Source organism: Anabrus simplex, chromosome 5 (assembly GCF_040414725.1).
Source record: "Anabrus simplex isolate iqAnaSimp1 chromosome 5, ASM4041472v1, whole genome shotgun sequence".
NCBI lineage: Eukaryota > Metazoa > Arthropoda > Insecta > Orthoptera > Tettigoniidae > Anabrus > Anabrus simplex.
In genome coordinates this window covers 410,634,218-410,922,575 of record NC_090269.1, presented here as the reverse complement: position 1 = coordinate 410,922,575, position 288,358 = coordinate 410,634,218, and the positions used below count along the sequence as shown (strand labels likewise).

General features: G+C 40.0%; 5 protein-coding genes across 5 annotated transcripts in view; all 5 read left to right on the top strand.

Annotated features, from left to right (window-relative positions):
- Positions 1–26,326: 26,326 nt before the first annotated feature.
- Positions 26,327–47,616, top strand: LOC137501063 (hemolymph lipopolysaccharide-binding protein-like). The gene is made up of 4 exons (XM_068227960.1): positions 26,327–26,497; positions 29,656–29,788; positions 39,220–39,498; positions 47,331–47,616. The coding sequence occupies exons 1-4, from the start codon at positions 26,336–26,338 to the stop codon at positions 47,483–47,485; spliced, it is 729 nt and encodes a 242-aa protein (XP_068084061.1). The 5' UTR covers positions 26,327–26,335; the 3' UTR covers positions 47,486–47,616.
- A 12,078-nt stretch (positions 47,617–59,694) lies between these two features.
- LOC136875024 (hemolymph lipopolysaccharide-binding protein) lies at positions 59,695–121,279 on the top strand. The gene is made up of 5 exons (XM_067148743.2): positions 59,695–59,795; positions 66,823–67,011; positions 89,315–89,444; positions 91,759–92,037; positions 120,581–121,279. Exons 2-5 carry the CDS (start codon positions 66,856–66,858, stop codon positions 120,730–120,732), a joined length of 717 nt encoding a protein of 238 aa, XP_067004844.2. The 5' UTR covers positions 59,695–59,795; positions 66,823–66,855; the 3' UTR covers positions 120,733–121,279.
- Positions 121,280–129,687: 8,408 nt separating this feature from the next.
- LOC136875022 (uncharacterized) lies at positions 129,688–174,763 on the top strand. Its single transcript, XM_068227863.1, has 4 exons — positions 129,688–129,762; positions 141,480–141,665; positions 150,474–150,603; positions 174,597–174,763. Exons 1-4 carry the CDS (start codon positions 129,688–129,690, stop codon positions 174,761–174,763), a joined length of 558 nt encoding a protein of 185 aa, XP_068083964.1.
- A 6,150-nt stretch (positions 174,764–180,913) lies between these two features.
- LOC136875020 (hemolymph lipopolysaccharide-binding protein) lies at positions 180,914–218,274 on the top strand. The gene is made up of 5 exons (XM_067148739.2): positions 180,914–180,972; positions 194,223–194,411; positions 198,233–198,362; positions 200,834–201,112; positions 217,898–218,274. The coding sequence occupies exons 2-5, from the start codon at positions 194,247–194,249 to the stop codon at positions 218,044–218,046; spliced, it is 723 nt and encodes a 240-aa protein (XP_067004840.2). The 5' UTR covers positions 180,914–180,972; positions 194,223–194,246; the 3' UTR covers positions 218,047–218,274.
- A 49,702-nt stretch (positions 218,275–267,976) lies between these two features.
- The window catches only part of LOC136875023 (hemolymph lipopolysaccharide-binding protein-like), a 21,795-nt gene continuing 1,413 nt past the window's right edge, over positions 267,977–288,358 (top strand). The window contains exons 1-3 of the mRNA XM_067148742.2: positions 267,977–268,162; positions 269,060–269,189; positions 285,448–285,726. Of these exons, the coding sequence (XP_067004843.2) occupies positions 268,007–268,162; positions 269,060–269,189; positions 285,448–285,726 (565 nt within the window). The 5' untranslated portion in view covers positions 267,977–268,006. The remainder of the gene's footprint in view (positions 268,163–269,059; positions 269,190–285,447; positions 285,727–288,358) is intronic.

Sequence of the window (288,358 nt, the reverse complement as noted above, 5' to 3'; positions counted from 1 at the left end):
ACGTTTTTGTGCTTTTCGATTTTTACATAGACCCTTTTGAGGATGATGGACTTATCTGTTTCTCGACCAGAAAAGATCCAGTGCCGTATTAGTCATGCTAAAACGGTATTTACTTGTTAATGGCTTAAAGAAAACATTAAACCTAATTTCCTCTCGGTTTACTTTCAAATTAAGACAGCTGGTAAATGTGCAAGTCTCACAAATATCTGCATAAGCATATGTGTACACAATTAACTTTTATTTGCATGTTAAAGGTAATACTGACAAAATACTGGTTTAACGACACAAAAATGACAAACAACATGTTTAGGACTCTACATCTTGCAGTTGTCATTAGTCCATTAATTTGAATATTTTTTCTTGCTCTCTAGAGCTGCATGACTTAGAGATAATATTTATATTATACCATATTGGCACATATGGTTCTGAAAGCGTTTTAGCAACTTTAAAGTTAGTTACCTTGATTGGAATTGGACTATGGTAGCAATTCATATGTCAATGCACAACACCTAAGGTACGATTTCACACGTGCAACAGGAAGTTGTATTAGAACTGTCCTTCAACAAATCTGAAACATAAGAAATGTTAATGTTACTGCTACTGCCATCTAGCAAGATGATTTCAGAGCAAGAGATTTGGACGGTTTTTCTATGTAAATTCGATGTATGCAGTCAAGTCGTTCTCCACGGTGGAGACGTTACTATCCGGGAAACTTTTAGTGACACTTCGGCTCTCTAGTGCTGAATCGGTAGACCTTGGTTATGTTCGAGATAGGCCTACGGATTGGCAACCTCTGACACCAAAAGGGAATCGATTATGCATTGTCGTAAGACATCTGGCAGTGTAATCACAAAACTGTGAATATTATTGTTATTTGTACAGCAAAAAGTATAAGTAAAAACTGATATTTGAGGAAAATCCAAGTTCACCTTAGAACTCCTACTTGGAAATGAACATCACGGGAAGTGAGGGCAGAAAAGTAATAGCAGAAGAACCAGTTTGCTATGACATATAAAAAAGGCTTTTGGTCTTCATCTTTCCACGATTAAGAGCATTAAAACGTTTTCTACCTCTCACCCTAGCGAATCTCCTGGCACCCAAGGTTTGGAAAGTTCATGTCGATCATACTATCGATTCACTTCATATTTCAGTTCCGTTCAGTTGACAATACGATCAGCACAGTTGAAGCTCCCGCCTAGCCGCTCAATTGCGTAAAACGAGGTGTCACTAACAGTTCTGCGGACGGTATTTAATGATGAATATGCCTGTTTATTATTTATCAAATGTACGGCATCCTCTTTCCCTAAACAATAGGCTACATATAAAGTATCGTTTATCAAAAAAGTTGGACTTGACATCTTTTAGCACCGAGATATTAAATTCATCACTGTTCATTCGAGGTTACCTAGTATTGTGAACCTTAGGTCCTCGGCAACTTCACTCTTGCGGCACAATTATGCATGAACAGTTGGCAGTCTCACACGGTAGAAGGATTCTTATTTGCCATTTGCAATATGGCTTCCTCTCAAAATATGAAAACTTGTGTGGCGGAGTATCTTGTTTCTCGCACAAGTTTTCTCCCTTTCTTTTGCAGGAAGGTAATAAAAAGAATGGCAGTTAGCTGTGAGGTCTTGACAGAATTTATAATAATGTTAGTGGATGGTTCTGTGTCACCCCGCGTGGAAGTAAAATAAGAGAGAAACTTTCAGTTGCGGAGACTCGACATCCTTAATGCAGTCCGCCCTTTTCCTAACTCTTTCCCGTGCTTTTGAATTATAAGGAAAGTTTTTAGAGAATAGGAACGAGAAATAAATGAAGCTGAGTCTCACATTTTTTTTTGTGTGTGAATAACATGAGTTAGAAAGAGAGGGAGGTATTACACTTAGAAGCGTAGAAGCGTGAGATAGACAAAGACAGAAGGGAAGTTTCCATCCTTTCCCTGGACTACGGTATTTATACAGCATTCAAAACACTTTTTCTTACTTGGGTGGAGGTTTGAGGAATCGTCCTCACGATCATATTCACTAAATAACTGAGTGCTATAATTCACACGTTGAATTTATTTTCTCGCTTTAATATTCTCATTTTGCGAATGGATGGTGAAAGGATTGCGAAACACAGAGTTCCTTCCTTTCGATTGAGGAATGCTCCTTCTCTCATTTTGTAAAGAATAATTAACATTCCCTGTAGAGCCAAAACATAAATATGTTCAGGATGCACATAAGTAACATAAATAGTCTAGTATGTATGCCTGTCTTTGACAGTCAAGAATTGTTCATGAAATGTAATTGGAAAATGAAGTGAACACGAACACATCTTATGAATAAATGAAAATTTTCCATGTTAGATAAATATCTATTTTATTGATTCATAACAGGTTATTATTATTATTATTATTATTATTATTATTATTATTATTATTATTATTATTATTATTATTATTATTATTATTGTTATTATTATTGTTATTATTAACCTGCGCTTTGCTGATGACACCACTCTCCTTTCCAGCAGTGAAGATGAACTTGCAGAATTACTATCAAGTGTAAAATATGCAAGTTTAGAATATGGGCTAGAGATCAACCTGAGCAAGTCAAAATTATGATACTTGACAGTGCGCCACAGATCCAGTTGACAGGTCGATTAAGGGAACTGGAGGTGGTATATGACTTCATTTATCTTGGGTCGACCATGTGCGATACTGGAAGTTCTGATAAAGAGATTAGGAGACGTATCACCTTAGGGCGCGTTGCCATGAGCAAACTCACAAAAATATGGCAGAGCAGAGCAATAACATGCAGTACAAAGATTAGACTAGTTGATTTTCTTGTGTTCTCTGTCTTCCTTTATGATTTTCAGTCTTGAACCTTCAAGGCAAGAGATAAGTACCGTATCGAGGACTTTCAGATGTGGTGTTGGAGAAGGATGCTCCGTGTACCTTGGACGGAAAGAAGAACTACCGGTAATGCATCTATTATTCAAGAACTGAACGTCTCCGAACGTCTCTCCTCTCGCGTCATAAAGAGAATCGTCCAATTCTTCGAGCATATTGTAAGACGGGATAGTGAAAATCTGGAGAAGTGTATCATGGAAGGCAAAGTTATCGGAAGAAGACCACGAGGAAGGACATCGAGCAGGTAGATTGATCAAGTTGTGCGTACCACCGGTCTGACTCTACAGCAGGCTTTAGGAGAAGCTGAACATCGTCAAAGTTGGTGCCACTTAATCAAGAACATTTTGTGAAGTCAAATGGGGTCACGACGCTCAGCAATGAGTTACATGACTCATGATGATGATTATTATTATTATTATTATTATTTATTAGCCTAGGAAGATACCCCATTTCACGTAAAAGTATGTTACGGATGTAGTTTATAATACTACAGTATTTAATGTTATTAATGCATGACCTAGTAGAAAGAACTATGCAAAGAATATTACAATGAGTAAAGAAATATTTTCTCAGAAACAGTTAAAAGCTGAAGTGCAACACCTTTTCAAAAATATATCAGAACTGGTGGGGAAAAGTTTACATTGCAGTAACCAGGTGTCCTAACAAATTGTTACTTTCAATAGCATGTAGTGGACAATATAAAACTAAGTGAGTTACTGTTTGTTCTTATTGGCCCTGACAAAAGTATCCCTCTGGTGATTGTATTTTAAATCGTTGAAAATAACTTCTGTCCCGCCTCTGTGGTGTAGTGGTTTGCGTGATTAGCTGCCACCCCCGGAGGCCTGGTTCGATCCCGGCTCTGCCATGAAATTTGAAAAGTGGTACGAGGGATGGAACTGGGTCCACCCAGCCTCAGGAGGTCAACTAAGTAGAGGTGGGTTCGATTCCCACCTCAGCCATCTTGGAAGTGGTTTTCCGTGGTTTCCCACTTCTCCTCCACACAAATGCTGGGATGGTACCTAACTTAAGGCCACGGCCGCTTCCTGCTCCCTTCCTTGTCTATCCCTTCCAATCTTTGCATTCCCCTGCAAGGCCCGTGTTCAGCATAGCAGGTGAGGCCGCCTGGGCGAGATACTGGTCACATTTCCCAGTTGTATCCACGACCCAGTGTCTGAAGTTCCAGTACACTGCCCTTGAGGGGTTAGAGGTGAGATCCCTCGCTGAGTCCGAGGGAAAAACCGACCCTTAACGGTAAACAGATAAAGAAGAAGAAAATAACTTCTAAAATTACCATATCTAGTAATCATCATCATCATCATCATCTGTTTACCCTCCAGGGTCGGCTTTTCCCTCGGACACAGCGAGGGATCCCACCTCTACCGCCTCAAGGGCAGTGTCCTGGAGCTTCAGACTCTTGGTCGGGGATACAACTGGGGAGAATGACCAGGATCTCGCCCAGGCGGCCTCACCTGCTATGCTGAACAGGGGCCTTATGGAGGGATGGGAAGATTGGAAGGGATAGGCAAGGAAGAGGGAAGGAAGCGGCCGTGGCCTTATGTTAGGTACCATCCCGGCATTCGCCTGGAGGAGAGGTGGGAAACCACGGAAAACCACTTCCAGGATGGCTGAGGTGGGAATCGAACCCACCTCTACTCAGTTGACCTCCCGAGGCTGAGTGGACCCCGTTCCAGCCCTCATACCACTTTTTAAATTTTCGTGGCAGAGCCGGGAATCGAACCCGGTCCTCCGAGGGTGGCAGCTAATCACGCTAACCACCACACCACAGAGGCGGACATGTCTAGTAATAATAAGTATTAAAGTGGGTTCGAAGAATTTTGATGTTAGACATTGATGAATGGTTAGAAAGGAAAACTCCCGCGTGAGGTGCCCCTTCATGTTATTTGTCCATATAGAATTCCAATTCTTCTCCATTTTACTTCTAAATATGTCCTTCATATGATGTATGGGGCACGTGGAGAAGCTGAAATCTGTATCCCATCAAGCTGAGGATCTTGCTAACCGGTCCTCCCTCTCATTTCCAATAGTTCCAGCATGACTTTTTACCCAACCAAAACAGATATGCAGATATGCAAGTTGCTGGGTAATATTGAATTCCTAATGTTTGAGGCCAATGGGTGTAGATTACATTTGTCACTTATGGCAGTGATGGAAGATCGGGTATCACAGGATATTTGAGCACTATAATTATATTGTGAGTAGAACTGTACTTCTTGTTCTAAAGCAAAGAGGTCTTCTTGAAAAATGGTGGTAGAATCTGTTCAACTGTATCTCTTATTCAAACATTCTGAATTATTAATATACACAAGGAACGAGCATCCTACATAGATCGATTTGAGGTTTGAGGCAGTTATCCGAGACCTGTCAGTGTTTATGAAGCAGTGATATATATAGTTGCAAGTGCTCATCGTACACGCCAGGATGGTCTGATACCAAAAGATGTGACTTCTTTTCAACATCATAGTGAGGCGTTTGAAGAGAACCGTTGTAACATCTCTCTGAATAAAACGTATTATAAGTTGTATTTAAGAACCCTACTGAATGCGTTTGTAGATGGGAGTTGCACTTTTACTTCTATGGATTTGTAGATAAAACTACACGTAGTTATCCTTGGGACTTCGAGGAGGAGAGGTTTTCACCAAATCTATGTTCATTTTGTCTCTGAATGTGTTGTTGACAGCGACAAAGATAAATTTAGGAGAAATTAACAACGAATGATATACCAGGTTTCCAGATCTACTTTTGGGGTGAAACACATTCTTTCTAAAGCTGAGCCCATCAAAAATCTAACATGAACAATATTTTTGGCTAGTTTTATCCCAGTCACACTCGTTCTATTGCACAAACTAGCATTAGTATTTAGATTGTGAAGACGAATATTATGACGCATCCAACGTACATGTACGTATTGTGATGTGGCTTGCCTGAAGGATGAAGAGAGCTAATAAATGCAACAGGATAATATTGTTCTTTGAGTCATCAGTCCACAGACTGGTTTGATGCAGCTCTCCATGCTACCCTGTCCTGTGCTAACCTTTTCATTTCTACATAACTGCTGCACTCTGCATCTGCTCTAAACGCTTGTCATATTCATACCTTGGTATACCCGTACCGTTCTTACCCCCCTACACTTCTCTCAAAAACCAACTGCACAATTCCTGGGTGTATTAAGATGTGTGTCCTATCATTCTATCTCTTCTTGTCGACAAATTTAGCCACAACGATCTCCTCTCACCAATCCGATTCAGTATCTCTTCATTCGTGATTCGATCTATCCATCTCGCCTTCAGCATTCTTCTGTAACACTTCATTTAAAAAGCTTCTATTCTCTTTTTTCTGAGCGAGTTATAGTCCATGTTTCACTTCCATGCAATACCACGCTGCGAACGAAAGTCTTTAAACTACTTTTCTAATTCATATGTCAATTTTCGAAGTCAGCAAATTTCTTTTCTTAAGTAAGGCCTTCCTTGCTTGGGCTAGCCTGCATTTAATGTCGTCCTTACTTCTGCCATCGTTAGTTGTTTTTCTACCCAAATAACAATATCAATCCACTTCCTTTAAGACTTAATATCCTAATCTAATTTTTCCTGCACTAACCTGACATCGTAGGACTGCACACCTTTACTTTTCTTTTGGACTTATTTACTTCCATCTTATACTCCTCACCCAAGACTCCGTCCATACCATTCAGCACTTCTCCAGTTCTGCAGTCTCAGATAAAATAACAATATCATCGGCAAATCTCAGGATAATGTACTACTTCATAAACATCATTAAATTGTACGGACTCAGTTCCGATGTATGTTATTTTGTCATCTTTCAGAATGTTCAGAACCGGTTGGCTGATGATAACATGTACCGCTCCTTTCGGGAAAGGAATTAAATTCTCATTTAGCTGCGAAGAAAATACAAATGCTACCTTTAGTTTTCATCGAATTCGTTTTGAGTAGGCTAATTCAGTACTTCTGCAGCTATTCTGACTCTAATTAAAATTTTCCCGTAATGTATATATAGACATGATTTCTTTCTTTCCCAAGTGCATACTTTCCTCTTTGTTGCAAATCCTTTCAGAATATCACTAAACTCAAATCATAATAATGAATTTTTGTATTTCATTTGAATGATGAATCTTATCAAAGACACCAATCGGTCTATGATATTTTGGCCCGAACCATATGGTGTCCATGCCATGGATTTGTTTCAACTCACGCTCGTGAGGATTTCTGCTCGTTGGCTGTTAGTGTGGTGGCGGACATAATCTCGCACTCAGCAAGCGAATGCATTGCATACGTGCCGCCATCACGAGTTATTCTGTGCTCGTTAGCAACCGCCCACAACGAAGCTTCAGACACATGTAATTTTTCCTTACACAGTAACAAAAATCGTGGTCGTGGGAGGTTGATTGTTTCTTGTAAATAATTGATAACATGTGCCAAAGATCTACGTTCGCCTCTGCGGTGTAGTGTTTCGTGTGATTAGTCGCCACCCCGCCCTCCTACGGAGGCCCGGATTCGATTCCGGCCCTACCATGAAATATGATAAGTGGTACGAGGGCTCGAACGGGATCCACTCAGCCTAATGCGGTCAGCTGAGTTGAGGGGAGTTTTAGTCCCTCGTCAGCCATCCTCGAAGTGGTTTTCCCACTTGTTCTTCAGGAAAATGCCGGAATGGTATCTAACTTAAGGCCACGTCCGCTTCCTTCCCTCTTCCTTGAATATGCCTTCCAATCTTCACTCCCTCACAAGGACCCTGTTCAGCTTAGGAGGGGAGGCCTCCCAGACGAGGTACTGGTTGTATCCAACCAACCCAAAAGTCTCACTCTGCAGGATACTGCCCTTCAGGTGGTAGAGGTGGGATCCTCGTTGAGTCCGAGGGGAAAACCAACCCTGGAGGGTAAACGAATGAAGAAAGAAAGAACGAAAGGTTTTTCCATAATTGTGGTAGTTCGCCAAAGTAATTTAACGTTTTTCGTTATAGTTTTCAGTTTGTACCTATTTAACTTATAACTGTCCAGAAACTCTCCAGAAACTAAAGAAACTAACATGTAACAAAAGTTTCTTCTGGGGTCACTGCTGCCATCCAGTCTCATTTTGGATTTGACTGGTGGTTTAAGGGCGGATGCCCGTCCTGACGCCACGAGATTCTTGAGATAAAAATCTGAACTCAGTAATCGATTGTGATTCGAACCCCAGCCTTCTGGGTGGGAAGCCAGCAGCTAAGTGACTGAGCTAATAGCATTATTTTCCAGGTCTATTATAAATGTTTATGAATCTTGAGTTAGTTTGGAAGACCCTGACAGATGTAGGTGATTCAAAGAGACATTGCTGTATAGGAATCCATTAAAGCATTATAGTGATTATCTGCCACCACTGTAGTCCTCGGTTCGATTCCCGGCTCTGCCACAAAATTTGAAAAGTGGTACCAGGCCTGGAACGAGGTCCACTCAGCCTCATTACGTCAGCTGATATGAGGGGAGTTGTATTCCCTCCTCAGCCATCCTCGAAGGGGTTTTCCGTGGTTTCCCACTTTTCTCCAAGGCAAATGCCGTATAGTAACTAACCTAAAGCCGCATTCCCTTCGTTCCTTCTTCTTCGCTTTTCCCTGAATATATTCCCATCCCCATCAAAGCCCCTGTTCAGTATAGTAGGTGAGGCCACCTGGGCGACGTACTGGTCCTCCTTAGCAGTTGTAAGCCTGCCCTTGAGGCAATAGAGGTGGAATCTCTCGCTGAGTCCGGGGAAAAAACTACGCTGGAAGGTTAATGGGTTAAATAAGTAATAACCTAATAGATGGCATTAAATTAAGGCTTCATTCCGGGATCTTAATTATTTATAGATCATTATTTATTTATGTATTTATTTATTTTATTTATTTATGTATTAAACACAATAACAATAATCCTACCAAACACCATGGCGTAACAGCCACGAAGGGCCATGACCTACGAAGCGACCACTGCTCAGCCCGAAGGCCTGCAGATTACGAGGTGTAATGTGGTCAGCACGACGCATCCTCTCAACATTTATCATGGCATTCTAAACCGGGGCCGCTCTTTCACCATCAGGTAACTTCTCAACTGTAATCACGTAGGGTTGGCCGTGCGGTAAGTGTTGCGCAGCAGTGAGGTTGCATTCGGGAGATAATGGATACGACCCCTACTGGCGGCAGCCCTGAAGTTTGTTTTCCGTGGTTTTCCAATTTCACACCAGCAAGTACTGGGGCTGAATCTTAATTAAGATCACAGCCGCTTTCCACCCAGTCCTAGCCCTTTCCAACCCATCGTCGCCATCAGATCGACCTGTGTCAGTAAAATATAAAAGAAAAATCTCGTAGGCTGAGCGGACCTCGAAACCGCGGCCTCCGTGGAAGAGGCAAACACACTATCCCTACACCGCGGGGCTAGCCTCATATTAAAAATAATATTAAAAGATTAGAAAACTAGTCCTCGAAAAAGTTAAAGCAGCGTATTAATTCCTGAAATAACTATCGCAAAATTAATTCAGCCATTGACATTGAAATGGAGAATGGCTTTTAGTGCCGGGAGTGTCCAAGGACAAGTTCGGCTCGCCAGATGCAAGTCGTGATGAGGATGAACATGATGATGAAGACGACACATATACCCAGCCCCCGTGCAGCACAAATTCCCGACCCTGCCGGGAATCGAATCTGGGACCCCTGTGGCCAAAGGCCAGCACTCTAACCATTTAGCCATGGATCCGGACAAATTAAGTCAGGAGCCATATTGGCGATTCAGTTAACCGGAGGAACGTGTGGAGGGCTATGGAAAAGTTCGGAATTCCAGAAATGATAGTCTGACTCACTCAGGCAATGCACGATGGATATACTTGTCTAGTAGTACATAAAGGGAAGCTGTCTCAAATTTTTGCTGTGAAATCAGGAGTAAGACATGCATGTCTTCTGTCCCAATCGTATTTATAATGACACTGAATTGTGTGATGAGATAGGCAACGAATACATAACGGGGAATTCAGTGAGAATTAAATAACCGACTGGAAGAACTGGATTATGTGGATGATCTCTGTGTCTTTCTGGAGAATTGTTTTCAGGACACGGAACTCAAACAGAATGGCTTAATCTTCGAAGCTAGAGGATAAATGACAAAAAAACTAGGGAAGGGTGCTTAATCGTAAAATTTGTATGTTACTCTAGATCGAATCGACATATAAAGGGTAGCAAATTTTGCTACATAGGAAGCACGGTCAGCAAGGATGAAGGTGCTCTTACAGATGTAGGTATGGTAAGGGTTATACTGCTCGAAGGGAGGTCCGAACCACCGCAGAGGTGTTCCTGAGCCGGAGTTTACGTGCGGTAGGGTGGCCAGTTCCTTTCCGCTTCTCCATTCCCTTACCCCCCACCAACAGCGCGTGGCAACCCATCCAACTCCTGATCACTCCCAATGTTGCTTAACTTCGGAGATCTCACGGGATCCGGTGTTTCAATACGGCTACGGCCGTTGGCTTACAGCTGTGGTGAGTCGTATAAATGAAGTCAAGGGAGCTTTTCCTCAGTTACGTCCAATGAGATCCTTCAAGTTCGCATAAAGACAAAACTTGGAATATTCAACTAAAATAGTAAATCTGTTTTACTGTATGGAATTGAGACCTGGAAAGTTACCAAAGATATTAACACAAGGTAACAGACTTTTATAAATCATTGCTTAAGGCGCATTTGCCGGTCTGAGGGGCTCAGATGGGCCTTCTGACCCTAACTTGGCAGGCTCGATCCTGGTTCGGTTCGATGGTATTTGAAGGTGCTCAAAAACGGCAGCCTCGTGTCGGTATATTCACTGGCACGTAAGAGAACTCCTGCGGGATTAAATTCTGGCACCTCTGCGTGTCCGGAAAACCGCGAAAGTAGTTAGTAGGACGTAAAGCCAATAACCCCCACACATTGCACTACAGGCCTGAAGAGCCTTGGCCTACCAAGCGACCGCTGACCATCCCGAAAGCCTCCAGATTATGAGGTGTCGTGTGGTGAGCACGACGAATCCTCTCAGCCGTTATTCTTGGTTTTATAGACCAGGACTGCTATCTCACCGTCAGATAGATCCTCAATTCTAATCACCTAGGCTGATTGGACTCAAACCAGCCCTCAGATCCAGGTAAAAATCCCTGACCTGGTCGGGAATTGAACCTGAGATCTCCAGGTTAGATGTAGGCACGCTACCCCTACACCACGGGGCCGGCACAAAGCCAGCAACATTAGTGCCATAATTTTTTTTTTTGCTAGGGGCTTTACGTCGCTCCGACACAGATAGGTCTTATGGCGACGATGGGACAGGAAAGGGCTAGGCGTGGGAAGGAAGCGGCCGTGGCCTTAATTAAGGTACAGCCCCAGCATTTGCCTGGTGTGAAAATGGGAAACCACGGAAAACCATTTTCAGGGCTGCCGACAGTGGGGTTCGAACCTACTATCTCCCGAATACTGGATACTGGCCGCACTTAAGCGACTGCAGCTATCGAGCTCGGTAGTGCCATAATTAATAAGGTGCATTTTCAGAGTATGGTGTCCAAAGATAATCTCAAGCAAATACCCTTGGGAGGCCACAGGTTAAGCTACAGATAATTAGAAGAAAATTAAGGTGGATCGACGACATCCTGAGAAGACCAAGAGAGAGTGTCACAAGGCCGGCACTGAACTGGAATCCTGAAGGTCGCAGGCAAGGCAGAACGAGGATTTCCTTCAAAAGAACCATAGATAGGGAAATAGCATGTGTCAACAGGACTCTGATAGAGTAGATGGTAGAGAGACCAAGCTCGGTAAATTTCTTCGAGGCCTTATGTTCTAACAGGAATTAAAGGAAGTAAGTAAGTATATATATGTTCAGTCCGTCAGCGATTCCGCTGGTGGGATCCTCAACAGCTCTGCCATCAGCTGTCATAGATGGCCTAGGCATCACTGAAGAGGCGTACTAGAGAAATGAGGAGTGAGGTAGTTCCCCGTTGCTTTCCTCACCGAGCCAGAGTTGCTATTCCATATCAGTCTGTCAAGCCCACTGAAATGCATACACCAACCGACCCTATGAACAACATTTTCACACCATTCATAGCAGGGACTGGCTGCATAAGGATTGGCATTACTAGCATCGCTCATACCTCAGTCACTTCCATATTGTCAAAGCCAAGGATAAGACAGGGACAGATCTATGAAAGTAACAAAATTGCTCTGGCCTATACCAGAAGACATAGTGCACTGTAAACATTAGGTCCTGTCAGCAAAGGCAGCAGGTTCAAATTCACGAGAGGTAACCGTAATTTCTATCAAATAGCCCAATTTCACCTATTAAATTTAAATAAGGAGGCGCAGCCATTTTTGAATAACTAAGAAGAAATCACCAGATAGCCATTGAAGGTATAAAATTCACTAAACCCTAGGTATATGAAGCATGAAAGTTTTTGACACTTTAGGGAGTAGTTTAAGTCTATTAGATGTAATGAAGGTAAATAATTCCATTCGACACTCCATGTTGTACGATACCGGCATGTAAAATATCTCACGTGACTCGCTTATTCATTAACCCGAAAAAATAATTAAAACCTCAGCCATAGATCACCCTATAGAATTTTCTATGAGGTAAAGTAAAAGTGTAACTTCGAAATAGACGCGCAAGCAGCAAAGAAGGCCTCAAAGTTCCATGCCTGCACACGGCAGCTGACACCATTCGATTCCTTTCATTGTTATTTTTTTAATTCGGTCTCGTATTGTAATATTCTTATATTCTCGTCCTTTCTGGCCTCATTATCGTCCATGCTTCACATCCATACAATGCCAAGCTCTACACGAAACTCTTCAAAATCTTCCTTCTATTTCCTATATCAATGTTCGAAGTGAGCAATTTTCTTTTCTCACGAAAGGTCTTCATTCCTAGTGCTAGTCCCCATTTTATGTCCATATTTCTGCCATTAGTTATTCAACTACCCAAGTAACAATATTCATCTACTTAGACTTCATTTCGTAAACTAATATTCCCTGCATCACCAGACTTAATTCGACTGTACTCCAGTACATTTGTTTTGGATTTGTTTATTATCGTCTTGTACTACTTCATGCACTGTGGAAAAGAGAAAAAGAGAAGCCAAGTGAACATAGACGGAGAATGGTTGGAGAATATAGAACAGTTTACATATCTGCGTAGCATTATTAATGGAAGTAATGAAATTAACCCTGGAATTAATAACAGATAAGTAAAGGTACAGTATTCTATCATCAAGTCAGAGAGCTTTTATGGGATGACAAAGTACCCAAAATAATGAAATTAACATTATATAAGTCCGCCTCTGTGGTGTAGTGGTTAGCATGATTAGCTGCCACCCCCGGAGGTCCGGGTTCGATTCCCGGCTCTGCCACGAAATTTGAAAAGTGGTACGAGGGCTGGAACGGGGTCCACTCAGCCTCGGGAGGTCAACTGAGTATAGGTGGGTTCGATTCCCACCTCAGCCATCCTGGAAGTGGTTTTCCGTGGTTTCCCACTTCTCCTCCAGGCAAATGCCGGGATGGTACCTAACTTAAGGCCACGGCCGCTTCCTTCCCTCTTCCTTGTCTATCCCTTCCAATCTTCCCATCCCTCCACAAGGCCCCTGTTCAGCATAGCAGGTGAGGCCGCCTGGGCGAGGTACTGGTCATTCTCCCCAGTTGTATCCCAGACCCAAAGTCTGAAACTCAAGTACACTGCCCTTGAGGCGGTAGAGGTGAGATCCCTCGCCGAGTCCGAGGGAAAAGCCAACCCTGGAGGGTAAACAGATTAAGATAGATAGATAGATAGAACATTATATAAACAGTATTTCACACCAATTGTAACATACGGACTAGAAACGCTGGTAACTAATAAGATCCAAGCAGTAGAAATGAAATGTTTAAGACAAGGAGAGATAGAATTAAATATATTAAAATCAGATAAGAGCTAAATATAGAACCGTTAGTACAGAAGATACAGAAAGCAAGACTGAGATGGTTTGGACATGTAAAAAGAATGGGAAATGAATGGGTAGCAAGAAGGGAATTGGAAAGAGAAGTTAAGGGAAAGAGACCGGTTGGAAGACCGAGAAGAAGGTGGATGGATCAGATTTGGGAGGACATTAGAGAAGCTGGATTGGATGTGGCGGAAGTAATGGAGCAGGAAAAGTGGAAGGACAGAAAGGAGTGGAGGAGGCTTGTTAACCACACTCGGGCGACTGGAGTGGAACATTGCTGATGATGATGATGACACCTTCGCCAAGATCTTCATATCGTTTGCAGACTCGGATAGAATAACGATATCTTCGGCATATGTCAGAGTTTTGATTTCCTCTCCTTGGATTGCAATTCCTATTCTAAATTCCTCTTTGATTTCCTTTATCGCCTGTTCTATGTTAATATTGGAGAGTGGACAAACTGCAGCCTTTCCTCACTCCTGTCTGGATAGCTACTGCTTTTTGATAACCTTCGATTCTTACCGCTGCAGACTAAAGATTAAGCAATAAAATATTAATTGAAGGGATGAAGGGAAAGGAAAGTGCAGCAAAATCTGCGATATCATGGCTTAGCTACTCGCTTCCCATTCGGAAGGCTGAGGTGCCAATTCTGGTAGAAATTTTTCATCTCAAAAATCACGTAGCGTCAGGAAGGGCATCCGGCCTTAAGTTTCCGGCCAAACCAAAAATCGTGTCTGGATCACTTCAGTGACCACATAAATAACTGGGGTAAGCTGAAGGAACCAGTTAAGGACGTATAGTTTTCCGTGTTTGCTGCTGTGAACATGGACGTCTCTGTACTTAAAGAGGGCTATTATTTAATCATAATTCTGAGATATTCACCATTAAATATTTCACAAAATTCCGATATGTGTGTAAAAACATTCAGATGGTTAAATGCACTTATACGGTAAAACAAACGATCTGACGCTGAGATAGCAGCTTCCATCCATAAAGCCAAGAATAACGTTCTAGAGAATACGTCACACAAACCACGTGTCATCTCGTAATCTGCAGGTCTTAGCAGTGGTCGCTTGGTAGGCTAAGTACCATTACGACTTTAGCCCCGTGGGGTTTGTTGGTTTTGCTTGTCCTACAGTCGGTGGATTCAGAGTGCGTCTCGGCCCTTCAAGTGGCCACGGCTGGTTCATGGTCCAACAGCTCTGTACTCCGACCGGCCAACCGAGCAAAGGAGGGGTGGCCATGACTCTACTGTGGCTCTACGCCTCTGTATTCGGGAGACGGAGAGGGGCTGAACCCCCGCGGTCAGCTGTCCTTAGAATGGTCTTCCGTGGTTTCCCATTCATTGTCCTTCACTAAGGCGAATGCTGGAACAGTTTCTTTTATAGGTCACAGCCGCCGACCCTCTCACCTACTTCCCGCACCACCTTCTACGATGCAAATCTCCTGGTCTGAGAGACGGCGTCACCGTCTAGAAGGCCTGCCTCCCCCTTGCGGGGAGGAATGAAAACATTGAGTAGTAGTAGTTGTCATATGGCGGTCATCTGCGTACTGGATCACATAACAAAACGTAGGCCTACATCTATATACAAATAAAGAGGACTTATTTTTTTCCTTTCAGAGGAAGAGGGCAATCTTGTGACACACCGATTGTCCAGGTTTAACTAGAAACAAGGTATTAAATTAATATTACAAAGTTCCTTGAGAAAGTTTCCATTACTTACAGAGGAGAGAGCACGCACCAAATGAAGGACAAATAGGGTCCTAAAAACAATGGTAGCAAACTCAATACCTTCAGAGTTATGGTCCGCTACCACTACTATTATGATCAAAATATTTCTATATTTACGGAGGGTCGTATTCAACAAAAGACGAAAATACTTTGATAACTAAACATTGGTCATAATCTTACTTGCGCGTTTGCGTTATGGTCTTATTACGATAGAGCACCGGTATATTTTTTCTCGTAGGATAACGCAGGGAACACATTGCATCCATCACTCTCGGTTCAGTTCATCGGCTCCTGTATGGTAGAAAATGATGAAATATATCTTTATCGTTTCTTGCTGATTATTGGTCATTGGAATGTCCTCTTTAATTTGGTGTATAATACATATATGCTAACCTAGAATTGCTTTAATTAAACGATTTAAGATAAAGCAGTGTGGGCGTGGCAGTCTTCGCAACTTAGGTTCAATTGATTATGCACCGAACCATGGACTCTGCCCCAAAGGAATCGATACATGGTGTAAGTGCAACAAAGCACAAGCAGCAGGGGAAACATTTGCACATTTTGTACACAAGGATGGTTTACAATATGCTGCCATAGTTGAACGTAGGCCTGTTTTCAGGGACCTATCTGATGTACGGTCAATGAAAAAGTATTTACATTGTCGTACCCAAAGTCAGAATGAGTGCATCAACAGTCTTATTTGGTCAACAATTCTAAAAACAGTTTATGTGTCAATTAATGCCCTTCATTTTGATTTTAACTATGCTGTAATGACTTTTAGAAAAGGCAACTTACGTGAGGCAGTGAAGAACGCATTAGCGTTGTGCTTCACACCATACAAGCCACGTACAAGCTCGACAAAGAAAGGGTTAGGATTTCAGAGAAAGCATTGAGGGAAGTGGAAAATAAGTTACGTGAGCAGAGAAGGCAATTAAATAGAAGGCTACCAGGATGTTCCATATGATCTATGTTCTGGTTCTGGAATGCATTGGAACTTTGACAGCAGTTTCCCGTAAGTTTACTTTTTGAAAGATTTAATGTACCTTTTCCAGGAAACTAACCTGAATGAACTTTCTGAAACTTTTGAAGCCTTGAACGTATCTTCCTATGAGTTTTTTAACACAGGGATATTATATTATACCTCGTAGTGTGTGAATTATTGACTGTACAGTTCCTCCAAAAGAGCAGAATAATATTGGAGTATTAGGAAAATAATTCTGCCAAACAAAATGGCACTTTTGGATATCCCTGTGTTAAAATATAAGAAAACCATCATAGGTTAATCTTATTTTCAGACATGTACCTTCATTAGTTGTTGAGGGAAGGTGCAATGACATTAGTAAAATAAATGCATGGGAAGGATACACCCTACCGGATCCCTTCAGTTCAGTTTCTCTAGTATCCCTTGGAATCAGTTCGCCTGCCGCACAATTCTTCCGTCTCTTTCGGAAGTAGTCAGTGAACCCGGCATGCAACAGCGCCTGTAGCAGTGTCGAGCCCTTCGTCAGAAGACAAGGAATATAGCCAGCGAAGAAAAATAGAGAAAAGATAAAATATTTTGGATAAACGAAATAAATTTAAAAAGGGAACAGTGTGGTGAATATTACCTTCATTTTTCAGACTTGGTACGTGATAAAGACAACTTGAAACATTTCAGAACATCAACCCCCAAGCTTTTGAATTGCTCAGCGTTCTACCCATCCAAGAAAGAATCAAATTTCAGAAAACCAATATCAGAATATCATAACTCGCAGTAAAAATGAAGTAACTAATGATTTCCTTTAATATTTCCTTTGCCAAGATTATATAGTAAAAGTAACTAGAATGTCGGAGTGCCGTCCGTCATATTCCGTCCTAGAGCATTAAATTTAGTTTTTATTCAATTTGCAGCAGAGAACTAAAGGATCTGTTTCATCCACGGCTTCAATTTTTTTGGGAAATCCGCTTTCTTTCTATCTACTTTTGCATATTTTGCATTTAAAGTTGTCCAGCACATCGGCCACAGTGGTATTTGATCACTTTATTTGCATGGAAGCCGTGAACGGAGTTGCTGCCTCTCTATCGTTTCTTGGCGATTGCCTTGATATCAGGAAGACATTTTACAATTTCAACCAGCAGTTCTCTTTGATCGCAATAATTGAACTCAAATAAAACACTTTTCCGCAGCCTTGCAAGATGAGGTCTGCCTTCCGTCTTCTGTCAACTTTGCTTATGTGGGAATGCTCGACTTCAACTAACAGAAATTGATGGTGGGGTGAGAAATGCTGAAGCGTGCGGGAATTAAATAATGTGCGCGCTTGGATATTTGGTTTCACGTTAACATAATATCCAAGGTAAACTAAACGAGATGGAAGCAGTGTGCTTGGCCTCCTCGTTCGCCTGACCTTCACCCTGTAGATTTTGAATTTGGGGACATGTAAAGTCCAAGGTGTATGTGGTATCCATAAGTAATGTGGATGCAAACGAAAACGCATTGTAATGACTGTGAATCAATTTGGCAACAGCCAGGGATGTCCCAACGAATGTCCGATTCAATGCGACTTAGGGCGGAAGGCTGCATTAATATGGAATGCTGTCATATTGTATTCATGTTTTGAAGAGTTGATCAAAGGAATCGTAACACCGATTGTAGTGGTGGCAAGCCACAGCTCTGAAGATATTTGTTGAGGGACCATTGTTTTTAGGACCCTTTTTCCTTCGTCCGTTGCGTGCTGCCTCCTCTGTAAATATAGGAAATGTTTCAAGGACAGCCTGTATACAGTACTTTGTTATGTTGTGAATTCAGTGTTGCTTTAATTTTTTTCCATTATAGTTAATAAAATAGTGGAGAAATTTTTGGTCCTATGGGGAGGAATATCAGAAAGACCCAAGAGTGATTCACGTTTAAGAACGGTACACGGACCGATTTTACAAGGAGGCATCAAATAACCGAACAATGTTTGCGGTCATTGAAAAGTTCCGTGTCCGCCTCTGTGGTGTAGTGGTTAGTGTGATTAGCTGCCACCCCCGGAGGTCCGGGTTCGATTCCCGGCTCTGCCACGAAATTTGAAAATTGGTACGAGGGCTGGAACGGGGTCCACTCAGCCTCGGGAGGTCAACTGAGTAGAGGCGGGTTCGATTCCCACCTCAGCCATCCTCGAAGTGGTTTTCCGTGGTTTCCCACTTCACCTCCAGGCAAATGCCGGGATGGTACCAATCTTAAGGCTACGGCCGCTTCCTTCCCTCATCCTTGCCTATCCCTTCCAATCTTCCCATCCCCCTACTAGGCCCCTGTTCACTATAGCAGGTGAGGCCGCCTGGGCGAGGTACTGGTCATACTCCCCAGTTGTATCCCCCGACCAAGAGTCTGAAGCTCCACGACACTGCCCTTGAGGCGGTAGAGGGTAAACAGGGAGGGTAAACAGAGGGTAAACAGATGATGGTGATGATGATGAAAAGTTCCGTCATATGGGATCAGTCTTATGTCAACGAAAGGGGACAACAAGAAACGCAAGAATCGTCACCACAAACGAGAATCATGAAAGACTTCTCCAATAGGAATTACAGTCGCTCACCGCTGATCGATTTAGCCTTCCGCAACGGCACTTTGCAGATGACATAATTTTTCGTCGAACTTCTTTCCGATATTCTTCCTGTTATATGAATATTGTTGCCCCACATGCCAACCGTAGGTATGGGGCTTGTTGAATGGATGTACTTTCGAAACAGATGAGCCAATTACAAATATTTCCGAACTACGCGAGGACGTAACCTCAATTTTTTCCTTATAGCAATCTTTTTAAAAAAATTCAACAATCTTTGGAAATATTATAAAAATGTGTGCTATATGATGGTACACATACTGTACCAAAGTAGTTTAAAAGGTCTTATTGTCGTTTGTTTTTCCTCATACGGTAATTATGTACTGCTGTCTTAATAGTCAATATCTATGACCTCTTGACCGCCTTCGATAAGATTAAACACAGAGAACTGCAAGCCACTGACAGCCACTTCACTAATTCCCCGATCATAGAGACTCCTTATTTATATTAGAAAATTACAACATGATAATATGAGTTCTCGAGATCCCTAGTCTTCATTACATTCAGGAACTGTAAGATCAATTTCAGGTATTGTTTATTTATTTATTTATTTATTTATTTATTATTTATTTATTTATTTATTTATTTATTTATTTATTTATTTATTTATTTATTTATTTATTTATTTATTTATTTATTTACTATTCGCTAATCAGCCAACTAGGGGACCACTATAACTTTCATTATACATTCTGGCATTTACTCAAAACAAACCAAACAAACCCCATGGCACTACAGCCCTTGAAGGGCCTTGGACTGCCAAGCGACTGCTCCTCACCCCGAAGGCCTGCAGATTACGAGGTGTCGTGTGGTCAGCACGACGAATCCTCTCGGCTGTTATTCATGGATTTCTAGACTGGGGCCGCTATCTCACTGTCAGATAGATCCTCAATTCTAATCACGTAGGCTGAGTGGACCTCGAACCAGCCCTCAGGTGCAGGTAAAAATCAATGACCTGGCCGGGAATCGAACTCGGAGCCTTCGGGTAAGAGGCAGGCACGCTACCCCTACACCACGGTGGAATTTACTCACTTTTAGATTTAACCAGTAGGTTTTCATTGGCTCGTTATACCAAGCACGGTCTTCATCCGACTGCTTTGCATCAGTTGTCCACTTCACATCCCGAGGTGTCCCAAAATTCATGGTATTATGAAAAGTTCTCGTTTATGCGCGTGGTCCTTTTTGACGTTACGTACCAGGGAACTGTTTTTGGTTTTGATTCAAGGTTGATAAAAATGCATTTTGTTCATCGAGAACCGTCCATCCGTCGTAGGTGACGGTACAAGCGAGCCTTGCGTTTGCACATTGTGTCCATGATCTTCTCTATCTTATAGTAGACTAGACGACTCGTGCTTCTCCGCAGCATTTGCTATAAATATGTCAGCTAACTCGTCTTGATATACTGTATATGTCCTAGTCATATTGTTTTGCCTGCCCTTTTCAATGATTTTATGAACATTTCATAAGAAGCGCGTTACGTTATGCCGCATTTCATAGTAAGAAGCCGTCTGTTTGGTAAAAATTTATCCGTATATTCGCTTTCTTATTCTACAGTTCTCAATGTAAAGCTTGGTATTTTATCGTAGAAAGCAATGGTATTTTTTATCGGAGTTCTTCTAAATAGAACGGTTGGCTTGTGAGGTCAGAGGTTAGCCTCGAATGAGCGTTTGTTGCTGGGAAAGGTCAGAAAATCAAAGAGTATCTAGCAGGGAACAGTATTCTTCCGTTATAAGAAGAAGTGTGTAGGCCTATATATTCTGTGGCTTCACAGGTAGTAATCAAACATAGCTGCATGCAATGGCATTACTAAGGATGAAAATCAGATATATCAGCGAAGTGATGAAAGCGTTAGTCGCTTGAGTGTAGAATGTATTGTGAGCTAGGGTAAGTCTTCTCCTGCAATTATTGGAGTGAAAATTTAATGATTTGATTTTAGGATTACTCAAACTTGGCTGCACTTATGAAACCTATCAATGTCTCATATTTCACCGGCAGGTAATTCCGTAGATAATAAAACAAAAATGAAGAAATTCGGTCCAGTAGAACGGACGAACGGAACTTCCAAAACTGTTTTCGGTAAACACTTTTAATACATACATTTCATGTCTAGACTTTCTTATGTACATCCCGTTTTTGTAGTCTGGGTGAAGATTATTTTCGATAATCTTTCTTTCTTTTTGCTCAAACATAACGAGGGCACATTTCTGAGAGAGGATAAGGCATTCTGACGGATATATTATTATTATTATTATTATTATTATTATTATTATTATTATTATTATTATTATTAATACGTTGGGCCGATGACCTTCGATGTTAGGCCGCTTTAAACAAGAAGCATCATCATCATCATCATTATTATTACGCTCACTTAGCGTACACGCCTTGTTTGTTAACGCTCTAGGATATGGAGTTCATTTGAAACTCACTGTGGGCTGTGCGGGATTTTATTTTCTGTAGTTTCGCAGTTTAACTTCCAGACAAAATCCGGGACAGTTCCTATTCATAGGCTATACCCGACTCCTTCCACCTTGTTACTCATGTTCATTCATCACTATTTCCTTGATATTCATTAGCTCCTCAACTGGGATTATAGTCAGAAACATCATCCCTGATCTAGCATCATAAAAGGAGACTAAGGAGTAGATATATATTTTTTCTTGTTCTTCTTCTTCATCGTTAGCGCCACTAAGGACTGCGAGATCTCTACTATTTGTCTTCTTGCAGGCCGATCAGCTTTTCTTCCTTACCCAGTGTACTTTCGTTCATGTATCAGTATGAACTTGCTTCAGTCGAGTTGAGACTCCTTTTCGGTGAACCTGTCTTTGTGTTTGAGTGATGCTGGGAGTTGAATATCCGTTTCTGTGATTCCATACTTTAAAATATACTCATCGATCCCCAGCAACCAAGGAGGAATCGTTTTGGGACTTCAATCAATCAATCAATCAATCAATCAATCAATCAATCAATCAATCAATCAATCAATCAATCAATCAATCAATCAATCAATCAATCAATCAATCAATCAATCAATCAATCAATCAATCGTTGATCGGCATTTTGGGTTGTCACCAAGGCAGTAGATTCCCCATAAATTGTATACATAATGATGTCAGAGTACTTGGAAATTTATCCAGCATTTTTTCCCTGGGTCCGCCTCTGTGCTGTATTGGTTAGTGCAACTAGCTGCCACCCCCGGAGGCCCGGGATCGATTACCGGTTCTGGCGCGGAATTTGAAAAGTGGTACAAGTGCTGGAACGTGGTCCACTCAACGTCGGGAGGTCATCTCAGTAGAGGAATGTTCGATTCCTCCTCAGCCATCCTCCAAGTGCTTTTCCATGGTTTCCTAGTTCACCTCCAGGTAAATGCCAGGGTGCTACTTAACTTAAGGCCACGGCCACTTTTTTCCCTGTTCTTTGCCCATCACTTCCAATCTTGCTATTCCCCATAAAGCCCCTGTTCAGCATAGCTGGTGAGGCCACTTGGTGAGGTACAGGTCCTCCTCCCCTTCAGTCGTACTCCGCGACCAATTGTCTCAAGCTGCAGGACACTGCCCTTGAGGCTGTAGAGGTGGGATCCTTCGCAGAATGTGGGGGGAAAACCAACCCTGGAGGTTAAACGGATTAAATAAATTAATAAAATAATTAATATTATTTCTCTGGATTAATTGTTCCTGTACCGGTTGGTACACCTATACGCCGCACATTTGAATTTTCCGCCTTTAAGTACTCCTCTACAGTTAAAACTCCGAACTTTAAAACTGAATTAATTCAACTGTTTATCAGAAGATGTCACTGTGTTAATTTCGAATTGTTTTTGTTTACTAATTATCAAGAAGTGTGGACATTCTCTCACAGATGTCTCTACCAAAAACTATGATAATGCACCCTGGTGCGAAGTGATGGAAATTTTCTTGAAGATATTTTATACTCATAAGTTTTCCTATAACTAAATTTCGTTCTTTCATTTGTAGGTTGGCAATATAAATCTTTTCTTTCCGCCAGTTTTGAAGTTAGCCAATCAATTATTTCTGTCATTAATTTTCAGCCAATTGTGTCTTTCTTCTCCAATTTTTGATGTGTAAAATATAGTTAGCCAATAAACGACTGTGGGTGTGTCTTAATAATTCACGAAAGGTCTCGCATCTTCCCCGAGAGTATAAAAACTGCTGATTTTCCTGGCTCTCGGCCACTCGTACAACATCTAGCTTAGTGTATGGAAGTATAGCAGGAGGCGGGAAGCGCCTCTTTCATCCGCCAGCAGCTCTTCTAAAAGGTAATGGCCTTTTGACATCTTTCTTTCTTTCTTGCTAGCTCAGCAGTTTAGCCCTCGGGGAAGGTCCGAAACCTTTTCAATGTAATCTACCTTTCGAAAAATGTAACTTAGTGCCGGCTTATGTAAACGTAATCGGGAATAGAGAGTGCCTTACCCTCCCGAGCTCCCCTTCATTTTGAGTTGAGGTGACTACGTTTTCATAACCGATTTTCTTCTCTTAATGTATTAAAATTTTCTTATACGAGTCACCTCCCGAGTTTGGGAATAGCTCCTGTATCATCTGCCTAGTGCACCTTAGGTTTTATAAGGTTTCATGTAGGAGCGCAAGCAACGTCTCCTTTCCTATTGGTATTTTGGGTCATTTAATTAACCTATTATTTTTCTTTAAGGCCCTGTAGGCTGGGTACGAGATACCCCTGTTTAATTCTTGTAAGTTGCGCCTCGATGGCAAGTGATTGTAAAGCATTGTATTGCCTTGAATAGGCTTGAAAGATTGAGAGCGGGTCAGCTCTTTATGGTGTTTTGAAAGGTGCCTCTAGGAGGCTTGACATTACTAGGCGGGAGCAAGTGCTCCACGTAATTAGGGGTTTTCTTCCCTTTGGTGATTGGTGGTTGTGAGCTGAGTGCTCAAGGGTTGTGAAATTGGGGCTCGAAGCCCAGGATTTGTAAGGACCCCTTAACTTGTGCTTCCGTTTGTTAAGTTATAATTGTATCTGATTGTTTCATTGTTATTTCACCTAGTGAAAATTTGTTAAATCTTGTTGTCTATTGAAAATATAACCTTTATTTAAATTTTAATTCATCTTTCGGACTTGTAGTTAGACCCATTCCAGCCCGCACCTTCTTTCACCTCTGCCTTCCACAAAAAACTCCGTAACAGTTCCATCTCCTAATTTATCTTCCTACAAATTAATATTTTCCCCAACTTACCATGTTGAATTTCAGTTTCACCTTTCGTTCCTTTAAATGCCTGCTTAATGTTATGACACCCCCAGCTCTCCACCGACAGCTAAGAAGGTTCCGCTTTGTCACGTATCTCGTCTCCTTACTTGCAAGTCTTCCTATCCCACAATATCGTAATACTATTATTTTATAGGAAATATTCCAGAAAAACAATGCTGCTTTCTTTCAGATCTTTCCAAGTTCTTGTATCAAGCAATCCTAATAAGGATACTATACACTAGAACCTCACTCTAATTGGGATGTTAGCCGAGACTTACCTGCCCTCTCTTTCACATCATTTCTACAAGCACTAAATGCCCTCATCAACATGTCAAGAAATATTCCTGAATCTTTATTTTGAAACTCATTAAGATAATTAACTCAAAACTGAGCTTTACTTGTGATAACACCTAAGTACTTTCAGTGATCTCTGTGAGATATTTTCACCCCGTCAACACAGTAATTGCAACATTGTATCCCAGGAGGAATTTCACCTCAAACCCAAGACGCTACAGAGCCAGGCTCCCTTCCGCCAACTAAGTGGGGGAATCTCGAATCTCAAATGTAACACAGCGGCAAGTGAAGATGACATAATAGCGGAACTGTGGAAACATTCAGACGGGGAGTCAATACAAATCATTCACAAGATTACATCCGACATATGGGTGGTAGATGCTGTGGTTGCTGTACACTGGAACCCCACCGAACGATTGAACCTTGGCTGTAACCCACCAACTAAACTAGGAGGGAAACAAGTCATAACTAAACAACTACATATTTACCGACATTTTTATTTCCTATACATTAACGTCTCCGGTCTTGGCCTTATGATCAGCAATTTGTGATATCTCTCCTAACCTACCTCATTTGAGATTTTCTCAGGAACTTCAAGGTTCTGACGACTCTCCTTGCCATAACTCCATTTCTCGTAACTTGTCGTTAAGGAGTCGATATTTTACGTAAGAATCCTGATTATCTCAATTTGCTTCCTTAGCCTCATAGTCTGAAATTCTAAGACAACAAATTGCCATTTCTCTTTGCTATATGTAAGGAAAATGTAACTCAGAGAATTAGAGTAGGTTAATCGTTATCTGATCCTGTAATGATTAGGAGGAGGGTCCCTCAGGGGAGGATTATTGGACCTTTACATTTTCTTATATATACTGTATAAATGATATGAGTAAAGATCTTGAATCACATATTTGCGGTAATGTATAGGGTAGTAAATGAGTTGCAGGATTGTGAGCGACTGCAGGAGGACTTAAACAATGTAGTGAGACGGTCACCAGACAATGGCATGAACGTAAATGGGATAAAAAGTGAAGTTGCAAGTTTCACGAAGAGGAGAAGTCCTCATATCATGAACAAACAAAACCTTTACACGAATGTCGCTATAACATTCTGGTCTACGTTGTAATTGAGTTGAGACGTCCTCTTCACTGACGATTGTTTATTTTATGTGAGAGTAATGCTCACTATAGACGAATTTGTATTTTAGGAATGGTAGTGAACCAGTGCTCACACAGGCTGTAATGTTTATGTCTGTATCTTGTTATTTCTCGGTCAAAACTGCAGAAAAACACCTCCGGGTCAGATCGGCTCTTAAAAAGTTTACAGAATCGATGTTATGTTAATCTTTTGTCTTCAGTTATTCACATGTTCAGTTAGACATTGAAAACAATATTTTCAATTTAATTTTACATTATTTGCACTGGAGACAAGTTAACAAATAGAATGACAGAGCTTACCAACTCTAGTAAAATTAACCCTCCTACGTAAGTTATGACATAGAGTAAATAAAATAAAGCGATATACTGGATATTGGTTGTAATACCAATTTCTTTGACTTCATTAATAATGAAACATCCGAACTTTAAGAGTAATATTATGACTACTCCTGTTATGTGAATATAATTAATCAAGTCATTAGTTTCGTGTTCTGTGTATCAGGCGTAGGGAGGTATGAACAGCATGAATGTCATTCTCAACTTCCCTCTTCTACTGCTGCCACTGTGCCTGGTGAATGCAGCCGAGTCTGAAACGTTCTGCTCAACGATGAATGGCGAGTCCCTTCGTTACACGGTACGCAGCCGAAAGAATGAGACGAGTCACCGCATTGTGTCGGTAAGTAACAATCAACATCTGACATATATATAGCAACAATGGCAAAATATGCATAAATTTATCTACTTACAGCTAGGATACATACACTAAACGTAACAAATATGCGCTGTTTAGACTGAAAAAGATGTGGTTTCATATTATTGATGATTTTTATTTAGTTTGTATTTGAATAATCGTAATTACTTAATCCTCTAAAGTTTTGTTAGTTCGTACTCACAATATATATATACAGAGAATAGATTTTCAATGCAACACTGTTCTTCCGTTATACATGACAATATTGTTATATGAACTGCAAGAGGACCGCCTCTGTGGTGTACTGCTTGGTGTGATGAGCTGCCACCCCCAGAGGCCCGCTTCGATTCCCGACTCCGCCACTAAATTTGAAAAGTGGTACGAGGGCTAGAATTGGGTCCACTCAGCCTCGGGATGTCATCTCAGTAGATCGGGAGTTCGATTCCATCCTCAGCTATCCTCGAAGTTGTTTCCCAATTATCCCCCAGGCAAATGCCTGGATGGTACTTAACTTAAGGCAATGGCCTCTTCCTCAAGGTTCATTGCCCATCCCTTCCAATCTTCCCATTCCCTGCAAGAACCCTCTTCAGCATAGCAAGCGAGACCGACTGGGCGAGGTACTGGTCCTCCTTCCCAGCTGTATCCCCCCGAACTAAAGCCTCACTCTCCAGGTCATAGCCCTTGAGGCGGTAGAGGTGGGATCCCTCGCTGAGTCCGAAGGGAAAGCCAACCCTGGAATGAAAAGTGATTAAAAAAGGAAGAAAGAAATTTCAAGAAACTTCAACACTTTTTCTAAATTCAAAAGGAAGGAGATTTGTCCTCAACACTGTTTTAGATTACCGTAGGATGATCGAGAAACTTTTTAAGAACTGAAATTTTTGATGCTTGATAACCTGATAGTTTCTACATTTTCCCATATCAGAACATCGCAAATATCATGGAGAAATGTTTGGTCCCAGACGTCCAGCCTCAATTTACGTAATTTTATCTTCTACTGCCATTCCCACATGACATAGTCCTGTGTTCTCGGAAAACGTTTCTTGCTGTTCTAATGCAATGTACAGCGGCCGTCTTCTGCACTCTAGATCAGTTATAGTGAATGCAAATTTTCCAAAACGTGTGATAAAGTATGCTAACTTGGGGTAGTGACTAAAATCAAGCTATTCTACTGTATAACGCAAAATAAAGTACATGAAATGTTATTACACTGTACTGGTACAGTATGTTTCAAAATGTGTACCACCGGGCGAGTTGGCCGTGCGTGTAGAGGCGCGCGGCTGTGAGCTTGCATCCGGGAGATAGTAGGTTCGAATCCCACTATCGGCAGCCCTGAAGATGGGTTTTCCGTGGTTTCCCATTTTCACACCAGGCAAATGCTGGGGCTGTACCTTAATTAAGGCCACGGCCGCTTCCTTCCAACTCCTAGGCCTTTCCTATCCCATCGTCGCCATAAGACCTATCTGTGTCGGTGCGACGTAAAGCCCCTAGCAAAAAAAAATGTGTACCACCACGTGCCAGACATTAGAAATTATAAGTGGACTATTCATATACTTTGTGAATGAAAGTTACACTTTCCATTATTTATATGGCACTGAAATGCAAACAAAACAGGTGTTGCAGTATTTCCTTACAAGCCATATTGTGTGCAGTTGTAGCGTGAGTTGTAATCCACTTGAGAAAGTTACATACAACTGTCAAAAACGAATCACCATCAACAGCGTCATACGCTCTCACTCGAAGTGAAGGAATTGGAATTTAATCCAGGCTTTTCGCAAGCATTCTATTAGTGATTAGAAGTTATATAACACCACCTTCCCTTCCCTGCCGGCCAACATTCGGATGGTAAGAAAATATCAACGAATGGGACTCGATCCCAAAGAACGGTGTTAGACCACATATAGTTGACACGTTAACAACCGTGGCCACCCGATATACTGCTCTATCTCGTGTTTATCGGTAGATATACCCCAGAATAGTTGAAAAATGATTAATTTATTTCACTGAAAGATGGTATTTTTCACTGAAGAGTTCGTGTATGTTGAGCATCATCGCACAATTCTTGTAACCCGTAATTGGTACCAGTTTAAATCTATCAAATATATCAGTGGAAGGTAACAGAAGCCAGGATGTAGGTATAACTGTGTGCCTACGCCATTATGGCGAATATGCGACAACGATAGAAAGGTATTTTTCTTTTAAAAAGTACAAAAGAACTAGTAATGAGACATTCATTTAACTTTTCTTGCAAAGAAGGTATAACAGTCTCTAACTGCTTACAGATTTAACTGTTGAAACCTTAGTTTTCTTAATATCGCTGTGAATGGCAGACAGAATTCGGGAATGTGGCTGAACAATATTTGTTACAAGGACACAACAATTTGCGTTATCTTCTCGCGTAATTCAGGAATATTCGTAGTTCTGTCATCTGCCATGAAAATTGGTTCTGTCCACATGCCCACGATGTAGGCACCTGGAGCCATGAGTTTCGGGGAGCGGGAAGGGTACCAAAAAGATGTTCCTGAGGAAATTAAGTGACCTAGATATAAAGTGCTGTTGCAGTCGATAAGTGACTTCCCCGTAGTGTTCCAAATTTCTGCATCCATTGTCTTAGTAGAGGTAAGTTTCTAAGTTTCAGGCACAAGAAAATTGGCACATGTACCTCAAGAATAGGGTACTAGTAAAGCATATATTTAAACACTTAACAGAGTGTTTATTTTACACGTGTTGAGCAATTTATTTTTTTTAAACATAAAAATATCAAGGACACACATACACTCCCTCCCACGTTATAAGTTTTGTTCCGTTGATTACAAATGTCTCACAGAGATATCTGAAAAACCTGACTGTTCCATGAACAAACTTTCTACGATCATATAATATTTTGGTACGGGAAGTGTAAGTCCATCTCATATTCTACCTTAAAATTCAATGCGGAAAAATAGAAAAAATCACCTGCGATAACTTCCTGGTTTTGCTCCGTGATCTTTGTGTGAAGACAGGTGTTCTCCGCATTCCATCCGTTCTTGTATGCTGAAAGGCATCATTGTCCCCTAACTCTATTTTTACCCATCTATGTAAACGTAGCCACAGTATTTACAATTTCGACTTCTTATACTTCAGTGATATTTATTACAATCTTTCAGGTCGATTTGCAAAAGGATTCTGTAAGAAACAAAGAGAAAAATGCAACTAAAGGTGACGTTGATGTGGAGGTAGCTCATACTTATCTACAATATAGCGGCAAGGAAAGGATTATGCTGAGCACCGTGGTTTCAAGTAAGTCCATCATTTATTATATGTTTGGTACACTGGAATTGAAAAGAATCTTGGGAAATACCAAATCTTTTATTTTGTATATACTCGTATCTGCCTGCAGTAATAATTATTTTCGATAATAGCGGTGAAATTCTATTGAAAAATTGCATGAGGTACCTCGCCTTGTGTCGGCATACTGTTGCAAACGTTATGAACCGTCTTGTGAGTGTTGTTCATTATTTTTATTTTATTCTTTCTGTATTTCAGACAATATACTGTATACAGTAGTTTGACAGATCCTGTCTTATAACTAGCGATGGATATTCCTATGTCGTGTAAGAGTACTAAATGTGGACAGTGCCATATACCGGGATAATTACCATAGTATTATTCTGATAAGGAAGATTTACATCTTAAGGAAAATATGGAATTGAATTTATTTACATCTTGTGAATTTTAAAAGGGTATGTGTCTTAATTGAATCATTCATTAACGGAAAAGATTTTCTACTGGCATCATAGTATTATAGGCTAGGATAGTGAAAATGGAATCTGTCTACAGACTACAAATGTATACCAGGGTTATACAATCTTTTCATGCACTGGGGCGCACTCAATTTTGGCTACGGGGGCGCAGGTGCCGTTTGATATCAATAATAATTTTTATCAAAATTGTAACGACTGTATGTCTGCAAATTGATTATTTTGGCAAAGTTTTGCTTCAGGTATCCGTTTGAGATGTAATAATGACCATCTGCATATTTTTTATCTTTGGTGTCTGTTTGTTTCTTTGTTTGTCTCTTTGTCTGAGTTTTTATTACTAGAAAACTACCGGAGATATTTCTAGTAGACTTCGTATTTAGACTCCACCTGTCCTCGGATAGGTTTGAGTGCCAGTATTGTATCAAAATCCTCGAACTGACTGGGGCTTTATACGAAACCGAAACCGTGTTTTTGCACTCCAAAGTTAATGCAAATCTACCTGCCTTCGTGGTAATCAATTTCTAGTGCATCATTTTCGATACGAGGATTAGTAAGGGAGATATCATTAACGGGCCGTGTTTAAGTCTAGGTTCGAGTGGACTTGGCCTAAAACTGGTGCGTGTAAAGCATACTTCTTATAAATGCAAACCCACTGAGAATACGATATTCACAATAATGTTTTTCCACCTAATCGTTATTTTTTATTCAGTACATGTTTCAAATGCTTTGCAATCATCATCAGTTGTACGAACCGAAGCTTAGGTGATAATACATTAAAAGTATGGACATGTGTGTTCTTTAGTCAATCTTAAGAAATATCCAATGGGAAACTAAAAATGTATAAACTAATTGAGGGAGGAAGGCAGTGTTAGGGGGAAAAGATTATGTGTGGATTATGCGGAGATGAAGGTGGTTGCTTAGTGATACTTAGCGCCTAACACATTAAAATACTTATTGGTAGTAAAATAGCTTAAAATGTCTTATAAAGTATGTAAATAGGCTTAAAAATACTGGTCCACATTTAACTGAGTACAGTTGAAGTTTGTTCGACGTTGTTTTCCTTTCATTGTCCAGCTTCTTATCACCAGGTATAACAACTTATTTTGAAGTTCCTTTAGTACTTGATCTAAAGGCTCGTAAACTGGGTTGTTTATCTTGCTTTAACTTATTTGCATTTGGAAGATACACTGTTGTATTTGGAGTTTCAATGTATTCAAATTCGTCTAAATGGGTAGCTTGCACACGATATGTACCTGGCAGGAACCGTTTCTTCTTCTGTCATCTCCTCAGCCTCAGGAAAGTGACACGCCATTAGTATCTCCAGCGTGTACCTCCCCTCCTGAGCAAATGACCAGTCTGGTTTCTCCAGTTTCCTCACTTGATGTATATGGGTTGGATTCAGAAATTTCTGGAGCCACGCTGTTTCAGTGCGTGATTCCCCCTTCTCACAGAACAGTCTCCAAGATTTTCTTTTTGCTTTCCGTAGGTCTAGTTTTTACTCAGTGAGTTTCCTATGATATACGTCCCACATAACTTTTCTAGATGATATTCTGTAAAACATCCTAACCTCTTTTTTCATTTTAGCCAGTTTGTTGTTCCACCACCTTTTAGGTGTTTTTCTTTTGTTTGAGGGGACAGTTGTCATGGAATGAGTCTATAATGGCCTTTTAGTTCCACTGCCTCACCCAATTCTTTCTGTCCTCTCACGTTAGTTGGTATTTTTGGTACAGCCTTCCCTAGAACTTCTCTATATTTATCCTAGTTAGTTCTTTTTGGGTCTCTGTACATCTCAATCCCACATAGTCTCGCATCTATTGCAAATTGGATGTGCTGGTTGTCTGCCAGTGATGGTTCCTCCAGCACCTTCCAGTCTTTAATAAAGTTTACAATATGCGTAGTGCTTAGTGTAATGTCTATTACCTCTCTACGATCTTTATTAATAAATGTAGGCTTGCTTCCTACGTTCAGTATCGTCAACTCAGTCATAATAAACTCTATTAAATACTCAACTCTTTCATTGCAGTTCGTGCTGCCTCGTGCCGTGTGGTGTGAATTTGCATCTGATTCAAGGACTAGGTGTTCGCCTTTTCTCTTTGCATTGCAAATTAGGTTCTCAACTTCTGTTGATGGGGCAGATTAGTTGAGTCATATGGGGGTTATACAGAGCCTATGGTTATTTCTCTGGGTCCCTCCCAATTTCCAAGTTTAATCCTGGCCACGGTTAAGTCCCATGAACAGTGCTCCTGCAACATAAGATATTTTAGTTTCCTGTTCACAAGAAGATATGTTCTGGCTATTTCCGATGTTGTATCGTACATCAGTTCTAACCGTACTCGCAGACGCACGCGACTCGTTACTACCTGATAACTCACTTGCAATGATATAACTCTAAATCATTGAAGACTCACTCATTTTCGCTCTTTAAGTACGCCCACAGACGTTCCTCGAAGTTTCCACTTCCAGATCATTCTGTGTACCGTACATCCTTCATTGTCAACCAGCTTCCGTATCAAGAGCCTTTAACATTCGCAGGAACTATTGTTTCCCTCGCTGCAGGCCCAGTCATGATATCACCGCTCGTTAACCCTACTGAAATATGAGGCTCTATTGTCGCAATAATAATCAAAATAATGACAATAATGATAATAATGGGCATAAAAACAGTTTGCTGAACAAAAAAGCAGGAAACGAAGATCGGATTCGATTAGACTCTAAACACAAAGGAGTGTATGTTGAGTGTCCAGCTTTCGCGGATGACTTAACCATATTTGTCAACAACATCATTTCAGCAATCAGGAATCTAAACCTAAAGAAACAGCAGAGAAAGCAGGTCTACAAATCTCCTTGGAGAAGACAAAATATATAACGAACATCAACGATCGTCCAGAATGGATGTTAACAGAACATGAAAAGTTTGGAAAAGTCAAGAAGTTTAAGTGCCTGGATGAAGTAATGCGAGAGAACCGGCTAGAACGAGAAGCGACCAATATCCGAATCCGAAAATTAGAGCAAGCGTTCCGAGTGACTAAAAATATCTATAATAAGAAGATGCTGAGTTACGGAGTCAAATTCAGACATTATAGCACTGTTGATAGACCAGAAGGCTTATATGCTTCGGAGACCTTATGCATGAGTCGTAAAAGATAAGAACGCAGGCTACTATGGATGATCTTGAGCAACAGATGGTTTGACGGGCAGGATGGAATGAAATCCTGTAAAGAAGTATACATCAAGGTGGAACCGATAACTGTAAAAGTTCCTAACTCTCTTACTATCTTGAAAACATATAAAACTGCATTTAAATTGAAAAATATGAAATAATATTCATTAAGTAAGATACACAATCGTAGAACCTTGTACTCACACTTACTTCTTACCTGCTTACTTACACATACGCTATTTGAAGGGCACCAGCTACCACTCAGTGCAGCAATAATAGAATGAGAATCTTGACTATCTCTAGGGTGTGGGGTAATAAGCTTACTTTTGACAACATACCATATAAGTTCTGGGAAAAGGAGATTGGCATTCGGTTTCCCCATCAAATTTGAGGTTATCTAATTCAGTTATAGAAATAATACTATGAATTCATTTGATAAAACAAAATATATTCTTAAAATTGTATATAAAATATTAGTAAGTCTTGTTGCGATAAAACAGATGAGAATATGAAATTATGACATTGCAACTAAAAGAAACTAGCATGAATTTTAATTCTTCTTGACCGGACATTTAACAATTTATACGAAATATTGTATATCCCTCACTGGTTCACTTAATTGTGCCTTCAACACTTTAGGTGTAATTATGACGTATTCCTTTGATCTGGTGTTTACTGTAGATGAATGAAGCCTAATTTGGTGATGTATCCATGTGACTACTTCTTCTGCATCCTCACGACTACATGGTAAGTCCATCCTTCTATGAGTTCGTGGTACGCCTTCCCGTCCATATCTTCAACTACGTGACCGATCAACATTGGCCTCACTCTCTCAATGACCAATGAGTAATGAATCAATGAGTCCTCTCCTTCCCGTAGACTCCCGTTGACATAATAACCGACTGAGGCTTCTTCATCTCGTTCACATTCCGACCAACTGTCGCCTCTCCTTCCAATTGAATAATGACTGACGGTACAATATGCAGCCACCTTATATAGGCGTTAGGTTGACACACCTACGTAATCTCCAGAAATAAATATTATCTACTCCCACTTCGCGACAGATATTACATGCAATGGTGAAATAGCCCGGGGCTCCCTAGCAAAATCAAAGAAACTGAGCTCAGAGCTAAATGCTCACGATGACGTAGCCATGACGTAGCGATGACTTGACAGAAATGCCAGCAGTATTGCACAATATAGCAATGTCACATCCACATCTGATATATAGCAATTCTTTACTGTCCTTTTATTTAGTGTTAAACTACACATACGTATATATGCATACAGTTAACAACAATCATGCAAGCGACACGCATTGCAGAATTGAATTGAATAAGAATGATAATACAATAATAGTAATCTCACAGATAAAATAATAATAATACGATAATAATAGCAATAACACAGATGATACAATAATAATAATAATAATAATAATAATAATAATAATAATAATAATAATATATAGATATCACTTTGTAACGGGATTTGAACCGTTACAATTCGCCTCCCTCATAAATAAATCGAAGAACAAAGAATCGATTGATTTATGAACAACATAATATATATATAACACTGACACATATAAGCACTTTAAATGAGTATACAACAATAATTATCTTTTTCAACATCCATACACTTTATAAAATATCACATATATGAGAATTTTTCTCGCATATTGTCATCGTAGATAACTGTATAGTGTCTCATTCTCTCTCTCTCTCTCTCTCATACAATTCACAAGAGCATAACACGTAATTGAAAACATACAAAAAAAATTAAATCATTATACAACATTCCTTTTTTTTAACATGTCAAAACCTATTGTGAAATATCACTTATATGAAAACTTTCTCGCATATTGTTATCGTAGATAACTGTCCAATGTCTCGTTCTCCGCTTTGCCATACAATACATGACAATGTAGCACTTATTCTTCCAATACACCAATACGACACTTTGGTTCCCACGCAAATTCACATATGTTAGTTTTGTTTTGCCAGTTTCTCACAAATATTAATCATCTTATTTTTATCTCAACAAATCTCACATGAAGTACTTCTTCAAATTCCTAATGTTATAAGTACCGACAATCTTCCCTTCCTGATCTTTTAAGGAATATGTACACTTCCCGATACGGTTCACAATAGTGAAATACCCCTGATACAAAAGAAAGAATTTAGACATATTTCCCGCCTCTGTAGATGAAAATGGAACTCTGAGTAGCATATTGTCACTCAAGCTGAATCAATTTTGCCCTTATCTTGGTTCTCCCCCCCCCCGCGACTTCGTTTTGAGTTTCAGTGTGCTTCTCAATTTCTGCACTTTCCTGAATTATCTCAGAAGCTTCCATCGTGTTCATCTGCTCCCTACTCTCAACCTCACCTTGGATATCCTAAGAAACAACATCCTCGTCATCACGTGACTTGCTATTGTCTTCCTTGTCCATCTTTGGTTCACTGTTATTAGTTAGCGATCTCAAATTAATTTCCCTCTTCAGATCCCTGACATACCACAAAATACAAATATATATCACAAAATTACACTCCTGACATTTACCGGTAATAATTCCGTTGGCTTTAATTGTTCATACTTCTCCCAAAATGAACTTATGATGTGCTGTCGTTCAGAACAAATTCTGAATTTATTCGAGTCCCACGTTGCGTCGACCCATTGTAATGTTCCTAACTCCATCTAATGACTAGCTTAACAAAGATATAAAACTGCATTTAAATTGAAAAATATGAAATAATATTCATTAAATAAGATACACAATCGTCGAACCTTGTACTCACACTTACTTCTTAACAGCTTACTTACACATACGTTATTTGAAGGGCGCCAGCTACCACTCAGTGCAGCTATAATAGAATGAGAAACTTGCCTATATCTAGGGTTCTGGGAAAAGGAGATTGGCGTTCGGTTTCCCCATCAAATTTGAGGTTATCTAATTCTGTTATACAAATAATACTATGAATTCATTTGATAAAACAAAATATATTCTTGAAATTGTATATAAAATATTAGTAAGTCTTGTTGCGACAAATCAGATGAGAATATGAAATTATGACATTGCAACTGAAAGAAACTAGGCATGAATTTTCATTCTTCTTGACCGGACATTTAACAATTTATACGAAATATTGTATATCCCTCACTGGTTCACTTAACTGTACCTTCAACACTTTGAGTGTAATTATGACGTATTCCTTTGATCTGGGGTTTACTGTAGATGAGTGAAGCCTAATTTGGTGATGTATCCATGTGACTACTTCTTCTGCATCCTGATGACTACTTGGTAAGACCATCCTTCTATGACTTCGTGGTACGCCTTTCCGTCCATATCTTCAACTAAGTGACCGACCAACTTTGACCTCACTCTCTCAATGACCAATGAGTAATGAATCACTGAGTCCTCTCCTTCCCGTAGACTCCCGTTGACTTAATGACCCACTGAGCCCTCTTCATCTCGTTCACATTCCGACCAACTGTCGCCTCTCCTTCCAATTGAATAATGACTGACGGTACAATATGCAGCCACCTTATATAGGCGTTAGGTTGACGCACCTACGTAATCTCCAGAAATAACTATTATCTACTCCCACCTCGCGACAGATATTACATACAATGGTGAAATAGCCCGGGGTTCCCTAAGAAAATCAAAGAAACTCAGCTCAGAGCTAAATGCTCACGATGACGTAGCCCTGACGTAGCGATGACTTGACAGAAATGCCAGCAGTATTGCACAATATAGCAATGTCACATCCACATCTGATATATAGCAATTCTTTACTGTCCTTTTATTTAGTGTTAAACTACACATACGTATATATGCATACAGTTAACAACAATCATGCAAGCGACACGCATTGCAGAATTGAATTGAATAAGAATGATAATACAATAATAGTAATCTCACAGATAAAATAATAATAATATGATAATAATAAAAATATCACAGATGAAATAATAACAATAATAAAATATAGATATCACTTTGTAAAGGGATTTGAACCGTTACATAACAATAATTAGAAAAAGAAAGTTGCTGTTTCTTCGGCACATCTTCCTTATCGATAATGACCGGCTGGAAAATTCTAAATTCCCATGGAGGGAATTAGATATTTTTTCACCAATAGAGCATGTCAAATATATCAAAAACATATCAGATGTAAGGCTTTTCAGGTTCAGGCGTTTGCTCTATTAACCAGCGTTTCGTCTTAGGTCTGACACTAGACTCATCAGAGTGGGATGTGTCAGACCCTACCCACTGACGCTGGGGTTTATGCAGGTGACTCACAGTCTGATAACTGCATACGGGAGATAAATCTCCACAATGGAATTATTGCCCGCCTAGCAATTCCCAATGGAAAATTCTAAATTCCCATGGAGGGAATTAGATATTTTTCACCAACACACCCCAGTGTCAGTGGGTAGGGTCTGACACATCCCACTCTGATGAGTCTAGTGTCAGACCTAAGACGAAACTCTGGTTAATAGAGCAAACGCCTGATATGTTTTTGACATTAATGACTGGCTTACAAAGAACATCTGGAATATTCTCAAACCAAAGGCATCTAAGTTAGGATGGTTCCAAGAGTGAGAGAACGTTCTTAGAGAGATGGGCATTACGGAGGATAAATTCAATGACGGAGTTAATTTAGGAAGGATGGTATAAAGCTATCTGGGTTTTGTTGTGGAGACAGAACCTAGAAGACAGAGAGTACCTTTACGAGAGGAGCTCAAGAAAGCGCTGATCGACGGGCTGAAGAGGTACTGGCAGAATGTCAAAGCCGGCAGGCGAACAAGACACAGACACTGAGAATGAGATTGGTTTTTAATACGCTGTCTATGAAGGCTCAATTCGAAGAAGAAATCAGTAGAAGAACAATATTTTATTGCTATTGATTTAAGCCAACTGGCGAGTGCTTTGAGTACTTTGTTTTGGAGATCGCTTTTCATTCCCACTATCTCTTGAGCCCTACTAATAAATTTTCCTTACTCTCCTGTGAGACTCGCTCCTGGGACAGTATTTTTGTGTGCCAGGGAGCAAGAACCAACTTTTTACAGAATTTGGAGCGCTCTAGGATGTCAAAATCAGAAATTCGAGAGCAATCCAGTTTTATTTAACTTCGTTGAACCATAAGCTTACCACCGGCCCCGCGATGTATAGGTAGTGCGCCTGCTTCTTACCCGGAGGTCCCGGGTTCTATTCCCGGCCAGGTCAGCGATTTTTACTAGAATCTGATGGCTGGTTCGAGGTCCACTCAGCCTTCCTGATTACCGCCGCTGAGACGGTGGCCCTGGTCTAGAAAGCCAAGAAAATTGACCGAAGGATTCGTCGAGCTGACCACACGTTACCTTGTAATCTGCTGGCTTTCTTCAGTGAGAAAATCGTTTTGACAAACCGATTTTTGGACATTCCCGGAAGATGTAAGTAGAACTTCAGCCGCCTAGGTCACATGCCAGTGTTGTCTGTTTCAAAGTTGAAAGTTGAAAGTTATTACAGGCTTCTCTCTAAGGTAAATTCCTCTCATTGCTGATTTCATTCTCCACTGGGCACAGATTTAGAAGAAAGTGTGGGTTGCAATACGAGCCAGACTTAATGGTGAAAATTAATGTAAAATATGAGTGTTAAACTCAATTTTAAGGCACATTTCGCAGAATTACGGCAATCGTTGCAAAATTATGAAGTAATTTTTGACAATGTGACACAAAGTAGTGCGCAAAGGGAGATGATAATATCAACAGAATTTGAAACCATAGGATTCCAATTGTGTAATTGAAAATTTTTCTTCTCTGCTTAGCCACGGAGTTGAAATCATCAGCATGGACAGATGACTACGAATTGTTCCCCGGACTGGGCTTCTACAAGCTGCATACAAATGTTGAGAACTGGGAAACTGCTCGTTCTATTTGCGTTCGAGAAGGTGCACATCTGATAGTCATCAACTCAGATGCTGAAGTTGAGGTTGTGAATACAATCTTCACCAGGAAGCCCAAGTTTGCGGGAGCCACCTACTCTCACCATGTATTTGTTGGTGTACACGACTATTTGACGGAAGGACAATACATGGCTGTTACAGGTTAGTGAATTTTCATAAACACAATCATAAGGAATACAAATATTCTTCTCTAGTTCAGTTTTCAGTGCTGATTACAAAGACTAGTACTATTATGTTTACAACACAGTATACGATATGTTATTGTGGCAGGTTTTTTTGATATCTGTAAATGTAGAACACAATATGATGATAAACATACCTTGTGTGATTAAAATATATTGAATTGTTCTTCCTATGGTACCTGGTTTCTAAAATCTCCCGTCACAGCAACCAGCAGTAATCCGTCATCATGTACTCATTCCAAAAATCTTGGTAACACTGCTCCATTGACTTTATGTTCTAGTGGAAACGCTCCACTTGCTCATAGCTTACTTCACCAAGTTTTTCGGAGAAGATGTCCAGTTGGGAGTGAAAAAAGTGAACCTTTAATGCCATGCGACACCCAAGCTTCTTGTATGAGTGTAGAAGTTGAATTATTTTAAATCCATATCTTTCTTCATACCTAAGCAATTGCCGAAAAATCCATTTGAAATGTTCCCATGCTACTTCCTCTTTGTCTGTCAGAGTATTCAAGAAAGCTTTCTCTTCATATCTTGAATTTGAGGCCCGACAAAGTTACCTTTCTTTAGATTTTCTTCGCTAAGTTGACAAAGTTTGTATCTCGGATATTGAAGTCGAAGGACCTCTTCGCCATTTTCTTCATTATACAGTTAATGAATCCCACTTTTATATAGATATGGAGGAAATATATTCTTGTTATTTTCAAGAGTTTAGTATTCATCAGAATGATCTCCTGGTGAATAAATTTCCCTTGGATCCCATTCATTATTAATGCAATGCTGATTTCTATTGCCGCTATCACATAGACATACGAAACATCGAAACTTGTGAAGCTAGGCATTTGATCATGAATTACACATTAAATGTCTTTATCCCGGTCTCTAATTGGAATATTAAAATATGGCTTATATCACTTCTGTAGACTTAGAATGATTGTACGATGCTGAGGCTGACACTTTTCACGACGAACAGCTTCGCCTCACGCGCAAATTTCAGGGTAAAGAGCTTTGGTTATGTCTGTTACATCAACTTAATATAATGAAATGGGTCACAAGAATGTTGCAAGTGTTATGGAGATCAAGCAGTACAATAAAATGTTAAGAATTGTGCACAAAAAGCAATATCTCTGTTTAAAAATAATATTTTGCAGCTTTTTGTATCATTTTCACATAGATAGCACACCAAATCATCTCAAAAACTGAACTTGATAGAAAAGACGAATACAGCTAACTCCCGATTATCCGAGTGCGGCTTATTCGTGCTCTTCCTAGGTTTGTTTTATTATCATTCTTACTTACTTTATTTTTTCACAGCATTTTGTTTAGGTACATGTGAAATGCGTGCTTGAAATTCGAGCGCACTCTTGAATGGAAGTATGGTGGCTGAATGCTTTTCTGGAAATCGAACACAAAACAATGTAACTTACAGTACATCAGTTTTGTGTGTGTGTTTTCTGTGTCATCAGTAATGGCTACGAGGCGAAATAAATTGATTTTAACTTTAAAACAAAAGCTTGAATTAATTGAAAATTTCGAGCAAGGAGAATCTATATCTACATATATATAAATGAATGCTTGTATGTTTGTAAATGACACATCTCCTCCTAAACCTCTATCCCCCTTAGGAGTGGGGGGTTGGGGGGATCAGTTAAAAAAATAATGGAAAATAGTGTCGAATCCATAGTTTTTGGGGTCGCTGAGGTGAATAGTGACACACCCGAATTTTTTAAAAGTCAAATCTCTGCTCCCATTTGGGTGGGGGGCGAGGGGGGACTGATGATGGATGTATGTGTGTAAATGACACATCTCCTCCTAAACCACTGGGGCAATTTCAGTCAAATTTTGAACACATATTATTTGCTATCTGAAGACGAGCACTGCGGGGGTAAGCCACCACTAGCCCCCTTAGGGGTGGGGGTTAGGGGGTTCAGGTAAAAACATAATCGAAAATAGTTTCGAATCCATAGTTTTTGGGGTCGCTGAGGTGCACAGTGACCTCCGGATTTTTTAAAAGTAAAATTTCTGCTCTCATTTGGGTGGGGGGCAAGGGGGGACTGATGTATAAAATTAAACGAAAAAGTGTCGAATACATAGTATTCGGGGTCGTCGAGGTGAATTGTACACTCCGGATTTTTAGTAGCAAGAGACAAACCACGTGGGGGTAAGACAGCCCAGGAAACCTTTGCGGCGGAAGGGGGCAAGGGGATCAGGTATACAAATTAACGAAAATAGTGTCGAATCCATACTTTTCGGGGTCCCTGGGATGAATAGTGACACTCAGGGTTTTTTAAAGTCCAAGTCCAGCCCCTTTGGGGGGATGAGGGGGGAGTTATATATAAAAATAAACGAAAATGGATGTATGTATGCGTGTGTGTAAATGACACATCTCCTCCTGAACCAATGGAGCAATTTCAATCAAATTTTGAACACTTATTTTTTCCCATCCGGAGACAAGCACTGTGGGGATGAGCCACTTCTAGCCCCCTTAGGAGTGGGGGTTAGGGGGTCCAGGTAAAATAATAATCGAAAATAGTGTCGAATCCGTGGTTTTGGGGGTTGATGAGGTGAATAGTGACACTCCCGATTTTTAAAAAGTCAAATTTCTGTTCCCATTTGGGTGAGGGATGAGGGTGGGACTGATGATGGATGTATGTGTGTAAATGACACATCTCTTCGTAAACCACTGGAGCAATTTCAATCAAATTTTGAACACACATCATTTGCTATCTGAAGATGAGCACTGTGGGGGTAAGCCACCACTAGCTCCCTTAGGGGTAGAGGGTTAGGGGGTTCAGGTAAAAACATAATAGAAAATAGTTTTTGGGGTCGCCGAGGTGAATAGTGGCTTTCCCGATTTTTTGCTCCCATTTGGGTGGGGGGCGAGGGGGGGACTGATGATGGATGTGTGTGTTCAAATGACACACCTCCTCCTTCAATCAAATTTTGAAACTTCTTCTTTGCTATCTGGAGACGAGCACTGTGGGAGTAAGCCACTTCTAGCCCACTTAGGGGTTGGGGTTAGGGGTGCCAGGCAAAAAAATAATCGAAAAGAGTATTGAATCCATAGTTTTTGGGGTCGCTGAGGTGAATAGTGACACTCTGGATTTTTTAAAAGTCAAATTTCTGCTCCCATTTGGGTGGGGGCTAGGGGGGAACCGATGATGGATGTATGTGTTCACATGACACACCTCCTCCTAAACCACTGGAGCAATTTCAATCAAATTTTGAAACTTCTTCTTTGCTATCTGGAGACGGGCACTGTGGGAGTAAGCCACTTCTAGCCCATTTGGGGTGGGGGTTAGGGGTGTCAGGTAAAACAATAATCGAAAATAGTGTTGAATCCATAGTTTTTGGGGTCGCTGAGGTGAATAGTGACACTATGGATTTTTTAAAAGTCAAATTTCTGCTCCCATTTGGGTGGGGGGCGAGGGGGGCTGATTTATAAAATAAAACGAAAATAGTGTCGAATACGTAGTTTTCGGGGTCGTCAAGGTGAATTGTACACTCCGTATTTTTAGTATCAGGAGACAAACCACGTGGGGGTATCAGGGGCTGTCTGCCCAGGAAACTTTGGGGGCGGGGGGCAAGGGGCTCAGATATACAAATTAACGAAAATAGTGTCGAATCCATACTTTTCGGGGTCGCTGAGATGAATAGTGACACTCCGGATTTTTTAAAGTCCAGGTTCAGCCCCCTTCGGGGTGGGGGCGAGGGGGGAGTGATATATAAAATCTATCTACACTATATATAAAAAATGGATGTATGTGTGTAAATGACACGTCTCCTAAACCAATGGAGCAATTCCAACCAAATTTTGAACACTTATTATTTCCTGTCTGGAAACGAGCAGTGTGGGGGTAAGCCACCTCTAGCCCCCTTTTGGGTGGGGGGTTAGGGGTCAGGTAAAAAATAAATGAAGATAGTGTCGATTCCATAGTTTTTGGGGTCGCTGAGATGAATAGTGACACCCCGGATTTTGTAAAATCCAAGTTCAGCCCCCTTTCGGGTGGGGGCGAGGGGGGAGTGATATATAAAATTAAACGAAAATACTGTGGAATACATAGTTTTCGGGGGCGCCGAGGTTAATTGTACACTTCGTATTTTTAGTATCAGGAGATAAACCACGTTGGGGTAAGGCAGCACAGAAACCCTTATGGGCAGCGGGGCGGCAAGGGGGCTGAGATACAAAAATCATCAAAAGTAGTGTTGAATCCATACTTTTTGTGGTCGCTGAGACGAATAGTCACACTCAGGAATTTTTTAAGTTCAGGCCCCTTCGTGGTAGGGACCGACGGTAGAGTGATATATAAAATAATCGAAAAGAGGTCGAATCCATAGTTTTCGGGGTCGTCGATGTGAATTGTACACTTCGGATTTTTAGTATCAGGAGACAAACCACTCCAGGAATGCTAAGGGGCGGGGGGGAGCGAGGGGGTGAGATATAAATATCATCGAAAGTAGTGTCGAATCAATACTTTTCGAGCTCGCTGAAATGGATAGCAACACTCCTGAATTTTTTATGTTCAATTTCAGCCCCCTTCGTTGGGGGGGGGGGGATCGAGGAGTGATATATAGAAGTAATAGAAAGTACTGTCGAATACGTAGTCTTCGGGGTCGTTGAGATGAGTAGTGACACTCCAGAATTTTAGTATCAGGAGAAAAACCACGCGGAGGAAATACACCCCAGGAAACATTAGGGGCGGGGATGAGGGGGCTGAGATATACACATCATCGAATGTAGTGTCGAATCCATACTTTTTGGGGTCGCTGAGATGAATAGTGACACTCCTGAATTTTTTGAAGTCCAATTTCAGCCCCCATGGTTGTGGAGGAAATGGGAGAATGATATATAAAAATAATCGAAAATAGTGTCGAATCCATAGTTGTCGGGTCGCTGAGATGAATAGTGAGACTCCAGTTATTTTATAAGTCCAAGTCCATCCCCCTTTGGGATCGGGGGGAGGGGGGAGTGATATATAAATTTAATCGAAAATTGTGTCGAATACATAGTTTTCGGGGTCGCCGAGGTGAAATGTACACATCGAAATTTTCGTATCAGGAGACAAACCACGTGGGGGTAGGACACCCCAGGAACCCTTAGGGGCGGGTGGGGGCGAGGGGGGCGAGGGGCTGAGATATAAAAATAATCAAAAGTAGTGTCGAATCCATATTTTCGGCGTCGCTGAGATGAATAATGGCACTCCGGAATAATTTTTAAGTTCAGCCTCCTTCGTGGTGGGTGGCAATGGGAGAGTGATATATAAAAATAAACGAAAATAATGTTGAATCCATAGTTGTCGGTGTCGCTGGGATGAATGGCGAGACCCCGGATATTTTATAAGTCCAAGTTCATCCCCCTTTCTGGTGGGGGGTGAGGGGATTCAGATTTTAAAATAATCGAAAATAGTGTCGAAGCCACAGTTTTCGGTGTCGCTGAGATGAATAGTAACACTCCCGATTTTTTGAAACTCAAAGTTTAACCCCCTTTAGTGGGGAGGGGGTAGTGAGACATAATAATAATAGAATATACTGCCTAATCCATCGTTTTCCTGGTCGCTGTGATGAATAGTAACATTCCCGATTTTTGAAGTCCAACTTCAGCCCCCTTTGGCATAGAGGGTGAGGAAGGATGAAAAAATACATTGTAAAAAATGCCCAAGGTGATAGACGTGTGTATGTTCCAGTATGACTTTCAAGTATGACTTACTACCTGGAAAACATACTGTGGGAGTAAGATGCCTCTAGAACCACTACGGTAGCGGGTGGAATATAATCCATATTAACCGAGCTCGATAGCTGCAGTCGCTTAACTGCGGCCAGTATCCAGTATTCGGGAGATAGTAGGTTCGAACCCCACTGTCGGCAGCCCTGAAGATGGTTTTCCGTGGTTTCCCATTTTCACACCAGGGAAATGCTGGGGCTGTACCTTAATTAAGGTCACGGCCGCTTACATCCCCGTCGTAGCCCTTTCCTGTCCCATCGTCGCCATAAGACATATCTGCGTCGGTGCTACGTAAAGCCAATAGCAATAATAATAATAATACTAATACTAATAATAAAAAACAATTACGAAGCACTTCAGCGCGTATGTATATGGGAAACGTTTCCTTCTTCTCTGGTGTGAGAAACCTGTTCCCATCGTTTGTCGAAGTTCCTATGAAAAACCCTATACTTCAAACACAACTGAATTCTCCAGTAAATTACTAAATATGATATAACATTAGTCTACTTGTCACATGAGAATATCGACCACTGATGCCCGGTATCTGAAAACTACAAAATAATTCCGTCCACGGCTGTATAGTTCTGAATCGGGATGCCAATCAGGCAATACCGCCGTAAGCATTGAGGCACTCGTTTCACCGTCGCACCGGGTTGAAGATCCCCGTGTGATAAAACACCGTGTCCTGCTGCTTGAAGAAGTCCACAACCGCCCGCTGCACATCTCCGTCCGACGTGAAGCGTCGACCATTCAAGGCCTTTTCGAGGTGACCGAAGGAATAAGAAGAGATCAGGACTATAGGGTAGGTGTTCGAATGTTCATAACGGATGAGGCTGGCCTTGTGTTGAAACGCGACCCGCACGGAAATTGGTGCACCCTTCCACAACGGTGGTTTTCGACAGACATGCTGCCCCATACACAGGCTTCATTCTCCGATGAATTTCGACTGGTGTTTGTAGTTTGACAGCCAAGCTTTTGATTTTTTTTCTTTTCAACTTTTCACTTTGATAAGCAAATAACAAATAATCAGGACAAGGTCTAGCTCGTGAGCTCGAGAAACAGCATAAGAAAAGTCTAGAACAGGGCCTCTCAGGGTGCATGCGCGTGGTGCATGCACTGTGCACGGTGCAAGAGACGACTTGGCTTGGTCGAACAGAGTGCAGACCCCCCACTCCTCGATTTGGAGCAATAGCGCTTACTCTCTCTTTCCTCACGCCTGTCTCTCTCGCTCCGCCTGTCTCCCTCTGCCCCACTTGCGCCGTAGCGCTCCATATCCAAGCTGACTTGAGCCGAGCATAGGCGAGTTGAGCCGAGCTTAGCCGAGTAGCCCAGAGACGAAGCGTTGATCCGAGCCATGCCGAGCGGCAGTGATGCACAGTGCACGGAGCTCTTGCGCCTCTATCTGCACGGAGCTCTTGCGCCTCTATCTGCACGCGTGAGATTTTGGGCGTTTGAGAGGCCCTGGTCTCGAACATAGTTTAACAACCTGAGCTTGAATATCCGTATTAACAATTTTAACAAGAGCACCACTTCTCCCTTCAATAAATACTCAAGGAGACTGAGTTCCAAAATTTACACCAGTAGAAGGAGCGACTTGCTCCACACAATTACTCACTAGGAGACAATTCTTAAAAAGAAAAAAATCTTTTTCCATGCATCTTTAAGGGACAACCTACATTTTACCAAAACACAAACAGTAATCACTGTTTGGACGCATATGGTAATAACATCGCTATAATTCACGGGGCCGCATTTAAAGCACGCTCCTCAGAACAACACGACTGCCACACGAATCCCTTTACCTACATGTCCGTGCTTATATACTCCGATCGCAGTCGTGCTACGTTGCATGTATATTGCAGCAACGCCCTTAAACTTGATAATTTGTATCTGTGAACGTATCAACACCTATGGACTCGATCTCATTTGTCCCTCAACATGTTACCGCAGCATATAACTAATTGTTTTTAAGAAATCCAGGACTTTTAAGGTGTAATTTGTTGAATCATGTAACTGTCAAATAAGTTGTGGCAAAATTGCTTTTGTAACATATTTGTGTTTCATATGTCCAGGTGAGCCGCTGGATAAAACGGGGTATTCTAGTTGGGCACCTGGCCAACCTAATGGAGGATCCGCAGAAAACTACCTCGTAGCAGATGAAAATGGTCTCCTTTATGACGGCTTAAACACTGCAAAATTAGGCTTTATCTGCGAAAAGCAACTGTAACAATTTTATCATATGAGTTTGTACTAAGTGTTTACTGTCTGTAGGAGAGAATTCTTCCACAATAAATGAGTATGCTTTGTGAATCAGCTGCTTCTTATAATGTAATTTCCTAATTATATCATGCTGTTTACAGACAATCTGTAAATATGGGTACGTACAGTTAGGTGAATAATACGATGTAAATGTCGAATAAATCTTATTTACGGACCTAGAGATGGCCGAAATGTCTGTCTATTGCCCTCTGATCGTATGATATTTAAATGTGGTGAGTCGAATATTTCAACGCGTTTACCTCGAATCAAACATCGATTCAAATCAACTCGAATGAATTTTTTTGTCTAAACTCGAGTAAAGACAAAGTTTTATTGTGCTAACGTGAGGTGAATGATACAAGAAGGCCAAAATTTCCACGAGTGTGGTCCAGTACCATCTGTTAATTCACTGATTAATTCCCAACTAAACAACAAACAAAATTCTACAAATTATTGAGCTTTTCCCTTTGTATTCAACATGTATGATATATATACAGTCTCTTTCACAAAGTTCTGAGGCCATTATTTCGTTTACGTAAATTTGAGAAGACTTCAAAAACGTTGTTTTCTGTTAGAAAATTCATACTACAAATAAAATATCTTTCACTTTCATATCTCAAACGTTTTATTCTAGCCCTATCTTCCTCATTGCTTTCAACCTCTTTTCTTGGGACGTCTTTCTGCCATTAAACTAGTCCATTGTCCATGAGGTGCTGTGATTGAAGTAGTGTGAAGCATTATGAGTGTATCGGAGAGAAGCTTGCGTTAACTGTGTTAGTTCATTGAAATGCCACACATCTACACTAAAGAAGAATACTCAGATATGGTGTATATATGGGGTCAGTGCTCGTGCTGCTGTGCAGGAAACCCGTCGGTGCATTCCGACACGCCGAATTCCTGATCGTTAAGTGTTTAACAGAGTTTTCAGAACTTTGCGTGAAACAAGTATTCTTCCATGTACTCATTTTCCTTCTGAACGTGTAGTTCAACAATCTGTATAGGAACAGCAACACATTGTTGAAATGGTGCAGCTTAGTCCTACTACAAGCACACGGCGACGTTCTGAACGTATCAATGTCCCACTAACACCTGTATTACACGCGGAAGATATCAAAGTTTTGGGTGGCTGAAGCACACACTAGCTCAAAAATAAAATGTTCATTAATAAAATGTTCTACCTCCAAAATCACTCGGAATAACTTTCTTGCTTGAAATGATCGTCATATCCCTAAATATTGATCATTCCTGCTAAGACATTCTGTATTTTTGTCTTTTAGTTTCTAAAACTTCCCCCACTTGGAGGCTACTTAACCCGCGAGTGGTCGCTAGCCGAAATGTAACATGAGTGGTCGCGCGTGAGACTTTCTCTCACATTAAAATAAATATGACATTTTTCACAGTTTTGGGCGGCGTAAGGCTGAAATTTACTACTGAAATGAAACGCAAGTTCTACCTTATATATTTTAGATAAAAATGAAATGATTAGCTGTGAGAGAGAGAGAGAGAGAGAGAGAGAGAGAGAGAGATGGCGTATACATTTTAGCGCCGGAAGTTCGGCTCGCCAGATGCAGGTTTTTTGATTTGACTCCCGTAGGTGACCTGCGCGTCATGATGAGGATCAAATGATATTGAAGACGACATATAAACCCAGCCCCTGTGTCAGCGAAATTAACCAATTAATGTTAAAATTCCCGACTCTTTCGGGAATCGAACCCGGGACTTCTGTGACCAAAGGCCAGCACGCTAACCATTTAGCCACAGAACCGGACATGATTAGCTGTTTATTAAAGACACAAATTACTACTTAAAGTAACATATGCCAATGTACATAAAAATAACTTCCGTCCTGAAGTTGTAAAAAATAAAATCCCACACATGCATTATATCTAGTAATATTTACGCACAAAGCAAGGTTTCTGAACACAATAACATTTTCGAAAACAAGAAGTGCTCATAATAAAAATAATAACGCGTACAACAGGAGTAAGTTTCTCGCTCCACTTCAAAATAACACCAATGCCATTAGTCGAGCGATGAGAGAAACTCTCACGCAGCGCGCACGGACACATAGGAACATTCGTTCTGACTGGGAGAGGGGGTGTTTACCCTTCAAATGTGAATCGCTCTACTCACGACAGTTCTAAACTGAGCTAGAAGAGGGAACAGTCACCTCTCTTTCATCACTGTGAAGTAATATCACAACACAAAATAATGTGAAAGATCGTAGCGACCACTCACGGGTTAAGACAATGAATGCACGAAAGCAACATTAAAAATAATGAGATTAAAAGTAAATTATAAGTTTACGATCTCCGTCTGGAGAATACAAGTGATGTTTGAGTATCAGCTGAAAATCCTGTGAGTTTTCAGGCAAAATATTTCTTCGTTCTGACACTGATGCTGAAGGCCTTCATCAGCTGAATCTTTGAGACTGTCCGTCTTGCACTGGTCATGCGACCCCTCAGTTGTACGTTCTCCAGCTCGTGTTTATTCATACAATACGGTAATGTAGGCACGTAGATTGACTTTCTGTCCACTTCGTCTGGTTGTTCGGGGTGGTCTAATATATATATTTTGTTTGCCTTTAAAGGTGATCAAGTCTATCCTTACCGTGTTGCCTTTTACTCCGATACCATGGATTTCCTAACGCACTTGATATCCTTTCTGACGGAGGGACCGTGCTATGGGCTGTATAAAAGCAAGCATGTCCCCATTCTCAGCCGAACATTCACCCCTTCCCCTTCTGGTCCCGTGGTGAAATTACCGTGTTCCTCCTTGATTTCAGTCACTCGAAGTTTAAAGCTTGCCATACTGCAAATCAACTACAACCTACAGTCACACTGATGATCAAATTATTAGGAAGAAAATCCATTTCTCTTGATCTTGTACATACCTGGGTTCTTAATCATTTATTCCCTTATCTTACACCTCATCCTCTAAATGAACATTTTCTCCAATTTGTCCTTTGAATTGTAACTTCACATTGTGATCTCTAACCCTGGTAAGCTCCATGAGTGCTTATTCCTTTACTAAAGTCGATTCAAGATAGCTCTCCACGGACAGCTCGGAACGTACCGCGTAGCCATGGAGCTCGTCTCCTTAGCCTTCCTAGCCTAAAGTGTGCATCAGTTTCGTAACACTACTCTATTGTTGGAAATCACCCAGAACAAAACGTGCTGCTTTGCTTTGAATCTTATCAAGTTCTAGTGTCAAGTAATGCTGGTAATCACTGCGGCCGTGAGGTACTCTAAATGAGGTTTTAGCAGAGAATTATGCTTGCTCTCCTTTATTACTTGACTACATTCCCAAAATACCTTCATAACCATTAGATAAGATAGTCTTTATTTACAAGCTTCTAATGTGGTTACCCTATTAACACCACCTAAGTACTTACTGTGATCCTCTTGAGATACTATCACCCCATCATCTCAGTAAGATCTGGTTCAATGGCTAAATGGTTAGCGTGCAGGACTTTGATCTGAAATTTCCCTGGTTCGATTTCCGGCAGGGCTTCGGGTTTTAACCGTCATTGGTTAATTCTGCTGGCAGAGGAACTGGATGTTCCTGTTGTCTTCATCATCATTTCACCCTCATCACGAGTCGCAGGTCACCTAAGAGTGTCAAATCAAAAGACCTGCACCTGACGAGCCGAGCATGACCTCGGACTTTCCCGGAGCTAAAATCCATACGCCATTTCATTTCATCCTAGTAACTAAACCTGAGAGGAAATTTTCTTTTGTTGAATATTAGAACGTGGATTATCATACCAAAACTTTGGAGAAAAGCCAGAATTATAGCAGTTCCAAAACCGGGCAATAATGCAGACGATCTCATGAATTTCAGGCCTATTTCTTTATTGTGCCACCGGTACAAAATCCGGAAAAGAATCATTCTTGAAAGGCTTTTGTTAATCATACAACCACAGGTAATTTCGGAAGAAGCATGTTGCAAATTGTTCGCCTGATACAGTATATCGAGAACGGCTTTGAATACTAGTTAATTATCGAGCATTTTTGAAAAAGATAAATTAAAAGCTAGATAAGTAATCGATAGAGTAACTGGGCGAGCACACTACCGTAAAATGGCTTTGGAAGTAAGGAGAAACTAAAGAACTTACTAGGAAATTTAATCTAGCAAAGAAATCAGCTAAGGATAACATTAGTGTAGGCGAAACTTTATCTGATCCTTTAATCATTAAGAGGGGAATTCCTTAAGGCAGTATTAATATACATTTATGTATCCTTATATATATATATATATATATATATATATATATATATATATATATGCATTGTATGAATAGAGAACTGGACTCAGGGATAAGGCTTTATGCAGATAATGTTATTCTTTATAGAGTAATAAATGTTACAAGATTGTGAGCAACTGCAAAATGACCTCGATAATGCTGTGAGATGGACAGTAGGCAATAGTATGATGACAAACGGAATTAAAAGTCAGATTTAGAGTTTCACAAGTAGGAAAAGTCCTCTCATTTTTAATTACTGCGTTGATGGTGTGAGAGTTCCCTAAGGGGATCATTTTTTTTTTTTGCTAGTGGATTTACGTTTCACCGACGCAGATAGGTCCTATGGCGACGATGGGATAGGAAAGGCCTAGGAGTTGGAAGGAAGCGAACATGGCCTTTATTAAGTTACAGCCCCAGCATTTTCCTCGTGTGAAAATAGGAAACCACGGAAAATCATCTCCAGGGTTGCCGACAGTGGGATTCGAACCCACTATCTCCCGGATGCAAGCTAACGGGTGCGCGCCCTAAGCCGCACGCCCAACTCACCCGGTATGGGAATCATTGTAAGTACCTAGGCTTTTAATGTAAGAAACGACCTTCATTGGGGTAATCACATAAATGGGATTGTAAATAAAGGATACCGATCTCTGAACGTTGGTATGAGGGTTTAGGAGTTGTGGTAATAATGTAAAGGAGAGGGCATATAAGTCTCTGGTAAGACATCAACTAGAGTATGTTTTTCTCGGTAGGATTACTTGATTCAAGAACTGGAAAAAATCCAAAGAAAAGCAGCGAAAGCGACAAAAGAGTAGCGTTACAATAATGTTGCAAAGTTTTGGCTGGGAAGACCTGGGAGAAAGGAGACGAGCTGCTCGGCTATGTGGTATGTGCCGAGCTGTCGGTGGAGAGATGGCGTGGAATGCATTAGTAGACGAATAATTTTGAGTGGTGTTTTTAAAAGTAGGAAATATCACAATATGAAGTAAATTTAGAATTCAAGAGGACAACTGGGGGCAAATATTCGTTTAAAGGATGGGAAGTTAGGGATTGGAATAATTTACCAAGGGAGAAGTTCATTAAATTTCCAACTTCTGTGCAATCTTTTCAGCAAAGGTTAGCAAAACAGCAGATAGGGAATCTACCACCTGGAGGACTGTACTAAATGAGGATGAGTATTGATTGATTGATTGATTGATTGATTGATTGATTGATTGATTGATTGATTGATTGATTGATTGATTGATTGATTGATTGATTGAATTACTGTTGATGTCTTTATCGACGTATCGTCTACTTACGGCACAGCGAATGATCGTAAGCTTTTAGCCAAATTGTATGAAATGACTAATTATTCCGTGATAACTCAGCTTTTTATGTCTTCTCCAGAATCTGATTTTCTCCGTGGACTTTAAATGACGCCGTAGTAGATGGAGGAACGTGAAGAATGACCTCCCACAAGGAAGTATGCTAGCTCCAATACACTTCAACATTTACATCACCACATTACAAGATCTAAAGATCTAAGATAATATCGAAAGGAAAACCAGCTTTGATCGATCCCATTATAAAAGCATAAACTTGTGCATTTCATCTAAGGAACTCACAAGCAGCTATATTACTAAATGTGTCATGGTAAGGAATTCTACTTGAGCATTCGTCCACCTATAAATACCTAGGATTTTCTCAAGATCGTACTCTGCGGCCAGTATCCAGTAATCGGGAGATAGTGGGTTCGAACCCCACTGTCGGCAGCCCCGAAGATGGTTTTCATTGGTTTCCCACTTTCACACCAGGCAAATGCTGGGGCTGTACGTTAATTAAGGCCACGGCCGCTTCCTTCCCATTCCTAGGCCTTTCCTATCCCATCGTCGCCATACGACCTATCTGTGTCTGTGCGATGTAAAGCAAATGGCAAAAAAAAAAAATGATCGTACTCTTACCTATAAAGCTCGCTGCTTGAAAACGAAACATAAGGTATCAACAAGGAACAATGTCCTGCGTAAACTGCCTGGTACCATTTGGGGGGTCACAACCTAACGCGCTTGGTAAAACATACCGCTCTGAATGATAGGCCTACCTGCCGACTTATCACTGGTCGCCTAAGACCTACGCCTGGGGAAACAGTTTACTGCTTAGCCAGAAATCCTCCATCAGATCCAAGACGTGAAGTGGCAGTCTGAATTGAATGAACAAAGGCAGACAACTCATAAAATCATTCCCGATAGGGTACAAGACATTAAATCCAAGTCTCAAGTCAAGGAAAATTTTCCATCATTCTACAAAACGCCTTACGGAACCGCCCGAAAAATGAGAATAGGATTATGGAAAAGGAGAGTTATTTATCTTGAAGACAGTATTATTCCTTGTGAAAGTTTACCTTTCGGACATGACAAAGGATGTGTTTCGTGGAAAAGGGTGAGCAGACTGAGACGCGGAGAAGGTAGGTACAAGGTGAATGTGAAAGAATGGTGAATAACCTCCGACACCATCATGTACAAGTGCGGGTAAGAACAAACTATGGAACACCTTCTTGCTTGCAGGTTTTGTCCAGGCAAGTGTATAATGAAGGCCATGATGAGGGCAGCACCTGAAGCACATGACGTGGCAAAATACTGGTAGCAGAGTAATATTATGTAATTCAGGTCCTCTGCATAGAGTTTTATAACTAACTCTGGAAGTTATGATGTGACTGCTTATAGCATCAGATTGTAAATGCACGAATAATGTAGCTTCTAACAAGATTAAATGAATAAATGCCGTTTACCATAATACACTGAAGAAAATGGAAATTGCAGCACCCAGAAGGAGTGGCGATACATTGCTGCAATTGAACATGGAGGATGAGTGTTCGGCTGTGATTCGATGATTATAATTTCAGGTCCCTCTGACTGCAAGTTTGGACAACAATCAACACAGGATGTGCCCACAACGAGCTGCAATACATTGATGAATTCGTCGAGGCATGGAGGCAATAAGACCTTGGATCGCTTCTTGAGGAATTGTGGCCCATGCTTGCTGCACTGCACGGGTCAGTTATTCCAGAGTTGTGGGTGGCTGAGGACAGTTGGCCAGTTGTCGACCCATCATGTCCCACACATGCTCAATAGGACTGAGGTCCGGGGATCTGGCGGGCCATTCTAAGGTTGTGATGTCGTGGAGAGCTTCTCTGGAGATGCATGCAGAGTGAACCCGGGCATTGTCCTGCTTAAACATTCCATTAGCAATGATCGCCATCATAGGGACAACCACTGGATTGAGTACTCTATCAACGTACTGTCGAGCAGTCATAGTGCCCTCAACAAGCACTAATTATGATTTCATATTAAAGCCAATAGCTCCCCAGACCATAATGCTTGGTGTTGGCCCTGTGTGCCTCTCGACAATAACATCTGCGCGGCCCCTCTCCCCGGTACGTCGGCGCACACGATTGCGGCCATCACTGAGGGCAAGACAGAAGCGCGATTCATCACTAAAGACGACCCTATGCCATTCGTCGGCCCACATTGATCTGTCTCGACACCAGGCCAGCCTTACACGTCGCTGTTGTGGGGTCAATGGAATACCTTCTGCAGGGACACGGGTTCGTAAGCCAGCTGCACGCAGGCGATTACCAACTGTTTGTTGTGTAATGTGAGGTGCCACAGCTGCACGAATTTGCGCTGCTGTTGCATGGGGTTCCATCCGGGCCATCCGAATGATGCGGCGATCCTATCTGACAGTTTTCTGTCGCGCTGGGCCTGTGCCAGGTCTACGAGTGTGGGTGGCTTCATTTGACCACTACTGCCATACACGTTGTACCGTAGATGCCTTTCGGCCAACAAGTGTAGCGACAGTCCTCAGCGATAATCCAGCCTCACACAGTCCAATTACCCGAGCCCTCTCAAACGGCGACAGTTGTTGATAGCGTGCTCTTCTTTGTCGTCGAGGCATGTTTGACGGGGAACACTTCACTGCACAGACTGCAAGTCAACTACGCTACACCAGTCCGTATACTGGAGTTGATTCCTCCGCGACCAATCAAGTGGGGAGACCTGTAGCAACAATCCAATGGATCTGAAACTTTGATCGTTTACATACCTACATAGCATCGTTCCATATCTTAAAATCAACACAAGCGACCTACGCCTTCATGGTGTTGCAATTTCCATTTTCTTAAGTGTACCATTGTCTGTTGTCCATCTTACAACATTGTCGAGATTATTTTCCAGTCGCTCACAATCCTTAAATTCTTTACTATTCCATACAAGTTAATATCATCTGCAAAATACCTTATTTAAATGATTTATATAACTAGCTGCAGTACGCGTCGTTGGCGGGACAACAATATGACACGTACAAAAGTTATCTAACTCCCTAGCTACTTTCCACCGATATTTGGACAGACTGTTGTACTCGGTTCGCGACAGTAATGCTATCTATTGGAGATGAGTGGCAGCAGGAAAGACAAATCACATGGCAATGGTCAATGTAATGTTTTTGTTGTTCAGTTTTATGACTTTTCGATAATGTAGACCTTCAAATTTAGTTTTCTTCAGACTCTGCGATATTAGTGCATCTATTGTAAAGGCAATTCTTCCTTCTTCATGACTTCCCCTTCTTTCAATCGATCGTTCTTTTAATGTTTTTTTCTCATTTTTATGTCCGACTCTTTGGCTGAACGGTCAGCGTACTGGCCTTCGGTTCAGATGGTCCCGGGTTCGATTCCCAGCCGGGTCGGGGATTTTAACCTTAATTGGTTAATTCCACTGGCACGGGGGCTGGGTGTATGTGTTGTCTTCATCATCATTTCATCCTCATCACGACGCGCAGGTCGCCTACGGGAGTCAAATTGAAAGACCTACACCTGGCGAGCCGAACCCATCCTGGGATATCCCGGCACTAAAAGCCATACGACATTTCATTTCATTCTCATTTTTATAATCATCTTCACTTACTTCCTTGTCGATACAAACCGATCACCACGTGGTTTTACACCTTAAAACAATCACCAAAAAATCGGTCGCCAATTAACACGATTACACAAAATTTCCATGTTTTTTATAGCTGTTTTACGTCGCACCGACACAGATAGGTCTTACGGCGACGATGGGACAGGAAAGGCCTAGGAATGGGAAGGAAGCGGTCGTGGCCTCAATTAAGATACAGCCCCAGCATTTGCTTGGTGTGAAAATGAGAAACCACGGAAAACCATTTTCTAGGCTGGTTTTCCGTAGTTTCCCATTTTCACACCAGGCAAATGCTGGGGCTGTATCTTAATTGAGGCCACGACCACTTCCTTCCCATTCCTAGGCCTTTCCTGTCCCATCGTCATCAAAAGACCTATCCATGTCGGTGCGACGTAAAGCAAATACTGTAGCCAAAAAAAAAAAAACTGTATAAGACACGAATGATTGGAACTTGTATTCTCTATAATATTTATTATGGCATGTAGGTAATAGTTTTCTATGGGACCAGTCACTTAGGTATTTACAAAAACAAATTTTAAGCACCTTCCCATAAACTACCATTTCTTCAAGCGTGATTAAAATTATTTATATCTTATACCGTAGAACCTTATTCTCAGACTTCGATTACCGATTTTCATTAAATTCTGTTCACCTCTTTCTCGTATTTCGGTAACAAAGATCGAGATTCACGAATATCACTGTTATTAAAAGCCGGTACGGTAGAAATGCATAAGAGACAAATGATCAGAAATTTCATTCTATATTTATTTCTGTATTTATTCATAGGACCATAAATAACATGAATATTTGAGATTTAAATTTCAGGCCTTCCCTTAAGCTACCATTTTCCTCACTGTGAATGAAGTTATATCTAGATTTTAGTGCATCATTCCCCGACTTTACGTAAAAAGCAAAGCAAATCATCTCCGTACAGGCCATGAAGGACCTTGGAGCGGTGGAAGGTAAAGTCTTCCACTATCCGTAACCTCGGCACTTGATGGGGTAGAGTGGTTAGCTCTACGCCCGGCCGCCTTTGCCCCCAGGAATTAACCTGGTAATAATTTTTGGTGTAGGCTGAGTGAACCTCAGGGCCATGTGCACTTTCGGGAGTGGAAATCTCGTTTCTTAAATTTTACGACTTCCTGACGGGGATTCGAACCCACGTCCTTCCGGGCGAACCGAGCACGCCTTTACCGCCTCAGCCAGGTTGCCCCACCGACTTCACGTACCTATTTTCATTAAATTCTCTTCAGCCATTTTTTCGTGATACCCGTACATACATACAGTACATTCATGCATACAGAAAGACAGAGAGAAATCACGCAAAAATAAAATGTATTTACTTGTTACTGTGGACACGACCGATACAGGCATATCATTCTTTATGCATTCTGAGCAATGTGCAGACAAAACTCTTATTATATATAGACGTACTAGCCAATGTACCCGTGCTTCGCTACAGACTTCTGCATTGTATACGGATTTCCAGGTAAATTAAGGTACACGTTCTACCCGGATAACGCGGTGCCAGATGCCTGCCGCAGGTATGTGGCATGTTGAATCCGGAGAGTAACGTTAGAACCTGCAGGGCCTGAAATGCAGGTGGGCCGGGGTCTTCACGCGGCCGCACAGACTCCTGGTTAAGAAAATAAAAATAATATACCCTAGCCAAATGTCGCTCTGCACATAATTGATCCGGGTGGTTATGTAGAATTCATCGAAATAATTGTCCATTCTTTTTTTTTTTTTTACAGTTTGTACGTTGAGGAATTGCCTCTTGGTTTCATCTAGCAGCAGACTGTTGTGATGAGTGTAACACAGCACAGCTGAAAATAAATACTTGCCCTTGCCGTATCTCGCAACACCACGACACCTTACTCTGAAAAGGCCTGCACAAAACTATTGAAAAATATAAACAACAATGAAAATTGATACCAAGTTTTCATGATACATTCTTTATCTGTAGTGAACCTGAGATAATATCACGCGCAAATTTGGAGAACATTTACCTGTCGTCTCATATTAAATCGACAGGAGTGTATAAGAAAACATACAACCTGTTTTCCAGTCATTTGCCGGGTCAGGGATGGAAGAATGAAGCCCCATCTTGCGACGAGGACAGGATTATTTCGAAACCTGTCACACTCCTCTCGGGCAATGATTAATGACTGTCAGATGAAATGAAATGATGGTGAAGAGTGTTGCTGGTATGAAAGGTGACAGGGAAAACCGGAGGATCCGGAGAAAAACCCCGTCCCGTCTCCACTTTGTCCAGCAGAAATCTCACATGGAGTGACCGGGATTTGACCCTCGGAACCCAGCGGTGAGAGGCCGTCGCGCTGCCGTCTGAGCCACGGAGGATACAAGAGTGTATAATGCCAATAAAAAGTTGTAGTAATCACTTTCGAACCAGTGAATAATAATAATAATAATAATAATAATAATAATAATAATAATAATAATAATAATAATAATAATAATAATAATAAGCTTCTCAAATGTGCGGTTTGATATTACTACAATATATTGAATTCATTCTGCCTAATGCAATTAAATTTATATTAATTCATTCGTAGGTTTTACGCTATAATTAAGGGGGACCTAATTCGTATTTTGGCAGGTGGCACCATATCACATTCGCTACGTCCCCGTGTTGAAAAAATTATTTTCGAAACCGATGAACCACCTACAAATGTTCCAGAATTACGCGAGAAAGTAACGTAGATTCATGAATTATTATAGCAATATGTGTTCATAAATTTCATGAATAATCTTCACAAATATTATAAACAATGTGTGGCCCGTGATGGTACACAAACTGTACCAATGCAATTAAATAACATTTCGTTGTCGTTTGTATTATCGCATAGAATAATTACGTAATGCTGTTTTAACAGTTAACACATTTGAACTTTTGACCGTCATTGATTAGATTAAACACAGTGAGCTGCATGCCATTCAGTGCTTCTTCACTGATTCCCCGATCTTAGGGACCCCTTATTTATAATAGAAAATTACAACACGATGATATGAGTTCTCAAGACCACAGTCTTTTTCAGTATCAGGGACTGTACGTTGTATTCCAGGTATTGAAAATTTTGATGAAATTTCTGTAATTTTAAATTCTACTGGGTCCTTTTCTTGTTCTTTAAACCAGATGGGTTTTGTTTTGCGGTTACGGAAGAAGTGAAAGGATTGTTTGGTTAATCTATTAGAGTACATTCTGAGAACATGACCATACGAATTTAGTCTTTTTTTCACATAGTATGTGAGAATTTTTCAGTTATCTTAATATCCTGAAATTTTCGTCCTATGATCTTACTTAAAAATTTTCTTTCTATTAGCTCGAGTTCCTCCCTGTGGCCTCTGAAAATCATGTTCAGTATTTCTGATGCGTATAGTGCTTCTAGTTTAATCGCTGTTTTATAATGTTTGGTTTTAGAACCTTAAGAAAGGGATTTCTTGTTGTAGATATCTTTTGTTAGATGGAAGGCCAGTTAAAGCTTATATTTCCTGGATGACATTGCCTTGCATTGCACAGCATTGAAACACATCCATTCTCCTAGTTATGTGAATTACTATTATTATTATTATTATTATTATTATTATTATTATTATTATTATTATTATTATTATTATTATTATTATTATTACGCTTTATACTCTATGCCCAAATAAGGAGCGCGATTTTACTGATTCATCTAATGCCGTTGCCTTTTACTTCTCTTAAAATCTCTTCATCATCTCGCTATGGCTTTTCTTGCGATTTCTGACGAGGTTTTCTTAGTGATAATGCTTCGATGATCGTCGACTAATTTTCTGAATTTATATACGTCTAACAAAATGTCAGTTGTGATGCGTATTTCCTGAAGACCTTTTCCAAATTCGAGCAGTAATTATTTTTATTTTTTTTAACTTTCATTGATAGGGAAAGGTTAAGAATTATTTTGGTTTATGTCTGATTACTCATTCTTAGAATATGTCCATTAAATTTCAGATGTCTTTTGCTAAATGTGTCTGAGATTTTCTCTGAGTGTTGGTATTCTACAGATCATGAGATTTCCTTACCATCCAGAGGAATCCTGTACAGACTGGTCCAAAACATTTCATTATTATTATTTTAATTATTATTGTTGTTACGCGAATTTGGTCGATTACAGAAGTGAAACAAGGTGCTGGGGTGAATGCGCGGACAAGGAATTGACCAGAGCATAAGTAAATGCACTAAAGTTTGAAACTGCATTTCTTTCCTTCTCTTTTTTAAAAAATTGATTGATAGAAAATTTGGAAGAAATAACAGTTAAATAGGATATCGATGAACTCGTCAGCTCCAACAATAACGACTTAAAGTCCAAAAAATTCAGGTACAACTTAAGAAAATTCTAGCCATTTCCACAGAAAAGAGCTGGATTGCTCTTGGCAGGCACAAAATTTACAAGAGCGCTATTTGCTCCTATCCCTCACACTACAATGGAGTATGGGCTCCAACTAAATCACACTCCAACCTCACAGAAGCATCAACTCTTAATAGCGCACTTACAATCTGTAGTTTGTTCTTAATTATGGTATACACACATCGTTCCCCTAATGTGGGCTTATTTATCGCTCAACAGTTTGTTACACACTGGTCTATAAACAATTACAGAATAACGGGGGCAATGATAGCCCATTCTAAATGGCCCTAATTTAAAAAGAAATGTTTTAACACGATTGGCCATGAACGAAATGCTAGGAGACAAAACATTTGCACCCGTTCTAGAATATTTTAAAACCTGAAGTGGGCTTACGGCCCAAAGATCCTGAAGCTAAGAGTATTCTACGCCGGCGTGACTAAATGAGAAACGTTAAATTCCAAACCAGTGTTAAGAATTTTATATGATTAGTTGAATGGGAATCAACAGAGTCCTCAGACCGGCCGAAAATTCTACATTGAAGCCACCATGTTTAGAAATTTACATAAAATCAAAGAAGTTTGAAACCTTCTCCTCAAGCTATCTGACGGAGCTAATACACATTATGAAAATTCTGCCATTACCTTGAGTTGCTGGACCTTTAGCAAGCGGACCGCTGCCCTGCCTACGAAGAACAGGCCACACTCACGAAACTGGAGCATTTTGGGGATGAATTGCTTCTATCTTCATCATTATGGCATACAATTTGAGTTACACCTTCGTTGTAACGTGTCTCTTGCCCTAGCTTTTATAGTACTTAGAGGGGAAGTTTCCTGAACTCTTTACAGATAGGCTGGATTTCAGTACACATCACCAATTTTAATTAGCTAGCAATAATATTTACAAATTTCTGATTGATTAGTAGCCATAGAAGACGGGAGCAGCAGAAGTGTAGAGAACTTTGATACATAAAATGATCCTAAGAACCATGTAGAATAACCTCCAGTTAGAAATTTCTTTATGGAATAATTATGGTTTATCCCGCAAGATGGAGCAATTAAACGTTTAGTAGAGACATGTGACTACTGACAACCAAGTATCATGCATAACATCTGTTCAAGGCAGATTTCCCAGATGTCCTTATATAAGGCGCGCAGTTTAAATGTCCGGAGAAGCGGTACAGTTATTAATAATATTAAAATCAATTTCAGTTTCTGTTTTCCCGAAAACAATATAATTTAATGCCTGCCGGTACCCGAACTTAGAAAATTCATGCAGGTGAAGATAACCTGGATGTTGGAAAACTAGTTGAAAATTATGAGACTTAAGATGAGTTTTTGCAAAAATGGACATATTTTATGGTGGTCTAAGAACACTTTCTCCTCCACTTGAACAGTAGGCCTACATTGTTAGGTTGTGCGCATGCCTTTCTTCTTGATGAGAAGTTTAACACTTCTTGAATGCTTTTTGTAAATTTTGGGCATGAATTGCTTCTATCTTCATCATAATGGCATAAAATTTGAGTTACACCTTCGTTCTAATGTCTCTCTTGTCCAACTTCTGCTTGGCGACTTCCTCTCTAGGGTTCATGTCTGGGCAGTTCCCAGGCCATGGCAAAGATTTTACATGGCTTTCGGCTAAGAACAGGGTAACTGATTAAGCTTTACGGCAGGATTCACCATCGTGCATGAATATAGAGTCACCATCTGGAAACCAATCCTTCAACTGAGGATGAAGCCTGTTTTCCAGAAATCTCCAGTATTGAATATGATTCATTGTACCTTTCACTATATAAAGAGGGCTTTATCTTTTGCCGACATTAGAGTACATACCGTGAAAAATGTGGGAAGTTTCACGGTTTGTTCTCTGCAGAGCTCAGAACATTCTTCTCTAGGTGTTATTTGGATATTTTTTGCCAACTTTCTTCACAAATGGAGAATAAAGAGTCGTCAGAAAAGCAGACCCCAATAAAAGGAACATCTTTTTAATGGTAAGCTCATGTTTTCAGATGTGATATGCTCATATGAACAACATTAAACGTACGACAAGTTCACCATGCCCTTTTGCTAGATGTTTTGTTGAAATGAAATAATTATCTTATAAAAGGAACAAGAGGACCCGTGCTGCTCTCTATCATAAGTCAGGTAACTCGCCTTGATGTCATCATTTCGTCTGTTTTGTGAAAATCTATCCACATGTTCGCTTCTTTATCCTCCACTTCTTGATGTAATGGTTGGTGTCGTGCTGTAGAAGGCAATGGTACTTCGCAGTTCTTCTGTGTAGAACGATTGTCTTTTGAGCTGATAGGTTAGTATCTAAGGAGGGTTTCATGCCAGGCAGAGAATTTTAAGATACATGTCCTTCACTCTTTCTAGTGTAGTTATGTTTTCCTTCGATAGGTGTTCCTAGTAAAGTCTAAGGCTTATGTCGCGATAGGGTCTGTACTTATAATTTTTCTCTTAGCAGCATGAAACTCATTAAGGACTCTCTGCCTTCTATTGAATATATATGGAAGCTGGGAAAGTTTAGAGAATCAAAGAGTATCTAGCAGGGAACAGTATTCTTCCGTGATTGGAGGAAGGGTATACTCTCTGCCTTGACAGGCAGTAATCAAACACGACATTACTAAGAATGAAAATCACATACGTATCTGAATATTAATGAAGGAACGGGGCGAGTTGGCCGTGCGTTCAGGGTCGCGCAGCTGTGAGCTTGCATCCTGGATATAGTGGGTTCGAGCCCCACTGTCGGCAGCCCTGAAGATGGTTTTCCATGATTTCCCATTTTCACACCAAGCAAATGCTGGAGCTGTATCTTAATTAAGGCCACGACCGCTTCCTTTCCACTCCTAGGACTTTCCTATCCCATCGTCGCCATAAGAACTATCTGTGTCGGTGCGACGTGAAGCTAGTTGTAAAAAAAAATATGAATATTGATTAAAGTGTTGGTCGCTTAGCAACCTGCTAAGTACAAAATGTTTAGTAGAATGGACGGACGGATTTGTCAAAGCTGTTTCTGGAATACACTTTTTCATATATACCTAGGTAGATTTTGGATTTAATAAATATTGTTTATCTTGCTCCAGTCATTTCCAAACTTACTCCTCACCTCATGAGCCCATTTGATGCTCTTTGCAGTCATTGCTGGGTTAAGTTTTACTTTCATTTGTTGGTGACGTGCCGGAAGCCTAACACTAATAAGGCTTCTAAGAACCGTTGTGTTACAAACACCTACTCCATAAAGGCTTCTTTAAATGTTGACTGATAGCTTTTTGGTTGCCTTTGACCATCTCGATAAGTCTGTTTTGAGGTCTCGAAGTCAGTTTTCTTCCATGTCCACACTTCCCTAGTCTTGCAGGACGGAGGTTACGGTCATTTTTCGCTCGCTGGCAAATGCGGCTTACAGATTTTTAAGACATGTTTAACCCATTTGTTATTAGCCTAACGCTGTGAGTACTATTTTCCTCAGTAACATGTTTACAGTAGTAATTTTTCTTCGCCTGGTAGACATTTTCTAACCCATGAACTAAAATTTCTGAAGACCAAGGTAATTACTTGAATAATAATAGAATTATATCTATTTCAGGGTTAAAATTCAAACATAATTACTGATTAACTATTAATTCATGATAAATTTAAAAATGCGTTGTTCAGAGTAAGAGAAAGCCATGAGCCGTAAGCTCGCCAATGCTAAAGTAAATAAGTCAATTAACGGCTGAGTCTAATGGAGAAGATTGGTGGCAGAAGAAACAGAAAACACCTCAACCAAAGAGAGCAGTTACTGTACTGAACACTTTTTATATTACGGGTATATTTTTTTAAGTGTGTGTGAAAAATGTGTCAAGTGAGAAAAGTTCATACGGTAAAAATCTTGAAAAACGGACATTTCAGGAGTTATGTTCTTGTAGTAGACTTTTTTCCTGTAAAACTAATATTAAAGAAGAGAATTGGCATTTCCTTGCTTTGCTGCCGGCGCAGATAGATCTAACGGCGACAATGTGATAGTAAAGGCTAAGAGTGGGAAGGAAGAGACCATGGCCCAGCGTAAACATTGGAAACCATAGAAAACCAAATGCAGGGCGCCGTCATTGGGGTTCGACCCCAATGTCACTCGAATACAAACATAGCTACTTGACCAAACCGCACATCCATTTGCTCTGTCAGTTATTTTACCATTATGGGCCGATTACCTAGATGTTAAAACCATTTAAAAACAGCCATCATAAGTTTCAGTCTCTCAAATTTTCCCGTTTTGTCAATATAATTGTGGAAGGCAAAAGAAATAAAGATGCAGGTAGTTTGAGCCTATGTCAATTGATATAGGTGAGCACGTCCCCACGGCGCGTGTGAAACACCTACTTCCCTGGAAAAACTGTTTTTCTTTTAAAAAGTACAAAATTTGGGGACGTGGGCATTCTATTGATCTTTTCTTATAAATAGAAGATAACAGCCTTTAACTGGTACCAATTTCAATTGTTAAAAGATTCTCTTGTTTTCAATATCGCTGTGAGTGGCAGATTAGGGACTTTTATATGTATTTAATGATTACAGAAGTGGCACTCGTGATTGAAAATAAATTTCCTTAGTACGTACAATTATGAATTGTTATGCCCACCAGAATTCCCTAAGAGTATTGTTTTTGTAATTATTTTTATCTGAATCTGAAGACTCGCCATCCGAATAACGAAAATGATCTATTCTTAACCGTAGATTTGGTACCATGATCTACAGGCGTATATGCTGACAGCGTTCTCATACGGATGCGGAGATCATTGTAACTAATGCTTGATAGGAATACTAACAACTTAATACAAATAATATGAAAGACGCGCATGAGAGTTTTCGTCTATCAGTCTGCTGTAGACTTCCGAGAATTAGATGCAAAACTTCTTCCATTTCAACAGGCTTCTCTTTCTTCAATGCCTCTTGAGGACGAATATAGCTTTGATGTAACTTCTAATTTCCTGTTCCTGAATAATAGCGACGCCTTTACTGTTCGACTGTTTTTCATTTCTTTCACAAATGGCAATACTAAACAAATTTAAAATACATTCATCAGTACCTAGCAATGCCTTCTCCCGATTAATATGGTGTGCATTCGAAGAAATATTGATTATAATGTACCTTACAGCTATGCTTATATCATAGACAAATACAAGTTTTACTCGAATGTAGCTGTAACATTCTAGTATAGGTTGTAATTGAGTTGAGACGTCGACTTCGCTAAGGATTGTCCAATTTGTGTCAGAGCACTGTTCACTGTTGACCAATTGTGTTCTGGGATTTGTAGTGAATTAGAGCTCATACAGGTTGTCGTGTTAATGTCTGTGAATTCTAATTTCTGGTTGAAAATTACAGAGGGCAATTCCTTGGACAGATCAGTTTTCTAGACTGGATAAAACATACATGAGCTTCCTTTAAATTTAGTTACGTTCATAATCTGTTAGACAAAACAAAAATATTTGCACTTTAATTTTATCCAAAATATGCTAGAGTAAAGTTGACCAAAATTATAACAGAACTTACCAACTCAAGTGAAATTAACCCTCCAACGTAAGTTAGGATTTAGTGTCATTAAAATATCTGATATATTGGACATTGGATGTAATGGTAAATGATCTGCTCTATGTAAAAAAGGAACACTGAAACTTTAATAGAAATATTATAATTACCACTGTTATGTGAATATAATTAATCCATATATTTACTAATCTGTGTAACAGGTGTAAGGCAAAATTCAAGGAGATATTAACAGAATGAACGCCATTTTCAATTTCTTCCTTCTCCTACTGCTACCGCTGTGTCTGGTGAATGGAGCCGAGTCCGAAACGTTCTGCTCAGCGACGAAAGGCGAGTCCCTCCGTTACACGATCCGCAGCCGAAAGAATGTGACGAGTCACCGCATTGTCTCGGTAAGTAAAATAAAAACTTGACACATATAACAAGGGGGTTGATACGTATGGACTTAAACAGCAAAGTCTGTATGAACGTATATAATTAAAGCTGGGATACACGTACTAAAAATGACAAAGTAGACCCGGGTAAGAATGAAAAAATAGATTTTTTCTAGTCAGTTTTATGTTACTGATTAATTATACTACGTAGGTTATACTTGGAAGCACTAAATATTTTTATCCTGTAAAGGTTCGTCAATTCTTACTTACCTATGGTCGAACAAATACGTATAGACTAATGATTTCAAATGCACACAGTTCTTCAATTATACAATAATCCACGGTTCTAGCCCTTCAGGCAAAAAACTCGATGTTGAAAACATCCCAGGAATATAAGCTACAAATTTTAGGTAAATAAAGTAGGATAATATATTCTTTATTTATTCCTAAAAATTACAATATTTTCTTAATCATCGTTATTCGGTCAATTAGATTAACAGTTTGCCTTTTTCTACCACTAACAGAGCTAATGTGAGTCAATTCATCGTTACATTGAAGCACCACTACGAGCGCTAATATGAGTCAATGCAGAGTTTCATTTAAGCATTTAAGCTTTTATGACTACATTGAGTGTGGTTTTTCAAAAATATCAGAAAAAAACCGGAGTGTTTTAAGTACACATTACGAAAGAGTTATGTAAATAAGTCAATTTGGCTAGGATTTGAATCGAAACGAAAATGACTAAAGAGACAAGCGATTCAAGCTGTTTTGCAGGAACTGCATTTTGGCCGGGAGTGATTTTCGATATGTGATTATTTTAGTTTCATCGAGCTACACAAGACTCACAATTTGTAACTTTTCTTGGCAATTTAGCCCTTCAGCTTTCGGCACAATTGAGGAAATTGCTTAATTTTACATTTTTCGTGGTATGTCAGCTAAGAAATATCTTCAATATTAAAATATGGTTTTATAATTTTTTTCTTACCAGAAGAGTCACTACTTGACGGTCATAATCAAAGACATTCTCTCCAACAATACAGTATTTATACAGGATAACATATCAATATCAAATGCAATAGCACAGACCAATGGTGTACTATAAGGAGATCCTCTAAGTCCTCTTTTGTTCTCAATAATCACTTCGGATGTGACACGATGCATAAAAGATGGTGTAAAGTTGTATGTATATTCAGATGACATGGTTCTCGCTGCAGAACGGCTGGAGGACCTGAAAGAGTCTTTTGATCTTCTAGCAGCATGGGCGCATGAAATTTATCTCAGCATAAATGACCAAAAGACTGTCTACATGATTTTCAGAAAAGGGGGAAGGCCAGAAGTGACTGACAGAGTCCATTACAATGGTAAAGTACAAACAAGGGTTAGTCACTTCAAATATCTGGGAGTCATATTCCAAACCAGAGGTGATGTTTTCACAAAACACATAGAGAATAGGACAATCTTGGAATTTAAAGCAGTGAACGAAATCAAACATTTACGTAAGATGTCAGTTAAAGCAGCGGTACAGCTCTTCAATATTAAAGTTGTGCCTATAATCATCTATGGTTTACAACTCGTCTGGGAATACCTAAACATTAATAGTCTACGACGAATAGAGAAAGTCAAAGCCGCATATTTAAAGAGAGCTCTGGGGCTTTCGAAGTATACACTATCTCGAATTGTGTATGTGCTGACGGGGGAATCTTTCCTGACCGAAGAGCTACGCTACAGAATGTCACTACCATCCACGACAAATTACGATCGACTACTTACGGAACTGAAGCAGAAAAGAGAAGACATTTGGTTAGATTTCGATGCAACGGATGCTATGACAACACAGGGATGGATGGAAGCGAATTACGAATTAAGACATATTGTAATTAGGTTGGCTGTTCATGGTTTTCACTTTAAGCTTTGCAAAACCAAAACATTTCATGAACCTGAATTCGGATGCATGTGTAAATTGTGCGATCGTGAATGTGATAGATACCACGTCTTAACATGTCCTAATAGAGGGAAATCATTGACTAAATTCTGTTCAGAAGAATGAGACCTATGTGGCTTGGAAATGTTAAAATTAATGTACTTACTTACATGGCCATTTGGCTGTAATAAAACTATTATTATTATAATTTTGTTTCTGTTCAAGTTGCAAGAAGCTAGTATATATTTTTCCAAATTATCAGTCAACGATCTTCTTCTAATGTCTTGAAGGCTATTTTCAGATGACCAGAAGTCCTCCGGACATACCAGAATGTTACAGAAATTAGTATAAGAATTGAAATTTAGTGATGCCCATTAACGTGACATTTTCTACACACTATCTTTTCACAACATCGCTTTTGGCACGAAGGTATGTTTAGTCTTAATGTTCTAACTTCTAATTACTTAATTTTGCCTTTTTCTACCGTTCACACTTTACTTTGTACTGTGTTCCCGGCAAATTTACTGTATAATGCAATGTACAGCGATCGTCCTCTCCACTCTACACCAGTTATAGCGTGTTAATGTTTCTCTAATCGTGGATTAATGTACGTTAACTTGCTCTTGTGACTGGCAATAAGCTACTCTACAGTATGGGACAAAATAAATGACAATGAATTATATTTCAATATGCTGTTAGAGATTGAAGAATTGTGAAACCACATGGAGCCGCATATTGTTCATAACTCTTCGGAAGATTAGTCAACATGTTGCACAACAATTGATGTAATTCGTGAATATTCTCAGTTTGGAAAATGATACTTTCCATTTGCTCCGCATGTAGGCATCTGTAGCCGTGAGATCCGCGGAGAATTAAGGGTACTGAAATGAATTTCCTCAGGATGTACACCCCCAAAGTGCCGTTAAAGGTGGTAAGTAGCTCCCTCTTGGTGTGGACTGTAGCCCCACCTCCTTGCCCCTATTGTCGTTAGAGGGGTAAATTTCTGACGCAACTAAACCAGCCCAAATCCGACAAGAAATTGGTAATAAGATAAGCTACGATAACATAATGTACCCTTACTGGGTCATTTAGGGCAACTATTACATAATTTGGTTTCACAAACAAATGTATAGATGGAATAGTTGGATGAGAACCTCCAAAAGTCACCTACCAGGTTTGAAGTCTCGTCCTCCCTACTTTCATCTCGTCACCGGCTGAAATCATAGCATACGGGCAGTGGAATGTTCGAAAAAGAAAAATTGGCACTAGGTAAAATATAACGAAAGCAGGATTCTATCACATGAGAGGAATACACTAAATTCATTAAATGAGAAGTTTCTTCGTTAAAATATTATTTGCTAAACATTTTATTCATACTGATAAATTACACGAGATGGTGCCATACAACAACATATGAACAAGAAACAGTCAAGATTAATGCAACATTTATATATAGTATGCTTTCGTGTCCCTATAGTTTATTCATAGTTGTAGTTAGTCCTCGGCATACCTCAAGTCATTCATTATATTCTTGTCATGGTTTAAAAAAAATATAAGTACGTTTTATTTAAAACACGAGATTGCATCGCCGTATCTCAAACACATGGTCCATTTGACCACAACAATTATATATTTACACTGAACACATACGTTTATCCTGGGTTTACCTAACAAATTAAATTCAAAGAAAAATCAGCCAACGCTGGAATCGAACCCATCACCATAGAACACTTTGAAAAATAATAAAACACATAAACACATTACATAAAACATATCAAACTTATATCACACAATAAATCTTGAAGATTATGGCTTAACCAAGCCATGGTATCTGGTTAAATTCTTCGCTCCAACACGTGTCGAACACAGGTACTTCGGCTTCCAGGGTAAAAAATTTCAAACCTCAATCACGAGTTTAATTCAATGCATAACATGGGAAGGGATTTATCCTTCGCAAAATCAGAAAATTATCCGCAATACTTGAAACGTATCATTAGAATGGAATTGAGACTGCTTTGGCGAATGAAAGGGAACTCACCAGTTAACATTGAGCTCTGCTGGAAACTACAAAGCCTCTCTCGACCTTCAGTCGGCTCGATATATTACCTCTCAATCATGACAACAGCTGTGTGACCAGGTCTGTGGTAGTGAAATCGTAGTTCTTTCTTTCTTTCTTTTTCTTTCTTTTATATATCATCTCGGCTTATTCTCAAGTACGTATTCATTTGAGAGTCATTACTTCATATAATTCATTATTTGGCTATATATTCAGCCCAATTCAATAAGTCACAACGGCCACAATTATTATTACCTTTTATCATTCCAACAACACATGTTACAGCTTCACCCCTCCATTTCATACCACCGCAGTAGTATAATGCAGGGATTCGGCGGCCTCCTCCTCCGCCCGCGGCGCGGGAAATTTGAATTCTGGCGGGAAATTTGAATTTTGGCGGGAAATTTGAATTTTGGCGGGAGATTTGAATTTGTAAACAAAGCCACGTGCTTTTTGACAGCTGTCATCGACAACAACGCATCGCTAACCTCACTGCTGCCATCTTGACGGGCCTAAACCTCACTAGTGCCAACTTAACCTAACTAGCATGAGGTAAACAAACCCACGTGTTTTTTGACAGCCACGTGCTTTTTGACAGACAACAACGCATCGCTAACCTCAGTACTGTCAACTTGACGGGCCTAAACCTCAGTAGTGCCAACTTAACCTAACTAATGTGAGGTAAACAAAGCCACGTGTTTTTTGACAGCCACGTGCTTTTTGACAGATTTGTAAACAAAGCCACGTGCGTTTTGACAGCTGTCATCGACAACAACGCATCGCTAACCTCAGTACTGCCATCTTGACGGGCCTAAACCTTAGTGCTACCAACTTAACATCACTAGCTCGAGATAAACAAATCCACGTGCTTTTTTGACAGCTGTCATCCGCCATCATTGAGCACCGTGCTGCCCTCTTTAGCTACTTACCTTTGACAGCTGTCATCCGCCATCTTGCATCCGAAACCTCAGTGCTGCCTGGTGACGGCAAATTCCACGTGCTCTTGTTTGGAAACAAAGCTACGTGCAGCAGTCATCCACCATCTATGAGCACCGTGCTGCCCTCTTTAGCTACTTACCTTTGAAATGTGGTACGTCACAGCTGTCATCCGCCATCTTTAATCCAGAGAGAACAGTGCTGAAATCTATGTGGTGGCGGCAAATTCCACGTGCTTTACAAATCAACATGCTTTTTTTTGACAGCAGCCATCTTTAATCACCGTGCTGCCCTCTTTACCTACTTACCTTTGAAATGTGGTGGCGGTAAATTCCACATGCTTTACAACCTATATGCTTTTCTGACAGCTGTCATCCGCCATCTTTAATCCAGAGAGAACAGTGCTACCCTCTATGTGGTGGCGGCAAATTCCACGTGCTCTTGTTTGGAAACAAAGCCATGTGCTTTTTTGACAGCTGTCATCCAGCCATCTTTAATCTAGAGAGAACAGTGCTGCCCTCTATGTGGTGGCGGAAAATTTCTGTTAGCTGTCATCCGCCATCTTTAATCAAGAGAGCACCGTGCTGCCCTCTATGTGGTGACGGTAAATCCCGCGTGCTCTTGTTTGGAAACAAACTCAGGTGCTTTTTTAACAGCTACCACCCGCCATCTTTAATCAACAGAGCATAGTGCTGCCCTCTATGTGGTGGCGGCAAATTCCACGTGCTCTACAAAGCCACGTGCAGCTGTCATCCGCAATCTTTGAGCACCGTGCTGCCCTCTTTAGCTACTTACCTTTGAAATGTGGTACGTCATCCACCATCTTGCATCGCAAACCTCAGTGCTGCCCGGTGGCGGCAAATTCCACGTGCTCTTGTTTGGAAACAAAGCTACGTGCAGCTGTCATCCGCCATCTTGCATCACAAACCTCAGTGCTACACTCTATGTGGTGGCGGCAAATTCTAAATGCTTTACAAACCTATACCCCTTTTTTCGACAGCTATCATCCGCCATCTTTAATCACCGTGCTGCCCGGTGGCGGTAAATTCTACATGCTTTACAAACCCATGTGCTTTTCTGACAGCTGTCATCCGCCATCTTTAATCACCGTGCTACCCGGTGGAGGAAAATTCCACGTGCTCTACAAATCAACATGCTTTTTTCTGACAGCTGTCATCCGCCATCTTTAATCACCATGCTGCCCTCTTTAGCTACTTACCTTTGACAGCTGTCATCCGCCACCAGAGAGAACAGTGCTGCCCCGGTGGCGGTAAATTCCACGTGCTTTACAAAGCTATGTGCTTTTCTGACAAAAAATTCTGCTCTCGAGATACTTACCGAACTAGACAATACTATACTTACGAATCCGCTCATCACCTTCTTTCTTCTATGAGTAATAAACAAAAACTCTATCTTGCAAATAAGGAGCGGGAGGAAGGTAATACCTAACCTAAAATAAAAGAATATGCCAATTCTACATTATTTATTTACATCTTGTATGTACAAGTTTTATCTCGAATCATTTTACTCTAGCGTACTTCTCGATGCAATTCTTGAATGTACAAGTTTAAACTTGCTGTACTACGCTCTCAGCGTACCTCTCCCGAATTGTGATGTAAGACAGCGTAACGTAAGTACACACCTCTAGAATAATGTTTATGTAAAGTAGTACCTATCAATACTACCATGCCCCCAGGCTAGCGTGTTGGTAGAATTTGGAATGACAAACCGTTTACAATCATCGCTATTAAGGGCTACCTTACTAATTAAATGAGTGTATAACTGGTGCTTCTTGCTTCTAATGACAGACATTTGCTTATGCAAAACAGGTGGATTACTTTTAATGCAATTGTTATAGTTTTCAAAACTTAGCTGATTCTGAACGACATTCTTTTTAACCCCCTTCAATCTCTTTATTTGTAATTCATTTAAGAGTTTTATGCAATATGACTTGGATTTAGTACCTACAAATGAATCGATAATATTCCCAGCACATTCATCTTTCATTTTACCTAGAACCTTTTTGTTCACTAGCGGTAGATGATATTGATTATCTGCAGGATAGTTACTTGTATCAAACCTACCCAAGTCCGGCTTTATATCATTGTAATAGTCATCAGTTTTGATTTGATAAATAAACGAATCGGTATCTGTGTAGAGCAATTGCGCATTATGCGCGTACTTCTTCATCATATAATCGTAATGGAATTCATACATGAGTGTTTTAGCCAATTCAAGTACTGCAAAGCCGACGTAGGTAGGTTTGTCATACTTAACCTTAACACGATTCATCTGTATAATAACTAAATTCTCATGTATGATGGTGCAGCTGTGGAAATTTGGTTTACTTATTAAATAGTTAGCACCATACCTTTTCTTAATATTATCCCAGTTTGTAATCAATTTTACATCAACGCGTTTGTCAACATTTTCCATAGTCTTACCAAACACACTGTTATTCATGAGCTTGTAGAAATCTTTTTCAAACTCGTTAACCGCATTCGTTCTTAAATTATTGTTCAGATCGATATATGGCTTTAGCCACGGTGACTGATTAAATTCTAGTACGCGGTGAATTTTGGATAACTTCAAACCATTCTGCAAACACTGTTTTAAATTTCGGTAATGAATGATATACTTAGATTTATCGCACAAATTAGCAATGAGCATTTTCGTCGTTGATGCAATGTACGGGGGCTTCATATTTTCAGGGCAGAACGGTAGGTCATTATGAGAAGTGTGTAACTCTTTAGGATACTGTAAGTCAACTTCGAGGAAATAGCCTTTATCAGCTTCATCACCTAGGGCGTGTAGCTGTAAAGCATCAATTTCGCACTGCGTCAGCCAGCGGAAACCACTCACCGGTAGATGCTGACTCATCGCCCACCCATACTGATTATTAGCATCGAGGTAAACGATATACCGAGATTCCTGACTGGAATCGAAACTCGGCATGTACTTATTATTAGCCCTCGAATACCGCCCGCTGCACTGACTCAGACCGCCTCGAATTGATGATTTTATGAAGTGCACCATATCGATATCGGTCAGCAGTTCCAAATTCACATGCGTGTGTTTCAACATCGCATCCCAACTTAACCCAGGTGCAGTAAAATACTGACATGGGTCAAGGCTGTAGGTGTTCATGCAAACACAGCGAAAATTTTCAAAAACATCAGCTAACAAAAGTACATCTGTCATTAAATATAAATCGGAGTATTCACCCAGCGTTTGAATGTGGAACTGCTCCCAGATATGTTGTGCATGTAAATAGTCATCATCACTAAGATCTAATGAATTCAGCGAGCTGTAAAAGGATTGTTTCGATGGTAAGGCACGTTCTTCGAGGCGGTCTAAGCAGTCGAGATATTCATAACAAAAAACACCCTTACGCCGAAGTAAATTAAACTGCGCTTCTTCGGGGAAAACGCGTCGAATTTCTGTAAATTGTTCAGGCTGTAAATGACTAGAAAGTTTATCGAGGCTACTCGCCATAAAGCGAAACGAGTCAAGGAATCTCAGTTTTATAGAATGCTCAGCATCTACTTTTACAGACTTTGCAAACGCAATGTACCGCTCTTTATTCTGAGGGATTATATCTACTTTTTCATCTGAAGCTCCAAATTGTGAAATGATGAAATGAGAGTCGTAACCAGATAAGTTATGAAAAATTACAGGGATAAATTTAGGAACTCTATACTTAAGATTACAGCTATAATGAGCGGCACATCTGTAGAAACCAGTTAAATGATCATGATAAAAAACTTTAGGGTCATTTTCGGAAAATTCCCCATCACAAATTCTACACTTTGTAGCACGTTCATGATCATTTAACTGAATTTCGGTGAGTGGCTTCATAGGAATATTACTATTCAGAATACGACCGAGACGAACTGCATCACTTTCAAGTCTTTCTAAAAATACTTTAGCAGCATCATGTCCTCGATACAGCTCTAACTTGTTAAGCGTACTATCGTAACTACACTTGATGTAATACGCGAAGCTATACGGGACATGCATGTGCGTAGTATTAGTGAAAGAGTTGTTAGGATTAGGTGTGCATGTGTTGCATGGCGTGAGGATGGCTTCAAAGTCTGCATAAATCACGAACGGTACCCACATCTGCTTGTGAAAATTTGTAAATTTTAAAACATTATTGCCTGTAGTAGGTATCTCTGTACGTACATGATTGCAGTCATTCTTGGAATGCTTCGTTAACTGATCTTCAGTTCTAAAATACTGCAAGCATCCATCACATAGCCCCTTTTTACACCTTTCTTTGGATAACTGACTACCAACAAGTCTACTCAGATTTTTAATCCAGCAAAAGTGGCTATTCACACTGTTTTCAATATAGAGTAAATTAACATGAGTACTCTTCTTATGACATGTATAATACAGAGGACCTACTACAGACTTTTTCTCTACACCATACACATTAATACTAATGTTATTTAGTTCCTCAAAGCGCTTAATATCCTTTATCTGCACAGGAAATTCTATACTATCCAATTTAGCTGCGTTGAATAGTGTGGATACGATGATGTTCTCTTAGCTACGTCTGATTTCGCAGGATTTAAAGCTGACATCACCGCCCATGCAAAACATGCTTCGTCATTGTTTTGGATGTTTACAACAGCTTCTTTTCGCTGAATCCATGTCGGCAGCTCGATGTACGATGAACCTCGCATGGGATTGTACTTATTGATGTTAACTTCTAGATACATTATTTCAACTAAAGCCCACCCTGATTCCTTTTCCTGAAATTCCTCGCTCTTAGTTGAAATAATGTTAGAGACATCCCTAAGTACATCACCAAAATTAGTCGACTGACTTATGACAAAATTCTTCGTATTAAATGATTTAATGTCCGTTATTTCGGATTCATCCGTGCTTTTAATGTACAAGGCGAAAAGTTCAAAATTAACTTTAAATAAACTATGATTGGATAAAGATTTAGCAAGAAGCTGTTGTACATCCGGTTGAACGCAATTTAAAAATTTTGAAGTGCTCTGAAACTTTTGACTGGTGCGAATTCGGTAACTAGCAATCCTACTTTTGAATGCTGTATTAATTTCCTCGATGTTTGCGTTACTACCACTTCTATACGCATTATTTTTATGTGCATTACTCCGTAAGTGTCCATGAAAATGCGAAGATGGTACATCGTGTTACAGTGCTCGCAGTGAATAGTTTGAAGTCATTTTTCCTAGGTTTTTTACTACTAGTACTTTCTACAGCTACATCAGTAGCTGCACGCTTTTTCCCTACTACTACCTGAGGGCAAGTAGATATTTGATGTACCTCTGCTAAGTGAGCCTCGTATCGCTCTACGTTAGCGAAATACACACTACAAACTTTACATAAAGTAGATGTTATGCTAGGGTGTTTTGATTTCATATGGCGCATGAACTTATCACGCCTTGTAAACGTTACATTACATTCCTCGCAGCAGGGGAACATCTGAAATGAGAACGAGATTAGGTGAAAGTTACGGAAGAAACCAAGTTTCAACGTATAGAGGTTGGACATGGCTGTGAGTTAGGCCTATAGCATGAGTATTGAAGAGAACGACTATTTATCAATAGACTAAAGTTACGATGTTCGGAAGAAACCAATTTTCAGCCCGTTGAGGATAGACATAGCTATGTGCGCGTGTTTGAAATTATACCTCGTCTATAGTATGAGGATTGAAGAGAACAACTATTTATGATTAGCTTAAAGGTACGATGTTTTAGAAGAAACCAATTTTCAGCCTGTTGAGGATAGACATAGCTATGTGTGTGTGTGTGTTTGAAATTATACCACGTCTATAGTATGAGGATTGAAGAGAACAACTATTTATCAATAGCTTAAAGTTACGATGTTTTAGAAGAAACCAAGTTTCAGCTTGTTGAGGGCAGACATAGCTATGTGCACGTGTTTGAAATTATACCACGTCTATAGCGTGAGGATAAAAGAGAACAACTATTTATCAATAGCTTAAAGTTACGATGTTTTAGAAGAAACCAAGTTTCAGCCTGTTGAGGGCAGACATAGCTATGTGCACACCTCGTCTATAGCGTGAGGATTAAAGAGAACAACTATTTATCAATAGACTAAAGTTACGATGTTTTAGAAGAAACCAAGTTTCAGCCCGTTGAGGATAGACATAGCTATGTGCACGTGTTTGAAATTATACCTCGTCTATAGTATGCGGGTTGAAGAGAACAACTATTTATCAGTAGCTTAAAGTTACGATGTTTTAGAAGAAACCAAGTTTCAGCTTGTTGAGGATAGACATAGCTATGTGTGCGTGCTTGAAATTATACCTCGTCTATAGCGTGAGGATTAAAGAGAACAACTATTTATCAATAGACTAAAGTTACGATGTTTTAGAAGAAACCAACTTTCAGCCTGTTGAGGATAGACATAGCTATGTGTGCGTGTTTGAAATTATACCTCGTCTATAGCGTGAGGATTAAAGTGAACAACTATTTATCAATAGACTAAAGTTACGATGTTTTAGAAGAAACCAACTTTCAGCTTGTTGAGGATAGACATAGCTATGTGCACACCTCGTCTATAGCGTGAGGATTAAAGAGAACAACTATTTATCAATAGACTAAAGTTACGATGTTCGGAAGAAACCAAGTTTCAGCTTGTTGAGGGCAGACATAGCTATGTGTGCGTGTTTGAAATTATACCACGTCTATAGCATGAGGATTGAAGAGAACAACTATTTATCAATAGCTTAAAGTTACGATGTTTTAGAAGAAACCAAGTTTCAGCCTGTTGAGGGTAGACATAGCTATGTGCACACCTCGTCTATAGCGTGAGGATTAAAGAGAACAACTATTTATCAATAGACTAAAGTTACGATGTTTTAGAAGAAACCAAGTTTCAGCCCGTTGAGGATAGACATAGCTATGTGCACGTGTTTGAAATTATACCTCGTCTATAGTATGCGGGTTGAAGAGAACAACTATTTATCAATAGCTTACAGTTACGATGTTTTAGAAGAAACCAAGTTTCAGCTTGTTGAGGATAGACATAGCTCTGTGTGCGTGTTTGAAATTATACCTCGTCTATAGCGTGAGGATTAAAGAGAACAACTATTTATCAATAGACTAAAGTTACGATGTTCGGAAGAAACCAAGTTTCAGCTTGTTGAGGTCAGACATAGCTATGTGTGCGTGTTTGAAATTATACCACGTCTATAGCATGAGGATTGAAGAGAACAACTATTTATGATTAGCTTAAAGTTACGATGTTCGGAAGAAACCAATTTTCAGCCTGTTGAGGGCAGACATAGCTATGTGTGCGATTGAAATTATACATCGTCTATAGTATGTGGATTAAAGAGAACAAGTATTTATCAATATCTTAAAGTTACGATGTTTTAGAAGAAATCAAGTTTCAGCCTGTTGAGGGCAGACATAGCTATGTGAGCACCTCGTCTACAGCGTGAGGATTAAAGAGAATAACTATTTATCAATAGACTAAAGTTACGATGTTTTAGAAGAAACCAAGTTTCAACGAATAGAGGTCAGACATACCTTAAAATCTTCGCGCTGCAAACTGTTACTCGGATAAATAAAATGCGTGCGTTCAAGCCTGAAACTCGAATGATAATATTCTGGTCGTACCTAAAAAAAAGAAGAAACATATATGAATGTAGTGTAGGGTGCATCATCTAACCTAGTTATCTTTACAACTCAAAGTTCGAAAACATACCTTTAAAAAAATGCACGTGCTGCAGGCTGTTACTGGGATGAATAAAATTGCGTACTTTCGAACGGTACCTAAAAAAGAACAAACATATATGAATGTAGATGTCTAGCGTAGAAGTTGCTTTGCAAATAAAAAAGTAACTAACAGTTCTACCTTACCTTAAGATAAAGGCTGAAGAATAATATTCACAGCAGACGGGAGATGTGTGTACGTAATAAACGCATACAGAGAACTGTGAGCACTTCGCGCAGACTGCAGCGACTAAATATTCTGCTTGTTACCAAGCGGATGTGATAATCGCTGACAACTGCGGTACAGTCGGTTCGAAGTGTTTATGCAACAAGAGCCCTCCCTGCAGTCCCGCAGGCTGACGTATTCGAACCTCCTGTTGATGCCGAGGTGCCGGAATTTAAGAGTTCGAGCCTTGGAAAGTTAGCGCGCGATCCTCGACTTCTCGAGGGTACATCCGCGGTATTCCTTACCTGTAGGTATCGAGCTAAAGCTAGATCATGTAATGACGATCGCGCGGGCCCCTCACCTAGCATTTACGGCTTCTAGTTCGAACCCGCTATCCCCCGAAGTAGTGAGAATGATTGAAGAGTGTTGAGGGTGATTCATTTGTCGGATGGAGGCGTTAAGCTATGCGCAGGCTTCTTCTAGTCAGGGTACGCGATTCAAATCCTGGCAACTTATGCCGTCGGGAAGGGCATCCGTCTAGATCATGTAATGACGATCGCGCAGGTCCCTCGCCTAACATTTACGGCTTCCAGTTCGAACCCGCTATCTTCCGAAGTAGCGAGAATGATTGAAGAGTGTTTGAGGGTGATTCATTTGTTGGATGGAGGCGTTAAGCTGTGCGCAGGCTTCTTCGGTAGGAGTAGGCTATGTCGGGATATCGATTTAAAATCCTAGTCAGGAGGGGCAACCGGTCGTATAAAACTATGGTGTGAGGCGGGGTGTGCAGAAAAGCTAGCAATAAGTAAGGGCTGTTGATGGGGACGTTAAACCTTGTGCAGACTCCTTCGAAAAGGATTTTTTGAGTACAAGACGTTGAGGGTGATTCATTTATCGGATGGAGGCAATAAGCCTTGTGCAGACTTCTTCGGTAGGAGTAGGCTATGTTGTAATGTTCGGAAGAAACCAAGTTTCAGCCTACTGAGGTCGGACATTGTCGTGAGGGGTTTGAGTTCAGCTCGAGAAACTGCTAATAATTTTAATGCGAACTGTACGCGTGTAGCGGACTCTGTACCCTGCTGAGGCAAACACATTCCAGCGAGGAGCTAGCGAGCCGGATGCAGCTTGCGTGCGTGCGTGCGTGTGTGTAGGCATGCTATCCCAGAATATTTTTTCCTCGTTCTAGGGTCTGTTACCCTTCCTGATGTAACAAGACTAGGATTTATTTTTTAGACTGCACTTGGCTAGAAATAGCTACATGAAATATCGCAAGAATTTGTTGAGTTGCCCTTCCTGATGCAAAACTGGGAGTATCTAGCCTCTTACACTATGGTTTTCAACCGGTTGCCCTTCCTGACGTCAAAGAACTCGGATTAAGAATCTGTCGAGAATCGGGGGTTTTACAGCTAGCTTAGATTTTAAATCACGAACTATTGTTTTACTGCTGGATGCCCTTCCTGACTAAGATTTTAAATTGCAAGAATTTGTTGAGTTGCCCTTCCTGACGCAAAACTAGCAGTATCTAGCCTCTTACATCATACACTATTGTTTTCGACTGGTTGCCCTTCCTGACAACTCGGATTAAGAATCTGTCGAGTATCGGGGGATTTACACCTAGATGTACTTCTTAGATTGTAAATCACGAACTATTGTTTCACAGCCGGATGCCCTTCCTGACTAAGATTTTTAAATCGCAAGAATTTGTTGAGTTGCCCTTCCTGATGCAAAACTGGGAGTATCTAGCCTCTTACATCATACACTATAGTTTTCGACCGGTTGCCCTTCCTGACGCTGAAAGACCAGGATTTAGCCAGTTACCCTTCCTGATGTAACAAGACTAGGACTGCACTTGGCTAGAAATAGCCACACGAAATTATTATATAGAAAGAGAATTGCTGGCCTGATGACAGCTGTCAGAAAAGCATATAAGTTTGTAAAGCACGTGGAATTTACCGCCACCGGGGCAGCACTGTTCTCTCTGGATTAAAAGCTTTGTTTCCAAACAAGAGCACGTGGAATTTGCCGCCACCGGGTAGCACGGTGATTAAAGATGGCGGATGACAGCTGCACATAGGTTTGTAAAGCATGTGGAATTTGCCGCCACCGGGCAGCACGGTGATTAAAGATGGCGGATGATATCTGTCAAAAAAAGGGGGGCATAGGTTTGTAAAGCATTTAGAATTTGCCGCCACCACATAGAGTGTAGCACTGAGGTTTGTGATGCAAGATGGCGGATGACAGCTGCACGTAGCTTTGTTTCCAAACAAGAGCACGTGGAATTTGCCGCCACCGGGCAGCACTGAGGTTTGCGATGCAAGATAGTGGATGACGTACCACATTTCAAAGGTAAGTAGCTAAAGAGGGCAGTACGGTGCTCAAAGATGGCGGATGACAGCTGCACGTGGCTTTGTAGAGCACGTGGAATTTGCCGCCACCACATAGAGGGCAGCACTATGCTCTGTTGATTAAAGATGGCGGGTGGTAGCTGTTAAAAAAGCACGTGAGTTTGTTTCCAAACAAGAGCACGCGGGATTTACCGTTACCACATGGAGGGCAGCACGGTGCTCTCTTGATTAAAGATGGCGGATGACAGCTAACAGAAATTTTCCGCCACCACATAGAGGGCAGCACTGTTCTCTCTAGATTAAAGATGGCTGGATGACAGCTGTCAAAAAAGCACATGGCTTTGTTTCCAAACAAGAGCACGTGGAATTTGCCGCCACCACATAGAGGGTAGCACTGTTCTCTCTGGATTAAAGATGGCGGATGACAGCTGTCAGAAAAGCATATAGGTTTGTAAAGCATGTGGAATTTACCGCCACCACATTTCAAAGGTAAGTAGCTAAAGAGGGCAGCACGGTGATTAAAGATGGCTGCTGTCAAAAAAAGGCATGTTGATTTGTAAAGCACGTGGAATTTGCCGCCACCACATAGATTGCAGCACTGTTCTCTCTGGATTAAAGATGGCGGATGACAGCTGTGACGTACCACATTTCAAAGGTAAGTAGCTAAATAGGGCAGCACGGTGCTCAAAGATGGTGGATGACTGCTGCACGTAGCTTTGTTTCCAAACAAGAGCACGTGGAATTTGCCGTCACCAGGCAGCACTGAGGTTTCGGATGCAAGATGGCGGATGACAGCTGTCAAAGGTAAGTAGCTAAAGAGGGCAGAACGGTGCTCAAAGATGGCGGATGACAGCTGTCAAAAAAGCACGTGGATTTGTTTATCTCGAGCTAGTGAGGTTAAGTTGGTAGCACTAAGGTTTAGGCCCGTCAAGATGGCAGTACTGAGGTTAGCGATGCGTTGTTGTCGATGACAGCTGTCAAAACGCACGTGGCTTTGTTTACAAATCTGTCAAAATGCACGTGGCTGTCGAAAAACACGTGGCTTTGTTTACCTCACATTAGTTAGGTTAAGTTGGCACTACTGAGGTTTAGGCCCGTCAAGATGGCAGTACTGAGGTTAGCGATGCGTTGTTGTCCGTCAAAAAGCACGTGGCTGTCAAAAAACACGTGGGTTTGTTTACCTCATGCTAGTTAGGTTAAGTTGCCACTAGTGAGGTTTAGGCCCGGCAAGATGGCAGCAGTGAGGTAAGCGATGCGTTGTTGTCGATGACAGCTGTCAAAAAGCACGTGGCTTTGTTTACAAATTCAAATCTCCCGCCAAAATTCAAATTTCCCGCCAAAATTCAAATTTCCCGCCAGAATTCAAATTTCCCGCGCCGCGGGCGGAGGAGGAGGCCGCCGAATCCCTGCATTATACTACTCACCGCATCTCAAATCCGTTTTACTAATTCACAGAGAAGACTCCATTATTACATGTTATTTAATTCTTCATGCATATCTCTATAATTCGCAAAATACCTCGGTCTGGGACATCTTTAATGATCAACTATTATCATACAGGATTTATAATACCTCAACCACCCTGAAGCGAACATACAGTTTATATTCAAACTACTATAAAAATCTTTACCAGATAATAACATTACGAATAAATTATAAATTTAGCTAAATCGCTATTCTTCCCAAATACGTGCTTCATATACACTACGAATTTGAGGGGATCTATATAATAATTCGTGCATATAGACCTGCTAAATATCAATGATTATTTTTAAATCATATTAAAATCTTAACTAAAATAATAAATCTTTCCCAGTCACACACGTATGGTGTTCCCTACATTTTTAATGATTAATTATACATTTTTAATATTTACAAAATAAAAACTGCTACTGGCATGCAAATCTCGTGGTTTATATATTCAAATATGTACTTATCACATGATGCGTATGGTTTGCCGTCATCTCGAGGCACATCATAGGTTTTTATTCCTTCATGATGAGCGGTCTTCTCTCTGATAGTCCTTGGTTCCTCTCCATACTACCACGATCCAAGTCACGAACTGTGGTCTTCTTAGTTGAGTCTCTGGACATTCCCTGTAGAAATGACTGCAGGCACTCAGGCGCGACTCTAGTAGGCTCCAAATCTTGGGTTCGATGATCACTCACGAACATAAGGCAAAATGGGAAAATTAGTTATTGAACACTGTTTATGTACTTTCGGAAGGGACCTCCTGCTGGCACGATGCACTGATAATTTTAAATAGATCAATGCAAATAGTGGCAAGTTTGTGGAAATCACGGTTCATTTCCCATTAATCACACAGTCTATCACCACGTGTGTCCATGGAGTACGCAAACGCTAAAATTTGTCAGGAACAGTTATTTCATTGTATTGAATGTCACTTACTCGTAAAATGCTTTGGATCGGTTATTACTGATGATTGCACATAATTAACTGTCTCACTACCTCTAAACCATCTGACGCGTTTGCCCTTTCATTGGTGATTGCACCATGAGCTGCAACTGACTCTGGTTAACAATTAAATGTTAAATATCAAAATACGGCTTCTATTCCCCAATAATGCATATTATCTGGTACCACACGGCTTATCCCGCGATATCTTTCATCGCACTGATGTGTTTTTCTTCTATGACACAACTCTTCATAAACTGATATCCAAGTTCACTCCTAACGTGTTAATACCGCAGCTACACAAATGACAATGAGATACTGTATCTAGGTCCTGGCTCTACTTATAGCCTCCGGACAAAATGGTCAGGGGGAGGTGAATTATTCCCCTGTTAAAAATGAAGGTCCGGTAATCGGAGTCTTTCATCGACGTGATAACAATCAAAATATAGCTTGTGACCTCTACTTTTTACTGGTCGCATATAAAACTAAAGCGATCAGTGGGTCATTCACAATCTGAAAAGCGTCCTTTTAGAAGATCACGCGTCATGGTTCATCACGCAAGATCTCCCACTGTTTTCCACACGTTGTCAGATTTCAGCAGTCGTCTTTACTCTGCGTACTGCTATATGACAAGCGTCATTACCGATCCACTATTCAAGTATCGCATTTATATGCATCAACAATTAGCATTAAATGCATCGGTTCGAATGAGACCTGACTCATAATTTTCCAAAAATTATTTCAGATGAAGGTGTTCTTATTCTTCATCTTTTTAGTAATTTATAGTGAAGTGGCACCAGTGAATGCGGTGTTGAATTAGTAAAGGACATTTATTTCTCAGGGGTTAACACACCTTAACTCAGCCCACTCTCCGACAACCTACATCTCACGCGTAGCGTCATCTCCCCTTCTCGCTTCCTCGGAAAGAGCGCGATTTCAAGGTTCAGCGGTACTGCGCTATCCTTTTCTCGTTACAGCGCAGGAAACTGCTCCCTTCGGGCTGGGGTATCGCAAATCACACCCCGGTTCGGCATGTAGACTGCTAATTACTACATTATATGTCACAGAATGTTGCGGAAAACGGCATATATAATTGACTAGACCTCCCAACATGCCTATGGCATGGTGATGAACGGTTACAATAAGATATGATAAGAAAAGGTAATACATATCTCCCATAATCTCTGAAACGAGAGATCCGGGAGAGGGTATTGTTTATTCCAATCGTCTTTCATTTTAATCTTCAAAACATTTCTTAACAGACAAAGTAGTGGTCCCGTACGAAAAATGTAAAAGTAAGCATTTTCTTCAATTGTACCGTAAGTTGAAGGGCTATTGGGCCAGGAAAAGTTTCAAAACTAAATAAAATCGGAAAACACTTCTGGCCTAAATGCAGTTCTGGAAAAAAAAAGCCAAGATCGCTTGTTGCTTTACCCGTTTCCTCTTTGATTCAAATCCTAACCAAACTTACTTACTTACAAATTTCTCCGTATAATGTGATTGTTGGTTCAATTTCCTCAATTTTTATTTTTATATTTTTGAAAAATATCAATACCGACTGTAGTTGGAAGGTCTTAATGTTTTAACTCTACATAGACTCACATTAGCGCTCGTAGTGGTGCTTAAATGAAACAATGCATTAACTCACATTAGCGCTTGTAGTGGTGATTAAGAGAAACAATGCATTGACTCACTTTAGCCCTCGTAGTTGTAGAAAAAGGCAAAATGTTGATCTAAGCAACCGGATAACGATGATTAAGATCAGGATTGTACTTTTTAGGAATAAATTAAGAATATATTCTCATAATTTATTATATTTAATTTACCTAAAATTCGTAACTCATATCCATAGGATGTTCTCAGCTCTGAGATGCTTGCCTCAATTGTGGATTTTAGATACATGAGTATAACAAAGTTGATGTCATATAGCATAGTTAGAAAACTCAAAGGAAGTACAAATAAAAATATGACCGGAAGGCGTCGGTAACCAAACTTGAATTTAAATGATTAATAAGTTGGACAGTGATGGAATAGGCTCAAATGAATGTTAGAGATATTATGGTAAGAGTTGGAACTTAAACAAAGAAATACATAAAACCGTACTTCTCCGACGTGCTATAGAGGTCTGTAGGATGCCCAGGAACCGCGACCTCCCAAAGTGAGGGCCACAAGTGTAGTCACCCTCAGTTCCTGTATACTGCTTCCGACATCTGAAATGAATATTAATATCATATTATCGAAACATGCTATTTAAATAGGATACGACGGTACATTATTTATACGCTACAACTATAATCTACTGATCTCATAATTCTAGACTTCAACAATGTTATATTCTCTAGGTTTTCTTAGGCACAATGACGTCACTAACTAGCCTGTATTAAATCTTACCTCCATCAGAGAACTTCTTCACTTACCCTTAATAATGTTGAATATTTTGCAATTCTTCCCGGGTGCATACACTCTCTGTTCAATAACTTTACAACCGTATACAGCTGAGTTTCATCGTCAATTTTCACCGAGCGAGTTGGCCGTGCGTTTAGGGGCGCGCAGCTGTGAGCTTGCGTTCGGGAGATAGTGGGTTCGAACCACAGCTCGTCGTCGCCATAAAACATACCTGTGTGAGTGCGACGTACAACCAACTGTAAAATAAAAGCGTTATCAATTTTCCTCCTATCCTCCTTATCCGTAAATTTCTCTCTTATTTCGTCTGTCTCTAAGCAGTCTTTTATAAGACGTACTCATTCCATTTGTTTAGACCGTAATAAATATGTAATATCATCCCTATTTTCTCTCTATAATTTAAATTTGTGGCTCCCATTAACCACCATATTATTCCTCTTATTTCCCTTTTTGTTATGTTACATATCCACGTTATTTCTCATTCTTACAAGTACGCTGCACATTTCTCCCGGTGATTGTGTAGCAGCATGCTGCTTTTCAATATGCTTAACTCTTAGAACTACTTTTCTTTACAAATTCGTTGGCATTCTCTATAGTCCCTTTCCCAATAATATACCATTCCTACACATTGCAGAACATTACGTACCCCATCCACACAATAATCTTCATTTTGATATTTCATTTGGTGTTGGATGGCTATATTTAATATTTCGCCACCTGATTCCAACTACAGTCTTAACGAACGCTTAATTATCTTTTCAAGAAAACCTATCTGAATATTTATGTCTCTACACATACATAATTGGCTGTACAACTGGGTAATCCAATACATTAGCAAATTTATTTGTGATTACCTCAAGTGCAAAAAAAAAAAAAAAAATTCTACTCCGCCGACATCTGCTCCGAACAACTACATTAAATACATTTTTAGTCCCTGTAATCAGTGTTCGGCGACTTTTAGTCCAACATCGTAATAGCTGACAATGCACTCGTACGATTCAGTTTTGCTCTTGAATGTGGTAAAAGTGAGGTCTCCGTTAACTACATCGTCCACTGTTTTTGGCTTCTGTGCAGCATCCTCGATTAAACAAGGGACAATTATTACCTGACCGGACAGGTAACACCTGTCGCCCAAAATCATAATTTTTGGTGAAGGTGCTTTGACACTCTGTTGTCCCTATTCCTTTACATAACGCTGATCTGGTATGACGGTACATGTCAAAGACGTCCAACATCCTTCTATTATTTGATGTGTGGTTATTAATTAGCTCCTTGTTCTTTTGTTTAGCGAGAAGCAAACTCGGCCTATTCTGGCGCCCCACGTCGTATGACAAGATGTAAGGTTAAATTATAAACAAGTTTTCCTCTTATTTAGATTGATGCCTGTAATTATAGACCTGATAATATATACCTTGAGCTTTTGGCGTACCGAGAAACAAGATGAAATTCTTTACGTTTCGCTGGAAAATTTGCTTCGCGTGTTTAGAAATTATCTCCCCTCTTATCGAGGAAGGCTTCTCTAATGAAATAGTTTTGAATTTATGAACACTTTACCGTTGGTTAGCAACGCGATATTCTACTGAAAAAGCGGAGCAACGTTATGTGCGAAACGTAGATTATTTCAACTTGTTTCTTGACACGCTAAAAGCGCAAAAGCTATATTATGCGCTGTGAGAAAAATAATTGTAGAAGTCAACACAAGATTGAATTCAAAACGTGTCAAATTGCTTTTTTCCCTAATAAATACTTCGTTACTAGGAAAACGTTGAACGAAAACTTCTTTAAAAAATTCATAGCCAGAATATTCTTTAAAATGGTAATTTGTATTTACAAATCGGTGTGAGTATCGTCCAAGTTCCTTAAGTGTGAGTGTGTAAGGCATCATTGGCATGTAAATCTATTGCCAAATGATCCCACACACAGAAACAGACATTTATGAAAGAGGTGTATGACTGACAAGGTGATCCTGAAATCATTCTATATTCTAATGAGACTTTTCCAAAAATATGATTTTATCGATACACTCAACGTCTGATACAGAGCTCTGGAAAACATAATCTGTTCGGGGACGAAATCATTCTATGATCATATTATATGTCAGTTCGCGACGTGTAAGCTCAGCTCATTTGAGACCTTATAATTCACTTTGAGAAGTAGTAGCAACCGCCAGTGGCAATTTCCTGGTTTTGCTCCATTATCAACTGTGTGAAGATAGTTGTTCTCAACATCTCATTTTATGTTGTATGCTGAAAGGCAATGTTGATCCCAACTCTACTTTAGCCTATCTTTGAAACTATTACCAAGGCATTTGCAACATTGACATTATGTATTTAAGTGATATCTGTTACCATATTTCAGGTCGATTTGCAAAAGGATTCTGAACTAAATAAATGGGGCAATACAACTACAGACGTTGACATGGATGTGGCTCACACTTTTCTACAATGTGGTGGCAAGGAACGGATTATTCTGACCACCATGGCTACAAGTAAGTCACTTATTGACTACGTAAAAGGCACTGTGGAATTTGGCTGGATATGGGGGAAAATATCAAATAGTGAAATCCATACATCTGACTATTAATTAAATTAATTTGAATAACTGAAATTTCCTGGAAATCGGTTTTGGGGAAGAATTATGTAACTAGTTGAAATCAAATATACTCAGTTTTAATGTCTAGTATTGAACTCACTTAGTAAATAGTCAAAAATAGGTGATGTGGTAATATTTTAATATTATAGTACTCCTCTCAGAATATAAATGTTTTGGTGTTTGTGTATAGGACACTTTCAATATCATAGACTATTTAATCTCAAAACACGCAGGTAAGGCTTAAATAAGTTGAGTATCCCAGGAATGATCATTTTATGAGATTAAAATCAGAATTGAAATGAATCACCAGGAAATTGAGTTTAAGCGAAGAAGTCTACTAAGGAATACATGTTGGCGAAAGTAGTTTCTTTACGTTATCTGAATTTTATTGAAAAACTGAGTGTATGTATAGGCACTTTAAGGCAAAACCTGGAGACCCGAAGAACATATCGGGAATAATTAATGAGCAAAGGGAGTGTATATGTGAGGATTGACGGAAGGAAGAGTTGTTTATGACGTAATAATAATTCGGGGATATAAGTTCGCGCGATGTTCCACAGTAATCAGAATATAGAAAGACCCTGTTAGATGTATAGGCACATAACCATTTACAAGACTAATGTCGTCATAGGGAATTGCTTGCGATCTGTCAAAGATCCTGTTCTTTTAAACTGTGCTGGAATATGTAAATATGATCCATTTCTCCTGTGGAACGGTTTTGTGATGGCCAAACATGTAGGAAGGTAGCAACGAGTTTTAAAGAACATCGCAGGCACTTACGTCTTTGCCAGCCAGAGAAGTCTGTCATGCGTAATGACCATCAAATAATCATTGATGCAACTTCTGTCATTTATAAAGCGATACATGCTATACCTGAATCATTCGTGATGCGATAGAAATTGCTAAATACACGAATAATTTTAAGATAAGTGACAGCTATATACTGAGTAGATTATGGTTACCCTCCCTAGTTAACCCGTCAACGTCCTTCTCTATGACTCTGGAGGCCATGGAATGAACTATATTTCTAACAGGGTATCTCTATCCTGAGTCTGGTTACTATGAGGTGGCATTTGCCAATATATTATTTGTTATTGCACGGAAGACGATCCTGGTTGCAGGATCGAAACGCGTCAGCAGATTATTAACAATAGGTGACCTAATATCCCCACATTATTATTATGCCATTTAGTGGTCGTGAAAGTACACGTATGCAGATTTGTTTAGTATGCATTGGACTGAACAGCTAGACTGTGACACTGAGCTCGACCGGTCCACCTTAAATAAAGAGTGTGGCTCGACGTGATATTTATCTAAAATGAAAATTCCTGGAATCCTCTCGATTTCGAAGGATCTGGGTTAACCTTCTCCGTCATTCTCGCACCTCCGGGCGGACTCCAGTGTGAGGACCCAGCGGTGACAGAGAAAATATGCCCTTGCACTCCTCACTCGTTCCGAACTGGTTGCTTGCGTGTGCCAGCTGGTAGGGTCATTGCCTCAATGACAACGACAGCACGGGATGGGCGACCTCCTCGCTTCCGGGCAATAATGGTGGACACTGTCAGGGTATAATGTGTGGTCGGGATTTGGAGTATCCACATAATCAAAATTATTTCTCTAACCAGTCTTTCTTTCTAGGTGGTGTATTCTGCATGTATATTTCACATGAATAAAAGTTACTAACATTATTCAAACACAAACTGTTGGAGCAACATTAAATTGATGAAATTGCTCTACATTCTGTATAGCTTTGAATCTTGATAGGAATTAGTTTGTATTATTGTTTAACGTCATGAATAGTGCATTGTACTTACGTCTTTGCCAGCCAGAGAAGTCTGTCATGCGTAATGACCATCAAATCATAATTGATGCAACTTCTGTCATTTATAAAGCGATACATGCTATACCTGAATCATACGATTTGTGGGTTTTGTTACTTATTGATCTGCTTCTACATTGAGAACATATTTACTGAAGAAATGGTTTCTTTAAACATTCTAATGAATTAACTGCATAATGAAAATGAATACAAAATATAAGAGACTACTCAAGTTCATGCTACATTTCCCTGAATTATACATATACTTGCAAAATTATTAATTTATTTTTGGAAATGTGATTACAAAGCCCTAGGAGAGATGACAATGACAAGAGCAATTGATACCGTCGCATTCGTATGGCCTAATTTACAAATTTTCTTCTATGTTTAGCAACGGAGTTAAAATCATCAGTACCCAGAGACGATTACGAACTGTTCCCTGGACTTGGGTTCTACAAGCTGCATACAAACGGCGAAAACTGGCAAACTGCTCGTTCCATTTGTGCTCAAGAAGGTGGGCACCTCATAGTCATCAACTCAGATGCTGAGGCAGAGGTAGTGAAGAAATTCTTCTCCAGGAAGACCAAGTTTACAGGAACCACCGATAATAATTATATATTTGTTGGTGTACACGACTCCTTGAAAGAAGGACAATACATGGCTGTTACAGGTTAGTGATCCATCATAAATAAAATACTTTAGGATGGGTGAGGTACATAAATTTTACATCTTCCAACGTGTTTTTTAAATGCTTTAAGCAATAATACCCCCAGTGTGTGGGGGACGCAGATGAAGAATGAACCCACGGCATCCCCCTGGGTATCGTAACAGGAGACTTAAAATGGAGGCTTCCGGTGGTTTTCACTTGGCAGCGTGGGTTGTCGACCACGGGGCCCTTAGCTGCGTCCTGACATGTCTTCCATTTACTTGTGCCAGGCACATCATTTTCATCTGTACTCTCTTACCACTGTTGGTCAACTATTGTTCTTTTCCGACCCCGACGGTATTAGAGCATTCGAGGCCTAGGGAGTGTTTCATTTTCACGCCCTTCGTGGCCCTTGACTTTCTTTGTCCGGTGCGTCATTTTTCGAATTGTCGGATGCCTTCCTTTCCTCTCTCTCTCTCTCTGAATCCTTGTGGGTGACGGACGCAGATGTATACCCTGCCTGTCGTAGGAGGCGATTAAAAGTAGTGATCAAGGGATGATTGAATTAAAACCATGAGACTACCTGTGATTTGTACCATCTCACGATGAACATCATGGGTCGCCTGCACTTGCGAGTAGTACCGCTACATTAGGTACACAATAGGTTTGCGATTACTAACAACAGTGGGTGATTCACTATGGGTTTACAGTAGCCGTGATTAACACCATTATGTGAGAAACAACACGGACCAAGGCGTTGTCTGTGATTAGTACCACTATATGAGCAACACCGTGGGTCTGCTTTGCCCGTGATTAGTATTCCTTCTGTGAGGAACACCATGGGATAGTTAGGGCCCCTGTGATTAGTACAGCTATGTGAGGAGCACCGTGGTTTGGCGTTGCCTGTAAGTGGCGCCATTATGTGAGAAATAGCACAGGTCTGCATGTCTGTGTGCATTAAATTACCTGTGAATAGTACCACGTTGTATGGAACACCGTGAATCTACGTTACTTGTGAATAGTACCACTACCTGAGATAAGTACCATGATGAGAGGCCGTTGACCTGAATTTTGGCCCCGTTATAGGACAAGTATCATCGATTCAGGATTGTGATTCTGAAGTAGCCTCTTGGTCATTATATACTATTATCTTTATGTGGTGCGTTGTGGGTCGGATCCACGGATTGTTTTACGTTCATAATTATTGCTCATCGTCCTCTTCTTAAATTCTGGCCATTGTATTGAATTTGGAATTATTTTTAACTTTCAGTATTGTGAGATGGATCTGCTTATTATTTTAAATTCATCCATTCATTCCTCATTATTACGTTTTTGAATTCTGGTCGGTGGATGAATTTTGGATTTTTAAATTGTCATTACATTTCGTACCACTAGGAGGCGATGTCCTAGGTGTAGGCCCCTTTAAACTACAAGCATCATCATCGTCATATATACTGTAAGCTATAGTTGATACATGCAGAGGAAGGGAATATTGAACATCTTCATACCTGATATGGATGAATAAATGCACTTCTCTCCCAATCGCTGATAACCACCAACTCGGGGACAGTATTCGTTGATTGTAAATATAAGCATTACATAGAGTTATTTCCTATCAGCGCAACGGGTACCAAGCCCGTCTTCATTCCATCACAGTCAAGCGGCCGATCACTAATGGCGGATAACTCTACACTATAGAAGGAAGCAGATCAACAAAATGGCCAGGGGCTCCGATTGGTCGGAGGCAGAGCCTCGTAGACAGACGGACGGATGAAGATAGCAGCACACGGTAGTAACAGAGCATGTCTTAAGAATAAGAGCTTAGTAGCGAGCGCTAGGCGCGGGGAATACATGAATTAATTAAGATATAGAAGAACTTAGAATATTGATTGGGGAAAAGACGGGTTGGGAATAAATTATAATAGGACACCGATCTCAATGGCAGCTAGGCGTAAACTAAAATGTTAGAGGAGAAGGCAAATAATCACGATGCAACTATGCCAGCCTCCCTCCCCGAAGCACAACATGTCCACATTCATATTCACAGTACGGTGGTATCGATGCAAAATAACTTTTCAATATAGTACAAACTAAAACGACCACTAGTACTATGTTCAACACCCGAAGCCTCCAGGTGTAGAATTACCACCTTATAGAAAGCACTTAAGACCTCTTACAACTTTAAATCATGTCATGTGATAATTTTCATATTAAACACAGTCAGGAGTTCGTCAAGTTTCCATCCCTATTACAATTTTCACATATTACATTTTTATTTTTTACACACACCTATTTTCTTTAGAAACTGCAACATCACGGAGCACACTTGTTTCCAAGAAGTTTGGAGTACCAAGTCTAATTCAAATCACATCTTCAAATTTATTTAGTTCCCAAAATGGTTACCCAGATTGGTTTTTATTAAAATACACACCCACATATTCACTCGCAGTGTTTATTTTTAATTTAAAAGTTTCTGAAAGTTTATACGCAACACGTCATCAGTAGTTCCTTACCCAAATCCCTTTACTTTATAAATAATCTCGACAGTAAATTCAACATTTAAATATTAAAATAAAAATTGCAGTTGAAGTACTAGTTATCGGGTTTCAAATGCCAAGAAATACAGCATATTATGTCCTTTCGATAATTAAATCAACAACACCCGAAAAATCAAGAACACAAAAGTGCCAAAAGGGAGAGGAGATAAAAAGATATGTTTGTTGAATGCAAGGAATCCCAAAGTCCAAACATAGATCAAACCCTAATTTAGAGATACTCTCAATAGACTCATGACTAGAGCACACGACCAACTTAAATAACAACAGAAAAAAGGATAAGCAATACAGCCGAGAACAAAGCCAAGTACCAGGTTTAGTTCCTTTCCCCTTTTCTTTACAACAATCATATACACAGGAGTACCATACACTGTAGATAGGCAATGCAATAATAGAGTTTACTCTCAATACACTAGAGCAGACCACAAAATCGGGTGCAAACAACATGTTATCAGAGGATATCATAATATCAACACTGACCTTGATATAATAGATAAAACTTATTTAACAGTTCATAACTACAGCGATGAATATGAAGTAAGGAGAGAATACCTGGCAAGGATTCCCCTAAATGCAGAGAAATGTAAGCAAAGAGTCAAATTTGCATGTTCCTACAATAAGCTCCCAACACACTGCCATATGAATACTATTTTACTTAAGATGAACACAAGAGGGCACATCACAAGCTAAAATATTTTACACAAACTGGAAGAAGGTAACCAAAGTTAGGACTACCAAATTTACAACTAAATAGGAGCAGAACTACAAACTAGTGAGATTACTGGTTTTTAAACTTTCCAATATTCTACCAGGATCGTTCAACAAATATTTAATTTAGTCTGGTTGACCTTCCCATATGCATAATTAAATGGATAACCTAGTAGAAAATTAGAAGCAATAGATTAGAAACACTCCAAGGTGATAAGGTTAACAATGAAAAGATCCAAGGCTTAAGGATAGTAGTTATTCCAAGCAAGGGTAAAATTGACAGATACGGTTGGAAACCACTAAAAGTATCAGATGGTGGATGCGCATGAAGCTTCTCATCAACAACAGAACTATCAGAAACACCAAGCCAAGATTCATACAGGCATGGAAAACAATAAACTCACTATAACACCTCCATTAACACTTTAGGAATAACAGGGCAGAACATGGTATAAGAGAAACTCAGGAGGGTTAACCAATCTGAAGTCACGTAACCCACTCACTAACTTCACAGAATTACCAAAAATAAATCTTCCAGACGGCACAACTGGTTAAATAAAAAGGCGATACAATACACCTCAAACCAGATGACCAGAACGTTAGGAGCTATGACCTACACAACATAACCAACACGTTGTCCTTCAGGACCTCCCCAAAATCCGCTCTAGAAATTAGTGGCATCCAGGATAAACCCTGGCGCTCCACACCTAACGGGTGCCTCCTCCTATCCCACAGGAGACAAAGTAAATAAAATACAATGTATAAGTAGTAGATCATGAGGCATGACGATAGAAAACGCTCAATAGAAAAATGAAGAAGGAAGGAACACCACCTAAAAATCCCATAATCTATTCCCAGGGTAACTTCAGTACCGCTTGGGAAACGTAGACATTCCAGACGGCAAAACCGATTGAATAAAAAAGGCGATACAATACACCTCAAACCAGATGGCCAGCAGAAAGTTAAGAGCAATGACCCACACAACATAACCCACAGGTTGTCCGTCAGGACCTCCCAAAAATCCGCTCTAGAAATTAGTGGCATCCAGGATAAACCCTGGTGCTCCACACCTAACAGTTGCCTCCTCCTATCCCACAGGAGACAAGGTAAATAAAACACAATGTATAAGTAGTAGATCATGAGGCATGACGATAGAAAACGCTCAACAGAAAAATGAAGAAGGAAGGAACACCACCTAAAAATCCCATAATCAATTCGCAGGGTAACTTCAGTACCTCTCGGGAAATAATAGATAATCCAATACTTATCTGACATTACTACCCAACGGTATGATTACAAATCGACAATAACAACAGATACTAAAAGTGCCACTGAGGAAAAAAGCCATAGACTGGCAGGTAGACTTTAACTGTACTTTTATAGCACATTAAAATAAATTCATGATGACATCGGAAAAACAGGTTATGTAGGTAAACAACAAAGGTGACCAAACGAGAACACCCAAGGAACCAGCTATTTATATGCAGCGCGAAAATGTAATTCCACAAGAGTTGCGTGCACAAGTAAATGAATAATAGCCAAATCCACTGGGGCACGGAGGAAATCACCAAAGTAATCCGCACCGCAACCAAAGTTCCTTGACCACCCAATGAACACAATACAACCACAAAAAGCCATAATGACTACCGCGAGTCACGTGTCAGCCTGCAAGGGATAAAAGGATCACAACATCCTCAACAACATGCCATGAAGCCATTATTCCACCCCAAGTTAAAAAGCAAGTCCGCGGTACCATAACAGCATCACCAAACACAGGACCAGAACCATACTTTCACGGTTTAAAAGGAGATGCACTCCTCAGGTTAAGGATCCTTCTTGCAAAACGCAACACCACAATAACAGGTAGATAACTTAGGACTTTCCTTTCCTCACATGCAACTCACAACTCAAATGGAAGACCGCAATACAAAAATAGGTTATGAATTTAGAAACGATAAACCCTGCGAATAATTGTTACAGAGGAGCTAGAACAAAATACCACGTGATACCAATTAATACCATAATGGATAATACTATTACCAACCTGCACCATATATGGATAATAAAATTAAAATTTTAAGAAAGGTACGTTAGGTAAGTTAATTCCACACCAGAAAATTTAGAACACAGGGAAGACCTGTGATAGGCCACTCTCAAGATTTATATTCCACACCCGGGTGACGGGTGTAATTAAGAAGAGGGCACCAGAACTATTAGGAATAGAGAAGCACATGCAACCAATAGTCAGAGGAGGGAACACGGCAAAGACGCAGAGTCCATGCATGAGGCAAGCCGGCTACCCTCTCCAACACCGATAAACAGTGCTCTACCATATTCCAATAATATTCCAATAAGTTTACATAGAGAACATATCTAAAACTACTGCCTCGCAACTCACAAACGGACAGTAATTATGTAAACAATTTTAAAACGCTAAGCTATTCATGAGATGTGCACATAACTGCCACAAAAAATAGTACGGAATTAAGTCGTACAGCAGAAATAGAGTCATACAACCAGTGATAGTTTTTAAAACACCAGAAATGATCATATAGAGGTTGATATAAGGCACAACACCTTAACAAAATTTCACTTCAATGAATAATAATGAAACAGACCTAGGAATTACTTTCATAGGGTTAATTCAAAAATAGCCTCGGGCCAAAGGTCATAACATTCCGTATTTAAATCATGTCCCGCTTCAGTGGGACTCAATTACCAGGTTTTAGTAATTTTAGAAGAAATCCTACTGATATGGAAATGATACCAATCAAGCAATATATTGGTAACTGAAAATAAATATTCACAGGAAAAGGGAAAGAACACACACCTATTACATAGAGACAAAGGCCTCAGTTAATAACTATTGGTAGGCAGTTTAGCAATACCGAATACATCAGTACTACAACACTGTCATATTGAAATTGACGTGAGATATAAGTGCCAGAAAACCTGCTTAAGGTAATCTTAAGGTGTACATGTCAGATCTGACACACCAAGCAATATCAGCGAAGAGACAATTTGCATGGTTAATTTATTCGGACATACCGAACCACAATGCTCGAACCAAAAACAATCATAACCCGGGGAACCGATACAAAAACACCAAGGCAAAAGTCTACACGATGTTTTCGAACCTAAGAACAACCATCACGGTAACATTTACTAAATGAGATTCATACTCAACAGGAATAATTACATTGAACAATATAATGAGAATTAAACCCAATTTGCCCTCTGAAAGGTAGTTCTCACCCACAGATCCAAACCAAAACACGACGCGGTTTACAAGTAGCATTAGGAAAAGTGTGGTATACTACACATTAACCAAGTTTAATATGGGATATATGAACACGCCTAATTCTCTTACCGACGGGATCACTCACCAACAAAGATACTGGGGACAGAAACTGCAATTCGGTACAGGGGCCTTGATATGTAAGAACAAGCTTAGCTGAAAACTTAATGATGGCTTTACTGATGGGGTAACATTTGACAAAGACTTGATTTCCAAACTTCAACCTAGTTGATTTTCTATCTTTGTTATACCTATTCTTGACCTTCTCATACGATACGAACAAATTCTTCCTGGCTTCATTCCAAATCCTTTGAACATCATTACGTTTAAACAGATCGGGGAGAAGATCATTAATACAAATCGTGTTGGACATTAGAGAATATACACACAAAAATATGAGTGTTTCCCAAAGAAGACTTAGGGAGAGGGCCCACGTAGTCAATTAATAGCCTTTCCATAGAACGAAAGGCTTGCGAAGATGACAATAATCCATTGCGGTTGTTGAGATTAGGTTTACTAATTGCACAAGATTTACAATATTTATCCATAGTTCTGATATTGTTGTCCATTTTCTACCGGAAGAACTGTCTGATTTTTTGTATGGTTTTGAATGTACCCAAATAACCGCCAATAGGAAAACAGTGGTAATATTTAAATATGACTGGCACGAAGACATTAGGGACAACAGTTTTGAAATTATGGTCATTCCGATCTTTACAATAAAGAACACCTTTAACTAGGAAGTAAGGTTTTACCTCTGTTCAACAATTAATTTTGTGAATGATCCCTTTCAATTCCGGGTCTTAATTTTGATGATCTCCAAATTCCTGGAACAGTAAAGGAAGATCCGAAAAGATGGCACTAACGCCAACAACATCAACTTCGTCAAGTTTTTCGACACCAGATTTTACATCAGCACCTTAATCACCACCAAACATTCTACTGAAACTGTCAGCGATGATATTTTCCGAAACCCTGATATGTCTAACGTTGAAACTAAAATTTGAATTACCGGGCGAGTTGGTCGTGCGCGTAGAGGCGCGCGGCTGTGAGCTTGGATCCGGGAGATAGTAGGTTCGTATCCCACTATCGGCAGCCCTGAAAATGGTTTTCCGTGGTTTCCCATTTTCACACCAGGCAAATGCTGGGGCTGTACCTTAATTAAGGCCACGGCCGCTTCCTTCCAACTCCTAGGCCTTTCCTATCCAATCGTCGCCATAAGACCCATCTGTGTCGGGGCGACGTAAAGCCCCTAGCAAAAAAAGTGAATTTCTATGTGCCCATCTAGTGATTCTGCCAGTTCTCTTGGGCCGATTTAATACCCACGAGAGAGCTTCATTGTCAGTTTCAACGTCGACATTTACATGGTTCAATGAAGGTCCTAACTACTCAAGGACAAACATCATAGCGAGACATTCCATTTCCTAAAGAGAATATTTACTTTCTAGGTTGGTGAGAAAACTTCATATACAGGCCACAGGCCTACGCCCATCCTCATACTCTTGTGGGAGCACATCGGCTATAGCTTTCCCGTAGGCGTCTGTTTGCACGATGAAACGCTTATTAAAATCTGGAATCGTCAATACAGGGGCATTCGTTAGAGCAAGTTTCAGAGTTTCAAAAGCTACTTGCTGAGGACGACCCCAGGAGAACTTGACCTCTTTACGTCTCAGATAGTTAAGAGGAGCAGCAATTTCAGCAAAACTCGGAATGAACTTGCGGAAGAAGTTCACCATGTCCACAAAGCGTGCGATAACTTTGACATTCCCAGGGGCTGGAAGTCTCTGATGGCCTGGGTTATAGAGTGGTCTACTGAGATCCCATCGGAAGAAACAACATGGCCAATTAAAGACATGCCTCGTTTAGCGAATGCAACTTTTGATCATTTTACAGTAAGGCCAGCTTTCTTCAAATGCTCCAAAATTACCCTGACATGATCCGTGTGATCTTCAAATGCGTTTAAAAGAATTACAATGCCACCTAAATAGTTGAAAACGAATATCGAAGAGGATCGAATTTCACAACCTGGTAAGAACAGCAGCACCACACGATATCACGAAAGGCAGCCTCAAAAATTCATATATGTTGTAATCTGTGATGAAAGCTGTAAGGGGAATAGATGGCTTAGACCACGGCACCTGATAGTATGCCTAGTTGACGTCCAATACAGTAAAGAATTTCGCTCCCGAAAAGCCACCCAAAACAAGTGTGGAAGTCCGGTAAAGGGATTGATTGCAAAATGATTTTGCGGTTCAGGACACTGTAATCTACGGCTGCTCTGAACCCTCCAGAGGGTTTAGGTACAAGAAAGACCGGAGAGACGTAGAGAATTGTTGACGGTCTGATGACTCCGTGTTGCAACATTTGGTCACTTACTTTTTGTGCTCAAGCATGCGGGGAGGCGGTAAAGGGGAGATCTAACAGGTTGGCCGTCGGACAACTCAATCTGATACTCTAAACATCAGTTAGACCTAACGTACTGGTGCACACGTCAGGGAATTGATTACAGTGTGCACTGAATTGATTAGCCTCCTCATTACTCAAATGAGTAAGGTCAAGACTATCGATATCGCTAGTTTCATCAGGGGAGGTTGACAACACAAAAGGCTTTTGGATCCGAAGGAAAAATGTTCGTTCTTACCTGTGTGGATCTAAGCAGCATACTAAAAACAGCTGTCTTCATTCCTTCCAAATTTTTTGTCAATGACCCACAACTAATGAAAGTAACAACTAATGAAAATGTCTACCTTGCAGGTCTAAAGCTAGGCCTACCCTAGACAGCAAGTTGGTACCTAGTATTAAATTGCAGGAAAGGTTAGGGGTCACTATACAAGTGATCTTCCAGGTAAAATTACCGAATCGCAACTTTACTTTCACGGATCTCATCATATTCAAGAAATTACTATTAGCGGTGACGCATTTTACATATACAAGTTGCAACTCGGGCAATTTACACGAATACTTCATTTTGGAATGCCATGCCAAGTCAATCAAGCTTACCACACTACTGGTGTCAATTAATGCCGCCAGAGGCTCATTATTTACTTCAACATCTACGAATGTACCTAGGCAAGCAACGCATTAAGGAATCCTTTTGCACCCTTGCGGGAAAATTACCTTTTCGAAACCAACAGTATTTTCAAAATTATGAAATTTACACACCCTTTCATTAGTTGTGCGTCATCAACGTGAATGAACCAAAGCTGATGCAGATGTCGGAGCAGCTATAGCTGCTGGTAATCATGAAGAAAAAGAAATCTGAACACTCTTAGTTATAGCAGCTAAGACCACTATACCACTAATCAATATTATAATAAAAGAATCCCTACCAAAATCTAAATAGTACACACAATTTCAGCTCCCATAAGTTATTATTCACGCAATAGCTATTAACAACGCTACATCTGGAGTTAAAAGTCAGGTAGTGAGATCCACTAATAGGAAAATTCCTCTCATTTTAAATTACTGCAATGATGGTGTGAAATGTCATTAAGTGAATCACTGTACGCACGTAGGTGATAATACAAGGGAAGACCTTAATTAGGTTAATCACATAAACGGGATTGTAAATAAAGGGTACAGGTCTCTGCACATTGTTGTGAGGAGAAGTTGCAGTAACGATATGAAAGGGAGGGCATTTATGCCTCTGGGTATGGTTCCCGTGCATGGTATAAGTGGTTAAGATTATCAAAAATTCGAGAATTGGCAATAATAAAAGGAAATAGCTCGATTTGTTCTGATTAGCGTTACGAAAATGTTGCTAAGTTTGGGCTGGGAGGACTTGGAATAATGGAAACGTACTGGTCGACTAAGTGCTACGTTCCGAACTGTCAGTGGAGAGAGTAATCGAATAAGTAGATAAGGTAAGATATCCCAAACCATTGAATTTAGGTAGTATCCGCAGAAATGTTGTTAATCACAGGTGTTTTCATAGCTGTCATATTTGGTAGGTTTTTGTAAATATATTTATTATCATACGTAAATAGCGGTAATTGTCCAGTATTACTCACCTCCTCCACCTGAACCCTTTCCTAATAACCAACTACAGAGTGTCCAGAAAAAATGTAGACACATTTTGATAGTTAATATCTTTGGAAAAAATGACATATCGCTGCAATTCTTGCGCAGTAGGATAGTCGATTGTTTTACCGTATGTATGTTTAGTCATCAGCCCTATGGCTGGTTCGTTCCTCAACAGCTCCACCATTAGCACTCATAGATGGCCTAGCCTTCACTGAAGAGGCGTACTAGGGAAATGAGGAGTGATGTTGTTTCCCGTTGCTTTCCTCACCGAGCCAGAAGATGCTATTACATATCAGTCTATCAAGATTACAGAAAGGCATGCACCAACCAACCCTATGAGCAACAGTTTCACACCATTCATAGCAGGGACTGGCTGCATAAGGAATGGCATTACTAGCATCGCTCATACCTGTCACTTTCATATTGTCAAAGCCAAGGGTAAGACAGAGACAGATAAATGAAAGTAACAAAATTTTTCTTGCCTATACCAGAAGACTTAGTGCACTGTAAACACAAGGTCCCGCCAGCAAAGGTAAACAGATGATAAAGGCCACGTGAATAGCGCGAAAATCTTAGCGTGCCTTTTCCAGCAGAGGGCAGTGGAGCAATGAATGAAGTAGCATTGTCGTTCGAGCAACGGAAGGCCGTATTGTAGTGGTACTGGAAGCAGGTAAACATGCTGGAGGCACAGCGCATTGACGTAATGTGTACGGAACTCAGCCACCAACTCAAACAACAATTTATCGCATTCGGGATAAATTTGAAGCCGACGTTACTGTTCGGTATATGCATAAGGAGAGGTCTGGCCGACAAAAAGAAAAAGAAGAAAAGCATCAACATGTCCAGCTCCCAGGGCTACTGTGTTGCAAAATTTTAACAGGTCACCTCATAAGTGTGTGAATCAGGGGGCACATGGAAGCGGGGTATGCCGATGAACAGTACGACGAATTCTGAAGGCTGCAAAGTTGAAAGTGTACATTCGAAGATCGCTGCACACTACCGAAGAACGAGGACGACCCGGATTTGAGGATGGAGTACTGCGAGTAATTTGAAGACATGCTTCATGAGGATGAACGTTTTGTAGGGATGGTTATCTGGTCTGACGTGGCGCAATTCAAACTGAACGGTACTTTAAAACACCACAACTGCGTGTACTGGGCTCCTGAAAATCCTCACGTTCACGTGGACAAACATGTTAATCTGCCCGGTGCTAATGTGTGGTGTGGACTGTCATTGTGCAGTTTGATTGGCCCATTCTTCTTTTAAGGTACCGTAACTGGTGAGGTGTATCTTCATATGCTGCAATCATCGATTTTACCTGGCATCCGAGAGGTGTTTCGAAATGAAAGGTTTTACCTACAAGAAGATGGCGCTCCGCCTCACTATCACAGAGATGTCAGAGCCTACTTGGATGAAAATCCACCTGGACGATGGATAGGTCGAATAGGAGCTCTTGTGTACCCACCACGGTCCCCTCTTGACTTCTACCTATGGGGGACCATGAAGAATGAAGTTTATCGACGGAAGCCACCTACACTGAACGAGCTACGAGAAACCATCGAGGCGTCCTGTGCGGCTGCAAATGGGGGTCACTTTGAACACATAAAATACCTTTCCCCCTGTGCAAGACTTGTAACGGTATGTCATTTTCTTCCATTAATACCAACTACTGACGAGTGTCTGCATTTATCTGGACACCTCTGTATCTTTACACACTGCTGATTTAATACTTATGCCTTCTGTGATTCCTTAAACATACGCAATCCCCTTGTTCATTAATCCCTGGAATGTCTTTTCTGGAATCATTTACTGCTTTAATGTATCTATGCAAATACTTCCATTGCTCTCTATAATTCATATGGCTGCCAATTATGTTTGTCATCACGTTATACTTAGCTATAATTTTGTTAAATTCAATTGCCTTCAAGTCCATTCAATCTATCCTTACTCCCGCAAATATTCCTAAATCTATTTCTTTCTAACCTGCACCTCCTACTCAACCTCTTTATTTCATACTTTTAATAGCATGGGTCCTTACCATTCATTGCCGGCTTTAAATGTACATAACGATTTCCACACTCCCTAACGACTGCTTTAAATTTTTGTACATTTTACTATTTTATTTTCAACTGATATAATTGCTTTCTGATAATTCATCCATGCCTTTCCTATCATCCATATGACATTGCCGAATAGTCCTACTGTTACAATATGCATTTCTATCACATTTATTTTTAACTACAGAAAACACTTTCATGATCACATAAAGCATTTATCACATCAGTTTCTCTATATACCTCACCAGTTTTTATCAGCACTACGTCTAGAATACTTTTTCCCTCCAGTTGGATCTATCACTTTCTGATCCAGCTGGTCCTTCCCAGAACAATTTATTCACAGTTGATTGGTCATGCTTTCTGTCATTCGCATTCCCTTCGCAGTCAACATTCGGTAAATTGAGATCACACGTTAAGGTCACGTTCCTTTCTGTGTCGTTCCCAACATAGCTGATTATCTTATCAAGTAATTCCACATCAGCGTCAGCGCAAGCCTTGCCATGTGTGTACACCCCAAATCAACAAATCTTCAGAGATAGGTCTTAATCATAGAATTACGTTTCTCTCATCCTTATCTCTTTCGTAGCTTACGAATTCTTCTGTCACGAGTAAAAATTCCCTCTCTCCTATCTTTCCTAACATATCTCTTCGATAAATACTCCACTCCATAATATCACTTGTCAGCCATGGTTCAATTGCTATTATTTGATAAATAAATAAATAAATAAATAAATAAATAAATAAATAAATAAATAAATAAATAAATAAATAAGAAATAAATAAATAAATAAATAAATAAATAAATAAATAAATAAATAAATAAATAAATAAATAAATACATTTTCTCAATTATATTTCCTTCTTGACAGTACTTTTGCAGATTAACATTATCAATTTCATGTCACCCTTACCTGACTTCTTGCTTTTTATACTGTCATCACCGCTCCCAATTCCACCCCGACTCCCTGAATATACCTCCTTATAACTGTTTTAAACAAAAGCCCTAAATGACGTACCATTGCTGTTCAAGTGAAGAGCACCTGCGCTAATGTAAATCGCTATCTGCTACCCACCCATTAGGACCTACAATCTCACACTCAGTTACCCAAATGCCCACTCAATTGTCTCATTTAAATCCCCAGTCCCTCTCAACTGAGTATCCTTCGCACTGATAACAATTTCTGCTTCCTTAAAAATAACCCCCCCCCCCCGTTGTTTCCCTAACCTCATCCCAAACACCCCAACTATGTTAGCTCCTATTTCTGCTTCCCTTACGTTCTTGGTACCAACGTAGAAAATTACCACTTTACACTTACCCTCTTCCTACCCCTATATTTTCGTCAACATCTCCTTTAACCTGATCCCTGGCCAACACTCTACCTTGGTTTCCTATCCTCCTCCCTTTCCTTCGAAGGGTCAGTCGAGAATGACGTTAGTAGACAAATAAGCTTGAATGTAGCTTTAATGTTAGAAAACAACAATAGTACGAAGATAAAGTTGGAATTCATGGTGAAAAATTGGGGCCAATTTTAATTCATAGGAAGAGGAGTCGAGAACGGAATAATTTGCCAGGAGAGATATTCGATTCGCCTCTAACTCCTTTCAAGTTATTTAGGAAAACCTGGATAAACAACTGGTAAAAAGTATGTCACTTGTGCGACTGCCCTTAACACATATCAGCGGTGACTTTTTGGATGATTGATTGATTGGCATTGATTGATTGATTGATTGATTGATTGATTGATTGATTGATTGATTGATTGATTGATTGATTGATTGATTGATTGATTGATTGATTGATTGATTGATTGATTGATTGATTGATTGATTTCATCGGAGGAATTCTGCTCTAAACTTTATGTAGACTACATACATACATACATACATACATACATACATACATACATACTGCACCCGTCATGCCGGGCTCAGCTCGGCCGGTGAGCGAAGATCTCCAGGGTGAAGATCGTTCGCTTATCGGCTGTGCGAAAATTTTAAAGTGCAGGGATAGATGATGAACTAGTGGCAAATGAGAGAAAGCTAAATAGGTTTTACACATTTATTACAACTACTGCTCTTCTCTTAAACTTTACAATAATTCACAAAATCTAGGGATTTTGTTTATATGATTTGCCTTCTTTTATGTCGTAATCACATAGACACTTCATCGATAAACGGAACAGCGAATGCCTGAATCTGTAAATATAATATTTATATTTTTAGTTGAAAATTAATTAAATAATTAATAATAATTAATTTGAGATGATCTCTCCCATTGATGATTAAATAACTTGAAAATAAACTTCCTTCCTCCAAGGATTTAACTTTAACCAAGTTTGAAAATGATCATTTTCACTCCTCTTTGAAAATTAAATAAAAAAAATTCTCCCATGAAATTATGGTTAAATCGTCTTCCTTGACCTTTAAATTAATTAATAAACTCTATTTTATAATTATTTAGTAATTGATTTTCACATAATAGCTTAGAACTTGACATCATGTCAATCTACATTTATCCATTAATTGAAATAATTAATTAAGTAACTCTTACAATTTTGATTTTTGTGAGTTCAATCCACTGACATGGCCTATATGTATTTATGTATATTCGTTAGATAAGATCCTATTCTTCCTTAAAAACGAATAAAATTCACTAAAGGTTTAAATTCAATCAAATGGTGATCCACTAAGGTTGGCCTAAAATAGGCCAAAAATTCCACGAAACAACGAAGAGCATCATCACAAATATGGATTGAAAAATTACATTAAGCAAAATACAGACAAATCACACACACTACACTCACACAAAGATACACGGAAATATTATATACATATTTACACGAACGCTAGCCCTTGATTATTAATTTTCATGTTTAGTCAAAGTTAAAAAAAATATTCTCATGATGACACTATCGTGGCGACCTCCTCTCATCAACTTGAAATGTGATAGAGCAATGATTATCACTTCATTAAAGAACTCAGTTATACGACGATGTTCAGGCAAAATTTACGAACAAAAATCATCCAAAATCATCAACAAATTCGCTTAAACACAGGTCAGAATTAACATTCCGCGCACGCGGTTCATGAGCTGCGATATTTATTTTTACTTCTCCACCATAATTGTGACTCTCGATTAATCTGCACTCACAATGAAGAAATTACGTCAAGTAACATATTTCCTTCTTAAATTGACTCAATAATGGATGCACAGCTCGTCTGCTGAATTCAATAATATCCATCTATCAGTCAACTAATTATCACAGCACAGCAAATATATAAAAATTGTATCGGTCAGATACTGCCATTTCCCAGGCCTAAATTAACATAAATGAGCGCACATCAACCATATTCAAACAACTAATATTATGCTCATGACCTTAGGTACTCTTTTACGCGATAATTAAGTTAATTTATTTTTATTATTATTATTATTATCATCCCTGGCCGCGCAAGATCATACGTGCGGAAGCTACTGCACAATAATATTTCAGATGACTCTATTGCACCCGAAATTCAACCATACGTCGCATAATTGAGGAAAGAACTCTGACATAATAGAATCCACGAAAGTACTGTCTCATTTGATCTCAATTTAAGTCTAAAAATATTCAAATAGTCCTAGTTTAACGTTGAGGTCATTTTACATTTATTTCTCCTGCCACAATGAACTCGGGACAGTTGAAACACTTCTCGATGACATTCACTCAAACAAACTAATAGGTTCAAAATACTCACACATCCACAAACTACCTTCACCAAGAAAGAAGAGGTGGAAAAATTCTAACTAATAGAAATTTTCTAAACAAATAAGTAGAGGCTATGTCATTACAGTTACATTTACAGATAGAGAGAAAGAATAACAAAGTTTAAATATTACTTGGTGGTGACTGTCGACCGTAGAACTCGGGCTGGTGACCTAGTGCATTACCACATTACGCACCATCGATCCTGGTCACGCCCGTCTGGACTGCCTTACATTTTACTCGTACATTCTGGACATGCTGGCGCGCTGGAAATCACACCATTCACCTCGTAAGAAGACAGGCATCCTGACTTGAACTCGAACCAGCGATCTCTTCTGTGGAAGTTCTTGTGAAAGCTGAAACTGAAAAGTACGTCTGAGACAAGTCCAAAACACACACCGCTGTTTGATAAGATGGAAAAGTAACTTATCTTTTAATATCTGGTGAATTGTAAGTGGAATCCGTAAATATCTGAACTGCTGTTGCGACAAGTTGTAGGCTCTGAATAAGACGAAGTTCCCCAGCAAGCGAAGTGCGTCTTCTCCCGTCCGTAGTTGAAGCTAGAGTAATTCTCCACACGTCGCGTTCAGAGGTAGAAATTTCCAAGTAAAGTTTCCTTAGGAAAATCCATAATTCACCGTCTTAAGACAGGGGTGCGTCTTTTCCTTATAAGCGATTGGTTAATTTATTAACTTCGCACCAAATTAATCGCTTGATTGGCTGCCATAGTCAGACGTCATGCACCTTCACTAATATCGATCGAGCACTTGACACACATTCTGCCTGGTCACGTGGCATTCACGGCTGATTTGAAGGTTATTTGGCTAGCAGTATCTGCGCTCTCCCCTCGTTCGCCCTTGGTTGGAATTCCCGTACACCTGGTGTCTAGCTCAGCCGACTCGATGTGTTAAAACTCCCTTCCTGGTTCACGAAATAATGTTCCAACACACAGTAGAAATAAAATATTTTCCAATAAATGATTTTTACCACTTTTGAAGGGGACAATACATACATACATACATACATACATACATACATACATACATACATACATACATACATACATACATACATACATATCGTAACGTGAAGGTACTGTATGTAGGTAAACAAACACTACACATACTTTATTCGTATATTTACTTTGTATCTTTTACATTGCTTCCCATTTTTTAGCCTTTTCCTTTTGTGTCCATGGATATGTGTTCGTAATTAAGTCCATTTCTGATTCTTGTACGTATCAATAAGCTGAAGTTGAAGATGAGAAACTTCCTCATTTAACAGATATATTTTGGCGTATAGGCACTTAATTTGGCTCTTATAAGCAAGTGAACTTAAATTAGACTTTAAACATTCGTGATTGAAAATAATGTCCTCATTTATAATCAGTATTTTCTGTTTTACTTAAATATATTTGAAGTCTCTGGATGTTCACCGATCTATTTACATTGAGTCATAAGCATTAAAAATATAAAAGAATATAACAAAATAATATTACAAATATCAAAGAATATAATGTAAACATGACAAGGAATAACATTAAAACTGTTCATCATTTTTATTAAATTTTTATGTCGTTTCAGCACGCAATTTTTCGTTCAGAACCTGTTTGCAAACTGTAAGGCCATTATCAGTGATGAAATATGGTGAAATATTATACAATTTAAAACAATAAATTAAACTTGAAAAGTGATTAGAATGAATACATTATTCAAATATTCTTAAACTCTCACCGTGTCGTGCAGTCAGCTATTAATTAATTAATAGAGAAATGTACACTCAAGTTTGAGCATTAAATAAATTTCACATTTTAGTCTTTGCTATAGTCTGTAATTGTCCTGGTTCTTTTCGTGCATGTTATGATGTGATATCTTCTACACTTCTGTCCACACAAAATGCACTTACAATCTTCGTCTGGCTCATGGAACTTCTGGTTTACGCATACCTTGTGGTGAAACCCATGTATGGAGAGTCGTGTTATCACGTGGCGCTGTGTGTTGCACTCTCTAGTCCATCTATCGTCCGTCATCGCTGGTGAGGCGTAGAAGTCGAGGTCGATTTCACTTTTCTTCCTTTCCCTGATATTTACTAGTGCCCTGCTTGCTTCCGTTGATTGTAGGTAGAACTGTGATCGTATGTCTTCTATGAAATACGTCTCCCGCAGCATTTCGTATACCATCCGGGATGGCGCTGTCTTTCCGACTCGGGTAATCCTCTTCATGAACATTGCTTTTATTCTTTCTATTCTCATCAGGTCTCCGATCTTCAGCTTTTCCCACACGATCTCAATTCCATATGTTATCACTGGCGCTACTGTCGTCTTGAAAAGTCTCATCGCCGTGCTGATTGAAAGGTTTGAAATGTTTTGGATGCTGTATGAGGCTCTGATTGCTGCTGCCGTTCTTTCTTGAATATGTATACCAAAGGACGCCGCCGTTGTCTGTAGTGTTATTCCCAAATATTTGTAATTTCGTACCTTTTGTAATAGCTTTTGGTGTAATGTTATGTTGTCTTTGGGCGTTGATTTCCCACCTTTTCTGAAGGTCATTTGTACTGTCTTTTCTTCATTTATCTGTAGGCTGTTTTCCTCCACCCAGGTCTCTAGTCTGCGGACTGCCCTTTGCACATCCTCCTTTTCTTTCGCTCCGATCAGCATGTCATCTGCGTATAGGATCAGCTCTGCTTTTGATCCTTCCTCTACTATGCGGTTCACATCTGCTGTATAAATGTTGAAAAGTGTGGGACTCATGGGATCCCCTTGCATAACTCCGTTCGTCTGTATTATGTCTTCAGAAATTTCTACGTTGTTGTTTATTCGGATTATGTTCCTCCGTAGACATGCTTCAACTATTCTCACTAGTGGGTCTCTCTCGCCGATTGTCAATTTCATTTTCTCGATTAGCTTTCGCCTGTCGATTGAGTCGAATGCCTTCTTGAAATCAACAAAGACTGCGTGATATTTCCCTCCTTTGTGTCTTAAGGCTTCTTCTACCTGATTTATTAGGTATTTCACTGCCTGGACCGTGCTCCTGCCTTTCATAAAACCGAATTGATTTTCTGGAATGTACCCACTGAAGGCTTCCAGTAATCTTTCATTTAGTATCTTCGTGAAAACTTTAAAGGATGCATTTTCTAGTGCTACTCCTCTAAATGAGTCTAGTGATGTTCTGCTCCCTTTTCCTTTGAACAATATCTTTAGAGTCGCTGTGTTCCATCCCTCTGGTATCTTCCCAGTCTGTATACATTTGTTCATTAGGTCTTTCCACAGTTCTTCCATCTCGCCAAGTGAATCTTTTAAGTGTTCCATGTAAATTTTGTCTGGTCCTGCGGATTTCTTGTTTCTCCCTCCTTGTATTGCTTTCCTAATTTCATACGTTGTTATTGGCTCCACAGCATGCGCGGGTTCTGCTGTTTCTATGTCATATGCTTGCTTCAGCCCTTCCTTATTCAGTATGTTCGAGAAATGATGTTCCCACTTCTCCATATTAATTTCTCCTGTTGCAATTGACGTCTTCTTTTTCAGCGCTATGTATGGGTCTGATTTTGCTTCCTCGGCTTGTTTCCTTCCTTGTTTCTCTGTATATTCTTCTTTTTTCTTTTTTATTAGTTCTTTATATTTTTTCCTTTTCTCTGCATATGCTGTTAAGTCTTCTGGGTGTCTGTATAATTTTGCTGCATTCAGGGCCTTTAGAGTTGCTTTTCTTTCCTTGTAACACTCTTGGTCAAACCAAGCTTGTGCGTGTCTTCTTTCCTTTACTATAATAGCTTTCGTTATTACTTTGGTGGCTGTTTCTAGGGCTTCTTCTAGTCTTTCTTCTTCTATTAGGTTTCTAGCTTTCCCGATGTTTTCCTCGCTTTCTTCTACTGTTTCCCGCTGGATGTTTCTAGTATATATACTTGGTCTTTTTGCTTCCTTCCTCTTTTGTTGGATTTCCATGCGTAGGCGTGTCATTATAGGTATGTGTTTCCTTATTGGTGCTGCCGATGAGTTCCATAGGCCTTCTTGTTTACACAATTGTAGTTGTACTCCTCTAAAAAATAGTAGGTCGATGGCACTATGACCGTTATGTGCAAAGTAGGTTGGTGTTTCTTTTTTGTTCGCTATTTTGAAGCCTTCTTCTTCCAGTGTCTCAAGAAGGATGCGAGTTTTGGTATTTTCTTTGTCTATCCTGCAGTTAAAATCTCCGGCAATTATAATGTTCCTTTCTGCTTTCGTTTGTTCTATGGCTATAGATATTTTATCCATTATGTTTTCTATAGGTGTATTTGGCTGAATATAAATTCCTATTATCGTAATTTCTGATGTGATTATTGTGACCATGTTTTCCTCCTTGATGATTCGCTTGATATCTCCCAGTTTCCCTTTTATGAAGATTGTGACTCCCCCTGCTGGTCTTCCTTCCGTCGGGGTCGCTAGCGTGTGTATACCATAGTAACCTTGCAAGTCCATTGGTTCCGTGAGGAATGTCTCTGTCAGTATCATAACATCTGTGTCGTCTATTGTCTTCTGTGATATGTGGGGTATTGCGTTTCTTATTCCCTCTACATTCCATAATAATACTCTTATTTCCGTGCTCGACCAAGGTCCCTTCTTCTTTGGCAATTGGGTGAGATGTTTACTGGAGTTCCACCCCTCGTTCTTCCTCTGGTCTCCTATCATATCTCCGAAAGCGAAATCTTCTGACTTTTATTCCCGGTGGCCAGAAATCCGCGCTCTGTGCATCTTCCAGATAGATATATGGGAAACCGACCTTAAAAGCTTTTCTGTCTCCCAGTGTATGAAGTTCTTCACATTCTATGTGTCCTATGATGCCATTCCTTTCCAAGAATTTTCTTATATTTGTTGCCGTGGTGCTCTGTTTAAGCCGACCTACGTGCAGCCATGCCATTTTTTCTGCCGCTTCTAGTTCACCGTCATCATTTTGTCTTTGATTGGTTAAGGGCGATATGTTATTCCATTTGTTTCTCGTTTCCCTTATTGTCTCTCTCTGGCGAATTTGATTCTTCTCTTCGCGTGTACTAGTGCTTGTTTCATCGAATGCATTTTGTGCTGTCCTGACCGTGTGGTTTATTTCTGTTGTAATTTTGCTTTTTAGACTTTGGTTAACTTTTTGCTCAATTATTTGATCTAGCTTGTTTTCCAGGAATTCCATTATGCTTTCTAATTTCTCATTTACTGTCTCGACATTTATTGTCGTCTGCTTGAGTATAGCGTTATTGCGTTTCTTGCCTTGTGTTATTGGAAATGTAGGATTTGCTGCGTGTTGTATTCTTCCTTGGGGGTTTTCCTCGTCATCGGCAGATGGTGTGCTATTCTGACTCCCAGTTGCACTTTTATTTATGCGGCCGAGAGATGTCCTCACGTTATTTGTTTCCCCGAATGTTTTCTGGGAACGATCTATGCCCTCTATATCTTTACCATCCGGATTGCTGCTCTCTCCAGTTGTTGGCGCCTTTGCCTGGTTGTCTTCCCCTCGTGTTTCTGTTGTTGCGTCTATTAATACGGCAGTAAAATCCCTTCGGGAGCCATTGTAGTGCAGCCAAAATTTTGCACAGCTGTCGTGTGCACCACTACGCCGGCCCACCTATAGATTCTGAGGTTTGGAGTTACGAGACAAATCATTCTCTCCTTAAGATCGAGATCCAACCCAGGGCTGTAGGCAGGTCGTCAAATAACATTCTCTCATCCCAGACAGCACAGAACAGGTCAGCGTGTCCTAATGCTCCCCAGCATGTAATACTGTGTGGAGATTAGCCATTCTTAAACTCGAACGAAATGAATGCTCCTGGTAAGTCATGAGAAATGCGTGGTTACTGAATCAACTGAGTCTCTGAGGTTACTTATCATAGTCGATTTGGACTATTGAGAGAGTCGCTGGTATCACTGTTTAAGCATTCAGTTGTGAAGAATGAATTCACTGATTGCCGTCTTTCCATATGTCATGTTGCCCTTTGCAACCGTCACAAATGTCGCGAATCGTTGTGAATGGTATTAAAAGAACGATTGACGTGTTGTATGTAAACAAATTAAATGATAGTAATAGGAAATTGTAATGTGTTCAGGATGTATCTGAAACATTTAGACAAAGAATGGGAGCGATATTTTCGCACCAAAACATGGGAAAATATCCTATAATTTTCACCTGGAAAACCCGCTTCATATAGAAGGTACATTTTACAATTACACATTACTTGCTAGACATAGGCTGCTAACCTGGAAAAGTACAACTCACAGTAACTGAAGGATTTTAAAATGTCCTCCTTGTGCACGTGACCCAGTCGACACCTGAGGTAGTCACAGCAAGTGTGGTAATGACTGTCGGCAGGAACCAGAGAGCGGGTGGGGGTGCATTCCAAAATTAATGATTACCACGTTGAAAGGACCACAGGTCAGGCATCACTGATCTCGGCAGTGATCAAACCCAATAAATCGGGTTCATGTGTCCTGTGCATTAACAACGCATCCACCAACGCCGGCTATCCCTAGCATCGCTTCATCATCCTACAAACATGACTTATTCTAATACGCTTACGTTGTGGGAGTATACCTCGAACATATACTAACAGTAATAATAATAATGAAATAAGAATCCACAGTCTGTTTCCAGTCATTCGACAGGGTCAGGAATGGAATTAATGAAGCTCCATCTAGCGGCGAGGATAGGAAAAGTGCCGGCTGCCGAAGGCTGTCGCACTCTTCTGGGGCAATGATGAATGACTGACAGATGAAATGATAATTGAGAGTGTTGCTGGAATGAAGGATGACAGGGAAAACCAGAGTACCCGGAGAAAAAACTAGCCTGCCTCCTCTTTGTCCAGCACAAATCTCACATGGAGTGACAGTGGTGAGAGGCAGGCGCGTTGCCGCCTGAGCCATGGAAGCTTCACAATAATAATAATAATAATAATAATAATAATAATAATAATAATAATAATAATAATAATAATAATAATAATAATAATAATAATAATAATAATAATAATAATAATAATAATAATCTTTTGGCATTTTGCCGTGTCAGAAAGCAAGCAGGAAAAACCTTGCACCAAGTCCTCAGAAAATCTCGTTTGTCAATAAGCAATACTTCTCTATTAATGAAGATCTGAATTTAAAAATGCTTTACCGTTTGTGTATAGTAAGTGGTAGATGGCTCACTGGGCGCAGAGGGAACCATTTCGTAACGAAGAGAGTACAACTTAGGAAAACACAGAAACAAAATAACAACATTGAAAAGTCAGGCAAGAGAACAATCTACTTACATTTCTTATTGACTGGCATCCACGTATTACTTAAATGATATCCAGTGTTCCCGTACCGGGCAAGTTGACCGTGCGGTTAGGGGCGCTCGGCTGTGAGCTTGCATCCGGTAGATAGTGGGTTCGAGCCCCACTGTCTGCAGCCCTGAAAATGGTTTTCCGTGGTTTCCCATTTTCACACCACGGCCACGGCCGCTTCCTTCCCACTCCTAGCACTTTCCTATCCCGTCATCGCCATAGGACCTATCTCTGTCAGTGCGATGTAAAACAAATTGTGTGTGAAGTGTCGCCATTAAAATACTTAGGAATTTTATGTTTTTTCACAGCTTCCTGTATAATCCTGGACCTATAATCTTTATTGTGGGTAAGAGTTCGAAGATCTTGGGGCATATCATGATCCGTTGATGGGGTGTACTACGCTATTGCTGACTTGTCTGGCAGGTTGAGACGAATATATATATATATATATATTTTTTTTTTTTTGCTAGTTGTTTTACGTCGCACCGACACAGATAGGTCTTACGGCGACGATGGGGCAGGAAAGGGCTAGGAGTGGGAAGGAAGCGGCCGTGGCCTTAATTAAGGTACAGCCCCAGCAGTTGCCTGGTGTGAAAATGGGAAACCACGGAAAACCATTTTCAGGGCTGCCGACAGTGGGATTCGAACCTACTATCTCCCGAATACTGGATACTGGCCGCACTTAAGCGACTGCAGCTATCGAGCTCGGTGAGACGAATATTTAGATGGTGTTTCTGGGTATGACTACCAATGGACTGGCATATTTGGCCAATGAATACCTTGCCGCATGTACAGGGAATTTTGTACACCCCAAAGTGTATTACTAGGGAACATTTCTGCTTGACTTTACCTAAACTGTGAACAGTTTTAATGACGGTGCCAAACACGGATTTTATATTGTGCTTGGCAACTCTATCTGCGGTAATGTGGATGAAAGAAAGGGAGGCAGTTAACCTCACTTATTCATTTTGTGAGTTTTGCTTAGTCGTACCTCTGGGATGTAGGGCCCTATGAAACTGCCCATCGTCGTAACCATTACCCTTGAATGTGACTTAATTAGATACATGACAGTGTCAATCGGCTCCTTAGTGAAGGAATAATAATAATAATAATAATAATAATAATAATAATAATAATAATAATAATAATAATAATAATAATTAGCGAGCGATTTGGCCGTGTGTTCAGGGTCACTCAGCTGTGAGCTTCGATTAGAGCGACAGTGGGTTTGAACCCCACTGTCGGCAGCCCTGAAGATAGTTTTCCGTAGTTTCCTTAACTATGACCACCATTTCTTCCATCCCGCTCATAGCCCTTTCCAATAGCACCGTCGCCGTAAGACCTATCTGTGTCGGAGCGAGGTAAAGCAAATTGTAATAATAATAATAATAATAATAATAATAATAATAATAATAATAATAATAATAATAATAATAATAATCTAAAGGCTAAACCTTGTCGCTGCAGCCACAGTTTTCTATCTTGAGCCAGTCTTTTCAACTCAGCGTAGGTCTTGCACTTCATCCTCAGAAGCAGGTTCTTGAAGTACGACACTCTGGGTCGTCCTCTTCCTCTTTTTCCAGCAACTGTTCCTTCAATGATATTACAAAGGAACTCCTCATGAAGCAGAATGTGACCAATAAATTTTATTTTCCGTTTTTCAATTTCGGTTATCAGATTCCGTTCTTCTCTTATCTCTCTGAGGACTTCGGTATTGCTCTTCATTTCCGTCCAACTTATCCTCTGCATTCTTCTCCAGATCCACATTTCAACTGACTCTAGTTTTTTCTTTTCTTGCATTCCTAATGTCCAGCTTTCGCAACCATACAGAAGCACGCTCCATACAAAGGTTTTTGCAAAGGCCTTCCAAGTTTGAATATCTATATGTTTGTTGGCCAGCAGATGCTTTGTATCTTGGAATGTTCTCTTTGCCATGGCTATCCTCTTCGTGACTTCTGATATGCTCCGATTATCACTCGTGATCAGGGTTCATAGGTAGCAAAACTGTTTCACTTGTTCTATTTTATCAGGGCCAATTTTTAAGTGTGTTACAGGTGTTTTCTTGTCTTTATATATTGTCATGGTTTTTGTTTTCCTTGTATTAATTTTGAGGTTCCATTTGACTAAAGTTTCTGCTAATATGTTGATCATTCTCTGCATACTTTTACCTGTTCCTGCTAGTATGGCAATATCATCGGCAAATCATATAGAGTGTACTTGTTTGCTATTAATTTTGATCCCCGTTGTTTTCTCCTTCATGACTGCGATCGCTTCTTCGATGAACCTATTGAAGAGATAAGGAGACAGTGGACATCGTTGCCTAACTCCTCTTCTTATTTTGGCATTTTTCTTTGTCCCATTGATTTCTAAATCAGTGTTCTGCATTCTGTATAAATTTAGTATGAGGCGTCTAACCTTCCAATCAATTCCTGCTTTTTTTATGGTGAGGAAAAGTTGTTCCCAGTCTAAACGATCAAAATCTTTCTCTAAGTCGACAAAGGTCACGTATACTTTCCTATTCTTCTCAATTATTCTCTCCAAAATTAAACGTAATGCCAGAATTGCTTCCCTAGTACCCCTCCCTGATCGAAATCCAAACTGGTCATTATCGATATAGTGTTCTAACTTCCCTTTAATTCTATTCTTGATGTTGTTGAGCAGTATTTTTGAAGCATGAAAAAGGAGAGTGACAGATCGATATTCTGAACATTCCGTGGCATTCCTCTTTTTTGGTATTGCAACAGTTCTGTTTTACTAAAGTCAGGTGCAACTACGCCATTCTCATAGCAATGTGACACCAGCTGAAAAAGGTAACGTTTCATATCGTCAACCATGTGTTTCAGAAGTTCTGCTGGAATGTTATCTGGACCGGGTGCTTTCTTTTCCTGGAGACTGTGTAGTGCTGTGTTAAACTCTGAAGATGTGATTGAGGGACCCTTTCTGCATTCGTCTATCTCGTGTTATTTTTCAATGTAGCTGATTGTATTATTTACATCGTTTCCTTGGCACAGGTCTTCAATGTATTCTTTCCAACGTTCACAGATTTCTTCGGTGTTGAACAGGAGGTTTCCCATTTTATCTCTGACTATGTAGATTCTGGTTTTTGGCTTGTGTTGTAGGGTTCTGATACTGAAATATGCCTTTTCCACCTGTCCTCTGATCATATCTTTTCTATAACCTCGCTTGTCTCCTTCATCCAGTTCTCCTTTGCTTCGCGACACTTTGTTGTAATCTGATTTCTAATTTCTTTGTACCGTTCTTTATTCCCTACTCTCCTCTCCTTATTCCTCTCGCGAATAATGTTTATGATTTCATCAGTCATCCATGGCTTCCTCGGCTGTAACTGTCTTCTTCCCAGCACTTCCTCAGCAGTTTCAGTTTTACCATTCCTTATTTCCTCCCATTTTGTACTGTCATGAAAAGTCTCTGCTAACTTATTAGTTTTCATTTTCTATGCCTTTTGTATGCCAGTGTTCTTTAAACTTTGTGCGTCCCATTTGTGCTGGGTCAATTTCATATTCTTCTTTACCTTAATGTCACACTTGGCTAATACAAGATTGTGGTCGCTGTCCACATCAGGTCCTGGATAGCTGTGGCTGGATTTAATCTGGTTTCGATATCGCTGTCCGGCTAATATATAATCAGTCCGATATCGTACATTATCTCCAGGTGCTTTCCATGTGTATCTTCTTCGGACAGGTACTTCAAAGAATGTGTTTGTTATAACCATATCATGCTGTTCACAAAATTCTAAAAGTCTCCGACCTCTTTTGTTCATGTTCCCTAGTCCGAATTTACCAGCATATTTCAAGTTGCTATGTGGACCAACAGAGGCATTGATATCGCCCATTATGATCTCATTATCGTGATTTCCTATGAGTTCCAACAAGCTTTCCATTTGCTCGTAGATTATCTCTACCTCTTCATCGGAACTGTTAGAAGTTGGGCAGTATACCTAAATGATCACTAGATCAACTGGAGTGGCTTTCACTTTCATGATACGTGTTAATCACGTGACTGGACAATTTTCTTCGCAAGATAATAGCCACTCCATTCATTCCCGACTTTTCACTTCCACTGTAAATTATTCTAAATTCGTCTGAACAGAAGTCCCCGTTTCCTGACCACCTTGTTTCACATATTTTAGGAATTTTATTTTAGGAATTTATATTTTACGAATATGTGAAACAAGGTGGTCAGGAAACGAGGACTTCTGTTCAGACGAAGTTAGAATAATTTACATAATAATAATAATAATAATAATAATAATAATAATAATAATAATAATAATAATAATAATAATAATAACAATAATAATAATAACAATAATAATAATAGTAATAATAATAATAACCAAATAATATTAATAGCTCAGAAAGGAAGCATTCATACGACTATGTTTATAGGACATATGTTCCTGCTTTAGTGGAAGAAACCTGTTTAACCGTTTTTTCAAGTTCCTGTGGTACATCATGCAGCTGAAATACAAAAAAAATTACGTTAATTAAACGGGGTATAATATTAGGTCTCTTGTAACACGAAAATATCGACCACCGATGACCGGTACCTGAATACTACCCATATGTACCACGGCAAAACTAATATCTCCTAGATCTTACATGTCCTTCATCAGACTGCGGTGGAGTGTACTGTTTCTTACAAAATTTTGAACATGCTGGCCCTTTCAATTTATTATTTTCGAGATATCATGGAACATATGAACACCAATAGCCCTAATCCCAAAGCATTCCTCAATTTTTAACAGGCAGAATTTTTTAACATATTATAAGCTTTGATTGATTATCACGGACTTTTAGGATGTAATTTGTTGTCAATTATTATCCGTCAATTATATTGATAGAGCAACATTTTTTTCTGTGACATATTTGTGTTTCCTGTTTCCAGGTGAGCCGCTGGATAGAACGGGCTATTCACGTTGGGAATCTGGTCAACCTAATGACAGAAAGTCCGAACAAAACTACATCGCAGCACAAAAGGACGGTCTTCTTCACGACGTCGTAAACAATGCAAAATTAGTCTTTATCTGCGAGCAGTAAACAACTTTATCATAACTGTGTGTACAATGTGATTGCTACATGTTATACCTGTGGAGTAATAAGTGAACCAGCTGCTCCTTGTAATTAACTTTTATAAAAACAAGCTGGTCACACGCCATCTGAAAAAATTGGGGAGCTGTAGTTAAGTGAATAATACAAAATGAATGCTAAATAAAATCTCATTTAAGGAGGTAGTGATGCCTGCTATTTTTGTTTATTGACCTCAGACCTCACAACACTGCAATGCGGTAAGTCGAATATTTCAACTCGTTTAACTCGACAAAATTCAACAGGAATTACTTTTTGCTGCAACTCGAGTGATGTCGCTCGAGCATGAGGTCACAGATACGAAATGGCCAGAATTGCCGGGAGTGCAGTTCAGTGCCATACGTTCATTGATAGATTATTTAAATTAACTAATTAATTTACTAATTTATATTTGTATTTATTCCTAACATACAGAAGAAATTTTTGAGGTTTACCTATATTATGTACATAATATAAAATGTATACACAATAACAAAGAAACATTGATTCACTTCAGAGATTAGTGTTACCCTTTATCATATCTGAATGTCCAAATTTTGAATCCACTGTCGTCCATCCATCCATCCATCCATCCATCCATCCATCCATACATACATCCATACATCCCTCCCTCCCTCCGTCCGTCCGTCCATCTGCATTTAGGGCAGTCGCCCAAGTGGCAGATTCCCTATCTGATTTTTCCTTGCTAAATTATTCCAATCCCTAACTCCATTTCCTATAAATGAATATTTGCTCCAATTTTTCCCTTTGAAACACATGTTTATCTTCATATTGTGAACTTTCCAACTTTTAGAGACACCACTTAAACTTATTCGTTTACTAATATCATTCAACACCATCTCTCCACTGACAGCTCGGAACATACGGTACCACTTAGTCGAGCAGATCGTCTCCGTTTTCCCAAGTCATCTCGGCCCAAACTTAGCAACATTTTTGTAACGTCAGTCTTTTGTCGGAAATCACCCAGAACGAATCGAGCTGATTTTCTTTAACTTTTTCCAGTTCTTGAGTCAAGTAATTCTGATGAGGGTCCAATACATTGGAACCCTACTCTATTTCTGCTCTTACTAGGGACTTATATGCCCTCTTTTTTGTATCCTTACTACAGCCATTAAGCACCCTCCTAACCATGTGCACAGATCTGTGTATTTTATTTACACCCCATTTATGTGATTACCCCAATTAATATCTTTCGTTATTTTAACCCGTAGATACTTACAATGTTCCCCGAAAGGAACTTTCACCCTATCAACGCGGTAATTAAAGCTGAGATTTGTGAAACTCAAAAGCAGACTTTTAACCCCGCTTATCATCATACCATTGCCTACTGTCCATCTCGCAATATTGCCGAGGTCATTCTGCTGTTACTCACAATCGTGTAACTTATTTATTACTTTATACAGAATACCATAACATCGTTCGCAAAAGGTCTTATGCCCGATTCCACTTCTTTACTCATATCATTTATATTCCGCTGTTTGTGATATGAAGTCTTCCACTCTAGCTGGATAGCCCGAATTTTATATTGGCTTTTAATGCGAGGAATGGTCTGGCGAGAGGCTCCAAAATCACATTCTGGAGATGGTACAAGTTCCGCTTGTAGTGAAAATCCCTGTTCCTTCCATGATCTGTCCTGAGCCTTTCACGCGGCAGTTGGTATCCTTTAGCAATTTTTCGCCTCTGAAGGTTTTATGCAGGGGCAATTCAGTAGAGTTATTCCAGTGGCTCTTCCACTCCTCCAAAGCATTGATTGGCGAATGTCTTCAGAGCAACATCACAGCATTTGAATCTTTGGAGACTAAGAGCTGGTATGCAGGCCTAATTTTGAACAGATAGCAAAAGGTTCTTGCAGATCTCTTTGTACTTTCCAAGAAAAGCACTAGATGTTCGTAACTCAGGTGGCATTATTCCAGACAACAGTGGGAGCCAGTGGACTGGAGTTTATCTGATGCTGCCAGATATAATACGCATGCTGTTATTCAATTCTGGGTCAATATACTTCGTATACGGAGCTATTAAGCCACACTGGAACACAATAATCAGCAGTAGAGAAAACCAGTGCTAAGGCTCAAGAGCGTAGGATGTTTGCGAGTTAGTTGCTTAACAATATTGTTTCACCGAGCTCGATAGCTGCAGTCGCTTAAGTGCGGCCAATATCCAGTAATCGGCAGAGAGTGGATTCGAACCCCACTGTCGGCAGCCCTGAAGATCGGCCGCCTCCTTCCCATTCCTAGGCCTTTCCTATCCCATCGTCGCCATTAGACATATCTGTTTCGGTGTGACGTAAAGCAAATAGCAATCATATTGTTTCGAGTTTTCAGTTTCTTCGACAAATTCAAAAAATGTCGCTTGAATGATAATGTGCCGTCCTAGGTAAAACCGAAATATTTTGGTCATCTATTGTGATTATGTACTCGATTGGATAAGGTAATATTTAATTTAAAATTAGCAAGCCGGTTACTTAAATGGAAACAAGAAACCTCCATCTTGGCTGTTCTGGGTGTGAGTCTTCATTACCTGAATTTTTCTGCCAGGGTGGATAAGTCCTTAGTAAAGATGTCTTAACTTTTCCTAAAAATCTTATGTCGTGTGGCCACTATTGTTTAATGTGTACATCTCTGATCTTTCAGAAAAATATCCTGCAAGTTCTGCTATGTGATGACTTGACCCTGGCCACAAAACAATAGATTTACCTGCAGTTTTAGCATATAAGTTATACAAGTAATTTTTCTTACAATGATTTGAGACCATTATTTCGTGTACGTAAATTTGAGAATTCCAAAATTTTATCTTATTATTAAAGGTGTAAGTTATTTCTGTGAAAAACATATAATACATTTTTTTTGCTAGTTGTTTTACGTCGCACCGACACAGATAGGTCTTACGGCGACGATAGGACAGGAAAGGGCTAGGAGTGGGAAGGAAGCGGCCGTGGCCTTAATTAAGGTACAGCCCCAGCATTTGCCTGGTGTGAAAATGGGAAACCACTGAAAACCATTTTCAGGGCTGCCGACAGTGGGGTTCGAACCTACTATCTCCCGAATACTGGATACTGGTCGCACTTAAGCGACTGCAGCTATCGAGCACGGTAATACAATTATTTTCACTTTCATGTCTCAAATGAGATACCTTTATATTCGCAGTTGTAACTTGGATTTCAGTAAATTCTGCGAGTACAGAATGCATTCGAACTCTCTTAGTCGCCTGTCTCACAAGACAATGGGATTGTTACATTCTCCTGCATCGTCAACTCGTTCATTCGAATCCAAACTCTAGTTAGTGGAGTTTCTGAAAATATTCTACTCACAAAAACATGAATGCAATAAAAAAGACGTAAATATATCTTAAAAACAGGCAGCGAGTAGAGCAATATCACTTGTTTATTCCCATGAAGCTGACAGCCTACAGACATGTGGACTTTTGCGTGTCGCGCGCGTTTGATGTATGTCGGCCTGTTATAGAGGTTTCCTACATCCTATAATGAACGTATGTAACATACCAGTGTTGTAACAGTCAAATATGGAAAGAACTGGACTGTGTTTGAAATTTGAAGCTCAATGTTGAAGAAAATGATTTAATGAATGTGGGACTCCAACCACTGATCCTACTACGGTCCGTCCTACATTCTGATAATTATCCCACTAAGCTACGGTTCCGATTTGGAAAAATCTTGTATCGAAGGTATTCGAATATTATTAGGGTGTTGTCGCAGTGGATTGGACACACACCAAGACTACTTGATACGAGAACTGGAAAAGGTCCAAAGGAAAGCAGCACTATTTGTTCTGAGTGATTTAAAACAAAGGAGAGGTCTTATGAAAATATTGAAAACTTTGGGCAGGAAAGACTTGGGAGTAAGGAGAGAGATGATCGTATATGTGGTGCTGTCAGTGGAGAGATAGCGTGGAACGACATTAATAGAAGAATAAGGTTGAGCAGAGCTTTGAAAATTAAGATAGATCATAATATCAAGATAAAGATGAAATTCTAGCTGCGAAATCGAGGCGAATATTCCTTTATGGGACGAGGAGTAAGGGATTGAAATAAATTACCAAAGGAAATTTTCGATAAACTTCCAGGTTACCGTCATTGACCGCAACGTCACAGGTGGGGTGTGGAAACGACAATACTCGCGGACTAAGAGCTTTCCATAACCAGAGGTTTCTACGGTTTCGAGTGATCGATGTATCTCGAAGGTGTATAATAGTCAGGCGCGACCTGCGGCGGTAGTTAGTTTGAGCTCAGCCAGTGTGTGGTGGAGAGCAAAGAGGGCTACAGACACGGGTTCAGTTCGAGTGAGTTCGGCTCAGTTGCCAGTAGTGAGCTGAGAGTTCAGTTGGCATTGTGAGCTAATAAATCTAGTAGAGTTATAGTCTGAACTGAGTGAACCTTTCTGTTGGAGTGTTTGCTTGTACAATTGAGGACTCATTCAATATCCCTGTTTTCGTGAGCGGATCCCTTGGGCCAGCCACTGTGTAGCTTAACGTAGCGGAGTGGGAGAGAACAATGGATATCGGCATGGGGCTGTGAACGGAGTTCTGTCGGAGTGTGCTGACAGCGAATATCTTCCTGGACTGCATGACTGATGTTTGCAGTCTGTGGGCGGGGGAGGGGGCGTGCGGGGGTGCGGATCATTTAGAAAAGCACTGTTTTTGAAGAAACTGCCGTATATACGAAAATAACTTCTCAATTTAAATTAAATTTTAAATACTGTTCAATATTGGGAAGAAATTGCAATAATTACAAAAATAACTTTTCATTTTCAATCGAATTTTCAATACAGTATTCCTTCATTTTGTCCAAATTAACAGTGTCTGAAATTTGGTTGAAATCACCATAAAGTTAGCCAATACAGACAGTAAAATATTCACTCTTCTTAATGCAGAGCACTCAGGGAATTCTTCAGAACATTGATATGTAAGGTCCATATGCGGAGGTGTGTTGATGTGTCTGTTTGACTAAGGCGGAGAATAAATTTTCCCTGTTAATTCTACCCAGAAGAGTAAGAGCGAAATTCCCTTTCAAGGACTGAATATATTGTTTAAAATGTTGTGAAGCAAGACTAGAATGAGAGCTGCCCCGCCGCGTGTAAAGTCACCACGTTCGAGCCTGACTGTTCCTTGCACAGCCAACCTGACGGGAGAGGGCCCTCGTACATTGGTCAGACCGTTCTGCAGTTTCTGTCATGTGAACGGAGTTCTACCAGAGTGAGTGGACAGCGAAGGTCATCCTGGACTGTGAGACTGACATGTGCAGTCTGTGAAATGTGACAGCGTCAACGAAGTAACCGTGCGACTGGTTGAGACTATAGTGGCAGTGAACGTAGACTGAGCGAATTAGTATGAATGTACAGCGAGAATAAGGGAGAGAAAATGAACTGTATAATTGTTTGTAATGTACTGTCAGTGTAAGTGTGATTTCGGTGTACCTATGTGTGTGTTAATTTGCAGATCAAGTAACTAGGTAATAAACATTACAGGTTTAAAGCTACCAGTTTCTGCGCTTATTTATCTACCGTGCCAACACATTACAATATTACATGTTTGCGCCCCTTTAACTGAACAGACCCACGCAAACATTCATTGTTTCTGAAAATTCAATTCAATTTGAATTCAAAAGTTTCCTGAAAATGGAGATTTTCCTTACTTCACTTCAAATTCTATGTGAAACAGCAGCTGCAGATGGTTCATATTTTCTGAGTCAATTCTTGGATTTGTGTATTCTTTCAAAAGTACAATGAGTTAACGAATGGAAAAGTCAACCGATTTTAAGATGTCATGCTTCTTATTGACAGAAATACTGTTAAAATATAATATGTAATTTAGTAAAAGCATAATGCAAATTATTTCCTTGTTCATCTTAGGCATAGCAAGCACATTTGAAGCCAGGAAACAAAATCGCTGGTTAGTGCGGATCATTTAGAAGAACACTTTTTTTGGGATAAACTGTCGTAATTATGAAAATAACTGCTCAATTTCAATAAAATATTGAATACATTATCGTGAAAAAATTGAATCTCCACGGCACAGGCGGCAGCACCCTGGCCTCTCACCGCTGGATTCCGGGGTTTATATCCCCGTCATTCCATGCGAGTTTTGTGATGGACAAAGTGGAGGCAGAACAGATTTCTCTCTGGGTACTGAGGATTTCCCTGTGTCTTTCATTGCGGCAACGTTCCCCAGAGAAGTGTGGCAGGTTTCGGCAGCCGTCACAATTCCTGTCCTCGCCGCTAGATACGGGTTGGGGAGAGGCCTTCATTCTATTTCTGATCCGGTCTAATGACTTAAAATAGACAGTGTGTTCTTTCATTTTCAAGAAACTGCCGTACCTACAAAAATAAGTGGTCAATTTTACTTAAGTTTTGAATACAATATTCCTTTATTTTGTCTAAATTAACAGTCTGTTAAAATTTGGTTTCAATAGGGATATAGTTAATCAACGGAGGCAGTAAAATATTGTCTCCTCTTAATGTAAAGCAATCGAGAAACTTCCCAGAACACTGATGTGTGAATACAACTACTATTAGTTCGTAAGGGCCAATATGCGGTGGTGTGGTGATGTGTCTTTTGGACTAAGGCGGAGAATAATCTTTCCCTGTTAATTCTACTCAGAAGATGTAGAAGGAAACGTCTCCTACTTTGAAGAAGGAATATTGCTTAAAAAAAACGGAATGAGCTGGAAAGATTCTCTTCAGTTTATTTCCTTCCACAGAATTCATATTTCAATTATTGATAACGGATAAAACCGTGTATGCAATTTATGCGACGTAAACGTTTTTAAACTTTAGGCTCACATCTTTCAACTCGAGCAAAAAATCCACAGTTCTAGCCTATAGCCAAGCAACTCAATATTGAAAACATACTCCAGATATGTGCTACGAATTTTAGGCAAATATAATAAATTATGAGATAAAATTACTTATTTGTTTCCAAAAATTAAAAATCTTTTTCTTAATCATCGTTATCTGGTCGATTATATTAGCAGTTTGCCTTTTATCTATCTCTATGAGCGCTAATACGAGCCAAATGTTTCACTTAAGCACCACCACGAGCGCTAATCTGAATCAATGCAGAGTTTCACTTAAGCCCTTATAACTACATTCGGTGTGGACATTTTTCAAACAATCAAAAAATGCCAGGGGTTATTGAACAAAAGAAATCATTACAGAAAGGATTGTTCAAATAACATAATTTTGGCTAAGATTTTAATTAAAAAGGAAGGATTAAAAAAACAGGTGATTGTAGGTAGTTTTTCGGAACTGCATTTAGGTTTGAAGTGATTATCGAAATTTGTCTCTTTATTTAGATAGAGCTATTCAAGACTCACAATTTGAAATTTTTCCGGGCTCTTTAGCCTTTCAACTTTACTCACAATTGAGAAAATTCCTTAATTTTACGTTTCTCGTATAATGGGAACCCTACATTTTCTGCTAAGAAGTATTTTCAACATTACAACGGAAATAGACCCTTAACGCACTAATTTCATGAATAATTATTTAGATTTGTTTGTATAAATTGCTTCGAACTTCAAATACAAGAGTAATACTGGAAAGGCGTATTAAATATCTGGTATGCTACTTAATTTGTACCATTTCTTGTCAGGAAAATTTTAATTACAGTTGTAGTCCACGAACGTTTCACATTAAAATGTATAACCATGTTAATTAAAACACTTATTTTGTCCTCCCTCATGTATTGTTTTCTCCCGTTCCAACTCCGCCTTGTCGTCTCCACAGCAGAAACTCGGTCCAGGCAGAAGTATCCTCCTAAATGCGTGTGAAATGAAATGAAGTGTTCGTGTAGTCAACATTTCTTATAATAGAATATTCAGATGATCATAGACATCTGCTCCGGATTATAAAAGTTCTATGAGAGTCACCGTGCGTCTTCAGTGCATTCCAACTGCTGTGTAGTTTCCAGGTATTTATTTGCTTCATTTTAGAGATCCTGGTAATTCTTGTCTCCAAAATAAGGAGAATCGGCAGCGTTTCTTACTTAAGACCTAATTTCCTGGGCCATATATAGCACTAATAATATAACTTACTCACGGGCTGATTTTTATGTTTATGGACATATAATTATCAAACTAAAACCCGTAATTCTTTTAACGGACACTCATTATTTTATTTTGGATGCATACTTCTCACCGGTTATCCTCTATTACCTTCATAGTAAGGTATAGGAAATGAATAATTCTTTCAAGTTAGGGATTCGCTACTCAGAAGGCATGGGTGTTTGTTTCACCTATCCCAGTGATATGCACTAATTTTGTTCCTGCTTCGTTAACTGCACATCTTATACAGCTGGTTTCTTTAATCAATTTATGTCTCAGAGATGCGACAACTATTGTCTTGTTAGCTGGTAGTGCTGTGTCATAAGCACATAAGATGAGATTGTATTTTTTTCACTTAAGATAAAACGGAAATCAAATCTGTAAACTTTATTAAACGCAGTTTCAATCCCCCTGTGACACTGTATTGGGAAAACTTTGTAACACTGGTATGAAAACTGATAGAATTACTGCAATAATTCCCTATTTTATTATTACTTTGGAAGGTTTGGTTTACAATGCTGGCTACGACTGCAACATATTTATTACACTGCATCTTACATGACTTGCTAACTGACTCTAATTTTCCTTTTAATGTTGCTCACATAAAGACGCGAAATATAATAACCATTATAATTCCAAAAAACCACAGTGTATTACTGTACTTTTCTCCCATCTTCTCAAGTAAATGTAAAGATAAATTTCTACACTGGTTTACTTCTAAAAATTTCATTGTTTCGTGACATTGTGTGCAGTTAATCAGCAGGTTCATTCTACCATTCAGTTTACATCAAAATGATTGTTTGCATTGCAAAATATTCACTAAATCTCTCAATTAACATTCGACTGCATGCCTAAATGAACTACGATGTTGGACTCAAGAGCAGAAGTAATATTGTTAACTGGCTAGTACCACACGACTACGAGTTCAACGTATGAATGAAATAAATTTTCCTTAAGTCTCGCGCACCCGGTAAAATTATGTAATACAATATTAGGAACGAAGGGAGATTGTTGTAAACTCTGTTACAAAAATTTTTCGTTTGTGTAACACCAGTTCTGTACAGAGTACTTAGTGATTAAGCACAAGAATTCGGTTCCGTACCAGTTCAGAATGCTTGAATATTTTGATGACGAAGATGATGCTTGTTGTTTAAAGGCGCCTAACATCTAGGCCATCGGCCCTCTTGAATATTTTAGTTTGAAAAATATATACATGGGATGTATTTATAAGACGATGATACAGAATATCAGAGATCCTGGTGAAGGGCACTAGCATCGATTTTCCGTACCGTACGTGTACCTTTTTTTGTTTGTGTACAGTATAATGCTGCCTGTCACGTGGGATTCTTTACCTACTTATTGTGGGGTGTTATCGATTGCCCTGCATTAGCAGGATTGTTTGATTTTCATTGAATTCGTTCCGTATTACCCATTAGTGTGTCACACTCACTTCTGCCTGTTACTTGAGATCCATTAGCATTCTGAAGAAAGTTTTAGGCATATAGATTTATAGAATGTCTTTAAAAGCACAAACAATTCTTGCGGTATATTTTTAAATAAGTAAATAAAATGTAGCATTCTGATTGGCCAAAACGCTATGACGGTGCGACGTAAAGTATATTGTAAAAAAAAGGAACCTACAGGAATTGTAAAAATGTAAAGTAAAAGAAATATCGTACTTAAATCAAGCTTTTGATAAATATTTTCCCAGTTGACCGCCGTGTCTTGACGGGTTTCAGATAGTTAAATATCAACACTTCAGAAGTATTCACAATTAAAAGTCGCAAAGAATGACGATATGTGTGCAAATAGATTTGTATGGCATTCGACAAAACAAATGAAACTGAAATTCGCTCATCTAGAGCCCACGTTTCTTCAAATACGAAGTATTTAATCTACGTATCGACTACCTTCAACTGAGTGTTGTGTTGATTTCTGTGGTTATGACAGCAGACGAGAGGGAGTTCGCCCTGGAACATATTTTAACGAGTGTCACAACGGGCCAAGTTTGTTGCCCATTAAAACACAGTACAATGAGCGATTAAATTAGAAGGCTCCAAATAAGAGAACAACATTAGCTGTCGTTGAACATATTTTATCGTACGGCATTAACCATTTGCCAAGTAAAGGAGAACATAGGGCGCAGAAGGACCGTCAGCACAAAAGAGAAACGAGGACGACATCTCCAACAAGGGCTACAGTCGCTCACCGCTGCGAAGCCACATAAACGTATGCAACGACAGTTCTAATTTCTGGTGATACTTCATTCCCACACCCTCCCAGGTCGTCTGATCCCGAGGCCCAGCAGGTCTACAGTACACTATAATCTATTAGCTTCATAGTCCGTATTGATAGTTCTGGCACACAAATATGAAGGATGAGTTCTCCACCTATCAATACTTTATTTTACATAGTGTCAATATTATTTACATAAAAAAGGACAGTACCGGTTTCGACCTGTAAATAGGTGATCTTCAGCTGTTGAAGAACCTGCTTAATAGCGACTCTGAAGAATAAATGCTACTAAAATTAAAATTAAACAAGAATGCCATTAATATAAACATGAATGCCACTATTCTAAAAAAAATACTTAAGGTTAAGATATGGGCCTATACATAGAGTAAACTTTTGGGGTTAGAGGGCTTTTTCCCTTGCCCCATGATTTATACACATTTCAAAACATATTTTCTGATGTTGAAATTGGATACAATTCTAAGAGTTTAACAAGAATCACTGACATTCTGGTGTCAAGTTCGAATATCTATGTTAAATGTTAAAACCGTTGGACATAGTGTCGGCATTTAATATAGATATTCGAACTTGATACAGAATGTCAGTGATTCTTGATAAACCCTTAGAACTGTATCCGGTTTCAACCTCAGCAAATACAAGTTTTGAAATATTTAGAAATCATGTGGCCAGGGACAAAACCTTCTAACCCCAAAACTGTACATTATGTATATATCTTAACCTTGTGTATTTTTAGAATAGTGGCATTCATGTTTATTTTCATGGCATTCTTGTTTAATTTCAATTTTAGTAGTATTTATTCTGTACAGTCGCTATTGAGCAGGTTCTTCAACAGCTGAAGATGACCTATTTACAGGTCGAAACCGGTACTGTCCTTTTTATGCAAATAATATTGACACTATGTAAAATATTGATTAGGTTGAGAATTCATATTTGTGGCCAACTATAGATTTGGGGCAAGCTGAATGGACGAGTTTTCAAAACACCGGAATGAACTCCATATTGTCCAGAATTACGCAAGAAGGTACGCAATTTTCTCGATCTTTAGAGCGTTTGTTAAAAAAATTGTTCAATAATCTTGAGAATCATTATGAAGAATGTGTGGCCCGTGATGGTACACTTATTGTGCCATGGTATAAAATAACGTGTCATTTTTATTTGTTTTTCCACATACGGACATTACGTAATGTTGCCTTAACAGTCAACACATTTGACCTCTTGACCGTCATTGATAAGATTAAGCACAGAGAGCTGCGAGGCAGTAAGAGCTACTTCACTGATTCCCCGATCATAAAGACTCATTATTTATACTAGAAAATTAAAACACGATGATACGAGTTCTCGAGACTGTCAAAGATTCAACGGTCAATTAAAGGTATTGTTAATTTATATTTTATATAATAATAATAATAATAATAATAATAATAATAATAATAATAATAATAATAATAATAATAATAATAATAATATGTCCGGATGAACATGGAAGTTGGTGTCAAACTGCAGAAATAATTTCTAATTTTAACGTGATTTGTTTTACGTCCCACTAACTACTTTCATGGTTTATGGATACGTCGAGGTGCCGGAATATTGTCCCTCAGGAGTTCTTTTACGTGCCAGTAAATCTACCGACATGAGGCTGACGTATTTGAGCACTTTCATGTACCACCGGACTGAGCCAGGATCGAACCTGCCAATTCGGGGTCAGAAGGCCAGCGCCTCAACCGTCTGAGCCACTGGAAGTCCTGAAGCAGAAAATTGCGGGAATTATATCTCACCCAACTGTTTTAGTCTATAGTTTTTTTCATACAACTAATATTAAGGATGCCAACGGCCCTAGCCGTGTTGAAACACCGGATCCCGTGAGATCTATGAAGTTAAGCAACATTCGGCGTGGTCAAGATTTGGATGGGTTACCACGCGCTGTTGGTGGGCGGTCAGGGAATGGAGGAGCAGAAAGGAACTGGCCACCCTACCGTATGTAAACTCCGGCTCAGGCACACCTCTGCGGAGGTTAGGACCTGCCTTCGGGCAGAATACACCCCTACCTTTCCTTACCTTACTAGTATTAAGGAAGAATGTTGATATATATTCGTTTTTTTGCTCCTAGTATTGCTGCACCATGGTATACTTATCAACATAACCTACAGCCTTCGCACTTAACAAATATTTTAATAAAGAGTTTCAAAACGTTCTATCAAGGCGATTTCCCGTAATTTTCACACAAACAACCAAACAGGTAGACAGGCGAATATTTAACAGAGCCCATCCTTGAAGTACGTACACTAAACCCTGGAAACCTGAAAATATGCATTCGGCAAAATGTTGAAATGAACTGAAATAAACGTTGTTTGATAATTTTGTTAGACTCCATCAAGAGAGTACAAGATATATTACATTCAAAACGGAGATATGCAAGGGGTCTTCATATGTCCAAAAAGTTTTCCGTTCTACTAGAATTTCTAATTTTAACGTGATTTGTTTTACGCCCCACTAACTACTTTCATGGTTTACGGATACGCCGAGGTGCCGGAATATTGTCCCGCAGGAGTTCTTTTACCTGCCAGTAAATCTACCGACATGAGGCTGACGTATTTGAGCACTTTCATGTACCACCGAACTGAGCCAGGATCGAACCTACCAATTCGGGGTCAGGAGATCAGCGCCTCAACCGTCTGAGCCACTGAAACGGCAAAATCATTTCTAATTCAAGACATTATCAGTCACAGGAAGAAACGACTTAAAATTGGAGTTGTCTGTCTTCGATTCCAAGGATTTAACTGAATGTAGGTTCACACCACTTGGTAATGTACCATGCTTTCAACAGATGTGATTTGAGTGGAACTAACATAATAGTGATGGGTAGTCTGAGACGAGTCCCGATATTTCTCGAGAACTGCTGGGCTGTGATGCATTATTAATCGACATTGTCCCTTTATTCGTGTCGCTCTGTGCTGTACCGTGCATTCCGTTGTTCATTTGTTTCTAGTTCTGCACAGCACTGTGGAATAATGATGATGACAGTAATAATAATAATAATAATAATAATAATAATAATAATAATAATAATAATAATAATAATAATAATGTGCCTACGAGCCCAGTGCACTAGATTTATAACGCACTACAGCTAAGGAACCGATCTCCGAATTCTGAAGGCGCCTGTGTTCGAAACCCAGCATCGGCTGACCTGAGACTGGTTTTCCTGGTGTCCTAGTTTCACTTCTAGGCAAACTGACGGACAGTTCCTATTCATGGGTCACAGCAGAGTCCTTAGCTCAAGTTACCCAATTTCTTATCCATTAAACTTTTCATCAACATTAGCTCCTCAGCTGAGATTGGTGTCAGGAAGTTCATTCATCATTTCTTCCCACCCCATCCCTGACCCTGTAACAACGAACGGCACTAAGGGTAGAAATTCTTGCATTTATCATTATTATTACTAGTAGTAGTATTTCAATAAAATAAATATCTCAGCAAACGGAAGGCTGAAAAAAAGCGTGGGGTTGAAAATCTATTGATTACATCGTGAACAATAAGGTGCAGACCTAAGAGATGGAGTTATGCAGCTTGTAGTCGACAATTGGCTGTATCGATGTTAATAAATAAATAAACAACATACATTCATTTAATGCCTACCCAGACTTAGAAAGTTTATCCATATGAAGATAACATTGACCACATATTTGAACATATCTAAATCCTTGCTGGGAACGTGGCTGGATGAGGGAGTTTGGCAGACCTGGCATAAAGGTACAAAGTGGAATATAACGGAGTCTCTTTAACAAACATTAACGACAATATAAAACATGGAGGAAGATACGAGAAGTATAAAAAAAATGTCGCTAGCGAATGTTAGGAAGCGTTCTTGTTTCATCCATGGCCACCATATTTTAGTAGATGTAATATTGAATAGATTGTGAAATATACGAATATTGTGTAGTAGCCCCTGAATCCACCAATGACGGGTTATCCTTTACACAATAGCTGTGATATTGCCATTTAGAGGAGATAAGCGACAACCCAGGACAAGCATTCAGTGTAATTCCTTTGTTAATGAATGTTATGGGCCTAGGACATTCCAGACCACCGCATTTCATCTTCTCCTGCTCATGGAAATTGGGGCAACGAAGGTCAATGGAATCTTTATTTTCTTCCTTCGTCATGACTACCTTTTATAGTTTAATTTCCTTACATACATACATAATCATTATAGACTGTTATGCCTTTCAGCGTTCAGTCTGCAAGCCTCTGCGAATTTACTAAACGTCGCCACAATTCTCGATTTGCAACTGGTGTTGTGGCCTCATTTAGTTCCATACATCTTATCTTTAAATCGTTAGAAACCGAGTCTAACCATCGTCGTCTTGGTCTCCCTCTACTTCTCTTACCCTCCATAGCGGAGTCCATTATTCTCCTAGGTAACCTATCCTCCTCCATTCGCATCACGTGACCCCAACACCGAAGCCGGTTTATGCGTACAGCTTCATTTTAAACATTTTAATTTCCTTTCGGTTAAATAATGATGTAAGATAAAAGAGATAAGTATCAATCAATCAATCAATCAATCAATCAATCAATCAATCAATCAATCAATCAATCAATCAATCAATCAATCAATCAATCATTTACTCCATAATACAGTCAACCATAAGTCAATCAATCAAACAATCAAACTATCTATCTATCTATCTATCTATCTATATATATATATATATTTATCAGCATTTCAGTTGATAAATTATTGAACTGCCTAATTTTTCAACCCATTACAGAACACTTGACAAGAATTTGCCCTCTTTAATTCAAAGTTTATCTTCATATTATATTTTATCTCTTTAAAATCTAACTCATGCTTATTCGTCTATTAATGTCATTTCATGCCGTCTCTCCACTGACAATTCGGTGCATCCACGTCAGTCGAGCAGTTCTTCCCCTTACCCTCAAGCCTTCCCGGCCCAAAGTAAGGAACATTTTCGCAACTCTCCTATTTTATCGGAAATCAACCAGAATAAATCGTGCTAGCTTTGGATTGTCGTCAGTTCTCGTGTCATTTAATCGTAGTGTGGGTCCTATGCAATGGAACCAAACACTAATTCGCGTCCTAATAGAGACGTAGGTACATTGGGTGATCTCTGTGATGTAATTCCAACCAGTCTACAATTTTCATCCCTTTTACCATTATACTATTTTCAGCTTCCCATCTCACAACATTGCCAAGATGTCTTTTCTCCCGCGCTCATAGATAGTAAATGGAAAGATCTTACGGAGAAAAGTGCGTGAATATTAGTAAGAAATGACTAGCAGCATGGAGCTCAGAAATAGTCAATATTTTCGTGAGTAGGATTGGAATTGGAGTAGAATAGGATTGCAGTAAGGGAGAAAATGCTGTTTTCGAGAAACGATAAGTGGATCTTCTGTCCTTTTATTGATATACTGGCTGCCTTCTCGAGGTTTAAGGGGTGGTTACTTCTTGTAATTGCAGATGTTGTTTTCCCTTTTAGTCATTGTACATTTTGTTCTGCTCATGAACCGGCCTTTGTTTTCGGTTTATATTTAACTCTTTTTATCATTATGATGTACTGGTTTACACTTTCTCTTTACTCATATATTTTCGATTTATTTCCTCTTCCTTATTGAACTTTGCTTTGTTCATAATGTGTCTTCCAAATGTTTTATTTAGTTTAGTCATCTTATGTTTGATAATATATCTTTACTTCCTTTATTATTTCACGTTTCCCTTTTTAAGTGCCATAAAACGGCGCGAGTCCTATATTTGCGAATGTTAAAGATACACGTTAATAAATACACTAATAAATTAATAAACCAATAACATCTATGGAGATGAATAGCACCAGCAGAAAAATAAAATATTTCAACCAACATCAACAGTCAGAGTAATGTTTACCGCCTCCATGGCTAAATGGTTAGCGTACTGACCTTTCGTCCAGATGGTCCCGTGTTCGGTACACGGCCGGCCAGGGGATTTCAACTTTAATTGGTCAATGCTGATGGCTCGGTGGCTGTGTGTGTGTGTGTGTGTGTCGTCTTCAACATTATAATCCTTCATAGGTAGGGTGGCATCCTCATCATAGACGCGCAGGTCGCCTATAGGTAGTCAACTCGACAAATCTGCACCAGGACAATTCGGAGGTCCCACGTCATTGAACTGAGGAGTAAAGTTACTTTAATTACCTTAATAATACAATTATATTAATAATACAATTAACTGTTCCTGAAAATTTCGATTGTTATAGGACACAAGGTAAACTGTAATGTATTGTAACGAGTTGGCGGGGTAGTAGGATCAATTAACACTAGACTGGTAGCTTCAAAACAAAGATTTATTAACTAAGCACTACAGTTACAGATTTACACACACACAGACGATAGCCGAGCCACAACTTGCACAAGCACACCGTTACACACTTACAAGGTTCGCGCTCTCTCTCTCTCTCTCTTAGTTCCTCATGTCCCATCCACAATGGCAAACACACACACACACATACACAGAGTCATCGATTATTTACAGTACAATCTCTCAGCCACTCAGTCACACTCGTTAGCGCTGTCACGGTCCACAGCCTACACGTCAGTCTCGCAGGTCGGGATAGTATCCGCTGTTCACTCAATCCGTCGAACCCCGTTCGCGGTCTACACACGTCGTCACCTACTGTTCCCTTCTTCGCCGCTCCAGAACACCCAAGGTTCTTCTCCACCAGCCAGCCACAAGGGACTCACACACACACGACATCAGGGGAACAGGAACGACTCCTCGGATCCAACAGGCAGATAATCCATCAGGCTGCACTCTCCCAGGCCATCACCGACTGCTCTCCAGCGAACTCAATCTCGCTCTCACTCACTCTTACTCACTAACTCAGTCTAACTCTCACTGACTAACTGCAGGCAAGTAATTGCTCTTATATACCTGCGCCAGCCCTTCTGGAATACTCCGGATGTTCGATGGATCCAAGAACCTCGCGAAATAGAAGACTCCAGATTAATCTTTCAGTCATTTCCGTAGTCCTCTGCTTCGGGACCGCGGGCGGAGGCGAGAGAGGCTGGCCTAGCAACTAAGAGCTGAACGTGATTCGCGCGGCTGAAGTAAGGGGGTGAGTCGAATACGGTAACGAGGCGGGCCCGTAGCAAGTTGGCATGGCGGACACTATAACCATTACAGTATATAGAACTTTGAAAATTGTATTTCCTATGTCAAATTCAGTATTTCCGACATAGGCCCTACTTAAGTTTGTGAAAATGCGATTATCTTAAATATTTCGTACGGTGGAAGTCCTGGAGCAGAAAATTGCGGGAATTATATTTCACCCAACGGTTTTAGTCTACAGTATTTTTTCTTAAAACTAGTGTTAAGGAACAATGTTGATATATTGAAACGGGAATGCCCTGCGAGCATTCACGTTCAAGGCCAAGTGACGTCACACCGAAGGTTCTCTCTTGTTCTATGGCATTTCATCATGAACGGAATGTAATATCATAATTTCGAGAACGTCACCTTGTAGGCCTGAACAATAAATGCTGCTAGCCAAAATTTCATGTAAATCGGCGGAAGGATGGCCGATATATAAATTTTTCTAGATGCCTACATGTGCAACCGCGCCGTCCGCCCTTCGGCAATAAAAGGGAGTCGCCAGCCTGGAGTAAAACAGTGTACAGTATGCAGTGAGTGTGTGTGTCACTCAGTGTGTGTGTGCAAGCAAGCACATCGTCGCCTCGCTATACGGTTCGTTACTCTGTCCGGATGAGTACATGGGTTCGAAAGTGTTAATGTTGAAAGCCTTCTCCGTGGACTTTGACTTTGCGCGTGAACGAAAGTTTATTTTCGTTTCCATCAGTCTGTAGGGCTGTGCAATTGTATTTTATTTGTTGATTGTGAATTTAAAAAGACTGTACGTTTGAAACTGTACTGTAGCTGTTTCCTCTACCGTGTTTAGCTGTCTCGTAAAATTGTGCCCTAGCAACTGAAAAATTCTTTTACGAACAGTATCACGTTATTTTGTAAAGAACAGTGCTTACTTTTTTCCCCTCAAAGGCTGTGTCTATCACTCCGCGTGAAAACAGTGTTAATATCTCCTATCATAAACTGTGCCAACCTTAATTTCATTCAAAGACTATGTCAAATCTCCTCATAAAACTGTCAAAAATTACGCCTCAGTGATAACCTTGCCTCAGAGAAAATTACGACGTAACAGAACTTGGACTGTCATAAACTGTTTCTTTATATTCGTAGAAGCTCTAATTTATTTTAACGAAAGTGTGCGTGCTGAACTCATTGCATACAGTGCAGAGACTGTATCCAAAGAATTTAATTTATTTTTTTGAGATTGAGCGAAGTGCTTAATTATTGCATCTCGGAAGGTTCCAGATTGCTTTCATTGTTTATTATTTCAAGTACGATAGTGCCTACTGCATTATTCCCACGGACTGTGACTTTGATTTCATCTTTGTTTCAAAAGTGCGTCCAACACCGTTTACTGTGGAAACTATTGAAAAGTGCTTCGCCTTAATTCGCAGTGCGGTAGAAAAATGTCGCACCAGATCCCCTTGACATTCTGTGCGGAAGTTCATTTCACCGCTCCTTAACAACTGTTTCACGCTGCACGATCTGCCTCGGGTTCGAGTCGCCGTCAACGTCCAGTGCTGAGACAACACCAGCGACGCGGGACGACGTCGACGCCGCTGAACAACGTCGCCTCCACACCTTCGAGGGCAATCTCACAGTACATCTGTAAAAGGTGATATAATTTCTTTGCTTATCTCTTGAATAAACTGCAAGTTCCACTTTAATCATAAGTATATTTCACTACCCATCTCTCTTACTCTGTAAGCATGAGCCGTACACGCCTTGACGTTATTCATGCTCTCCGAAAAATTGAAGTACGGGCGTTCGTGTTTCAATAAACATACTCGTTTTTGTGCTCCTAGTATTGCTGCACCATGGTATACTTATCAACATAACCTACAGCCTTCGCACTTAACAAATATTTTAATAAAGTGTTTCAAAACGTTCTATCAAGGTGATTCCCCGCAATTTTCACACAAACAACCAAACAGGTAGACAAGCGAATATTGAACGGAGCCCATCTTTGAAGTACGTACACTAACCCTAGAAACCCGAAAATATGTATTCGGCAAAAGACTGAAATGAACTTAAATAAACGTTGTTTGATAATTTTGTTAGACTCCATCAAGAGAGTACAAGATATATTACATTCAAAACATAGTTATGCAAGGGGCCTTCATATGTCCAAAAAAATTCCGTTCTACTAGAAGAAATATTTGAATCCATGAAATGGGCAGAAATCATCAAAAATATAAATTGAGGGTATTTAATTCACCTTAGTTAAAGTGATGAGTCGCCCTCATTTGTAATATTGTCACCGTTTAGGCCTTCGGTTAAGAGGGTCTATGGTTCGATTCCCTGGCGGACATAGGATTTTAATCGCATCTGATAAAACCTTCACGCTCGTAAACTGGTTGTATGTGCAGTACCAACATTATCCTTTTCATATTCAGACAACACACAACGGAAACATGCAGATCTCTCCACATATGGTTGGCGTCACTCAGAGCACCAGAGAAAAATACACATCTGTCACGGAGTTTGCACCCGCGACATTACACATGTGCGAAATGCAGTAGCAGATTATTAAGAAGTGTTTGAGAGATACAATGGTACGAAAACGCTGTTCAAGTTCACCGTCGAAGATCCCCAGTGTGTGACACAAGTGGCGAATTTGTCGAAATTTGAACACAAGGACGGATCTCCATCACCGTTAAAAATATGTACCGGTACTTCTGAGGGCTGATTATCGTCAACAAAACACACGTTCCGGTCTACTTTGTAACCGAGTTGAGACTGGACTTCACTGGGAATTGTTTATTTTATGTTAGAGTGCTGCTCACTGTAGATCAATTGGTATTTTGTGAATGACAGCGACTCGCAGCTCATACAGGTCGTCTTTTTCGTGTCTGTGTATTGTCATGCCTCAGTGAAAAGTACAGAGGGCAATTTCTCGGACAGATCAGCTTTAGGACTAAATTTAGCACCCATGTGCTTCCTTTATATTTATATAAGTTCAGGTTCTGTTCGATAAAGCAAACAATATTTTCAATTCTGTTTTTTATAAATTTATTAGAGGAAAGTTGACCAATAGAATGAAAGAGCTTACCAACTCAAGTAAAAATTCACCCAGCAACGGAAGTAATAAGTTAGAGTAATTAGAAATACGATATACTAGACGTTGGAAAAAAATGGAAATTTCTTTCACTGAAGGAATAAACAAACACCTGTACTTTAATAGTAATATTATGATTACCGCAATTAAGTGAAGATAATATTATTTATGAAATGTGTTTCATGTTCTGTGAATCAGGTGCAAGGCCTTATTCAAGGAGATACGAAGAAAATGAACGCCATTCTCAACTTTCTCCTTCTACTGCTGCCCCTGTGTCTGGTGAATGGATCCGAGTCTGAAACGTTCTGCTCAGCGATGAATGACGAGTCCCTCCGTTACACGATCCGCAGCCGAAAGAATGAGACGAGTCATCGTATTGTGTCGGTAAGTAACAATCAACACCTGACCCATCTAACAAGAGGTTGGATTCACATGCATTAAACACCGAAAAATATGTATGCACCTATGCATTTAAAATTAGGATAGATGGCCTAAAATTAACAAAATAGGCACTGTTACGAATGAAAAGAGAATGAGTACTGTAGGCTATATTTGACACTCATAATTATTTGCATCTTCTGAAGTAGTGATAATTCGTACTAACCCATGGTCAAGTAGAGTATATATATATATATTGTGGTCTTTCAAATCAACTCTGCTCTTCTGTTATACAAAAAATATAGTTATATAGGTTATTTGTGTTCGAGTAGCGAAATGATACACATTTTTCCAAATTCTCAATCAACAAGCTTCTTCTACTCTCTTCAACACTATTTTACATGACCAGATAGATACAAGAGGATGTTACGCAAAATCATTTAAAAACTAAACTGCTTGATGCCCGTTGGTCTTATATTTTTCTTCCCTTTCTGTTTCCCGGCATCACAGCTAGCATGGAGATATGTTAGTGCTAGGTATCTAACACGTAGTTACTTAATAGTTTACCGAACCATTCTCAAATCACCAAGTACCGTGTTTCCGGCAAATTTATTACACACTAGCAAATGTACCCGTGCTTCGCTACGGTGTTCTACATTGTATACGGCTATCGAAGTAAGTTACTGCACATGCAGTAAATAATTTTTTTTTTTTACTACATGCCTCTTAGGGTTATCCAGAAACAGCAGGGGGAAGATTTCCGTACGTTGTTTCCAATGTAAGGTGTGAATTCCGGAGTTGTAATGTTAACGGCTGGCTCACTTGTCCACCGCCATTCGCAATCGAGTAGGAAAGTTTTCATTATAATGGGAGGCTCCATTACCTATTGCGCCGTCACAATCGATTTGGGGAGTTTTCGTTACAACGGCAGGTGCCTTTTCCTATTTCCAGAGAGATTACATCTGAGGAGTTTTTGTTATAATAGCAGACAACTTCCCTACTGCCAGTCAAAATTGCGTTGTGCTGTTATCATTATAATGACAGGCCCCTTTTCTTAATGGCAGTCACACCGAGTTAGTAAGCTTTTATTACAATAGCAGGGCAATTATGTTTAATCCCAGTTATATTTTAGATACGTAGATTTGTTTATAATGACAGGCACACTTGCCTACTCCAAAATACAATCGGTTAGGGCGGTTCTGAACATAATTGCATGCTCCCTTGAGTTCTGCCAATGAAATTGAGAAGGGAATTACCAATTACAATGGTAGTCCCTCCTTATTAATGACAGTTACAAAGGAGTTGGAGAAGGATCCCATTCCTACTGACAGTCAAAGTCGATGTGGAGAGTAATGATTACAATAGCAGACGCCATTCCCCTGAGAGTCAATACCGATGTAAAATATTAAGTATAATGGCAAAAACATCCTTTCTACGTCGCTAAAAATTGACTTCAATGAATATATATAGATCGACATACGAAGTATATGCATGTTTACAATATTGTAAACCTGCATTTACAGATTAACTGCTGCTAAATTATACATGCTATCGACAAACGGATTTTACTATAAGACGCCTCATTTAGCGGTCTAAATGGCTGGTCTTAAGAGTTTTTCTCCTGTCTCATCTATTTATGTGTAAAATTGATTGAGGGACATTTAATAGGGTGAAAGTTTTGTAAGGTTGTCTCACAGTGCATTACGTTTTCGGTACGAATGTGACAGCTACATATATAGAATTTGGCTCACGTATGGATACTGCGTGGGTCAATATTCGTGTAGAATTAGATGATTCTATCCTGCATATAAGTTATTCGAATTACGAATTACTATACGTGTACAATATCAAAATGTAGGTACAATCGAGAAATAGACAAATCTAACGTACAAGGAATAGAGATACGACGAAAGCGTCATAGGACCACTCCAAATTGAACTGAGATTGGGCCGTCCGTTTTCTGATGCGACTGACTGTTTAGCAGCAAAATACCTCGAAACGGAGGTCTGCATCGTATTTAAATTGCTTCTATATTTCAGTATTCTTTGGGGATGAAAATTGAAAAATTTAAAGATCTTGAAAATTTTCCGTCGGTTACATGCTAAATCGTATAATTTCGCCTAATTCCAGTTTTCTGGCTTGTCTGGCAGATTGTGCCGCAATCTTGATTTTGGGCTAGGGGGATAAAATTTGCGACTTTCAGGAAACTTTATCTAAAACCTACACAGTGGTCATTATTACCCCTTAAATGGAAAGCTGTTCGAAAATTTCGCCATAATAGTCAATGCACAGACACATGGTCGTTACGATTTTATTTATATAGATAGATAAGGAATCTGATCCACGTACAACAACTTTTGGGCCACGTCCGCTGGACTTAGCCTGCAAAACCGACCGTTCGTGATATCTTCCTTATTATTCCTCCTGTCGAAGAAATGCACATCAGAAAAAAAGTTGTAGAAATGGATTTCAATGAGATTGGTCGATTTCCAGTCATGGTCTTGTATATATTGTGGGAGAGTAAAATCACTGTTCAGGTTCCCAATAAACCCCAAGTCCATTTTGGGAATTTGACATGGTATGAACCTAAAAACCCATTTTTGGACACGTGGATGCTAAACAAGAAGTTTGGTTGAAATATCTTCAGTAGTTTTCAAGTTACAAGGCTTTACACGCACCCGCTCTTGAGTTAAGTCCAGTGAGACTTGTACCGAAAAACGGTCCGTTAATGATATCTCCCTTATTAATCCTCGTATCGAAAAGATGAGTATGAGAAAAAAAGATTTAGAAATTGTTCTCCATTAATGCAGGCACATTTCCATTAAGTTCCGTTGTGTATATTTTATGGGAATTCAAAATCACCGTCTCGTTTTCGTGTAAATCCCAGTCAATTCGGGGATTTGGAAACATTATGGCCCGTATATTTACACAAGGACAGTTGGATTCTAAATATGAAGTTTGGTAGAAATATATATCCAGTAGTTTTAAAGTTATAGACAAACAGACAAACAGACAAACAAACAGACAGACAGACAGACACCGAGGCTAAAAATTACGCGGATGGTCATTATTACACCTGAAACGGATAACTGTACGGAAATTTCGCCAAAATAGCCAATGTACAGACACACGTTCGTTACGATTTTATTTATACGGATTTCTAATGCTAACAGCTGCCATCCTCTCGACTCTTCCCCAATTATAGTGGATAGAAAATTCCTTAAATCTGTTAATGTATGCTAACTAGCCCTTGTGCCTAACAGGTGGCTATTCTGCCTTACATGATGCAATATTCGGCAATGAAATGTTATTTCCTTGTGTTGGAACACTATATGTTCAAAATGTGTATCCCCACGCTCCACATATTGCCATGAAGTTTCAGAATAATATTAAACGTTTTGCTGGAGAATGTTCACTTGCAGGACACGAAAATCGGCTTTATCTTCTGGATTAAGTTGGAAATATTCGTAATAGTGTCATATGCCTCGAAAATAGATTATTCCCATATGCCCAGTATGTGAACATATGGAGCCGTGAGCTCTTGAGAGCAATAAGGGTACCAGAATTAAGTTCCTCAGGAAATTAAGTGATCTACAAAGTGCCTTTGCTGTGGGTAAGTGTCAACTACCTGGTCCTCTGTTTTGAGATCTGTGTAACATCCTCGAAGAAATAACGGTCTATTATTCAATGACCTGGCAAGCAACAACTGTTGGAGAAGTCGTCCTTGATTCTCGTGGGCACCTGGATACCACGTTCACCCATTCTCTGAGATAAAACTGATCCTGTATGACGGAACCCATCCACGTATTATCACTCTTCGACGTGGAGCAAACTCGCTCCACTGCGACGCCCAACCTCATATGACGAGATGTTCAACTAGAAACAACATCTCCTCTTATTTAGATTGGTGATTTCTCGACCTGTACTTATAGACAGGTACGCATAGCTTTTTAGCTTTCCCCATGTCAAGAAAACAGGATGGAATTCTTCATGTTTCGTAGAGATGCTTGCTCAGCGTGTTTACAAGAACTCTCCTATGTTCACGAGGAAGGCTTCTCTAGTAAAATCGATTTGAATTTAAGAACACATTACCGTAGTTAACTAACGCGATTTTCTTCTGAAGACTCCAAGTAATTTTACTTGTGAAGCGTAGATTATTTCATCTTGTTTCTGAACACGGGAAGAGCGCAAAAGCTCTATTATATCTGCAACTTCTCCACTGTTGTGAGGACCATAATTGTAGAAGTAAACACAACAGTGATTTCAAAATATATTAAAATATATTGGGTAATAAATAATTCGTTACTATGAAAACGTGGATATCCCTTTTAACATTTATTTTGAATGGTAATTTATATTTTAACAATTCGGTTTGGGCGTCGCCTAACTTCCTTAAGTGTGAAAACAAGGCATTTTGGCATGTACATTAATGACCAGACCATCTCTTAAATATCTCCTGGTCAACGATACCCAAAGAAATAACACCTAATACCAGCTCTTTTCAGAGCCAATCAACAAAGACGCTCCTTCCTGCCTTAGGAATCCTTAAAATCAACATAGAAGGCATAACAACATCCAAGAGCGTCTCTGTATCCAAACTGTCACTGGATAATGGAATTGATCTAAATTGTGTCCAAGAAACTCACTCATCTGATGAATCACAATTACATTCACGAGAACGCATACCTGTCTATAGATTACTTGGAACTACTTTTCACCAATCCTATTGTACTGCAACTTATATTCGTGACTCCATCACCAATGCTCACCTAATATCCACGAATGATGAAGACTGTGTTTTTAACATCGTGATAGAAATTAATAATTTGACTGTTGAGGAACACATAAAAATCCCCAGATGTACTATGGCCCGATACTGTTCTTCCAGCCTTTGCACATAAAGTAGTTTCTGTCGGAGTCTTTAATAATCATCGTACCAAGTGGGGATATTCAACTAATGATATGTGTGGAGCAGAGCTTACGGACTGGTCAGACATCAATAACGTTTACCTAACGTTCAACCCAAAAGAGAGGGTCACATTCAGGTCAACGAGATGGAACTCAGATACCAACCCTGACTTATGTTTTGTTTCAAGTGACCATCAGGGCGTCAGTTTACATGCGATCCGTAAAGTGCTCACTAATTTCTCAAATAGTTAACATCGTCCTGTTCTCATAGAAGTAGGCCTTCAGATACCTATTATAAGTTCATCACCACTGTCACGTTGGAATTTTGATAAAGCCATTTGGGTTAAGTTTTCTGCTGATCTTGACAGTAATATAAGATGGATTCAACCTAATATCAATAACTACAGTAGATTTGTTAAAGCTATATTAACTTATGTACTTCAAAGACACACGTTCCCAGGGGAGTGAGAAAAGAATATATACCTGGATGGAATACAATATGCGAAAAACTTTACAATGACTTTCAGGAGACTGGATGAACTGAAGTTGCTGATGAACTTATTCATAACTCAAATGAGGTCAGACGTTTTAGGTGGACAGAAACCGTAACGACTGTAAACTTCAAGCATTCCAGAGCCTGTAAAGGAAGTTAGGAGGAGTGCCTCATACACGTCAGTCTAAATCAGTTGTGACACCCAATCAAGTTTCCAGACGCATTGCTAGTTTGTAAAAAATCAAACCTGAAAAAGATCATAAAAGATTATTAAAAGAACAACTAACACATGAGAAAAGACTGTGATTCTTCATCAGATATCTCTGACCCTTTTACTGAGGAGGATTTAGTGGCACCCCTGAAAGAAATGAAAAAAAAAGGAAAGCTCCTACTTTTGATGGTATTCATCCTGAATTCCTCACACTCTGTGGTAAGAATATAAGATAATATTTTTCCCAGATTTTCACAAATATCTTGAACACTGGAAAGCTTCCGTCGGAGTTCAAACGGACTAAGGTCATAGCTGTCCTAAAACCAGGGAAAGCGGCAGGTTGTCCTGAAAACTATCATCCAATTGCTTTGATGAGTGTTTGCTATAAACTCCTGGAGAGGCTTATATACAATAGGATTAGCCCTCATATTTTAAGCATCCTTCCAGTCGAACAGGCAGGTATTAGACCCAGGCATAGTTGTAAGGATCCATAGTGAGGCAGGTTTTGAAAGGAAATTGAAGTGTGGAGCTGTGTTTATAGACCTCACAGCTGCATACGATACGGAATGGAGAGAAGTTTTAACATATAAGTTCATCAAACTTACAGCTCATAAACAACATGCTATCGAACAGGGTGATCCAGGTTGTCATGGGTAATAAGCATAGTAAATTTAAAGTGCTCAATAATGGGCTGCCTCAAGGAAATGTGCTTTCCCCTTTGTTATTCAACCTGTATATTGTAGGTATCCCTTCTACTACCTCCCGTCAATTTACTTATGGTGATGATCTGGCTATTATTACTCGACGGTCCATTGTGAATGTAACAGAAGGAATCCTAAATGCAGACCTTAATAATCTGTGTGGATACTTCCAGAATTGGTGTCTGATACCTAGCATCTGCAAAACAGAAACTTGCTTCTTCCACCTCAACATAAGACAAGCTAGTGTTAACGTCTCACTCAATGGCGTGCCTCTATCACACAACCCTAACCCAAAGTATCTTGGAGTTTCTTAGGGACAAACATTGTCCTGCAGGACACATTTGACTAAAAGTGTTGCTAAACTGAAGGCAAGGAATAACATCATCCAGAAACTTACGGGTTTAACATGGGGAGCTACAGCGTCCACCCTTTGATCACCGGCAATGGGTTTAGTCTACTCGACAGCAGAGTACTGTTCTTCTGTATGGTTGAACACTCCACATGTTACGCAGATGGGCATAGTTCTGAATCAGAATATGCGCATCATTAGTGGTACAGTAAAGTCTACTCCTCTTTTCTGGTTACCCGTATTGAGCCATATCGAACCTCCAAGAATAAGGAGATTAAATAATCTGATCCGTGAGTTCACAAAAATATCAGCAAACGTCGGTCTTCCCATACATGAAGACATGCTTCATAGATTTGGCCGTTTGAAATCACGTTCCCCGCCTATACTAAAAGCGAAAGAACTGATCAACTGAGGGTTTAATTCTTCAGTAGAATGGAGACAGGAAAGGAACAAATAGCTCCAAAGTAGTGGCCGTCTCCCTTTCATACCCAACATCCACCAGCAGGATTTGGTCTGCTACGTAAAAAGTGTGTTGCCCTTAACAGGGTACGGACCAGCCATGGGAAATGTGGCTCGTTCCTGTATAAGTGGGACAGGGGAAAGTTACCTAACTGTGACTGTAGTTTCGTGAAAACAGAGTATCCGGCATATTGTTACAGAATGTCGTAACAGGGCGAACTTGGGTTCGCTGGAAAACTTTGCACAAGCCTCTAGAATGGCTATAAAGTGGCTGGGCAATTTAGATATAAAACCTTTTTAATATTTCAGGTGCCCAGTTGATTGTTATCTTTTTTAAGATTGTTACAACCCAAATCGTAATTTCATTTTATATATATATTGTGTAATTTGCCATAAGCTAAGTAAATAAAATAATCCAGACGATATTACATACCCGAATAGCCATTTATGAAAGGAGTTTAACACTGATGAATGACTGCTAAAGTGATCCTGAAATCTAAGTCGACTTTCAACATATTAGGTCGTTTCATACATACACAATACGTGTAGAAGAGATGTTAAGTACAGAATAAAAAAGGCCAACCAGACACCAGTGGGATCCGAACCCACAAGAACCTTAGCTGAATTGGTAGAGCAACCGGCGTGCAATCTAGACGTTGTGGGTTCGGACCCCAATGGCGTCTGGTTGACCGTTTTTCTTTACTTCTCACCTCTTCAACTCGTACTATGTACGAATAACAGGACCAAATAAGTTTAAAGTCGATTTCAATTACAATGCGGTCGTGAAAATTCAATATTCATTGATCCTCAAATCATTCCGTATTCAAAAGAGTCTTTTCCACCAATATAATTTTATTGAACGCCACCTCTGTGGTGTAGTGGTTAGCGTGATTAGCTCCCACCCCGGAGGTCCGGGTTCGATTCCCGACTCTGCCACGAAATTTGAAAAGTGGTACGAAGGCTGGAGCGGGGTCCACTCAGCCTCGGGAGGTCAACTAAGTAGAGGTGGGTTCGATTCCCACCTCAGCCATCCTGGAAGTGGTTTTCCGTGGTTTCCCACTTCTCCTCCTGGCAAATGCCGGGATGGTACCTCACTTAAGGCCACGGCCGCTTCCTTCCCTCTTCCTTGCCTGTCCCATCCTATCTTCCCATTCCTCCACAAGGCCCCTGTTCAGCATAGCAGCTGAGGCCGCCTGGGCGAGGTACTGGTCATTCTCCCCAGTTGTATCCCCCGACCCAAAGTCTGAAGCTCCAGGACACTGCCCTTGAGGCGGTAGAGGTGGGATCCCTCGCTGAGTCCGAGGGAAAAGCCAACCCTGGAGGGTAAGCAGATTAAGATAGAAGGTAATTTTATTGAACCAGGAAACGTCCAATACTGAGTTCTCGAAAACCTAATCGGTTCCGTGACGAATCCCTCTATGATCATATTACATGTAGGTTGGGGAAGAGAAAGTCTAACTCATTTGGGACCTTACAAGACATTCTGAGAATCAGCAGCAACCACTACTGACAACATCGTGGATTTGCTCCATATTCCGCTGTGTGAAGACAGGTGTTATAGTAATTCCATTTCTTACTGTATGCTGAATGGCAATGTTGACCCCTAAATCTACTTTCACCTATATGCGAAAATACTGCTATGGTACTAGCATTTACATCACATATTTCAATGTTATTTATTGCAATATTTCAGGTCGATTTGCAAAAAGATTCTGCACTAAATAAATGGGGCAATGCAACTACAGACGTTGACATGGATGTGGCTCACACTTATCTACAGTGTGGTGGCAAGGAAAGGATTATGCTGAGCACCATGGCTACAAGTAAGTTACTTATTGACTATGCATAAGACACTATGAAATTTGAGGACTATGAGGGAAATACCAAATTGTAAATTTTATACAGGATGAAGCGAAATTCTCGCATTCATACGTCGCAGCGCGACTCCTCACATGCCACCAATAAAAAAAGGTCTCTCACAAAAGTTCGTCCTGCGAGTATATATGGGAGAAAGAGGTCCTTGAATAGTGGCAATCTGGCAGCACTGTAACCACATGTACGGTAACTACCTCTGTCAGCAATTATTAGTCGCGATGTGCAGTTGGAGCAGTGGACAGAGTTTTGCGCTAACATGCAGGAGGTCGAGGGGTCGATCCTGGTTTGAGTATGTTTTTTATTTCGTAAAAGTAGTCCAGGTGGCTTGGTATCTGGCACCTTAATCGTCAACAGCGATTGCAGCGGGTTCTATAGAAACCATTTGCACTTACATACTACGATCCTAGAAATGGACGAACATGCTTTTTAATCGGTCAGCTTTGAATGACGCCCATGCCACGTCGTGGGCGTGAATTTATTCGTACCACTTCAGCTACTAGATGCGTTACAACGTGTTCAGCGTTACTAAATTTTGTAAATGTAGGATACATGTGACCTAAGAAACGGCGTCTCACTGTGCTACAGTACACAATGTCCGATGGAAATTAGCAAATAAAGAAAGCTCCTCAACCCAGGATCGAACCCTCGACCTCCTGTATGCTAACCCAAAACTATATCCACTGCACCAACTGTACAGCACAACTAATACGTGCTGACAGAGGTAGTTACCGTACATGTGGTTGCAGTGTTGCCAGATTGCCACTCTTCAACGACCTTTTTCTCCCGGATAAACTCGCAGGACGAACTTTTGTGAGAGACATTTTTTATTGCTGGCATGTGAGGAGTCGCGCTGTGTCGCCCGAGTGCGCGAATTTCGCTTCACCTTGTATATGTGGCTAGCAATAACATTAATTAGAAGTACTAACATTTCCTGAAAACATGATTTAGGTACAAACATTAACTTGTTGAAACCGTTAATGCGATATTATAATATATAGTATTATTCTTCTTCTTCTTAATCTGTTTTACCACCCAGGGTTGGTTTTTCCCTCGGACATAGCGAGGGATCCCACCGCTACCGCCTCAAGGGCAATGTCCTGGAGCATCGGACTCTTGGTCGGGGATACAACTGGGGAGGATGACCAGTACCTCGCCCAGGCGGCCTCACCTGCTATGCTGAACAGGGGCCTTGTGGGGGGATGGGAAGATTGGAAGGGATGGACAAGGAAGTGGGAAGGAAGCAGCCGTGGCCTTAAGTTAGGTACCATCGCGGCATTTGCCTGGAGGAGAAGAGGGAAACCACGAAAAACCACTTCCAGGATGGCTGAGGTGGGAATCGAACCCACCTCTACTCTACCTCCCGAGGCTGAGTGGACCCCGTTCCAGCCCTCGTACCACTTTTTCAAATTTCGTGGCAGCTAATCACACTAATCACTACACCACAGAGGCGGAAAGGTTATGTGGTAAGAATTTAATATGATGTGTTGGCATTCTTTATAAGACACTTTGAGAGTGTGCTTTCGTCCTTAGTGGTGAAATTTACCTTAAGAATCGTATGAGTGTTGCCATCTTGTGTATGTATACACACACACACACACACACACTGAAGAGCACCCTTTCCGACATAGCAGAGAATATCGACTGCACTATTGTATGAGATATCTCACCTTTACCCTTTCCGACATACATTCTGAACGCATTTACTGGGAATGGGGGTAGGAATTCTAACAAGTTAACTTGATGATGGAAAGGATAAACAGCATGAGAGGAAAACAACCACTCGTGACTCCATTTCGCAAAATTATGGGAATCGAAAGATATTTTTAAAACTGAAATGCATTGCATCAGAGATGGGCACTGTAAACGTCACATTAGTATGGTCTAATTGAAATAAATGTCTCCTTTATATAGCAATGGAGATGAAATCAGCACCACTGAGAGAAGACTACGAACTGTTCCATGAACTGGGCTTCTACAAGATGCATACTAACGCTGAGGACTGGGAAACTGCTAGATCCATTTGTGTTCGAGTAGGTGGACACCTCATAGTCATCAACTCGGATGCTGAGGCAGAGGTAGTGAAGAAATTCTTCTCTAAGAAGCCCACCTTCTCAGGAACCAGCGATAATGGCTTAGTATTTGTTGGTGTACATGACTACTTAAAGGAAGGGCAATACATGGCTGTTACAGGTTAGTGACTTTTCATAAATCAAACCCTTTAGTAAGTTATAAAAACATGTCATTTGACAACTTCCGACAATGGTACCGTTACAATAATGTTCAGTTATAGCTCATAACTACCGATGTGCAAGGATAAATAGAATGACGACCACATTCTTACCTGATAGCGGATAATGAATTTGAAGAACCTAACTGGAATGTATCTTTATTTCCCGGATATACTGTTGGTGCTGTGATGGCACAGTTATAAAGTTCAGTATTTCTATGTAAGGTAATAAAATACGTAAGAACACCGGCTTGCTTCTGTACGCTATGAGTCAAGGGACCTGTTGTGACAAATACAACACACCCGAACAAACGACAGAGTAATAGAGTTAATCACAAGTGCACTAACTAGTTCTTGCTGGAATGATAATGGACAAGGTCTCTCTGTGAACTACGAACTCTTTTAAACTGAACACTGTTCTTGCTGTGAAAAGTGGGTTTTCCACAAACGAGTTAGCGGATATGCTCCTTATTTTCGGTGAATGATATTATGGTTCAAAAGCTGCATACCAGTTACCTACAAGAAGATATTCTGATCGCCGCACACCCGATAATAGAACATTCGTTGCTACGTACCAACGGGTTGGCGATACTCGTTGCATTTTACCGTCCTGGGTAGTGTGTGGTCGGGAAAGATAACGGCAACAATTTCACGCAAAACGAACATTCTGGACATAATTGAACATAATTGAGAAGCACGCAAAGTGTTGCGCGTGATGCTGTTGCGTCACCAAGGATTTTAAACTGGGTCCTCCATGAAGAGTTCCTGAGACCGTGTCATTAGCAACGTGTACAATGCCTGAAAGACACGGATTTTCCCGATGATGTGAGTGAAGTAGATTCGGAGGGCTTCATTACTGAAGCGAAAGCCACATAAATAGCGTGCCAAGTGTACGGAAAATATGTACTCTTGACTATCAAATATGTCTTCGAGCAAATGGTGGACACATCGAACACCCACTGCAGTAGCTTGGGCATCCGCGGTATCCATTCTGTAGTATCCCTACCGTTCTCACCATCGAATGTCATGTTTTCTTTGGGAATATCAGCGTCCAAATTATGTGTCATTAACAAAGAAACCAGTGCTATGGTTGTTTTCCTGACGGTGACCCACGTGTAGTCAGTTTACAGACACTCATGTTTGAACACCACTCCCGGCAACCCGAAGTTGGATTACCGTAGTTCGTCATTTTCAACACAAGTATAATACTGGGACCGTATCCTGTAATAAGAGTTGAATCATGGCTGAGAAATGATATAATGGATGCAGAAATGTTCTAAACAGTACTGGAGCGTTTAACGTAAAGATAAGATAGGAATGGTAGGAAGGGGAGTATACATTCCGGTGTAAGAAGAATTTGTAAACTACGGAAATGTTAAAGATGGCAAACATGAAATTATATGTATAAGGCTTATCTCTAATGATAATTGGAAACTTGAGGTCTTTTTAGTGTACAGACAGGGAAATGGCAGCGCTGACGCTGATTCGAAATTACAAGTTGTGATACTCAGCTATGTGGGAAACGTTATGGAAAGGAATGTGATTGTAGCGGGAGACCTCAATTTACCAAATGTCTGTTGGTTAGGTAATGCGAACGACAGGAAGCATGACCAACAAGGGAAGGATAGCAGATTCACAAGGTGCTGGACCAACTAGAGGGAAGAATATACTGGACGTGTTGCTGGTAAAACCGGATGAGCTCTATAGGGAAATCGAAGTATTAGACGGTATTATTGATCACGAAGTTATTCTTGTCGTAGTTAAAAATACATGTGATAGAAGCGAATGTCTTAAAAGTAGGACTATTAGGCAGTACCGCATGGCTGATGAAACAGGCATGAGGGAGATTTTTTAAGTATGATCGGTGAAAAACCATAATAAAAATGTGACTGTGGGATGGGTTAGCAAACGTTGGGGAATATGAAAACAGGTTTGTACCTTTAAAGTTGGTAAGTAATTGTAAAGACCCACTATATTGTAATACAAAAAAAGTGGCGTATGGCTTTTAGTGCAGGGAGTGTCCGAGGACTTGTTCGGCTCGCCAGATGCAGGTCTTTTGATTTGACACCCGCAGGCGGCCCGGGAGTCATGATGAGGATGAAAATGATGATGGAGACACACACCCCTAGCCCCTTGCCAGAAGATTTAACCAATTTTGGTTAAAATTCCTGACACTGCCTGGAATCGAACCCGGGACCACTGTGACCAAAGGCCATCACGCTGACCATTTAGTCATGGAACCAGACATTATAACACAGGAGTAAGGAGACTAAAATGGAGGTGCAGGTTGGAAAGAAATAGAGTTAGAAATGGCTGTGGAAGTAAAGAGAAATTGAAGGAACTTACAAGGAAATTGAATCTAGCAAACAAGCCAGCTAGGGATAACATGATGGCAAGCATAATTGGCAGTCATAAAAATGTTAGTAAAAATTGAAGGATATGTATAGGTACTTTAAGACAGAAACAGGTTCCCAAAACGACATTCCAGGAGTCATTAATGCACAAGGGGAGTGTGTATGCGAAGATCTTGAGAAATCAAATGTATTCAGTCAGCAGTATGTAAAGATTTTGGTTACCACCATAATGCCCAGATACAGGAGGTGACTAATACTAAAAAAGTATTAAATTTTACCTATGAGAACAACGTCATCTATATATATAATAATAGTTTTGTCTGTACATTACTCAGAATTTTAAAAGAAAGGTATTTCTGTATCGGACAAGTCCACAGTAATAAGGTAATGAACATTTTAATTTTCCGTCATGTCTGTCTGTCTGTCTGTCTGCACACGCATCACGAGAAAACGGCTGAAGAGAATTTAATGAAAATCGGTATGTAAAGTCAAAGAATCAACCATCACAATCATTTTTGTCTGATATATTTTTTCCGTACCGGCTGTGATAACAGAGATATTTATGAAATTTTATTTTAATTGCTAAGTCCATATCAACGCCAAGCCACAAGCAAGTGGGCAAACAGAATTTCATGAAAATCGGAATGTAGAGTCGGGGAATAAGAACTACAGTCTAGGCTATACATAATTGTATTCACCCTGGACGAAATTGTAGTTTATGGGAAGGTGCCTAAAACTTAATTTCTAAATACCTATGTTATCGGTCCTATCGAAAAGTAGGCTACTACGTAATATTGAAAGCTCATAAAATTTATCAACAATAGCATTACATTGACCACTCTTTGTTGTGATGTTCTTTGTCTCTTATGCTGTCACTCATTTCAGATAGATGGGATTACTGCTCCGTATCGAATATAACAGCCTGCCTAAATATTGGCAGGAAATATCCGGGTAGTTAGGTAACTTTCTTCTTTAGAATGTATTTCCTCTGGTTCATAAATATTATAATACTACTGGTACGTAACACACTGTTCATCATAGCATTCCAGCAATTCGATTTCTACTCCGACCCGCTGAAATGAATGAGCAGTATGCAAACTTAACGGAATACGGCAGAGGAGTGTTCACAGTTGTCTGCGGCCTGGTCATTCCAGGTCTAGAACTTTGGGCTGTTAGATCGGCAGCATACTACTGTTCGTTAAAGGTGAGGATTTTTTTAAAATTTGATCGAGTATTTCGTATGAGAGAATTACTTTTTAAGCGCGACATTCCTACTGACGTCATTGTAATGACCTGTGTTCATTTCAGTTGGGAAAACCACTAAGGTAGTCTTTATGATGATGTAAACAGTCAGGTGGAGAGTGAGTGCCTGCCATTATAATGAAAATTGCTCAACTTGATTGTAACTGATGGTAGGCAAGAGGTACTACCATTACAATGAAAATTCCCTAACCCAGTCTATAGATGAGAAAAGACGTTTGTATGAGGATACATATATCTCAAAAACTAAAGATGTTACAGACGTTTGGTGACATCCCCATTATGCCTCTGGTGTAACGGTAAGAGCTATGCAATTTAATACAATCTTACCCTCAACGACTACACAACCTAACCTAGAATTCTGTATACATGTAGAAATCCGTAGTGAAGTACAGGTATATCAGCTAGTTTACAATAAGGTACAAAAGTTGAAAACCAAAAATGCAGCTGGAATAATTAGATTTCAGGGGATATAGTACAGTATCACATCTGGGGTAATTTGATTATTGTTTGCATTAAGGAGGTATAACAAATGAATGGAGAGTTGCTACAGTAGCCACTGTGTATAAAGGAAAAGGTGATAGACGTAAAGCTGGCCAGTCAGTTTGACATGCATTGCATGTAAGCTTTGGGAAGGAATCCTTTATTTTTTTCTAGCATGTACCCGTGGCTTCACCCGTGTTTATTAATTCAGCAGTTAGATGTTTTAAACTATATATTTAAAAGTAAAATGAAACATATTTTATTATTACAGATGGTTTTTACATAGGTAAATTGGATGAAATAAAGTACTTTTATTTTTAATATCTGTGCCCGCGACTTCGAACGCGTTGAATTTTCTTTGTGACTTATAAAGCTTCCTTGTCAACATTTGATGTATTTTTAATATATTTTAGGCTTTTCGTATTAATCTCATTTGAAAAAGCTCTTTAATGTAATATTTGTTGTACGATTTCCTTGGGCTGTTTTGACTTATAAAGCTTCCTTGTCAACGTTTGAAATGGTTTGATATATATATTGCTTTTCGTATTAATCTCATTGGAAAACTCTTTACATACAATGTTTGGTGTACGATTCTCTTGGGCTAAAACAACAACTCCAGCGGCATCCCTCACTCGTGAACATTCGACGTATAGCTGCCCATGGGTAAAACAACCCTTAGATAAATCTATGCCACCTTTGCTCAACGTTTGGCCGTGTGACCTGTTGATTATCATTCAAAGCTGATATTGACAGGAAACTGCTTGAAATCGAAGCCAAAATTCGACAGTATAATGGAAATCCGTGGCATAAATACCGTCTCACCCTTTCCGCATCCGGATATTGTACGACTTTCTATAACGTTTCTTTACAATGATACTACTCGCAATCTAGTACCATTGCAAAGTTTCGGTAGGTTTAAATTACGGAGTAGTATGATGGGGACGAAAATCTTAAGTTATAGTTTGTGAGGGTGTAGACAATGCACAATTATTCTATTTAAAAATTGTGTTGTACAATTAAACGCTTCATCCGGATTGCAAACTGTATTGATTGAAATGTATGTTTATGATTCACCAGGAAGCTTATCTAAGATGCGCAGATTAAGCGCAGTAACCTGGTCATTCATTGGTGGTAAAATTGGTCTTTCACACAACCACGAAGTTTCCCTCATATTCATATTGTGAATATCACCGTAAATACCATTTTTTCAAGTTTCAATGTTCGCCATGACTTGACAAATACCGGCAGGTAGTTCTATATCATGAGTGTCATTCACTTCTGGACTCTTCCCCTCTCCAACATTAAGGAGAATTTTGCTAAATGTTGAATCAGCTGAATTTGACCTCATGTTTTTTTTAAGGAAGTATTTTACAATATCTCCAAATTACAGAACGTTTTAAGGAGGCATTAATTTCATCCGCTCGCGTACCTTTAGTGACAATTGGTAATACTTGTCTGAAATCTCCAACGAATACAAATGTTACTCCTCCAAATAATAGAGTATAACCTCTGAGGTCTTGCATTGTTCTGTTCACGGGTTCGATTGAAATAAGTTTTGTTCTTCATAGTGCATTTGTCAATACTAAAAAACACACTCTTGTAATACTTACTAAGAAACAAAATCATTAAGGTTAAGATAACTAAATATTACATTAGAGTACTAATAAATTCCAATTAAAATTAATAAAATGCATAGTTTAGTATTAATATAATATTAGTATAATAATATTAACAGGCTTTCCACTTGAATGTAATACATTTAAAACATGGTTTAAAATATTTATACTAATTCATACTAGTTTCCCTTTTTTAAAATCATAATCTACTAAATTATATTCAGAAGTACAGTGTTTCATGACGAAGTGAATATAATATCGGCCATACTAAAAATATCAACATAGAGATGAATATTATTGTAGAGTCTCATTGCTCTGTTAATTGGAGAGTTATTATGCATTTCAGTCTTAGCCTTTGATATAAATAATATATTTCTAGGACGACTTAGTTTATGTGGCACATAGAATATCATTGACTTCAATTTGTTAGAGTCATCAACTAAAAATTAATTATTTTATACAGGAAAGTCAAATCTTTGCAACTTCATCTGTGGCGCAAGCTGTACACAACACGTTCCTTCAGTATACCTGAATAATTCATGAAGGTTGGGTAATTTCCTATGATTTTATAAGTCATGAATTTATAAAACTTGTTTTGAGCACTCTCGAAAAGGTTGATATTATTTGTGGTCATTGGGTTCCAGATAATTGAGCTATACTCAAGACTGGACCTTAAAAATGAGCTCAACAAGGTTAATAGTGTCTTTGGACGAAACGATAATGAATTCCATACAATGAAGCTTAACATTTTTGGAGCATTATTCGTAATTTTTTGAATATGCTCGTTGAATCCTAAATCTTCATTGAATGTTATTCTTAAATCCATTTTCGTCTTGACACGAGTTAATATGTCAGTATCCATTGCATAGTTATATTTAATCCTCCGTATTTTTTCCGCATAAATGTCATGCCTGCACAATTACCTATATTAAAATTTAGCTTTATTTCTTTGCTCCATCCTACAAGAGAATAAAAATCGTTTCGTAGTTGTTGACAATCAGATACTGTTTTAATAGATTTTTGTATTTTAATATCATCAGTAAAAATAAGAATTTAAGGTGATGTCATTAAAGAAATAGCAAAGGCCCCAAATTAGATCCTTGAGAAACTCCAGAATTCACATAAAATTTGGAAGATATACGACATTTTTAACTTACAACCTGAGTTCTATCCTTTAAACACGATACCAATAAGTTTTGTAATGTAGTGGAAATTCCAAGGGAATAAAATTTATTTACTAAGTAATCATGTTTAAACTTGTCAAAATCTTTTAGAAAATCAGTATAAATTACATCAACCTGTGTATATTCATCTAAGCTAGCGGATACATATTCAGTAAAGTTGCAAAGATTTGTTTCAGTTGATCTTCTCGCCATGAATCCATGTTGTCTCGGTGAGATACTATTTCTAACATGATCATAAATTTGTTTGTACAATATAATTTCAAAAAATTGGCTGGGGCACAAACAATAGTAACAGGTCTATAATTACTGAACAATTTGATATCTCCACGTTTATATACAGGAGTAACCTTGGTATGTTTCCACAAGTCAGGGAATGTCTCTGTTTTTTTTACAATTAGTTTGAAGAGAATGATTAAACGATATACTAACACTTATCTACAACCTTTCAAAATGTATGAGGGAATATCATCAGGTCATACTGATTTCTTCGGTTTTAGGTGGTCAATTGCTTTAAGAACTTCTTCTATAGTTATATGCGCTATATTAAGTACACCTATTTCGTTTAAGTTATCATTATTCCTAAATTCCAAATTATATTTAGCCTTTTCCTCAGAATATATAGTTTTGAAATAGTCTGCAAATCCATTAGTTATGTCATCTGGGGATTGTAACAGACAACCTTGAAATTCAAACTGTGGGTTAACTTTTTTAATTTTAAGCATCTCCTCTTGTTATTAATAAAGTTCCACGATATATTAAAATCATTACTCACATTATTTTCAATCTTCTGGGTATATTGGTTGTATGCAATAGTTACCTCTCTTTCCATTTTTGCTCTGAGAGTTTTAAATATATGCATTACATTCTCAGAATTTTTATTATTTCTAACTTTTATTTTAATTTAATATTACATGTAATATCCTTTGTAAACTATATGGGATACTTTTCTTGTAGCTTTTCGTTTTCGTAACTCATTGATCCAATTCAGCATACATTGTATAATAGGAAAGAGGTCTGACTAAGTTAACATCTCTGCATTCTTTAACATTAACCCAATCAGTTTCCTTCAACAGACTGTAAACCTTATCAAAATAAGTCTTTGCGAATTTTTCTTTTTGCTACAGTAGTTGCTTTACGTCGCACCGACACAGATAGGTCTTATGGCGACGATGGGACAGGGAAGGCCTGGGAGTGGGAAGGAAGTGGCCGTGGCCTTAATTAAGGTACAGCCCCAGCATTTGCCTGGTGTGAAAGTGGGAAACCACGGAAAACCATTTTCAGGGCTGCCGACAGTGAGGTTCGAACCTACTATCTCCCGAATACTGGATACTGGCCGCACTTAAGCGAGTGCAGCTATCCAGCTCGGTATTTGCGAAATTATACCTCCTATGATGGTTATTTTATTTTCCCCTATTTCGGTTAATATTAAGTATTATCTGAAGAGAAGAATGATACCCGTCTTTTGGAATAATTGTATCAATTTCTTCAACAATACGTACGCCTAATATATTATTGTTATCACAATATCAAGTGTCTTATTATTACTATTCTGTACATTGTTAACAGAGTGGAGATTGAAAAAATGTAATACCCTGCTTAATTCTTGACTTCTGTTACATCCTTTACTCAAATCATACGTGCTGTCAACTATTTCAGTGGTATTAAAGTAACCAAAAATAATAATTACCGGGCGAGTTGGCCGTGCGCGTAGAGGCGGCTGTGAGCTTGCATCCGGGAGATAGTAGGTTCGAATCCCACTATCGGCAGCCCTGAAAATAATTTTCCGTGGTTTGCCATTTTCACACCAGGCAAATACTGGGGCTGTACCTTAATTAAGGCCACGGTCGCTTCCTTCCAACTCCTAGGCCTTTCCTATCCCATCGTCGCCGTAAGACCTATCTGTGTCGACGTAAAGCCCCTAGCAAAAAAATAATAATGTTATTTCCAAGTAAATTAATATATTGTTCTAACTTACTAAAACATTCTAAGTAGGCATCTAAATGTGAATTCGGAGGAATGTAAACAGTGCAGATATGGTACTTGTCATTGTTGAAGGTAAATTTAACCAAATACAGCAGAGACAATACGCGACACTTCCGGATTTAGCCTTGTTAAAATGGGAGACAAGTCGCAAGTGACGCTCCTAGTGGCGTTACCTGAAAATTCGCGCTAAATTCAAATATCAATGGAAATGTATGTACGGAAATGGATAAATAAATTACGTCTAGAAGGATAGTGTTACCAAGATATTAACTTCAAAGTTGCTAAAGCAATTCTGGCTAAATGAATGAAGAATTATTTAGCAGGTTATTATTTAAAGACTGAAGTTAGACATATAATCAAGATGTGATATGGCCTGCTGTGAAAGGACTTGATCTTTCATATATGCACTAATTTTTAGCTTTAGCATTCTTGCCTGAACGTTCATGGCTAGATTTGTCTTTTTTCTCACTTAAAAGCATTGTATCATCGCATTAAAACACTTGTCAAAAAAATATCAGCACATTCCTTACACACATGATTCAATGAATTTACACTTAAGAGCTGGACAATTTTCCTTTTAACTTGAAGCCTACTAACAGAAAGAAAATCTATAAATTTGCCTCAAATACATTCAACCTTTTCCTATAAGCAATGCTTGCCATAATGCCATTACATTAGTGTAAAGTAAATTTGCATCATCATGTTGTTGTTTGAGTCATCAGTCCATAGACTGGTTTGATGCAGCTCTCCATGCCACCCTATCCTGTGCTAACCTTTTCATTTCTACGTAACTATTGCATCCTACATCTGCTCTAATCTGTTTGTCATATTCATACCTTGGTCTACCCCTACCGTTCTTGCCACCTACACTTCCTTCAAAAACCAACTGAACAAGTCCTGGATGTCTTAAGATGTGTCCTATCATTCTATCTCTTCTTCTCGTCAAATTTAGCCAAATCTATCTCCTCTCAACAATTCGATTCAGTATCTCTTCATTCGTGATTCGATCTATCCATCTAACCTTCAGCATTCTTCTGTAACACCACATTACAAAAGCTTCTATTCTCTTTCTTTCTGTGCTAGTTATCGTCCATGTTTCACTTCCATACAATGCCACGCTCCACACAAAAGTGTTCAAAAACATCTTTCTAATTCCGATATCAATGTTTGAAGTGAGCAAATTTCTTTTCTTAAGAAAGCTCTTCCTTGCTTGTGCTAGTCTGCGTTTTATGTCCTCCTTACTTCTGCCATCGTTAGTTATTTTACTACCCAAATAACAATATTCATCTACTTCCTTTAAGACTTCGTTTCCTAATTTAATATTTCCTACATCACCTGCCTTCGTTCGACTGCACTCCATTACTTTTGTTTTGGACTTATTTATTTTCATCTTGTACTCCTTACCTAAGACTTCATCCATACCATTCAGCAACTTCTCGAGATCTTCTGCACTCTCAGATAAAATAACAATATCATCGGCAAATCTCAATGTTTTGATTTCCTCTCCTTGGACTGTGATTCCCTTTCCAAATTTCTCTTTGATTTCCTTTACTGCCTGTTCTATGTAAACATTGAAAAGGAGAGGGGACAAACTGCAGCCTTGCCTCACTCCTTTCTGGATTGCTGCTTCTTTTTCAAAGCCCTCGATTCTTATCACTGCAGACTGATTTTTGTATAGGTCGTAGATAATTCTTCGTTCTCGGTATCTGATCCCTATCATCTTCAGAATCATAAATAGCCTGGTCCAATCAACATTATGGAATGCCTTTTCTAGATCTACGAATGCCATGTACGTGGGCTTGTCCTTCTTGATTCGATCCTCTAAGATCAGACGTAAAGTCAGGATTGCTTCACGTGTTGCTACATTTCTTCTGAAGCCAAATTGATCTTCCCCCAACTCAGCTTCAATTTGTTTTTCCATTCTTCTGTAAATAATACGTGTTAAAATTTTTCAGGCATGAGATACTAAACTAATGGTGCGGTAGTTTTCACACCTGTCAGCACCGGCTTTCTTGGGAATAGGTATAACAACATTCTGCCGAAAATCGGATGGGACTTCTCCTGTCTCATACATCTTGCACACTAAATGAAATAACCTTACCATGCTGGTTTCTCCTAAGGCAGTCAGTAATTCAGAGGGAATATCATCAATTCCAGGTGCCTTGTTCCTATTTAGGTCACTCACAGCTCTGTCAAACTCTGACCTCAAAATTGGGTCTCCCATTTCATCAGCATCAACAGCCTCTTCATGTTCCAGAACCAAATTATCTACATCGTTACCTTGATACAACTGTTCGATATGCTCCTGCCATCTTTCTGCTTTGTCTTCTTTCCCTAGAAGTGGCTTTCCATCTGAGCTCTTAATATTCATGCACCTAGATTTCCTTTCTCCAAAGGTTTCCTTGATTTTCCTATATGCAGCATCTACCTTTCCCAGGACCATACAGCCTTCAACATCCTTGCACTTCTCCTTCAGCCATTCTTCTTTAGCTACCTTGCACTTTCTATCCACTTCATTCTTTAATCGCCTGTATTCTTTTCTGCCCTCTTCATTTGTAGCATTCTTGTATTTTCGTCGTTCATCAATCAGGTCTAGTATCTCCTGAGTTATCCACTGATTCTTAGTTGATCTTTTCTTCCTTCCTAACATTTCTTCAGCAGCCCTACTGACTTCATTTTTCATGACTCTCCACTCTTCCTCTACTGTGTTTCCTTCGGCCTTTTCATTTAGTCCTTGTGCAACATGTTCCTTGAAACAATCCCTTACACTCTTTTCTTTCAACTTGTCTAGATCCCATCCTTTTGCATTCTTTCCTTTCTTCAATTTCTTCAACTTCAGATGGTATTTCATGACCAACAAGTTGTGGTCAGAGTACACGTCTGCTCCTGGGACAGTTTTGCAATCCAACACCTGGTTTCTGAATCTCTGCCTAATCATAATGAAGTCTATTTGATACCTTCCAGTGTCTCCAGGTCTCGTCCACGTATACAGCCGTCGTTTGTGGTGTTTGAACCAAGTATTGGCGAGGACTAAATTATGATCAGTGCAGAATTCAACCAGCCGACTTCCTCTTTCGTTCCTTTGTCCCAATCCAAATTCTCCTACTGTGCTACCTTCTCTTCCTTGGCCTACCACTGCATTCCAGTCTCCCATCACAATTAGATTCTCGTCACCTTTGACATATTGTATTAAATCTTCTATCTCCTCATATATTCTTTCAATTTCTTCATCGTCCGCTGAACTAGTAGGCATATAGACCTGCACTATTGTGGTGGGCATTGGTTTGGTGTCTATCTTGGCGACAATAATTCTTTCACTATGCTGGTCGTAGTAGCTTATCCGCTGCCCTATTTTCTTATTCATTATTAAACCAACTCCTGCATTTCCCCTGTTTGATTTCGTGTTGATAATTCGGTAGTCGCCTGACCAAAAATCCTGTTCTTCCTGCCAACGTACTTCACTTATACCAACTACATCTAACATTAGCCTATCCATCTCCCTTTTCAGATTCTCTAACCTACCACAACGATTCAAACTTCTAACATTCCACGCTCCGACTCGCAGAATGTCAGTATCCATCTTCCTGATGATCGCCCCCTCTCGTGTAGTCCCCACCCGGAGATCCGAATGGGGGACTAGTTTACCTCCGGAATATTTTACCCGGGAGGAAGCCATCATCAGTACATCCTTCATACAGAGAGAGCTGCATGTCCTCGGGAGGTAGTTACGGCTGTAGTTTCCCGTTGCTTTCAGCCGTGTAGCAGTATCAACACAGCTAAGCCATGTTGAGTATTATTACAAGGCCGTATCAGTCAATCATCTAGACTGCCGCCCTTGCAACTGCCGAAAGGCTGCTACCCCCTTTCGATGAACCATTCGTTAGTCTGGTCTCTCAACAGATACCCATCCGATATGGTTGCACCTGCGGCTCGGCTATCTGCATCATTGGGACACGCAAGCCTCCCCACCGCGGCAAGGTCACATGGTTCGCAGAGGTTTGTTTCAATAAAATATATACATTTCTTAAATCACCCATATTTTCTTCAGTGCTTGACAACGCATTACGGCATTCCAAATGGGGTAACTTGGAACAAAACAAGCCACACACATCTGCATATGTATTTTCCTGAATTAAATCGAACCCACAGATTACACCTACAACAACACATGGGTATTGAAGGTTAACTGCTGAACTACACAGCAAAATAAGCTTATTATATTTTAAGCCAGTTAAAATATGGGTCGCGCAAGTCAGAAGTTTAGGAAGTACTATAAAACTCTATTTGTAACTGGAAGAATATATATGCAAACAAAATATTTGCTTACACTTTCTTGTCAGGAGGGAAACGGAAGAAAAACCCCGAATCCTTCTGCACATCAGAGTTATTGCAGCCAAACACAGCACATATCCTTCCACTCATATTAAGAGGAGATATAAAGGAATGACACACGCTATTTACTTATGTTAACTTAAAGCCAATGCATTAATGACACCAAAAATTTGACAAATACACGTGCTCCTATGACAGAATCAGTAACTCTCAGATCAATCCGCTGGATAGAGCACTAATCGCTGTCCCTCGATATCTCGCCGAGTGTCGCGTGTTGTCTCTACTGTATTTGATTTAACCCCGTACTGACTCAGTAGTTGAGTCTAATGAATGAACCATTTCTGGATTAAATGTTGCCTTAGCAACAATCAGGACTTCACCGCTATACATTTTGCAACTAGTTAGGGCATTCTTGTCCTTACGAAGTATTGTATACCTATAATCAAATAGCTCAGAATTATGTAAAGCATCATTCAGCCAAGTCTCAGTCAGACATATTATATCAAAATTCTTGGATAATGTACAGGTATATAAAGTATGTGTTTTAGATCTTAATTCACGTGCGTTTTGATAATAAATTATAAATTCTTTATCTAATAAACACATTACACAATATTAATAGTGTTCTTGATTTTTCTGATGTCTTCTTCACAGGAAATATTGACAACTGGTGAATTATCACTTTGTCTTGTAAAGATTCGGCTATTCCTTGTCCAAAGCTGCTTTACATTATATGACCTACGAAGTGGACGACTTTGAGCCCTGTCCATCAGATTCGATATTTCACCTATTATTTTTATATCTCCCCCTCGTCGCTCCCCCACCTCTATATTTTTTTATTTAAAAGTAGACTAAGTTGCTCTTTTTACCATCAGCTATCTGCCAGTGAGAGTCCCGTCAAAATAGGTCAACCGTTTCTAAGATTAGCCTGAACAATCAGACAAACAGACAGACAGACAGAAAGTTTAAAAGCAGCCTAAGTTACTCTTTATACAATCAGCTATCTGCCAGTCGAAGCCCCTTCAAAATCACTTCAACCGTTTCGGATATTAGCCAGAACAAACAAACAGTTTCGGAGATTAGCCAAAACAAACAGAAAGAAAGACAGGCACACAAAAACTGTAAAATTTAGTAATTAATTTTAAGTACCGTATATACTTTCATATGCAGTTAGTAAAATGCTGTTATTTTGCAATTACAAACAGACATTTAAATATTATTGGATAGATTAGACATGTTCGTGGAATTAATAACTCGTTCGATAGGAGGCAGTTTGGTTTTAGGAAACGTTATTCCATTGAATCCAACTTTTACCATTCTGGCAAGATATAGTAGATGTCTGGGATTCAGGAGGTCAAATGGACTGCATCGCGATTGGCCTAGCTAAGGCACATGATAGGGTAGATCCTGGCAGAATATTGGCAAATATGAGTGCAATTGGATTAGACAAAAGAGTGACTGAATTGGTGGCTATATTTTTGGAAAATGGAACTCACACAATCAGAATAGGCAAATCATTATCTGACCCTGTAATAATTAAGAGGGGACTTCCTCAAGCCAGTATTATTGGACCTTTATACTTTCTTATATACACTAACTTAGCAAATGTCATGGGATAGTCACCTAATAGCGCGTGGGCCTTCTCTGGCCTTGCAACTGCAGTGAGACGCCGTGGAAGGGAGTCGACAAGTCTCTGGTAGTCCTCTGGACGCAGCTGACACCAAATCGTTTGCAGAGGGGCCGCCAATGCTGGTGTGTTCGTGGGTGCAGGATCCATGGCACGGAGCCCGCGTTCCAGGACATCCCAGATGTGCTCGATAGGATTCACATCGCAGCTCCTGAGTGGCCATGGCAGTCGTTGGACCTCCGCTGCGTGTTCCTGGAACCATTCCCGGGCGACGTGGGAACGATGTGGCGGCGCGTTATCATCTTGAAACACCGCTGAACCGTCTGGGCGCAGGACGGCCAAAACTGGGTGGAGATGGGCTCCGAGCAGCACATCATACCGCGTACCATTCATAGTCTCTTCCATAACAACTAGGGGGCCGATTCCATACCAGGAAAATGCACCCCAGACCACAACAGAGACACTAGCGCCCTGGACCACACCCTCGAGGCAGGAGGGATCCATCGCTTCAAGTGGTCTGCGCCATACACGGTGCCTCCCATCGGCATGGTGCAGTTGAAATCGTGATTCTTCCGACCATATCACGTTACACCATTGTTCTAGTGTCCATCGCTGGTGACTGGCGACAAATGCGCGTCGTTGTGCCGGATGACGTTGGGTTAACAGTGGCACCCGGGTGCGGCGCCGGCTCCCATACCCCATAGAACCCATGTTCCTACGGATTGTCCACTGGGAGAGGTGTCTAGCACGCCCTGTGTTGAATTGAACCGTGATTTGTGGCACGTTTGCCCGTCTGTCACTATTGACAATTCGTCTCAGATGTCGCCGGTCACGGTCATCGAGGGTGGCTGGACGGCCAGTCGTTCGTCTGTTGTGGACGGTCACACCCGCATTCAACCATTCACGATACACCCTGGACACAGTTGATCGTGTGAAACCGAATTTCCGCACCACTTCCGAAATCGCACTTCCCATGTGTCGGGCACCGACCACCATACCGGTTCGAAGGGTGTCAGCTCACGACGACGTTCCATGTTACACCTGTCACATGCACAGCCACTGCTCACAAGGTCTCCTATACAACTTCCACTGGCAGAGTGGGCGTGTGGTGCGCAGACAACACACCTGCGCATCAGTGCTCTGCTATCACATGACATTTGCTCACTCAGTGTGGAAGTGGAATCAGAGATAAGACATTTTGCAGATGATGTTATTCTTTATAGAGGAATAAATAAGTTACAACTTCATGAGCAACTGCAAAATGACATGGACAATGTTTTGAGATGGACAGAAGGCAATGGTTTTACGATAAACGGGGGTTATTTGTCAGGTTGTGAGTTTCACAAATAGGAAAAGTCTTCTAGTTTTAATTATTGAATTGATGGCGTGGAAGTTCCTTTTGGGGATCAATGTAAGTAGCTAGTTGTTAATATGAGGAAAGATTTTCATTGGGGTAATCGCATAAATATGATTTTAAATAAAGGGTACAGATCTCTGCACATGGTTATGAGGGTATTAAGGGGTTGTAGTAATAATGTAAAGGAGAAGGCATATAAGTCTCTGGTAAGACCCCAACTAGAATATGATTCCATTATATGGGGCACTCACCAGGATTACTTGATCAAGAACTCGAAAAAATCCAAAGAAAAGCAGCTCGATTTGTTGTGGGTGATGTCCGATATAACAGAAGCGTTACAAATATGTTGCCGAGTTTGAGCTGAGAAGAATTGGGAGAAAGGAGACGGGCTGTTAGACTAAGTGGTATGTTCCGAGCTGTGAGTGGAGTGATGGCGTGGAATGACATCAGTAGACGAATAAGTTTCACTGGTGTCTTTAAATGTAGGAAAGATTACTATATGAACATAAATATGGAATTCAAGGGGAAAATTAGGGCAAATGTTCGTTTATAGGAAGAGGAGTTAGTGACTGGATTAACTTACCAAGGGAGATGTTCAATAAATTTCGAATTTATTTGCAATCATTCAAGAAAATGCTGGGAAAACAACAGATTAGGAATCGCCACCTCGGTGACTGCCCTGAATGCATATCGGTAGTGATTACGGCTGAATTGCTTTTGAGTATCGCATTTTCCAACTCAGTGATCTTGAAATGTTGCATGAACTCAGATGTTTCTTCATCCCTACCTGCAGATACCTTCCACATAGCTCTCCAGGTTTAGACTTCTTGTTTTATTTTACCATTCATGAGAAGTTGGTGGCCAATCTTATTGGCTGTAACCGAAGAATGTGTGTTATTCATGGTTGGATCTCTGCTCAGCTTCGACAATAGTCTCCAGGGTTTTTGACTGCTGTGCGTCATGTACAATTCTTCCATTAGCTTTTAATCGCTCTCTCTTTTCGATGAGGCTAATAGAGAAGTTAGGGCATGCGCTGCTTTAATAGTTTCCTCACCCGTTGGGTTCTGTTCGAAACTTGTAGTAGTCCTCTAGTTGCAAGACTGCATCCATTTTAAGACCTTCGACGTAATTTGTGCGACATCCACGGGGAACTGATTTATGAGAACTTTTCTTAACAGCCTCAGTGAACTGTTCATATGCTTCAGTAACTGGGTTGGTGTTTTGCACCATATCATCCAGTACGGTAGAGAGTTTTGACCAGTCTGGTAAGTTGTATCTGAGACGAAAGGGAACTTACTGAGGTCGGATAGCGGAGTGAAACTGACATATGATTGGTCTTTGTTGAGACTTGGGGACTGGATTGCATACTACCCGGCTGCATTGTTGTGCTATGTTACTAGTGACGAAGATCAAATCTGGATTATATCCTCTTCGCCAAAGGCCACTGTTAAGAGAAGGTGGCAGTTTACTATCATGAATAAGAGGTAGTTCCATAGCATCTGCCTAGTGTTATAGTAGCTCGCTAATGTCATAACTGTGTTCATATTCCCATTCGGTACTATGGCAATTAAAATCACCCACCCAAAATTCACTTTTTGTTTCCTAAATTTCACTCATTCTTTGAAGGAGAAATTGGAGTCTGGAGGCTTGTAGATTGATGTAACTGTACAGTTGGAAAGTTGAAGGTTATAACTTCGATCTCAGCCTCTATTGAAAATGCCGTTGACAGAATTAATATCTCTGTGTGGTTCCTGGATGCATGCAAAATCAACGTTTTGCTCTCTATAAACATGGCTCAGCAACTCTCCTTTAAATGAGAATATGCCTTCAGTGTTAAAAATATGTGATTTGTAAATTTGGGCGTGAAAAGATCATACTTTGATATTTCCTCGCTGTCATATTAAAGGACATTAGATAAGTTTACAAAAGATGCTTCTGTTGTGAGATAATCAACCGTCTAGGAAGTGTCGTAGTCGTTGCCCAGGGAACGCCCGGATGAATTTAATCAATACTCTTAACACATCCTGCGGGGAGACTTCTTTCCTGTTCCCCATAATCGGAATAATATTTATCATCATCATCATGTCAGAAACGAAGAATTTTAGTGAGTATGTTGATAGAACAGTTTTTCTTTATCCTGTTGTAAGAAACCTACCCCCAAAAGGTGTCCAACACCCAATACTTTGAACTCAAATAATTTCTTCGTTGGTTATCAAAACTGTGTAGAATAGTAGGCTACATGCAGCATGATAATATCGACAACTCATGACCGGCATTTTATTATAGCCTTGGGCACCATATTACCACTGACTTCTGCTAGTTCTAAAATGCCCTTCATCGGACTGCAGTAGACTCTACTGTTACACACAAAATCTTTGAATTTACTATATTCGTGATATCTTAGAACATATCAACACCTATGGTAATGTCCCCTTCAAGTTTAGCTAGCTTTAGATTATTTGCGACAAGTCGACATTAAAAGTTTTAGTGTTCCCCGGGAGTTGTATTCATCATTTGGAAAGCTGTTTGTGAGCACCGAACTGTTTTTTTCTGTCCTTCAGAGGGACAATTTATTGATCCGTGTTCGACTGAGTGCAGGGTAGATCACGTGACAAGCCAGTATTCCCAACGAGCCACGCGCCGACGACCTGTGAGCAGGCAAGCTTCGAGAAACAGTCACGACCAATTACAAGAGGCCCCGTGAACCAATGATTGTCTCTAAAAAGTACACACCTCCCGAGCGAAGACTATAAAACTTCATATTCGCAGTAAATCTCTCTCTGCTTTGTTGAGCTCTGCTGCTGCTCTGGTCAAGGCTACTCTTTCATAGGAACCACGTGGGAGAAAATTCTGCCGTGTAAGCAGATTTCCGCTCTGCTAAAAATTAGTGTAATTTTATTATCAAATATTATGGAGTGAACCTCAACATTAGTGAACCAAGTTAAATTTATTTCTCAACGAGAACATTAAGTATTCCAGCGTGTGTATACACATTCTAATGTCTGTTGTATTAGTTACAGGTTACACTTCTGGAACGTGGCAAAATTCATCCCAGTGAATCGCTGTGTATATCATGATGGATTCTTCCTCTAAAATGTGCATCTCAATTTCATCGTGGGACGTCTACTGCCATGTGTCCATGACCTTCTAAACATGTAAGGCACTTCTGACTGGAGAGGGTGACTGACCGGGAAAATGCCGGAATGACTGACTTCAACCTGGAATCGAACCTCAGCTAAACCTGAGTACCATTAACTGTTTACTTTCTTTCTCATTTTTGTAAAACTAGAGGATCTTTCTTCTCTAAATCGTAGCTTTATTAGTTCTTGTTGTAGATTGAGGTATTTCATTTTCCACTTCCTGAGGTGTCATGGTAGTCGAGTTACGTGTGTGTGATTGAAATTTGAAATCTATTAGATTAGCTGTGTAGTCTGTCTTTGAATGAGTTCTCATACATAGGATTTAGACAGATTTAAAAATCACTGACCACGCGATAAACTTCATTTGTCTACCTGTGATATTGGAAATAATCTGGATTGGAATTACAAGTAAAATATGTGAGATAGGGTCGAATTTAGTGTCATTTTAAGATCACTTGCATTCTTTAGGATCGATTCATCTAATTTCACGACATTTCAGGAGGACTGTTAGTTCTAATAACCACTTCAAATAATAATAAGATCAAGTAAAGGTCGGGTTAAGTATGGAATTAATCGGTCGTGATCTATAAATTATCCTAGATTCCTTATATGTGAGATTTAATGTGCTCAGTTCATGATGCGCCTGGAGTATGGCAGTTCTGTGGGATATTAATTGAATAATTTATTAATTTGAGAATTTATTGGTGAATGGCTTGTTGTTGTGTCTTTGGGAGCACAATGTGATTTATTATATATTTTGAGCACACGTTGAATACATTCCATGAATGGGGAGTAATAATAATGTGATTAAGGCTCACGAACGCTACATTTGCGAGTTGTAACCAATGTGATGGTGATATTTATGGAATTCTATTAGAATCTACAAATTAATTCCAGAAATTTAGATGAATCTCCGTTGCTATTTAAGGAGTATTTCATGTCAAGTGATACCACGAATTTCGATCACTAGCTACTATTGGAGTAACAATATTTCCAGACACGAATTCATCCTCCGGATATGATTGACGCGGTGATGCTAAATTATGAATATTTTCCATGTTTTCGATTGTTTAATGTAATTTAATTTGGTCGTGCATTTAGTGCAACGGCACGGATTGTGTTCAACGTTGTTTTGCCACCATGATGACTTGTTTAGCACACCTTAAGGAACAATTTGTTAAGATTAGTGCCGAGTAAGACCGGGTTAGAATTTAATTTGTATTTTCTAAAGATTTAGGCGAAAGATCGTCTCGTTACTTTTTTCAGCAAAGGCAAGCGATTTATAAATTAATCTTAAACTAACTCATACGTGGATATGAGAACATTTTAAAGCATTTATATTAAAGTTCCAAAATATTTTCAAACTGACTTGAAACTTTAAATGCCATGCAAATATCCCTATGTTTAATGTTCACAAACGGCAAAATAAGCTTGAATTTAGGTGATAACGAGTGTTGATAATAATAATTCATTGGAAGGCTACTTAATTAGAAAAATTGTAATTATAATTACCATGAGAATTATTTAGTCAGATACACTAATTTGTAAACACGATCGTGTGATGATAAAGTAGAATGCTACACAGATAAGGTCGGAGATAATGATAATAATAATAATTAATTAATTATAAATTTTGGAATTAATTTTGTTTTTTCATCTGAGTTTCTACTGGTGTTATTAATGGATGTTATACACTTTAGTTATTGAAATTCATCAGAATTTTACATTGACCACGTGCTGAGATTACTGTAAATTAGTGGAACTTTAAGTTAATTTTATTATGGAATAATAAGCGAGATAGCTGCCTACTAATTTTGTGTAATTCCTTACTGAGATCTCTGGATACTTTCATTTAAATATTTTAATTTTTTAAGGCAGCGAAGGCCTAATCTTTTGTTAATTTTCATTCCAGAACAGTAAAACTGGAGGACGAGGATTACATTTTGGTTGTTAATTGCTACAGGAAGATCAGACATTATGAAAGCTAATTGTAATTAAATCCTAGCAAGGATATTTTTGTTATTTGATGCTCATGTTAATAAATGTAAGAGTGTTGTTTTTAAATGTTTTGCTTGGTCGTCACCACTTTTGCCCTTAAATGCCTCTAAAAACCGGAAATCCAGGAACGAACGGTCCACCCCGGGATCTCTCATTCACTGGCTGGGCTTAGCTTGGCAATAATGGGGGCAGTACCAATCCTAATTCCTCCCTCATGGCTTCAGTGTCAATACTATCACACCGTATCATCAAATCATTACAGTCTGTGAATAATAAATAGGACTTGAATGATATGCAATTTTTGAAGCTTTTAAATAACTGTGAAATATGTTGTAATGGAAGTATTTCTTTTGTGCCTTAAGTATGTTTGATATTTCCAGGTGAGCCGCTAGATAAAACAGGGTATTCGCGTTGGGTATCTGGACAACCTGATGGAAATAACGGACAGAACTACATCGGTGCAAATAAAGATGGTCTTCTCCGAGATATTCCTAACACTTTTAAATTAGGCAGTTTGCAAAAACTGTTTACAGTCTTCAGGAAATAATTATTCCATATTAAATCCGTTGAGTACAAAATATTTCACCTGGTAAACCACCTGCCCCTTGTAATGCAGTTTTGTAACTCACGCTGTTTGAAAAATATCTGAAAATAAATTGTAGCTGTGGTTCGGTGAATAATACAAAGTGAATGCTGAATAAAATCTCAATTTATTAAAGACATAGCAATGCCTGTAACTACTGTTTACTGACCTCCGATGACACAATATTTTCTTGTGGTGAATTTAAACTTCTTTAACTCGAGGTAAGCTTTGCTTCAAATCAAATTGATTGCCGTTTTGCTGAATCTTGAGTGAAGAAATCGCTTTCTACCTCAAGCATTTGGTCGCAGAGACGAAATGAGTAGAAATTTCCTACGTGTGGACGAGTGCCTTTGGTTGTTTGTTTGTTTGATTGATTCACTTCATCGACTGCTTGCTTTGTGTGTGATTATGTAGCAGGGGGCGGGAAGCGCCTCTTTCTTCGGGCAGCAGTTCTCCTACAAGGTAATGGCCATTTAATAACTTTATTTCTTTCTAGCTCAGCAGTTTGACCGTCGGGGCAGGTTCGAAACTTTTCTCATGTAACCTATCCTTAAAATGTAATAGACATTTGGTAAAAATTAGGCTCTTTAACTATAAATTGGGATAGAGAGTGCCTAACCCTCTCGAGCTCCCACTCATATTGGTTTGAGGTGACTACGTTTTCATTACCCTTTTTCTTCTCTTCGTAATGTAAATAAGTTTTCTTATCGTGTCACCTCCTTGGTATGGGATTAGCCCTTGCGTAAGCGGCCTAGTGCCAAGTAGGTTTTAAAAGTGTATTAGGAGTGCAATCTACGCCTCCATTCAACTCAGAATTTTGGGCCATTTAATTGACCTGTTTCTTTACTGAATAGGCCTCAGTAGGTTGGGTATTATTACTCCTGTTCTAGTGTGCCTGGAGGGCAGATTGAAGGTGGAGTTTGGTGTGGCCTTTGAGTAGGCTTGAACTTTGAGAGCGGGTTTGCTCTTTCTTAAACATGGATTTTCTGTGTGCCTCGAGGAGGCTTAACTGGGTAATTGGGAGCAAGTGCTCCTTGGCATGATTGGGGTTTTCTGCCCCTTTGTTGAAGTTTGTACATAGGTAAAGTTGGGCTCATTGCTCAAGGATTGTGAGTCTGGGGCTCGAAGCCCAAATCCACTAACAAACTGTAATTGTACATTCTTAATTTGTTGATATGCTACTGGGTACCTGTTGTACTTGTTATTTCTTGATCTTGAAAAGAAAATATAACCTTTGTTAAATTTTAAATTAACCTTAATTTCGTAGTTGAGACCTATTCCAGCCCGCACCTTCTTTCGCCTCTGCTGGTCCACCAAAACATCGTAACAGTTTCATTTTATTTAAATCCGTTCCGTATTAAACATTAGTTTGTTGCACTCATTCTAGCCTCTCACTTAAGACTCATTAACACGTTATTGTATCGTATACTTCAATTTGAATTCATTACTTCGATTTCTTCAAATTGGATTTTAGACCATTTTCGGGAAGATATTATGGAATCATTGGTCTAATGTGTCCAAGATTGATGTAGAGCAACTTTACCTCGTATGTCAACTGAGTAGTCCCTGCTTGTGAATCTGACTGTTGTTTGTTTAAGAAGATAAGGTATTAAATAAAAAGTGTGTTCTAATGAATTCCGTCTAATTCAAACCACCCTACTCTTGTATGTATGTTCAGTCGTCAGCCCTAAGGCTGGTTGGATCCTCAACAGCTCCGCCATCAGCTGTCATAGATGGCCTAGGCTTCACTGAAGAGGCGTACTAGGGAAATGAGGAGTGAGGTAGTTTCCCGTTGCTTTCGTCACTGAGCCAGCCGTTGCTATTACATATCAGTCTGCCAAGCCCACTGAAATACACACACCAACCGACCCTATGACCGATATTTTCACACCATTCATAACAGGGACTGGCTGCACAAGAAATGGTATTACTAGCATTGCTCATACCTCGGTCACTTTCATATTGTCAAAGCCAAGGATGAGACAGACAGATCTATGAAAGTAACAAATTTATTCTAGCCCCTACCAGAAGACATAGTGCCACTCTAAACACTACATCTCGCCAGCAAAGGCATACCCTACTCTTATCCGAGGATATCATTGCCATCCCTTGCCACTTTTATCGATACAAATATTACTTTAAGTATCTGTCTACGAGATTTTGTACGCACATTTATTTGGAATCTTCGTAGATCTTTTCTCCCTCTGACATTACTATTTTAACGTACCGGGCTAAGAAGTACCCCCGTAAAAGAAAAGTATATTAGGAAGAGTTTCAATCGGTACTAAGCGTATGAGGGCTTCCATTTCGGTTAAGATTATTCCAAATTTTGCATCCGATGTGGATGCTGAAATGGGAAAGCCCGGACCTGCGTGGAAGTCTGCAGCACCTCCTGAAATGGCGTATGGCTTTTAGTGCCGGGAGATCCCACGACTGGTTCGGCTCGCCGGGTGCAGGTCTTCTTTTTTACGCCCGTAGGCGACCTGTGCGTCGTCATGAGGATGAAATGATGATGAAGACAACACATACACCCAGCTCCCGTGCCAGGGAAATTAACCAATGATGGTTAAAATTCCCGACCCTGCCGGGAATCGAACCCGGAACCCCTGTGATCAAAGGCCAGCACCCTAAACATTTAGCCATGGAGCCGGACAAGTAGTCTGATGATGAGAGAGGAGAGCTTGACCCGGGACGGGGAGCGGCACGCAGCCTTCTTCGAGACTCAGTCCCAGGAAGAGAGCGAGTTTAGGCTGGTAGAGGAGCGTGACCCGTCATGGTGCGTGCAGGGAGGGCGGAACATTCGGCGAGAATGAGGCTCGGTTGCGAGGCCGGGAAAGACACCATCACGCAGTTCACCAAATTAACCTTGGCATGGCAGATGTGATCCAGCGGGTGCAGGTTAACGAGGTTCGCCAGGGCCAGGACGAGAGGAATACCTATGCGATTACTGGCACAGGTAGACACCGCATGACAATGCAACAGGGGACCGAAGACGACAGGCAAACACGCAGGAGTATATTACATGTCCAAAGGAACATACTACAGATGAACGACAAAAAAAAACAGTGTATTTCATTATGGCCCGCTGATAAAATATCGTAAGGAAGCCAATATGTCAGCTTTGGACGAGGTCACTTGTCGCAGTCATGCAATAGCTGTAATCTCAGGACATTTGTTGTGTTTCTGCAAAAATAGACATTCTCTTCAACAAAGAGGGAACACCATCTCTTCTCGCTTGATTGCTGGAAGATTCGCCTCGATCCGCTAGTTTCTTAATTCGCATCCGGATGTACAGCAGTCCTTTTCAGGTAACACCATTTGAAGGCAGTAACTTTCGTAATGGAGGTTTCATTTTAATTGGCTTTACGTCGCACCAACACAGATAGGTCTTAAGGTGAAGATGGGATAAGAAAGGCCTAGGAGTGGGACGAAAGTGGCCGTGGCCTTAATTGAGGTACAGCCAGAGCATTTGCCTGGTGTGAAGATGGGTAAACATGGAAAACCACCTTCAGGGCTGCCAACAGTCGGGTACTAACGCACTATCTCCAGGATACAATCTAACAGCTGCGCGCCCCTAAGAGTACGGCCAACTTGTTCCCTAGATGGGGATATTTACATGCATTTAAATTCCAACTTAATGGTTAAGGCACCATCGGTTCCCTCTTACCACCACCGGGAGATTCTTCCCCTTCTTCCAAATATATATGTCGGTGACGATAAGGCATATTTGGAGAGAAGGATATCTACGTTCTAGGACCTACATACAACAGGACACTCTATTGACTATGCGTTAGTGGACAAAAGCGTATGCGGTGATACGAATTTACTAGCAAAAATCTCCATTACTCGAAAAATGGAAAAAGCACTATACAGTAATGTAAAGAGTTATGTTTTTATTCGGGGCGGTAAAGGCCTGCTCGGTTTGCCCGGAAGGACGTGGGTTCGAATCCCCGTCAGAAAGTCGTAAAATGTAAGAAACGAGATTTCCACTTCCAGAGGTGCAAATGGCGCTGAGGTTCACTCTACCTACACCAAAAATGAGTAACAGGTTAATTTCTGGGGGAAAAGGCGGCCGGGCGTAGAGCTAACCATTTTACCCCTTCACGTGCCGAGGTTAAAAATAGTGGAAGACTTTACCTTCCACTCCCCCAAGGGCCTTCATGGCCTGTACGGAGGTGAATTTGCTTTGCTTTGCATAGATGGTATACAAAAATTATAACTTTCAAATATCGCTCTTGTAATAGCCCGGAAGGCAGACACGCAGGGAATATTCCCGTTTCTCTAAATTTTGTTATGTACGGTCCTCGAAGGAAATTAATATTCCCAGATAAATATGGAAGTTGTCTAAAAGCAGCATCTCCCTTGTTCTTTTAAAGTACGGCTTTAAGTTTGGGAGTTGACCAGAGTACATTTTCATCTCGTCTGGTTCAGGTCCTTCTAACAGATACTCACAGGTGACTTCCACTTTTGATGAGAGATAATAATGATGATGTTGATGATGATAATGTGGGGAGAGGGTTGAACAGGTCCCAGCGCGTAGCCTGCTTCTGTCGATCTGCTGAAGTCTTAATGTTTCCATCGGACGAACGAATCATCATCAACAGAATCATATGCCTTCACTCCATTTGAACATTGCTGAGAGAATTGGAATATAATCGTGGCTTTTCGAATGCAGTCTAGTGGTTAGAAATTACCTCTCCAAACTTGCCGACAAATGTTCTGGTGGTGAAGATATCTTCCACCAATTGGACTCGAACCGGTCAACCACGGTGTCGTACAGTATTGATGTTTGACGATTTAAAGATCCTAGCCACCAGCTCAGAACACATCACACAATAGATGATGAATATTGTGTTGCACGTCTTTGATCATGCATTTCCTTAATTCACGTCATATTAAAGGAGAGATTAGAATTTGCCCATTTTGGTCTACACAATTGTGTTCAGCCACTGTAAACCAGGGAAATGTCAAATAGTCTAGTGCCCTCCTCGGCTATCCTTTATTTAAATGCCGAGTTTCGCGTAATATGTTCAAAAACATACCGATACTGAGAATCAGACAAGAATTGAAAAATAAATATACTTTCCACCTTGACTATCGAAAGCAGGATGTGAATTATTTATGAGGTGAAAATTTGAATTATTTTCATAAATTTCTATTTTTAATTATATACTGTAGATGGACGTAAGGTAGTCTTGGTTTATAGCTACCAACATGGACGTCAATTATTGAGAGATATTCAGAAGTAAACGTTTCACAATCTTACGATATGTGAGTACGTTTCAGATTAATAAATGGACGGCCAGCGGCAAAGAAGAGGACTCGGAAATTATTGCTCATATCCAGTATTATATCAAATAGTTTGACATACCGTGAATTCTGAGCTGTGCTAATTTATGCTATTGTGCAGGTGATTTTCGGTCATACAGAATAGGAAGTCAGAATGGGCTGAGTTTGCTTTATGTTGAAGGAGAGTGCGACGAGCGATTAAATAATGAGGCACCAAATAGCAGAACAATGTTAGCCGTCGTTGACAAGTTCAGGCGTACAGGAGCTGTTTTATGTCAAAAAGGGGGACAGCAAAATGTCCAAGTACTATGACCCCTAATGGGAATCAGGGATCGCTTCTCAGTCAGTCGTTAGAGTCGCTCACCGCTGGGGCATAACTTACACTTGCAAAGCGAACCTTTGCAGGTAACGTAATATCTCGTGGATCTACATTCCAATAACCCTCGTGTTTCCTATATATTGTATATTGCGGCCAAGATGCCGACCGTATGTTGAATGATTCAGTTTCAAAGAGATGAACCAGGTAATAAATTCTCCCGAAATACGGGAGAAGACTACGTTCAAAAATTTGTTCAATAACCTTCAGAAATATTAAGAACAATTTGTGGCCCGTGCTGGTACATATAATGTACGAAAGGAGTTTAACAAGGTATCATTGTCATTTGTATTAACGGAGACGATAATTACGTAATGCTGTCTTCATAGTCAACACACTTGACCTCTTGACCGCCTTTGATAAGATTAAACAGCGAACTGCAAGCCATTGAGAGCTACTCACTGATTCCCTGATCAGAGATTCTCCTTATTTATATCAGAAAATTACAACACGATGATACTATTCCTAGGGACTTCATCAGTGTCAAGGATCGTACGTTCAATTACAGGTATTCACAATTTTTATTTCATAATAATCTTAAGAATAATTTTATAAAATATTATATCATTATTATTTCGTACTACTATTGTTATTCTGTTAAATAGAATTGTTTAAGACGCAATAATTTTAATTAGAGCCTCCCCCGACTAAGAAAATTCATCCAGATGAAAATCAGGTATATCTCAGTCTATCCGTTCGAACGTCTTTGAACACTATGAGAACGTGACTGGAAAAGAGAGCTGGACTGACAATGCACAACAGTACTTAGTTGAGTATAACAGAGGCTGAGTAACTGACATGCAGGAAAAACATATAATATGGTGCTAGCTGCGGGGAGAAGAAGAAAATATCTCTAACGAACATAGCGAAGAGATTCTTGTTTCATCCATGACTACCATATTACAGTAGACGTAATATGTAGTAGCACTTGAGCCCCTCATTGACGGGTTTGTTTTGGGTACACAACTTCAGTGGTATCGCCATCTTGTGGATGTAAGTGCCAGACGAAAAGAAAGAGTAAGCCTCAATTAATGACAGTCAGTGTAATGTCGTTATCAATCTGTTTTATGGGATTAGGTCATTGTTGGCAACGGCATTTAATTTTCTCCGGCTCAGAGACACTAGGACAGTGGAGGACAAGATAATTTTTTGTTTATTATTCCCTTTATAACTCCCGTTTCTTGTTTAATTTTCTCCCCGTTGAATGCTGCAAGCTACAGTATAAGAGAAGTCCATCCTGATCTTCAAGAACTATGCTTCCGGAGTTCAAATTAACGTTTGACGTGCCTCACACTTTCGCGTACACTTAACACCATACGATCTCATTACCTGATGTATCTATGTCCATTATTGTCGTTAACTTAATCTTTGTCCTTGGACAACCTGCAGCTGTTGCTTGAAATCTCTATAAGAAATAACAATATAGTAAATAAAAAATAAATACACATACAAAAAATCAATCGTTGATCTGAATTGAGGATTGCCGCTAAGATTTTATTTCTTTATAAATCTGATGAATTCTTAAGTTTAAAATTAGGAAAGCAGCTAAGATGGTAGACTCCATTTAATTTGCTTAAATCATTTTAAAATTATTCGAAATTTATCGAACATTTCCTGAAATTAAAATGTCCATTAGCTTATTTCCCGCCTTTTAAGGAATGTTTGTCCCAAGTTCCCTTCCTCAACTCCAACTTTATATTTACATTATGTTCCATTCGACCTAATCCGTCTACTAATGTCATTACGTGCTCCCTCTCCACTCAAATCCCGCTTAGTCGAGCAGTTTGTCACCTTACACCGAAGTCTTCCCAGCTTTCCATTAGTAAAACGAAAGGAAGTTACATTTTAGTACCACAAATATTTCATCGGATGTCTACCAAAACGAATCATGCTGCTTTCCTCTATATATTTCCCAGTTCTCGTATCACATACACTGGAGCCATACCTAACTCTAATTGTGATCTAACCAGAGACTTATACAGGGTAAGCCCCTAGGAAAGGGAAATATTCTAGGATGTGACAGTACTGGTTATTGTGATCAAATAATTCGTATGAATATGGGGTCAGTATGGAGCCCCATAGACCAGAACCCACATGGTATTGTAGATACGAATTTTCAAGTACGTTGCTCAATACTGATGTGTGGTGTCGTATGTTGGATGACCGGAAGGTAGGCCTTAGTGTTTTAGAAGATCCTTTGAAAGGGGCAAGGTACCACCAATTTCTTCAACGTGCATCACTTGATCTACTGGAGGGTGTACCTTTGGCTACTCGCCTTGTTTTGTACTTTCAACGTGATTGAACCCATCATTATTGGCACGACTTAAGGGAGCATATCAATACCATATTTCCTAACCGGTGGAATGGTCCTGGTGGTACCGTTTCCTGGAAACACAGTTCTCCCGACCTCAATCGCTCACATTTTCGTTTATGGGGTAGGGTGAAGAGTGAGGTCTACAGAAGAAAATTTAATACACGAGACAAACTGCTCGCTTGTATAATGGATGCTTTTGCTGGCGTACATGAACGTCACTATGATCTTCGACGGGCAACAGGTCATATTCTCCAGCGAGTTGACAAGTGTGTGGAGGTCAATAGTGGATTCCTTGAGAACTTATTATGAAATCACTGTCGTTGGACTGCAAAATGATGCAACATGACACACAAAGTTTGTGTATTGCAATCTTGTTATTACTGTTACGGAGAAAAGTGAAACATAAAATCAATTAGAGTAATAATTTTTTTCCACGTTATCAATGTTTGCATTTAAACGGACCTATCTCTAAGATATAATGACCCCAGATTCATATGACACTTTTTTAATCACAGTGACCAGTACTCCAACAAGATAGAATATTTTCTTTCCTTGCTGGTTGTTCCCGTATGTACACTACTCGTAGCAAATGCTAGAAGTATCGTCCTTCCGTAGCTAAACAGGCATTGTACTGGTTTAACACATTTCGATTACCTCATGATAGAAACCCCCAGCAGTAATACACACGTGCTGTGGCATCAGCTTGTTTAACATCATGAACACGTGTGCATTTCTAAGGTTTGAATTTTAATAATTCATTGTTATATTTGCAGATGTCACTCAAACCCCAAATTACTGCGCTAATATCAATCAATCAATCAATCAATCAATCAATCAATCAATCAATCAATCAATCAATCAATCAATCAATCAATCAATCAATCAATCAATCAATCAATCAATCAATCAATCAATCAATCAATCAATCAATCAATCAATCAATCAATCAATCAATCAATCAATCTTCTGACAGAGCGACGGTAAAGGTAACATCATAGAGGAACTGTAGAAACATGCAGACGAGGAATGAATCGAAAGTGTTCACAAGATTTATCCCACTTCTGAGTGAGAGAAGTACTACCCTTCTAGTATGTTAGTGATGAAGGTATTGTGTCTGATAACATACATACATACATACATACATACATACATACATACATACATACATACATACATACATACATACATACATACATACATTCATTATCATTATAGACTGTTATGCCTTTCAGCGTTCAGTCTGCAAGCCTCTGAGAATTTGTTACACGTCGCCACAATCCTCGATTTGCAGCTAGTGTTGTGGCCTCATTTAGTTCTATACCTCTTATCTTTAAATCATTAGAAACCGAGTCTAACCATCGTCGTCTTTGTCTCCCTCTACTTCTCTTACCCTCCATAACAGAGTCCATTATTCTCCTAGGTAACCTATCCTCCTCCATTCAGCTCACATGACCCCACCACCGAAGCCGGTTTATGCGTACAGCTTCATCCATCGAGTTCATTCCTAAATTAGCCTTTATCTCCTCATTCCGAGTACCATCCTGCCATTGTTCCCACCTGTTTGTACCAGCAATCATTCTTGCTACTTTCATGTCTGTTACTTCTAACTTATGAATAAGATATCCTGAGTCCACGCAGCTTTCGCTCCCGTAAAGCAAAGTTGTTCTGAAAACAGACCGATGTAAAGATAGTTTCGTCTGGGAGCTGACTTCCTTCTTACAAAATACTGCTGATCGCAACTGCGAGCTCACTGCATTAGCTTTACTACACCTTGATTCAATCTCGCTTACTATATTACCATTATGGGAGAACACACAACCTAAATACTTGAAATTATCGACCTGTTCTAGCATTGTATCACCAATCTGACATTCAATTCTGTTGAATTTCTTACCTACTGACATCAATTTAGTCTTCGAGAGGCTAATTTTCATACCATACTCATTGCACCTATTTTCAAGTTCCAAGATATTAGACTGCAGGCTTTCGGCACAGTCTTCCATTAAGACCAAGTCGTCAGCATAGGCCAAACTGCTTACTACATTTCCAACTAACTGAATCCCTCCCTGCCATTTTATACCTTTCAGCAGATGATCCATGTAAACTACGAACAGCAAACGTGAAAGATTGCAGCCTTGTCTAACCCCTGTAAGTACCCTGAACCAAGAACTCATTCTACCATCAATTCTCAATGAAGCCCAATTGTCAACATAAATGCCTTTGATTGATTTTAAATATCTACCTTTAATTCCATAGTCCCCCAGTATGGCGAACATCTTTTCCCTCGGTACCCTGTCATATGCTTTCTCTAGATCTACGAAACATAAACACAACTGCCTATTCCTCTCGTAGCATTTTTCAATTACCTGGCGCATACTGAAAATCTGATCCTGACAGCCTCTCTGTGGTCTGAAACCACACTGGTTTTCATCCAACTTCCTCTCAACGACTGATCGCACCCTCCCTTCCAAGATGAGTGAATACTTTCCCTGGTATACTAATCAATGAGATACCTCGATAGTTGTTGCAATCCTTCCTCTTTCCTTGCTTATAGATAGGTGCAATTACTGCTTTTGTCCAATCTGAAGGTACCTTACCAACACTCCACGCTAATTTGACTACTCTATGAAGCCATTTCATCCCTGCCTTCCCACTATACTTCACCATTTCAGGTCTAATTTCATCTATTCCTGCTGCCTTATGACAATGGAGTTTATTTACTATCCTTTCCACTTCCTCAAGCATAATTTCACCAACATCATTTTCCTCCTCCCCATGAGCTTGGCTGTTTGCAACACCACCATGCTGATTTTCTTTTACATTGAGAAGATGTTCAAAATATTCCCTCCACCTCTCCAGTGATTCCCTGGGATCTATTATGAGTTCACCTGAATTACTCAAAACACTGTTCATTTCCTTTTTCCCTCCCTTCCTAAGATTCTTTATTACTGTCCAGAAAGGTTTTCCTGCTGCTTGACCTAGCCTTTCCAGGTTATTACCAAAATCTTCCCATGACTTCTTTTTTGATTCAACAACTATTTGTTTCGCTCTGTTTCTTTCATCTACGTACAAATCCCTGTCTGCCTCGGCCCTTGTTTGGAGCCATTCCTGATAAGCCTTCTTTTTACGTTTACAGGCTGCTCTCACTTCATCATTCCACCAAGATGTTCGCCTTTTCCCATCTTTACACACAGTTGTTCCTAGGCATTCCCTTGCTGTTTCTACTACAGTATCCCTGTATGCCACCCATTCACTTTCTATATCCTGAACCTGCTTACTGTCTACTGTTCGAAACTTCTCACTAATCATATCCATGTACTTTTGTCTAATTTGCTCGTCCTGGAGATTTTCTACCCTTATTCGTTTGCAGACGGATTTCACTTTCTCTACCCTAGGCCTAGAGATACTTAGTTCACTACAGATCAGATAGTGGTCTGTATCATCGAAAAATCCGCGAAAAACTCGTACATTCCTAACAGATTTCCTGAATTCGAAGTCGGTTAAGATATAGTCTATTATGGATCTGGTACCCCTAGCCTCCCATGTGTAGCGGTGAATAGCCTTATGCTTGAAGAATGTATTCGTAACAGCTAAACCCATACTAGCACAGAAGTCTAGCAAACGCTTCCCATTCCCATTAGCGTCCATATCTTCCCCACATTTACCAATCACCCTTTCGTATCCTTCAGTTCTATACCCAACTCTCGCATTGAAATCGCCCATGAGCATTATTCTATCCTTGCTGTTGACCCTGACCACGATGTCACTCAATGCTTCATAAAACTTGTCAACTTCATCCTCATCTGGACCCTCACATGGTGAATACACGGACACAATTCTTGTCCTAATTCCTCCCACTGACAAATCTACCCACATCATTCGCTCATTTACGTGCCTAACAGAAACTGTGTTGCGTGCAATGGTATTCCTGATAAAGAGCCCTACCCCAGACTCTATCCTTCCCTTTCTAACACCCGTCAAGTACACTTTATAATCTCCTATCTCTTCCTCATTATCTCCCCTTACCCGGATATCACTTACTCCTAGCACATCCAGATGCATCCTCTTTGATGACTCAGCCAGTTCTACCTTCTTTCTTCCATAAGCACCTTTAATATTGATAGCTCCCCATCGAATTCCATTTCGTTCGCTAAGTTGTTTCCAAGGAGTCCCTCGCCTGTCAAATGGGAGTGGGACTCCATTACTCCCATAGGTCCGAGGCTTGCTTAAAGTGTTCTGAGCTCGGTAAATTCATGAAGCAGGATGCTGCCCTACTTGCACATAGTCCAAGTGAGGATCTCTCCTCTAACGGGTTATGGACCACCGGTGAATTGTATAGTCCTGGCCGCCTAGCACAAGGAGGACCACGACTCAGAATATGTCCGAGATGCCCACTCCCATTCCATAGCAACTGGTATCCCGACTCTCAGGACCACTTACTAGGCCACTCAGCCGTTGCCCATGGTTCACGAACTAGGACGTGACTACAGTAACCCACATGTCCAATAAATTTTAATTCCCTGTTTTCCATTTCGTTAAAAAATCGTCTCTCTTCTTTAACTTCCCTTAAGGCTTCCAGGTTGGTTTTTCTTCCCGTCCAGCTCGTTCTGGTCATTTTTCGCCCTTTCCACATTTCAGCAGCTTCATGTCCATTCCTTTATAATTTACCCAGAGTCCAAGTCTCACTTCCATACTGAAGTGTACTCCATACAAATGATTTTGCAAAGGTTTTTCTGTCATCCATTTTCATGTGTGTGCTGGTTAAAATGTTTTTCTTGCTCATAAATGCCAGTTTTGCCATTCTTCTCTTTACTTCCAGGAAGCATCTATTATCCTCTGTTAGCGTTAGTCCGGACTAAGTTTAGTGCCGTCGAATGGAGGAATTGTGAATGTTTTTGAATTACACCCTAGGAGATTGCTATAAACATGACTTGATAACGCACGTGATTAATTCTACAACCTCCAACACAAAATTCTTCAGTGAATAGGCACTCCGGGTTGTTATCCTAGGCAATTAAGGAGTCAAATAATATGGAATAGTTATAATGTAATTACGTTCCGTTAAAGTAAATTATGTATATACAGCTTTAATTACGAGTAAATAACTCGATCTTATAATAATTTAACGCATGTAAATGTATGGCTGTAGGGAAGGTCACGTCTTATCGCGTGAATCACGCCATGCAACATAAGGTCATTAATAAATGAATAAGTAAGCAGTAAACGGTACAACAAGCAGATCATCCACCAAGATGGGAGAGATTTCTAGACACACAACACCAGGGACTTGTACCAAACTTTCAGATATCAGACAACCCTCTAACCTACCCTAACACTTGACCTGCGAAGACAACTCGAGAAGTTTTAACTAAACAATAATCACTCACTACAGCCCTAGTAGAGTATTTCAAAAACCTCGCAAATGACATAACACCGAGAAGTAATTACACGTCGAATCCAGAAACGCTAATGACCCAGACTCCCTTCTGCCAACTATGGAACTGATCTGGAATAGCATTTCGGAACTCAAATATGATAGATCGACGGTAAATATAACATCATAGAGGAACTGTAGAAACATGCAGGCGAGGAATGAATCGAAAGTATTCAAAAGATCTTATCCCACTTCTGAGTGAGAGAAGTACTACCGTACGACTGGACTTGGGAACTGCCTGGAGCAGATTATTTATAGACTGGACTTAGCATATATATGCTTCCTTTATATTTAGTTATGATCATGTTTTATACAAAGGAAACCATATTTGTATTTTAACACTTTATAAAATGTAATAGAGACAAGTTGACCAATAAATCACCGAGCTTACAAATCAAGTTGTTTCGTTAAGGGACTAATTCACACAACTAGAACTAACCACAACGATACGAAATCCTATTTATGCACAATTATACAAAAAACTTACATATCGCTACCGCCCAGGAACAAACAAACAAACATAACCAAATTTTCGTAACATCCTCCCACCTGTTAATCATATTATGATTAAAACCACTAAACTCACAACCAAAACAAAACAAGAAAGCAAAGAAAATAATCTACAAACTGACACGAGAGGGAATTCGTATCTTCCTCCCATATCTTGTAGTAACCACTCGTGGAATAATTCTGCTAGAGACAGGCAAAGCAGGGCTCTTCTCCTGGACCTTTTCTTCATTCTGCCACTCATTAATGGGAGTTTCTTCCAGTAGATAGATGTTCTGTACAGGCCGGTCCAACTCACCAGCAGCAATCTTCACCTTGACCATCCTGACGAAATTATCTTTCTCAGGACATACAGCAACCACTCTTCCTAAAGGCGAGTCCATTCTACGTGCTCCGTCACTTCCAAGCATCACTACTTCCCCCACCTTTAACTCTCGATGTGAGTTCGCCTGATCTTTCCCCGGTTTAAGTTGTCCTAAGTACACTGTCCTGAATCTTTTGCGTAATTATGCCCTAAGATGCTGCATGTATCTGAATCTCTTTCCATGGCTTATCTGGTCAGTGTGATCAATATCAGGCACTCCCACCCTAGGAATATCCTGAAGAAATATCTTTGGAGTCAACGCTAGTAAATCGCCACTGTCTTCAGATAAGTAAATCACCGGTCGGGAATCCACCCCTACAGTGTCAAAAACAGGAGTGTCTTGAATTCAATCCTCTTCAATTCTTTTCACTTGGTATCTTCTACACTTGACACAGCCTGACATCACCTTTCTTATGGTTCTTCTACCATTGACGATCCAAAATCGCTCTCGCAAAGTAGAGAGCAGAACTTTTACTCCAGCATGAGGCAATTCCAGATGATTTTCCATGATCATGTGAACTAGCTTACGATATGCGGGTATTAGGATGGGAGATACGAATAATTTTCATCCTTTCTCCTTATTAATCTCGTCATAACTCGAAGTAACTCACTTTCATCTTCAAACACATTGAGAGATATGAGAGACGACTGCTTCTTTTCTCCAAGCATCTATTGCATCACAATCTTCCAAAGCCTCCTTTCAGCCATTTTCCATTCTTCCACTTCAAGTTCCTTTGAAGTGTGTCGTTCTTTCTTTCCTACCATGTTGTGGATGAATCGCAGAATCCAAGCTGTCATCCTGACCACTTTCGTATACTTCGAAAAGTATTGAAGACAACATCTTTCTTCTAGTTTCGAAGAAACGAAAACAGTAGAAAGTACTTTCTTTTTCTCTTCATTGACCTTTTCTTCATCAGGCATGAGATCGTCAACATGCCACTAGAAACTGGGGCATCTCAGACACTGAGGGCCCTCCCACCATTTAGACATCAGGAGTTTGGCAGCGGAGCCGCCCCTTGAGGTTAGGTCAGACGGAATATTCACTCCACGCACATGATTCCAACTATTATGGCTCGAGAACTGTTTAATTTCATTCACCCGGTTGGCCACGAAAATTCTCCACACTTCCTTACTTTTGATCCGGCAGAGTTCTGTTTTCGAATCCGTCCAATAATAAGTTGAAATATCCCCAGTTCCTAAGCTTGCCTTTACGGAGGAAACAAGTCGAGTTCCAGTTGAACAAGCTAAGAGTTCCAATCGAGAAATAGTAGTTTTATATAGAGGTGATAGACGAGATTTCGCCTGTAAAAGTGTCACATTTGAGTTCTGACCATCTTGTGATCGAAGAAATACAACTGCGGCATATGCTACGCCGCTCGCATCGCAAAATGTGTGAAGGTTCCAAGATTCCTGTGTTTCACAAGGTGCTATATGTCTAGGAATTTTAATACCAGACAGCACGTTCAGTTCTTGAAGCCAATTTTCACACTTTTTCCTCATTCCATTTTCCATTTCTTCATCCCAGCTCATTTTCTTCAGCCAACTTTCCTGTAACAGCAACTTGGGTACTAGAGAGACAGGACAGGTGAAACCTTTAGGATCAAAGATGCTCTGTGCATCAGCCAGTGCATTTCTTCTAGTGATCTTCTCATCAATCTTCGATATGTCAATTTCTTCACAACAAAGGACATCTCTCGCCTTATTCCATCGTAGAACTAACACTGAAGTTACCTCCGAAGTAGATTAATCTCATTCAGAAATATTTAGCCATGTGTATTTCCAGTTAATTCTCCTCCATTGCCCACAGAAGAGATAAAATTATCAACATAAAAGGAATTTCTCAACTTTTCAGCTCTCTCTCCTTAGTCTGTACTATGTTCAATTGTAGATCTAATACTGATTCTAGCAAAAATGGGCTGCAGTTCAGTCCAAATACTACTCGGAAGTGACGAAATGCCTTTAATTCTCTTCTCTCTATATCCTTCTACCATAAGAAGTGTAACCAATCACGGTCAGTTTCTTGGAGATCCGAAGAAGATCCTTTTTAATATCCGAAATCAGCCTTCTGATATTCTTCCGAAACATCAAAAGAATCGTGGGGATTTGTAGTAGTAGTAAATTAGGTCCTTTCGCAAGGCACTCGTTCCATGAAGGCACATCCTTTGACTTGCAGCAACCATCAAAACTGGTCTCATCTTAGTGGTAGAGTTGTCTTTAAATATTTCTTGGTGTGGTAAATAATAACACCGGTCTTTGTTTTCTTCCTCTGGAACCTCTTCAAAGATGTCCTCACTTATCCAATATCAACTCCTGAAACACCTTTTCGTATTCTTCAAACTTTCCTTCCTTGTTCAGCCTGTTCGAAACAGAGATTAATCTCTTTTCCGCTATCTCCTTGTTGTTCCGTAGATACTGACGGCTCTCCAGCCAAGGTAACGCAACTTCATATCAGCTATCGCCATTAACTTTCACTGTATTCTGAAATTAGTTACGTGAGGCTTCCTCCATTTCTTCTCTCGATTTGTTTTCCAGTGGATCAGATATGCCCATGGTATCCAAGTTTCATAAGTCAGCTATCGAGGCAGACTGAATGAACAGCGAGGTTGTATATAGAGATAGAGTGTCACACTCCCCTTCCTTCAGTCTGCCAATCACAGTCCAGCCACGTGCAGTCTTAACGTCTACCAATCCTGATTCAATCTTATGCAATTCATCCATCAAAATACTTCTAGCAACATCAGCTCCTAGAAGAACTTCCACGTCAGTCGGATCGTTTCCCACATCTGAGAGCCAAATCTTCCTCTCCCTCATCTATTTCTTCCAGGGCCAAATAATCAACTTTGGAATTTTCCCACATAATTACCTTCTGGTCAATTAACTGCAACGTTGTACTACAGTATATGAACCATCGCAGCTGCTCGCCTCTACATTGTACGAACGGTGGTCTTCTTCACAGGTCTCAGCGCCTCCAAACAACTTATGAGTCATCATCTCTGGGATACACTGTCTATCAATGCTCGGACATTCTTCTGCTTCCACATAAGCGACAACTTGATACAAAATACTTTTGAAGAAACGCCCCTTTTGTGGCACTCCGAATTTTCATGGAGATATTGCTCTGATTTCCCCCGCCTTCTCGAGTCCTAGGTGCGGGTTTCTCTTCAGCCCTTTGCACATTTTGTTTATGGCACATAATAACAACATGAGGGTTAGTGCACAAGGGGCCATGAATCTGAGCCTTGCAATTCTTGGCTCTGTGCCCGAACTTCAGACATGCAAAACTACAGTTTGCTTTGGCTAGCTTGTTACAGTTTTCTTCCAAGCTAATTTATTGAGTAAGGTGACATTCCGTACTCTCATTTGGTTTGCTGCAAAACACACACTTTCCCTTCTTGCCATCAAATTTCGCAGAAAAAAATGAACTCGCAGTTGGTAGCGATGTGTCTTCAGAACTCTTCCCTTCTCCTGTTTCTTCCTATCGGCTAAAGATAAATCTGCCAGCGCAAAGGTACTACATTCTTCTCCCTCCACTTCATGTTTGAGGAAATTAAGACGAGTCTCCAGTTTATCTTTATGTGGACTGATAAGATCTTCATTCCCTGATGATTGATTTCTGAGCCATACACTTAAAACATTTTCAGGTAAGAAGCACGATTCTACGAGGGGGAAGAACATTGACCCATATTTATCTCTGGTTACATCTATGGATTCTAAACCTCTTAACTTGTTCTATAGTGTATCACACAAGGTGACTATCCCTGATTTATCTTTCTAATTGGACACATTCTGGATGACTAACACAATAATCTCCCTAATGTAATACTGAGTCAAAAGATCTTCACGTCCAAACCGTTCCTTCATACACTCTATAACCTTTGCATAGTTTTCGGCAGCGGCAGGGAAGCTACTTACTAGTTCTCTTGCTCGACTGTCAGGTTTCGAGGTTTGAATCAAATACTAATATTTATCTTCAGATTCTATATCACAATCGTCATGGATTCTTTTAAACATCCTCCAGAATCCGAGACAATCCTTTATTTCCCCGCCCAGACTTGGCCATTTCCAGCATAGGTAGTCTTAAATTCTTTTCGAGCTATAGATGAAGTATCCGAACTGTGGTCTCTAACTATGATTATATTTTCAGTACATAAGTTCGTCATCTTTAACTTAATTTCGTCCAAATTGTCTCTATATGTTTTAATTGCTTCGCACTCACGTTTACAAACTTCATCCTCTTGTTCCAATGTTTGTCCTAGTATTTTTTCGTCTAGTGGGGAAAGGTCGGCAGTTAACGTCTCCAATTTCATCAGTATCTTCTGTACCGATACAAGATCAACTACTTCACTAGTTAAACTTCGCATTAGTTCGTTATACACCTTTGTAAACGAAGCCTGAATTGGTTTACGTAGTAACCCTAATCTTTCCATGGTCATGTGCCGGTATTTTTAACTGACAAAAGAAATCTTACGTACCGTATCATATCGCAACTTTTCTTATTATAGGGGCCCGATGACCTCAATGTTAGGCCCCTTTAAACATCAATCAATCAATCAATCAATCAATCAATCAATCAATCAATCAATCAATCAATCAATCAATCAATCAATCAATCAATCAATCAATCAATCAATCAATCAATCAATCAATCAATCAATCAATCAATCAATCAATCAATCAATCAATCATTTTACGCGTTATTATCACGTGGGGGTCACCATATTGTTTCGTTACGGGAATCTATTATTAACCACAACGATAAGAAATATAATTTATTACACAACGACATATACAATTATACACATGGCTAACGCCATTACACATCACTCTTTTGCCTTCACTATACCATCAGGCATCACACCACACAGTTCAAGTAAAACACTGATCTCCTGCCAGTGTCCACCATTTTTGAGGCCAGTAGCAAACAAACATAACCAAATTTTCCTATCACAATTAAAATTAACCCTTCAATGGTATTCATCAATTAGAGTATTTAAAATTCTGATATACTGGATGTTGGGTGTAAATGGTATTCATTTATTTTAAGGAATAAAAAACACTTCAATATTAAAAATAATATTATGATTACCACACTGATGTGAACGTAATAAAATAAGAAATGTGTTTGATGTTTTGAATCAGGCGTTAGGCAACATTCGGAGAGATATGAAGAGCATGAAAGCCTTCTTCAACTTCTTTCTTCTTCTACTGCTGCCACTGTGTCTGGTAAATGGAACCGAGAACGAACCATCCTGCCCAGCGATGAATGGCGAATCCCTCCGTTACACGATCCGCAGCCGAAAGAATGTGACGAGTCACCGCATCGTCTCGGTAAGTAACAATCAACACCTGACATATATTAAAAAAGGGTGGAATTATATGCACTAAAACCAGCAATATAGAGGTGTGATACATGCATTACAGAAGGCACTGATAAGAAATTAGAAGGAGAATCAACTTTTAAGACATTTCTTTTTGTTGATTATCATATAAAGCTATATTTGAATACTCGTAGAATTTTCCAATTTTTTTAAGTCGTATATATCCTTGGTCAAAGATAGACGGATATAGGCTATGGATTTGCAATGCAACACAGTTCTTCTGTTAAACATAAGAATAGTGTTACATAATATATTTCTGTTCGAGTAGCAAGAAAATACTTCTATCTTTATTTTGTGTTTTCTCAGTCAACGACGTTTTTCTATTGATTTCAAGACTGGTTTTAGATGACTAGAAGGTCCTCTAGACATAACAGAATGTTTCGGGAAACTATTTAAATATTGGAATTTGTGATGTCCGTTAATCTGATATTTTTCTACCGTTCCTTTTACACAACATCACCGATCTCACGGAGTTACGATTAGTCCTAGATTTGGGGCTACTAGTTAGTTAATATTATCTTCTCCTAGCATTCGCACACCACCCAGTACTGTGTTCCCGTAAAATTAATCTTACAGTTTTTATGCAGTTTACGACACCCGTCCCTACCACTCTACAACAGTTCCACTGGATGAAATTTTCCCCAAATATGTTTTAATGTGCAGTAACTTGCTCTTGTGCCGAATAGTAAGCTATTTTACCCTAATGGGACAAAATAAATGACAATGAGATGTTATTTCACTTTATGGACACTGTATGTGATGAAATGTGTGCCATCACGAGCCACATATTATTCCTGATATTTCTTGAGATTATTTATCATATTGCTGGGAAAAAGTTACCTTAAGGACACAAAATTGGCGTTACCTCTTTTCGTAATTCGAGAACAATCGCAGTAGCCTCGTACGCCTTGACAGCTGAAATTTTGATATCAGCATCTACAGCCTTGTGATCCGGGGAGACAGGGGTACTGATATAAAGCTCCATGGGAAATTCTGCATCTACAGAGTACGGTTGCAGGAGGGTAAGACTCGTCCGTGCTATGCGGAATTTAGTTGTACCTTGCTGCATCCATTGTTGTTGGAGGGGTAAATATGCGACGCAACAAAATGGGTGCAAATTCCTCACCAATGTGGTAACATTGAGGTCCGTGTTGACTACCTGATCCAAAGTTTTTGAGATTTGTGCAGCATCCTCAACGAAATAATGGCATAATTTTCCTTGACCATACATGTAACCACTGTTCAATAAATTCATGATTCTCGTCTGTGGTGCCGGTTCTTTGACAACTTGCTGTCCCCATTCGTTTATATAAAAGTGATCGTATGTGCTGGAACTCGTCAACGACGTCTGAAGTTCTCCTCTTTTTTGTTCCCTCCCTATTAAATCGCTCCTCGTTCTGTTATTTAGCAAGAAGCAGGCTCGGCCCGTTCTGACTTTTCCTCTTATCTAGAGTGATATTATCCAACGGCCATAGCCGTGTTGAAACACCGGATCGCGTGAGATCTCCGAAGTTAAGCAACATTGGGCGTGGTTAAGGTTTTGGATGGGTTGCCAAGCGCTGTTGGTGGAGGTAAGGGAATGGAGGAGCGGAAAGGAACTGGCCACCCTACCGTACGTAAACTCCGGGTCAGGATCACCTTTGCGGAGGTCGGACCTGCCTTTGGGCATATTGATATTACCATGGGCCATAATTAACTACATGATAATATAGTTTTGGGATTTTGCTGTTTCAAGAAAACGAAATGAAATTACATTTCTTAAGGAATTTGCTCACTTCCTTTAGAAGAATATCTTATCTGTTCATGAGGAGGACTTCCCTAATAGTAACAGTACGAAATTAAGTTTGCTTGCCTTTTCTTGCCAACTTTTTCGCCCATTTCGGCGCTCTATTTCAACTAGACTACATCTTTAATCTTTTATAGCGTCAGCTTACAATAGATATTCCCATCCCCATTAGGCATGTCAGATATTGAAAATTTGTACTCATCTCTATCACATGATGACACCTTCGTCAGCTCGGGAAGTCCATCCTGGACTTACTCCTGGTCCATGGGCAACGCGATGATTACTTGCATCTCCATACCACCTTGAAGTTGAGGGTCCATGGTTCGTTCCTGGTGGAGCCTCTGGCAGTTAATCGTGTACACACACAACGCCACTGTTTAATTCCACACTCCGGTTAACAGCGTTCAATGTGAACGTCCGGTCACGATCTCGTATGCGACTACGTAGTCCGCGGTTCAGTACCGAATCCCGTCTATCTCTCGGCCACTATTCAGTCCGCCGCTACGTAATACTATCGGGCTATAGTAATGATAATAATATTACTTTACACATCACGGTTTTATAAAAAGTTAACACTGGCGTCACAGAGACCAAAACTATTCACTGTTTATGCGAATTCTATTATTTCATCTTAAATGGGAGTTAACTTCACATGAACAAAGAACTAACGAGGGGTTAACCGAGCATAGCTTCGCCGTCGATGAGCCGCGAGTCCCGAATGACGCTCGTCCCTTACTGCAGTGGTTTTTACAAGGGAGCGATACCCCTTCCACTAATTTGCGTATTGCCTATTCACGGCATACTCGAGGTATAATAGTGCGGCTAATCGGTGACCAATATTTAGTTGATGCGATTGAGACATATCTACTCACTTATCCTTCGGTGGATCTCCTTTAATTAATTAAAATCTGTCCGGCTTCTCCCACCCGGCGTGGTGAACTCCCTTCTTCGAGGACGTGTCATGAGAATAACCAGATGGCCCAGTACTTTTCCACGCAGAAACCACACAGTATTCTTCCTTCTTCTGAAAGTTATCAAGAAAAGGGACATGACACACTCTAACTAAATGTCCCAGTGACATTTATCCCTTTTAAATCGGGAGACGACTCCATAATCTGAGTTTCAATAATTTTCTAGATCGTAGGTAATTAAGTTGGCTAGTCCGAATCCAAGATGGCTCCTATATTTCGTTTCGAAAAAGTTGGTTTCCCCTCATTCTCTGAGTCTTAAGGAGGGATATCTTCTCTCGAGTGATGTCACGGGGAATCCCCATTCATAACCCCTCCCGGGTCTAAGGTGGCTTGGCTTCCTCTGCGGGCCCCCGCTACACAAAGGACAATACTGCGCAATAAGTCGCAGACAAAGAAATCTCGTCGAATAATTTTTAAAAGACACAATTTATCCATCTCAATGGTGTGAATATTAATTAGTTTCGGTATTACCTCTATTAATGATATGAATATTAATCAGTTTCAGCCTTGTTTCCCTTAAAATAGCATTGCGTGCGTAATTACGAAGATCAATATCAACCAAAGGTCCTTGGATCATGCCCCTGTCGGGTTCAATAGCAACAGTACGAAATTAAGTTTGCTTGCCTTTTCTTGCCAACTTTTTCGACTCACTTCCATCCATATTATTCTGCTGGGAAACGAAACGTCCGATACGGAGTACTCGAGAACCTAATCAGTTCCGTTGCGGACCCCTCCATTATTATATTATACTTCTTTTTTTCGGGAAATAAAATTCCTACTCATTTGGGACCAGATAATTCATTGCGAGAAGTAGCAGCAACCACCACATCCAACTCTCTGGGAATGATTCGTGATTGCTCTGTGCAAGTAGAGTTTTCTCACCACTCTGTTTGTTATTGTATGCTGATATTCGTCCTTGATCTGAAATTATACCTTCGCCTATCTGTGGAAATATTACCTGTTATTTGTATCATTTAAATAATATATTTCATTGATAATTTTACAACATTTCAGGTCGATTTGCAAAAGGATTCTATACGAAATAAGGGAGGCAATACAACTACAGACGTTGACATGGATGTGGCTCACGCTTATCTACAATGTGGTGGCAAGGAAAGGATTATGCTGAGCACCATGGCAACAAGTAAGTTACTTATTGACAACGCATAAGGCACTCTGGAATTCGGTGAATATGAGCGAAATATCAAATCGTATATTTTACATATGTGGCTAGTAGTAACGTTAATTAGAAATGCTAACACTTCCTGAAACCTGGGTTTATGAACAAGAATTATGTAACTTGATATAACATATCGTATGATCGGTTTCAACAAGTTACATAATCTCATTTAATAAATCAATACTCAAAAGGAGGTGATGTGGTAAGATTTCAATATCATATTACACCTCTCCAAATACGAATGTTCATGTGGAGGACTTATAGGAGCGTACTTTCGAGTTTATTTGTGAAATTTATCTTAATATCTTCTATGCGCGGAAACATGTGGTGTATGTATACACGCACTAACGAGCACAAATTCCGACATAACGGAGAATTTTGGGTAAAAGAATGTGTGAGATTTTTCATTTTGTGTTGCACAACGTAGAGTATGTTAATATCCGTTTGGTGATTCAAGTAAAGCTTATTACTTTTTCTTATTCTATCAGTATTTCGAAAAGTGTGGATTGAGATAGATCCTGTTTCTACCTAGCGAAGAAACTATGTATCTCGTCTAGGTTTTCTGATGATAAACAATATCATATATGGATATTTTCACTTTACTTTATTATGATGAGGAAGATATTGAAATGAATGTAAATTCGGGTTTGAATTTGCTCCTTCGATTGTCATTTTTGAAAAGGGTAACGCTATATTAAAAATATGTCTCTTGAACACGTTAGTAATCTGGTGTAGGCCTATAACTGGATTATTTAAGTGAATGTAGCATACTCAGTGTGTTTGGTTTTTTGGTATCAGATTCGTGGATAACCCTTCCACACTCCCCCTTTCCTTCCCCTGCGAGTTCACTACCGCCTCTGCAGCACAGTTACAACACGAGACTCAGAGCTAACAGAAGGGCGGCTACCAACACAACGGTAGATAACATGTAACAACTTTCAACAAACACGTAAGTCCTAATCTATTCTAGGTAACGTAAAAAGAATTCTCTCCTTGCGTTCACCATCGTAACACTTTCTTTCTTTCTCTTACAGAGAACATTATCCCAGCATCTACTGACATTTCTCGACAAGGTCTCTGACAATATTTCCTACCGGTACAAAGGGCCACTTCTTCTACAATAATTCAACTAATGCTTCATTTTCGCCTTTACGTATGGTTTGGTACCGTCACGCTTACGACTTTAGCAGCGGACTTGAACATGTTGTATATATGACATACGTGTTTCTGTTTATCCTATGTTTACGCCCTCATTTCGTTGGCATTACGTCATTATCACATTGGTAATCCACTAACAATTTTATTTGAACCATTTTAATTAGAACTACGTATTTTTAATGGAAGAAGTTTTAGTCTTTGACAAGATAGTTTTTGTATAATCATTGACAGTGTTCCATTAACATGTTGTTATTAATGTATCAATATCACATTATAAGTATCAAATTTTAGTAACTAGCTAATCTTTTATCTTCTATATATAATATTATATGTACTTTTGAAGATTATTATTTTAGGCTGAAGATGCCCTAAATTGAGGGCGAAACATGTCCCAAATAAGTGTTATCGTGTTTATGTAACCACTATAAGTGGAGATAAAGTATTGAATAGGTGGATTAATGAACAACTTTATTATTTTTGAACTGTAAACATTTTTCAATACTTACCAAAAATGAGGTTTATAACATGTAATAATTGATAATGGTACGTGTTACTAAATTTTGGAACAATTCCAGACGTCAGTCACACACATAATTGAAAAGGAGTGTATAATTAGCTGAAATGGCACTATATTTTGTATCTCCTTCTGTGGTAACGGTTAAATATACCAATGCTGTAATCCTAGTACCATATTAAACTCCTTTAATATTCTGATACGTGATACTGAAAAGAGACATATCTATGTCCCGGTATCCCATAAAATACATAACTAACGCACTATTACGTAAAAAGAATAGGGAGGACAGTCAGTACCTATTGTTCAGGTTGCACTGAAGACATAAGTACATAGAAGATAGAGAGAAAGTCACATGCTCGACTAAGATGTCTAGCGGCCCTAACAAACACCCTTAACTTATCAGCGTTAAAAGGAATTATATTATAATGTAACGAGAGGAATAATGCATTGCATTTTAAGTTTCTTTCACGAAGTTTTACAATATATGGATTCTTTCCTTATTAATCTGTATCTCCACTGCGAATATATTTACTGGAAATTGGGATAAAACCTATAACTGGTTAACTGAATGAAGGAAAGAAATAAAAATTATGTCACAGAAAAAAAAGATATCTTATCACCATTTAGCAGAATTATTTTAATTACTGCAAAATTCTGGACTTATTAGTGAAATTATAATATATTACAAAGCCGAATATGAGATGGAAATTGTAAACGTTGCATTCGTTGGTACCAATTGAAAATTACATTTTCTGTTTAGCAATGGAGTTGAATTCATCAGTACCCAGAGGAGACTACGAATTGTTTCCTGGACTGGGCTACTACAAGCTGCATACAAAGGCTGAGGACTGGATAACTGCTCTTTCCATTTGTGTTCAAGAAGGTGGACACCTCATAGTCATCAACTCAGATGCTGAGGCAGAGGTAGTGAAGACATTCTTCTCCAGGAAGCCCAAGTTTACAGGATCCTACGATAATAGCCATGTATTTGTTGGTGTACACGACTCCTTGAAGGAAGGACATTTCATGGCTGTCACAGGTTAGTGAAGTATCATAATTTAAAAGATATGAGTGTTCTAGGAGTACACGTAAATTAACAACATCTGACAGAAATACATTTAAAATAGTGCCGAATAGATCATCTCATGAAAGCTGATATACCATGAGAAAGAGAGAGAGGATGTACACCTTTTTCTTACCTTATAGCAGATAGCGAAATTATCAGAAAGACGTGCGTGGAACGTGTCTTTATTTCTGGGGTATACTTTTGGTGCTGAAATGGAACATTCTTGAACTTATGAAGTAGAGTACTTCCACGTAAGGTAATAAAATAGTTAAGAAGAGTGGCTTAGTTCTGTACGCTGTGAGTTACTATAGTTTCATGTTCAAGCGACCTGTTATAAGAAACACAACACGCGCGGACAAACGACAGCGTAGTAGTGTCAGTCACATGAAGCAAACGAACTGGTTATTGCTCGACTGATAACGAACGTAGTCTGTCTGTGGAATGTGATGACATTTAAACTGCAGACTGCTCTTGCCTGACAGAAGGCGTTTTCCACGAACGAGTTAGCGTATATGATTCTAATTAACGGTGAAGGAATCATAAATCAGAAGCGGTTACCCACTTACCAATACAAAGTTATTCTGATCGCTGCACACTCAATAGGCGAACATTCGTTGCTGCGTGCCAGCCAGTTTTCGATACTAGTGTTTACATTCCTATGTGGTGTATGATCGGCAAAGTTCACGGCAACATTTGGCGAACGTTGTGAACCTAACTGAAAGTTACTGAGAAACAGGAGAGTCGTTGCGCACGATGTTGTTATGTTCCCATGGACTGTCACTGGGACCTGTATGAAGATCGCCTGTGACAGTATACAGTTACTCCCATAAATAGTCGGTCAGTCTGATTTTTCACACACTTTTATTGGGTTGTTATCCTTACACTACAGTCATAACGTTTAATACAACTAAACTTGTAGGAAAACATAGTAACACGTTCTACAAACATTGTGATGTAATATTACAAGTTGTCCATTTCATGACCATATCGATGTTTAATCAAGAAGTAAGTATAAATAACCACCTAAACGATACTTTATTAATGCCTCAGGCAAAATTGAATAATTATTAAAACTTACAGGACATGTTTCGACCACTTAGTGGTCCTCTTCAGCTGTATAAATAAAGAACTGAAAAGAAAAACACTCAATAGGCGAACATTCGTTGCTGCGTGCCAGCCAGTTTTCGATACTAGTGTTTACATTCCTATGTGGTGTATGATCGGCAAAGTTCACGGCAACATTTGGCGAACGTTGTGAACCTAACTGAAAGTTACTGAGAAACAGGAGAGTCGTTGGGCACGATGTCCTGTAAGTTTTAATAATTATTCAATTTTGCCTGAGGCATTAATAAAGTATCGTTTAGGTGGTTATTTATAATTACTTCTTGATTGTGATGTAATTCAAAATCTTCTGACAGTCATTAGTACGCCCTCTGTCGTACATTAAATAAAAGCAATAATTCCAGTGCCACCTCAAAAATATTCGGCCACTATAAAAAAGCAACATAAACTCGCATATTTCACAACAATGTTACATATTCAGTACTTTGTGGGTCCACCTTGATGATTTAGGACGTACTGGCGATAACTTTCTTGATATAATCAGGGCTTAATGCCGCCCATTCCTGTAGCAGTCTCCTCTTCAAGTCATTGGAGGAACTTGGCCGCCGCAATTGCAGAGCTGCCTTCATTCGACTCCATATCTTCTCGATGGAGTTCAGGTCGGGTGATTGTGGTGGAGTTTCAAGACCTTCGGGCAGTTGTACAACAGCCACTGCCTGACAAGTTACGACTTGTGCTTGAGGTCGATATCTTGGTAGAACTTGGAAGTACACTGTATACCAAGTTGTTCCACAAATTGTCGCAAATTTTTTTGAGGATAGCCAAATACCCCCTTTTTTGTCAAAGTACCTTCAATGAAACTCAGTGCACCAACGCCGTTCGATGCTACACATCCCTACACGATTGCTCTTCCTCCACAATGTTTTACCGTTGCTTGTAAATTGCTTGTTCTCAGTTCCTCGTGACGTTTCCGCCACACAAATTGCTTTCCATCGGACCCAAAGACGTTGAACTTTGACTCATCAACAAATAACACATCCTCCCACAAAGCACTGGGTTTGCGTACGAAGGTTTTTGCGAACTCTAGCCGCTTGTTTTTATTTACTGCACTAATGTATGGTTTCCTCCTAGCTCTTCTCCGGAAGAACTCATTCCTTCGCAGTGCTCTTCGCACGGTATCAGTACCCACTTTCTTTCCACACTCCTCTAAAACAGCTGCTGCCAGTTTCGGAACACTAATTTTCGGATTTCGTTTTCTATTCTGAAGCACAACCGCTCCTCTCGTTGTGTCAGCCTTCTTGGCCTGCCTGTCTGGGGAAGTGAATCAATTCTGTCTTCATTTTTGCATCATCTTATTATATCTCCAATTGTTGTTCTGGTTATGTTAAGCATCTGCGATATCTTTCTATGCGATTTACCTCGAGCACGATGGAATATCACGAGCTGGCGTTCTTCAAAAGTGGTATTGTGTTGTCTTTTGCACCCCATTTGATACCACTCCGCAACACTGCAGCAAATAATTTCTGCAGGACGTGTCTCGCGGCACCGCACTCCTGAACTGAACGTTTTGCAACGCTATCTGCCCTGTCTCTGTCAATGAACACAACAGCAATCCCGGCCTTTTCGGGTGACCGAATATATTTGAGGCGTGTCATTTCACCCATGTCCACTATGTCCTTTCTTTTACAGCATACTGTACATTAATGTTCCGTGATTCTTCTTCGGCCTAAGCAACCAAATGTAGTTTCATAACTAGGACACATTTGGTTTCACATTCGGCTCATGGGTGCGTTACTGTCATCACTTTTTCGCGGATTTTATCAGTGGCCGAATATTTATGGGAGTGACTGTACATTACCTGAAAGACGACGATATCCATGTGGTATCCGAGAAGAACATTCGGACGGTAAGCTCCAACAACCTGCTGTAGCTGAATAAGTAGTTAGAACCCGCTAATGTTCGATAGTGTTATGACAACATCGACTCCTCCATTATAAACATATCTCAGAGCAAATGGTGGACATAGCAAATACCCACTCCATTACTCTTATTACGACATCACCTGAACTACTTTATTTTCTCGGTACCACCTTCCGTATACACACTGCGGACAGGAACTGTATGTACATCATTACAGCTGCGACGAAATGGTCCTGCATTTCTGCTAGAAATACGAGGTTCATGTTCGGTCGGTTGAACCCTGGAATATTATCTCACTTCCCCAAGCCACTGAAATCCACATCTTCCTTACGTATTTCGCCATCAGCAGTTGCCTCTACTTCTGTCTCTGAAATTTCTCTAATTTGCATGCCACTATGATGACCAAATTTTTCAACTGCCTCTTCTCCCGAGTCCTCTTCCGAGGTTACAAACATCATGTCACCATGACTCATCCTGCATAAAATTATACCAAAAAGAAAAAGGAACACCTCCCCTTCTGATACCATTGTTACAATATTGTAACATGCGTCTATTAAATCGTATTTTTATTTTCCTATAAAAGATATTTTGCAAGACGTTTGCAATAATGACTTCGTATGTTCTATTATATTTCAAACCAAAAACCAATAACTATAATTATAAAGTAATGAGTAAAAGACTTTCCCTTTGCTGGACGCCATACATATGAAAAACCTCTCATCATCATCATCATCATCATCATAGCATTATAAAATATTCTTATCCAATTACTCTACCACATAGCTGATATGAATATAAAGAATGGAGGTTGTAACAATGCTACACAATCTCATTTTTGAATGACTGTGAGAAACAAACGAAGAGCGATAATCTGTACGTATGTTCTAACAGTGGCGTCAAATGTGTTAATCGTTCAGTTGTGTGGAAAGAAATAACTGATTTTCGTTTTTACATTCTATTTTGTCACATTTTCCCAGTATTGGTCACAAATGATACGAATATCTGTGAGTATTAGTTAATAATCGATTGTTCTAATTAAAGTATACAACCCAAATTCATAGTAATTCTGAATTAAAGTAAGTAATTCATGTTCATATCTAACAACATATCAGTGGAATAATATTAATTGTACTTCAATCAGGCTGAAACAGCAACACTTGGACAAATATATTATGGGCTCGGGTTATTCACACCATAAGGGAAAAGGTGCCATAAACTTAAACCAGAAAGAAAGCCGTTCAGTTTAGGAGGTATTGTAGAAAAGGCATCTTGAAATGACAATGGCAGTTTATTCGAAGTGATCAAATTAAAGTAACTAAAGGAAATGATCATATTGTCCTCCTAGTAGACAGGTTTTCAGCCGAAACCCAACGTTGCCACAGCAACAGTGCTGACAAAAGTGGGCGGCGGCGGAGCGCTATTGTTGGTGCAGTGAGGAATGTAAGTTGACCGCGTGGGAACGGCCACGGTGCAAATATCACCGACCTTGGCCATCTTCAGTCCAACAAATTTGTTTTCAAATGCACAATACGATAACCACGCGCTCACCATAGCCGACTATCGCTGACATTGCCCCATTAATTGAAAACGTTAGTGATCACAACGCCATTTCTTTCTTGAAGTACGCACCTTAAATCTATATCCACCATCGGCTTCGGGGGTAAGAAGGTGTGTAAAAGAAAATGAACAAAATGGCCGAGATGTCTGCATGTCCTAGCATATCTCTCATCGAAACTTGGTACACATTACTTACGACTAACGATCAAGAGAAAATATACTGTATGGGTAGGCACCTCCAGCAAGACTAGGAGGAGGGAGGACATGCAAAACTTTGCAGACGATACAGATTTAAAACGGAGACTGAAAGATAAACACATAATAATAATAATAATAATAATAATAATAATAATAATAATAATAATAATAATAATAATAATAATAATAATAATAATAATAATAATAATAAATTTTACTACTAAATAGTTCGTTGAAAAACCAAGTTTAACTTATTGTTGATTCGGGGTAATGAACTCTTCCTCAGCCTTCTTTTAGTACCAAATATTCCCGTCTTTGTTCGTTATTAGTGCTGCTGCTCATGTATAAATGCGTAGTTGCGCAGGTTCGTCTGCCATCTGCCGCTAAGTTTTTAACTATGTCAAACTTATCACGCATCTGCCATCTACCTTTTTCATTGGAACTATGTAAGTTAACGCGGCCAATTAGATCTACACTACGCTCCAGCGCGCATTGAGTCGGCCATGAACTTATCTTTCTTCGTCAAAAATACTCTCTGGGCCTTCTTTTAGTACCAAATTTTCACGTCTTTGTCATTATTTCTGCAGTCGCTCTTGTGACAATACGTAGTTGAGCAGGTTCGTCTGCCATCTACCGGTTGCATTGTGACTATGTTAAACTTATCAGGATTCTGCCATCTACCGCTTGCACAGGACCTATGTAACATATCACGGCCAAATAGATCTACGCTGCGCTCCAGCTTGCTAGAGGGACGTATCCTGTCGGCCGTGAAACTATCGTTGATTAGCCCCCAAAAATAATTCTATACATGCTTTCAGTACCAGATCTGCCTGTCCTTGTTCGTTATTGTTATGTTTTTCGTCGTAGTACATCTAACAAAGCATTAATCGAAGTACGTAAACAAACATGACAGCTCATTCACGTACAGAGGAGCAAGCAAGATCGAACTACGAGGTTTAAAACTCAGTTAAAATTGCATGTTAAGATCGAAGTTGGAGGTATAAAACTCATTTTCCTCACAGAGAGTGAATTCAGATAATAGTGCATAGTGAACGTTCGGACAATACTATCGTTCAGAAGTGTATAAATAGCGTTCGGATTTAACAATGCCTAAAAGGAAATCTAAGACAATCGGTCAAATTCAACCGAAAACGAAGAAGTTAAAGCTTTTGCGAGCTGATGAAACTAATGATCAACAACAGAAGCGGCTTCAGGCTGCACGGGAACGTGCCAGAACATCGCGAGCGACTGAATCTGAAGACCAACGTGAATATCGTCTTCAAGCTAAGCTGAACCAAGCTAGCACATCGCGAGCGACTGAATCCGAAGACCAACGTGAACGTCGTCTTCAAGCTAAGCGGAACCAAGCTAGCACATCGCGAGCGACTGAATCTGAAGACCAACGTGAACGTCGTCTGCAAGCTAAGCAGAACCAAGCTAGCACATCACGAGCGACTGAGTCTGAAGACCAACGTGAATATCGTCTACAAGCAAAACGGAACCAAGCTAGCACATCGCGAGCGACTAAATCTGAAGACCAACGTGAATATCGTCTTCAAGCTAAGCGGAACCAAGCTAACACATCGCGAGCGACTGAATCTGAAGACCAACGTGAACGTCGTCTTCAAGCTAAGCGGAACCAAGCTAGCACATCACGAGCGACTGAGTCTGAAGACCAACGTGAATATCGTCTACAAGCAAAACGGAACCAAGCTAGCACATCGCGAGCGACTAAATCTGAAGACCAACGTGAACGTCGTCTTCAAGCTAAGCGGAACCAAGCTAACACATCGCGAGCGACTGAATCTGAAGACCAACGTGAACGTCGTCTTCAAGCTAAGCGGAACCAAGCTAGCACATCACGAGCGACTGAGTCTGAAGACCAACGTGAATATCGTCTACAAGCAAAACGGAACCAAGCTAGCACATCGCGAGCGACTAAATCTGAAGACCAACGTGAACGTCGTCTTCAAGCTAAGCGGAACCAAGCTAACACATCGCGAGCGACTGAATCTGAAGACCAACGTGAATATCGTCTACAAGCTAAGCGGAACCAAGCTAGCACATCGCGAGCGACTGAATCTGAAGACCAACGTGAACGTCGTCTTCAAGCTAAGCTGAACCAAGCTAGCATATCGCGAGCGACTGAATCTCAACTCCAACGTGAACGTCGTCTTCAAGCTAAGCGGAACCAAGCTAACACATCACGAGCGACTGAATCTGAAGACCAACGTGAACGTCGTCTTCAAGCTAAGCGGAACCAAGCTAACACATCACGAGCGACTAAATCTGAAGACCAACGTGAACGTCGTCTTCAAGCTAAGCTGAACCAAGCTAGCACATCGCGAGCGACTGAATCTCAACTCCAACGTGAACGTCGTCTTCAAGCTAAGTGGAACCAAGCTAACACATCACGAGCGACTAAATCTGAAGACCAACGTGAACGTCGTCTTCAAGCTAAGCGGAACCAAGCTAGCACATCGCGAGCGACTGAATCTGAAGAGCAACGTGAATATAGTCTTCAAGCTAAGCTGAACCAAGCTAGCACATCACGAGCGACTGAATCTGAAGAGCAACGTGAACGTCGTCTTCAAGCTAAGCGGAACCAAGCTAGCATATCGCGAGCGACTGAATCTGAAGACCAACGTGAACGTCGTCTGCAAGCTAAGCTGAACCAAGCTAGCATATCGCGAGCGACTGAATCTGAAGACCAACGTGAACGTCGTCTGCAAGCTAAGCTGAACCAAGCTAGCACATCGCGAGCGACTGAATCTGAACACCAACGTGAACGTCGTCTGCAAGCTAAGCTGAACCAAGCTAGCACATCGCGAGCGACTGAATCTGAAGACCAACGTGAACGTCGTCTGCAAGCTAAGCTGAACCAAGCTAGCACATCGCGAGCGACTGAATCTGGAGACTAACGTGAACGTCGTCTGCAAGCTAAGCTGAACCAAGCTAGCACATCGCGAGCGACTGAATCTGGAGACCAACGTGAACGTCGTCTGCAAGCTAAGCGGAACCAAGCTAGCATATCGCGAGCGACTGAATCTGGAGACTAACGTGAATATCGTCTACAAAATATGCGGACACAAGCTACCAGTTCGCGGGTGGCTAACTGGCATTCCAGCTGATTTCTCGAAGTTTTTCATTACGATCCTAGGAAAGACTACAGCAAACATAACAGCGTGTTAATTGGAGGAATGGACCAAATATGTAAGTACTGTTTTGCCAAGAAATATAAAGGCGAACCTCCAGGCATGTGCTGTTGTAACGGGAAAGTCCGTCTACCAGAACTGGAAACGCCACCTGAGCCATTAGTCTCTTACATGTCAGGGACTACTTCAGAATCGAGGATGGTGGATACACAGTAAAATTAAGTATTCGAGGTGAGGAAATCAAGATCGACAAAAAATGGGATGTTCCGTACAACCCTCTCCTATGTAAAATGTTCCAGGACCGAGCTCGATAGCTGCAGTCGTTAAGTGCGGCCAGCATCCAGTATTCGGGAGATAGTAGGTTCGAACCCCACTGTCGGCAGCCCTGAAAATCGATTTCCGTGATTTCCCATTTTCACACCAGGCAAATGCCGGGGCTGTACCTTAATTAAGGCCACGGCCGCTTCCTTCCCACTCCTGGCCCTTCCCTGTTCTATCGTCGCCATAAGACCTATCTGTGTCGGTGCGACGTAAAGCAACTAGCAAAAAAAAAAAAAATGTTCCAGGCTCATATAAATGTCGAATACTGCAATTCAGTCAAATCCATAAAGTACGTATGCAAATACATTAACAAGGGCAGTGATATGGCTACTTTTGGTTTAACAAAGGCAAATATGCATGATGAGGTATCAAATTATCAGTTGGGACGATACATAAGCAGTAACGAGGCTGTCTGGCGAGTACTAAGTTTTCCCATTCATGAGAGGCATCCTACCGTCGTTCATCTTAGCGTGCACTTAGAGAACGGACAAACAGTCTATTTCATGAAGGAAAATGCACAAGCAGTTGCCGCTGAGCCGCCAAAGACAACCTTGACAGCCTTCTTTCGGTTATGTCAACAGGATCCATTTGCAAGGACATTGCTGTATTCGGAAGTTCCTTGCAACTGTTCCTGGGATTCAGGAAGGAAAGCTTTTTCTAAAAGAAAAAAAGGGAGTAACTGTTTTAGGCAGTGATGTTGTAGCGAATGAGGCTTTAGGACGTGTTTACACTGTTCATCCAAATAATGCCGAATGCTTTTTCCTAAGAATGCTGCTTCATACAATTAAAGGACCAACTTCTTACGCAATGATTAAGACTGTAAATGGTATCGTATGTAACACCTTCAGGGAAGCCTGTCAAAAACTTGGTTTGCTGGAGGATGATGAACACTGGGACAAAACAATGTCCGAAGCAACGTTGACATCAGCTCCTCATCAAATACGAAATTTGTTTGCAATTATACTGACTAGCTGTAATCCATCCAATCCCAGTACTTTGTGGGATAAATTTCGTGAAAGTATGAGTGAAGACATCCCTGCCAGACTTCGCCGAAACAGCGTCAATGACGACATACAGTTCTTTGCAGAAATATTTAACGAAGTTCTCATTATTCTAGAAGACAAATGTCTATCAATCTGTAGCAAAAGTCTGTCGCAGTTGGGTCATCAGGCTCCGGAAAGAAATCTTGACAACGCAATTGATGCAGACCTTCTTCGCGAAAAGAATTACAATACCGCAGAGTTGATAAAATTTGTTGAATTCAATAAACCATTGTTGATGGATGATCAAAAGAAGGCTTATGACTACATCATGGAATGCGTGCACAAAGAAAAAGGGGGTTTCTTTTTTTTAGATGCTCCAGGAGGAACTGGAAAGACTTTTCTAATCAATTTGATACTAGCCGAAATTCGATCAAAAAATAATATAGCACTTGCGATGGCTTCCTCTGGCATAGCGGCTACTCTCATGGATGGTGGACGGACTGCGCATTCGGCACTAAAATTGCCTCAAAAGTTAAATGAGGTAGAATATCCCATTTGCAATATTAGCAAAACAAGTGGGCAGGCAAAAGTTCTACAAACGTGTAAAATTATCGTGTGGGATGAATGCACAATGGCTCATAAGAAATCTTTGGAAGCCCTTGACAGGACACTGCGGGACCTAAGAAAGAATGATCAGTTGCTAGGAGGCTCTCTGCTGATACTTGCTGGTGACTTCCGACAAACTCTCCCAGTTATACCAAAATCAACTCCGGCGGATGAGATCAATGCTTGCCTTAAAACGTCACCACTATGGAAGTTTGTTAAAAGATTCACGTTAAAAACAAACATGAGGGTTCGGCTCTTTGGAGGTGAGACTGCCAATAATTTTGCATATACACTTCAACAAATCGGTGAAGGCACATTTCCAACTGAATCAAACGGTGACATTATCTTTCCGGATGACTTTTGCACTCAGGTAGAAACGGTTGAAGAACTGATCAACAATATATATCCAGGCATAGTCGAAAATTACAAAAATCACGAGTGGTTATATGAGAGAGCCATTCTTGCAGCCAAAAACGAAGCTGTGCACGACTTGAACAGCCGAATTAAAGATATGATACCAGGCCCCATCACTGAGTATAGATTTATTGATACAGTAGTCGACAATGGTGGTGCAGTGAATTTTCTCATTGAATTCTCGAACTCACTAGACCCTCCTGGTATGCCACCACATCATCTCCAGCTTAAAATCGGTTCCGTCATTATGCTGTTACGTAATTTAGATCCACCAAAACTTTGCAATGGTACCAGGCTCAGTGTGAGAAGACTGGCAGCTAACATCACAGAAGCTACAATATTAACAGGAAAAGAGAAGGGTCAGGACGTTTTCATTCCTCGATAACCATTAATCCCAACCGACTTACCATTCGGTTTCAAGAGCTTACAATTTCCTGTAAGGCTTGCTTTCGCCATCACAATTAACAAGGCCCAAGGAAAATCGGTCAAGTGGTGTGGAGTTAACCTAGAATCCCCCTGTTTTTTCCACGGTCAGCTTTATGTAGCATGTTCCAGGGTTGGCTCACCCAAGCACCTCTTTATCCGAGCTCCAAGAGGAAAGACAAAAAATGTTGTTTATAAGCAAGCATAGGAATAGCCTAAGCCATTGCAGTCTTGAACTGAGTTGTATTGCAGTTTGAAAGCAAATCGATTTTGACTGGCAGTAGGCAAGAGGGTCTGCCATTATAAGAAGAACTCTCCAGCTCGATTGTGACTGGCAGTAGGCAAGAGGGCCTGCCATAATAATAAAAACTCCCCGGCTAGATTGCGAGTGGTAGTAAGCAAGGAGTCTGCAATTGCAATGAAAACTCAATAACAAAATTTGGACTGGCAGTAGGCAAGGGGACTACCATTATAATGAAAACTCCCCAAATCGATTGTGACTTGCAGTAGACAAGGGCGTCTGCCGTCATAATGAAAACTCCCCAACTCAACCGTGACTGCCACTAGGAAAGAGGATCTGATATATAAAGAGAACTCACAAAATTGGCTGTGATAGTCAGTAGCCAAGAGGACCATTTGTTATAACGAAAACAACCGCAATACGATAGTGACGGGCAGTAGGCAAGGGGGCCTGCCTTTATATCAAAACTCCCTCAAACTATTGTGACTGGCAGTAACCAAGGGGACCTGCGTTTAGAATCAAAACTCCCCAACTCGACTGTGGCTGGCAGTACGAAAGAGGATCTGTCATTCTAATGAAAACCCACCAGCTCGAATGTGACTGGCAGTAGACAAGGGGGCCTGCCATTATAATGAAAACTCCCCAATTCGACTGAGACCAGCAGTAAGCAAGGAATCTGCCGTTAGGATTAAAACTGCCCTACTCGACTGTGACTGGCACTACGAAAGAGGATCTGACATTATGATGAAATCTCCTCAAATCTATTGTGACTGGCAGCAGGCAAGTGGGGCTGCAACTATAATGAGAACTCCCCAGATCGATTGCGACTGGCAGTAAGAAAGGTGGACCTACCATTATAATTAAAATACACAACACCATAGTGACTCGAGGTTAATGAGGCTGTCATTACAATGAATACTCTCCAACTCAATTTTGATTTTGACTGGTAGTGGACAATACAGGCTGCCATTATAATGAAAACATCTCAACTAGATGTGATACTGCCATTGAAATGAAAACTCCTCAATCGACGATGACTGGCAGGATGTATGCAATTAGATTTGAAAACTCTCGAACTCGAAGCAAGGGGCCTGTCATTATATAGAAAACTCCCAACTTGATATTGGGTGGCAGTAGGCAACGGGACCTGCCATTACAATGAAAACTCCCCAACTTGATGGTCATGGCAGTAAGGAAGGGGCCCTCCCATTATGATCAGAACTCTCAAACTCGACTCTGACTGGCACAGGGAAAGAGGATCTGACATTATAACCAAAACATCTATTATGACCGGCAGTAGGCAAAGTTGCCTGCCATTATAATGAAAACTCCCCAAATCGATTTAGACCTGCAGTAAGCAAGCGGGCCTGCCATTTTAATGACAACTCCCCAATTCGACTGTGACTGGCACTACGAAAAAGAATTTGACTTTATAATGAAAACTATCAGCCCGATTTTGGCTGGTAGAGGGCAAAAGGGCCTGGCGGTATAGTGAACACTCTCCAAATTAATTGAGACCGGCAGTAAGGAAGGCGGAGCATGTCATTAGAACCAAAACTTCCCAACTCGACTGTGACTGGCACTATGAACGGGGGTCTGACATTATAATGAAACCTCCCCAGCTTCATTGATACTGGCAGTAGGCAAGGGAGCCTGCCATTTTAATCAAAACTCCCCAGCCGTTTGAATCAAAACTTCCCAACTCGACTGTGACTGGCACTATGAACGGGGGTCTGACATTATAATGAAACCTCCCCAGCTTCATTGATACTGGCAGTAGGCAAGGGAGCCTGCCAATTTAATCAAAACTCCCCAGCCGAGCGCGTAGAGGCGCGCGGCTGTGAGCTTGCATCCGGGAGATAGTAGGTTCGAATCCCACTATCGGCAGCCCTGAAAATGGTTTTCCGTGGTTTCCCATTTTCACACCAGGCAAATGCTGGGGCTGTACCTTAATTAAGGACACGGCCGCTTCCTTCCAACTCCTAGGCCTTTCCTACCCCATCGTTGCCATAAGACCTATCTGTGTCGGTGCGACGTAAAGGCCCTAGCAAAAAAAAAAAACTCCCCAACTCCGATGTGACTGCACGTAGGCAAGGGCCTGTCATTACATTGAAAATTCCCCTACTGGATGGTGATAGGCATTAAGAAGAGCTGTATGCCTTTTCAATGAGAACTCTGCAGTTCGATTGTGACAGGGATTAGGCAAGGTGGCCTGCCATTATTGTGAAATCTCCGCAACACGGATTTATAGATGAGAAATGACGTATGGCGCCAACCACGTGGTGTTCTTGGGGAAACGCTAAGAGCCATTTAACTCTTACGACGTGTGAAGTTCATTACGTACAAATACGTATACAATGTAGAAAAGAAAAAGTCCAAAATGTCCGAAATTACAGACGTATTTGTATTTCTTCCAGCATACCACTCATACAAAATTGGTACTCAAATGACTTACCATCTGCAAAAATACTGTTGGGTTAAAACACCGCTAGCACTCCTTGGGGAGGTGGTAAAATATAAGGGAAAGGGAAATGACTGATATTAATGTCCAATATATTCTTTACGAGGTCGCTGAGTTGAACTGACTCTCTCGATGGTCAAATCATACTTCAGCCGCAATCAGTATGAAGGTTGAGAAGGGGTGAAAATAAATGTAAAAATAACCGAGGTTATGGATGTATGTGGGTATGTTCCAGAATAGCTCTCAGCACAACTTGGTAGTTATATGACTTACCATGTGGAGAAAAATAATATTGAGATGAAACATCCCAACCCGCGCTGAGGGTGGGGAATGGGAGGGGACGACATGTAGAAATAATGGAAAATATTAATGTCGACACCATTGCTAATGTATCGCTCAGACGAATTGTGAAGCGCTGGATACCGTCTAAGTCCACGTTTAGCCGCCATTGAGACGGGGGCTGAGAGAGGCTTAAAAGTAAATAGTCTAAAATATTTATTTATTTATTTATTTATTTATTTATTTATTTAATTATTAGATTCAGCCTATGGAGGGCCATTTTACACTAATAATAATAATAATAATAATAATAATAATAATAATAATAATAATAATAATAATAATAATAACAATTTTAAATAAGTATAAAAGATAACAAAGGTATAAACAACAATATTAAGTAGCAACAATAATTAACAATTTTAACAGTAACAACGTAACAACAATGACAATGGTAACTGGCAAGTGTCGGTTTCAGAAATTAGGAAGAAGAAAAGTCAAGGGTTGGAGGGACGGAAGAAAGTGAAAACCTGGAGAGGACTTCAAAAGAATCTTTTAATTTTTTGTTTGAAGGATGCGAAAGGTGTGAATATGTCGATATCGGGTAGTGAATTACCAAGAGTAGGGAGACGGTGGAAGATAGAGCGTTGTTGTAAGGTTAGGCGCGGATGGGACACATGATGGGTGCGTCGGTTGCGTGTAGGGCGGGGAGGAACGTATATAGGGAAGTACGCCGGAAGAGTATTACATTTGGTGTAGCCATTGATTATTTTGTGCAGGTAACATAGATCAGAGAACTGTAAACGGCTTCTCAGGTCAAGTATACCCAGGTAGTTCATAATGTCAGATTTAGTTTTGTTCTTAAAAACAGGATTACGAGTCTTAACAATGAAAGTGAAAAAGTTAAAAATACTATTTAGTTGAGATATGTTTGTGATAGCAGATGAGGACCAAATAGGGGAACAAAAGTCAATAATGGGGAGAACATACGAGACAAAGTATAATTTTAAGGCGTTAATATCATTAATTTCAGTAAACCTGTAAAGAATGCCTAGAGTACGCATAGCACGGGATTTTATGGAGTGAATGTGAGCAGAGAAGGTTAGTTTACAGTCTATTATAACACCTAGGTCTCTTACCTGAGAAGCCGATTGCAATGTATTTCCGTGGATGGTATATGCAGTGTTCATTCCTTGCTTTAGCAATGAAAAGGAGATTGTATTGCACTTCTTAAAATTGGGAGAAAGATTCCATTTCTTAAACCAGTCACCACACGAATTGAGAACAGTCTGTAATTCGTCACAGTCATCAGGCGTAGACACTTCTCTTAGGATTTTCAGGTCGTCGGCGTACAAGAGGAGGGAACACTGACTATTTCGGGTACAAAAAGTTATGTCATCGATATAGAGAACAAAGAGTAGAAGTCCCAGAATACTGCCCTGAGATACTCCTGATAACACAGATAACCATGATGAGGCAGATTCAGGGAGTACCACTCTTTGTTTTCTGCCGGAGAGGAAACTTGTGATCAATGACAAGACGGGGCCATGGATATTAAATCTGGTACCGAGCTTATGAAGAAGAAGTGCATGATCCACTGAGTCGAATGCCTTGGTCAGATCTATATAGATTGCATCTAACTGAGATTTATTTTCCATTGCTGAAATGATGTGGTGATTGAGAACAGTGAGGTTAGTGAGGCTTGATTTTCCGGGAGTGAATCCGTGTTGTTCTTCAGATGTGTACGGCTGTGTGAAAAAGAGGAGTCGGCGATGGATTATTCTTTCGAGGACAGAGGATAGTATTGGAACGATAGATATTGGGCGGTATGATGAGATATCATATTTGTTGCCAGATTTGAAAATAGGTGTGATATCAACTTGTTTCCAGCTGTCGGGGAATGTACCAGTAGCCATACACAGGTTTAAAATTGTAGATAACGGTGCACAGAGAGATGCAGAAGTATTTTTGAGGAATATAGGGCTAATATCATTGGGCCCGGTGGAGCGGTTTGTTGGGAGACTATTAAGAATATTTTTTACTTCGTTAGGGGTCGTTGATATTTGTGACAGTGAGTACCTGCAAACACTATTGATCTGTGGTAGTTCTGTGATAGGTGCAGGAGGGCTAAAGGTAGAGTGAAAGTACTCATTGAATTTTTGAGACCTTAATTCAGTTGGGACATCATCACTATGTAGTTTAAGATTCAGTGGTATCCGGGGTGACTTTCTGCGTGACGAAATTAGGGTCCAGAACTTTTTAGGGTTGTTTTTAAGGTTTCCAGCTATAGAAGTGATGTGCCGGTTGTAGTCATTTTTAAGATGCGATTTTGAGATTTTCCTGAGGTGCTTAAAAGTATTATACGTGTGTGAATTGGGGATAGACTTCCAGAGTGACCACGCACGGGTTTTGTTCTTTAGTAGCAATTTAGTTTCGGCACTCAGCCAGGGGGGATATTTGTGTGTTCTGGGTTTGGATAAAGGTACATGCTGTTTAATGGTCTCTAGTCTCTAGTCTCTAATCCACTGCTTTGGGTGTTGCAAGGCTGATTGGTGATAATCCAAATGACAGTTGAAATCGTGTACATCATAATTATTTATAGTGCGACGGGTAAATACATATTTTTCTGAAAGATTAAATTCTTCCGAGTCAATTCCAGCTCCCACAAGCACAAAGTTTTACACGAAAATTCAATAATATAAAACTTGAAATAAAACACATAAATAACTCTAAATCTGCATAATAGATCGTAAAATCAACATTTCAAAAACGAATTCTATATTCACTTCACACATAACTAACTGGTAACACAAATTTTAAAGGTAAAGATTCAAAAACTATCCGGGCAACGCCGGGTACTACAGCTAGTACATTAATAAAAATAATATTAATCATTATCATCAAATCAAAAATGGAACATTTTATCACGTAAGATTGTAGAATAAGTTTTCCTTATGGTCAAAATAATAATCCCTCAAGGTTTTAATGGCAATCCTATCGCTGCGTCTCATCAAATTATTACAATCTGCGAATACTGAGTAGGACTTTAAATATGTCATTTCATGAAGCTTTCTAACTGTCAGATATGTTGTCATGACAATATTTCTTTGGTGACTTATGTATGTTTCATATTTCCAGGTGAGCCGCTGGATAAAACAGGGTATTCCCGGTGGGTGTCTGGACAACCTGATGGAAGTAAGGGAGAAGATTTCGTCTTAGCAGACAAAGATGGTCTTCTCCGAGATATCGGCAACATTTATAAATATGGCTTTGTCTGCGAACAGTAAATGTCACAAGTATATCAGTTTTCAATACATGTTTACTGTCTGCAGGAAACAATTATTACATATTAAATCCGTAGGGTAATAAATATTGTACCCGGTGAACCTGCTGACTCTTGTAATGGATTTTTATAACTCACGCTGTATACAGACTACGTAAAAAACGGGTATCTGTAGTTATCTGAATACCACAGAAGAATGCTAAATAAAAATTTAATTAAGAACTTAGCTATACATTGCCTATAATTACTGTTCATAGACCTCAGATGATCCAACATTGTCAGAAGCTTCTACTTCGTTTAACACCTTTTAAGTATAGATTCAACTCATACTGATTGACGTTTCGCTGAAAATCGGGTAAAGAAATCACTTTTTACCATACGCATGTTGTCGCAGAAACGAAATGACCAGAATTATCCTATGAGCAGTCAAGTGCCTTATGTTGCTTGATTGATGGATTGACTCAATGATTGATCGCCAGATTCCCAACCTAAAGACGAAACCAAATTTAACTTGGTTTCTACAACTTATTGAGATCGTTTGCCTTTAGTGTTATTATGTACGATATAGATACAGCTTTTCTAATAAAGGCTTGAGACAATTATTTCAGACGGTATAAAACTTCGAGGATGTTTGGGGAGAGAATCGAGCTCTCCTCTACTCAAATTATCTGAGTAGACACCGTTCCAGTGATCGTAAAATTTCCGCTGGCACTCAACATCTCAAGATATACTAGATAAGCATTCCTTGTTTGGGGAGGCTTTATATACAAATTTCTTCCTAAAAACTATCAGGTGAGACAAACGGTCTCTCCGAGGAGTTAAAAGTCAAAAGTTGAAGCATTATTTTCAAGACACCACTGCGCGTAGCGTTAATTTGTATTATACGGAAATGCGCTTGCACTTCGATATGTTAGTAGACCTACTTTCGGATGGTTCGGTGGCATGCTGAATCCAGTGGCCCCTGGACGAGGCCTGATCCGGTGAGTGACATTACAGCGCGTTGCGGGGCTGCTAGCTGCGACCACGCCCTTAAACTCACATGACTTTTATTTTAATTTTAATAAAGCTAGTTAATGATAGTTGATATCAGGTCTGTTTCCAGGTAATGTAATTGTTACACATTTTTTTTTCTTCTCGCGTATCCAGCAAGCTATGATGGTAACTACTCACCCGAGATATACAAGAGCAAGAACGTATCCATGAGCTCGGCAAGAAGACCCCGCAGGGGTACAATACTATTTCAAGGTCATATCGAAAACCTACCGAGAGAGTTACCTGTATTGAGGTATTAACATCTAAATTCGTCGAACTTTACTCATTTAAAAGAGTATGTCCTCAGAGTAAATAGAGCAGAGAAGAGGGGAATCTATTGAATATGTGATGATATTGAATCAGAGGAAATCTTCCTCACGTAGAGACTTTAGGCGGACCACTTAGGCCTAACCGTGGCGCTTAGTCTCACTTGCCAGTGCCGTATGGTTGTTTTGTGTATTATGGTGGAAGGAGGTTGCAAACCTATCTATCAGGTTACCTGCTCTCTCCTTACATAGTTTGAGGTCGCAGCCTACATCATCAGTTATAGAACTCAAATATTAGACACGTGGGCCTGTCAGACCTCACGCCAGTGCTCGTGTAACACATATAGTTCCTATTCGGCGTCATCCGGAATCCGGTGGCCCCTGGACGAGGCCTGATCCGGTGAGTGACGTTATGGCGTGGTGCAGGGCTGCTAGCTACAAACACGCCCTTAAACTCACATTACCCTTCCCTGGCCACCTGTCAAGGCTTAACCTTACAGAACACCGGTTAATACCCCAGGCCTAAGGGCGTTAACTGTAGTGAGCCTATTTCGAAGCACGCGTCCAGCCTTAACCTCACAGATCCCGGGTTCGACATCAGCCTAAGAGCGTTAACCTTACAGCCCTACGTTCGATACCGAGGGTAGCCGCATAACAGTGTAAGCTTAACCTTATATGAAGTAAATGGCTAAAAGTGCAGTCATAGCCTTACGCTGACCAGGCGTTAACCTAACCGGGTCCCCTTCCCTACAACCTGGCAAAATACTGCAGGCTTAAACTTACACTGACCAGGTGTCAACCTAACCGGTTGCCTTTCTCTACATCCTGCCTAAAAGTGCAGGCTTAGCCTTATGCTGACAAGGCGTTAACCTAACCGGTTGCACTTCCCTACACCTTTGCTAGAGATTCGATCTCAGGTTCAACCTAACTAGAGAAGATAGACATGGTCTAGGGGCTTTTGGAGCTGAACATGGAACAAGATGGTGACTAAAAGTGGGACTAAGGAGATGGTGTAATTTGTAATACATATGCAACAGTATATTCATAGGGTGTAATGTTGGAAAGCGTCTTTCAGCCTCGAATCTAAGCGATTGGGTTGTCAAGTACACTAGCGTGTGAACTGATGAATAATCCGCTATTGTTTTTTGTGTCTGGAACAGGGAATTTTTTATTTTAATTTTCGTGCTTATAGATTTGAACTCTAAAGTCTTATAGTAACTTGCAATAATGCTGAAATTACTTAACGATTAAAATGTTGTGTTCTGAACCAAATAAATACTCGCGCTACACACTACAGGGAATGGAACCCAGGACCCTTCCCTTTTGGACTGTTGAGTATCATGCTAAGTAAATGACTGCGCATTGAAAACGTGCGTTAAATTCAAAATACTCAACCATCCAACTACAAGAAATTTTAAAATATCGCCGACCCGACTAGGAATCGAACTGGTGGCTACTCTACGTGGGCAGCAAACAAGCATGACTGCACGTTAAAAGCTTGTGAGTTTACCTCCTCTTCCTCCTCCTCCACCTCATAGACTTAGAAGCGTATGAATACATCTTCCTGCTAAGTGCAAGCTTAACTTAACAGGCACGGATTCCACTCAAAGCTTAACGTCGCAAGGTTGGGAGGCATCTTTGGGGCTCGGAGCTGAGCGACTGCAGAGTGATACCTCCTCCTCCTAATTGACTTAGACTTCCACCTCCTCCTCCGAATCCTCCTCCATAGACCTACTAGCGTATGACTAACGCCTCCTCCTCCTAAGTGCAAGCTTAACATAACAGGCACGGATTTGACTCCTAGCTTAACCTTAAAGACCCTGGGTTCGATACTAGGCTTGCCCTTACAAGAGCCTTAGCATAACGGACTCAAGTTTGATGCCCAAAAGTGCTAGATTAACCTGCCAACGTGATTTATGGAATAGATTTACGTGCAGCACAGGAAAAAAAATCATTTTCTGGATAGCTGTACATATGTTCGTTGATGAACTTAGAAATTAGATTGAGGTAATAAGAGTAGTGATTAAAGTGATAGGCTTATTGGAACAAAGAAATAAACCAATAATGCTTCTAGTTTATTATATAGATATATATATATATATTACCACTACTGAGATACATTTTTAAAAAAGTGTTTACTACAAAGTATGGTAGCGCTAGCTTGGTATCTTCATGGATCCTATATGCAATATATACAGTACAGTATATTTACAAAGTTAGGTACTACGTACTAAGATATACAGTCATCTGTAAAGTAATACAGCTTAAAATTAACGTTTACTACAATTACATCGTTCTAGCTTAATATTTACAAATATTATTTACACACACACTAACATCAACTGCCTTATGTAAAGAAGTACCTATCAATACTACTATGCCCCTAGGCTAGTGTTGGTAGAATTTGGAAACACAAACCGTGTACAAACTTCATTCTAAATTGCTACTTTGTTAATTAAATGAGTGTAAAAGTGATGCTTCTTACTTCTAATAACAGCCATTTGTTTATGTAAAAAGAGTGGATTATTATGTATACAATTTTCATTATTTAGAAAATTTAGCTTTCTGATCTAGTTTCTTTTTAATACATTTTCATCTCCTTAATTGTTGTTATTTAAAGGCATAATGCAATATGCTTTAGATTTAACTCTCTTGGTGCCAGGCGGTAGTGCAAGCACCCGTCCTTTAAATTGCCAAAGCCGATCAGGTCGGCCGTTAAGAATCCAGTCGGAAGTTGCCAGAGCTAATTACATCGGCCGGCTTAAAATTTTGTGATATACATAATTTTGAGGCAACTATAGTGACGTGCATACTTTTGTTACAACCTGTAGTAAAGGGGGTACAGGTTATTGTGTGCCTGACCTTTCTTTGGCAGTTCTAAGAGGGTGTTACAGGTTTCACAAGAGTCGTTTCCTGTGTTTACAAATACCGCTAACCGGGCTCTAAGATAATTCTCCTTGCATCCAGTGGATTTTTGACAGCAAAATGGCAACTTGTCCACTTGATATTTTTTCAGCAGGTGTTGATGAGGATAAATGAATGCAGTATTTGGAACAATGCGAAGTTAACGCGGATAATTTATCGGATAGCGATAGTGAATTTAGTTCAGAGATTAGCGACGAAATTTTATCGGACACTCCAGCGGAATCACGGCAGCTACAGAAGAGGCGTTTAACTGTTTCCAACAGCACTAAAACTACTCTGAATATGGTGGTAGATGGAATTAGTGATAACGAAGATGATGACGATGTCTCTGGAGAACATTTTGTGGAAATTTTCCTCAACCTCATGCCCCCTTCAAGGAACTTCTTGGGCTTAAACATGCCTGTCCGTCTGATTATCCGCCCATATCATACTCCAATTTACTTTTCACTTCCTCACTGCTAAACCTTATAGTCACATATAGTCCTCTATCATTAGGTAAATGCCGGTACCAGCGGGTCAAGTGTAGCGTGCCTGCCTCTCACCCGGAGTTCATGGGTTCGATTCCGGCACAGGAAGAAATATTTGCCTGGTCCTGAGAGTTGGTTAGAGGTTGACTCAATCTAAGTGATCCTAAGCGATTGCTATTTAGAAGATACCTGAGGATGAGAGAGCCACCCCGGTCTAGAAAACCAAGGAAAATGACGGAGACGATTCGTCACACTGACCATGCCTCACTTCGTAAACTGCAGGTCTCTGAACTGAGCAGTGGTCGCTTGGTAGGCCAATGCATATCAGGGATTTAGCGCCATAGATTTCTTGATTACGTATATTCTGTAGTATTGTCAAATTATTTTTCAAATAGATACTAGAAGCGAAAACGAGAAAATGATATTGCTGAAAACAAAAACTACAATATTAACTATTATTATTTAATTATTAACAATGCATAATTATTTTTATACTATGTTTTACGCACGTAGAAAATTTCTTGTCGGTATCCGCCGTACATCGATACATATACGAGAATTTTATCGGTGAGGAAAATCGTCTTGCTTTTACTAGTGACATATGTTTGAATATTTATTTTTTATGATTTTATTTTTCTCGTTTAAATTAGTTATTCTATAGAATTGTATTTAGAAATACATTATACATAATTACGTATATTCTTTTGTAAGGTAAATGATTATTTCAAAGTAGATATTGAGAAAGTGCCAAAATGTTCTTCTCTTCCTAAAAATAAAGGATATCGTCGACAATAATATCAACAATAAAAGGGGGTGACTTTTTATATCACTCTAAACCAGTTGCCTATTTTATGGAGTCAAAATGTAGAAAATTTCATGCCGGTATTTGCTATACACCGGTAGATATACACGAATATTAAATTACATGTACTTCCATTGAAAACGGCCTGGCACTTTATAGCAGTAGAGTGGAGGCGGAGCTCTGGCCTCATCCAGCTGATGGTGAGCGGCCAACCAGATCGGCTCCTGCCTCCAAGAGGGTTAATCTATGATATTTCCAGCACATTCGTCCATCATTTTACCTAGAACTTTGTTGCTGACTAGTGGTAGATTATGAACCTTATTTTGAGAATAGTAAATAGTATCGTACCTACCGATGTCTGGATTCATATCATTGTAATAGTCACCAGTTTTGATTTTGTAAATAAATGAATCCGTATCTGCGCATGGTAATTTTCCATTACCAGCGTCCCTCATCATATAATCTGTTCCTGGGTATTTGTGGATCACAGAGGTGTAAGAATGTGCCAGGGTGAATGGGTCTAACTACAATGTCAAGAATAGAATTTAAAACTTAAAGTGAAGGTTATATTTTCAGACACCAAAATTGACAACTTTTACAAGAAGTAAACGTTAAATAAGATTGGTAAAAAATCCGAGATTCAAAATTTAACACTTTGGGCTTTAAGCCCCTAGCTTTAAATTTTCCTGAGCTACCCGCTCAAATTTACAAAGCTCATGAATTTACACAAGGGCAGAAATCCCCTCACACCTGGAGCGCTAGCTCCTTAAACTACAATATCAGGCCCCGCAGAGGCACGTTTACAACACTTGGAAAAGAGCTAAAGTGCTCTCAGTTTTCCAAGCTTACTCATGGCAACATAACATGAAAACCTAATAATCACTGGCCTGACAAGGCACTATTTACAATTAGAAATCTTATTACACAGAGATATCTAGTACCCAACCTACAGGGCCTTAGTGAAAAAGGGCAGGTTAAATAAACGGCCCGAGTACAACTTGAATGGAGTCGATGATTCAGCTCCGAACATTTTAAAGACCTATAGGGCACTCGGCCGACGAAACGGGGGCTATTCCCAAACTACTGAGGTAGCGCGAGGGAAATAACTTTAATACATAGCAGAAAACAAAGGTTACAAAACATGGTACCTCAAACCAAGATGAAGGGGAGCTCGAGAGGGTACATCACTCTCCATCACCGATTTACTGTTAAAGATTTATGCAGTTTTTACATTAGTCGAAATAAGATTTACATTTTAGAAATGTTGGTTACATAGTTAAAGTTTCGGACCTTTCCCTCGGGTAAACCTGCGGAGGTAGCAAGAAATAAAGATGTTAATTGGCCATTACCTGGTAGAAGTTCTAGCAGCTGACGAAGAGGCCTCCCGGTTCCTGCTTGACACACACACTAAGTAAGATGACGATCAAGTGGCCAAGAGACGTGAAAATTCGCAGTACATCAACCCTCGGGGGAAGTTTGAGACCATTCAAGATTAAACTAGCCACACCCTCTCGTTTTTATTGGTGAAGTTAAAAGTTACACTGAAAATCGAAGGAGAAAAAGAAGAGGACGACTGTGATTGGTAGAAAATTAATTACAGAAATTAGGGATTCGCTAGATTCAAAACTGGCGGAAAAAGGAAATATTGCAAACCCAAAAATTAATGAAAATCAATTAGAAAAAGAAACTTAAGAATACAAAACTTCTAATTAAAGTTTCTTTCACTTAGCACCAGGGTGCATGATCATGGTTCTTTGGTAGTGCCATCTATGAGAGAATTTTCAAACTTCTTGATGAATGGAATGCAAAACAAGTAGAAATTCACACAGTTCAGGAGACTTCACAATAACAAAATTATATCAGATTTTAGTGGTGACATCTTCAGAGTAAATTTCTAACTTCTTGTATTATTGGTTTCACATTTCATAGATAGGGGAGTTATTTTAGGTGCTGATTTGTAACGTGTGGCGTAGAGGTGTACAGACTCACCCCCCAAATGTCCTTCCTAGGGGTGACAGAATAATTTTAAAGAAATTATTTCCAGTTGAAGAAAATTTTATAAGTTTTTTTTGAAGTTGATAGGTAGAAACTCGTTTAACTCCAGCTTTAGAGTGTCGTTGTAGACATAGAAGAATAGATACGTGTGAATATTTTTGAAGGAAAGACCTGCCGCCGCTGCCGATAGCCCGTTGAGGTCGCCCGGACCCCTAAAGTACCCTAAGATACACCTCTCACGCTACCATAAGTGGGGTAGTCGTGGTGATGGACGCCGCAGATTAGAAGTATACGGGCAGTCCCCAGATGAGTTGGCGGTAGGGGCACCGCACTTCAGCATTTGCCGGGAGATGGACTCGGGTGCGCCGTTCCCAAAGAGACTTCACGGGAGTAGAGTGGGCCCGTTCCCCACTTTCATTGCCGTACGGCGGCGAACGGCTGCGGGGGCACTGAAACCGTAAGGTTTCGGCGACAGAAAAGTGTTGTTGGAGAATAGAGATTAGAGGGTACGATTTTTATTGTTGATGCTGAGGGGCGTGCGGCGTGGAAGGCTTTTTTATGCCAATAGTGAGGATATGCAGGAGACGGGACTTGGTAATGGCCAAAAGGGAATTGACAGCAGGAAAACCAGAGGGGAGATCGTACATAAAATGTATATATATATATATAATTTGGGGCAGAAGGCCTCCCAAAAAATATAACCTTCAAACTGCTGCTAAACGTTGATGGCTAACAATGATATTACACAGGTTTCACCTGTGATAGGTGAACCCTAAAGATCCTCTCTGTGGCTGGATTGCTTACTAATTAGGTAACTGGTGTCAAAAAGTCCAATATGATGCACGGCCCATCAAATATGGGGGCAAGCTTGCCCGCGGGAACAAAGTTTCTAACCATGACTTGATCTCCTACTTTTAAATTAGTGGGCCTCCGTCCACGATCATATATTTCCCTTTTCATGTGATACCTTAAGAGTGGCCTTAGTCTTCTTCCACAGATCTCTAATATTATCGGTATCTATTGTCTCTGGTAGATTATCTTTGAGTGACCAAAGGTTAGAGAGTGGCGTGTTAGGCACAAATTTAAACATCAAAGAAGCTGGAGTGAACTTATGAGATTCATGAACTTCCGAATTCAAAGCAAAGGCCAACCAATGCAGGGACGTAACCCACCTGGAATGACCATCATGATGATATGCAATGAGAGCCGATCTCAGATTACGATTGACCCGCTCAGCCAGAGATGGTTGAGGATAATACGCCGAAGTAGTTACATGTGATATAGACAGATCAAAACAGAATTTACGGAAGAGGTTTGATGTGAATGCCTTAGCATTATCAGAAAGCACATATTGACTGACACGGACCAATGGAAGCAAAGATAGTATTTAAACAAGGAATGGTGGACTGAGCGGTTGCCAGCTTAGACGGAAATAACCAGGAACATGGGCGCCCACAAGGGGGGCAAGGGGGTACACTTGCCACCCCCCTGGAATTCTAAAGATGTTGATGTTCAATTGTTTAATATCATACCAGATTATTTCATAAACAGAAATTACTGACAGTCATCTAGCATATGTTATAACTGGAAGTTTCTGTAAACAATTTAATGTTGCTGACGTTATATTGGTTTTTATATTCAAGAAAATTGTTAATGTGCCCCCCTGGAAAAGATCCTGCGGGCGCCCATGACCAGGAAAATCTTGTGAAACCACCTACACATACAAGAATGAATTTATTAGCATTCTCCTTTGATTGGGGGAAGGTTCCGACAAAGTCGATATAGAGGCGTTCCATGAGCCGCGACGCTTGGTGAGAAGATAGTAGACCTAGCTTAGTGGACAAGGTGAGCTTACTAAGCAAGCAAGATTTACAAGATTTTACCAATTCTCGAATTTCGCCGCTGATACCTTTCCAAATAAACAACTCCCGGATCTTTTCTCGAGTTTTGAAGGTGCCTAAATTCCCCCCTAATGGGGTCTCATGATAGTAGTTGAAGATCATAGTTACAAGCACGGCATGATCACAACTTTCATCTTTTGGTCACGGGCAACAAAAAATCCCGTTCCTCAACACATAAGGGACAACATGTTCCCTAGAAGAAGGAGTTTCCAAAATAGGGGCCATCACAGGATCTTTACGTTGATATTTTTCAATATCCATAAACATCATGGAGGCATCAGTTAAAATGGCATTTACACCGGAAGGTATGGGCGTGGGAAGAGTAGAACTATCTTCCAGTTCAGAGGTCTCCACATCTCGAGCCAACATGCAGCTTAGTGAATCCGCGACATTTTGGGATCATCTGATATGCCTAACATCAAATTGGAAGGTCGAAATCTTGATGGCCCAACGGGCTATACGACCAGTACTACCAGGCCTAGATAAAACCAAATTTAAGGCTTGGTTATCTGTTTCCAGATCGAACATGACATGTTGCAGATAGAGGCGGAACTTCTCTAATGCGAATAAGATTACCAAACCCTTGGCTTCCTGAGCCGATTATGTCCTAGATGCATAGGCGATGGGTCGCCTTCAGAGTTCAGTTTCTTGAAGAAGCACAGCAGCCACCGCCGACAACGAGGCGTTGGTTTGAACGATGAATTTCTTCGAGACATCGGGCATAGAAAGGACAGTGGCATTAAAAAGGGCTAATTTCAGATCTTCGAAAGCGGCTTGATTAGACGGCCGTCACTCAAATTTGACACTTTTCCTACGAAGTATTTTCAAGGGCGCCGCTCTGTTCGCGAAGTTAGGAATAAATTTCCAGAAGAAACTCATCATGCCGATGAACCTGGTAATACCTTTGATGTCCTTAGGAGGTTTGAAATCACGGATGGCTTGTGTCCTAAAATGATCAATAGAAACACCATCGGGCGACACAATATGCCCTTGGAATGACACGGAAGGCTTAGCAAACGCTACCTTAGATAACTTCACAGTTAACCCTGCCTTACGAAGGCGACTTAGGACCTCTTTCAGATGATCAAATGTTCTTCAAAGGTCTCGGAAAATACGACGACATCATCAAAATAATGGTACAAGAATTCAAATTTGATGTCGGAGAAGACCCTATCTAACAATCTCGTGAGCACATCTACCCTCGTAAGGAGCACAAAAGGCACGCGGTTGTACTCATACAAGTTCCAATCCGTGGCAAAACTGGTAGATATTTTGATTCATCAGCTAGAGGAATCTGATTATACGCCTGATTTAGGTACAAGATGGTGAAGAATTTAGCTTTCCGAAACCATGAAAAACAAGAGTGAAGGTCGGGAAGAGGCACAGATTGTAACACCACCTTCCGATTTAACGCCCTATAGTCAATAACAGGCCTGCAGCCACCTTAGTGTTTCGGTACCAGAAAAATGGGCGATGAATACACCCACTTAGAAGGCCGAATAATACCATCTTTTAACATTTGACCTATGATTTCCTTGAGAGCCTTCATTTTAGGAGGAGATAGCCTATAAGGTGGAAATCTAACTGGGATCGAATCCGTAACCTCAAACTTGCATTCAATAAGGTCAGTAACGCCAAGAGTATCGGAAAATACATCCGGAAGTGACTGACACAACTTAGGAATACAATAAACCAGCTCCTCAGGTAGATGGCTAAGGTCGAACAACATCTCATCCTGGGTAGGCGAAACAGATGAACATGATACAGTATTACACTTAAGCAACGGAATTTTACAGTTACTAGCATATTGGAAAGTGCACGACTTGCTCTGAATGTCGATCACTAGACCAGTATGAGACATGATGTCTGCTCCTAATATTATGGGGCAAGACAAATGCTCAGGGCAAATAATTTAATTTTCCACTAAAATTTAGATATCCGAGTTCTGGCAAAGATAAACCCTAAAATTTCTAAGGGAGAGGAGTTAACCGAAACGCATTAAACCGAAGACGAACAATAATCAGAAAATTTACAGAGAGTTTTTAATTTAGAATACCAGTCAGACGAAATAATAGAACAAACACTCCCTGAGTCTAACAGAGCGGAAACGGGCTCACTATTCAATTCCACTTTCAGAGAAGGTACAAGTCCGGGGGTCTCCACTGCAATCCTAAGGCATTCTTTAGGGCATTCACATGCGGGGTTAGAAGAACTTCTACCATGTTCCGAGATTTCGGTGGTTTTAACCGGGGCTGAGCCTTGGGAAGATGAATTTGTCGACTCAGCCAATGCCATTAGTCACTTTCAATTATTCGAGTTCGTGGAGTTTGCACCAGAAGTTGAAAAAGGAGGGGGTGCTATCGGCATTAGGGCAATTCTTGGCGAGGTGACTGAAGGAGCCACACTTGAAACATCCTTGTGATGAACCTGCTCCATTCTTTGTCCCACCCGATTTAATCAAAGGGCACTTGTTACGCAGGTGATATGTCGACCCACAAGCATAGCATTTGCGGGTGATGAAAGTTCGGCGAGGTTGAGGCCGAAAGTTGCTCGAAGACGGAGGGGGGTCCTAGGTGACTCGTAAGGTGTCGGCATACATAACTCCTTCGACTGAGACCGCCGTAGCCTCTAATTCAGCAAAGGTTTGAGGACGCGACGCGAAACACAGATATGACCTATAGGAAGCGGAGATGACTTTCACAATGGTCTGCACTATCTTTTCTTCGGGGAAACGAAGAGCGGATACCCTGGTTTAGAACTTAATGTCCTGGATGAATTCAGCGAGATTTTCATCCAGTCGCTGTACTCTGTAGTAGTACTTCTGTATTAGAGAGGACATTGCCCTAGCCGGAATGAAATTCGCCAGGAGGTGTGCATGGAAGTCTTCTATAGAAGATTGCTCAACTATGGCTCCGACTATTTTGTCCGAAAGGAAACCTATGGAGAAAGGGTAAATAATTTGAAAAATTTGAGAAGGGAAAAGATAAACCACTAGAGTGTGATCTTGAAATTCAACTAAGAATCTTAAGAATGAGATGACATCATTAGTAGAATTAATAGAAAACTTACAAATTCCCCTAAGTAACATAGCCAAAGTGTGAGGGAAGCTACTGAACCCGGGTGACATAGCAGGTAACGGCCTAGGGGGGGGGGGGAGAAGCTTCAGAGAGACAGCATTATTTAAAAAGCATGGTGGAATGGATGTACGACGATCAGACTCATTTTCTAATGGGGCAGAAGTTTGTTGCGTTGATACAGATTTCCTGCTTTCTATACCCTTGGAAGAATCTTCCTCGCTTACAATGCTTATCACAGAGGCTTGGTCGGTTTTGGGAGTAGCTGCCCAAGTCAACAATTGAAGAACTTTATTTGATATTTCAGACAGGTGTTGAACAAGATTACTAGCCTCCTTAGCATGGTCTTCTTTTAATTTTAGAGACAATAGATCACACACCCTGTTATAAGAGTGGAACAATATTGCCTGAACTCTTTTGAGTTGGTTAGGAGATGGATCACTCACTTCAAAACAACTTACTACAGAAGCTAGCTTGGTGGTGTTGTCCGTGATAGTGGATAGAACCTCATCAATATCCTTCTCTGCCAAAGTTGGGATACTAACATGCAATTCTAGGGACTCCTTCAGTTTGGTAGTATCTGCCGCAGCCGTGCCTCCAGATTTAATATTTCTAATAAGCAATTCGTGAATTAATTCCTACCTGCGCAAGTACCCGTGATGGAGGATTTTGCGAGGGCCGGACATAATGACAATTTTTCAAATTTAGAAAAAAAATTCCAGCGACTCAGAAAATTCTTAAAGTTCGATCCGAATACTATGATTGGCCGTTAAAAAGGGCTTGATTGACACCCATTCAACCACGCTCTTCTACCACTTGTCCGGGGTATTTGTGGATCACAGAGGTGTAAGAATGTGCCGGGATGAATGGGTCTAACTACAATGTCAAGAAGAGAATTTAAAACTTAAAGTGAAGGTTATATTTTCAGACACAAAAATTGACAACTTTTACAAGTAGCAACCGTTAAATAAGATTGGTAAAAAATACAAGATTCAGAATCTTAACACCTTGGGCTTTAAGCCCCTAGATTTACATTTCCTGAGCTACCCGCTCAAATTTACAAAGCTCGTGAATTTACACAAGGAGAGAAATCCCCTCACACCTGGAGCGCTAGTTCCTTAAACTACAATATCAGGCCTCGCAGAGGACCTTTTACAACACTTGGAAAAGAGCTAAAGTGCTCTCAGTTTTCCAAGCTTACTCATGGCAACATAACATGAAAACCTAATAATCACTGGCCTGACAAGGCACTATTTACAATTAGAAATCTTATTACACAGAGATATCTAGTACCCAACCTATAGGGCCTTAGTGAAAAAAATCAGGTTCAATAAACGGCCCGAGTACAACTTGAATGCAGTCGATAATTGAGCTCCAAAAATTATAAGACATATAGGGCACTTGGCCGACGAAACGGGGGCTATTCCCTAACTACTGAGGTAGCACGGATGGAAATAACTTTAATACATAGAAAAAACAAAGGTTACAACACATGGTACCTTAAACCAAGATGAAGGGGAGCTCGTGAGGGTACATCACACTCTATCCCCGATTTACCGTTAAAGTTTTATGTAATTTTTACATTAGTCGAAAGAAGATTTACATTTCAGAGAAGTTGGTTACATAGTTAAAGTTTCGGATATTTTCCTCGGGTTAACGTGCGGAGGTAGCAAGAAATGAAGATGTTAATCGGCCATTACCTGGTAGAAGTTCTAGCAGCTGACGAATAGTCCTCCCGGTTCCTGCTTGACACACACACTAAGTAAGATGACGATCAAGTGGCCAAGAGACGTGAAAATTCGCAGTATATAAATCCTCGGGGGAAGTTTGAGATCATTCAAGATTAAACTAGGCACACCCTCTCGTTTTAATTGGTGAATTTAAAAGTTACACTGAAAATCGAAGAAGAAGAAGAAGAAGAAGACGACTGTGATTGGTAGAGAATTAATTACAGAATTTAGGGATTCGCTAGATTCAAAACTGGCAGAAAAAAGGAAATATTGCAAACCCAAAAATTAATGAAAATCAATTAGAAAAAGGAACTTATGAATACAAAACTTCTCATTAAAGGTTCTTTCACTTCGCACCAGGGTGCATGGTCATCGTTCTTTCGTAGTGTCATCTATGAGAGAAAGTCCAAACTTCTTGATGAATGGAACACAAAACAAGTAAAAATTTACACCGTTCAGGAAACTTCACAATAACAAAATTATATCAGATTTTATTGGCGACATCTTCAGAGTAAAGTTCTATCTTGTTGTATTAATGGTTTCACATTTAGTTTTTTTTGTTAATTAAAAACTGGGGAAATATTCGGCAGAAATACGGCGCAAAAATTGAATAAGTGAACTAATCTCCATATCTGTTCTATTATACATGAAAATTTAGTCATTATACAGATGAATCGTGTTAAGGTCAAGTACGACATACCTGTCCGGCTCCATGGCTAAATGGTTATCGTGCTGGCCTTTGGCCACAGGAGTCCCGGGTTCGATTCTCGGCAGGGTCGGGAATTTTAACCATAATTGGTTAATTCCGTTGGTACTGGGTCTGGATGTATGTGTCGTCTTCATCATCATTCCATTCTCATCACGACGCGCGGGCCGCCTACGGGCGTCAAATCAAAAGACCTGCATCTGGCGAGCCGAACTTGCCCTTGGGCACTCCCGGCACTAAAGGCCATACGCCATTTCATTTCACGAAAAACCTATTTACGTTAGCTTCGCAGTACTTGAATTAGCTAAAACACTGATGTATGAATTCATTATGATTAAGCACCGGGAGGTAAACCTCTATGCCGCGCGTTCAAAATGAGCGCCTAAAGGAACTCCTCTATCTACGAAATGTGTAAGTGCGGCCAGTATCCAGTATTCGGGTAGACAGTAGAACCGAACCCCACTGTCGTCAGCCCTGAATATGGTTTTCCGTGGTTTCCCATTTTCACACCAGCCTGTGTCGGTGCAACGTAAAGCAACTAGCAAAAAAAGGTGATTTTATGAAGTGCACCATATCGATATCTGTCCGCATTACTAAATTTACTTGCGTGTATTTTAACCCAGACGCTGTAAAATACTGGAAAATTCTTACAAATGCAGCGAAAAGTCTTCAAAAACATCAGCTAAGAAAAGTACATCCTTTTTTATGTATAAGTCAGAGCTGCTCGTGCATGTAAATAGTCTTCATCACTAATTTCAGCTGAATTCAGTGAGCTGTAAAATGATGGGTTCAGTGGTAAGCAGCATTCTTCGAGACGTTCCAAGCAGTCTATATATTTATAAGGGAATACACCTTTATGTCGAATTAATATTTTCTTCAGGAAAAACCACGACGAATGTCTGTAAATTTTGCTGGTTGCAAATTACTTGAAAGTTCATCAACGCTACTCGCCATAAAGTGAAACAAGTTAATAAATCTCAATTTTTACTATGCTTCTCACTTACTTTTAAGCATTTTGTGAATGCAATACACTGCTCTCTGTTCTGAGGGATTAGGTCAATTATTTCATCCCCAGCTCTAAATTCTCTAATAATAAAATTTGAGCCGTCGCCAGATAGGTTATGTAGAATTACAGGAATGAATTTAGGAGCTATGCACTTAAAATGGCAGATATTATGCGCTCGACATCTATACAAGCGAATTAAATGGTCATGATCGAATATTTTAGGGTCATTTTCTGAAAATTCACCTTCAAAAATAGTAAATTTTGTAGCACGTTCATGTTCTTTCTGTACCGGGGGGTACACCTCCACGCCGCGAATTCATATATTGCGCCAGTTGAAACCTCTCTACAGGAGAAACTCTGAACTTTAAAATCTGTATTAAATCAAAGGTTTCTCGGAAGATGTCTCTACTGTAAATTTTGAAGTGTTCTGAACGATGTCTATTTCGATTTGTATTTGTTTGCTCTGTAGAAAGAAGTGTGGACATTCTCTTCTAGATGGCACTACTTAAGAACTATAATTGTGCACCCTAGTGCGAAGTGAAGGAACTTTTTTTTGAAGAAATTTGGTATTCGTAATTTTGTTCTTTGTTAAATTTCTTTCAGTCATTTTTTGGTTTGGCAGTATAACCCTTCTCTTTCCGCTTGTTTTGAATTTAGCCAATCCCGAATTTCTCTAATTAATTTTTGACCAATAACGTATGTCTTCTCCGATATGGAGATGTTGCTTTAAGCTATCCAATAAAGTTGAGGGGTTGTGGGTACTCATTCTTGAAAGGTCTCGAATGTTCCACGAGGGTATTTAAACTGCTGATTTTCTTGTCTCGGTGCCACTTCATCGACATCTTGCTTAGTGTGTGATTATGTAGCGGGGGGCGGGAAGCACCTTTTTCTTCGGGCAGCAGTTCATCCAAAAGGTAATGGCCGTTTAATAACTTTATTTCTTGCTAGCTCAGCAGTTTAACCCACGGGGCAGGTTCGAAACTTTTCTCATGTAACCTATCTTTACAATGTAATAGACATTTCGTAAAATTTCGTCTCTTTAACTACAAATTGGGATAGAGAGTGCCTAAACCTTTCGAGCTCCCACTCATATAGTTTTGAGGTGACTACGTTTTCATAACCGTTTTTCTTCTCTTCGTAATGTAATAAAGTTTCTTATCGTGTCACCTCCTTAGTATGGAATTAGCCCTTGTGTAAGCGGCCTAGTGCCAAGTAGGTTTCAAAAGTGTATTAGGAGTGCAAGCTTCGCCTCCATTCTATTTTGTATTATGGGCCAGTACCTTAACCTGATGTTTTATTTTCCTCATGTAAAGGCCCTGTAGGTTGGGTATCAAATAGCCCTGTCTCTTGGTGTGCCTTAAGGGCAGATAGAAATGAAGTTTGTGGTAGCCTTTGATAAGCTTGTCAAATTGAGAGCGGGTCTGCTCTTTTTCTTAACATTGTAATTAGGAGCAAGTGCTCCTTGTACTTAGGGGTTTTATGCCCTTCAGCAATGGTAGTTGTGAGCTGAGAGCTCAGGAATTATACTTGGGGCTTGAAGCCCAGATTTTGGTAATAACCCATGAAATCTTGTAATATTTTTTGTACCTGATTTTTGGCTTGTTGCTGACTTGTTTATTTGTTGAGTTTTGAAAGTCTATATGAAAATTGTTATACCTTGTTGTCTGTTAAAAATATAACCTTTGTCAAAGTTTTAAATTAACTTTAATTCTGTAGTTGAGACCTATTCCACCCAGCACCTTCTTTCACCTCTGCAAATCCACAAACCATCGTAACACTTTTAACTGAATTTCACTCAGTGGTTTCATAGGAATGTCAGTATTTACAATACGGCTAAGACGTACTGCATCAGTTTCAAGTCTTTCTAAAAATAATTGAGCCGCATCAGGTTCTCTGTACAGCTCTAACGTGTTAAGCGTACTATCATAACTGCACTTGACATAATACGCGAAGCTATGCGCCAATTGCACGTGTGTAGTATTAGTAAAAGAGATGTCTGTATTAGGCGCGCGTGTGTTAAATGGTTTTAGGATTGTTTCAAAGTCTGCGTAGATGAAAAAAGGCATCCACAGCTGCTTGTCATAATTTGTACATTTAAAATATTATTGTCTATGGTAGGTCTAGGTATCATTTTACATACAGGATTACAGTCATTTTCAGAATGGTTTGTTAACGGATCTTTAGTTCCAAAATACTGTAAGCATCTATCACATAGCCACTTTCGGTCACAACTCTTTGAAAACTGTCTACCAACAAGAATACTTAAATTTTTAATCCAGCAAAAGTGACTAATCTCACTATTTCCTACGTAGTGCTAGTTAACATGCGCATTCTTCCTATCATTTGTATAATACAACGGTACTGCCACAGATATTTTGTATACGCCATGCACATTAATGCTGATATTATTTAGTTGCTCAAAGCCCTTAATATCTTTGACCTGCATAGGGAAAAGTTCTTCTTCTACTTCTTTATATGCTTATCCTCCAGGGTCGTTTTTTCTTTCCCTTGGACTCAGCTTGGGATCCTACCTCTACCGCCGCAAGGGCAGTGTCCTGGAGCTTCAGACTCTGGGTCAGGGGATAGAACTGGGGAGGATGATCAGTACCTCGCCCTGGCGGCCTAACCTGCTATGCTGTAAAGGGGCCTTGCAGGGGGATGGGTAGATTGGAAGGGATACAGAAGGTAGAGGGAAGGACGTCGCCGTGGCGTTAAGGTAGATACCATCCCGGCATTTGCCTGGAGAAGTGGGAAACCACGCAAAAATGCTTTAAGGATGGCTGAGGTGAGAATCGAACCCACCTCTACACAGTTGACATCCTGGGGCTAGGTGGACCCCGTTTCAGCCCTCGTATCACTCTTCAAATTTCGTGGCAGAGTCGGGAATCGAACCCGCGCCTCTGTGGGTGGCAGCTAATCACACTAACCACTACACCACAGAGGCGGACGCATAGGGAATTCTATGCCTCCTAAATTTAATTGTGTTCGATAGTGGGAATACGATGATGTTCTTTTCCGTACGACTGATTTTGGCGGGTTTAAGGCCGACATAACTATCCATGCAAAACACGCCTCATCAATGTTGTGAACTTTTAACAACGGCTTCCTTTGCTTAATCCCTGTCGGTTTTCAGGGGTTCTGGTACCACCGCCACCACAGGCCCTTGGCAGAGGCCTACACCTCATTGACCTCTGGCAAGGTCATTGCTTAACCTCACATCCGCCATCTTGGATGGGCTTAACCTTACTTTTCACGCGTAAGAGAGCAAGCCTAAACTCATGGTGTGGCCTAACCTCACTTTTACGGCCAGGTGCTCTTCCCGACGCCTAAGAGAGCGACCTCAACCTCACAGACGATAAAATGGAGTGGCTTAACCTTACCTTTTACGCGCAAGACCGCAAACCTAACCTCAGAGCCGCTATCTTGGAAGGGTCTAACCTCACTTTTACGGCCAGTTGCCCTTCCCGAAGCAATCTTGAGTAGTAGGGCAATGGGTATTCTCGAGACGTTATTTTGAGTAGTAGGGCAATGGAGATTAGCATAAGAAAGCACACCTGACCACACGGAGGAGCATAACCTCAGTTTTACAGCCGGATGCCCTTCCCGACGCAATTGCACAAGATGGCTGCTATACACAGCTCCTTATGAGACGCCTTCAGGGTGCTTGCGCAAGATGGCCGCTGCTCTTAGGAGACGGCCAAGGACGTTTGCGCAAGATGGCGGCTATCTAATTCTAAAAGATGGCGGCTGTTCTCATGAGACAGCTTTGGGGCGCTTGTGCAAGATGGCTGCTATCTAATTGCACAAGATATCTGCTGTACATAGGCTCTTATGAGACGGCCAAGGGTGCTCGAGCAAGATGGTGGCTATCTAAATGCACATAAGGCTGCCATACATAGGCTCATATCAGTCTGCTTAAGGGCGCTTGCGCAAGATGGCGGCTATCTACTTCTACAAGATGGCGGCTATACATAAGCTCTTATGAGACGGCTTAATAGCGCTTGCGCAAGATAGCTGCTATTTATAGGCTCTTATGAGACGGCCAAGGGCGCTTGCGCAAAATGCCGGTAATGGGTGATTGCACAAGATGGCGGCTATACATGAGATCTTATGGAGAAAGATGACAGCTATGAGCGATTGCAAAAAATGGCTGCTATACATAGGATCTTATAGAGAAAGGTGCCGGTCATGGGCGATTGCACAAGATGGTAGTTATACATGGGCCCTTATGGAAAAAGATGACGGCCAAGGGCGCTTGCGAAATATGGCGGTTATACCCAAGCTTATTTGGAGAAAGCTAGCATAGAGGCTACTGCCCAAGATGGCGGCTGCCCTTATGAGACGGCTTAAGGGCGCTTGCTCAAGATGGCGGCTATACATAGGCTCGTATGAGACAGTCATAAGTGATTGCACAAGATGGCGACTATACATGGGCACTTATGGAGAAAGATGATGGTCATGGACGCTTGCGCAAGATGGCAGCTATACACAGGCGTATGTGGAGAAAGCTGGCTTAGAGGCTACTGTGCGAGATGGCTGATATACACAGGCTCTTATGCGGCTAACTCCTAGAACGTGGGTCAGAGGTTACTGTGCTATTGGCCTAACGTCGCACCGACACAGATACGTTTTATGGCGACGATAGGACAGGAAAGGGCTAGGACTGGGAAGGAAGCGGCCGTGGCCTTATTTAAGGTACAGCCCCAGCATTTGCCTGGTGTAAAAATGGGAAACAACGGAAAACCATCTTCAGGGCTGCCGACAATGCGGTTCGAACCTACTATCTCCCGAATACCGGATACCGGCCGCACTTAAGCGACTGCAGCTATGGAGCTCGGTAGGTTACTATGCAAGATGGTGGCTGCTCTTAGGAGACGGCTTAAGCGCGCTTGCGCAAGATGGCGGCTATACACAGGCTCTTATGGAGAAAGCTAGCCCAGCGGATACTGCACAAGATGGCAGCTGTACATAGGCTCTTATGGACTCTTCTTCCTCCGAAGGGACACAGCCACCCTTCTCCTCCTAGCAGAAGGGCAAAAGGTAAAATGCAACTCGTCTTAGCAAAAGGACGAATTAGCAAAAAGAACACTTTCTTGTCATCTGTAGGGAAAAGAGCAAAAGGGCTACTCTTCCTGGAAAAGGGGCAAAAGGGCGAAAGGTCTCTCCGTTATCTGTATGGCAAAAGAGCTCTTCCTTCTGGCAAAAGGGCTAAAGGGCTCCTCTTCCTAGCAAAATGGCTCCTCCTAGTGGTAAAAGGGCAAACGTACGCCTTCTTAGAGGTGCTGAAGTTAGCTCCATCGCACCTATTACAGACAGATGCTTTCCTCCATTAAACATTACGTTACAAACAAATTTACTTACGTTATGTAGCGTTGTCCTCGTCGCATACGTTTTTCGATTGAGGAGAAACCGGTAGGAGGAGGCGGTAAGCAGAAGGGGGTAATAAATTTTTCAGCATGCAAAAATACTTTAGGATAAGCAAATGCTGATCCGACAAGACAAAACAGGTTTAATGTAGTTACAGAATGCAAATGTAAAAATATAGAATTGACATGCTGTATGTCTTTATCCGACAAGACAAAACATGTTGACTATTACACAGAAAACTTTTATCGCTACTGTGCTATATGTTTCTATTCGTCAAGACAAGTTACAATTAGCACACACTAGAATTGATTGTAGAACAAGACGAAACATGTTGGCTATCAGTGTTCAGAACTGAAAACTTATAATGCAAAACATTATAAGATTAATCTCTCTGTTGATACAGTCGCATCCTTATGCAACCAGCGCGCACACATAGAATTGCAGATGTTGTATTGTACCGGTAACGGCGGTACAAAACTAAGTCCCCGTCATAGAAATTTTAAAAACTTACGTGTTACGCTCCGGGCCGCCTACGAAAGACTGACTGGACGGCGAGCAGCAGCTGTGTGCGTGTGACGTAGAGAGTGGGTGACGTCACAGCATGCCTCGCCGAGATACAGAGCCTAGACTGATGTGGAATGTTCTTCGAGTTTCTATGGGTAATAACTTTCCCCACAATAATAATTAAACAAATTTAACAACATCACCATGTAACTCGATCCCTTATCTACGTTCGTGCCGAGTTTCGCGTAAATCTGACATGAGGCGATAAAGTTATGGAACGAGATGTGAAGGCCCGGGTCAGATATAAATACGTACTGCTTCGCTCAGCAGACCAGTGTGTTGCCAGTGTGTGGCCTGAGTATGTATGTACACGCTAGGCAGTGGAGTTCACACAGTCGGTTCGCGAGCACCGTGATCGAGCGTGAAGCAGCTATTAATCTTCGAGTCCGTGGACTTTAACCTAATCGCGTCGAATATGGACTTGTACGGATTTCTTTATACTGTGAGTGACAACTTTTTACTCCGACGGGACGTGATATAAATTGTGCTTCGTCTGAACATCATCAAGTGACTGTTATTCTACACGAGTGTCTAAGACTTGCGAATGTTTTCGAGTGCTCGTAATTTGAAGTTTCATGTTATGGACAGGACTTAGAACAGTTTGCTCCTTACAGAGTACTAAATACTTCGAGTTTATGAGACTGTGTTTGAATTCAGATTTACTTGATTCCAAGCATGACTACGTCACTAATTTACCATTTCATGAACTGTGTAAATATTTTTAGGTCATGAACTGTGAACTGTGCATGTGTGAACTATGCATTTCAATTCTACTAAACAGCACATTTCAATTCTACGAACATTCAGTTTACGAACAGTCGAACCGAGGACTGTCAATACTCGATTAATTTCGTCTTTTGATTTCATGTTGTTATCAATACGTGAATGAGTTCCAATTCACGAGTGGAACATCTTTATTTTCAATTAAATTATGTTGAACAGTGTTTCAAAGAACTAAGTCGTGCGGCATTACTTTACATTGTACCAGGTGCCACAAACTTTAAGTGACTCTGTTAAAATTCGACGATAAGTTTCGAGTGGACTTTTATTTTTATGAGTATTAAACTTACATGCTCATTCGAGTCTAGTGGCCTTCTTTCATTTAACACGGGACAAAATTTAGTGACATTTCACCGTGTGATAAACTCTCAAGGATACATTTTGTGTTTGAACCTTGTTAAAACATTAATAAACTTTCCTCTCATCTGTGCAGAAGCAGTCTTTGTATTAACTCGCCCCAAGGCTTAACGATGTTCATTCACGTTCATCATTCACGAGGACTACCTCAACGCCCTTCATCAGCATCGTATGGATCTTCAAGACGTCGAATGGATTTTCTAGAACTTCCATCGGGGGATGAATGGTGGTTCACTGGTATGGGAAAAGGAGCTGCCGGAATCCAAGGACATCGCCAGCCCTAGGACGAGGAACATTTTCTACTGTATATGCTGTATAGAGGTGACATGACTTTGAATTTATTAATAAACTCAGAGGAAAACATTTTAAGATTTATTTCTAAACAAACCCTCTCCCTCTGTACGCACTTCGACGAATGGTACACGCCCTGCGTCTCATGTCTACCGAAGTACCACATTTACTGTTACAGTATATCACCATCCGACACACTTCTTCTTAATCAGTGCTGATAAAATTATTTTACTACTTTGCAGGGGATACTTTTGTGCTAAGGATATACTTTTTGCGGGATTCGAACACATGCAACAGAAAAAATTGTATAGATTTCGAACTCTGATATAGTTACAATAGAAAATCTTAGGCTCAAACCCTGTTCTCTTATCGCAAACACGGAAAGTGAAATTAAACAGAACGCTAGTGCTGTAAGAAATACACTGAACCTAGCAGTAGAACTTGTTATCGCACAAACATATAACACGAAATATCGGTTCGGAAACATATTGTTTCAATCTGTTGGCATGGTTTATAACTATGTAGCACATGCGGAAAGTAAAATTAAACAGAACGCTAGTGCTATAAGTAATACACTGCTTATATTTAAGTCCCTAGAAGTCGAACAAATTATCGGATAAACATGTAACTTGAAATTTCAGTTCGGAAATATACTATTTGAATCTGTTGGCATGGGTTACAAGCATGTAGCTCATGCGGAAAGTGAAATTAAGCAGAACGCTTAGTGCTATAGGAAACATATTGGTTACATTTAAGCCCCTAGCCGTCAAATAAATTATCGGATAAGATATAACTTGAAATTTCGGTTCGGAAACATATTATTTCAATCTGTTAGCATGGGTTACAGGCATGTAGCTTGTGCAAGGGAGTGTTTCTATGCAAGAAGATTGCATAATGCCGAGCCGAAAAAAATTCGTGCTACAAATGTGATGGGGAAAGGAACTCAAGGGTTACATCTTATTAGAATTTCCAAAGGGAAAAGGACTCCTGCTTCTCCTCCTATTCCTTCTCCTCCTCAACGCGCCCTCCTCCACCCAGGGCTAAGTGGCTAAAGGGGTAATGGGCTAATGGGCTAAATGTCTAATGGGCTAAAGGGCTAATGGGCTAAAGGGCTCCTCCTCTTCTTACCGAGCCCTCCTCCTCCTCCTCCTAGGGCTAAGTGGCTAAAGGGCTAATGGGCTAAAGGACAAACGGAATCCTCCTCCTCCTCTTCCTCACCACGCCCTCCTCCTCCTCCTAGCTGAAGTTGGTATATTTTAACAGCAGAAACACCCTCATCGATTTTTATCTGCAAGAACGCTTCTACTTTGTTAGGTGTAGCAAATAATTCCCTATTGGTAAATGGTTCTGTGTTCAGAACCGAAGTAATTCATGCTACGCCTAACAGGGAATGGAACCCAGTGTCCACGTCTTATCAGAATTACCTAAAAAAGGATAAAATCCCCGACCTATTAATGGTGCAATGAGTTGCGTTTTTCTAACAGAAATCAGTATCTGCTTGAGAGTATTTTGGTGTTTGAAACACTGAACTTTTCAAGGTAGTAGCAGTGAGTTTAGCGATGTACTGTTGTTGGATTTAAAATTCCACGCTACGACATGCCTAAGGTGGCAGCAATGAGGTTTAGCGCCGTGAAGATGGCAGCATTGAGGTTTGCGATGTTCTATTGTCTTTAAAAGTGATGATAGGGTCCGTCAACATGTCAGCTTTCAAAAAAGCACGCGGCTTTGTTTACAAACACGGTCACGTGGTACGCTGCTTCAGCACACGCACCGGCCTCAGGTCGGAGGAAAACTCGCTGATCTGGCCGGGGATCGAACCTGGAGCCTCCGGGCGAGAGGCAGACCCGCTACCCCTACCCCACTAGGCCGGATTACTATTAGAACCCTTTTTGCTCTTGTATTTAGATACAGGATATTTACTTTTTTCCATGGTGATGAAAAAATTAAATCAACAACAATATCTAATTTTATTATCAATTAAAATTAGAAGAAAGTCTGGAAAGAGGTTTTAATAAGAATTTTGCTACTGATTTTCCTGTCGAAATACTGCTTAACTGACTATCTGTCTGTTCTACGTTAGTCACAAGTAGTTTTTCTCGATTACAAGTTAATTCATGTCGGTTCACATCACACGGACGCAAAGGCTAACAATTGTATGGGACCAACCATCACGCAAAATATATAAAATACCTTTACACTCAGGGCACAATAAAGCATCACAAATTAATATTGTCGAAACAATATCCCACACTAATTTGACAAAAATGTATTCACAAGAATTTCTAGTCCTGTGGAAGGCAGCTAAACTTATAAATAAGAGGCTGTGGTTCGATTTTTTATTACCTTAAAGGTGGGTCTATTAGTAGAATTAACAAATCCTAAATCGAAGTTTAAACCTACAAAAACATCAGTATGGCCAAAGACAATACAGTCATCAAGGATTACCCACTGAAAACGGAAAAACATGGTATCTGATTCACAAAACCTAAAGAAAAAAAGAAGCAATAACTTCTCACAGAGAGCGAAATAATTTGAATCCTGATTCACGTCACCAAGAACATGAATTACATAGATGATTACACACACAAAATTCTCATAAATACAATTACAACACAGGTCATTACTAAGTGAATGATGTCAGTCTCAGGACATACAATATAGGTGACTAGTAAGCACTTTACTTAACATATTAATGTCAAGAAAAAATATTAAAATCTCTTATTTTCTAGCTCTATCATTCGAATTCGTTTTTAAAATGGAAGGATTGTCCTGCCTTAACGCAACGGATTTAACTCAATGTAAATTGGATATGACATTTATACTTCAGCGTAATTCAATGACGACTTAAACTGATATAATTTCCTTCAACAGAGACTCTTATTTTAATGATATTTTACGATCTCCCTTGTTCCAAGATCAACGTATTGCAGATCACTTATAATTACTTTAGGACGAGGCCAAATGAGGTAACAATGGGGAGTAGTCAAGGATAACAACACTTGAACTTGTGATGAACCCTCAATGAACATAGGACTCATATTATAATGTCTATCAATCCCGTATTTCCTAAGCTCACAACCTCAAACTAGTGAGTAATTATCGATGAACATAGGACTCAAGCATTGCTTATCAATAAACATACACTTTATAGAATACCAAAAAGTACCACATGAACATAGGACGTATGCAAAATCAAGCAATCCCACAACCAATTCAGAAGCTCTCGATAGCCTGAACCACATATCAATAACAGAGAATGAACCTCTTCCTGTCATAATACGTTGCCTCACCAAACATAACCAAGAACAGAAATGTTGCCTCACTACCACCAATTAATTACACATTGTGGATTATTCTGTCGTTACTCCAGAAAGTCCTTATATAGATACAAACAAACTTTACCACAGGTAACCAATAATGGAGGAACATTAGAATTCACACAAAATAAACCCACAAAACGGATGAAAAACGTAACTTAATATAGTTGAACTCTATCAAAATCCATTATATCTCACAGGACATGTAGGGTTTCTGTTTTTCAAACTCAAGAATTTTTATGCGAGTATATGAAAACCTCAGGTAGAACACTAACTCTGCCCCCTCACATAAGACATTCGTGACGTATTCTACGTCAAAACACTTTACGCTCTGTACCAAACACAGGCCCTGTTAATTATATACCGAACTAGAGGAACATAAAACTTCATATTATCATCCAGTGGTACGGAACGCTCACGAGCGAGAGATTCGAGATGATCAGGACTGCGTCTTCGATGTGAGTGATTTTTAAACTTTTCCTATCGAAAGCAATGTTGAAGAATTCGAAGCAATCTGTTGTCCAGAATTAGCAGAAGATTCACAAATTGATCACTTTCTGCCTTATTCCTGTGAAAATCAGTAAGGCGAATTAAGTGATACATAGGCCTCTGACATGCTAACAAGCTGGAGTCGAGGGCTTCACGAAATGTTAGCGGCGCGTAACTTCGACTATGGCCCTTCATGAAATAACTTTGTTTTTAATACTTTCATGTTTCTATAACTCGCACCATTCGAAGTAAATTTCTTATACTCTGCTCACTGTATGAAATCCGTTGCCTTCAGAACTCACTTTTAACTGTGCAATCCCGAAATCTGTAGGTTCTATTGCAATATTTTTCCAGTTTGTGATGTTATAAGTCCACAGTAAGTCAATTTCACTACGTGTGTGGTTTTCCTTCACTCAATCTATTTTATGTTATAAAGAAATAATCATAAATGACCAGATTACACACATATACCATACGGATTTGAATACTGTTTTCAGTGTTTATTGGTTGTATAAATAGCCACGAAATTAATTTGATCGCATACGCATTCGATGAAAATTTCTAGTTCATTTTGTACCCATACATTTGTTTGATGACTTTTATGCTTTTCGGTGAAGATTACACTGATTAACGTAGATCCATCAAGTACGTATGAACCGCGATCTAGGACTTAATTCAGAGCACATTTTTCTCTCTGTAGGAGAGCGGAATTTACACCGCATATGGAAACACACAGCTTGGGTTTGGGAGCTGTGGAGTTTGTAAATCTAACCAGTAGGTTACTGAGGTATAGAATTTCAAGTTAGGAAACAGTCAGCCAAGAAATCCTCCTCCTACTTACCGAGAATACAGCAACCTCTGCTGTAAAACCTGGAGGTAGACTCTTAGATTGTACACAACACGTTGCCGGAGATGTGGAAGATGCCGATTAGCAGTCGCCTCGCCAGGTATGATTTTTAATCGCCTGTTTCACATCCTTGGCAGTATCCTCTCAAATCACCAACAGTCTCCCCCTAGTTTATCTCATTTGGAGGATGACAGGTACGGTGAGTACGACAAAAGGTCCAGCTTTTTCTCCCACCCCACACATTCATTCTACACTCACTACAGCAGTCCCATCATCGTGTGCATGTTACCTGTCCAACCCACCACATCTCGTGCTGTGCCATTGTACTATGAGCATCCTGCTTTCCAGGTACGCATGGCGTTTGTATGGTAGCACTGAAACAGGCATGGAGAAAACGAAACATACACAGAATTTTACCGGAAGATCTTCATCTGCTTAAAACTGCATCACTGTGGCTGCCACGTCCACTCACTGACGTGCAAAAGTGGATACCACGTGGAACGTCACAGGAAGGAAGCCTGTTCCATGTGCCACAACAGAGAGGGCATCGCACTACAGAACATTCGGGGTTCGTACAAATGTTGTCCTTTTCTCTGTCCACTGTTCAGAACCAGCTGTGTAGCAAGTTGTAGAAGTGTTTGCTTTCATACACTTACTGTAATGATTACACTTAGTGGAGATAAGTGGCAACAGAAGAGACAGTGCCTACCGCGACATTAGCAACAGTCAGTGTAACATTATTGTTCAGCAGTTTTACGGGTGTAGGATTTTGTACGCAGTCCCTGCTAATTGCATGATAATACCACACATGAGATCACAGGATTCTTTCATTTTCTACTGCTTTCATTACTCCCATTTCACTTAATATTATTCTTGCTAGTGTTTTCCGTCTTCTCTCAATGGCAATTTGCTGATCAATACGGGTTAATTTACACGAAACCTTCCACCATAAAAAACGATCACTCAACGGGAATCTTCGCTAGTTAAATCGTTACGCGGCGATTGAGTAATAGGCTACTCCCACACCTGCAATGCTTAGTGCTTGTATATTGTATACAAAAGTAAATGAGTAATGCTTTTAAATATCTCTCTCGTAATAGCCGGATGGAAGACACGCGTGGAATATATAAAAATATAAAAAAAATTGTTACGTACATTCCTCGAAGAAAACTGACAATCCCGGAGTAATTTGCAAGTTGGCTAAAAACAGCATATCTGTTACTCTTTTAGTGTATGGAATTAAGTGCCTTGGGTGCCCGTTTTCGTTTTTGGTCGCCTGGTTCATATCCTTCCATTGATGCTCACACATAACTTGCGCTTCAGGTGAGAGATGATGATGGTGAAGATAGTGATGATAATGATTAGGTTGGGAGAATATTAAAGAGGTCCTTGCGTATAGTCTGCTGCTTTCGAAAAACTACATGGTTTCTGCTCAAGTCTCAATGATCCCATCCGACGAACGAATCATTATCATCACAATCACATGCCTTCACTACATATGAACGTTGCTGAGAGGTTTGAAATTAACCGTGGCTTTTCATAAGCAGTCAAGGGATTAGGAATTGTATATAACCACCTCTCGTATTTTGCCGCCAAATTTTCTAATGGTGAAGAATTCTTCCACCAACTGAACTCGAATCGGTCAATCAAAGTGTCATAAAATTCATGCCTGACCCTTTAACGATCCTGGCCATCGGCTGAGAGCACGTCACACAGCAGATTGTGAATAACGTGTTGCACCTTTCTTATCCCGCATATCCTTTGTTTCAGGTCATATTAACGGTGAAATGAGAAATCGTCCTTTTAGGTTTCCAAATGCAAAAGAAGGAAATGATTTATTGCCTAGTGCACCCCTCGAGTACCCATTACTTCAAATGCCGAGTTTCGCGTAATATCAACACGAAGAAAATGAAACTGACAGACAAGAATTGGATTGGAATTACTTTCCAATTTGATTATCGAAAGCGAGATATAACTTATTAATGGCCGTGCGGTTATGGTCGCGCAGCTGTGAGCTTGCATGCGGAGAGAGTGGGTTCGAATCCCACTGTCGGCAGCACTGAAGATGGTTTTCCATTTTTTCCCATTTTAACACCAGGAAAATGCTGGGACTGTGCCATAATTAAGGCCACGGCCGCTTCCTTCCCACTTCTAGGTCTTCCTTATCCCTATCTGTGTCGGTGCGACGTAAAGAAAATAGCTGCGAAAATTAAATCTTCAAATTCTGAAGTGTATGCATACAATTCTATTTTTATGTATGGACGTACGGTTGTCTTGGTTTATAGCTACCAACACGGACGTCTATGGATTGAGAGATATTCAGAAGTAAACGTTTTACAGAGGTACGACACATGAGTAAATTTCGGATACCTAAATGGACTTATGAGACACGCGGCAAAGAAGACGACACAGAAAAACTTGCTCATATCTAGTGTGCCCGTTCACACCTCCGCGACAGTTTTCAAAATGCCGCCTAGTGAAGGTATGGCCCATTTAATCTATAGGAAGCAAAGAATAGACACCAGTTGCGGTGACATAGAAGGCCATACACGTCATGGAACGGTCGAGTATTGAGAGTGAAACGGACAGTGGACTGTCTACTGTATTGTTTTACGAAAAAGGTAGAAAAACTAGGGATTGTTAAAAAAAAACTCCATCTTAATTTTTCTCAACGGAGAGTGAAGACGGAACTACCGACCGCGATATAATTTTTAAGGAAGAAGAAAGGATCAGAAGCTATACTAAAGGAAAAAGCGTCGGAAACGTGAAGAAAACAAGTCAATTCACCGAAAAATAAGCAGAGTTGATTAGAGATATTAAAAAAAGGAATCAGCTCCTACCACGAGATACGCGTGGGTGGATACAGAGCGCAGTTGATCTATACTCTGCGAGGGGAGACCAAGCCAGCATCTAAAAAAAAGGGATCTCACACAAGAAGAGATACATCTCGATTTATTGAATCAGAATAAAGTTTCCCAAGATCTACAAGAAGCGGCCGACAGAGATAGATTCACTGAAATCAACACCAACGAGATCGAAGATATACGTCGGAGAGCCACAAAGGAAATAATAAATTTAAGGATTACAAACTTCAAAAAGAATTATATAATGGCTGTTCACTGCGCTATAATCCTTATTTTAGTTGCTGACAAGAATACCATGAGGATGATGTGCTAAATATACATGATGGACCAGTACATCTTGCTATACGACGGAGCCATGATGAGGAAGGCGACGGGAAACCATTCGACCAACCCATGATGAGGAAGGCGACGGGAAACCATTCGAACAACCCATGATGAGGAAGGCAACGGGAAACCAGACAGCAATCCCGTTATGAGGAAGCAGATGGTGTACCAGATGACCAACCCATGACCTGACCGCAGACCCAACTACATCCATTTGGGAGCAGAACAGCTGGACCAGGACCAACCATGAGCGAGCTAAGTCATTTACAATACCTAATTGCATAATTTTTGGTTTGCCTACACATGTGCCTTAGGCATGTGCCGATGGGTTAAATATAAACCGATATATAAGAAATGCAAGTGAATGTTACCAATGAAGTGTGAGATACTTAAGTCCGTAGTTACATGATCTAGCAATATAGCATAAGATTCTAATGTGTTGGATATATACGTCATCGTATATCGGTCAAAATACACGTATGTAGCGTGAGGTTTGAAAAAGAATTTTGGAAACAGCTGATTGTAATGACATACTGGCAGATTGCAGAGATTTCGTATTGGTAATGCTGCAAGTCGACGTCACGTTTGGTTGCGCGCGGTGTAAAATAAACATATGGAATCACGCATTATTTTGCTTCGCAATAAGGGCATTGAACTCAATCATAGGTTATGAGATATAGCAACTTTTAAATGTTGTTTTAAGAAACATAGTGTGGTAGCATTGACATGGTCATGTATATGGGAACGCGACGAGTTAATATTGAGGCTACGATGTTAAGATATTATATGAATGTTGAAATAAGGTTACAATTGTGCTAACTTGGGGAAAAGTATGAGTTATATGGTGATATGAGGAGTTTTATACGCACTACGTAGGGGCCATTGAGTGCCTGCAGTTTAAGATATGCCACGCTACATTCTTTAGTTTCGTATACGTGAGATTGCCCACACCGCAGGATTGACCTAAGCCAAGGTATGAATAGAATTTACCATTGTAGAATTATGCTTGTGACGGGATCGTATGTCAACTTTAGATGTTCTGTAATGAATATCGGAATACTACGATACGTTTTATAGCTGTGTTTTGACCAAACGCATTCACGACACAGATAAATATCATATTATGTTTCTGAATACAACGACATAGCATTTGCATTGTAACTGCGCGTATGAATAAAATAGCTTGCATTGAAGTAGAATGTTATGGAATATAACGAAGGAAATGGACATTGAGCCTAAAAGACATGTGTATGACAGCCAAAGGTTGTGTTGAAGTTAGTTAGATAGCTGAATAGATTAACATATACTCTGTTTGAACTTGCATTTTCTCAACGAGCAACATCTAGGGAAATGTTAGAGTAGGAGCCAAATTTAACAGGCACTAGGAACAAATGCCTTAGTCCGTAAGTGGTTATCCATGCACAACGTGGAAGAAGTACTAAAGCATGAGTTCGGATTTATTCATATGGATTTATGCATTCAAATTTACGCATCCAGATTTACTTACTCGAGTTTACTTATATGGATTTACTTATTAGTGACTCGTCATTTACTGAGTATCAGCTACAATTTACTATTTAATATTCTCAACGCTCAATTCTAATATGATTGGCGATTAAATATAACTGTGGTATACAGTTCAGTCCTGCAATTTAAAGTTATAATGTGGTTTAATTTCAAGTTTGAGCTTATTAGTGGACTTGATATACACTTCAGCTTAACCGCGTATTTTATTCAGACTTGTTTAATTAGTCTTAAAGCAATTGAGCTCTCGTAACAACTTAATTATGTTGGTGTTGTATCTATGACTTAACTTCAGTATGGACCTTAGATGTCCAGTGATCGATTGTAAATATGTACATACTCAATTTTGATTTCATGACGGAACTGATCTACATAGTTTAATACTGGATAATATTTCTCTTTCTTCGAGCCAGCGCTGACTCACAATCCACACTTGTTAATACGCAATGCCAAGTAATGCCTTGGATAAAATTCCAATTTAATAGTCCAATATTTAGTCAATAAATGCCTTGTTTATTTTTTCTACAATTTTGTGTGTCATGAATTATTTCATTATAGCCTAGTTGGTAAGTTAGTTGCTTAGCTAAGTGAATTGTTGATTAATTAAGTACTCCATTTAGTCATGACCAGTTCTCACGTAGTTAAATACTCTGATTTAAAAAATTGGTTGACGGTTATTACTATTATGTCATGAGTTTCTATAGGCGTCACCCGTGAGTTGTTAATCTGTTCACACTCACGTTAAGAGTATCTTGAAGTAAGATTACGTGTCTTACTAGGCATCTGAACACCCTGAGGTATCCGCTGAGCGACCTCATTTCATCTGATTAGGCAGCCCAACTACGAGTTCGAAATGGAGGTTTCGGGTAAAGAATGTTAAGGTTCGAATTGACGCCCGAATCGTTACACTAGTATTCTATGTAACAGTGAATTCAGTGCTGCGCTAGTTTATGCAACACAGATGAAGGGGTTCATCTTGGAACATAATTTCCGGTCATACACATTGGGATGTCAGAATGGGCTAAGTTTGCTCCACGTTAAAAATCAGTGCGAGGAGTAATTAAATAATGAGGCACCAGATAGCAGAACAATGTTAGCTATCGTTAACAATTTCAGACACACAGAAGCTCTCTTATTTCAAAAAATGGGGACAACAAAATGTCAAAGAACTGTGACCACAAATAAGAATCAGGGATGGCTTCTCAGACAGTCGTTAGAGTCGCTCATCGCTGGGCAGTAGCTCACCATCTTAAAACGACCCTTATTATGAAACGTATTTTGGTGGATCTACTTTCCAATATCCCTTCTTCTTCGCGGATATTGCATATTACGGCCAAGATGGCTACCGCCGATATGGGACATTTTAAATGAATGATTTTTCAAAGAGATGAACCAACTAATGATTCCCCCGAAATAGGGAGAAACGTTTTTTCACAAAGTTGTTCAGTAACTTTCAAAAATATTAAGAGAAATGTGCGGCCCGTGCTGGTACACGTATTGCACGAAACCAGTTAAATAGTAAGACATCATGGTCATTCGTTTTGCCACATACGGCAATTACGTAATACTGTCCTAATATTCAACACATTATTTGACCTCTTGACCTCTTTCGATAAGATTAAACATCGCGAGCTCCAAGCCATTGAGAGCTTCTCCACAGATTCCCCCATCATAAAGTCCCACTATTTATACTAGAAAATTACATCACGATGATACGAGTTTCCAGATCCCAAGTTTTCATCAGCGTCAAGGACCGTGCGTTCAATCACAGGTATTGCTAATTTTTACTTCATAACAATATTTACAGTCATATTATTATATATTATATTATTATTATTATTATTATCATTATTCCATTATATTAAAGTTTTTAACAAACAGTAATTTTAATTTAATTCATTCTGATGAAAATCGGATCTACCTCATTCTATTCATTCGAACACCTTTGAACACTGTATGAGAATGTGGCTGCATAAGAGACTAGACAGACAAAGCACAACAGTACTTAGTTGAGTACAACAGAGGCCGATAACTGGTATGCAGGAAAAGTATAATATAATATGGTGCTAGGAGCGAGGAGGATAAGAAAATATCTGTAACGAACATAGCGAGGGGATTCATATTTCGTCCAAGACTACCACATTACACTAGACGTAATATTAAACAGATTGTGAAGCGTATTATGTAGTAGCTCTTGAGCCCTCCATTGGCGTGTTTGTTTAGACAATTGAAGTGGTCACGCCAAGTTAAGTATATAAGTACCAGACGAAGAACGCGGGCAAACCTCATTTAACAACAGTGAGTGTAATGCCATTTTTAATCTGTTTTATGGGCTTAGCTCACAGTTGGCCACAACATTTCATTCTCGACGGCTCAGAGGCATTAGTGCAACGCAGGCCGGGATAATTTTTGTTTATTACTCCCTCCATAACTCCCGTTTGTCGATTAATTTTCTCCCCGTTAAATGCTGCAAGGTTTATGAGATAAGGATCAATCAATCAATCAATCAATCAATCAATCAATCATTGATCTGAATTCAGGATTGCCGCCAAGATTACAGTTTCCTTTTCAATGGTTTACCAAGATTTGCCTAGGTGTTTTCAAAAACATTCTAAATTTATCGAACATTTCCTTTTATTAAAACTTCCATTCATTTATTCCCCTTCTATTAACCCTCTACTGCATGAATTATTTTTCGTTTCCGTTTGGTGAAGAAAATTTCAAGCTTTACTGTTCAACATACGCTCAGTGTTTTAGATGTACCAGCAATTCTTGACTGGGCCTAATAGCTTAACACTCGTATGTGATGTGGACTGCCATATTGGAATATATATACGATTTTTCACGATTTTACGCTAAGCTTTTAACATTCAAAGACCGAACATTACTGCCTACTGGCCATGGGTACGCTCAGTGTTTTAGATGTACCAGCAATTCTTGACTGGGCCTAATAGCTTAACACTCGTATGTGATGTGGATTGCCATATTGGAATATATATACGATTTTTCACGATTTTACGCTAAGCTTTTAACATTCAAAGACCGAACATTACTGCCTACTGGCCATGGGTACGTATTGCAGGGCGCAAGTATACTTGCACGACCGTAGGTCGGTAATGTCTTTGAGGTTGAGCCAGAGGTACTCCTGAAGCCTGTGGTAATATGATGGGGAGGGCCCACGTAAAATAAACGGTGGTTGGTACGCGTGGATGTTGACGGGGTGGAAGGAGTATCTTTGGTTGTAAAGCTGTTTTGTATATATATATATAATATATATATTAAAAAAAACAAGGCATCACTGGATTATATGTTTAATATAAGGTGTGGCGTAAAACTACCTCTGCCTACAATATTTATCCATGTATACAGGTGAAAAGTTATTTGTTGCCTAATGGCAACAGTATGCAGTAGAGGGTTAAGGAATGTTTGCCCCAAGTTCGCTCCATAAGCTCCAACCTCATATTTACAATACGTTCGTTTTTCCTTTTACAGCACTACACGACCGTATTCGTCTACTAATATCATTCCGTGCTGTCTCTCCACTCACATCCCGCTGAGTCGAGCAGTTTGCCTCCCTACTCCAAATTATTCATAGTATAACTAAAGTGAATTTACATTTTCATAGCACTACTATTTCATCGGAAGTCTACCAAAATGAACCATGCAGCTTTCCTCTATATATTTTCCAGTTTTCGTATCAATAATCCTAGTGTGGATCACCTACATTGGAACCATACATTACTCTAATTGGGATCGTACCAGATCATACAGAGCGAACCACTATGGTCTAGTATGTGGCAATACTGGTTATTGTGATAAAAAGTAATTCATATGAGTATGGGGTGAGTATGGAGCCCCGTACAGCAGAGCCCTCTTGGTATTGTACACACAAATTTTCAAGCAAGATGATCAATTGATGTGTGGTATGGCATGTTTGATGACCGGCTGATAGGCCTCATTGTTTTAGATCAGGGCCATCCAAACAGCGCTAGCGCTCTGGCCGCGCTCCAAGCCAGTGTTCCGAGCGCTTTGGTGGAAGGTAGTTTCGGTAGTGGTGGAAGGAGCTTGGCTAGCTGAGCGAGCGGTCTGCCCGCCGGGCCGAAGAGAGCAGCCGATATTTTAGTGTGCCACTGAGGTTTTATGTGTTTTAAAAACACACTTTGTAACGGCATTACAGTGTCAACCACAGGGATGATTGCGGTGATTTGACAGACGTCAGTCGCCAATCGAACAGGGAAGGGCTGGGAGTGGGAAGGAAGCAGCCGTGGCCTTAATTAAGGTACAGCCCCAGCATTTGCCTGGTGCGAAAATGGGAAACCACGGAAAACCATCTTCAGGGCTGCCGATAGTGGGGTTCGAACCTACTATCTCCCGAATACAGGATACTGGCCGCACTTAAGCGACTGCAGCTATCGCCTTTTATATAAACATGCATGTAAAGTTCTATCAATGTTCGGCTCAAGGTACATAAATTTGTGAGCGTTTCTTTTCGGTTCTTAAGCTTACCAACAGTAAATATCGGGTAACGATGAGCGACAGAAACTCGCGTAATTGTTTAAGAATATTGGTAAAACATTGGTAAAAAGTTGTTGAATTTTCCTCTCAGATATGTTCAATTTTCAGTTTTGAATAAATCGCATTACTGTATTCTTTACTTAACACTTGATTTCGTTTCCTGTATATTCCATACATCGGAATACCTATCGATTTGTATATGCGGTATATTTGTTACAGCAAAACAGCCCTATCAGTATGATGTCAACAAACCCACAAAAGCCGTCGGACGCACGACTGTACGTACGTATCTAGTCAGCGCAGTCCGAACATCGTCCGTCTCAGGTCTCCTCGCTGCCACACTGTAGTGGTGGTAGGTGAAGGAGCGCTAGTCTGACTGCCCAGTGCTCCCCGAGCGCGGGCGCGCTCTCGGAGCGCAGTAGCTGGATGGCCCTGTTTTAGATGATCGTTTGAATTGGGTGAGGTACCAACAATACTTTCAATATGCACCACCTGAATTACTCGTGGATGTTCCTAAGGCTTCATGTCCTTTAATTTCAGCATGTTGAAACCCCTCACTATTAGCTCCACGCACCGGGGGGGGGATATATATACCACATTTCCTAATCGGTAGATTGGTCGTGGTAGTACCATTTCCTTGCCACACAGTTTACCCGACCTCAACCGCTTACATTATTGCTTATGGGGTTGGGTGAAGAGAGAAATATACAGAAGGAAATTTAATACACAGGTCAAATTGCATGGTTGCATAATGGATACTTTTGCTGGCGTACGCGAACGTCATGATGACCTTCAACGGGCGACACGTCATGTTCTTCAGCGAGTTGACAAACGTATAGAGGTCAATTGTGGGTTCTTTGATAACTTATAGCGAAAGGATTGTCTCTGTACAACAAAAATCATACGACATGAAACAGGAAGGTTGTGTGTTGTAATCTTGTTATTATTGTTACGGAAAGTAAAAGAAACATAAAAGCAATTAGAATAATAATTGCTTTGCCACGTTAACAATGTTTACATTCAGAATTGGCTATCTCGATAATCGTCTCATACAATCCCGATGTCCATATGAATATTTTTGATCACATTTACCAGTATTACCCCATCCTCCAATATTGCCTTTTCCTCCACGATGTTCCCATATGTACCCTAGTTTATCTCCAAACCACAACCCTATAACCATTATTTAAATACTTCAAATCAATGAATGAATGAATGAATGAATGAATCAATCAATCAATCAATCAATCAATCAATCAATCAATCAATCAATCAATCAATCAATCAATCAATCAATCAATCAATCAATCAATCAATCAATCAATCAATCAATCAATCAATCAAACACTACTGATCGGCATTTTGGGCAGGCACCCAAGTGGCGGATTTCCTATCTGTTGTTTTCCTTGCATTTTCTTCAAATGATTGCAAGAAATTGGAAATTTATTGTTCATCTCCCTTGGTAAATTATTCCAATCCCTATCTCCCCTCCCTATAAACGAGCATTTTCTCCAATTTGTCCTTTGAATTCCAACTTTATCTTCGTACTGTGATCTTTCCTACTTTTAAAGACACCACTCAAACTTATTCGTCTACTAATGACATTCCACGCCAACTTTCCACCGACAGCACGGAACATACCACTTAGTCGAGCAGCTCGTCTCCTTTCTCACAAATCTTCCCAGTCCAAACTTTGCAACATTTGCGTTACGCTACACATTTTTCTAAAATCACCCAGAACAAATCGGGCTGCTTTTCTTTTGATTTTTTCCTGTTCTTGAAACATGAAATAATGGTGAAGGTCTCATACACTGGAACCATACTCTCTTTGGGGTCTTACGGGAGACTGATATACAGTGCTATCTCTTTTACATTCTTACTACAACCCCTAAATACCCTCATAACCATGTTCAAATATCTGTACCGTTTATTTTCAATCATATTTGTGTGATTACCCAAATGAAGATCTTTCCTTATATTAACACCTAGGTACTTACAATGATCTCCAGAAGGAACTTTCACCCCATCAATGCAGTAATTAAAACTGAGAGAACTTTTCCTACTTGTGAAACACATAACCTAACTTTGAAACCCATTTATAATCATACTATTGCCTACTGTCCTTCTCACAACATTATCGAAGTCATTTTGAAGTTGCTCACAAACTTTTAACTTATTTATTACTCTTAGAGAATAACATCATCTGCAAAAAGGCTTATCTGTGATTCCACTTCTTTACTCATATCATTGATATAGGCTATAAAAATAAAGTTCCAATAATTCTGCCTTGAGGAATTTCCCTCTTAATTATTACAGGGGCAGATAAAGCTTCGTCTGGTCTAATTCTCTGAGTTATATTTTCTAGAGATATAGCCACCCATTTAGTCACTCTGTTGTCTTTTCCATTTGCACTCATTTTTGCCAGTAGTCTCCCATGATCCACCCTATCAAATGCCTTAGGTAGGTCTTTTGACCACTTTAATCCAGGATGTCCATTATATCTTGCTGGAATCCTACAAGTTGAGCTTCAGTGTTATAACGTTTCCTAAGCCTGAACTGCCTTCTATCGAACCACTCAGCTACGGACTTGACATTGAATGAACTTTCGAAGAAGTTCGTCTCCCCTGAGTATGGTTATCAGCTTTTTCCACGACACCAGAAGTTAATTTCCATTTGGTTTGCAGATGGCACCCTTAAAATATCGAATAGCCAAGAAGAAGCCACCGTATTAACTGGCATGGCCAACGAGGCGTTTAGAGAAATTGGGCTTCAGCTACATCCATCAAAATCAGTGGTTATAAATATTGTAAAGGGAACGCCTTCTTACTGCACTTTGGTAATGGAGGAGAGCATTTTTACTATTCGACACTTTGAACCGGACGAAAATATTCGATATTTGGTAGTCAGCTTTCACGATAAAATTATTTTCGATCATAAAAATGTTATAAATGACCTAAAATGCAATCTCAAAAATTTATTAATGCGTCCTAAGTTCAAAGTAGAGCAACAGTTCTTGAATGTAAACCAATTCATATGGACCACTCTTATATACTCTGCACAGAACGCTAATACCACTAAAATTCCGCAGTCCTTCGTAACTCATGTCGACAAGCTGTGAGAAACACATTCAAAGGAATTCTTTAGTTACCTGGTGACACGCCAAGCAGGTCTCCATACTCTGCAAAGAAAATGAAGGGTCTTGGGCTGTCGAAATCAGAATGGGAGGCACCATTTCAACATCTTAACATCTGCCACTTACAAAAGAAGGCTGGTAATGAGTAAGTAACATCATTGCACAATCTGGTAAGAGAAGGAAATGTGCGTTCAGAGACTTGACCTAAGAAACGCAGATAAAATTAAAGTCAAATAACATAACGCAAGGAATTTAAGAGAAATGCTAAGGAAAAAGGATATAGCAAAAGTGTACATTTACAGTTTACGGTAAGTGAGCCACTCTCAATCAGGAATACACACCGGCTAACCGATGGATTACACCCTAAATGGACTCTCCGGATGAGAGTGGAAAGACGCGCTGAGAAAGCAATACAACGTGGTTGCATTACGGGACGTAGCTCACTGCAGTGAGCCTGAAACCCTAGCTCATATTCTTGGTTCATGCCCACGGGCGGACTTGGTTAGGAAGGTTGGGCAGAACAGAATATTTGAAGTAGCATCTCCCAGAAAGTTTACGAGGTACATGCAGAGGTGCCATTTGTTGCTAACTGTGGAAGCAATTTTTTTTTTGCTAGTTGCTTTACGTCGTACCGACACAGATAAGTCTTATGGCGACGATGAGACAGGAAAGAACTAGGAATGGGGAGGAAGTGGCCGTGACCTTAATTAAGGTACAGCCCCAGCATTTGCCTGGTGTGGAAAAGGGAAATTATAGAAAACCATCTTCAGGGCTGCCGACTTGTGGGGTTCGAACCCACTATCTCCCGGATGCGAGCTCACAGCTGCGCGCACCTAACCGCACGGCCAACTCGCCCGGTAAACTGTGGAAGCAACCGGAGAAGGGATATAATCGCAATTGACAGATAAAGAGACTTTGCATATATTCTGGAACCCACCATTAGATGTGAGGTCGACTTAAGTCTGGCAGCGGAGGTAGACGTGGAGAAGCGATCCATCTATTAACCAACCATCAGCTACTTCAATGAATCATAGAACATCTCCTGTGTAAGGGTCGTAGGACTTTTCATCCGAGCAAGAGGAAACATATCAAAAGTCTTAGTTCTTCAAAAGTGTAGGCATTTCCAAGAATCTGTACTGTGATTTAACCTCCTTGGGCATTAAAGGCTCCGCCAAAATGGTTGGAAATCACCTCTAAAGTACTGCATACGAGAAGGATTAACTTCAGAAAACTCTTCAAGGTAACATACAAATCCCGAAAGTAAATCTTATTATATATATTTTCCGATTTAGGTAGCCTACAATTGTAGGAAGTACAAAAAATGACATTTACGTAATATATCCCATTGAATGTAGTGTAGGTATGAAAATATGTTACTAAGTTACCAAACGTTCATTTTGTGACATCACTTGTTGGTTTGAACCTAGTCCGTGAAAAATATATCGGTTGGTACTTTATTACTTTATTTATGTGGGCACAGCTCAGAGGTTTATTACCACTAAATATTAGGGTTGCTCTTCGTAGTCGTGTTTAGTCCAGACTATAGCCGCACCAACTGTGGACTAGGAGTAGACGATAGTTTCCCTTATTCATAGACGGCTCTTCCCGTTAGTCCGAGGATGATCCGGCTTTAGTCCAGGCTTACCTTAGTCCTGATCTACAGGTAGTTTAACCGAGGACTATCTTCCGTAACATGGAGATCGTATGTGAATTTAGGGTTAGTTCGCGAAATGAGGGATCTGAGATTACATATGTATATCTATAGAATACGACCGTCTTATCCTTTACACGAGACCCTTGCTCTGCGGTGAAAAAGCACAATCGTAGGAGCATTACAGGAAAAGTCAGGCTGATATAAGACAGATGTTGGCTGCATAAAGCCCAGGAATTCCAGAATGTTTTCGAAAACAGAAACGTTCGGAACTTCTACGGTAAATTAAAAGAACGATTAGGGCCCTCTCATTCTTCATCCGGTGCGCTGAAAGCCATTGAAAATAACACCCTCATTACAGACAGTCAAGACTTATTAAGACGCTGGAAAGAACACATCTAACTACTTCAAAATCGAAGCTTAACTACTGCCAAAGACTTCATCCAACATGTGCCACAACATCCTCTGCAACTGTGGATGACAATCCAACCAACCTTCCATGAATTCACCAAAGCCCTCAAATGTATGAAAGCAGGAAATATTCCCGGACCATATAACATCCCTCTGGAAATTATTCAATTTGGAGGACTGTCCTTGAAGACCAGGCATTTCTAGCTAATTCTTGTAGTTTGGGAAACATAGAAGGTGCCTGCCGACATGGAAAAATAGTAATCATTTTCAATAAAGGAGGTCGAGGTATCTGTGAGCTTTATCGTGTCATTTCCCCACTATCTATAGCAGGAAATGTTCTGTCAAGAATTTTTTGAACCATCTTCAGACTGTCTCTGAAATGGTACTGACCGAGCTCAATGAGGTTTTCGTGCCTCATTGCCATGATCTTTTGTGCTAGACGAGTCCAAGAGTAATGCACAGAACAACAAATCCCGCTTCTTTTCGTATTTTAGTCCTAAGATCTGGAAAACTCCTTTGATTCTCTTCCTAGTGAAGCTATGTGGATGATATTACGGGGCTTTGGCTGTCCTGAACGTTTTGAATGCATAATCCAGGCTTTTTGATGGAATAGTTGGACGAGTTCATCAACTGAATGGGCTATCAGGAGAATTCCCTATCACAAACGGGCTTAATCAAAGGATCAAATGTGAGCGCTTGCCTCCACACTTTTCGACCTGTACCTGGCAGCCGTGCTTAGCGAGACTTCTACTACCGATCGTGTAGGTGTGGGCATTAAGTTTCGGTATGATGGCGGACTCTTCAACCAAAGCAGGCTCCATTCTAAGTCATTGACTCACACTACTCGCTTAATGGAAATTCAATTTGATGATGACAATGCAACACCTGCCCATACACTTGAGGAGCTTCAATCATCCATCAGCTGTTTTAAGGGAGGTTATGAAAGATTTGGTCTGACCGACAACACCTAAGTACTTGAACATCCGGTACCAGGTTTTACCCTCCCTAAACTAAATGTCACCATAGCAGGAGCACCTCCTGAACAGGTAGACCAGATACCCTACCTTTGCAATATTCAAATTATAAGCAGAAACTAAGAAAAGGATGTGGAATAGAGAATACTGTCTGCCCAAGTTTACAGCCGCCTCTCCCACCAAGTTTCTTGAATAATGATATCAAAATATATACCGAACTAATGGTGTACCGAGCTGAGTCATAAAATCATTACTATATGGAAGTGAAACCTGGTCATATTACCGTCGTGGCATAAAGAAACTGTAACACTTCCATCAGCAGGAACTTACATCTATCATGAACATCAAATATGATGACCATATAAGTAGTGTGGCAGGCCTTGACAAGGCGCATATGAACAACATAGAAGAATATTGATCATCCAATTTAGGCTTAGATGGTTCGGTCTCATCCGGCGTATGAATGATAGCTGACTGCCTTAACAACTTCTCTACGGTGAGATTGGTCATGGCTAAAGGCCTCAAGGTGCTTCTTTAATCTATAATATTATAAAAGGAAGTGTTTGTCTGTCTGTATGTCTGTCTGTCTGTCTGTCTGTCTGTCTGTCTGTCTGTCTGTCTGTCTGTCTGTGTGTCTGTGCGCGATGATCAGCAAAATCTACAGCACGTAGAGATCTGAAATTTTGAACATAGGTAGATGGAAAGAGGTCCGAATGCACCTCGAAGCCAGAATTTTCATTTTTGCTTTCATTGGTGAGTTATGAACGAAAAACCATCGGAAAACGTGCGTTGGGATATGACAATCCAACGTGCTGTAACCAAGATTAAATGCATAGAGTCTCTGTCGCTAGGCAATGTACATAAGATAGGTAGAGAACACAATATTCAAGGAGCCATTTTACGTCCAGGACGTAGGAAACTGTTTGTGGTCTTATGTGGTGTGAGGGCATATGACGGTGTTGATGATGATTCATCGGTCGGATCGGGACGTTAAGTCTTGAGCTATTCGAGAGGAGTGGCATATGTGCTGGCGCCGGGTTTCATCCTCATCATTCTTGCTATCATATATCATGCCATTCATTTCTTTCATCAAGCAACTTTTACAAGAATTACCCGATGTTCTACACAGTTGCAAGTGTATCGACTACACGACAGAGCTTCGAAAGACTTGCAGTCACCTGGAGTACCCTCGAACATCTTAGAGCGGACGATTGTGGCACCAATTGAAGACATGAGTGCAAGAACTAGATAATGACCACATTTAGCGAAAATTAGCTTTTGACTTCTATTTATAGCCATAACTGCCCTCTATCAGTTACTACAGAAGCTAATTTCAGAAAGTGCCTATTTTTCTCGCTAGATGGCCTAGTTTCAACTGGTTCCTTTCTGAGTGCAAGACTTGGATAATAACCGGAATTATCCAGTTCTTGCTCTCAGTTGCCCTCGTGCTGAAGAAGAGTAAGGAAGGTGGCTGAATGCAGTGAGTTATTGAGTGCTGCAAATGCAAGCTTTAATTCAGAGGTAGGTTCCATTAAGAGCTGTATTTTAGTGATAAATGTATAGAATGTATATTACAGAATATTCAGTTTAATGTTCCATTGTATTATACAACAATATTTTAGACTAAAATATTATATTCAAATAAATGTGGGAGTTTGAAACCCACACTTTATGTTTTTTATAAATGATTGTAATTTTTAGATACCGCTACTAAGTTCTACTGATTCTTCTCCGGTAAAGGGTAAGAAAAGGACAAGAAAATAATATAACTGGCAAAGGAATGTTAGGAAACGAAATATGTTGAATGGAGGAGAATATATATATCAACAACAGGGAAACTTGTGCCTGCAAAGACAGTTGCTCCAGATTGTTTTTTTAAGAGAAAATGTACAGCCAAGTTCTCCAAAGATATTAAAGAACGAATTCTTAGGAATTTCAACGAAATGAGTGAGAAGAATGCTCAGGATGAATATCTCATGGGCTTAATAATCTCACATAATATTCAAAGGTAAGCTTTAAATAAATATTTTTAGACATATATTTTGTAGGAGCATTGAACACACAACAATGCAATATATTTTTGTTGTAGAGGGCACCCTGATTTCAGCATGAAGTGGAGAAGGAAAAAGAAGCTTGCTGCAAGAAACAATGAAACTGAGAGTGAAGATGAGGATGAAGAAATAGGTGTAGAACCATTATGTAGAGAACTACATTCTTGCAGGGCAAAACAAGAATATTTTGATGATTCAGTACTTAAGTACACTAGCGGCTTCGGACAGATTGGTCAAAATATATCACCATTTTCCAGAACGTGGACATTCGTTCATGCCCTGTGATCGTACCTTCGCACAGATTGAGAAGCTAAAACGCAAGAAAGAGTATGTGTTTTATCCCTCAGGAATGGTACGATATTGTTTTTGTTGCTGTGGTGAAAGTACACCAGGACATGGTATTGGTGTCACATTTTAAGTAAATAATAAAGAATGGTACCGAATCATTCAGAATAAGTAGGTACTATAAATTGGTTTATGAAGGGAGAGAGCTGTCTGTTTCTGCTGGTCAAAACACTTTTGTTCATACAAAATTTTGTCTGTTCAAGACGAAACGTATTCCAATATTACATCCCGCCAAGTTGTACCAAACTCCACTGCCTTTGAATAACAAGAAGTACAGAGATGTGATGAAATTGGCACAGAAGTATATTCCTCCTGTACACATGAAATGGTATTCTGATCTCAGATGTGAACGCGAGGATGAAGAATATGGCTCTGAAAGTGAGGCATCATTCCACGAGTTCTAAAAACGGGTTTCAACCATATTTTACGTAATACTTATTGTGTATGTCGTGCACTGGCCTTTCAAAACTCAATATTTCATAATTTAAACAATAAAACATGTAATGGCATTCATTCTCCAATTTCTATTCCCGTTTTTACATTCCTTAAAACATCTGAGTGCAAGAAATGGATAATTCCATCATACATTTTCTCATTTTTTCATTATTTCTAAATGGAGTAAAGGGTTAAAAATTGAAACAGTAGTGTATATTCACATATACTTTCACATTAAACTGAAACCTTTAATGAATTATAGGATTTATATAGTTTTAAATGTTTTTCTCGTTTTTCTCAGAACTTAACTTTTGGTTATTAGCTAGTTCTTGCACTCAGGTCTTCAATTATCCTTCTTAAGAATAAGAATCCTGCCCCCTGCAATGAACACGACTCTGAAACTTATAACTATTATTATTATTATTATTATTATTATTATTATTATTATTATTATTATTATTATTATTATTATTATTTTTATTATTGAATTTCCCATTACAGACCCTATTTTACAAGTAGTATATTAGGGTTATAGATAGTGAGACTAAGTTAATACATGACAATTCAATTAAAATAGAGATGACATATAAATTAGATGGAGAAATTTAACAAACACTTTATAACAACATCTTCTCTGAAATACCATAGTGAGAGGTGCTTGGTATTCTATATTACACATGTTTAAATGCATTAATAATTCATATCTACTCCTGTTAAAAATCGGACACTCAAATAAGAGATGAGGAACAGTTTGTTCCATTTCACAGGTACAACTGTAGGGCTTCTGAACATTGATTCAAACCTCTCGAAGTATGATCCAAACTTTCCATGTCCTGTAAAAAACTGAGTTGTAATATGTTCATGTTGCAAAAACCTACTTTGTAATCTGTCTTGGATATTTGGAAAGAACAACTCTCTTGTACTTTATAAAGACCAGCTTAAGAAGACTATGAACAGCGCCAACATAGATGTTAACACCTGGATAGCAACTGCACTCAAACATGTTCTTTGGCGCAAAGCCACTGCAGAAAGTGTCACAAAATGTGAGCTGACACGTCGCAGATAAGAAACTGAAACACATGAAATCCAAACGCATCCTACGTCCACATTTAGATGTGACCTGTGTGGTCACATTTTCATGCGAATATTGGCTTGATCAGTCATCAGTTACATCATCACAGAGCCAGAAGACTTTGAAAAGAATTGCGGGAGAAAAGCGTATTCTGGGAAACGAGCTGCGACCGACAACAAATATAGCAGTTTTATGATGTAATATCGTTTTACGTAGACCAATACAGGTGATCTCATAGTAGTTGTGCGTCAGAACATGTATGAGCATGCAAACAATATTACGTTAGATTTTAACCCAATACGTAAAGATTCCTGCTGAAGAAGGAGGAATATGAGCAATGAGATGATGATGATGATGCTTGTTGTTTAAAGAGGCCTAACATCTAACGTCATCGGCCCCTGAGCAATGAGAAAGTTCCACGATATTACCCAGTTTTTGCAAATACTTAATTGAATTGTATTATCTGTTCACCGCTGTAATACACTGCATAACGCATGTAAGTCTGCTAGAGTGGTGAGTTGAGTTTGTATTATGTTCTGACTCTGTGGTTAGCCGGTTCGAGTCGCACTGGTCGAAAATATGTTTAAAATCAGTAGGTTAGAAGGCAGGAGAGGGGAGGTGGGGGTATACAATTTAAAATCAGCAGATTGCGTGCCATAAGCCTGAACTAAATTCCAAACCTCCCCGCACTGCTCGTATGGAGTGAGTGCAAATTACGCTATTGATGGTGATCATTGGAACCACTGATGGAACACACATCCTCCTTCCTGGAGGGGAAGGCGCACATATTCACATAACAGAGAAGGGTGGTTTTCTTTAAATTTTCAGATAATAAAATTAATAAAACAAAACAAGGCCCAGGGCACAACAGCTCCGTAGGGCATAGCCTACCAAGCGGCACTTGATACAAAATATTCGAAATACAGCTACCCTATTTTTAATCGGCTAGCTTTAAAAAATGACATGATTATGATCCATATGGTCCATGAAATCATTTTAATTTTCTGCCTGCCACATTTTAAAAAAAGTTATATTTGTTCGTGGCGTCGACCTCTGTACATTTTTACCACTACTTTCACCATATGACATGAAGCTGCGTGTAAGTTGAATTGCGGATGTGTAGAGTGTAGAATGTGAAATTATGTTTAAAGAATTGAAAAATTAATGTATCTTCTTTATATTCGAATTTGTGTAACTAGACTTTATTTTCCACCACCAGTAATCTCTTCTCAACACACGAAAAGAGGAACAATTTTTCCTCTCGGCTCAAGTTGGTCTCCCGAATCTTCTTTTCGATGTCCATTATCAGTCAGGTCTGCACGTGTACATGTGAGAAGAAAGCGAGTTGATACTCAGTTGTTACTGACGTTTCGGAACACTGTCAACAAGATCTCCCCTGCGCTAGCTAGAACGATGCATCAAGTCGGCCGTTCTGCTCTTGCTCACAAGTAATTCATCATGCTAGCCAGCAGTGTGAGAGGATGATTTCCAGACTATCTTAGTACTCACATAATACAGGTCTATGAATAATATACTATGCGTAGTTAGTCCCACCTTAGTCCGGACTAACTTTTGTGTGGACTAAAGTAGAGCCAGTGAATGATTTTTAATTTATAGGACATTACTATAAAAATAACTTATAACGCGTTTTATTCATTCTCACCCCTCCAACACAAAAATGCTTCCGTGAATTGAACACTACGTGCTGTTATTCTTGGAAATTGAGGAGTAAATTAATATGGAATAGTTATAATGAAATTACGTTTTGTGAAAAAAAGAATTGTAAGTACAATAACTCCTTCGTACCATACTTTAACACATGTAAATTTATAGCGGTAGAGAACGTCACGCTTTACAAAGTGAATCACATAAATAAATACATGAATAAGTGAATAAGTAACCAGCAGTAAATACAACAAGCAGATCATCCATCAAGTGGGGAGAGATTTCTAGACACACAACACCAGAGACTTGTACAAAATTTCCAGATCCCAGCCAACCATCTACTCTATCCCGACACTTCAACTTCAGAGACAAGGTTAGAAGTTTTAACTGAACAAAAACCATTCACTACAGGCTAAGTAGAATATTTAAAAAACTTTCACAAATGTTATAACACCTGTGAGAAATTGCACGTCGAATCCAAAAGCGCAAATTACCCAGATTCTCTTCCGACAACTAAGAACGTGATCTGGAAGATCATTTCAGAAATAAAATCTAATAGAGCAACGGCAAAGACAGCAACGTCGAGGAACTGTGGAAACATGCAGACGAGGAATAAATAGAAATTAGTCACACGATCTTATCCGACACCTGGGAGAGAGAAGTACTACCGAACGATTGGACCTGGGAACTTCCTTGGATAGATTACCTTTTAGACTGGATTTATTATCTATGTGCTTCCTTTATATTTACTGTAGTTACGTTCATGTTATAGACAAAGGAAACCGTATTTGTACTTTAACTCTGTATAAAATGTTATAGAAGGAAGTTGGTCAGAAGAATCACCGACCTTAACAAATCAAGCAAAATTAACCCCCCATTGTCGTTCGTGACTTTCAGTAATTAACATTGTGATATACTGGATGCTGGGTGTAAATGATATTCCTTTAATTTAAGGAATAAAAAGCACTTTGATATTCAAAGTAATATTATGATTACCACAGTGTGGTGAACGTAATTAAATAAGAAATTTGTTTGATGTTCTTTGAATCAGGCGTTAAGAAACATTCAAGGAGGTATAGACAGCATGAACGCCCTTCTCAACTTCTTTCTTCTTCTACTGCTGCCACTCTGTCTGGTAAATGGAACTGAGAACGAACCATCCTGCCCAGCGATGAATGGCGAGTCCCTCCGTTACACGATCCGCAGCCGAAAGAATGTGACGAGTCACCGAATTGTCTCGGTAAGTAACAGCCATCACCTTGCACATATGACAAGGGGTCATTGATATGCGCTAAGAACAGCAATATAGTAGTACGAAACATGCACGACAATAGGCACTGTAAAGAAATTGAAAGGAGAATCCAATTTTAAGAAATATCATATTATTGATTATCATATGAATATCGTATGAATACTCGTAAAATCCTCTAATGTTTTGTTAAGTCGTACTTACTCATGGTCAAAGAAAGGTATATATACACTATAGATTCTCACTACAACTAAGTTTTTCTGCTAAACATAACAATATTTTTAAACAATGTGTTTCTGTTTGAGTTGCAAGAAACTACTTAACTTTTTGTATATTCTCAGTCGACGAACTCTCTCTCTCTACCGACTTCATCACTGGTATTAGATGACTGAAAGGTCCTCTAGATATAACACGAAGTTACGGGAAACAATTAATAAACTGGACTTTGTGATGTTCCTTAATTTTTCATTGTTATACCCCTCCCTTTTTACAACATATTTTACAACAACTTAATCCGTATCTGTAAGTTCTGGGGAGAAACAAGGGTACTAGAATAAACCTTCGCAGGAAATTCTGTAGAACCTAATCTGTTGCGTGACGAACCCCTCAAATATTGTACCCTATGTTAGTTTGGAAAGTAAAATTTCAACTCAATTGCGACCAGACAATTCATTGCGAGAATTACAAGCAACCGCCAGCGACATTTTCCTGGATTTGCCCCATAATCGCTCCGTGTAAAGAGTGGTATTTTCCATATTATTTTTTTATTGCATGCTAATAGGTATCGTTAACTCCTAACTGTTATTCCACCTATCTGTGAAAATATTACCAACGTATTTGCGTCATTTAAACAATATATTTCAATGATATTCATAACAATATTTTCAGGTCGATTTGCAAAAGAATTCTGTACGAATTAAAGGGGACAATGCAACTACAGACGTTGAAATGGACGTGGCTCACACTTATCTACAATGTGGTGGCACGGAACGGATTATGCTGAGCACCATGGCTACAAGTAAGTTACTTATTGACTATACATAGGCACTCTTGAATTTGGTGAATATAGGAAATAGCAAATCGTTTATTTTATATATGTGGCTGATAATAACGTTAATTAGAAAGACTAACATTTCCTGCAAACAAGATATAATGCTATATTATAAATTAGATATTAAAATACCGTAAGATCGGTTCAAACAAATTGCATTATCTCATTTAATAGTAGTTAAAAGAAATGATGTGGTAAGTTTTTAATATGATAGTACACTTCTCAGAATACGAATGTGTTGGTGTTTGTCAGCAAGGCACATTGAAGAGCGTACTTTCGATTTTAGTGGTGAAATTTTTTCTTAAGAATTATATGAGCAATTACATCTTGTTTAAGTATACACTCACTAAAGAGTACACTTTCCGACATAACGGAGAATATCGCCTGAAAATTTCTCAGAGATATCTCACCTTGTATCAACACAAGGTAGAATGCGGTAAGATACGTTTGGTGATTGGAGTAAAGCTCATTATTCCTGCTTATTTTATCAGTATTTCGAAAATTGTGGATTGTGATAGATCCTGTTTTATACCTGGTCAGGAGTCTCCGTGTACCGTCCAGGAGTGTTAATTTTAAACAATATCATATATCGAGTTTCTACCTTATTTTTATTGCAAGGAAGATATCGAATATTAGGTAAATGCAGATTTCACTTTGATTCATGGAGTGCCAATATCGAAAAGAGTAACGTAAAAATTAAATTGTATACACATAATAGACCATTTAATGTGAAAAACGCCTAGTTTGGCAAAAAGAACGGAATTGAATATCTCGGAAATGAGCATGTTACGAGACTAATATTACAATTGAAGGGCCTTACAAGGAAATTGAATCTAAACTTAGATGTCAGGTAAGGATAACATGATGGCAAGCGTACATCTATGCCACATGATCGTTAGTGAAAAATGGAAGCGGATATTTACATTCTGAAATTGGAACCAGGTGGGGCACATGCAGAATAATTAATGAGCAAGGAGCATGTATGTGCGAGATTATGCTAATTTTAACGTAGAGGAGGTGACAAATCCTAGAGCTGTACGGAGCATTACATATAATCACTTTTCTTAAACTTCAGATAATGAAAATTAGAAATCCGGGTGGAATTAACAAGGTTCTTGTGGTTTTACTAAAGGCAATGGTTTGTGATATAGTACCATATATTACGTACCTATTTTATTACTGCCAACGTGGAGAAGATGTATCCAATGAGTAGAGAGTTGTTGCAGCAGCCCCGGTGTGCACAGGGAACGGTGATAATAACATACTGTCCCCTTCTTCCACCGCCAAGGTTATCTGCACCAGTCTAGTCAGCCACTCCCAAGAATGCTCAGTTCGAGCATTTCAGACTATGAAAATAGCTTAAAATTACACCCTGTATTTCATGGGAAACATATATCTAAAGTGTACGAGACGACGTCAACTGATAGCTATAAAAGGTGCAAGTCGAAGCATGACGTCAGTTTTGAGGAAAACAAATTTACTAATAGAAAAAAGAAAAAAAGAAAATGGGCCACTCAAATCAAGGTGTGACAAGTTTTACACGATTCAAAGGTTGTCTAAACCTTTCATACAGTTCTTCTTAAGGATATATACATTTACAAATAAGCAATCGTATGCTGACAGACGTACTTAACATTTTCACAAGAAACAGAAAGTTTAACACTTCTTAAGAGGCGATTTGGTTAGTGTGAACGTGAATTCTTTCCACTTCAGATGAGTATATCCCTTACCTGCACACTTTATATTGCAGTGGTGGGCGTCCTTAACATTTAAAGAAAAACGTATTTTAATGCGCTTAGGGGTGAAAATAACTAATCTAACTGTTCGCATAAAAATATGCTGTGTGTTAAACTATCCTACCAAAATATAAACCACTCTAACGACTATCCGCCTGAACACAGATCAGCTGATGATCGTAACCACACACAATAAACATCACATAAATGGTATAATATACACAAGTTAAAGAGCAAAAACATCGCCAAGAAAAGCATGCCGCATTCAGGAAACACTCAATCACGCAGTCTCGATAGAAAATATTAATGAAACAAATTTTAAAATTTGATCAGTTACTTCCTATTTAACGTAGGTTCCGGAAATAGATTATATGACACAAAACCCATCTCCTGGTGGACCTTACAAGGTCAAGCATAAATCATCCGGGGTTCCTGAAACAAATAGCACGGTACAATTCAAGAAAATACACAGAGTGGGTTTTGACTTTCATCACATAACTCGACGTTGGTCTTGGAAATATTACATGGCACAAATAATCCTCAGCGTGGTCATGTCATAAAGGACTACTCAGAATATAAACCTCGCGCGGTAAAAGAAATCTCGTCTACAAAATCAACCGTAGTGACATGAATAAAATTCCAATAGTCAAAAATATAGGCTTGTATACAAAACTCTCCTCGGTATAAACACAAATTACCCTCGCCTACCACACGGCCGAATGACTCCAAAGTGGTGATTGTCTCCAAAAATTGGAGCATATACCAAAAATAGCCGGGGTCCAAATCTTTACGCACGGTGCTCACAAGCCTACCCGAGGCTAGTTACTCAAATATGAAATAACAGGCCTTTAAAAATGAGGAACGCATCACCTTAATCATCATCACACAATAAATCACACGTCCTAAAGTTGTCAAATCTGATAGAAATTTAAATGACGTCTTATTTTCGTTCTCAAAAAATACCGCGCTGGCCACAAACAAGAACACTCGCGCTCGTCAAGTTAAACAGAGAATAAAATGACCAACTCTACTATTATACAATTAGAAGGCTGAGAAGTTAACACCATAGACGTAATTCGTGTTTCAAAATCTGAAAGTTACTCAAATATTTTATGCGATGAACTCGAGAAAATTTTATCAATAATAATAACAGCAAGATTTTAAGAAATCTGATTCTAATATTCGGAACTTAAAATGTGAAACTGCGATCTAGGAAACTGTGAACCAATCGCAAACGTACACCAATGATGACAACAAGCTCGTGAAGCTACAAGTACACTCATATTTACATTCACTTCATCCTGAAGATACCGATAATAATGGTCAAGGATCCAAGTTCCACCAACACACACACTTCATGCAATAAATCGGACATCCTGACAGCATATACTTGTACACTCGGAAATACCAATGTATAATGATTCTACTCGTTCCTGACGTTAATTTACATCCACTTCACATTTACATTTAAGGCCCGAGATATTAATTGCGTCTCAAACATCAAAGACAAGAAAATTATGAATTACGGCTAAGAGCAATAAACTGACAGATTATAATGATATTATCCACTCAGCTATAGGATCGCGATAAAAGAAAACGGCAAGCTGTGGCCTCATGCATTCGGCCCACATGTACTTTACAGTTATTTGCATTTAAGTATACAAGCTTCCTTACATTTACTGAAATAGGACGTAGTCATTCCAACCAACTAAACTTACTGCAATTAAATAATGAATGAAATAACCTATCCCCTTGGCTACATTAAAACACGTGCACAAATACTGTATTGTATTGTATTTATTAATGAACACAACAGGTTTTCCGCCCCGAGTACATGTTCACAATAATAATAAATAAATAAATACTAAATACTGCTACTATACACCTTGGCCGTGCCATGAAGCCTGTCAGATACTCCGGAAACGTGACCTCAAAAGTTAGGTCACCACGGTAGTCATCCTCCGTCTCTTCATGCCACGTCCAACTACTCTCCTGTCTAATTCTAAATTCACACTTAAAACATCAATAACTAATAAAATTAATAAACGCAGTCCAACCTAAGCCACCCCTCTCCACCATATACAAAATAAAATGAACAATAAAACAAAAAGACCTAACGCTACAGTTATAGACCAGAACTCCTCAGCCGGGTCTATATTTACATTCTACTGCTGGTGCTGCAACTTTCTGCTTGTTGTCACTCACACATACCCACTCATCATGCAACCTTCTTGCTTCAGCATTTTCATCATCTTTATTGTTCCCTGACCTACTCCAAAATAAGCTACAACAGCAACATTACACGATTGCATACCAAACCAGCCATCTTTCAGATTGCACTTCCTATAGTAGAAGGCTAAATACTAACAACAATATTCCGTCATTGCATTTCAATCCACCATACCACAACTTTTACCAATCCGCGTTAACATTGCTTCATTTCATTTCATTCCGTCATAACACTCCATAATAAAATTACCTCTCCATCTCCAAAAATTTCGGCAATGAATAACAAATACCAATCACGCACATACCAACACCTCTCCACCATCACATTTCTTCGTCCTCTCCATACCAGACACCAATACAATAATACCACCTCCCAACTCCCACTAATTCAGCCGTAAATAAACCATCTCAATACCAAACCATACATCTGCCTTCCACTATCTTATAACACCACTTCTCCCACCACACATAACACCTCATAAAGTAACCATAACACATAATCATAAATACTAAGCCTTCAATACTTCCAACACCACATTTCAGCAATACAACACCAACTCCACATCATTCCAACGATATAACACCTCATAAATTAATCATAACACATAATCATAAATACTAAGCCTTCAATACTTCCAACACCACATTTCAGCAATACAACACCAACTCCACATCATATACCACCTCTACTTATATCACCACTTCTCCCACACCACATTCCAACGATATAACACCACCTAAATTAATCATAACACATAATCATAAATACCAAGCCCTCAATATTTTCCAACACCACATTTCAGCAATACAACACCAACTCCACCTCATATACCACCTCTACTTCTTCTACAAATACACTCACCTTCTGCCATCCACCATCTTATACCATCACTTCTCCAACATCACATTTCAACATATACCAACACCTCTCCAACATCACATTTCTTCGTCCTCTCCATACAAACAAGCCAAAATTTACAAAATGATGATAAAATCACCTCTCTCCAACTCCAAAAATTCAATACTCATACCAGACACCCATACAATAATACCACCTCCCAACTCCCACGAATTCAGCCGTAAATAAACCATCTCAATACCAAACCGTACATCTTCCTTCCACTATCTTATATCACCACTTCTCCCACCCCACATAACACCTCATAAATTAATCATAGCACATAATCATAAATACTGAGCCTTCAATACTTCCAACACCACATTTCAGCAATAGAACACCAACTCCACATCATATACCACCTCTACTTATATCACCACTTCTCTCACACCACATTCCAACGATATAACACCTCCTAAATTAATCATAACACATAGTCAAAAATACCAAGCCCTCAATATTTTCCAACACCACATTTCAGCAATACAACACCAACTCCACCTCATATACCACCTCTACTTCTTCTACCATTACACTCACCTTCTGCCATCCACCATCTTATACCACCACTTCTCCAACACCACATTTCGCCCCTATAACATATCATAACTTATATACCACTTCTCCATCACAACATTTCAACCTCCACTAATAAATACCATTCTCGCTTCTCAACTCTACTTTCGGTAACCGAACCACCTACTACTGTTTTTTACTTCTAGTAGCTACCCCCCTCTCATGTCCACTTTGTACCCCATATTTCTGTAGCTCCCCTCATGTCCGTATAGTTTCTATTTCTCCCTCCGCTCAAACTCAGATTCTGCTCGAGAAACTCACGGAGTGACTCTGACCTTACTTTTTTACCCTGTTCTTGCCTTACTACACCACTACACACGGCTCTCTCAGCTTCTTGTTGCTCACTCTCCTTGCCCCCATCACCCATTTGTTCTTCAGCCTCTCCACTGCACTGTCCGACCACTGCTCTTTCCTTGCCGTTATTCCTACTTCCACTTAGCACTTCTCTCTGTCTCTCTTGACCCTTTTCAGTAATACTTCCGATAATAACACTTCTACCCTCGTTATCTTTCACTTGCCTATTATCATCCACTCGTTTGTCTTCCCCATTATTCACTACACTTCTCTTAGCCTCCTCCTCTTGTTTCATCCTCCGTTCTAGATCCATCAGTCTATTCACCGACCATATTCTCCTCCAGTTGTTGCTTGTCACCACTAATTCCTGTCCTCTGATGACTGCATTCAACCCCTGCTGCCTGGCTCGTATCATGTGTTTTTTTAGGATTCTTTCATTCCTCCACGCTTCCGTTCCCTTATCCCTCCTTATCCATATTTTATCCCTTTGTACGTTACCTGCATTACGCACCACTATATCAGCCATCAATGTAGAAAATAATTGCACTTTGATAGGCCTATTACCACCAAATCTTCCCACTCTTGTCACATCATCAATGTCCACTTCACTGAAATTTATTTTCATTTTACCCTGAATTATGTCCACTACTTTATAAATTATACTCGTACGTGCACAAATACATTATGATATTTCAAATCTAATACTCATCTCTTGTTGATTCTGCTGCCTTCTTTCGGTCAGCCGGCTCCCACAGATTTAGTGAGGAGCCATTCTCACTGTTATGTCTAAAATTAAAACTCGTGCAGTCTATGGATCTCCATTCTTGATTAAAAGGCACGTTCCCGATGTCTTGTTGCTTCGGCTGGTTTAGAATCTGACTAAAACAATCCGTTCAATCACGGTATTGCCACGGGGTTAATGCAACCCGCCAGTTAATATCTACACCACACCATCGTAGCTTATCCGTGACCATGAAAACCAGTACTAATCCAGCCGTGACTCATTGTTTATTCAACACCGTAACTATGTAAATTTTCCCCTTTACTCCACACTTCACCTGTATTATGTCAACTTTACATAAATGGCCACAGTAAACAATGCTGGACTATAAAATGTGCGATATATCAGGCGTCCGTCACCCATGGAAATCTACTTTACTGCACTCAGGTGTACACTTTAAATAGGCAGACAACTGTAGGTATAAATATTCACATTAAATTGTTCCTTTCATCTAAAATTTGTAGGCACTAAATTGTCGAATTTATCAGAGTTCACTTCCACTCAGAAATGTTAGTGAGCAATATAACTCGGCGTTGTTCTTACAAGCTTCCCATGCCTACAAAGTATTCTTAGCTCGATTCTAATGATCTATTACTAAACAGAGTCTGAGCATATTGAGCTAGTATTAAAATGCCCCAACACATGATCAAGGCTTATTATACCTGACTTCTCTAACTCCACACAAGAGGTAAGTACACCCTTCTTTTCACGACTTGACTACTTCAAAGACAGCTCGAATAGACAGCTTCACTCCTCGAAGACTCACGCAAAAGTCGTCAACTAATCCACGCGCAGGTAACTTTCATTAATTTGCTCCCACAGCCGCTAGCTTACGCTCGTTCAATGCACATCTCTCGTTTTAGCCAATCTTGACAGTATTGAAATTATGCTACCTTTCCATTGATTCAAATCATCGCGTTACCTACGCTTACTTTAAACTTACTTGTATACCGTATCACATCCTTGCCTCTTGTCGGGCTTCCGAAATGTGGTCCGTTGATCCCCCCCACTGATTTCCATCATTCTACTGTTCTGAAGAATATAAGTGAAGGTCGTGTGCCCGTCATGTGGCAACCATTCTTCTTTATTTTACCTTGCAGGCCAACTTACTCTAGAAGTGTGAAACAAATGCCCTGGTCACTCTAAATTGCCAAGAGTTAACAAAATGAATGTTCATAATACACTCAATAAATGAAAGAACAGCAGTAAAATGAGCACTTGAATAAGGGCTCATATCACCCACACGTCGGTAAAAAATCCTGTAATGATTTTTTGACGTCCCCATGGTACATAATTTTAATCTAGGCATGACTCATGTCTTTTCTCCCACGCGGCCTTCTGCTTCCGCTTGAATTCCTTCGCTAAAATTAGTGTCTGGCATTCTTTCTTGAGGTGTGCATTTTCTTCCAGCACCTCCTTCCACCACTGTCATATTTGTCTTACTAGCTTTCCGTCGTGCTCCCATTCCTCACATTTATCACCTGTCCCATGTTTTCCCTGGTCTTGTGCAAATTGATTAGTATTTCGTCCATAGGTGTTGATTCCCTCACTGATTTCTTCATCCGCTTCTTTTACTTTTTCTTCTTCTTCTGGGATATCTCCTTCCTCTTCTTCGTCATCACCTTCCTCCATTACGCTTTCTGGTTTGTCTTAGAGCTTCAAGTCAGCAGCGTTATGAACGGTAACAATCGTGCCTTCCTTGCTCCTGACCTTATAAGCGTTATTGTTTAGGTTTTCGTAACTTCATAAGGCCCCACGAAAAGCTTACAACATTTTGCACATTATGTTGCCTGAGGCATCGTATACGGTAGGCTTCCTGATTAACACTAACTCCCCGACTCGGAGCGGGTAACACTATGATGTAAACTTCTCAGTCTTTTCTCGGCCTGTTTCTTTAACTCCTCTGTGTTCGTCTTGATACAAAATTTGTGTGACGGTGTAGAGTCCTGAGGATATGGAAATTTCTTATGCCATACCTTTTCCGAATACTGGATGAAATGGATAACTGCAGGAATCTTACCTGTAGATTCATGTACCGTATAATTTATAAACTCCGTAATGGTTGGCGTTAAAAAAAGTCCAACGGAAATGGGTTACGGACACTTAAATCCTTCAGAACGTTCATATCTCAGACATAATGCGTTCGCTAGTATTCCCCAAGAGGTGTCGAACAGAAGAAAAAACATGCTTAATTCCCAGCTTTTGAATGGTGTCACGGAACGCCGCAGATGTGCACTGCGGTTCGTTATTCATTAGAAGGTATTCAGGCTTGCCTAGGTTCAGCATCACGTTGTTGTTGAGCCGACTAATGACTTGCTTACTGTTGGCTCGCTGTATCGGACTGAGTCCAGCCACCTTAGAAAATACAGCCATAACTACTAGAAAGTGCTTGCAAATGTTTCTACTAGTAGGTAACTAGCCATATAGATCTCGTGCGAATAATTCTAGTGGTTTAGTAGGTATAAGAGGCCTAGGTGGTTGTGATAGTAGAAAGGTTTTTAGGCTTTACTCGCTGGCACGTTTTGCAAGTCTTATCACGCTCCGAACGGTGTCCCTGAGGTTGCTCCAGATGAACGTTTTCTGCACTAAAACCGGCACCATGTCAATACCCCGTAACCTTTTATTCTGTGCACGTGTGCCATTAATATTTTCCATAAACCGTAGTGTACTACCATACGGAATATAGTGTGATACGGGTCGAAAACTTGTGGAATATACTGTTGTAGTAATGGTAGTGTGGCGATATCCTCTTCACTAATCAGAATTCTGGTGCATCTGAATTTAACTGCTTGGTAAGAAACCTGATCATCGTGCCAGTAAATTCGTCCCTCAGTTGTTCCGCCCTCATATGGCTGGACTTGTCTAAGAAATCCTGATATTCGTCCGTTAGCTCAATATTGTGGATAATGAGTTCACCTGAGCTGGGATTACTGCTCAGTGCTTCAGTTAACACGTTCTCCTTGCCTGCAAATTGTTCTTGGTTTAAATCCAATTGCTGCGCGAACAGCGCCCATCTCTGCACTCTGTCGGAGGCCAATTCTGCTTTCAAGATGAACTTGAGTCCATTATGGTCCGGACGGATATTTAGGAGAAAACCATAAACAACTTTCTTCCAATACTAAAATCCTGTGACAATGGCTAGCATCACCAGTTGTTACAGTGTATTTCATTTCGAGGCTAAGCAGCTTTCTATTTATAAACTCTAGGTAACAACGTGTTCGTTCCGCTCCTTCCTCCTCCTGATACAGCCTCATCTCCAATCCCTACCCCTTATGTATTTGTCTGTATTATGAATTTCTCACTGTAGTCCGGGTACCCTAGCTTCACGTTGTTTTCTAACATTTCCTTCCAGATGTTGAAATCATTAATGCAGTTTTCACTTCACGTCTTTTTAGAATTCTTCATTAAGAGCTCCTGAACTGGTGCTACAGTTTCGGAGTATCCCTGAGAGTGATAAGCGAAAAACTTGGTCTTCCCCAGAAACTTGCGAACATGTTTCACCCTGACTGGTGTTGGGGAAATTCTGGATCTCCTCAGTCTTGAGTGGATTCGGTCTCACTCCACGTCCGTGCAGAATGTGTCTCAAAAATAAAACATCTTGCTGGCATATCTGCGACTCCTTCAAGTTGATTATGAATTCTGCACTAATTTCTCTAGCTTGTCTAGGAGTCCTTCTACTGCCTCATTTGCCAAATAAAAATTATTATCTATGTAACGGAGAGTAAACTCCCATATCTCCGAAGTTAGGTTTCTGTCGAGCACTCCCCGAAGATGTTTTCCGTGGTTTCAATTTTCACACCAAGCACATGCTGGAGCTGTGCCTTAATTAAGGCCACGGCCACTTCCTTCAAACTCCTAGGCCTTTCCTATCCCATCGACGTCATAAGACCTATCTGTGTCGGTGCGACGTAAAGCCACTAGCAAGAAATCGACAACTTCCCTCCTTGAAGACTCCCGTAAAAATTGACAGCTAATTAACGCGCTGGTCTTTGGTTAATTCGCCTCCACATTCGCTGGCACACGCTCGTTCAGGGCACATTTCTCGTTATAGCCGATGTCTTGCCGATATTGAGATGATGCTAGCTTTCCATTGGTTGATATCATCGCGTCATCTACGCTTGTTTTAAACTCATATCGTATGACATTTTAGCCTCGAGTTGGGCTTCCGAAATGTGGTCCGTTGGTCTTCCAAATTGTCTTCCATCATTCCCCTGTTCTGAAGCACGTACGCCAAGGTCGTGCGCGCTTCATGCAGAGACCCTTCTTCATTAATTTACTTTGCAGACAATAGACCACCGGTGCGAAACTTCCTCTTCATTTGTGAAATATATAACCTAGTCACTCTCAGTTACCAAGACTTAAGAAAATTAAAGTTCACTATACTCTCAATAAATGATAGTACAGCAATAAAAAGAGAACTTTAATAAGGGCTCAATGTAAGGTCTGGAAAATCACCCTTATTACATCTGAACGTTTGTGAAGTTGATAACTTGTATTTTAGGATGCAGCTTGGTTTTAGATATAGTGAGTCCGCGGAGTCTGAACTTGTAGGATTACAGCAGATCATAGCAGGTATTTTAGATTCAGTAAGTCGAATGAAATGTGTTGTTTTTGGCGTATCCAGGACGTAAAACGTAGGAGACTAATAGCGAAAATAAGGGCTAGTGCACTACACTAAGAATTAGTCGAATGAGTGAAAAAACGTTATAGAGAATAGGACTCATCGAATTAGATCAGGTAAATACTTAATTTTTACGTAATGATTATGATAAGTGTTTCGCAAGGCAGTATTACCTTACCTTTATTTTCTATTTATACAGCGAGAGACACCTAACATTCCAACCAGCAACATTTCTTAAAAAGGGAGTAATTTTGAAAAGCAACTTTCACAGACAGAACGTCTGGAGATTGGGAATTAACTTAGTGAGTGCAATTCACTCAAATATTTTACAGAAGTACAATTTCCATTGCAAATCTAAGTAATTTTAAGCGAAAAACTCCTATTACCTTTAATGCACTGCAAAACGACAGAAATGATTTGTTAATAGTATAATACGTTAATTCAGTCCCGAGTAATATAAATGTGAAGTTGACGCCAAAAATACACCATAGCTTACAAACATGATCCAAGAGCAGAGAGCCGTAATGTTCTGAATTTTTGTTTTATTTCTCCCTTCCACCATACGTGGCGCTTGTGTTGTTTGTTATTCTGCATTGTACTCACAACAGTCCGTAATGTAACTAGACGTCTGTGATACGGTATGCACTTAAAACATTTCCCTTCCTTCGACTACATTGCAATTTCTCTTTTAAAGAGTAGTTGAATGTACAACAGTCCACAAAAAGAATGTCAAAATGTGCCCTCATTGGGACATCGCACGGCCTAGAAATAACCTCGCACGCCTGCGGCCAGAACTCCTCTTTTCTAGGCGGGAGGGAGGCGGTATGAACTGACAGTAGGTTCGCTCACAGCAGGGATAAGTAATAATAATAATGTTATTTGTTTTACGTCCCACTAACTACTCCTTTACGGTTTTAGGGGATGCCGGGTGAAGGAATTTAGTCCCGCAGGAGTTCTTTTCCGTGCCAGTAAATCTACCGACACTAGGCTGACGTATTTGAGCACCTTAAAATACCACTGGACTGAGCCAGGATCGAACCTGCCAAGTTGGGGTCAGAAGGCCAGCGCCTTAACCGTCTGAGCCACTCAGCCCGGCAGGGATGAGTACACCAGACCTTTTCATGTCACCTGAAATGAAAGGATGACGCAAGGCGATAGTGGTAAGGGGGTAAGTTATGGTAGATTTGATCCGGAATGGTCGCATTTTTTCCTAACATGAAGGGTAAACTCAGTACTTAATGTGTAAAAGGCATATAGTCTGCTAAACGTTTAATGCTAGGTGTCATTATGACCAGTATCTTGCACATCATTACAGGATAGGAGGTTACAGGGCCATGGTCTTGTGATAGGAAAGTTGCAGCTCTTTTCCGTATTGTTTAGTGTTCCACGAAATGATGTACCCCAGAATTTACAACTGGAACTTATAGAGTTAATATCTGACGCGCGGCTGAAGTAAGAGTAGAAGTAAAGGTAAATTATCGACGTTTATCGAACACATGTCCCATTACGCTTCCCACAACTCCGAAGTTTGTGGAAGGAATCCGGACAATCTTTGGATGTACTCAGAGATACGAACAGATTCTTTCCAGGATGAAGGTCAACCAATCTCGATTCCGGTTTCGGCTAAGAGACGTACATATCAATGCGGTAATGAAAATATTGTCTGCCAGAACTATCAAGCCAATCATTGCCCGATTTATTGCCAGCAAACGTTATCAGGGCCCAGAAAACCAGTGAAAATAGAAGAGTCAATTTTAGGCTACGATTATTTCCAGAGCAAGCGAAACCACGATGCCCAGAATGTACAAATGTGCTAATCGGAATGCCTTGAATTTATTTCCTCACACGTTTACTTTGTCAACGAAAATATTCTCAATTTATTAATTTAATATATCTTGAACACGTCATAATTTGATTCTTCGTTTAGTACTTAGTTAATGTGTGTAGTATTTAAGTAGTCTAAAATCCCTTTGTCTTTGTATATATCAATAAAGTTTTCATCATTATTTCGTGCAAATTAAAAACTTACGGTACCTTATTATTGATATTTATGAAAGGCAGCTGTAATTTAGATGAAGCGCACTTTGTTCGCAATGTAGGAAGGAATACTCTGCACCCCTAACCGATTTCCTTCGAATTTCTCCGCTCCAGTCAGCGTGTGCCAGCCGAGACCGCACAGGAGGAAAGACATCCTGTACGCAGCTCGGCAGAGCTTGATCTGGTGTACAGTGTTGTAAGAACTGTGCTTGGAAAATGGTAGACTATGAAAAGGCGGAAATGATACTGATCTACGGTGAGTATATTAAAAATGCAGAGCAAATACTCGGACAGAGAATATCCGTCACGCAGCACATTTGGAAACTTCAACAGTTGTTTGAAACAAATATTGTAAGGAAATGCATACGTTCCTTTACTAAACTGTTCACACTACTTACATTGTCACCGAACTTCCGTCATTACATTTTCTCCGACAGACCTGTGATTAAACTGCTGAGATTTTTATCCCAAGCGTCAATTTCTTATCACATTTACTAGGGATTGAATTAATGCATTACATGGTAATAAATGACATTATTAACAAATTTCTATTACCTTCAATATTATGCTGAAGGTAAGAGACGCATGTGCGTGTTGGAAATTACACTTCCGTATATTCTTTCATTGATCTTTCAACAAATTTCATGATGTTCTCTCCTACTGTTATGCATGTAGGGTCGTTTGACGAAATTCCCTGTTGCAAAATACTGAAGTATAAGATGAAGTCCTCGACTTTTACCATCTGCAATTCACCATCCAAAAATCAGACTAAAAAGTCTGTGAAAGGGCTATATGAGCACGTATTACATGTAAAACACGTAGTCCATGCTTTTCATTGCATTCATGAGGTACAATATTAATTTTTTCCTCGGAATTTCCAACTTTCGTGGGAAATTCAGCGATTCATGCAAATTGCTCTACATTGACCTCTGCCAATCACCATTTGACGGAAAGTACGAATTTTTGTTGCAGTTTACCACAACCCAGTTTCAAGGAAATGACTAAGTGTGTTGCGTGAACAACGCCTCACCTGTCGTAACAGTTAAGAAACTTGTATATTCTTCCGGGATAAAATATTCTTTAAATACATTGAGAAACTCTCTGGTATTCTGCCAGAAGAGATTACTCAGCTGTAAAAAATAGACAGCTTTTAATCATGTCAATGAAAATTGTGGACGATGCAGTGAATTTAGCAGGGGTAAATATCTTACCAATAAAGAGAAATATGTTGTTACAAATTGTGGTTTATTCCTACTCCAAGACATTTCTAGGACTTCGCCTGAACGACAACTGTGTTGTTAATGAGGACATCTTGGTGTTACTCAGTTACTCATAGCTGAAGTAGATGAAGAACGTGTGTGATTTCCTACCCAGAATCTAATCTCTTGGAGGAGTAAAATTATGTCCGTTGAAAACGTTAATCGTGACAGCAACGAGCAACCAATTAAACATTTGAATAATCAGGAAATGTCATGTTGTTGCGTGACGCTTTGGATGTTTTCTTTAAAGGGTTAAATTACCGCACGGCCATAGAATTCAAGGGCTTGTTAACATAGGTGTGTAAAATAATGATGTATTGAGTATGTTAATAACAAAATAAGCGTGTGGCGGCTTATCAGGATTTGTAGATCTAAAATTACAATGCAGAGATGTAACATTTTTACTATCAAATAAATGTTATTAAATTGCTTATTTCAGACGTTTGCAAGTTCACTTGCCTTTGCGCGTGGTCGAACACACACCACACCGGATCCCTGACACATCCCGTTACTTACTCGCGATTGAGACAACACTGATTCACTCAAGACTGCAATATCCTTGCCGCACTCGAATTTTATACAGGCCCGCAGCACATGGATGAAATTTCCACTTCCAGATCATTATGATCGGATTCTTTATTGCTAATTGATTTACGGCTTCTTCTACAAACTTCCTTATTGTGAGGCACAACTATTCACCGACTCAGTTGTTTCCTTCGTTGTACGCCAAATACTTCTTGCAATAATAATCATAATCATAATAAATTTAATAAAAATGTTCCTATGCTATCACTTTATGGCTTCTTTTATTTTACAGAATGAAAGCATGTCTTGCCTCCTTAATTTGAGGATTCATAATGCCGTTTAAGCTGTTTAAGCTGTTCCCGACAACTGGTGGAAAAACGTTGTATTTCGCGTGTGTACTTTGGGTATTCCATCATCAGTCCTTTATTACCAGAAGATTATATTGATACGTATCAGGGTTGTTAAATAAACACACAAGTGGTTGGGTTTGTTTCTACGGCTAAGATTTATTAGCTATTAATACTTACACACTGCACAGACACAAAATTACACCAGTTTACGCCCCTCTTACTCTCGCTAACTCAGTCACATTTGTTGTTCACTCTACGGCTTAGACTTTTGCTAGGAGTGTTATCTTTGTCTCCGTCTATGATACACCCCAATTCCCTATCGTTTCCTGAAGCCCAACACCGGCCAGAAAATACGGTGAGTTCGTAAGTTTGAATCCCACCCCCGGTAGTGACAAAGTAATCTCATTCTCTGGAAAAAACGTCTTCATCAGTCCGATTTCGTCTTCGTTCTTTATGTGAAACGAAGGGCATCTGTGATTGTTTTGTAGGTATAATTTATTTACACCCCACCTGCATTTTGTATACCATTAATTTATGAGTTTAAAAGAAATTATTTTACTTTATAGTGTAAGGTGAGGAGTAGCGCACTGTATTTTGTGTTACTTTCACAAAGTTTTATGATTTATGGACTTTTCCTTATTAATCTGTTTCTAAACAGCAAACACATTCACTGAGAATGGGGTGAGTGAAAATTATAGCAAATTAATGAGAAATATGAATATAAAGTACGAGAGTAAACACAAATTCATGGTGTATTTCCCAGAATTGTGAGAATCATTCCTAAATTCGGAGGTCATTTTTGAAGATGTGATGCATTAATATACGCCAGGGGATTGACTGGGGTGGGGGGACAATGTCAACTGGAATTCAAACTTTCGCATTTGTGTGACCTAAGAGGCAAATCTTCTGCTCTGTTTAGCGATGGAGTTGAAGTCATCAGCAATGAGAGAAGACTACGAATTGTTCCCTGGACTGGGCTTCTACAAGCTGCATACAATCGGCAAGGACTGGCCAACTGCTCGTTCCATTTGTGTTCAAGAAGGAGGACACCTTATGGTTATCAACTCAGATGCCGAGGCAGAGGTAGTGAAGACACTTTTCTCGAGGAAGCCGAAGTTTTCAGGAACTTGGGATCAAATAAATGTATTTGTTGGTATCAGCGATGACTTGAAGGAAGGACAATACATGGCTGTTACAGGTTAGTGATGTATCATAAATGAAACATATTAGAAAGTGAGAGGATCTTCTACATTAACAACTTCCGACAGCAGTTCCATGAAACTTACGAGTAGTAGTTGATATTGATACACAGGGAGAAATCGAATGTTGATCGTCATCATAACCGATAGCAGACAATGATACTTGAAAGACATTCGTGGAAAGTATTTCTGTTTCTCCGACGTACTATTGGTGCTGTGATGGCAGAGTCACGCCGTAAGGGACAATATCATTTATGTAGGTTAATACAACAGGTCAGAACAGTCACTCCAGTCGCAAGGTGGCAAATACAACTCACCTGGGTGAAGGTCAGTGTACAAGAGTGAATCACACTAACTGGTTAATAACAGACTGTTAACAGACGTGGTATGTCTGAAGACTACACCCAATAGGGGAACTTACTTTCCTTCAAATCATGTCAGTGTTTTCCGGGCTTGAATCCCTGCTATGGAAGACAGTCGGAACCCTTGATAATGCGAGCGAAAACCTCTGTGATACGTCGGGACCATCATATCCTCCTGGACCACGGCCTACAAGCCCGGGAAACACTGACATGATATGAAACGCGGGAATGAGATACCAGTTGTGCTATACCGTCCAATAGAGAATGTTGTCGGGAAACATCACGACATTTCTGAACATAAACCAACCGCTCCTGGTGAGATGCACGGAAAGGGTTGTGGGGGATATTGGTGTGCCGCAATGGAAATTGTACCGCGTTTTGCGTGAAGAGCACCTTCGATCGTGTCAGGTGCAATGTGTACAGTGCCTAAATGGTGAGGATTTCCCAGGGTGATGTTCGATTTTTCCCATCTTTACGCACAGTTTTCCCTAAGCATTCCCTTGCTGTTTCTACTGCAGCATCCCTGTATGCCACCCATTCTCATTCTATAACCTGTATCTGCTTACTATCCATTTTTTGGAACGTTTCACTAATCATGCAGACAGACATCACTTTCTCTACACTACAGATCAGATAGTGATCGGTATCATCGAAAACTCCACGGTAAACCCACACAATCCTAAAAATTTTCCTGAATTCAAAGTCTGTTAAGGTATAGTCTATTACTGATCTGGTGCCCCTATCCTCCAGTGTGAGGTGGTGAATAACCTTATGGTTGAAGATATTCGTAGCCGCTAAGCCCTTACTAGCACAGAAGTCGAGGAAACGCTTCCTTTTCTTATTAGCTTCCATATCGTCCCCACATTTACCGATTGCCCTGTATTATCCTTCACTTCTATTTCGTCCGCCTCCGTACCGTAACTATTAGTGTTATTAGCTGCCGTACTCGGGCGACCAGGTTCGATTCACGATACAGCCAAAATTTTAAGAATGAACACTTACATGCAGCTCACCTCCTTTCGGGGTGTGCCTGAAAAGAGCTACACCACCTCAGGATGAGGACACGAGTTTACTTTACATTTTAGTTCTATTTCCAACTCTCGCAATGAAATCACTAATTTTTACACTATCCATTCATTGCTAATGACCCTGACTACAACGTCACTCAATGCTTCATAAAACCTGTCTACGTCATCCTCATCTGCATCCTTTCATGTTGAATACATTGAGAAAATTCTCGTCTTAATTCCTCCAACTGACAATCAGCCTACATCGTTAGCTCATTCACGTGCCTAAAAGAAACTGTGGTGCGTGCAATAGTGTTTTGACGAACATCCCTACCCAAAACTGTGCACTTTCCTTTCTCACACCAGTCAAGTACACTTCATAATCTCCTATCTCTTCTTCGATATCTCCTTTTACCCGAATATCACTTACAACTCTAACCCATCCAGATGTATCCTCTTTTCTAACTCAGCCAGTTCTATTTAATTTCTCCCGTAACACCCATTAATACTGATAGCTTTCCATAAAATTCCATTTCGTTTGCAAAGTTGTTTCCAAGGAGTTCCCCGCCTGTCAAATGAGAGTGGGAATCCGTTACTCCCATAGGTCCGAAACTTGCTTGACACTTTCTGAGCGTGCTCGATGGAAATTCTGTGAAACATGATATTACACTTAATTACACATAGTCCTAGTGAGGATCTCTCCTTCAAAGGGTTAGGGACTGCCGGCGGAATGTACAGCCCTAGCTGCCTGACCACAAGGAGGGCCATGACTCAGAATATGCCCAGAATATGCTCAGATGCCCAATCTCGTACTATAGCAACTGGTATCCCAACACTTACTAAGCCACTCAGCCGTTGTCCATGGTTTACGACCCAAGACTTGACAAAAGTAACCCGCACCATGAACCATTTCCTATACAGAAAAAAGTAATTGTGGGATTAAGATTCCCACAGCGCCAGTTTGTGAGGGAGTGATATGTAAAATTTATCGAAAACGACCGGCATTATTGTCGATGAATGGTAACACAACGGATGTCGAGTAAATCAGATTGGAGGCACAGTTATATATTAAACGGAATATTAAAAAATAGAATATTAGTTTTATATTAGAGATACTTGAAGCTCGTCATTTAAACCAAGGGTTTCCAATTAGTAAGGGCAGACATAAACCAGCAGCGGGTGCGCATAGAGCTTATTTCTTATAACTAGAAAACAACGGGATATATTTCAACCAAACTTCATATTTATAATCCACCTATCTA

Bases quoted from the DNA above. Each gene is read 5' to 3' on its own strand.
- LOC137501063 (XM_068227960.1), top strand. From the start codon at position 26,336: ATGAACAGCATGAATGTCATTCTCAACTTCCCTCTTCTACTGCTGCCA. The intron at 26,498-29,655 runs GTAAGTAACAAT...ACAATCTTTCAG, and splicing joins CGAGTCACCGCATTGTGTCG to GTCGATTTGCAAAAGGATTC. The intron at 39,499-47,330 runs GTTAGTGAATTT...TCATATGTCCAG, and splicing joins ACAATACATGGCTGTTACAG to GTGAGCCGCTGGATAAAACG.
- LOC136875020 (XM_067148739.2), top strand. From the start codon at position 194,247: ATGAAGAGCATGAAAGCCTTCTTCAACTTCTTTCTTCTTCTACTGCTG. The intron at 194,412-198,232 runs GTAAGTAACAAT...ACAACATTTCAG, and splicing joins CGAGTCACCGCATCGTCTCG to GTCGATTTGCAAAAGGATTC. The intron at 201,113-217,897 runs GTTAGTGAAGTA...TCATATTTCCAG, and splicing joins ACATTTCATGGCTGTCACAG to GTGAGCCGCTGGATAAAACA.
- LOC136875022 (XM_068227863.1), top strand. From the start codon at position 129,688: ATGAACTACGATGTTGGACTCAAGAGCAGAAGTAATATTGTTAACTGG. The intron at 141,666-150,473 runs GTAAGTAACAAT...GCAATATTTCAG, and splicing joins CGAGTCATCGTATTGTGTCG to GTCGATTTGCAAAAAGATTC. The intron at 150,604-174,596 runs GTAAGTTACTTA...TGATATTTCCAG, and splicing joins GCTGAGCACCATGGCTACAA to GTGAGCCGCTAGATAAAACA.
- LOC136875024 (XM_067148743.2), top strand. From the start codon at position 66,856: ATGAACGCCATTTTCAATTTCTTCCTTCTCCTACTGCTACCGCTGTGT. The intron at 67,012-89,314 runs GTAAGTAAAATA...ACCATATTTCAG, and splicing joins CGAGTCACCGCATTGTCTCG to GTCGATTTGCAAAAGGATTC. The intron at 92,038-120,580 runs GTTAGTGATCCA...TCCTGTTTCCAG, and splicing joins ACAATACATGGCTGTTACAG to GTGAGCCGCTGGATAGAACG.